The sequence below is a fragment of the Macaca nemestrina genome, chromosome 14 (genome assembly GCF_043159975.1).
Source record: "Macaca nemestrina isolate mMacNem1 chromosome 14, mMacNem.hap1, whole genome shotgun sequence".
NCBI lineage: Eukaryota > Metazoa > Chordata > Mammalia > Primates > Cercopithecidae > Macaca > Macaca nemestrina.
The window spans coordinates 69,673,754-69,962,111 of record NC_092138.1 but is presented as its reverse complement, the minus strand read 5'-3'; the positions used below and the strand labels follow the sequence as shown (position 1 = coordinate 69,962,111).

General features: G+C 42.3%; 3 protein-coding genes, 3 long non-coding RNA genes and 1 pseudogene across 13 annotated transcripts; 3 read left to right on the top strand and 4 right to left on the bottom strand.

The window, feature by feature from the left end:
• Positions 1–20,339: 20,339 nt before the first annotated feature.
• LOC105477217 (uncharacterized) lies at positions 20,340–24,403 on the bottom strand. Its single transcript, XR_984554.3, has 3 exons — positions 23,967–24,403; positions 22,096–22,221; positions 20,340–20,638 (listed from the first exon to the last, which is right to left on the bottom strand). It is a non-coding gene; the product is annotated as an uncharacterized lncRNA (long non-coding RNA).
• A 49,597-nt stretch (positions 24,404–74,000) lies between these two features.
• LOC105477379 (keratin, type II cytoskeletal 8 pseudogene) lies at positions 74,001–151,786 on the bottom strand (annotated as a pseudogene).
• A 4,488-nt stretch (positions 151,787–156,274) lies between these two features.
• Positions 156,275–164,916, bottom strand: LOC105477213 (SEC61 translocon subunit beta). The gene is made up of 5 exons (XM_011733624.2): positions 164,780–164,916; positions 164,413–164,677; positions 164,143–164,240; positions 158,779–158,880; positions 156,275–156,551 (listed from the first exon to the last, which is right to left on the bottom strand). Exons 2-5 carry the CDS (start codon positions 164,413–164,415, stop codon positions 156,464–156,466), a joined length of 291 nt encoding a protein of 96 aa, XP_011731926.1. The 5' UTR covers positions 164,416–164,677; positions 164,780–164,916; the 3' UTR covers positions 156,275–156,463.
• Positions 164,881–169,408, top strand: LOC105477214 (ALG2 alpha-1,3/1,6-mannosyltransferase). Its single transcript, XM_011733625.3, has 2 exons — positions 164,881–165,228; positions 167,936–169,408. The coding sequence occupies exons 1-2, from the start codon at positions 164,881–164,883 to the stop codon at positions 168,836–168,838; spliced, it is 1,251 nt and encodes a 416-aa protein (XP_011731927.1). The 3' UTR covers positions 168,839–169,408.
• LOC139358175 (uncharacterized) lies at positions 165,239–165,751 on the top strand. Its single transcript, XR_011612728.1, has 2 exons — positions 165,239–165,464; positions 165,643–165,751. It is a non-coding gene; the product is annotated as an uncharacterized lncRNA (long non-coding RNA).
• A 1,197-nt stretch (positions 169,409–170,605) lies between the features above and the next one.
• On the top strand, positions 170,606–183,338 carry LOC139358174 (uncharacterized). The gene is made up of 2 exons (XR_011612727.1): positions 170,606–180,170; positions 183,157–183,338. It is a non-coding gene; the product is annotated as an uncharacterized lncRNA (long non-coding RNA).
• Positions 183,339–231,340: 48,002 nt separating this feature from the next.
• LOC105477209 (transforming growth factor beta receptor 1) lies at positions 231,341–281,998 on the bottom strand. 8 transcript variants are annotated; one of them, XM_011733621.3, is made up of 9 exons: positions 281,943–281,998; positions 256,092–256,337; positions 252,455–252,685; positions 247,169–247,399; positions 242,558–242,725; positions 240,066–240,222; positions 238,446–238,570; positions 237,268–237,398; positions 231,341–235,873 (listed from the first exon to the last, which is right to left on the bottom strand). In XM_011733621.3, the coding sequence occupies exons 2-9, from the start codon at positions 256,225–256,227 to the stop codon at positions 235,748–235,750; spliced, it is 1,305 nt and encodes a 434-aa protein (XP_011731923.1). In that variant the 5' UTR covers positions 256,228–256,337; positions 281,943–281,998; the 3' UTR covers positions 231,341–235,747. The 8 variants fall into 8 exon arrangements, with proteins under 8 accessions (XP_011731923.1, XP_070934175.1, XP_011731920.1 ...); XM_071078074.1 differs by having other exon boundaries at positions 252,455–252,697; positions 281,943–281,959; XM_011733618.3 differs by lacking the exon at positions 281,943–281,998 and adding an exon at positions 280,738–280,923 and having other exon boundaries at positions 252,455–252,697.
• Between the last annotated feature and the right edge of the window lie 6,360 nt (positions 281,999–288,358).

The following is a 288,358-nucleotide window of genomic DNA, read 5'->3' as shown; positions in this document are numbered from 1 at the left end:
AGAGTTGGTTTCTGGTGAGGGCTCTCTTCCTGGCTTGTGGATAGCCACCTTCTCACTGTGACCTCGCATGATGGGGAGAGAAAGATCTTGTGAGCTCTCTGGTGCCTCTTCCTAAAAGGACACTAATCATATGGTGTTAGAGGCCCAACTTATGACCTCATTTAACTTTAATTACCTCCTTAAGGCCCTATTTCCAAATATTGTCACACTGAGGGTTAAGGCATCAACTTATGGATTTGGGCAGAGCAGTGGGTGGAAGGAAACACAATTCAATCCATAGCAAAACTCAGATCTCCTAATCCTGAGCCAGTGTCCTTTCTCAGGGCCTACTTACATCTGTGTGTTCTCCTGTGGCCTGGCCTCATGATGTGAATCCCAGGTCTTGTGCAAAGAGGAGAGAATCACCTCTGTGCTTTTGAACTCTCCACTCCCTATTCGTGGCAGTTTCCCACTGGATCTCAGGGTCCTGAGACTCATGCTTATTGGTTGTGGGGCTCTGGTGATCTCTTTTTTGACAGCGATAGAAAGAGAAAGAACTATGGGATCCAGCTCACTGCACATTCAAGATCCATCAAAGGTGGGCCGTGGCTATAGAAATAAGAATGCTGTCTTAAAGTGCAATGTTCAGATGTCCAAGTTTACTGAGCTATTTAAACCATGTCTAGAGTACTGTGTTCTGGGCCTCACTTATATCCAGGTTGCCAAAGGGGTGGAAATAACACTGTCTAGCTGATGGTTAAAGGAACTATGGATATGGGGCAGAGTTGACTATTTCATCTCTAAAGAGCTGTCTTGAGGCAAAGGAAGATGATGGATGCTTGCATAGGCCTGGGTTGGGGAGGCAGGATGGGTGGAAGAACCTCTAGCAAAGCAGCTTCCAATTAGTCAGAGGACCCTTCCTGAGGTGTGGAACTTCCCAAAGATGGATGAATGGTGGTGATCTCTTAGGTGTGTCCAAGCAGAGGCGGGATGAGCTTGGGGATTGGAGGAGGAGGTCAGATTGGCAGAGTGAGCTATTATGTATGAAATGTAGCCTGTGGAGTTTTCATTGCAAAAATACAATCTGCCTTCTTATTTTGGGCTTTCAATTTATTACTAAGAGAGACAGAACAGCCAGGAACTTTTTGGAATATACAAGAGTCCAAGGGTAGCCAGTTGTAAATGACCCAGAAACCAAAGCAGCCTACATTTAGCAAATTTGCCTGCGTTGTACATCATTCCTATTTTGAGGATTCTTACATCCTGAAACAGAGACTGTCATTTCTGGCTCTAACTTCAGAAATAATAACATCCCCTTAGGGCTTGTAATCCATACTAGAGAAATCATTAGCTCAGATACCTAGCACCATCTGAAAGAGTCCCTCTATCTCACTTGAATCAAACCAAACCAGCAAATATTTACCGAACACCTTGCCTGTGCAAGGCCAACCAAGATGGGTAAGATCTGGTTCCTGCCATCTAGGCGCCAACAAGAGAGTGAAGGGGAGAGGACAGGTTGTAAAAAGCTTAATTACAATGTCACCTCTTCTAGCACTTTTCCAAATTATTGCAATTATTTGTTTAAAATGGCCAGCTGCGCCACCAAACTGTGAATTCCCAAGGACAGTATAGCTTATTGGGTGAGACACAGCATTTATACTAATAAAACCTGAGTTCACCTTTCCACCCAGCCATGTGTCAGTTGCAACTTAGGACAAGTTGCTTTACTGCTCTATACTTCAATTTCCTCATCTGAAAATGTAAATAATATTGGTACTGATTATTATGTGAATTAAAGCAAATAATACATGTAAAGCACTTAGCACTGTGGCCTGGTATGTATGTGACACAATAAATATTTGCCACTACTAGTAATAGTAATACAGAGGGATTGCTCTATGTAGGAGTTAATTTCTGAAGTAACTTCACAGGTAAAAACCATACATAATCAATATGATACTTCAAAATCCCATCTTATGTGCTCTCAAAAGGATATACATCTCTTCTCTCCCTCTCTTTCCCAGTCTCTCTCTCTCTCTCTCTCTCTCTCTCTCTCTCTCTCTCTCTCACTGTCACATGAATGGAATTGGTCCACTTAAGTTAGTAACAGCTAACATTTAATGTGTACTTATTACATGAGAGGTACTGGTAGAAAGCTTTACGTGCATTAACCCATTTCATTGAATGCCATATCAATTCCATAGGTAAGTGCTAGGATTTTCTCCATCTTACATATGAGAAAACTGAGGCACAGAAAGGTTAAACAACTTGCCCAAAGAACACAGGGACTTTAATCCAGGTGGTCAGCCAGCCAGGCTCCAGAAGATGCATTTGCAACCCCTGGGTCCCACTGTCTCTTCTAAAGTAAGTAATATGTGACTGTTCTCTAATACTAATTTTGGTATGGCCAGGCATTTGTATAAATCCTGGAATACAGTGGATGTTTGCTGAATGTTTGTGGAGTAAATGAATTCCTCAGGTTACTTATTGTAAGAACTACTGCCTTTGTACAGAGAACCCATCTGTTCATAAACTCACAGGCAGTGGAGGGGAAATGGGGCTGGGTTTCGGCCAGCAAGGAGCATTCCCACCTCAGGAGCCTCTGCTGTTTTCTGTTGATGCTTGGCCGACTCCTGGTCCATGTCTCCATCCTCATCCTTCCGGAGCCAGCTCATTCCCAACTCAAACCATCCTGCAACAAGAAGTCTTCATCCCATGCAGCTGCCGTCTTGTGTCATTTTGCAGATGCTATGTCACTATCTTCTTCTAGGGTGAGGGTGTAAAGGGAGCAGGGAGGCCAGGAGCAGTGGCTCACGCCTGTAATCCCAGCACTTTGGGAGGCCGAGCCAGGTCGATTACCAGAGGTCAGGAGTTCAAGACGATCCTGGCCAACATGGTGAAACCCAGCCTCAACTAAAAATACAAAAATTAGCTGGGAATGATGGCAGGTGCCTGTAATCCCAGCTACTCAGGAGACTGAGGTGAGAGAATCACTTGAACCCAGAAGGCAGAGATTGCAGTGAGCCAAGATCACGCCATTGTACTCCAGCCTGGGCAACAAAGTGAGACTCCATCTCAAAAAAAAAACAAAAAAAAAACAAAAAAAAATGGAGCAGGAAAGGAGCTTATGACTTTTAGCAATCTTTAGAGGGACTCTAGTAAAGCGATGTTTCTCCGAGTAGAGTGATGGGGGGAAGTGCATACATGTATTCTCAGAGTTGCATGAGTTCTCTCCAAGAATTTTTAAGTGATGTGTTTTTATTTCAATGATTATGTGATTAAATTAATAGTCATATATTCTAGGGGTTAAGGCTGCTAACTCTTGCATCAGAGATCCTGGATGCAAATCCTGGTATTGCCAAGCAACAAATTGAGCCCTTGCAACTAGGCTCCTAAATGATGAGAAGTTGAATGCGGCAAACAAGTTTTCCTCTTGACTCTCTTCTCCTTCCTCCCTACCTAGGCAACTCAGAATCTGGTTCTAGTTTGTATTTACAGTTAGGTTCTGGCCTTTGGTGCAAGACTTTCTGGTGGGGGTGACTCTTGAGCTGAGAAGGCATCCACCAGGCTGGTATGTTACATAAGCATTACATTCACTTGTACAGTGCCTTCTGGCAGAAGATGTCTTCTCCCTATGCATTTGGTCCTGACAAAAACCATGTGAGGTAAGTAGCGATACAGTTGACTCTTGAACAATGAGGGGCTTTGTGGAGCTGACGCCCCATGCAGTCGAAAATCCCCACTTTGAACCCCCAAAACTCAATTGCTAATAGCCCACTGTTGACTGGAAGCCTTACCCATAATATAAATACTCAATTAACACATATTTTGTATGTTGTATGTATTATATGCTGATTCTTACAATAAAGTAACATGGAATAAAAAGATTTCACTAAGGAAATCATAAGAGAAAAGCTATTTACTATTCAGTAAATGGAAGTGGATCATTATGAAAGTCTTCATCCTCACCATCTTTACATTGCATAGGCTGAGGAGGAGGAGAAAGAGAAAGGGTTGATCTTGCTGTCTCAGAGGTAACAGAGGTGGAAGAAAATCTGTGTAAGTTTCCTGCACAGTTCATACTGTGATTACTCATTCCCAACTCAGGTTACTCATTGTAAGAACTACTGCCTTTGCACAGAGAACCCATCTGTTCACAAACTGTAATCCCAGCACTTCGGGAGGCCGAGTCAGGCTGATTACCAGAGGTCAGGAGTTCAAGACCAGCCTGGCCAACATGGTGAAACCCAGCCTCAACTAAAAATACAAAAATTAGCCGGGCATGATGGCGGGTGCCTCTAATCCCAGCTACTCTTGTGTTGTTCAAGAGTCAACTGAATATATATTTATATTTATATACAGTCTACATTAATCATAATTTCTATATTTGCAAATCTGCCTACTCATTAAGATTAATTTTTAACCCCAAAATCAATACTTGCAGCACTTTTGCTGTGAGCAGAATGGCAAAAAATTGCAGCTGCCCAGTGTGCACATTCCCAGCTGAGGTCAAACAAGGCGACACTCTGCCTCCTTGTTTCAGCTCTCACACTATAAACAAGTGTCCTTTTGTGGTCTACTTGGTACCACATTTTTCACATTTTTGTGCTTTTTTGTTTAGTATTTCACTGTTTCAAATGGTCGCCCAGCATAGCACTGAAGTAAGCCCAGGGAGGCTATGATGCTCCTTACAGAGAAAATAGCTGTGGTAGAAACGCTTCGTTCAGGCATGAGTTACAGTGCTGTTGGCCATGAGTTCAGTGTCAATGAATCGGCAGTAGTATTAAATAAGCTGTCTTTAAACAGGTGAGTTCAATGTCAATGAATCAGCAATAATATTAAATAAGATGTCTTTAAACAGAAACACACACATGATTATGTTTTATGATTGACAGAACTGTAACCAGAGGCTCACTGGAACCTAACCCTATTATTTCCCCTTGGAGCAGTGGTTCAGTATCTGCCAGTGCAGTGTTCCCAGAGGCTTTTTAGAATACAACGACTGCAAATAATAACAATACAGGGCAGACTGGATATACATAAAATATATGAAATTTTAAAAATCGAGGCTCAGAGAGGAAGGAGAATCTGCCTAAATGGCCCGGATTTTATATCTGATGCAGAAGCCAGAGTTGGCCCTTGAACTCAGGTCTGTCTGAGTCCCTGCTCCCTCTGCTACCACCACTGCCACCCCCCACCCCACCCCCACGGCTCAGGGGTTCATGGCCTGATGACTTGTACAGACAATGGCCATTTGTGGAGTTTGGGTAAGGAGGACTAACTCCAGATGTCTTTCACCTCTCCTTTGCTAATGCTGCTCTTTGTTTCATCTCCCACCCTTTTTGTTCATTTGTTTTTGGATTATCCATAACCACTTTGCCATTGCACTGAAGGTCCTTCAGAACAAGTAAGCTTGCAGGTACCTTTCACTGCAAAGCACAAACCTTCCCAAAGAGGTGTCTAGGGAAAGAACTGGGCAGTCAGCTTGGAAATAAATGCAGTCAGTTTGTTGTTGTTGTTGTTGTTGTTGTTGTTGTTGTTTGAGACCGAGTCTCGCTCTGTCGCCCAGGCTGGAGCACAGTGGCGCCATCTCGGCTCACTGCAAACTCCGCCTTCTGGGTTCAAGTAATTCTCCTGCCTCAGCCTCCCAAGTAGCTAGACTACAGGCGCCTGCCATTATGCCTGGCTAATTTTTGCATTTTTTAGTAGAGACAGAGTTTCACCATGTTGGCCAGGCTGGTCTCAAACTCCTGACCTCAAGTGATCCGCCTGCCTCGGCCTCCCAAAGTGCTGGGATTACCGGCGTGAGCCACCGTGCCCAGCCTGCAGTCAACTTTTACATTCAAGTTCACACATGAGCCAGTGAAAATTCCCCTACTTATTCTTTTTTTTTTTTTTTTTTTGAGACGGAGTCTCGCTCTGTTGCCCGGGCTGGAGTGCAGTGGCCGGATCTCAGCTCACTGCAAGTTCCGCCTCCCGGGTTTACGCCATTCTCCTGCCTCAGCCTCCCGAGTAGCTGAGACTACAGGCACCTGCCACCTCGCCCGGCTAGCTTTTTTTTTGTATTTTTTAGTAGAGACGGGGTTTCACCGTGTTAGCCAGGATGGTCTCGATCTCCTGACCTCGTGATCCACCCGTCTCGGCCTCCCAAAGTGCTGGGATTACAGGCTTGAGCCACCGCGCCCGGCCTCCCCTACTTATTCTTACTGAAATTTAAACTCTAGAACAGGGCAGGTGGGAGGAGAGGAGCTGAAGGAACATCTGCACCTTCCCTGACTCTACCTTGGCAGCCTTCAGTAATCCTGGAGAGTCTTACCCCTTCCCACAGAGGAGCAGGGACTCTAAGCATTTTCAAACAATCAGAGCCATTTTGTGGGAACTTAGATCCAATATATCCCTGTTCAAGGGTCCCACAAGGCTTAGAATGATACACTGTCCTAAGGATTTTGACAGGCGTGGCAGAGGAGAGGCAGGAGGGAGGAGAAGAGGAGAGGATTAACAAGTGTCTGTGAGGTGGCATTTACGTTTAGAACTTCCTTTCCTTTCAAAGGAATCTCCAGGATAGCCAAATAGTCCAGCTTAAATGTGCCAGCCAGAAAAAGTGCCCAAACCACGCAGTGAGATCACAGCTTTGAAGACCCCTCCTTGGCATAGACCCTACGGCTTTCACAAATAATGCTGAGCTCTGGGCAGCACCAGAACCTCAGGCTCTGACACCCTCAAAGCTGCAGGTCTCTAGGGCTGCTTGGGCCAAAGGTGGGTTCTGGGCAGCCCTCTTCCTTCTGGTCCATTTCTAAACCACACTCTTCCATGGGCATATCTGATTTGTAAAGCCCAGGGCACGTGACTGGGTGACTGAAAACAACAGAAATTTATTGTTTTACATTTCTGGAGACAAGAAGTCCAAAATCAAGGTGTTAGCAGTACTGCCCTCCCTCTGGACACTGTAGGGCAGAATCCATTCTTCGCCTCTTCCAGTTCCTTGGAGCTATAGACATTCTTTGATTTGTGGCCACATTGCTCCAATCTCTGCTTCTCTGGTCATAGTGCTTCTTTCTCCTCTCTCTGTGTTAAATCTCATTCTGCCTTACATTTATAAGGACATTGGCATTGGATTTAGAGCCCACCAGGTAATTCGGGATGATCTTCTTCATATCAAGATCCTTCACATCTGCAAAGATCCTTTTTCCAAATAAGGTAATAGTCACAGGTTCTGGGGATTAGGACATGGAACATTTTTCTTTCCTTCTTTCTTTCTTTTTTTTTTTTTTTTTTTTTTTTTGGAGGAGAGGAACCATTCAACTCACTGTACCTGGCTATAGATTCAAACCACCAATGAGGCTTTTTATACAAATACAGATATGGAAGCCTACTCAGACCAATGGAATTGAAATCTTTAGGGCTGTGGCATCTAGACTGCATTTTGTTGTTGTTGTTGTCAACTTTCCAAGTATTGTGCTGCTTAGCCTGGCTTGAGGACCAGTGATTGTACAGTCCACCTCTTTATACAGGTGAGACCAGAGGCTTGGACAGGGGCCAAGACCTCCTCAAGTCACACTGCATAGGCTTGGATCCCCAGCAGGTGTTCCTCAGCCACTTCCAGCTGTGTGCAGCCCCCATCCCCCCCAGGACCCTTCAGGCTTCCAGAGCACCCGGGTGGCCAGCATCTTCCCCAGCTTGCTCTTAGCTAGGATCCTTATGAACTTTCTCAAGATTCAGGACAATGCCTGGCCTCAGATTTGATGGGTCCTCAAACAGGGGCCAGATCAACCTGCTGACTTGCTGCGTGACCTCAAGGAAGTCACTGAACTTCTCTTGTTCTAGTTTGCTCATCTTTAACATGGAGGATTCAGCTCATTGTGCTCTAAGGCAACTTTCATAGCAGAAATGCTATGATTTGGTAATTCTAAGCATCTGAGAATGTTTTCTTTGGCCCTCAGCCATCCCAGGATGTTTGATAAAATCTGATCATTTGGATAAGTCCCAGGAAAGGAGCAGATCAGAGCCTGCGTTGGGTTCTGGGAGCCCACCTGATGGGAGAGTGTGTGTACATGTGGTGGGGAATAGGGAGCATGGTAAAGTGTGGAGACTGAGAACTAGAAAGAATTAAAGATTATTCAACTTGTTCCAAATATAGAAACTGAGCCCCAGAGAAGGAGATGATTCGTTCAAGTTCATACAGCTAGTTAAAGGCAGAACTGGGATTAGAATTAATCCATTCCTGGGTTCTTTCCCCTACAATGAGGATGACAAATACATATCCTTTTCCGCCCTCTGATCAATTAGCAGTGGCTGCCTTGAGCACTGACTTCTGGAAGGTTCCCAGGTCCTTCAAAATTTGCAAGAAGAATGCTGATTGATTAGCAATGTCTGATATGGCCACAGGAAAGGAGAGTACCCAGATTTTGTCAGCCAGGACTTACCAGGACTTGTGACAGAACATAATTGCCAGTGGGGAACTTGAGGCTCCTTCTTCACAGAGAAACAACAGGTGAGAAAAAAGCAGTAAACTACATAACTCCTTCTACAGAAAACTCTTTTAAGTGTCTGGCCAAAAATTCAGAGGTGGTAGTCAATGCATGCTTAGGGGACCAGTTCAGTCAAAGTTTGCTAAGTAGCACTGGGAACAAATAGTATTGCAAACTATGAAAAGGGAAGCAGAACAAGCAAGGTAGAAACACATTGTACAATGTGCACCAGAAGTTTTTGTTGTATTTTTTAATGTTGCTCCAACTGTAATATCACTGCTTAGATGGAGACAGTGAAATTAATTGATTTACTTTCAGGAGCATAGTTGCAAAGTTGTATGTAAAACTATACGAACATATGGACTTGCTAATTTCTCCATGCCTAGATTTAATTCTAGTCAATAATAATAACAACAATAGCTATGTCATTTAATCCTCACACAACCTTATGAGGTAAATGTTATTATCACTGATTTACAGATGAGGAAACTGAGGTGTAGATGGACTGAGGGTCCTGTCCAAGCTCACACAATTAATAGGTGGCAGAACTGGGATATGAATCTAACTTGTGATTTCAACATGTTCCTCTAATTAAAAGCTGGACCCAATCTGAGGCATATATGAGAACTCATGGAAGTTACTAGAAGTGGGGTATAGATCTCGTCAGAACTGGCCTTGAAATTTCAACTCTTCTTAATACAAAAGCAACATCATGGTCTTTCCCTTGTTTTCATTTACTAGGCTCCAAATCACCAAACTTCTTTGCCTCTCTGGGAAAACTAAATGACCCACCACTTCAGAAGAATCTCATGGGGTCTGTGCATGGCTTTTCACATCCTCCCTGAAACACCAACACGCCCGGTCCGGGTTAAAGGATATCAGCACTGCCACACACTCTTCTTTTTCCCAAATTAATCAAGAAGTAGGAATTTCTGACAAATGCCATCTGCTGATTTTTCAGAGAGACAAGTTTTGGTGGTGTGACCAGCAGGTGCCTCAGCTTTTTCTAGCATGCAGTACCAAAATAGTCACCATGGCAACCCTGGGAGGGCAGACTTCCAAAGAGATGCATTGTGAGCACAGAAACTCTAGAGCACTTTCAAGCTAGAAGGAAGGAGGCTCAGCGGTGGGTTTCTAACAGTGGCAAGTAGCGCTTCTTCCCACAGCCCTGGGCTGCACCCCAGGCCCCTGCATACTGGGCACAGCCAGGACTCCCCGACCCTAGGGTGTGTGCTTCCAAGAAGAGGGGGGAAAAGGAATTTGTGGGGAGTGGCAGGCAGGTGGAGCAGACAACTCCCAGATTTCTGGCAGGAGGTAAAGTAGCATGGAGGGTGATAAAAGGTGCAGACCTGGGTTGGGAGGCAGGAGAATTAGGTTGAAATACCTGCCCTGTCGCTTGCTAACCAATGACCTTGGGCAATTGACCTTGCCTGTCTGACTCTCAGCTTCTCATTTTCGAAATGGGAGTGGTAAGCTTGCACTGCCTCTTCACAGGGAAAATTGTGGATATGATAGGAAGCTTGTGAAAACTGTTGGGAAAGTGCTCAGTGGACAGTGCCAAGCAGAAGAGAACAGGGATTTGGGGATCAGGAAGCTTGGGTTCTGGACCAGGCTCTGCTGCTTTCTAATCTTATGAGCTTGGGAAAGTCATAGAGCTTGTCAGACCTACACCCTCACCTTGGAAGAAGGTTCAGAAGCCCTGCCTCACAGAGAGGATGTGCAGGTTATCTGGGCTCTTTCTGTGACTTGGGATTCTGTACTCCCCTTTGGTGCAGACACCAAGACAGGATAAACCATACAAAGGATTTTACTAGTGGAAACATCTGTGAGATAAAAATGGGGAGGGAGCTGGTAGAGGCTAGGAGAGAGAAAGGCTAGGAGAGCCATCACACCTTGATGCAAGTTTGACCCAAGTGCAGGAGAGAGGGAAGCAAGGTTGGGTGGAAGCTCCTAGACTACCTATAGCAAGGCCATCAGAGAGTCCTCAAGCCAAAGTCACCTATCAGAGAAGTTCCCTGTCTCTTGGAGACAGTTCTGCCTTAGTATCCCTACCACACTCAGTTGCTGATTGTCTGGAAGCAGCCAACAGGAAGAGTGGCCTCTACATAAATATGGGTGCAAGCAGCTAGAGGCCATGATCATCGAGCTCCCTCTTCAGGAGACATATTCTTATGGCCACCACACCTACCCAATCCAGATGTTTTTAGCTTGGACATCCACATCAGGTACTTGGCCTCAGGCCCACACCTCTACTTCAGAAGCCTTGTACCCCACATCCATGGTCCTCTTACCCATGATATTATAGGAACTCAGGCTCAATGATATCTTAGAACACTACCCCTAGGAAAAAATTTATTTTCTACATCTTAATTAGATTATGTAGCAAAGGTGCACAGTCATTGTTCCATTCTGCATTTGAATGCACGCAGGTGTAGGAATGCATGCTTATTTGTCAGTGTGCATGCATATGAATAGTATATTTGTATATATAGATGAGCATTTATATCTACGTGCATGCATGTTGTGAATTTACGCAACAATACCATTAGCCCATTAGCACTACATAAGCATTTTGCACACAGTATCTTTGATCTTTACAACTATCTTTGAGGTAGATAAGCAGGTAGTGTTGCAGGTACAATCCTTGTTTCCCCCAACATGCTTTCCCCGACATGCCACTCAGATAATACAAGGTAGAGTCATGGTTTGAACCAGAAATGTCTTCCTTCAAAGTTGCAGCTCTTGTCCTTTCTGCCACCCATCCCCATCCCACCTACTCATATGTTGCATGAAAGCACATATGTGTGCATATATAAAAAAGATTCAGATAGGGGAGGGGAATATAGCTGGAGAGGTATAGATTGATTATGGATTGGTGACTGGTGAAAAGTATTTCTGCCAGAAGCCCCCACTCTCCAAAATGTAATTCTATTAGTGTGTGTCATCTAAAAACATATTGTATTCTAGCTGTAAGAATTTCTATTTAATGGGCTACAAAGACAAATTTTGGAGATTCTAAGCAACTCGAGTATCTTATTCTTCTAGTATAATCAAACAGTGATCCACTTTCTTGGCCTTCCCCCAAAATCCTTGCTCCCATGGCAAGTTTTTCAGCCTACCTGGTGGAAATTGTTTTGTCCTGATTGGGAGGTATTAAAGAAAAAATATCTACTCCAACACCTTAGTTTTCCAAATCACTTGTCTTTGCTTGTTTCCCAGCAGCATGAAATACTACTCTGGAGAAACAGATTTAGAATCAGTTTCAATTGCCATTTATTGATCACAGGCACTATGCATACAATTTTCATAAATGATCATATTTGATTTTGATTCTCATCAAAATGATTTCTATTCAGCAATGAATAACTGAGGGTCTAATGGGTTAGGGGACTTACTCAATGTACCCTGTTAGTAAGGGGACATAACAGGAACTAGAGCTGGGCTCTGCAGAACTCATGGCCTGGCTCTTTCCACAGTATTCACATTCTCTCCAGGCAGAAGATACGATCTGCCCAAATACTTGCTTTCCAGGCCATCCACTAGCTCTGCTGTATCCTGGGAAACTGCAGGACCAGCCAAGCCCAGGACAGGGCTGCTTGGGGCCAGGGCAGGTAGACTTACCTGGAAGAGCACCAGCCTGGCTATCAGCATATCCACTTTCTTCCCATTTCCTTTTGCAGCCTCCTTCCTTGGTTCACAATGACAGTCCAACTTCTGCCAGTCCTGACTGTCATTCAAGCCTTTTTGCTATTTAAGAATTTTGAGGAAGAAAACCGTCATGTACTCAAAATCCTGGTAATCAGAAGTGTCTGGAGATTTCGAGCTGTTAACATAGAGAGGTGGCAAAAGTATTTTCTAGGACATCCTTATGGGCCTGAATGGCAGCGGGAGTCGACATAGCTGGTGCCTGGGCAGGTTTCCAAAGCACAGGCGAGGTGGAGAGTAGGTGAGGGCTGCAACAAAGGCCCCGACATCTGAAGAGCACTGCACAGTTTGTCAGCGGCTTTCAGCTCCACATTCTCACTTAGTCCTCACAGCAACCCCAGGCAGTGACTGCTGTCACTCCTTTTCATGGCTGAGGAGACTGTTGGGAGAGGAAAAATGAATTACCCACTGGCAGGCAGGTAAGAGGCAGAGCTGAAACTCTCACGTAGTTCTTCCAACTCCAGGCCCAGCATCTCAGGATTGTACCCAAGTGGCTCTCGCACCAGTATCAGGGCCAATGGCAGGGTCAGCAGAAAATAGCAGAGGGGCTTGAAAACAGATGGGAACATCTGGAAAAGGTAAGGAAGTTGTCTTAGTCACTATAACAAATACCCTAGGCTTGGTAGATGAAATCACAGAAATTTAGTTCTCACGGTCTGGAAGCTGGGAAGTACATGTTGAGTGTGCCAGCATGGTTGGATTCTGGGGAGGGCCCTCGCTTGACATCTCCTTGCTGTGTCTTTACATGGCAGAGAACAGAGAGAGGAAGAACACTCTTCTGTCTGTCTTCATACGGGCACTAATCCCACCATGAAGGTCCTGTCCTCATCACCTCATTACCTCCCAAAGTCTCCATCTCCAAAAACTATCACACTGGGGATTAGGGTTTCAACATAAATTTGGGAGGAATGCAAAAATTCACTACATAGCAGAAGTATAGAGCACTGGAGGCCCAGTTCATTTAGTGTAATGAATGTCACTATGCTAGGCACTGAGGATATGGCCTGAACAAGGTCATCCAGACCCTTCCCTAAGAAGTTAGACTCCAGTGGGGAGACCAGTGGATAAACAGGCAATTCCAACACAGAGGAACAAGCATTCTGGTGATGGAGGGACATGCAGGCTCTGTTGGTGGGTAGGGGAGGGCACCACACCCAGATGCAGTACTGCACCTCTTGATTCATTTTCCAAATATACAAAAATGACTTGGGGTTTGCAGAAGGAGTGAAAAAAAAAACTGAAAGGTAGTTGCTGTGGGAGGAGAGATCCAAGGAGGCTTCCCACAATAGGTGGGCAGTCTTCTGGAACTGGGGCCCTGAAGGGTGGGTAGAATCCTGATGTGCAGAGACTTGGAAGAGAAGTATTGTAGCCCAAAGAAACAGCATGGTCCCTGCAGAGGCATGAAAGGGAAGATTCCTGGGGGTAATCACCCACCTTCAGAGCCTGTGTAGGCACCACATAGGGTAGGATAGCAGGAGACACAGCTGGAAAAGCAGACAGGGGTCAAGTCCAGCCTTCCAAGGTTTGGACTTTATCTTACAGGCGGTGGGGAGCTGTCGGGAGCATTTTGAGTGGGGCAGTGACACTGCTGGCTCTGCATTTTGGAAAGGTGGTTTTCAGGGCAGTTTGGATGATGCTGGGGAGTGGCTGACAGGTTGAAGATCAGTCCTGAGGAGCAGGTCGGTGAAACATGATAGGGGCATTAGCATTCAATCCAGGGGTGTGAGCAGCGAGGTGGTCACCCAGGCTGGCTTGAGGAGCAGCATAAGCACACAAGCCCCAATCATATCTGAGGAGAAGTGCAGATCCACCTGGAGGAGCTAGGTTTGCCTTACATCCAGGAGGCAAGCTCAAGGCTAGTGATGAGCCAGAGGGCAGGGGCAGAGCAGATGAAGGGACTCTATGAGAGTGCAGGGCCAGGGTGGGACGCCGGGGGTGGGGGTGGGGGGTTGGGGTGTGAGGGCTATTGCTGGAAAGGGCCACAGGGCCCACACTGAATGTGAGTGTGCATGAGTGCATGTATGTGTGTTGGGCTGTATGTGTGGACAGCGAAGGATGCATGGACATGTCCCGGGCTGGGAGGAAAGGGCACTGGGTTAAAGGGTGACAGACCAGGGAATAATGAGGGCCCCCAAAGGCCTGGAGGGGAGACACACCGGCAGGAGCAGGTCTTAACACCCACATGGGCACTCAACCCTTTGCCATCTCTGTAGCTGTAGAAAGCAGAGCAGTGAGCTTCCCAGAACAGTTTTGTTCCCTTGGTCATGCATCATACTGGAAGGCAGTGCCTGCAGCATCTCCCAGCTGTCCAGCTCAGGAGTCCAGCCACCGTACCCCATGCACCTACTTAGCACGTGATACCAGACACAGACATGAAAACCCAGTCTTAAAAAAAAAAAAAAAAAAACTTGAATCAAACTCCTTTCTGGCACTTTCCACTGATTTTCTAGACATTTGTCCTCTGTACTCAGGGCTGAGGAAACCGGCTTGCCTGCAGGCTGGTCGTTCCAGGGGGTTCCTTTGAAAACTTCCTGCAGTGTCCAGGAGCGAGCAGCCTGCTGCACACAGGACGCAATGCCTGCTGAAATCCCACTTGAAAGTGAGCGGCATCGCCGAGACAAGCCTAGATCCTTTTCAGCACAGCGATTCCTTCCTTCCTCCCTTCCTCCCACAGCTCGGCTAGAGTTTTCTGCCCAGAGGAACTCTGTGAGAGCGTTTCAGAGTCATTCGGGCCGCTTGCCCCCAACAGGGCGACGCTGGCTGGCTGACCCCCCTCCTGCTGGGGGGTACTGTACCCACGGCCCGGGGCTTCTCTATTCCTCTCCTCCCCTCCCGCTGCTGACGCACGCTTCCTATAATAAGCCTCTGTTACTTGGAGCAGGGGCGGCTCCGTAGTAAGCCGAAACCGCTACTATATTTACACCCTTTCCACATTTAGACAAAGGCTATTTTTAACAGAAGGTCTATTTGTGGGGGTTGCCCACGTCACACTGTTCACATGCATCTCACCATCCTCAGTCTGTTCTTCTGATTTCACACTTGTACCGGGCCTCTCTCCTTCTCTCTCTCTCCTTCTCTCCATCATTTTTCTTTCGTTTCTTTCTTCCTTTCTCCAATTTCCTTCCTTCCTTTAATCAGATTGAGGTCTTTGGCAGGCTATATTGCCAGAGTCCTTCAGGGGACGGCGAGGCTCTGTCCTCATGGAGCAGAGTGGGCAGTGCGGCCACATGCTGGGCTGTGAACTGTTCTTGGCACCTACTGTGGGGACCAGCAGAGACCCCAGTCCCCAGGGCTCCATATTGGCCCGCTCTGCCTCCAAGTTTTTGTGAGCAGGATGCTGGGACCATGACAGCCTGGCCTTTTCTCCTCATGCCAATCTAGTTTTATTGGTGAGAAGGAAGGGTGTGTGTGTGTGTGTGTGTGCGCGTGTGTGTGTGTGTGTGTGTTGGGGGAGGGGTAGTGAGCAAGGTCAGAGGAAAATAAGCCAATGGGGTCATCATTCATGCAGAACACCTTTTCAACTTAAAAGTTAATTTTATCAGATTTGTCTTAGATGACACAGTTTTTGTTTGGGTGAAAGGAAGTTTCATATTTCCTACACGCATAATCCACTTATGAAAAGGAGGGGGGATGCACGGAGTTAGCACATATTAAGTGCCTGCTGTAGTCAAGCCCTATTGGGCACCAGGGACATCTGGACCCTGAGAACGAAGTGAAGGGGTGGTCCTGCCTGCACCAGGTTTCAGATGACGAGGTTGAGGCCCGCAGAGATCTGGGACTGGCCTAAATTCACTTAGCTGGTAAGTGGCTGTGCTGGGACTTAAATCTATGTGTCTGGCTACAGACTGTGTGCTGGCCCCAAATCTCAGACCTCCCCCGTTGTTACCTTTTCAGCTCTCTAAAAAATCAGCGGTCTTCATTAACACTCTTTCTGTTATTTTCTTTCCCTAGTTCTGCTCCTCTCCTCACCCCCCACCCCAATGAGAAGAGACCTTTCCCACCTCAGAACCCCATCTGCACTTCTTTGGTCTACTTCTTCAGATGATGAGTCATCTGAAACATACACATGTCAGAATCTAAAAAGGACAACAGAAAAGGCCTTGCGGGCACTAAAGGGTCCCAGAGAAACCCCATGTTGTCAAATCTTGCGTTTTTCCCCAGCAGTCAATTTGGATTGTAGCTTCTGAGTGAAATATTGTTACTGCATTTCTGAGAGAGGAGAGCTGAGATTTGAATCCGCCTCAGACTGTGCTGGAAACAGAATACAGAGCCCATCACAGGATGTCCTGCCCTCTGTAGCCTCGTTTCTGAAAGTATCATTAAACATGTGGGAACCAAATGCCCCCTGAGTCCCCATATTCAAGCCTTTAAAATTGCAGATTCTGGTTCAGACATTTCCTAGAGACTCTGATAAGAGATTATTGTCTTCTTGGTGTCCTAGTGTCAGGGGTTCTGAGCCCAGGAGTCTAGCAGCTGTAACATGAGGCCAAGTCACATTCATCTCTAAAATAGAGATAATAACGTCCCTTGCCCACTCACCCACTTCACAATTTACAGAGATGTTGCAGTGAGACAATGCATGTGAGTGTGCTGCTGTGAAAGCTGGCAAACACGACAAGACTGCTAGTCGCTAGTGCTGATGTTTTCATCCTTAGTGAGGATGTGAGAGAGGGCTCAGGAAGGCCAGATGACATGTACAAGGTCACACAGCAAGTAAGTGGTTGAAATAAAGGCACAATAGCCCTGTGTCCCTCAGCAAGGGGCTGAAAAGAAATTACAGAGCCAGTGGAAAGGCTCGGGTGCTGAGCTTTAGCAATGCTAGGCTGAGCTCAGTCCAGAAATGGGGACACTGATTTGGGACAAATCCCATCACTCTCCCCAGCTGACCCTCCCTGCACCTTGGTCCCAGTGGCTTCTCAGGCTTCTCTGCAGCATGGGTGTCCTGCCTTGGCCAGAGCCGAAATCCCAGAGCGGTGAAAGAGGAGCCAGAGTCACGGGGCTTCTGGTTTCAGGACACACTGGAAAGGTGAGAAGGAAGCTTGTCTTCCCATGGATCTGGGCCAGACCTGGGTGGCGGGGCCTCCCCGCCAGGAGCTGGGACATTCCCTAGGTGCCCGGGCATCCCCGGGTCAGGAGGGCCACCAGCAGTTTTTCAAAGCATTAGCTTGGTCAGAAAATAAATCATTCAGCACTTTGCGGAGACCAAATGCTTTGTCAATGCAGGCAAAACCTGACCCAGAATCTGCAGCCTGGGAAGGCCTTGTGCTCACCTGGCTTAGGGGCCAGTTTGGGGAAAAGAGGCCCCTGCTCTTTGTACCTGCTTACTGGAGGAGTTGATGAGAAAACCTACACACCTTGACCTCCATGACTCTGACCTTCACATCTTGGCCACGCCCTTCTCACCACTACTACCCATCAGCCACCAACCACCAGCCACCAGCCGCCACTCCACCTCTCTACCCCAACCCTCATCAGACTTTCACCTGCTTTCAAGGCTCAGGTGTTGCTCCCTATGTGAAATCTTGTCTGGCCCTCTTTCTCCCAGTCAGGAATAATTTACCCCCGCTCCCTTCTCTGTGCCCTTAGTGTTCTCTGTGAATGTGGTAGCGGTCTCAGACCAGTCTGTGCTGGAGTTATCCTGGCACCCAGCCTACAATCAGAGGAGTCGTGCGGTTCATCCATGGAATTTGAGTCAGGCTTAGTTTTCACCTCTTCTGAGGGTGGAGCAGAGCCTCTGGGCTGGAGAGATACAAACAGTGTAGAAGATGCTATGGTGTCCCACCAGCTCCCCTTTTAAGGACCAATGCACACCCCCTGCCCCCAGCTGCTGAATGCCACCTGTTTGCCTGCTAATGACTCACAGATGCCCCCCTTCTCCAGAGAATGGCTCTCAGAAGACAGAAGCTGCATCTCCATGAGGTTACAACTTTCTCCCCATACCTGCTCCCCAATCACCGCCACCACAGGCAATGACTAAGTGACACAGAAATGCAAAAGGGTAGTCCCCTCCCCTCAGGAAGGGACATCTCTGCAGTATGCTTCAGGCTCCAGAGAGTCAGTCCACTTCTATCCCCTCTCCAAGGATCAGCCCAAGGCTGGCTTTCCCTGAAATCACAGTTTAGGATGAGCAGCCTGAATTTCAGTTTTACACTGAAATTCCCATGTCCCATCAGTTTTGGGCAAATGGGGCTGATTGACTAGCTTAGACTGGGTTACCAGATTTAGCAAATAAAAATACAAGATACCCAGATATATTTGCACTTCAAATAAACAAAGGATACGTTTTGAGTATAAGCAGGCTTCATGCAAGACTTGCAACATACTTATAATGAGAAATTACTCATTGTTCATCTGAAATGCAAATTGACCTGGGCAGCCTATATTTTATCTGGTAGCCCGACCCTTGACCACACCTGTGTTTGTCTCTCTCCCTGCTCCTATCCTGCTTCCTTTCCTCTCTCCCTTGTAGGTTTTTCCTGAAAAGCACTCCCCCAGTAAATCATATGTACCTAAATCCCTGCCTCAGGTTCTGCTTCTAGGGAATCTGACGTAAGACTGTCATTAGTCCCTCTCTGCTGCCTAAGGTGACCAGAGAAGTCCTTTCATTTCCCCTGAACCTTGCAGAACCTTTCTTTTTGTTCAAACTTCACCTGGTCCATCCTGGCTAGAGTGGGGGAAATCATTACACTAATTGTCACCAGCTGAGGTCCTCCAAGTCCTCACAACAGCCCTGAGTGGTGGCTACAATTCTTAGATCCATTTTTAGATGAGAAGACTGAGGCAAGAGAGATGCAATAGCTTACCTGGCCTCACAGAAAGTGGCAGTGCCTCAATACAGAACCATATTTCCTGCCTCTTAGACTCTTGCTTCATCAGTGCCTCCCAGGGAATCCAGGAGAGACACAAGAGCAAGGCTTTAGCTTTGCTGATCCACCCCCACCCCCCAACCCCTGCAGCATTCGGACTTCACGTTTTTACCTTGTCTCTTGTCACTGGAAGGATGGGGCAATTCTAGGTACACTCTCTGGGTGACCCAGGGAGCTAGCCACTAACTTCACATTTGTGCAGAACTGGCTTCCCAGAAACCACAGGAAAATGGGGGTATCCAGAAATCCATGTGGTCACAGCCCCCTTTAGGAAGACTCTATTTTCATTCATCTATGACAGAACTAGGTTCGTGGCTTAGGGTCTGAGCCTTGATTTAACCATGAACATGAGAACTAGATTGACCTCTGGGGGATCATCCAGCTATGGCCCAGTGGGATTTGAAGTTTCCATAGACCTGACATTCATGTTAAGTACTTAACCTGGTAGCTGGCACAAGGTAGAGCTCACCTAACAGTGGCTGTAGGTAGTAGTATTTCCCATAAGCAATAGTAATAAGAACATCTGATTCCCCAGATAACACGAGAGTGATAAGAATATGTCCTACAGCGCACTCAACTAAACAGACTTCAGCTCAAAGCCATCCAAACATGGAATGAGTCGCCTCAGAGGGCAGTGAGCTTTCTGTCATTTCACAGGGAAGAAAAGGGAGGGAATCTGTTTATCTACCTGCCAGTGGGAGATAATTTCCATCCATTATGTCTTTTAATCTAATGCTGAGATGTTCCAGAAAAGGCTGGATGGTGTGCCAGAAAAGGCTTGTGATGGTGTGCCAGCTTCTGAGGGACTGAACAAGAATGATGCAGAGGTCCCCCCTGACCTGAGACTCCAGGAGTCTCTAAAATGCTGACATCCCACATTTATGGTAAGACCAGTGGCCACTCTCGTGTCCAGAAATCTGGAATATAGTTCCAGAATAATGTCACAGGCACCAGCCCTATGCTTTTCAGAACTGTCCACACACTCAAACCAATTAGAGACCCAGCTTGTGCCCCTGAGTTGGGGGGTGCAGAGTGGACACTGACCTATGGGCCCTCAAAATCCTCCTGACCCACAAGTTCCCCAGCATAGGAGACTGCACCAGGCCCACTTTCTTCTTGCCTGTCACCACACTGTGCCTCCCCTCTTCTTGAGCAGCTCGGCTCAGCCATGGACTGAGTCAGCCATGCTCAGTTGCCAGCCCTACAGCTGCCCGGCTGAAGGAACTGACTTTCTGCTCCCTCTCCCACAGCTGTCAAAAGGATACCCCAGAGTCCCCATTACACACAAACACACATGCGCGCGCACGCACACACACACACACGCCCTTATGGAATCTTTGCCCACAATCACAAAATCACAGGGCTGAAAGAGACAGCAAGTACCTAGCAGATTCGTTAAGTCCAGGCCTGTCAAGAAATCCCCTACCAGAAGCCTCTGTCCACACACCTTCACAGTGGAGAGCTCGCCCCCAGCTGGTGTCACCCTTTCCAGCATTGAACTCCCCGGCCATTAGAAGGTGCTTCTCATGTCCAGGCGCCAGGCATCCAGGTATCCAGGTGACTTCTTCTGGCTTCCTCTCATTGGTCCTAGTGTTTTCAGGGATGGCACGAGAGTCCAATCTTGTTGGAAGGTGGTGTACAAAGAGGTGCAGGAAGACACATGGGAGGAAGTAGTGAGAGATGAAGTCAGAGGTAGTGAGAAACGTCAGAGAGAGAATTAGCAGGGATGTGCACAATCTAAAAGGGACCTGTATCCTGCATGCTGACAATTTTTCCGTTATGTTTTTTTTTTAATTCTGTTGCTCTTCAGCTGCATGGAAAACATGTCCACCCCAAATAACTTACTCTCTGAGAACTGCAGAAAAAATGAGAGTGTTGTATTACCTATTGCACTGATGAGAAAAGGGTGATGAGGAAGGGAGATCAAAACTGTACCACATGGAAAAGAGTTGAAAGAACTGGGTCTCTAGCCAGAAGAAGGGATTTGGCTGGTAAAGTGGTTGCCTCTGACAATCCTTCCTGGGGAAAAAAAGATTGGACCAATTCTAAACAGAATAAAGAATTGGACTTAGGACCAAAGGGTAAACCACCAGAGTGACCGAAAGCTTTCTACTAGACAGAACTGTCTAGCAGTTGTTAAGATAGTGAGAAGTCCCTGTCACTGAAGGTGTCTAAGGCGTGGGTGCACTTGATGTTTTATGTCTGACAGTTCATGACTTTTCTTTTAATGCATATGCACATCACCACCACCACCCCCAGCGCGCGCACACACACACACACACACACACACACACACAGAAACCTGGCCGTATAAAGCCAGGTGAGGCACACCAGTGTGGGGTGTGCATCTCTCACTTGGCTTAGCTTTGATCCCCCAGAGATTTTCCCATTGCAGACTTGGTTGTCAGCAAGAAATAAAAGCCTTTCCTCTCTCCTTGGGAGGAGCGGAGCAGATTGTCTGGATCTGCTGCGTACTGCCCTGGCTCTGGTCTCAGCACCAAACGCGTTCCTTCTGCTCAGTCTGTTCCCGTTTTGACAATGCAGAGGGGAGAGCTGGAGAAAGTCCCACAGCCTAGAGTCCTGGCATTGGAGGGCGGGGCTTTGCTGTTGGACCGGACAGATCACATTTGCATTCAAGAAAGACTAGGTGGAGCCCCTTGCTCCCAACACAGGCAGAAAGTTTAGCTGGGATTGGCGCCCATCCTCAGGCATCTTTTGAAGAGAAAGTGCTATCTGCTGCTGTCCTTTCAGTGTTTTGTCAAGGGCAGAGCCTGAAAAAGGTTTTCGCAGGAGGAAACTTCTCTAAACCTCTCTAGCATCCTAGAGATTAAAATAAGTTATTTTTTCTCTGCAAAAGAGACAAGGTGCTCTGCTACCTGAGGGTGGAGTACTGGACCCTTCGTGTGATTAAGATCCAGAAAATATGCTTTTTGCCTACAGCGTTGTATGTCCCATTACCAGCCAGTAGTGATCCATGAAGCAATGTTACTCAAGGAGGATTCACTAAGCACCCACTCTGTGCTAGGCCATGCCTCCCAGGCACTGGGCAGCAGAGGTCAGAAAGATCCAGGATTTACCTTCAAGAAGCTTATAGTCCAGTGGGGGTGACTATCCCAAGCAAAAAAATAAAATCCATGCACTCAGGGCTCCAGGAGAACTTTGCTGTGAGTGCACTAGCTGTCTGGGAGCATCTGGGACGGCATCTGCAAGGAAGGGATGCTTGGGATGAGTTTTCAAGGACACACAGGATTTTATGAAGTGGTAAAGGGCAGCAGTGGGAAGGGATCTTGCATGCAAAGTTCTGGGAAAGATGTGGAAAAGCTTTGTTTATTTAAGGAACTATGAGAACTTTGACATGACCAGAGGAGCTACCATGCAGGCAGGGAAGTGCAAAGGATGAATCTAGAGCAGAGGTTTTAACCAGGGACAATTTTGTACCCCAGGGACACTTGTTTGTCACAAAGAGAGGAACAGCAGTGCTACGGGCATCTACAGGGTAGAGGCCAGGAATGCTGCTAAACATCCTACCATACCACCATGTGGACAGTCCCCACAACACCGTGATCTGGTCCACAATGTCAATACTGCTGAGACAGAGAAACCCTGAGCATGGTAGGGTGTTTAGGAGTATCCCTGGCCTCTCTACCCACTACAGAGAAGGAGCAGCCACACCACGAAAAAATTGAGCTCTGTTAGGGGCACTGTGCTTTCTGAGGGTCACACAGAGAAGGCATCCAGGGGAAGGAAGCCAGGGGAGTGCTGAGCTTTCAGATTCTGCAACCTGTAGTCCTCCATACCTGTGTTTCAGCTAGCCCTCCCAGCTTTATTTTCTGTACATATCTGATAAGCCTACATCCAGTATCTGCCTCCAAATTGTTGACAAAAATATTAAATAGAAAAATTTCAGGGCAAATAATGACTTAGATTCATATAAAGCTATTCAGTTTATGGGGCATTTTGCATCCTTCATCTCATTTATATTCATTTTACAAAACAGAAAAATGAAGCTGGGAGATGTTCTGCAATCTAGGAGTTATTTAACTATAACACATTCAGCTCCCATCTCTTCTCCTAGGGTGGTCCCTGAGTGCTCCAAGGACCCCTGCATCTGGCCACAGGGGATGCTGGGAGTATCCTCCATCCTGGCCTAAAAGGGCTCCCTTTCAGCTTCCTGGATTTATATCTTGTGTGAGTGGCTAAGGGCAGGTTCCCTGGTCTCCCTCTGCCCCTAGCTGCGACACTCACATACCGTTCTGACTACAGGGGACTCTCTCCCTCCCTGAGGCTGAGTTGGTAAGAGGACCTCTCATGGATAGCAGGCAGGGACAGCTGCTCAGCTCATGTTCTCTGGCCAAGAAGCATTACTGACCCTGTGATTTGGCCCTTCATCCAAACTGGCAGATGGGTACAGGTGCCTTGCCGTGATGCTGCTTCCCCTCGACCAAGCATGCCTGACCATTAAATCACCCAGTGGAGGACAGCACCAGTCAGCTGAGGGGTGGGCTCTTTCCAAGTGGAACCCCAAAATACTGCTATTCTGAAATGTCACTGTTCTCAGGGACAGCACGAACGAACCACGCCAAGTCACACACTGCAGAAACACTCTCAATAATCAACACTAGGTGTTCTAACAGTTTGTTCGAGCCTGTTCATCTGTGGTTTAGAAGTTTATAACATGACAATCTTTTACCCTAATAGCTTTCTGGGAACTGATTGCCCATATTCCCCATATTCCCAAAGCCATCGTCAGCTCCCAGCTTTATCATTCAGGAAAAAGAGCAAGCGCCTCCCCTTCATCCTCCTTATCTCCCACAATCACTAAGTACAAGCCCAAGGAGAAGAATCAAGGGCAGTGAACCTTCATCAAACAATAAAATCCTGCCTGGTGCCAGGCCTACCTGTGCCATCCAAGCACTGCCTGCCCTGTCCCTCCATTAAAACATCTTACCCTTGCGGCCGGTGGCTCCCGGGGCACTGTCCTTTCCATGTCTCCTCCTCCCATCAGCACAGCCCAGTGGCTCTCTCCTGCTGCTCTGGCTCCATCCCTCTCCAATAACATTGCTCCTTCTCTGGCAGCGTCCAGCCACTTTGTCACAAGCTACGTCTGTGGAGAGCACCGACCCTGGCTGCAGGATGAGACAGATAAGAGGATAAGAGGGGGCAGGAGCAGACAAAGAAGGTGGCAAGACAGAGTAGGCGAGAGAAAGTGGTGGCTAAGTCTAGGGTGCTGATTATGGAGTTAAGGGAAAAGGAGGCATGAAAGCTGAGCTCGTGTTGAAAAGAATGTCAAAGGGAGCTCAAGCACTGGGTGGGGTGAGGGCAGAAGAGAGGTCCTTTCCAACCCTGGGGCCTTTAAGCAGTACGAGGGCTCCCCTGGCTTGGAGCCACGCCATGCCTCTGATCCTAGGGAGTAAGAATGTCTTTTGGGGGATGCAGGGCAATGGCACCCATTTCTCCATGAGCCACGTGCTTGCATCTTCCAGTGGGATACTCTCCAGGGTCATCTGGGTCCTCTTGTCTTGTGCTTGTTCATCACCTGAGCATGATTCTCGCCTGCTCGGCAGGGCGGTAGGGGGTCGTGAGCTCACAGCCCAGAAGCTTGACCCCTGTGGGGCCTCGGCATCAGTCCCTGGGACTCTGTGGCAGTGAGGCAGCCACATGGTGTCAAGTGGCTGCTCTGTGTGAGGGGATTTCTAAAAATACATCTGTCCTGCTGCTCACAGGGCTCACGAGTGCCAGGCAGACGGGACAGGCATGTGCAACCTGCTCCCTCCTCACTGTCCCCACCACCTCCCTTCTAGTTCGGGTTGCCGCCTCTTCTCACCCAGACTATTCCACCAGCCACCTGCCTGCTCTCCCTCTCCCCATGGCCCACCAGGTATTATACTTACTGAAAACACAGAATCCTGTTGGGAGACCACACCTCAGCTAAAGCCTATTCTCTCATTCATTCGCTCACTCATTCATTCAATCCTCAGCATGCACATTTACATTTAACATGCCAATGTGGCATGCTTTTTCGACGCCAGGCTTGTGGCAGATGCTACAGATTGGATGAGTGAAGCCAGACACAAAAGGATGTAGTGTATGAATCCATGTGTGCAATGCTCAGGAATAGGCAGATCTAATCTGCAGCAATGGAAGTCACAAGACTGACGACTTCTTGGAGGTGGCACGTAGCTATTGACTGAGGAAGGGCAAGGTGGACTCTCTGGGGTCTGGCTGCTCTATATTGTGATCTGAGTGATGGTCTCAAGGGTGTAACAAATTGAAAATGTACTGAGCTGCACACTTGAGAACTGTGCCTTTTACTATAGTATGTTAGAACTTGATAATTTTTAAAATGTATATAAAACATAATTCTGGTTTTGCTTTTTGGAGCTATACACATATCCATGACTCAAGAATCGAGGAGAAAACTATCAATACTCTAACAGTGCTTGTCTCTGACTGGTAAGATTATGGTAAACTTAATTTCCTTGTTGATACTTTTCTGGATTTCCCAAATATTCTACACTGAATAGATCTTGCTTAAGTAATGAGAGTAAATATATTAAATGTTATTTTAAAAGTAAAAACCCTCGAGGTGAGACAATCAGCAAGCACGAGGCAGGTGGCTGTCTTCCCAGAGGGGCCAAGCCCACTCACGAGCTTTTGTCCTCTTAGGCAGCAAGGACACCAGCTTAGAGTCATGCTCCAGGTCTGTGAGATTTCAGTGCAGCTAAATAAAGCTCTTGGCCCGCTGTGGGTGGTGAGGTGGGGCTGCCGGTGGAACCCTCGGGGTTTTCCTCTCATTCCTGAGGGGAAGGAGGTTCCAGGGCTTTCAGAGCCTTGCCAGGCCCATTCTCACCCTGGCAGCTGTTTAGACTAGCCTGACTCAGAGTCCCGTGCAGTTCTAACCTCTTAGGCTTGGGACTGTGAGCCCCAGCCTGCCTGGAGTTCTCTCTTACGGAGGGGGGTTAATTTCAGGACCCCTACCACATCCCTTCAGCAGGAAGGACCTGCCAGTGTATGCAGTTTGGGGGCACAGAAAGATAAAGTGAGCTGATGGTGCAAGTGAAAAAAAAATACATACATATATATATATATATAGAACCCTGGAAACTCTAAGGAAGGAAGAAAATGGAACATGGAAGAATCACTCTGGGCCTTGGTTTTCCACCAGGAAATGGGGCTGTTGTGAGATTACCACATGAATAGCATGTAGAAAATGCTGGAATGGGGGCTCATTTTGTGTTCTGGTTTTGGTGACGCTTTGGGACATGAAGACCGGCTGCATAGCTGGCATGCTGGCCTCCTGCTCCAATTCCAGTGCCCTGCTCTCTTACTCTCTTGGCTACCACAGCCCGGACACGGCAGGGACAGGATAGATTTTTCCGTATGTGTGTCCGAAGCCTGATTTCTGCATTGGCAAACTATTGTGGTCATGTGATGAGGATCAGCTTGTGATTCACAAATGTATTTTGTATTTCTAGCTTGGATCCTAAAAACACTTCCCTCTTCCCTCCCACCTCCTTCTCCTCTGCCCACAACACGAAGGCTCCCACAGAGATGTCATGTGAAGGCTTCTCAGGCTGAGCCAAGGGAAGAGCCAGTGGCCAGCTCTGCCCTGTGACACACACAGCCTCCAGGAGTCACATGGTCTCCAGCTGCCACCACCTGCCCTCTGTCCCCGGTCTGCTGCCCTCTCCCTGGCAGGCTTCCTGAGCTAATGCTTCCCTCCAGGCCGCAGCGTAGCAGACAGTGGGACTGACGGACAGAGGGTACAGGGCCAACAGGCTTGGACAGTTCTCTTCCCAGCTGACCTTGGGGTGGGAACCCAACCGGGAGGCTCCTGGACACTACATGGTGTGCCCTGTGGGAGACGAGGTGCCTTACTGACCCGATCCAGAGGTAGACAGAGCTGTTGGCAGCTGCTTCCCCACAGCCAGCCCCAGCTCCATGAGCAGGGAGCCTGAGCCACAGGTGCTGAAATAAGGCAGTGCAGGGAGCCAATGGCAGCATCCAGTGTGCTTCATGGAAAGGCTGGAAGCAGGACTTTGCCAGGCCTTGGAGAGAGGGAAGAGGACAAATACAGGAGGCGTCATCTGTGTACATATTCACAAAAAAAAGACAAACAAATCAGGGGTTCTCAATCAGGAGCTGTTTTGCCACCCAGGGGACATTTGGTAACATTTGAAGACATTGTTGATTGTGGAAACTGGGGAAGCGCTGCTGGAATCTAGTGAATAGAGGCTAAGGATGCTGTTGCTGAACAGCCTCTGATGCACAGGACAGCCCCCACTCCCGACAAAGAATAATCCAGCCTCAAATGATAGCGTTGCTGTTGAGAAACCCTGATCTAGACAGAAAGCGACCTTGCTAGGGAAGGTTTGAGCAGGACCCCATGAATAAACCCACCAGAGTGAGCTGCAGCTGTGAGTTCCAAGCTTGGAACCCTCTATGCCTATTTAGTGCCCTCAAATTTGAGCCCACACCCTTGGGCATAGGCACTAAGACTTCCTTTCATGATCTAGCCCTGGCTTACCCTTCAGCCGCATCTCCCACTGAGCTTTGGTCACACCAGACCATCAACATCCCAGATACTCCAAGGTCCTTGCCCTTGAGGAAGGAGATTCCATACCCTGTCTGGAATGCTCTCCTTCCACTTCTGTCTGAGAGATACTCACTCCCCGCTCCCTGTTCTGAGTCCAGCTGTGGCATATTTGAGAAGCCTTCTTTCGTTGTTATCCTGCATCTTCCTTGTTCCTGGGGTAACACACAGCCCCTCTTCCATAGAACATCACACAGGACAGATGCTGGGATGGCTGACTTGTGTATCTGTCTCTCCCACCAGACTGCGGGTTCCCTCAACAGGGTGAACATGAACAGTAGAAGCCACCAGTTTCTCCTGATAGTGTGTAGATGGGCAGATCTGGCCTCAATAGAAGAAGATACTTGGGGAACTGGAGAAAGTACAGAGGGAGATGTGAAGTTAACTGGGTCATCAAAAGAAGATGGGTGTACCACAACTTGTTTCTCTACCTGCTGCCCATGAACACTTGGATGGTTTCAGGTTTTGGGCTACTACAAACAAAGTTGTCATGAACATGTGCATACAAATCTTTGTGTAGACATATGTTTTTATTTTTCTTGGGTTAAATGCCTAGTAGTTGAATGGCTGGGTCATATGATCAATTTATGTTTAACTTTTTAAGAAACTACCAAACTTTTTTCCAAAGTCATTGTGCCATTTCACACTCCCACCAGCCGTGTACAAGAGTTCTGGTTCCTGTGTATCTTCACCAACACTAGGTTCGGTCCATCTTTTTAATTCTAGCCATTTTAGTGGGTATGTAGTGGTATCTTAATATGGTTGTAATTTGTATTTCCCTAGTGACTGATGATGTTGAGCATCTTTTCCTGTGCTTATTTACCATTCATATATTTTCATTGGTAAAATATATATTCAAAGACAGAGTTTTGAAAATTATGAACATGGTCTTTGGAATCCATCAGACCTAGTTTCACTTTCTAGCTTGACCATTTACTGTGAAATTTAGGATAAGTGGCTTATCCTCACTGAACTTCATCTTCCTCTTGTGTAAAATGAGGATAAAAGAACCCAATAAGGTTAGAGTGAGGATCAAATACTAAATGCCTTTAAAGTACTTAACCCAAGGCCTAGCATATAAAACATAATGAACGTTATTAATAATTATTATAACATTCTCCCTCGGTCCAATTGGAATTATAACAAGCAAGACCCCTGGCATACCTCAGAAACTAATCTCTGCAGGAATTAAATGGTGTTTTATTTCCAGTACAGTAGATACACATAAATTTTTTTATCCTTAGGTATTGGAAATATGGAATTTCGTACCAGTCTATTATGTCACAGCAGAAAGAGTCTTTAGAGATATCTAAACCAAGGCCATGCCTTAGCCCAGGTCCTCCAGAAATAAGAGCCTGATGCAAGAGTTACAATGCTGGGACTTTATTTGAGAGGTGCAAACCTAGGGTTCTCAGGGTGAGGAAAAAATCAGGAAGGGAGACAGGAAGATTTGGAGGTTGTTGTGCAAGTTTCCGCTACACAAAAAAATTGCCAAAGAGACACAGTAGGTCTCTTGACAGAAGTGCTTGTTCAGCACCCAGAAATTCCCTGGAAGGTTTACAAAGAGCAAGCACACTTCCCAGAAGCCCAAGGAGGGAAAAAGCAGAGGATGCTTGTCAGACATCTTCCCTCCCATGATCAAGATTGACTTCATGGAGAGCAATGTCCCCTCCACTTCTGGGGCGTGTTGTCCAGCACCATGGTGGCCATTCAGGGACACACATCCCTTAGGTGTTCTGGCATTTCACCTAAGCCCAGAAGTCAATGGGCAGCTTCGTGCAGGGGGGAATCAGCCAAGGGAGAAGAAGAAAGTGCACCAGAGTTACATCCTGTCTTAGTCTGGGAACCCCTAGAAGCAGATCCTGAGTCAAAAATTTGAGTGCAAGAGGCTTTGCGGAGGAAGTCTCCAGGAAGCACTGGTAGAGGAAACAGGGAAGAGAGGGAAAGCTGAGAGCGTGGGGGTGCCAATGTACTGTTGTGGGCTCAATCCTATTGGAGACCTCTGGGAGACAGTGAGAAACACGTTTTAGGATTTTCCCACATCGACTTCTACCTCCCCTCCCCCAAGACAAAGGAGGGCCAGTCTCTGGGAATAGGACTCCTTTGGCATATCAGGTACTGCATCTGCCACATCTCGGGCCAGGAAATTTTTTCTTAATTGGCCAGGACTTTTTTAGATTTGTTGGCTGCATGGTTTCTGTTGCAACTAGTCAACTTTGCCCTTGCAGCTCAGCCACAGGCAATATATAAACAAATGAGCAGGGCTGTGTCCCAATACAACGTTAGTCACAAGAACAAGCAGCCAGTTGGCAGGCAGAGTTTTCAGATCCCTGTGCTACAAGTATGATGCAACCCATTTTGCGTGCAAAAACTGAGTCCTAGTAGAGAAAGGTAACTGATCATGTAACCAGCCGCAGGCACATCTGCTGACTTTCTGTTCAATATTTTATCTACTGTGCCTTGCTACCTCTCTACTGAGGCCTTTGTGTGTGTGTTTAAAGAATCGGCAACCAGAATTCTCCCAGAAAGTATGTGTGTAGCCCACATTTTTTAAACGGTGGTGGTTTGTTTCCTGTTGGTGGCTAGAGAGGCTCCAGGGCCTGAAGCTTTGCAGGCTCCAAGAATGGCTCCAGACAGCTGTCTCCCTGAGCATCACTGAGTGGGGCTGCTTTGGAAGCCTCCCCCGTGCCAGCCTCTTCCACCAGACTCTGCCTCTGCTGCCTTGGCAGAGTGTCTCCAGCAGTGGCCACAAAGCACAGAATGAAAAAGCAGTTAGAGCACTGGATCCTGTAAAACTCTAAAAATATCCAGGAATGTGTGCACATATGTGGCCCTTCTGTGATCAAAACATCTGGGAAGAAGATCAAATGTTCCTGCTTTAATTTGCCTAAAATTCTGCGAAGACTTGGAAAGGGAAAGGATGTTGAAAGTCATTGACTTTAAGGGGGTGAGGTGGAGGGAGGGAAAGACGTCACAAGGTTTTGTTTTTTTAAGGCAAAGTAAGTTATGCGTATGCAGAATTCTCCCCTGGGGTGAGTCCTGGACCTTGATTTCTTTGGGATTCTGGGGATTGTTTCTTATAACGGGGGCGGAAAGTTCATTGGCTACAGGCTTGAATTCCTGATTTGAATGCCTTTGTTTAAAGGAAGATCAAAATGCCAAGACCCTCAATCAAATATTAGGAGCCATGATAGTGTAACAAATCACTAAATGTCAAATTTGAAGAAGGCCTGGTATAACCCAGGCATTTTTCAGGTGCGGAAATCAAGACCCAAAGGGAGAGCTTTCCTGGATATCCCTTCTGACTCTCAAACCACTGGTGCATTGTGAAGAAGAGTTGGAGCAGAGTTCCAGTCCTGGTTCTGCTACTTCTAAACCATCTGACCTCATCTGTACACGGATGATACTGAATAGTTTTGTCTGTAAGAAGCCAGGTTGGAAACCTCTGGATCTCGTGTAGCTGCTTGCTGTGGCCCTATAGCAGGGTGACCAAAGGCAGGCAGATGCCCACTGTCTTCATTACTTTTCATTGTTCCAACTGTAATCAAGTGCCCTAGTCATTTGGGCTGGCTGATGCCAGCCTGGAATTCCATTTGTTTCCTGGCTTGAATCCTTGGCCAGAAAGTGGTTAACTGTCCTCTAGAGTTCCCTTTCTTCAAGCTACACCCTAACTCTGGGCCAGAGAAGGCAAGCCACTCCCTCAAGCTTAGGCTGCAATGAACGCAACTGCCCATGCACCCACCTGTGCCACTCTTGGCCATGCACCTGCCTGTGCCACTCTTCAGTCCCAGTGGCCTTTGGAGAGTAAATAGTGACTACATGGGAGATGAGATGAAAGCCCAGACTGGGATTCCCAAAAGAGAATATACATGAGGAGGAAGATCTAAGTAGCACCTGCTACTCAGGCACCAGAACTTCTCAACCTGCTTCCATCATGGAGAACAGTAATCCAAGCGGGACCTTGACTTGATCTCCACCCGCGGTGGTGCCTAGTGCACCCTCTAGAGGCCAATCTTTCTATTCCTCTCCAGTTATTCCAATGGGCTCAAAGACCAGGCCCACCAGGGGCACAGCTGTCACTCTCAAGTGACAAAATCATGAATTATCAGGATAGCCCTAGTAGTATCTTGGCAACACTGTTTCTTAGTCCTTTCCACTGTTGCCACTCGGTCCCACATGGGATCATCCAGATGGGAGGTCCACACACCCAAGGTCTTTATGAATGCCTCTTTCATGCTGCAGTACACTGTCTACACTTAGCTAAAAAGTCACGTTCTCTCGTATTAACCATGTGGCTAACAAGCCAGAGACTACATAATGAACATCCAAGAGCAATGGACTATTATTGTAATCGCAACACTCCAATTTGCCACCACTCTATTAAGTTATCATTGCCTATCCTCTCCTATTTTAATCAGTTCACAGAAACATTAAATAAATATACCTCCTTTGCCACCGAGAGAAAAATCTCAAAGTATGCAAAATCTTTCAACAATTATCCCTTGTTTATTTTTATTTCACTTGGTCCCAGCTGTAAGAGCTGTAGGAGCCTAGACGGAAGCTGGGTCTCTTCCTCAGTAGCTGAAGACAGACTGGAACCATCCTCTGTTGACCTCCCAAGTTGGGTCCATCTAATGCTCACTCTCTCATGTGTCCTGCTTTCCCAAAGTTCCAAAGAGTCAACAAGACAAACTGTTGTGCCAAGACTCACTTGCAGCATCTGGAAAACAAACTAATCTCCAAGCTGAATGCCAACCACATATGCCCACTTCCAGGAGATAATGAGCTGGGGTTAAATAAGATTAAGACACCTCCATAGAGCCCATCTCTGGGGATTGACAGCATCCAAATGGCAGGGATCGGCTTCAGTTTATCTCCATTTCTAGGGCTATCTTGTTTTACATGTTGGTTGGTCACATGTTATAAGTATTTTTTTAAAAGCACCCCCTGGTTTCTTTTTCTTAATTTGGGAAGTAGGGAAATGGAATCAGAGAGATACTTGGCCTGCTCCTAGTCTAGGTATCATCAGGCTAGAGGGGAAAAGTGAAGTCACGTCGATATGGAGATATGCTTGTGATTTCTATATTCTGTAAGTATGGGACTGATACCAGGTGCTCCTTAGAGATAGTGTTGACTAACGTGGCCTTACACCCACATTTGCTCAGGAAAGTCCCAGTCTGTTGTCCTGACTTCCTGTCTGGTTTAGCATTCATCCAGGATATACGTTATTTTTACTCCTCAGGGGGTTACTTCCTCTGCCATACACACTGTAGGCACCTGTCTGGTGAACTTGTTTGTATAAAGTATCTGAGCATATTTCCAGATGGAAGTTAGAACAGGTGAGACTATGTGGCTAATTAACATGGAAACCGTGAGGAAAATGCTGAGCTTCCCATTCATTGGCTTCACATCTAGACATAAGAGAAAAGGAAAAGATTAAAGTCCAAATGAAGAAGTGAGGAACACTTCTCTGATTCTCTTGATTTTTCTGTACCAAGGATAACACCCACATCCCTGAGTTAAAGAGAGAAGGTCAAACTATGAGGGTGTGTTGGCTGCAGGCTCCAACCTCTGGAGAGGAAAGCTAAAATACCTTTTTAAACAATCTGCTCATAAGCAGGAACTTTCTGACATGGGTGATGAGCACTGCTCTACTGGGGTGCTAAGATAATAATGGTAAATGGATTTCAAACACTCTCCAATTCCAATTATCTAATACAGACGCTTAGTGCACCATGTTGAGAAAGAATCTAAGTTTGGCAAGAATGAGAGCCCTCAGTGATGTGGGATATTGACTATGGTTCCGGAGCAGAAAGCGTCTGCACACGTCTCAGTAATTTACTATTTCTGTGCTAACAAAAAGAATTTCAGTGGGTGGAACAAAAAACTTTTAAAATTCCTCCTTCTACATGGCATGCCCTACTGGATGCTTTTTCCTTTTGGGACTGATTATGTCTGTAACTGTAGTTGGCTAACAAGGGCCTGAGGCGATATTCTAACTTATAAAGTCCCACTCTTCCACCATAATTTTCTAAGCGAGAGGGTAGGGTAGGAGATTTAAGCCTGCTCTACCAGATCTCAGGATAATGCTTTCTTTCCCTTTTATGCTCTTTTCCTTGGGAGTGTTCTTCCTTAATTCTGCTCATGGAGATGATAGCTTCTACAATGAACTAGGATGACTTTTAGTGATGGACTTGATTAATCTAGGGGCACAAATTTGGACCCTACAGTTTGGATATAGTCTAGCCTATCTCACCAGGGTGAGAAGATGTGGTGCGAAAGCTTTCTCTGTAGTAACAATTTCCCTCTGACTGGCTTTGTTGATCTGTGCCCTGCTCATTGAAATAGCAGGACTGGTGCCAGACAAGGTGGGAAGCTGATGGACTTGTGGATTTGAGATCTCAGCAAAACATCTTGTCATTTCGGCACAACCACCAATAATATATATTTTCCTGCAGCTGTGAGGATTAAAGACATTGTATAGAAAGAGGCTAGGACTCAGGCTACTGTTATACAGTTAGCTATTACTATTATCATCACAATAACAACAATGTCACTCAACGACCAAATTGTCACCGTCTGATTTTTGGCCAAAGTAATACATACTGTGGTGACTACAAGGTAATTCTCTTGAGAAGATAGCTGGACTACAACAGGCAGTGCAAATCTCCTCTGAAGACCCATTAGTAAGAAATTCAATACAAATTCCATCCTATATTCCATTGCTCAAATGAAGTGTTGAACATAATGGGAAGTTTGATGTCAGCTACTCTGCTTCCCAAGGTTTGTACCTTGAGAGGTTTTCATAATGTCTTTCTTATTTATTTATTTATTTATTTATTTATTTATTTATTTATTATTATACTTTAAGTTCTAGGGTACATGTGCATAACGTGCAGGTTTGTTACATATGTATACTTGTGCCATGTTGGTGTGCTGCACCCATCAACTCGTCAGCACCCATCAACTCGTCATTTACATCAGGTATAACTCCCAATGCAATCCCTCCCCCCTCCCCCCAAAAATGCTGGAAGTCCAAGGCGAGCTTCCTCAGATCATGCTTGCTCATTGGTGGGTTGGGTGTGAGATGTGCAGACACTCCAGATGTGGTGTACCAAGCCATTGGGAAACCTTGAGGCCCTTCAGCAAGCTGGCTCCAGGATAACTAGAAGCCAGGTGGAGGGTCTGTATACTGAGTCCTTCCATGAACCTGTTCATCATGCCATTGCTATGGGACAGCATGGATGGGACAACTCTTAGGAGGGAACTGGCTTATATTATTTAAAATAACTATAAGACAGAATTTGTAGATTTTGGTTAAGTTATAAGGTTTATATATTGCCTATTCATAGGGAAGAGAAAAGGCTCCACGTGGGAGTATGTGCACTTTTAAAACAGGCCAATAAAGATGCTGGAGGCCCTGTTCTCCAAGGAAAACTGGTGAATACGAAAGCTGGTAGCACTGGGCAGGCCCTGGCTGTATAAACAAATGTTGGACCAAAGATGCTAAAGGGCTCCTGCTTTTACAAGGAGAAGAGGAACTGAGAAACAGAAGGCCCAAAAGGACCAATGGTGCATCTGGCAGTTGACAAAGGAGGCCAAGAATGGACAGTGTGAGCCCAAATGTGCACTCTGTGGGTTCAAGGATAATCTATGTGAGCCCAAGGGTATACAATATCAATGTCTGCTATCTGAGAGGTCCTAAGTTTGAGAGGTGATATAAAAATGGGATCTGGGGCTGTGCCCAGTGGCTCACATCTGTAATCCCAGCACTTTGAGAGGCCAAAGCAGGTGGATCATTTGAGGCTAGGCAAAACGTGGCAAAACCCTGTCTCTACTAAAAATACAAAAATGAGCCTGGCGTGGTAGCACATGCCTATAATCCCAGCTACTCAGGAGGCTGAGGCACAAGAATCACTTGAACCCAGGAGGCAGAAGTTGCAATAAGCCAAGATCTCACCACTGCACTTCAACCTGGGAAGCAGAATGAAAAAAGGGATTTGAGGCAGGGGAGCCAGGTATACTCTAAATTCCACCTGGGTCCACCCACCTTCTTTCTCATGAGGCACCCAAGGGAAATACAAAGGCTCAAAAGTACCAAAATAAGACATTATTAGCTGAGGCTTTAATACTAAGATCTATTATAGAATTCCAATAAACTAGGTTAAAGCATGTTGAGGGCTTCCTTTTCCTGGTCAGAACAAGTTGTATAAGTAGTTAATGTTCCACTGTATTCAGGAAACCATTCCATCTGGGGCAGAAGTGCCCGGGGCTACTGGTGTCTGTGTGTGTCTTGGCTGTCCCTCTCCCAGGATCCTTCCCACTCTGGCTTCACCCAGCATCCAGTCCTCTCAATGTCTGCTGTCTGACAGGTCCTAAGTTTGAGAGGTGATATAAAATGTCCAAAAAAGGGTCCAAGGATGTCTCAGAAACCACAAGACTATAAGGAAGAAACTGAAGGAAGGAAGGTTTTAGTGCAGCTGAGGGAGGACTTTCTAATGGCCAGATCTCCAGGATGGAAGAGCTGCCTCTGAAGATCATGAGCTCTCTGTCTCTGGCAGGACAACTTTGGTTGGAAATGCTGTAGAAGGTTTACAGCCTCAAAAGAGAATAGACCTATTAGATCCTTTTCCATCTTAAAAAGCTATGATTCTTAGTCATTTCACCACTCCTGGCTTCAATTTCCTGATCTTTACAAGGACCCTTGAAACCCTTTTCTGCTCTGTGGTAATGGTAGACCCTTAGTAATGTTGCCACATATTCTGGTGCATCATAGGTGAAGAGGACTAGAATTAAAAAAACAATGAATAAACACATGTATTATTCTTACTGGTGCTTTACTTTAAGGAAAACCACTGGATTAACTGGTGAGGGGACATTGCAGGAGGGAATGAAATGGTAGCTCTGTATTGTCAATATTGGAGGTAAGATGCATATATCTTCCATTCTGCCTAATGTTTTATCAGTTCATGCTTTTCCCTTCAGAAATTGTGTGCCTGCACTTAGTATATAATCCAGTTTCTCAACCAGCTTTAGGAGATGCCAAATATTTAATGACACCCCACCTAGAAACAATAAATACATTTGAATCAGTCTTAGACTCCTGGGGAAAGGGATGCTGAAAATTTGATGAAAGGGATTAATAAATTATAACCAGGCTATTAAGATGTGAATCACTAAAGGCTCCTGACACTCTTTTCCTCTCTCTAATTAGAATTAGGAAACAAATAAACAGACTCACCTCCTGGTACTCAGAATTCTGCCCCCACCTTTCTGAGGCCACTTTGTTGGTCTAGTTCATAGACTTTCATTTAGATATTAAGATGGCCTTTACTGACCAGCAATAAGGTTCTGAAAATCAATTCAGAGGTAGTGCATTGGCTCTCTAGGCCAGATGCTATGACCGTATTGATGAGATGCCATTCACACAGCTGGGGAAGGGGAATGTCAATTTGTGAGCCATAGGGTATCTTCCCAATCAAAGTGCTCCTGCTGATGGATTTCAGGGCCTGCTTTAAGCTATCACAGACCCAAGCTTCATGGAAGGAAGCATAGAGATTTTCTCATCCCATCTCTTTATTTGTAGACAGAAACTGAGGCCACAGGAGAGGAAGCAAGTTACCCAAAGTCATGCAACCTTTCATAACTAAACTCACACAAGAGCCTGGATCTCCTGACCCCTGGACCACTATTATTTCTACACCTATTATGGGGGCCCAAATTCAACAGCTTTGTATTTTAATGTTCAATCATTACATCAATGTTTTCTAATACAGACATCAGAGCCAACTACTGGCGTTGGGAGACAATTCCATCACCTCTTGAATACAAGATGTAGACTTCTGATGTCATCCTCATTCAGTTTGGGTGCAGAAACTGACTCTCTCATTCATCTTTATATCCCAGAGCCTGGAACAATGCCAGTATTGAGGAGTCTTGGGGCAGAGGGAGCAGGGATTATTTAAATGAATGAATCATGAGAATTTATCTAAGTTCAGAACTTTTTTTTTCAGTGCATAGTGACTCAAAGCAAATCATGGAAAAATGCATTTTCCTCCAAATAATTCCTAAGTTCTGCTTCAACTTGATTTTCAACAAACATTTGTTCAGGTCTACTACATTCTAGGTACTAGATATAAAGAAATAAAACGCAGCCCTATCCTCAGAAGCTCATGATCTAGTAAGAGAAACAGATGTCCTGGTGGTTACAATCCAGGGTGAGGGTATGCATGATAGACGTATATCAGAAGAGGGACACACAGACCAGAGGCAGGGGCACAGGTGACAGCTGAGCTGAATGTTGAAGTCAATTGCGGAAACGATGAGGAAAGGGGTTTTAGGCAAAGGGAATAACGTGTACTAAACACTAACATGAGATAGCTTGAGAAAGCTTGGCCGAGAATGCAGAAAGAATGCAACCAACAAATTTTAACATGTTGTACAAATGAAATTTAAAGTTGTTTGCTTCTCTGTTTGCTTTTCCAGAAGAGATCATTGGTGACTAGTGAAAGAAGCACTGGACTTGGAATAGGGATAACTTGAAAAAAATAATGGTTCCATTTATAGTTGCTAAGCTTATACCATATATCCCAGGCTCTTTATTAACAGTCACTGCATGATGGGAGAACTTTTACCTCGCTCCAGTCTGCAGATGGGGAGCTGATGTTCAGTAAGTACTAGCCTGTACTAGCATAATTGTTTTACTTCTCAGTCTTCTTAGCTGAGACCCAGGGATGTGGCATAATTTGATCACCACCTTAGACACAAGTATAAAGCCACCTTATCCTCTCTAATGGCAGGGATTTTCCTGCTGCCATAAAAAGCAGCAATCCCTCCCTCTTCCCTGAACTACCCCCATGATGATTCCTGCCAGAGCACCCAGGAATATCCCAGAACACTCTAAGACATTCATGGGAGAACACTGTCCCACCTACTTCCCTGCTCAGACACCTTTCAGCAAACTTACTTCATGGGACTGGAAGCGTGCCCCCTCAAGTGTGTGAGTGTGTGTGTGTGTGTGTGGCGGGGGGCAGTCTCTTCCATTTTCCCAAGTATGTTCTCCCATCATCCCATCCACTCCTCTCTTCCTCATATACTTCCATATATTCAGAGCCACACCCGCCCCTATAGGTCAACTATTACCCAGGAACCTTAAAGTCCATGCCGGGCGCAGTGGCTCACGCCTGTAATCCCAGCACTTTAGGAGGTCGAGGTGGGCAGATCATGGGAGGTCAGGAGTTCAAGACCAGCCTAAGGCAGGAGAATCACTTGAACCCAGGAGGTGGAGGTTGCAGGGAGCCAAGATTGTGCCATTGCACTCCAGCCTGGGCAACAAGAGCAAAACTCTATCTCAAAAAAAAAAAAGTCCAGCAGCATCACCTTTTCTAAAGTTGCTCCTTTTCTACATCAAACACAGAATCACTCTCTCCTCTGGGTTTTCCATTCCCTTGAGGATTTCCCTGGCATTTGTCATAGCCCAGTTTACTCTGCATCCCACAAAAGACTGAGACTCATGGAAGGTAAGGATGCTTCCCAATTCTCTCAGTGTCCTCAACACCAGCTGGGTAAATGGTCAGCCTCCCAGCTGTAAATGTTCTGAATTCCAGAGCAGATTCAAGCCCTGACTCTGCCACTTCCTAATGCTGGGCACGGCCTATGTTAAAGGCTGATGAAAAATGCGGACCTTACCTCAAGAGGTCTCCAGGCAGGCCCATGTGAGGCAAGAGGGTGCACCTTTATCTACTTCGTGCTCAAATAAGCTTCTGGTAGTCCCATGAGCCACCTTCATCTCCACCCATGCACAAGTGAGCAGGTGTTAATGGCATGTGATCAGGTGTTCCTGATCAGCCCACCACCCCTCCTATCTAGACACATCTTCACTGCAATCTGCAGAAAGTGCTTGTCATTTCTAGGGAGTGGATAGCACCCTTCCCTATTTTCCTGCACATTTATTTTTTTCTCTCCTATTATATTCCTTTGGCCATTTTGATGAGATTTTGTATGCATGAAAATACAGTAAAATGCTTATGTTCAGATTTCTGTCTTGAATTCCATCAAAGTTTTTAAGTAGGTTGATACCTTTTAAGAAGCACTTCTGACTGAGGAATGCTCAATACTCTATTCTTTTTTCTTTTTTGACACAGAGTGGCACTCTGTCACCCAGGCTGGAGTGCAGTAATGCAATCACAGCTCACTGCAGCCTTGACCTCCTGGGCTCAGGTGGTCCTCCCACCTCAGCTTCTCAAGTTGCTGGGACTACAGCATGCAGCATCTCGCCTGGCTCATGTCTTTTTTATAGAGACGGGGTTTTGCCACATTGCTCAGGTTGGTCCAGACCTCCTGGGCTCAAGCAATCCTCCTGGCTTGGCCTCCCAAAGTGTTGGGATTACAGGCATGAGCCACTGAGCCTATCCTAATATTCTGACTCTTGATGCTAATTGGCTCGTTCTCTAAGCATTGGGGTTTTTTGCTTGTTTGTTTGTTTATTGAGATGGAGTTTTGCTCTTGTTGCCCAGGCTGGAATGCAGTGGCACGATCTCACTCACTGCAACCTCCACCTCCAAGGTTCAAATGATTCTCCTGCCTCAGCCTCCCGAGTAGCTGGGCTTACAGGTGCCTGCCACCACACCCGGCTTTTTTTGTATTTTTTTGTATTTTTAGTAGAGACAGGGTTTCACCATGTTGGCCAGCTGGTCATGAACTCCTGACCTCAGGTGATCCACCCGCCTCAGCCTCCTAAAGTGCTGGGATTACAGGTGTAAGCCACCACGCCCTGCCTAAGTATTGGGTTTGAATCCCAGCTCCTCCAGTTGCTAGCTGTGTGATCTTGAACCAATTATTTAGCCTCTTTGAGTCAGTTTTCTCATCTGTAAAATGGAAATAATGCCGCCTTTTTCACAGAGTGGTTATACCCTTAACAAATAACCACAAATTGCTCACAAGAGGTACTCAATTAATCACTGCCCCTCCCTGTGTTTAGGAGAGGTATAATGTGTTTACTACACACATCTTTCCTTCTAGATTACCTTTCTAATCCTCTGGAGAGGAAAAAGAATGGTCCAAACCCCACATTCCTCAGAAATATATTGAGTAAACTAATAATTCAAAGTGTCTATTGGATTGGAAACTGAATTTTTTAGCTTAGTAAGATCAGTTTCACTGAAAAGTTTGGGCAACGAGTTGTGATGTGAACCTGCCACAGCTCACATCCACCTTCTATCCTCTGAACTGGTTTTTCCATATCAAATCTCCAAATTCAAATATCAGCAGTTTCCAAGCAAAAATATAAGGCAGAGCTCACACCTCCCAAATCTCAGCCACCACCAGGCCCAAGATGATCATTGAGAATGTTAATTGAATGCTGTAATTATAGTGAATGCGTAATAGGCATTTTGCACTGATGTTGTACACTGCCAAGAAAATATTTACTTGGCTAACTCAAGTCCACTACCAAGTCTGTTTTTTTTCACAACCGAAATAATGTTTTCATTTGGCACCACCAGATGACACACCAGTGTGAAGCATCCTGGATGTTTCAGACGTGCTCAAGATTTCTCTTATGCTGTGTCCCCTTGTAAGTCATCTGCCTCCTTTCTCCGCAGGACCTATACCTAAGCCTGTGTGGGTTCTTCCGTGTTCCTGTTTCCCTTTTAGGGAAATCTTTCTTGCTCAAGCCCTGAGGTGGTCTCTACTCCTCTCTCATTTTTCTCCAGATTTCACAGTATGGTTCATAGCTTGTGGTTTGGGGCTGTGCCCTTTTCCTTGTTTTACTAAAGAGGAAGAGTTTTATTTCCCTCTGTTTTATTCATGTTTGTTTTCAGTGTGTTTCTAAGGAGAAACAAGAACTACAAACACCTTTATGCTGCCATCTTTAGCCAGAAGTTCCAAAAGCCTTTTGAAACCCAAATCCTTTCATTTATGTTTTATCCTTCTGTATCGTGTATGCTTCTGTAAATGTCTTCAAGGCCTGCTATGAAATAAGGTGAGGGTATCTGTATATACATTTTTAAATGTCATGTTCTTCCACTTGCCCCTCTCTACACCTTGATTGCTGTTCATCTCTTTGGAGGTCTCCTCATCTTTAATTTTCTTCTTTGTCATTTCTTTCATCCGATCTGGAAACCCTTCTATCCCCTAAAAGTGCTCAAAGAGGTATTCTCTTTTGACCCCTTCTCTTCCTTTAGCCAGAATACACTTGCCAGATGTGTACTTAGTTCTCTCCCTTTGCAGCCAAATTGTATAGGTTCCTACAGAAGTTCCCTCATTGTCCATGTGCTCTGAATCTCCAAACCAAGCTTGTCCAGTCCGCAGCCTACAGGCCACATGCAGCCTAGGATGACTTTGAATGCAGCCCAGCATACATTTGTAAACATTCTTAAAACATTATGAGATTTTTCTGCAATGTATTTGTTTTAAGCTACTCAGCTATCGTTAGTGTCAGTGTATTTTATGTGTGGCCCAAGACAATTCCTCATCCACTGTGGTCCAGGAAAGCCAAAAGATTGGACACCCCAGCCCTAAACAAAACAGCAGTGTGGTATGGCTCTCCCAAAACCCTCTCAACCACTGCTGTGGAAACCGCTGCTTTCTGGCCTTGATTGAAAGGGCTTTTGGGAGAGCTGCTTTTAGGCAGCCCATACTGTGTCCCTTGTCTGCAGACCTGCTGTATATTATCGAGACGAGCCCCCAGATAGCTGAAGAGCCCCCTCATTCCTCCCACCACATCCCCCCTGGGGCCGCTGAGCAGTAGAAGCATGGCAGAAGCAACATCCTGCTCACCAGCGTTCCCACCTGCTTCCTGCACCTGTTTTCTTGGGTTCCTGATCCAAGGGGAAAGGAAAGATGATTCAACCTTGCATGTGTGTTTATCCTGCTGGTGGAATGTCATTAAATATGGAAAATCATGCAAGTAGAGTTCCAAAGAAATGGATCACTGGATTGATGATCCCCTGGACTCATTGTGTTCATGGCTGAGAAATCTGGTTTCTCACAAAAGATACTTTTGGCCAGGCGCGGCGGCTCACGCCTATAATCCTAGCACTTTGGGAGGCCAGGGACAGCAGATCACGAAGTCAGGAGATCGAGATCATCATGACCAATATAGTGAAACCCCGTCTCTACTAAAATTACAAAAATTAGCCAGGTGTAGTGGCGTGTGCCCTGTAATCCCAGCTCCTCGACAGGAGAATCACTTGAACCAGGGAGATGGAGGTTGCAGTGAGCCGAGATCTCGCCCGCCACTGCACTCCAACCTGGTGACAGAGCGAGACTGCATCTTAAAAAAAAAAAAAAAAGTTACTTTCAGGAGCCTGAGGAATATGAGGGAGGATAAAGTCATGACCTGTCACTGATGTAAATAAAACAGGAGGTATAAGGCATGGGATTTACTGGCAATAGCTTCTACTAAGAAGCTCTTATTCGCAAAATCCTTGAGAGGTACCTTTTATACTTTATTTCATTCAGTCTTTCCAATAATCCCACAAGCAATTACCCCCATTTTATGCACAAAGATATTAAGGATTCTTGTAGATAGTAGAAAAGACCAGAAGAGTATTTGATTACACTGTTTGGTGATTACTTGTTAAAAACAAAAATGTTTTAATATTTTACTTTGAATAGGTCTTCCATGAAGCTGCAAATTGAGAGGTGAGGCTGACCCTGCGCTTCATGTCTTTGAGCAATTTGAAGTTAGGAAACAGTCTCTCCTGCAGTGCTTTTGAGTATGGGAATAAAACCTGCTTCTCTCCCAGGCCCGCAGGCCTTCTTCCTAGGGTGAGCCCTTAGCATGGGCAGGTCAGCTACACAAGTGAAGATACCCAAAGGCATCACCATGGCTCCAGGTCTATCACTGTGTGTGTGAATATGACTGAATAGTACTTCCCAACTATACCAAAGATCACAAGACTTTTGAACTAGAAAGGCTGTTAGAGATTCTAACTCCTGCATTTTAAAGAGATTGCAACTGAGGCCGAAGCTGGTAAAGTGCTTTACTCCGTTTATGGTTTTTTAACTGTGTAAGGACAAAAAGTCAGTATCATAACAAAATAAATCTCCTCCTTCACGTTTTCATAACTTTCTCTAATATTGAAAAGGAAAAAGAGAAAATAGTCCATAAATGCAGCTCCAAGACAGATGCCTACAGTCTGCAGGGAGGAGGAAGAAGAGGAATGTACTGAGGTGTGAGGCTGAGAGGGAGGTGAAGAGAGAGCACTGACGAGAGAAAGGGCCAGGGAGAAGCAGAGATGACCTTGGCAGTCCAAAGAGTTCCATATTCCAAGGATGCAAGGAAGACCTCATTTATTTATTTTGCAAATTAAGTTAGAACTGTTTCCTGGTCCATCCACCAAAGGCAGAAGAGAACACTATCTTACTCTCATTACTCCCTCCCCTCCCACAGATTGTACAAAAACCTCAAGGGCTTACACATTTTGAAAATGTTGTTAGGCAGGAAAAGCCCCCTGCAGCTCTCAGCTGGAGTGACCATGACTGTTCCTACTCCTGCATGGACACTGAAATTAGTCCCTCGCCATGCATCCAGTGCCCCAACCATTGATCCAGGAACCTCGCCGCCCATCCAGTGCCCCCGACACTCATTCAGTGCCCCTCCATTTAATCTGCATCCCCCCCATGCAGTGCCCCTACCATCCATCCAGTGGTTCCCACCATCCATCCAGTGACCCTTGCCATTCATCTAGTACTCCTTATCTTCCATCCGTGCCCCCCTGTTTATCCAATGGACCCCACCATCCGTCTAGTGCTCTCACCATCTATCCAGTGCCCCAACCATCCATCCAGTGACTCCCCATCCACCCAGTGTCCCCACCATCCACCCAGTGACTCCACTGCCCATACAATACCTCCCATACCCATTCAGTGTCCCTTTCATTTATCCAGTATCCCCCATTATATAGTGGCCTGCTATCCACCCAGTGACTCCCACCATTCACCCAGTGCCCCTCACCTTCCATCCAGTGTCCCCACCATCCATCCAGTGACCCTCATTGTTCATCTAGTGCGGTCACCATCCATCTAGTAACCCCACCATCCACCCAGTGACCTCACCATCCATCCAGTGGCCTCACCATCCATCCAGTGTCCCCACCATCCATCCAGTGACCCCACCATCCACCCAGTGACCCCACCATCCACCCAGTGACCCCACCATCCATCCAGTGACCTCACCATCCATCCAGTGACTCCACCATCCATCCAGTGACCTCACCATCCATCCAGTGACCCCACCATCCACCCAGTGACCTCACCATCCATCCAGTGACCCCACCATCCACCCAGTGACCTCACCATCTGCCCAGTGACTCCACTATCCATCCAGTGACCCCACTATCCTCCCAGTGACCCCACCATCCACCCAGTGACCTCACCATCCATCCAGTGACTTCACTATCCATCCAGTGACCCCACCATCCATCCAGTGACTTCACTATCCATCCAGTGACCCCACCATCCATCCAGTGACTCCACCATCCATCTAGTGATTCCATCATCATCCAATGACCTCATCATCCATCCAGTGACCCTCATTGTTCATCTAGTGCTCTCACCGTCCATCTAGTAACCCCACCATCCACCCAGTGACTCCACTATCCATCCAGTGACTCCACCATCCACCCAGTGACCCTCATTGTTCATCTAGTGTTGTCACCATCCATCTAGTAACCCCACCATCCACCCAGTGACCTCACCATCCATCCAGTGATTCCACTATCCATCCAGTGACCTCACCATCCATCCAGTGATTCCACTATCCATCCAGTGACCTCACCATCCATCCAGTGACTCCACCATCCATCCAGTGACCTCACCATCCATCCAGTGACCCCACCGTCCATCCAGTGACCCCACCATCCATCCAGTAACACCACCGTCCATCCAATGACCCACCACCCATCCAGTGACTCCACCGCCCATCCAGTGACTCCACTATCCATCCAGTGACCTCACCATCCATCCAGTGACCCCACCATCCATCCAGCGACCCCACCACCCATCCAGTGACCCCATCACCCATCCAGTGACCCCACCATCCATCCAGTGACTTCACCACCCATCCAGTGACCCCACCATTCATCCAGTGCCTCCCACATTTATCCACATTTATCCAGTGCCCACTCCATCTGTCCAGTATCCCCCACTGTGCAGTGCCCTATGATCCATCCAGTGCCCCCCACATCCATCCAGTGCCCCTTCCATCTACTAGTATATCCCACTATGCAGTGTCCCCACCATCCATGCAGAGCCTCTACTATCTATCCAGTGCCAGCATGATCCATACCATGCACACCAGCTGTCTAGTGCTGCTACTATTTCCTGCAGAAGAGTCTTGCTTGCCCAGTGTCTAAAAGCCAAAACTGGCCTTTAAGAAAAGGTCATAACTTTTAGTACCCTGTCTTTTCATGTACTGTCATGCCCTATAGCCCCAAAGATGCAATGCCACAGCTGGTTCAGTCATCTACCCATTTTGAAATCTGCATTCACCTCCTCTTGAATCCACTGGGGGTCAGACTACTTACCTCTTCAACCCCACTAAACTTTGGGATGTCCTGCTTTTCTCCCACAGCTGTGCTTGTGAGTCTATCAGAGAAATCTCAGACCTCAGAAACACAAAGCCCAACCCAGGTGAAACAGTTTTCTTTATTTATTTTTCTTTTTTAACAAGGCATTTTTTAGGCACCTGGTAGATGCCAGGCATTATTGATATGCTATTCAATATTCACCACAATGTTTTGCTGTTCTTAGAAGATCTAAGCCTCAGCAATGTATCCAGGTTCACTCAGCTATAGCTGAGATTCAAGTTCAAATAGAAATCCCCAATGACTGGGGTTTGAAGCAGCACATTCTGCCTTCACTCTTGCTAAATTTTGTGAACCATAGAATCATAGAGTTGACAAGGTAGGCTTCATCAAGACCAGTTGCCCTGAAGATATAGCATTGCTGGTATATAGTCTCCCCAAATATAGTGGAGAATTGGGCACTGTCGTCATTTGAGGAGCTTCTATAGCATCGACTGACATCTCTACCGTCCTTCAGTTTCTGCTGCATGTCCTTGCTTGGGGCCACATTCAACCAACCCAATCCCTTCTTCCTCTAATAGCACTTCAAGGTTTGAATGGAAGGCCTCTGTCTTCCTTCTATGTCTTTTGCAGCCTAATCATCACTAGTTTCTTCTAGTTTTTTTTTTTTTTCATCCATGGTTGGTTTCACTCTCCGCCTTTCAATTCTTGTGTGAAGCTGGGTCATCAGGGAATTTTGAAAGAAGTATCAACTACTATCAGTGAATCACTGGGCATTTGTGTTGAATAAATCCTCATCCCACTCTTTGATAGACTCTACAAAGTGCTGGAGATATTTGATGATTGCGTGATTTAGAAATATTCTTGAAAAACCTGCCCAGTGAGTAACGAGGTGTTTACCTGTAATTACCTCAGAACAAAGGTTAAGCACTTTGGAATATTAAAGACATTTTAGATTATTTTGAAAATTTGCAAGAGTGGAAATATGAGAACATCTGTTCTTTAAAATCCCTGTAAAATATTCATGTACAAATAACTTTAAAATACTAAATACTGAATTTCTTTAGAGTCATTTGGGTATGTGAGTTCAGGAAGTCTCAGCTGGGAAGAGAGAGAAATTTTCCTAAGAGTTCTTCCTGAATCTTTTTATTTTACAATTTTCTTTATAATACTACACCTTTCCTCAGGGATTATTGCCATGATATTTAAATAGGGTTTTTTGTAATAAGGGTTTTTAAAAATAGATTTTTCTTGGCAAGGGAGAGGAGTTCTCTTGGAACTGTTCTAGTCTCTGAGATAAACATTATGTAAAGGAGTGTTTATGCCATGAACCCAGAGATTCACCTGAAGCACTGTCATGCCCTCTACAGAGCATTTTCACATTCATGAGTTTCATTCCAGCCTCGAATATAGGCAGGCACTCAAGAGGCCCCCGGTTCTTGGATGTTTTGCATCCTTTCCAATGCTTGTGTTACTCTCCATTTAAGGAGCCTCACAGTGACTTTTCAGTAAGGTTGAGATAGAATTCTCTCAGATACAAAAGGACCTCCAGCCTTCTTTTATATGCAATTCTGGATGGCAGTGTTTGGAAACATAGCCCAGATTCTACTGAAAGATGAATTGCTGACCTAATCGACTTTATAAAATTTATGATATCCAAATAAGATTGCAAAAATTTAGGCGAAAATTTTCCAATTAAATTTGAATTCTAGATAAACAAGCAATCTTTAGTAAGTATGTCCCAAATAATGTATTCAATCTTTCAATCTGGCATCCCTATGCCCAAACTCAGTGTCAACTGCCCAATGTTCATTTCACTAATGAGCTTTAGAAAATTCTCCATTATGTGTAATAGAGATTTGGAAAAACTGCATCTATTTTTTAAATCTCTATTAAAGGCGTAACAAATCATTTCTTGACAAAAGAAATAAGTGCCAATTGAGGCATATGGCCAGTCTCATCCAATGTATGTGCCTTGCACGAAATTGGAATCTGGGCTTCCACTCATTTCTTAAGAGCTGATAATTAGGGGAAACCACAAATGAGCTCAAAACAAAAAAAGATGAAAGGAAATGATCTCAGCACCCGAAGAATGGTAAGGAGGTCAGAGATCTTGCGTTTTAGTCACTGTTGTTTCCCCCCACATCTAACACTGTGTCTAATGCACAGTAAATGCCTGTACAATAATGTATAGATGAACAAATGAATGAGTAATATGCTCGAAGCCTCTTTTTTAAGCCACAGCTGCAGTATATCTAAGGGCCTTTCAGATCTCATTGTTGCCTTAGGCTCTAAAATAAGAGACTAATTAGGCTTTAAAATGTGTGTCAGTATGAGTGACTGAGTTTTGATACAAAACAAATTTCTCTTTCCTAAATGGGACTCTGCTTCTTACCTGAGATAAAATAGGTAAAATAGACTGAAGTTTAAACGTGAAGCTGTGTAAGTATTCCCAGTATAGACATTCATGATGAAATAGTTTCAAAAACATTAACCACCACCAACACCCCCACCTGACATACAATTCCCTGTGAAGGAGGGATACTCCATGTGGAAATGTTAAAGTGTACAGCAGGGCGCCAGGGACAAGCAAATCTTAATGGAAGGAATGGAACAAAGTGGAGCGAATCTGGTATGTGACAGTACAGGATGCGACTAGGTCAGACTGGTCCATCTGATGAACATAAGGAATTGAATTGTATTGTATTTGTTTGGAAATGCATTACCTATTCATCCTTATTCAAAAATAGACAAGAAGTGACATAACCCAAAATACATGTGCAAGTATAATTTAAAATATTAAGAAGGGACAACCCATTAGATATTTGAAGTCAACTGATCTGTTGCCTTGAGGTCTTTTTTAAGGCTAAAATATACAGCTTCTTCAACTATTCTCTGTACATCGTGGTGTCAATACACCTCTATTCTTTGTCAGTACCTGAACACACTTGTGCTTATAAATGACCCACTTATCATGTGAAACAAAAACCTGGCCACAGACCAATGGAAAACTGGAAGATCACCCTCCTTGTTCTAGGCCCCATACCGCTCAATGCTACCTACTTTGTGTGGCAAAAAGGTGACACCTACTGTGTCACCTTTTTATTAGGATGGTGCAAAAGTAATCATGGTTATCCTCAGGAACTTTACAGGAAAAAGTAATGGCGAAAACCGCAATTACTTTTGCACCAATCAAAAGTTCTTGCACCAAGCAAGAACTCCAGCTGTATAAAAGGTTTACTTTATGTTATTGATGCTTATTATTGAATGAGTGTAAAAGCTAATGTGTCAAGATAACATTTTAAAGTATTTTAATGTGTTTTTTTCTCTCACTTTTTTTGAACATCAAATATATCCTTTTCAGCCAGAGGTTCATTGTCTTGAGGAGATGAAGGATTTTTAGAGCTGGAGTGCAAAGAGAAAGATGTCAGTTCAACCTTTAACTTCCAAATTAGGATCTTAAAACTGTGAAAATCAAGAATTTCATTCTCAAAAACAAAGTTTTCTTGGGAGAAGAAAAGATTTATGGTATGGTACTTTTTCATAAACTTCTGAGCAGGTAGAATGCAGGATATGAGTAAGAGTAGGAAATAAACACACTTCCTAGATAGAAGGAGAGTGTTGGGAGATGGGGAGAATAGAACAAGAGAATTGAGACTTGGCTGTGGTCCTTTCCTCACACATTCATATATCCCAGAGCCAAGTCTACCCCTTCCTCCCCTCTCCTTAGCCAGGTGTCTGGGACTTGGTGGCCCCAAATGACATCATGGTTTTAGAGGGTGGGTACCTGGTTGTGCTTCTTCCAGATGCTCACTGGCCCTTGCAGAGGGGACTTGTCCTGTTGCTCTTTGGGTGTTGATCTCTACCCAAACTGCGTGCACTATTGATGCTCATTGTGTGTGCCTTGGTCTCCAGTTACAAGCTCACCCCTCTCAGAGAGCTCTTCAACCTGACTCGAGGCCTGTTACACTCTACTGGCCTTTCCAGCATCCCTGAGTTCCCCCCAGCAGAGCTCAAGAGACTATCTCGATCTCCTCGGAAGCACATGCAGGTGAGGATTGCTGGAAAGGGTGATGTGATACTATCCTTGCTCTCAGTACCTGAACACACTGCACCTGTGCGTCTCCTCTACCGTGGCTGGCCCATGGAGCTCAAGACACCTACAAGGCCATGTTCCCCTAAGATTCCTGATGATCACTGGGGCAAATCTCCACACCTTTAGTTCTGGGGTTACAAACCTGTCTGGGGTTCTCCATCAATCACCCTGGCTTTTAATTAAACAATATTAATTACCTAACTTAAGTATGATATACATTTAAGTATGGCTTAAGTGTACAGTTGGATGGATTTTCACATCCACTTAGGCCAGGAAATAGACTATCACTAGAAAGCCCCTCATGCCCCTCCCATTTATCAATACACCCTTCCCAAAGCACCACTACTCTGCCTTCTATTGCTGTAGATTACTTTTGCTTACTTTTAAACTTTATACAACATGTATTGTGTCTGGTTTCTTTCACTTAATATTGCATCTATGTTTTTACCTGTAGCTATAGTTCATCCGTTTTCATTGTCGAAGAGTATTCTATTGACTAAATGAACCACAATTTCTTTATTTTCCCTACAACTGATGATGGATATTTGAGTTGTTTACAGTTTGTTTGGTTCTTTTTGACTCCTTAATATAAAATGAGAGTTTACTGTTTTTGACTATTACAAGTAATGCTGCTGTGAACATTCCGGGTGTTGTTTTATGAAACCCATATATACACATTTCTGTTAGGGTATCCTAAAAGTGACATTGCTACTGGGTCATCAGCTATGTGCACGTTCAGCTTTGGTAGTTACTGACAAACTACCAAGACGGTTGTATTACTTTGACCTTTGGAAGTTACCATTTTTCCCTTTGATTGAATATCAGTAATTTTAAATACCAGTAATTTTAAATGGTTTAACCCCCAAATTTACATTCTACCAGCAATGTTTGAGAGTTTTAGTAGTGCCACATCCTCACCAACATGTGATACTCCTAATGTTTTAGATTTAGCCATTCTAGTGAATATGTCACATCGTCTCTTTGTAATTTTAATATCTGTTCTCCTGATGATTGATGAATAACCCTGAGCCCTTTTTCACATTTATTGGCCATTTGGATATCTTCTCTTCTGAAGTTTTGTTCAAGGTTTTTAATATTTTTTAAACATTGCATTGTCTATCTTGTTCTAACCGTACATATTTCTTTAATATTGTGGACACAAATTCATTGTCAAATACATGTTTTGCAAATATCTTTTCCCATTCAGTGGTTTGCTTTTCACTCTCTTAATAGTGTATGTGATAACAGAAATTTGGTTTTGGTTTTTTGGTTTTTTGTTTGGTTTTGTTTTGCTTTGAGACAGAGTTTTGCTCTTGTTGTCCAGGTTGGAGTGCAGTGGCATGATCTTGGCTCACCACAACCTCTGCCTCCCAGGTTCAAGCAATTCTCCCACCTCAGCCTCCCGAGTAGCTGGGATTACAGGCCCCTGCCACCACACTCGGCTAATTTTGGATTTTTTAGTAGAGATGGGGTTTCTCCTTGTTGGTCACTCTGGACTCAAACTCCCAACCTCAGATGACCCGCCTGCCTCGGCCTCCCAAAGTGCTGGGATTACAGGTGTGAGCCACCATGCCCAGCCTCGACAGAAGTTCTTAGTTTTAATATAGTCCAACATCCTACTATTCTCCTTTCTGTTCAGTGCTACTTCCACCCTAATGTTGAAGAGCTCTCAGTCTACCCCAAAGTCATCACTCTATTCTCGTGTGTTATCCTCTAGAAGCTTTATAATTTTAACTGTCACATTTATAGCTATAATCCACTTGGAGTTGATTTTCCATAAGGTGTGAAGTAGATGACAAGATTCATATTTTTTCCATATGGATACCCAGTTGACCCAGAATCATTTATTAAAAAGACCAATCTTTTCTCACTACATTGCAATGTCCCCTTTGTCATAAATAAGGTGACTGTACATGTATAAGTCTATCTCTGGCCTTTCTATTCTATCCCACTGGGTTGTCTGTCTCTCTCTGTACCAATATGATGCTCTTATAATTACTGCAGCTTTATCTGGTAGTGTAAGTCTTCCAATTTTGTTCTTCAAGATTCCCTTAGGAATCTGGGCACCTCTGTGTCTCCAAATAATTTTTGGAAGCAGCTTATTAATTTCCCTACACACAGACACAAATCTACTAAAATTTTGATTAGGCTTATAATAATCTATAAATTAATTTGAAAGAAGTGATAATATGGAGTCTTCTAATCCATGAAAGTGGAATAGGCCTCCATTTGTTTAGTTTATCTTATGAAGCAGTAAATGCTTCAAGAGGAAAATCTATGCAGAACGCTAGGCTCATCTCAGTGGATTTCCCTTCTTTCCATGATCTTGACCCTTCAATCAGTAGTTTATCAATGCCTTCAAATAGGTATTTTTTCCCTAGTTTAGGGGTATTTCTTTTTGGAAGGGAATTGTTCTGACACAAGTGGAGGTGAGTATAAGATGAAAAGTAGGAGTAGAGTAAGTTAGGACTCTGGTACTCAACAGAGGTGAGCTCAGATCCAAGTTTTGCTATTTACTGTATCTGTGACCTTAGCAGGCCTCAATTTCCTTTAAAAACACCAGATTAAAGGCACAGAGGTGGCCGGGCATGGTGGCTCACGCCTGTAATCATGGCACTTTGGGAGGCCGAGGCAGGCGGATCACAAGGTCAGGAGTTTGAGACCCGCCTGGTCAACATAGTGAAACTCTGTCACTACTAAAAAAATACAAAAAATTAGCCGGGCATGGTGACGGGCACCTATAATCCCAGCTACTCAGGAGGCTGAGGCAGGAGACTCACTTGAACCTGGGAGGCAGAGGTTGCAGTGAGCCGAGATCGCGCCATTGCACTCCAGCCCAGGCAACAGTGTAAGACTAAGACTCCATTTCAAAAAAAAAAAAGCACAGAGGTGGCTAGGCACAGTGGCTCATGCCTGTAATCCTAGCACTTTGGGAGGCCAAGGCAGGTGAACTTTTTGAGGCCAGGAGTTTGAGACCAGCCTGGGTAACGTAGCAAAACCCAGTCTCTACTAAAAATATAAAAATTAGCCAGGTTTGGTGGTGTTCTGTAGTCCCAGCTACTTGGGAGGCTGAGGCATGAGAATCACTTGAACCCGGGAGGCAGAGGCTGCAGTGAACCAAGATTGCAGCACTGCACTCCAGCCTGGACGACAGAGTAAGACTCTATTTTTTCAAAAAATTTAAAGAAAAGCACAGAGGTGGAAGATAATGGGGTGTATTCAGGAATAGCTGTTTGAGCAAAGAATAATGGGAGAGAAAATGAGAAATGCAAGAAGTCCACATAATAGTGACAATTGGTTGTATGTTCACTGGGCACCAGGCAGACTGCTATGAGACACTGGTGTCCTCGCTCCACAGGTGAAGAATCTAAGATTTAAAGAGTAACATCCCAGGTTTCAGGTAATACCAAAAAGTGATGCAGGCGGGATTTCAATCCAGGCAGCCTGATTTAGGATATTTGCTTCTAGCCAGAGACTTCAGCAGTGGACTATGAAGTTTAAACTTTGTTTTACATTCACTAGAGACCTATCAGATTTCTTTAAGGTTGGAATAATATATGAATTAGGAAGGTAACACTGACCATGCTTGAAAGGTGAATCAATCTCCCAACATAGGTTTTGTATTTAGGTTTCTATGTCCTTGTCCAGTATTGCTTAAACAAAATAGTATCTTTAAAACTTCTACAATAGTAAGTTAAGTTATGTATCTAAAGAGACCCAAACGTTATCCATTTTCTTGGTTTTATTTTTCTGTCTTGAATTCTGGGTTCGTAATTTTTACCAAAAAAACCCTGCTGCTTCTTGAGAAATGGATATGTGTGACATATCTTCTATGTATATTTATGTTCCTTTCTGACCTATTTCCACATGTTTGAGATTGCTAATTAGCTATCTTGATTTCATGTTTATTATTATTATTACTTTTTAATTGTTGAAAAAAGGTCTCTCAATAGCATGATCTTGTCAATACTTCTGTGCCTGTCTTCTGGCATGGGGGATTTTAGGTGCTACAGATTTTTTTCTTTTTTTTTTTTTTTTTTTTTTTGAGATGGAGTCTTGCTCAGTTGCCAAGGTTGGAGTGCAATGGTGTGATCTCGGCTCACTGCATCTGCCTCCCAGGTTCAAGCAATTTTACTGTCTCAGCCTCCCAAATAGCTGGGATTACAGGCACCTCCCATTGTGCCCGGCTAATTATTGTATTTTCAGTAGAGACGGGATTTCGCCATGTTGGCCAGGTTGGTCTTGAACTCCTGACCTCAGGTGATCTGACCACCTCGGCCTCCCAAAGTGCTGGGATTATAGGCATGAGCCACCGTGGCTGCCCCAGATATTTTTAATGAATTATTTTCATTTCTCTGGTTGTGAAAATAGCAGCATTTTTAGCTTATTTTATGTGAACATCATCTTTTGGTGATTAATTCTTAATCTATTATTAGCTTTTTCTTTTTCTTTGTTGTTGTCCCATTTGTTCTTTTCATTAAAACCTCATTGTTGTCTGCCTTTTGGCAGAGACATTTTAGCTTTGCATATTCTAAATAGGTGATATTATCTAATATTATTTCTTACATACTTATATACTGCATACATTTATTACCTCTAAACAATTGGACCAATATTGTTGTCTTCTTTTTTTTTTTTTCTTTTCATTCCTATTGTCTTAGGCTTGATGTTGAAACCCTCTGTTAACTTATAATGCTAGTTTCACTGTTTGCTACTTAATTTGCTTGCTTCTCAGAATATTTGCCTGGCTTGTGAATTTAATGGATTAGTTGCCTCTTGGGTCTATTATTAAAGTGATTTTTTTAATCGGTTGATGATGAGAATTTTCAACATGATTTTATACTCTCTACAATAATAATGATAACAATAATAGCAACAATAATAAATTTGAGTGTTTATTATGGTTCTGGCTCTGTGCTAAATGCCCTGCAGACATCACCTCAATTAATCTTCCTAAAATAAGTATTATTAGTCCATTTACTATATGACAATACTAAACCAGCCACTAACTGGCAGAGTGCGATTCAAACCCAGGTCTTTCCAACTCCAAAGCCTGTGTCTGCTGTATTTCACATTAGCCTCATGTGATGCAGTGGCTTTTCAATAACACTGAAAATTTGGCTGAGCCCATCCTCTCTGGTCTTTGATTTCATTTTTAGTGACTTCCTCTGTATTCAGTTTTGCCATATAAAACCCAACATTTGCTGGGCATGGTGGTTCATGCCTGTAATCCCAGCACTTTGGGAGGCTGAGGCAGGAGGATCACTTGAGCCCAGGAGTTCAAGAGCACCGTGGGCAACATAGTGAGACTGCTTCTCTAAAAAAAGAAAAAAGAAAAATAAAAAAAGAATAAAACCCAACATTTCCTTCAAGCCAATAAAATAAAAAGCCTAGTAGAAATCTTATTGCAAGAATTAAAATGAAAATTCAGATTTTCCCGTTATACTTGAGCTATATTTTAAAATCCACACAATATATTGACTTCCTTGGTTTTAAAATTATTTCTGAAATTTCTTAGCATACATACTTGGCTTTCCTTTGAATGTTTCTCTGTGCTGTTTGGTATGTAGGTGCCTGTAGATTTAGTTAACCATGAAGAGAGTTGCTATTTGTTATTGTTTTGATGGAAGCTCTTATTCTGCCTTCTGGAAGCAAAGGAGAATGGGACAAGAACCTGATGTAACACGTGTCCCAACCCCTGGTCTTGCGCCACACACGCCCCCAAATAAAAAAGCGGTATTCTCAGAGGACCATCTGGAAAACGTGGCCCTGCTCACCTGGGGCCTCAGTCTCCTGGGAGAGGCCACCCACATCTGCATCCACATGTTGACTGCTCCTTTGCACCTGTGCAGTCTGCTGCTAGCCAGAGCCTGGATTTCTGAAGAGAAAGCCTCTTCCTTGTCTTCTTGGTCAACAGAGAGGTTCCTCATGGCTGAGCATTGGGCTGTTAGCATGGCTAAATTTCATCCTCTTGGTTTAGGTCAGTTGTCCCTGTCCAATGGTTTAGCCATGACTCTTTCTTTTGTCTCATCTTTGAAACTCTAAAGCATACTTTTTTACCTCTTCACCTACACCTTATTTATAATGATTAACAGGTCCAAAGATGGAGTTTGGAGTCATAGAAAAATTTTCCCTACAGGTTTACCCTGAGTAATGAACAGGTTACGGATTCATTTGTGCTTTAGAAAAAGCATCCAGCTCTTAAAAAAAATTATCCAGATGACTTGCTGATGCCAAGATATAGAGATTTGGCAGCTCCTCTCTGCCAGTCCACAAAAACAAAAAGAAACAGTATGTATTTGCTAAGGCTTAGTAGAACCAGCTGATCCAGGAATCACAAGTGTGGATTCGTATAGATCATCATGCCTGGTAACCTGTGGTAGAAGTTTTTCGGGATTGCTTGCTTGTCTTTTAGAGAGGTGACATGGTATAGTGGAGCCACCAGAGAGAGTTTTAATTGTATTTAACTATGTCTCCACATCAACATATGTGGGTTTAATTCCTAGATCCTCACCAACTGTCATAAAGTTTTTTATAAACCTAAGCTTCCGCTATTACAAAGTGTGGAAAATATGACTTACCTCCTAGGGTTCTTATGCACCAGATAGCTTAACCCATGGAAAGTTTGCAGTGCCAGTTTCCTGGAGCTGACCCTTCATCACTTTTCATTTTTTAATTTCTTACTTCCTTTTTTATACTGTCAAAACTTCATGTTCTTTCACTTTTCAGATGTACATGATCTTTTATAGTGTGTAGTCTTTCAGGGAGATTTGACTCTCCAATGACTCAGAATCACTGAGCCCACCTCCCCGCACTTTTCTAGTACACTAAGGTGAAATGTAATTAGGCTGGGAGACTTGAATCCACTCCTATCTCTTCTTTGGTCTCAGGTTTCCAATCCCTTCTAATTACATTTGCCCGATCCTTCCCAGTTGACATCTCCTTCTCAAAGGAGACACTGGACACAGAATGGAAAGTAGTAGTTTTGTTTTGGTCTCTTTTACTTAGAGTTGTGGACCATCTGACCTTTATCCCAATCCCAGCAGCTAGGTGGACATCATGGTAGGATTTCCCATGCAGCCTGCTAATCTCCTTCCCCAAGAAAGGCAGCACATGCCCTAGTCAACCTTAGTCTTGGCTGTTAGGCCACTGGGTTTATGGGAATGGAGGCCTCTAAAGGAACAGGTACACTCAAACTCTCCACCCCTTTACAGCCCTCTCCTTGCTTTCCTCCAACAGAAGTGGATTCTGAGCTGCAAGCTCAGATTCCAGGGCCCTGACTGGGTCATGTGTACCTGTGGGAAAGGCCCCTGAGTAATTCACGATCACGCCTATTCGAGTGTGGCTCACCCCTACTATTTGTTCTTTTTCATGAACTTGGTGACGAGAGCACCAGAGTCTTCTTCATGGGAGGATATATGATCCTGCAGTTCACTCTCTCTTTCTGATGAGTGTTCTTTGACCTTTGCCATGGTCTGAATGTTTCTGTGATCTGAATTCATGTGTTGAAATCCTAACTCCCAAGGCGATGGTATTAGGAAGTGGGGTCTTTGAAAGGTGATTAGGTAGTGGGAGTAGAGTCCTCATGAATGAGATTAGTGTCTTATAAAAGAGGTCCTGGGAAGACCCTCACTCCTTCTAGCACATAAAGACACAGTAAGAAGGCACAATCTATGAACCAGGAAACAGGTCATCACTAGACATGAAATCTACTGGCACCTTGTGCCTCTTAGCCTCCAGAACTGTGAGATATAAATTTCTATTGTTGATAAACCACCCAGTTTATAGTATTTGGTTATAGCAGCCTGAAGAGGCTAAGACAGCCTCTGATCTCCTGAGACTGGCACGGACTGGTCATACGACTTGAGTTTAGGCTTCATCACTGAGAGAAGCCCCCCTTAAACTTTGGGCCTCACTCACACTCTCAGCCAAGTTTACCAGAGCTTTTCTTTATAGTTTGGGCACAAGCTCAGTAAGAATATGCTGCTTTGGTATGCCGTAGTCCCTCAGATACCTCTTTGGGGACCTCTTAAGATGGAGTAGTGAGCAATATTCAGGCATTTCTGGGTCTTCTGGACATGAGACATGCCAGCACCCGTTCTGGCATTTAGCTGAAGGCAGCCTTTGTGGTTTTTTTCTGTTCATTTTAGCAAATCTCAGATTCAGTAGAGTTGTATCCTCTATGGCATGACCTTCTAAATCTCTGCTGTTGTCTTATTTTTGGCTGTTTCAGTTTCTGCTTCCATCTGTGTTCAAAAGCCTTGTAAAATATGTGTCTGTCAGAAAGACCTCAGGGCCACTATACTAATATTAGAGGCTACTAGTATTAGAAGAGTTCAAGCAGAAAGGATCACCATCCACTATTAACCTTTAACTTTCTTGGTATCTCTTCCCTCTGTATGTATCTCTCAGTATGTCTATGTATCCCTGCATCTGTCACTCTCTCCCATCCAGCAATTCTGCCTGGACCATTTTTACCACCATTTCTGCTAGTCCTCCTAGCTCTTCCAGTTGAAAGGTAAACATTTTCTCTTTCCCTGTAATTCATATAAGACATCAGTCTTCTCATGACTCCCTCAACTCAACAAGCTCCCTCCTGCCTCAGGACCTTTGCACATGCTTCTCCTCATCTGGAACCTCTCTGCCCTCTGCCTCCATCAGCAACATCATTTCCCCAGGGCAGCCTGACTCTTCCTCCAGCTTCTCTCTCCTCCCATCCTTCAGGTCTCAGCTTGCATATCATTTTCTTAAAAGGGCTTTTCTGACCAGACCTCCCCTCCCCTACTCCAAGCTATATCCTCCATGACCTTCTCAATCATATCACTTATTTTCCTCTGTACCGATATGTCTGTTGCGATACGTATTTAATTGAATGGATAAATTAACGATTAAATGCTGAACACTTTAGGATCATTTTCCCTAGAAAAAAGAAAAATAATAATAAATTTTAAAATGCAGCACCTGAAGAGTTTCAAGGATTTGAAACATACATATTTACTAACAATTGAGCCCAATTAGCTTGAATGTGTTGTCACAAAAGGGAAACCAGCACTAGGGTGTCAACCATCTCAGTTTGGAAGTGTCATAGTTTTAGCACTGAAAGTCCTGCATCCCTGGAAACCCACAATCCCTGGCAAACCAGGATGGCTGGTCATCTTATATAACACAGCCCTGGTTATATATTGTATATAACACAGTCCACCTGGGATGAGAGGATAAGAAATGTTTCTGAACATTTCACCTCTGAAGGTGTTCTTGCAGCACCAAGACTGATTAATTTTTGTGGATCTTGTAGCTGTGTAAAATTCTCATCTTCCCTTTCCAGGCAAAGGTGTGTTTTGGCTGGAAACAAAACCTGGGGCTGGGCTCTTATTTTGGTTGATGTAGACTCAGGAACCATGAACTGCATTTTTTTCTTGGGGTGGCCGCCACTAAATATGGTACTATTTTTATTATATTGAGACATACAGGATAGAGTTTTTCTTTTTCCATATGTTTGGGTCTTTTATTTACATAGGGACTTCAAGAATTTTTGGCCACTAATTATCTTGGTGCAACTTTATTTAGGTTTCTCTTTGCAGGTGTTCCTGGGCTGTTTCTATGATAGTTATTCAGGAAACTTATTGTAAGAATTTTCCTTTGTTTTCTTCCTCTTTTCCTCCTATTTTCCTTTTCGCTTCCTTCAGATTTACCTATAGCTTGGAGAACATCTGTCCTCTGCCATCCTCAAGGCTGTCTCTTGTTTCAAAGCCCAACTTATGGAATTTCTTGGCTTTGCTTGTCCTTACCCTCTCATCTGCAAGACTATTTTCTCTTGCTTCCTGTTGGCTGGTAATGATTTCCAGTTTGCCAATTATTGTTTCTAATGTCCTTTTTATAATTCCTTGAAGCTTATGATTATAAGAAGGGGTTGAGTCAAAATCTCCCTGTTTCTGAATTTCTGAGAAATGCTTTGTGAACCATGTCTTTTCTCTATTTGTCTTGTCTGCTTTGATTTTATTCCATTTTATAATGGTAATTACTAATAATACCACTCAAGAGTGTTTTTTTTCATTTTGTCACCATTTTTTTCCATTCTCAAATTAATGTATTAGCTGGTCTACTATCTTCTTTCTTTAGAGGTTTGCCTGCCTTGTAACCCAGCAGTCCTCATGACCCCTCCCCTGCCTTGAGTCTTTATTGAATTCTATTCTTATGGGGGAAAATCCCCACAAATTTAAATGCAAAGGCTCACAGTTCATTCTAACCATATCTTTTCATTTTTGCCATTTAGAGTTGGGTATTGAGGCAGAGTCCACAGCAACACTATTCCCTGTGTGGCATCTTCTCTGAATTTTAGACAGAGGCATTTAGGAGCATCCTTATCCTGACCTGAACTCAGAGCAATAAAGTGATATGATGGGTTACAATGTCTGGTCAGGACTTGGGAGAAAAAAATCACTGGGTAGTTATCTGAAATAGGAGCTGTGTGAGATAAGGTACTAAGTACTTGGCTACCACAAGGACTGTTTCCAGCTCATGAATAATCAAGTCAATATGAAAATCTTAATAATCAAAATAACCTGCAGACAGAAACTCAGAGGTTTGGTGATATCTCATGATTTTTCTTTGAAACATGCCAAACACTATTTTTATTGATTTCAAGAAACAGATACACATCCAGGAAGCCTTCAGTAGTAGGAAATTTATTGAAAGGGCGCAATAGCAGCTCTGAACCAATACTTGCCTAGCTCTTCCTCTCTCTCACTCTCTCTCCCACCTCCACCCCACCCTCTCTCGGGGTTTCTGCTATGTCTTGATCTCTCCCGTTCAACTGCCTTAAGCAAAGTCTCATAGGGCCAGATGATTGGCACCAGGTAGGAGTCTCTCTATTAGTCAGCCTTTAGCTCCAGCTGGTCAAATCAAGACAGCAGAATTTGTCCTACTCAAAGCATAAGGCTTTATATGTCATTTAAAAAAAATGCTAAGAGGCTACTTTTCTTGGAAAAGAGCTGCATAACTGGCACCTTCAAGGCTGTGTAAGGAAAAAAAGTCAGAAAATGAACAGCTGATAAAGCAAACAAACTAGAAGTTCAAGCTTAGAAAAGGGGCGAAAGTGACTTTCTGAATTTTTCCTGCAACATTTATTGCTGTCATATGCCTCCATGCATTTTGCTTTGATGTATGAGGTTGAATTAAAAAATAAATATTTGATCATTTTCCCTTACAAAAATGGCTATTTCACCGTTTAGATCTACTATCTCTGACTTGAAATACTATTGGTTTCCTCTGCCTGCTTTTTGTATCCAATTCCTACCTATCCTTTCATGCCCAATTCAAATGCTAATCCACAATGAAACCTCCCTTGAGTTGCCCAGAAGGAACGATGCTTCCCTCCCAAGTCTCTGCAAATTGTCTGTTAATTTATTGTGAGCCTAACCACTGTCTCCATGGTGTTGTAGGCATTCTCTTCCAGAGCTGATCTCAATATCTAACCATGAACTTCATCTTTGTACCCATCTCCCCACTTCCCCAGCATCTCCTAGCACTACATCTGGCACAGAGGAAGAGCTGGGAGTAGGCAGAATGATGATTAATATATTACTTCACGTGGCAAAAGGGAATTAAAATATCAGATGCAATTAAGATGGTTAATCAACTGACCTCAAAATAAGGAGATTAACCCAGTGGGCCCAATCTAATCATATGAGTCCTTAAAAGTGGAAGAAGAGGCAGAAGAGAGGGGCAAAGTGATGCAATGTGAGAAGGACTCAACCCACCATTGCTGGCTTTGAAGATGAAGGAAGGGGCCATGAGCCAAGAAATGCAGGTGACCACTAAAAATTGGAAAAGGGGGGAAAAATGGATTCCCTAAAGCCTCCAAAAAGAATACAGCCCTGTCAACACCTTGACCTTAGCCCAGAGAGACCTGTGTCTGACTTCTAACCTACAGAACCATCAGATAATACATTTGTGTTGTTTTAAACCACCCTGTTTATGGAAATTATTACAACAACAATGGAAAGAAACACAAAGATCAATAAATATTTGTTTAATTAATCTATTATAGTGATTTTTAACCATTTTATTTCTAAAACAGGTATTATATCAACACAAGTCTCACAGAGAGTCGTATTTAGAAACATTTTGTTTATGGAGATAAGAATAAATATAAATTTTCTTTCTTTTCATTCATATATACATTCAAACAATTTTTTTAAAGCTTAAGGAAGGAGAAAAGGTCATTTGCAACTTCATGAGATCTAACTACTTTCATTTTTTCTTCTTTTCCATCCCTGATCATAGGTGCAAATAATTTTACTATTAAAGTCATAGCAGAAATATAGTTGAATATTCTTTTATATTTAATATTGCATCATACATATTTTCCATAATTTTATTGTTTTCATAATTGTCATTATAATCATTGCTTTATATTATTCCATTCGGTGGGGGCACCAGAATTTACTTCTGTTCCTATTCCATGGATCAGTTGAGTTGTTTCAAGCATTTTTCCTTACACTTTAAGAAAATATTAGGCCGGGCACTGTGGCTCACACCTGTAATCCCAGCACTTTGGGGATGCATTGCTTGAGGTCAGGAGTTCAAGACCAGCCTGGCTAACATGGTGAAATCCTGTCTCTACTAAAACTACAAAAATTAGCCAGGTGTGGAGGCACACACTGGTAATCCCAGCTACTCAGGAAGCTAAGGCATGAGAATCCCTTGAACCCAGGAGGCAGAGGTTGCAAACAGCTGAGATCGCACCACTGTACCCCAGCCTGGGTGACAGAGTGAGACTCCATCTCAAATTAATTTTTTCTTCATTTAACCTTTTATTTCTGCTGTATTATCTGCAAAGCAGATTTCCATAATTGGAATAACTGAAAGAAAGAATCAGAGGGGCAGCTCTGGCTCTTGAAGCTCACTAAGGTAATTCCAAGAAGACTGGAGAGGAGTTTTCTAGTTTCACAACTATTTTTGTCAGCATTTGGGGTCTAGAATAGTTGTTTATATTGTATTGCATTGATTATACTATGAAATGTATAAATGTATTTATACATTTGTTATTTTATTAATTTTTTTAAAAAATATGCTTATAGCTTTTGTTCATTTACCTATTAGAGACTTGATTATTTTCTTATAAATAACTTTTTAAATACTCTTTAAAAAATGTAAATCTCAACTTCCTGTCAAATTTATATACATGTTTTGTCATCTAGTTTGCTTTTTAATTTCAGCTACATAGGTTTGCATTTGTAGTTTATTTGCTTGTGTCATTTTTTTAGGAAAAATAAATCAAACCAAAATATCAAAAACAAAATGAAAATTTATATGTTATCTGAACTCTATGTAGTGGATTAGGCAATTCACAATAAATCTAAAAGTTTGAAATTGAATATTATATGAATAACCTGTATGGTAGCTTTAAATTTTAGTCTGATAACACATTATATAATTTATAATTAAATATAAATTTATTATTTGTTACAGAACCTCTGTAGCTCATTTAATTTTTGTATCTCTTGACAAAGCTATAATTTGAAAACGAGCAAAATCTATTTTAAAATTAAGTTAATTCAGTAACCTCTACTTTTTTCTTAACATGTTTTTCTAATTCCAAAAGTAGTATGTGTTTATTGTACAAAAATTAAAAATGACAGAAAAGAATTTAAACGTAAATAAATTTCAACCCTGTGCTCATCATACAGAAATACCTCCTGTTAACACTGAGGTGTATTCTTGCAATCTTTTTGCCAACTGTGTGTGTATAAAAATATTAATTAAATTTTGATTCAGCTATTTTGCATCATATTTTTTAACCTAATATTTTTGATGAGAGTTTTTCCATTTTATTAAATATGTTTGAACCAATTGGATAACGAACTCTTAAAGGAAGGCTTCTCATTCCTTAGCAGAAGAGCAAGTCCTTTTTTTTTGCCCTGGATTCTGAGACCAAGTTCATTGAGACTCCCAGCAATAACCAACCACAGAAAGAGATGCCTGTTGTGGAGAACCAAAGCTTTCCCTATGGCAGCTCTATGTCAAACACCCCACCAACTCTGTCCACCTCCCAGAAGTCCATGCACATTGTGTTCTGAGGTGCTACTTATTTTTAAGGTAATGTTTTGCTCCTGCTTCTGCAGCTGTTTTTAATCACAAGCCTTGGGCACTACATCCTAAAGAAACTCTGGCAGAGACAAAGGTGAAAAGAAGGAAGGAGAAGGACATATCCAAACATCTTGGACATGATATTGACAGAAAGGGAACTTATCCCCATCGAATTTCACATGTATTACTGTGCCGTGACAGAAGTAGTAGAGGTTGCAAGACCAGACAAGCCTTGGTTGGAGTCTGCATTCTCCCTCTTAATTGCCAGTTGAGTGACCTTGGAGAAGCCACTTAACTGAATTCCAATCTTCTCCATATAACAGTAAATACGCCAAGTTGTAAGGGTTCAATGACTATGTAAAACTGCCTTTTAAACTATAATAACCATTCCTGTACCTTTAGTAGAGAGGAAGAGGGAGTTTCTGAGGCATCCTTCTTATGTTCCTGCTATTTATTAGTTATAGTTTTACTAGTTTACCAACAACAAAATGAACAAGGCAACGCTACAGCTATAAGGTAATGCTAGCAGCTATAACAAATTCCCAAACTCCAGTGGTTCAATACAATAAAAGATTTTTCATTCAGGTGAACTTCCAACACAGATATTGACGGTTGGTGGGCCACCTTCTGGGGACCCAAACTCTTTCCATCTTGTGGCTCTGTTCTTGTCTACTAGGGCTTCAGGGTCCTCTTCATTCTGTCAGCAGATGAGGAAAATGAAAGAAGACAGAAGACACACCCTTACTTCTTAACCACCACAGCTAGAAAGTGACATTCATCAATTCCACTCATATTCCCCTGGAAAGAATCCGTTTCATGGCACACCTTACTTTAAAAGAAGCTGGGAAACACAGCTCTAAGTTTGGTGAGCAGCTAGCCAGCCTGCCACATACACAAATGTAATTAATAGAAGAAAACACAGCTATGTCTTCTCTTAATGTCGTCTATAGGTTCTTGGAAACTGTGACTTTAAGCAAAATGACATACTGTGTGCTGTAGGAATTTAACTCTTGTTTATATCAATTAGCCTATGGTAAAATTGGTTCTATCACACTGTACATCATCTTGCTTAAAGTTGAAGTTTCCAAGAACCTATCAATGACATTAAGTGAGGATTTACTGCATATGCCAAGAATAGATGCTAAGATTGAGCATTACCCATGGATTGGTCTAAAAGTGAATCCAGTGTTTGTCTTTGTGACCTTTCCAGCATATTCTGGTAGGCTTATTCACAGGGGTCTTCAGAAGAAGACTACATTTGTTGATGCACTTCTTCGTTGATTATTCATTCATTTGTAAAAGAATTTGTCAACCACATTCTCTGAGTAAATAACCTCTACCCAAGAAAAGTGACAGATTGGGGGCTGAGAGCTCTCCCTTTTCTGTGGGGAGGATGTCGAGACCCCTTGCTTCCTCTCTCAGACATGCTGCAAGTTGCCGAGAAGAAAGCCGCTGTACCCACATGCCTCTGCTCCATTCTAACACAGAACACAGATTCTGAAGTCTAGCTGCTGGCTCAGCTCTAGCCTCTGCCTCTGATTAGCTGTGTGGCCTTGGGCAAGTTATCTATCCTCTCTGGGCCTCTGCTTTCTCATCTGTAAGAAGAGAATGAATGAGGGCGAGTTTGTAAAGCTCCTGGCACAGTGAATGGCATACAGCAAGGATCCTATGCATTAACTCTACGACCACTGTCACTGCCTCCTGCAATCCACCCATACTGCACACGGATCTCTAACAACCCCCACTTGAATGTGCAGGTTGGAGAGTTGGGCGAAGAATTTGTTATTCAAATAAATAACTTTTCCTGAATCCACTAACTGTGAAATCTGCCAGTGAAGATGTGTGAAGTGTGATTATTTTGATGATGGAAAATTGGAAAGAGAATGCTCTAAATCATGGCTTGCCAATTCACTTCATAGACAAATATAATATTAATAGATATTTATTAAATGATCATTAAGCCCACTCTTGTGAAAAGTGCTAAACTGAGTTTTTTACGTGTTCGCTTTCATTTAATTCCCACAGTAACCCTGTGAAATGGGCATGATTCCCTATTTTACAGAAGTGAGTAGCAATAACAACCAATATGAGGATCAAAGGGGCTTAAAATTTGCTCAGAGTCACACAGCTGGTCAATAGTCAAGTCAGGATTTGAGGCCAGGGCTGTCCAGCTCCGAGTTTTTCCCTGCTCACTGGGTGCGCTGCCTCACAGGTTCCTTTAGTGAGGCTCTGTCTTGGGTACAGCAGAAAAGAGTCACAGTGTTCACATAACACTCTATCATTTTCAAATGCCATGGTTATGTTAAATCCTTACAGCACCATGTGGAATAAGGGAGCCAGGATTGCTGACCACATTTGAGAATGGGGAGAAACTGAGACACAGGGAGGCCCTTCAGGTGTTTCGTGAGGGAGTGGTCAATAACAGTAACAGCAACATTTACTGAACGCTAACTACATGCCTGGCATAGCAATAAGTGCTTTATATACATTTCACATATAATGCCATTAAAATCTCCATGAGACAGGTGCCTTTATTATCTCCATTTTACATATGCAGAGGCTGCCACTTATATATTGGAATTATATGCCAATCAGCTAGCATACAATGAAGGAGACAAAAAAATAAAAACATTTTTCAAACCTAAAGCAACTGAGAAATTTTGTCTTCCACGCACCTTATCTGGGGTGGGGGGGAAGCATTTATTAATACATATTTCCTGAGCATCTACTTTGTGATCTACATGCAGCAGTGCCCAGGCGGACAACTCCCCTGAGCATGGAGTGACAGCTTACTAGGAAAAAAACAGATAATAACAAGGAAACAAATTGGTCAGTAACATACTTTCTGATAGAAACAGTACCACAGAGGACATAAAGCAGGCCAAAGGAGCACAGAATGACAGCAGGTGGCTAGTTTAGATAAAGTGGCGATAAATTCAGGTGCCTGCGTATTAATAAGCATCCAGTCACATAAACACCTAGGGAAGAAATTCCAGGCAAAGGATATAGTAAACGTATTGGCTTTGAAGTGTGACAAAGCTTGACATGTTTGGGGAAGAGTAAGATGCCTAAGGTGACCATAGATTATAGTTAACAATGAAATGACATTAGAGATGAGAACAAGGAAAATAAGAATCATGAGGGAGTGGTGTCCAATTGTCACTTGCAAACACAGAGGCAAACATCCTAAATTATAAATATTAGCAAATAAAATCCAAGAGTATATTAAAGAATACATTTTTTTCCAAGGAGAGCTTACCCCAGGGACAAAAGACATTTCAACATTAGAGAAATTCATCCTGCAATTCAGCACAGAGATTAAGGAACATTAATTACCTCAGTAAAAACAAAAAGCATTCAATAAAGTTCAACACTCAGAATTAATTTCTTAGAATATCAGTAAGTCAGAAATAGAATGCAAGTTCCTCAACATAAAAAATGGTTATCAGAAACCTTCAGCAGTTAAATACTTAATTGGGAATTCTTAGAAGCATTCCCACGAAAGATAAGTGCAGGACAGAATTGATTGCTGTCATAGGTACCAGTCATTAGTGTTCTGGGGGATCAAAAGATAAGAAAATTAGAGATATAAAGATTGGAAAGAAAAAAAAAAACTTTTACTCTGTGCAGATGATTGCCCACTTAAGAAAAATTCAAGCCGGGCACGGTGGCTCATGACTGTAATCCCAGCACTTTGGGAGGGTGAGGCAGGTGGATCACGAGGTCAGGATCGAGACCATCCCAGCTAACACGGTGAAACCCCGTCTCTACTAAAAATACAAAAAATTAGCTAGGCGTGGTGGCGGGCGCCTGTAGTCTCAGATACTCGGGAGGCTGAGGCAGGAGAATGGCGTGAACCCAGGAGGTAGAGCTTGCAGTGAACCGAGATCATGCCACTGAACTCCAGCCTGAGCAACAGAGTGAGATTCCGCCTCAAAAAAAAAAAAAAAAAATTCAGGAGAAGCAACTGAAAGCTATTACAATAAAAAAATTCAAAAAACTGTGGGTAAATACATCAATACAATTCATTCAATAGGCTTCCTATATGCCGGTACTAATTAATCTAATAATAATTTTTAAAGGATTCCATTTACAACAAAAAAAATCTAGAAAATAAATATAATTTTTAAAATGTACAAGACCTATTTAAAGATAACTAAAAAATGTACTTAATGATGTGAACCTAAATACATGAAGTAATAAACCATATTCCTGATTGGGAATTTCAAGACTTAATATTGAAAATATACTGATTTTTCCCACATATATACAGCAAAGCAATTTTGATCTAAATTCAATAGCATTTTTAATTCGGGTCTTATCCTACCAGATCCTACAAGGTGTCAAAACACATTGTATGCTATAGTAATTAAAATGGTCTATTATTGGTACAGACATTGATAAACTGATCAATGGAACAGAATTAAAAACCTAGAAACCAACTCATGTATATATGAAAATTAAGTATACAACAAAGATGGTAGTTGAAATTAATGGAGAAACAACAGACAAATTCACAAGTGGAAGTGAACCGAATAGCTATTCATTTGGGAAGAAACTGTATTAGATTCCTAATTCACACCATCCATCCCCAGGAAACAACTTTTAGATGAATTAAAGAGCAAAAACATAAAAATATTAGAAGAAAACATCAGTGAAGAAAACTGGTAAATATTTTTTTAACTTAGGGTGGCAAGGTCTTCCTAAGCAAGGGACAAAATCCAGGAACTGTAAAATAAATGTTTCCCAGCCAGGCACAGTGGTTCATGCCTGTAATCCCAGCACTTTGGGAGGCCAAGGTGGGAGGATCACTTGAAGTCAGGAGTTCGAGACGAACTTGGCCAACATGGGGAAACCCTGACTCCATTAAAAATACAGAAATCAGCTGGGCATGGTGGTGCGTGTCTGTAGTCCCAGCTAATTGGGAGGCTGAGGCAGGAGAATTGCTTGCACCTGGGAGGTGGAGGTTGCAGTGAGTTGAGATCGTGCCACTGCACTCTAGCCTGGGCGACAAAGAAGAAACAAAGAAGAAACAAAGAGAGAGAGAGAGAAAGACAGAAAGAGAGAAAGAGAGAGAGAGAGGAGGGAGGGAGGGAGGGAGGGAGGGAGGGAGGAAGGGAGGGAAGGAAGGAGAGGAGGGCGGGCGGGCGAGAAGGAGGGAGGGAGGGAAAAAGAGAGAAAGAGAAAGAAAGATAGAAAAAGAGAGAGAGAGGAAGGAATGAAGGAAAGAAGGTTGGTTTCCCAAATTTAACCTCATAAAAATTGTAAAATTCTTTGAGTTAAAATACACCATAAGGCAGGTTTAAAAGTCTGGGAAACAATACTTGCAACATACTTAACAGGTAAATGATTAATATATGGAGCATATAAAGAGTTTCTAGGCCGGGCACAGTGGCTCACGCCTGTAATCCCAGCACTTTGGGAGCCAAGGCGGGTGGACCACGAAGTCAGGAGTTCAAGACCAGTCTGGCCAAGATGGTGAAACCCCGTCCCTACTAAAAAACTACAAAAATTAGCCAGGTGCGGTGGCAGGTGCCTGTAATCCCAGCTACTCTGGAGGCTGAGGTGGGAGAGTCGCTGGAACCCAGGCAGTGGAGGTTGCAGTAAGCTGAGATCGTGTCACTGCACTCCAGCCTGGGGGACAGAGAGAGACTCCATCTCAAAAAAAAAAAAAAAAAAAAAAAAGTTTCTAACAGAGGAAAAAGACAAATCCTCAGAAAAAAATGGAAAAGGAAATAAACAGGCAACACACAGAAAATATATACACAACAAGCATGTAAAGCTGCATATCACAATTAGTGAGAGAAAAGATAGTTATTTGGTAAAAAGTAAAAAGACAGATGTCAAGTGTTGGTGAAAATGTGAAGAAAGAGACGTTCTCAAGGCCCATTTTGTGTGTAAACTCCTGAAGCTAACCAACGAAGGCCACTTGAAAATGCCCATCAAATTTTAAAATGCACATATCAATTGACATGACCCTTCTACTTCTAGGACTTTTTCCAAAAGAAATACTTGTTTGTGTGCCCCACACAACATCTTGTACATGTATACAAGAATTTCATCACAGTATTGTGTGTAGTAGTAAAAAAATTAAAATCTTCTAGCTTACTGTCAGTAAGGAAGGCAACAGTTAATTATGGTATATTGATTCTATCCCAGGCATCTCTGATTCACCATTCTTGCAAAAGACTTCAAGATTCTCTCCTATCTTTTAGGACATTGGCATTCACACTTCCTCTTTATAGACAAGTCAATGATATAAAACAAACAAGGTCTAAGGTGTCTGGGCAGCTTTCTGAAGGCATGTCTTCCTTACATACTTTGCCTAGCTTACCACCCCTCCACTGACCACCCCCCACCACTCAACCCTCCTGTAGCCTAGATGGAAAAAGAATTTAACTTGTAATACAACCTCAATACATGGCAGTCTATTCATCATTCCTTAAATAATTACAAGCCTATAGGAATCAATACTTAAGACCCTAAAATAAAATTCAGAATTGCAATATCACTATTTCCAGTATTATTAAAATAACTAGCATACACAATCTTTTGAAGTTATCAAATACTTCCAATCTAGTATTTAAAAAATTTTTACAACATCCCTGTGAGTTGTACAAGACAAATTGTTATCCCATTTCATAAGTAAGGAAACTAAGGTCCAGAAAAGGAATGTGATTGACCCAAATCCCATAGCTAATAATAGGCAGAGCCAAGATTGAGTGTGGGCTTTCTGACTGTGAAACATCTGTTCTTTATACATAAATCCAGCTCATGCCAAAATAATTAGTAATATTCCATTTATCCAGATTCTAACCTGGTAAATTTGATGCTCAGGAACATTTACCCTAACCCAGAAATGCCCCTAATGCCCCTGTAGCAGCCCCCAGACCAGCTCTCTCAAAGTCTCCCCCTGGAGCCAATTCCTTTTTTCAGGAGGCCCTGACTCAGAGGCTTTTGCCTCTAGTCCAGGAAATTGTTCCTAATCAGACTCCTGGGTTTCCCTGCCCCTGAAAGATCAGAAATAGAGAATTTGAGTGGGTGGGAGTGGGGGCAGGAGGAGCCTTTAAGAAGCAAGCTGTGCTATTCTCACTGTTTTTACTCAAACATGAATCTTTGTTCTCCGATGCAAATTTTGAGAAGTTGGTGCCAATCTGCTCTGAACAAAAGAATTCTGGCCTGAACAAACAAAATTTGGGATGGGAAGTCTGGCTTTCCTAGTTGCGCTTTTGACCATCTGCCTCTACCCACCACCCGCCACACTGGATCTCTCCCAAAGGTAGCGGTGAGCTTTGAGGAAAACTTCCCAGCTTGCTTACCAGTAATGGATGTCAAAGAAGCCCAAGGGTATCAAATGTCAAGGTTGCTAAAATAACATCCTTACAACGCTTAGGAGGTTGAACCAGCTGACCCTAAGAGCCTTCCCTCTACACCTCAAAGACCTTAGTTAGGGTCCTGTGAAAGAGGGAGGCCTTGATTTCAATGGATATTTATCAAAGGCCTAATCCTCTACTTCCTCTAAATAAAATTTTCTATTGGCTTTGTGTATATAATATTGTATTAATGGTATTATTTTAAATATATATTTTAATTAGGCAAATAATTGTTTAACAAAAGTGTACCTTTTCCTTGTTCTCATCTCTCAGCCATATACCAAAAAAACTGTAAATGGATTAATTTTTTTTCCGCAACACTACATTGAATGTTATAAGCATTTTTTCCAATTGACAGAGATTTTTAAAATAATTTTAGTAGCTGCATATTTCATTCCACATCTATACCTCAGTTTATTTAACAGGCTATTATTGGATATTGATTTTCATAATTTTAGCAAAGCTATAAATAATGCCTCTATGAGGATCTTTGTGAATAGGCCTTTATTTTCTATTGAATGATTTACTTTAAAATTCTAGGAAGAAAAGTATTGGATTGAAGGATATATGAGTATCATTGTAGTTCTTCCTAGTTTGGGCAAACATTTAAAATGAAAGTCAGTCCACCAACCTCAGTATTGGACATTGACTTCAATTTTGCTGCTGTTAATCACAACTGTATTTGTGAGGTTTTTTACAGTTTAATATTTTCTTCCTCTATCCTTTGTTTAGTTGTAGCTACCTTAAAACAGCTTCACTTATCTTTCTCACAATCATAAGGACAGGGGCATTTTAAAACATGTGTGTATGTGTGTGTGTGTGTGTGTGTGTGTGTGTGTGTGTGTGTGTGTATCTCACATTTATGTTCAGTTGAAAAAAATACGACCTAGCAGCTCATATGATAAATATGAAATAAAGAAGTCAGTCAGCCTGTATCTGCCACTTTCAATAATGGATTTTTCTCTGGAGTCAAAGGAATGAGCCTTTGTATCTAAATGCCTTCTTCACTGATTCCATATGCCCATATGCCTGAACCGAGTAAGCATGGCTATTAAAACAAAAATCCAACCCCATCTCAGCCCCATTGAATCAAAATATCCAGGAGGGACATGAGCATCTGTTTGTGTAAGTTGGAGTTGGGCTGGATTCTAAGTAAGCATCCTAGGTGATATTTGTCAGCAGGGACGTTTGGAAACACCTGGTTTAAACCTTGGGACATTGGGAGAAGATCACAGAGAGTCAGATTTCTAGTTACCTGAGAGAATTCCAAACAGTCAGACCTACCTAATGGTAGGGGAGGCAACTTATTCCAGGGAGGCAACTTATTCCAGGGAGGCAACTTATTCCTGTCAATGACGTTTTGTTTGGAGACCAGATTACCACAATCATCTCTCAGGAGGACTCCTTTGAGTTTGGGAGGCTTCTCTGACCACGGCACCAAAACTCTACAGAGCATCTCCTACAAGCAGGCAGAACTAGAGGCCTTTAAGTGTCTTTTCCACCCTAGCACTGCTTGATTCTGTGATTTCAAATAATAAAACAAATAGTTCACTCATGTAGCTTCAGTATTTTCCTATTTATCTCTCCAAGAAGACATAATTTGATCTTTTGATTCGTAATAGAACTGGAAAGCAAAACTATCTTTGACTCATAATACTGAGGATATTCTAGGTCTTTTAGCCACATTCCCCTTTGATGTTGAAATCCCTGTTATGACACCACAGTAAGTGACCCTCCAGCCTCCAGTGAAGACTTGGTGACTTAGCACTCCCTAACTCCATAACAATCCTTTTGTAGGACCATGAAAATCATCATCTTTACCAACAACGTACACAAAATCCCATCAATTGCATAAGGAGAGGGAAAACTGAGTCACTGGCATAACTGAGGCCTCTTGATTTCTAAGTCCCTTTCTGCGGGTTCAAATGGTTATATCTGTTTGGGGTGTAAAGGAGGTCAAATCTGGGAACCTGTTCTCTAAAGAAGTAACCACCACAGTGCTGTGTGTTGAGCCCAAACATGTATAGATTTCAACCTCCTTGAAACTCCTCTTACTTAATAATCATTGCACGAAATGTCCAGTGAACTGTGAAGATGTGTGAAACATGGGGGGAGGGAGGTTAATAGCAGGGAGGGGGTCACAGCCTGTACCCACCCTCTTCAAAGCACCGTCTGCACCAGCAGCAGCAGCAGCAGCATCCCCTGGGATGTCTGAAATGCAGAACCCCAGGCCCCCAGCCATACAGAACCAGAGCCTGCATTTTGACAAGGCCCCCAGGTGACTTGCAGGCACAGCACACTAACATTATATGACTCATAGAGATAAAGAACGTTATTTAATATTTTTTTCTGATTATAACAGCGGTAAAAACTCATACTAGAAAATTTGGAAAGCATCCCCTCATCCCTATTTGGATCCTTGAGGGAAGAGGAAGGCAGCTTGCATGGGGGCATAAGCAATCAGGCTCTTACACTTCGTGATTACAAAGCCTCTCCCAGGTCTTTCTGTAATTAAGAGAGCAGTTATGTTAAGTCCAATATGACTGGCCTGGGGTAAGGGTCTCCTGTACCCTGTGCTCCCCTGGACAGCGGCTTCCCTCCCGGGTTCTGGGGCAGCCAGGAGAGGCAGGCTGGGAGGGGCTGCCGCAGTTGTTCACTTGGGCAGGATGTCAGAGGACTGGGATGGGCTTCCCATCACTGTTCTCAATCTTCTTCACAACCACGGCCCCGGTGGAGCTGGTGCGGCTGAAGCAGCTGGAACCCGCTCCAGAGCCAAAGCTGGAGCCCAGGCCGTAGCTGAGACTGGAGCTTGTGAGGCCGCCATAGGCCGTGCTCAGCCCACCAGCATAGCCACTGGCGGTCTTCATATGGACACTCACGTTCTGTATCCCAGACTCCAGCCGTCTCTCCTCGCCCTCCAGCAGCTTCCTGTAGGTGGCGATCTCTATGTCCAGGGCCAGCTTGACATTCATTAGCTCCTGGTACTCATGCACCTGCAGCGCCACATCCTGCTTAGCCCGCTGCAGGGCGGCCTCCAGCTCGGACAACTTGGCGTTGGCATCCTTAAGGGCGCTGCTTGGCATCTGCGATGGCGGCCTCCAGGAAAGCCCTCTGGCCTTTTTAAGGCCCTCAATCTCAGCCTGGAGCTGGCTGATGTTCCGGTTCATCTCGGAGATCTCAGTCTTCCTGCGCCGCAGGTCATCCCCGTGCTTCCCAGCCAGGGTCTGAAGCTCCTCATACTTGATCTGGTACATGCTCTCAGTCTCAGCCCAGCTGCTGTTGGCAGTCTCCTCGTACTGCGCCTTGACCTCAGTGATGATGCTGTCCACGTCCAGAGAGCCGCTGTTGTCCATGGACAGCACCACAGACACGTTGGAGATCTGGGACTGCAGCTCCCGGATCTCCTCTTCATACAGCTGCCTGAGGAAGTTGATCTCGTCAGTCAGCCCTTCCAGGAGAGACTCACCTGTACCTTGTTCATGTAAGCTTCATCAACCTCCTTCTTGATGAGGACAAATTCATTCTCCATCTCTGTATGCTTACTGATCCCATCCTCCTCCTTGTTCTTGAAGTCCTCCACCAGCCCCTGCATGTTGCCAAGCTCCGCCTCCAGCTTCAACTCCTCCTGGCCCAGAGTCTCTAGCTGCTGCCTAAGGTTGTTGATGTAGCTCTCGAACTTGTTGTCCATGTTGCTCTGAGTCATCTTCTGCTGCTGCAGGAGGCTCCACTTGGCCTCCAGCATCTTGTTCTGCTGCTCCAGGAACCTTACCCTCTAGATGAAGGAGGCAAACTTGTTGTTGAGGGTCTTGATCTGCTCCTTCTCCTCAGTGCACACGGCCTGAATGTTGGGGTCCACCTCCAGGTTAAGAAGGCTCAGCAGGCTCTGGTTGACTATGACAGCAGTGATGCCTTTCATGCCACTGGCCCCACCATAGCCTCCACCCAGGCCACCCCGAAGGTTGCTGCTGCCCACTCAGGAGAAACTCAAGGAGCTGAGGTAGACACCAGGCCCACTCATGTAAGAGTGGCTGCTGAAGGCCGGGGGGCCAGAGGTGGACACCTTGTAGGATTTCTGGGTCACTCTGATGGACATGGTGGAGGCAGGAGTCGAGGCAGGTGGGCTGAGCCAGGTGGAGATTCCAGAAGGAGTGGAGATGGGGCTTTTTTTATGAGATGGGGTCTCACTATGTTACCCAGGCTGGTCTTGAACTCCGGGTCTCAAGCAATCCTCCCACCTTGGCCTTCCAAAATGCTGGGTTTACAGGTGTGAGCCACCGTGCCTGGCCTAGATTTTGCATCTGGTTCCTTTGCTCAACATTGTCTGTAAGATTCATCCGTGATGTTTTTCTTATAGCAATAATTCATTTTCATTGCTGTATATTATTCCATTGTGTGAATACACACAACTTTTCTTTTGTATTTTGTTCAGTGTTTCTAGCTCTTAGCAGGAGCATTAGGCTGCTACAGCCTGCTCAACCATAGCCAGAAGCAGAAGTCCACTTATATATTTTTGTTAAATTCTAAGAAGTAGAATTCCTGGGCATAAAGAAACAAATATTTTTTAGGCCATTGATGCACACTGTTCATTGTTTTCCATAAAAGCTGTGATGATTTACACTCAAGAAAAATCATGAAGTTCTTCTGAGGGATGAGCATCAAGAGTCATCCTAATAATAACAAAAAGTTTTAAATCTTACTAATAGTATTTAATATTGTCAATCTTGTATTAAAGCTGTTTCATATATAAATTATAAATATTAAAATGCTGGTATCATATTTCATAAAGGTTTTTGTGCCAATTTATTACTTAATTCTCACAAAACTCTGAGGGGTAAATTTTATTGCTGTCTCATTTTAAAGATGAAGGAACTATGGCTCAGAAAAACTGAAGTGTCCCGTCTATGTTACCTGGCTAACAGCCAACATAGTCTTCCTTACCCATGCCAGGCTACACCTTGCCTAAATTGCTGAAGAAGCATCCCAGATTCTTCAGGGTAAAATAGGTACCAGGGAGAAGGACATGTCACCCTTTTGTATGGAAATGAGCATCCTTCAAAGCCCAGTTCAAATGACAACCCCTTTCCCAAGGGACTCTTTCCTCCCTACCCACCCTATTGGAAGTAACACAACCACAGCTTTCTTCTGGAAGCCACACCCCTATACTAGAAAGGGGCCCTTGCCGATCCTGGAATGTCACCACTGAGATCATTTGGTCCAGGGATTACAAACAGGGAGCACACACCAGTGAGGCTCCCCGCTTCCTTGCCAATGGCAGACATAACAAATCAATCACCATCTAGCCGCGGTCTCCCACACTGAGTCCATCTGAGATCATCTCACCCTCAACTGCCACGCTGGCTTTGTCTCTGTTCCTTGTGCATGCCAAGTTCCATCCCACCTTGTGATGCACACATTGGCTGCAGCCAGATTTCCTCATGACTGAGTTGTTCTTGTCCTCTCAAGTCTCAGCTCAAATATCACCTCCTGCTGATCCCCACAAATCTAAGGTAGCATCACCTTCCCTGAGTTGTCTTCTGTTATGATCATTTTTAAATTTAATTTATTTAGCTGTCTGTTTTTATGGTGGTTGTATCCTGAGAACTGAGCCTCTTCTAAGTTGTTCACCTATTCCCCAGTGCCTGGAAGAGTCCCTGGTACTCAGCAGTTGCTCAATTAGTAGTTGCTGAATGAGTGAGTCAATCAAGATGCAATTTTCTGCTGAGTTCAGGTATGACCTGAAAAGCCTTCCCATCACAGTGTTACAGCCATTCGCTACCAGGAATCAGAAGTAAAATGTGGGATAAAATCTTTTTGCCATGCCTAACTTCCTTAATTCCACATTTTACAGATGGGAAAACAGAGGCCCAGAATAAGAGACATGCCTTTCCCAAAATTACAGAATGAGGGAGGGACGGAGCTAGGACTGACACCAGCTCCTCCCACACCCCCATCCTTCCTGCTCCTCCCCAGCACAGGGAAGCGCCTGAAGAGCTGTCGTAATGGCTCAGTCACAAAGCAGAGGATCCTGGCCTCCGAGCTCAGGAGCTTGCCTATGAATTACGCACCTAATTACCAGCTGCCTTTTTTTTTTTCTATTCTGTGGGTAAAAGTCTGATCACATAGAAGATTCTCTCTGTGTTTCCGTGGATACCAAGCAATCTAATTTCAAACTCCCTTGCAAATGGCAAGTGAGTGAACTTAATTTTAATAAAAACAAGGAAAATCATACGTGTGAGCTTAATAAAATCTAATTTGGGCAATTTAGAGCTAGAAAATAAAGCCTTTATGTAAAAACTAGCAATTAGCTTTATGAAACAATACAGTGAACCTTGGCATAGGGGAGACTTGGGAGCTGGAGGACTCTGAGGATAAGGAAATGTGGCAATAATATAAGAAAGCTAAAGGGGCAGGGAGCCTGGTTCCTGGGGTCAGAGGGTTCAAGTACACAAGTGACCACTTCTTAGATCTGTGACCTTGGGAGAGTCACTTTTCCTCTCTAGACCCTATTGTCTAAACCCTAGTGTCCTTGTTTATAAATGAGGTTAATAAAACCTCCTTGACCTAGTAGAATGGTTGTACAGACAATAAGAAAACAAATAGACAAGAGCTTTGTAAAAGTGTCCAGCAATTATTAGCTCATCATTTGTCCCATTTAACATCTTCCCAGCAAAGAGAGAAGAGAAGGCTAGTGGAGACTATCACCTGGATCGGGGATGTAGGATGGAGTGGTGTTACTGGAGAGGGGTCCTGATCCAGACCCCAACAGAGGGTTCTTGGACCTCGCACAAGAAAAAATTTGGGGCAAGTTTAAAAAGTAAAGTGAAAGCAAGTTTAAAAAAAGTAAAGGAATAAAAGAATGGCTACTCCATAGGCAGAGCAGGGGTGTGGGCTGTTCGACTGATTATACTTATCGTTATTTCTTGATTATATGCTAAATAAAGGGTGGATTATTCATGAGTTTTCCAGGAAAGGTGTGGGCGATTCCCGGATCTGAGGGTTCTTCCCCTTTTAGACCGTACAGGGTAACTTCCTGACATTGCCATGGCATTTGTAAACTGTCATGGCACTGGTGGGAGTGTCTTTTAGCATGCTAATACATTGTAATTAGTGTATAATGAGGAGTGAGGATGACCAGAGGTCACTTTCATCGCCATCTTGGTTTTGGTGGGTTTTGGCCAGCTTCTTTACTTCAACCTATTTTATCAACAAAGTCTTGTGACCTGTATCTTCTGCTGACCTTCTATCTCATCTTGTGACTAAGAATGCCTAACCTCCTGGGAATGCAGCCCAGTAGGTCTCAGCCTTATTTTACCCAGCCCCTGTTCAAGATGGAGTTGCTCTGGTTCAAATGTCTCTGACAGTGGGGGTAGAGGATAGGTATGCAACCTTCCACGTTCACCTTGCATTTAGATGTCACAGACCTGTGGCACACTGCCAGAGGTGACTCCCAGCAGTGGTTTACAGGACCCAGAAGCAAATCTCCAAGTCAGAGTGAGCCTGGGGGAAGACCTAAGGCTCTTGACATGTAATCACTACAGCCCAGCACGTCTGCCCCGCTGACAGGTCCCCTTTACATAGAGATCTCCACAGGCAGATTGTATTATTCCCATTCTACAGAGGAGGAAAATGAACCATTGGGAGGTGCAGCAGCTAAACTCAGGTCACACAACGAGTTGACCCAGCCAAGACTCAAGCCAGGTTTCCTGACTCCATCCTCCAGCCCGCTTACCAGCACCTCCCATGGTTACAAAAGCAAGTGACTGTGAGACTGAGAACCTGCTATATCTGTTGTGTCCCTTCTTCCCCAAGGGCATGTGCAGCTTCTATCAGAACTGCTAGGAGCCACATCCGCAAAGATCGTGGTCTTCATCACACATCACTCCAGAAGCAGTGGCTTTTCCACTCCAGGCAGAAAGCAATTTTTTCCTAGTGCCTTCCCAGAAGCAAAGTGGGTAATTAATTGCACTGAATAACACATTAAATGTACTAATAATTGGGTAGTCACAGCAAAATGATTACTTTGAAGAAATATTACCAATTCCCTGTTGTACTTAACATTTCTCCTTATTTATCATTACCATTTTAATCAATAATAGTCACAATACTAATAAATCCATCTTAATTTTAATTGTTTTCAATTTGATGTACCAGTACTTGAGTATTCTGAGCATACTTCATTATTTATAATAATTTAAGATCACTTAAAGGCAAATTACATAGTTTGTACTTTCAAGTAGGTAGGTAATTATCACAAAGTTTCTCTAGATTCAACATTTCCATGCACTGAGCAGTGTGAGGTGTCAGGTGTCTGCCCTTTTCTGTTAGGCTCAAGGGTCAGGGATGGAGAGGATAAAGGAAGATTCTCAAAGCCTCCACTTGAATTAGCATATTCTGGCCTTTTAAAAGAGGCTTGGGTCCCTGAAAGTATGATTAATAGCTCAATGGCTTTGCCTTTACTTATGTTGTCTAGCCATAAATGCAGTATTCATCCATTCATTCACCAATGCCCAGGGCCAAATACTGCACTAACACCAGAGACAGGGAGACAGAGCGAGAAACTTAGAAAGTGTGAGAAAGGCTGACTGTAGTCAACAACCAGAAAAGGTAAATAACATGTAACTGAAGGAATCGAGGAGTACTTCTGGGAGGCAGAGGCATTTTCCTTGGTCTGGAAGGGTGGGTAACATTTGTTAGGGAAGTGAGGGAGGGAATGGACTCCAGCTTTAGCAGAAAGTCAGTTAGGAGGCTCTGGCAGAATGTGGGCTTTTCAAGGCAACAGTGGAGATAATGAGAGAGAAAGTTCAGAAGGAAGAACCATAGCCTGTGTAAAATTGACCCTCGGATGTGGCTTAGAGTGGATGATTGGGAGTTAGTGATGCCAGAATGGAGAAAGAGGGAAGCCAGGAGGAGGAAGCCAGGTGGAAGAGAAAAGATGGGTTTCTTAGCAAATCACTAAGTTCTGAGGGCCATAGAGTAGCCAGGGGAGAAATCTAGCAGGTAAAGTGGAGAAGCTGGCTAAAGCCCAGAGGAATAGACAGCACTGGAGAAAGGGTCTGGAAACCCTCTGGTAGAGAGTCCCATGGGAGAGAAGGGTGACAGTCACAGCTCCAACCTCTGTGGCCTTCACTTCACAGGTATGTACTAAACTGGCCACAGCCTCATAGTCTTCAAGCCCCAGCTTGGAGGGCCCAGCCGAGAAAGTTTCTTCTCCCCTTCTCTGTCCAGGGCCAGCATAAAGGGCACATCTTTTTGAATCAAATTGTACTGAATTGAAATTGCACAACTGTGTTGTCAATGGCCCTGTTTTGTGAGGACATACTGCTGCCTGAAGGGGAGGGTGCAGGGGTTAACAAGACCCAGAGAAGTCATGCTGATAATGTGGAGATTAACAGCAATGGATGGGTCTACGTCTCCACTCTGCATGGCTGGGGTATCAAGGTCCTGGCACCAGCAATTATTTGCTAGGGTGTTGCAACTGGTGCTAATGATTTCTAGAAACCTAGAAGTTATAGGAGAGGAATTTAATGGGAAAGAGGCTCCACCTCCTGGTAATACTCAAAATCAACATTTCTTCAGCGCTTTACAGTTTATAAGCTTCTGTCAGCTTTTAAAATCTCATTTAACTGTCTATCTTGATCTGGGTAGTGGTTAGCAGCTGCACATGTATGTAAAAAAAATCATTGAGCTTATAGTTAAGATTCATGCCCTTGAGTCTATGTTAGTTATACTGCCATTTAAATTGTGTAAATAAATACATGGATAAATAAATAACTTCTCATTTAATTCTTCTAACCATCCTATGAAGTTAGCAACTTTGTTATCCACAAGTGAAGAAACCTGAAGCTGAATGATTAACCCTGGATCCTGGGCTGATGAGTGAAATGACTAAGAAGCCAGAATGGGCTGGCATGGATTCCTCTGGTGCAATTTGAATAACAGGGATTATAACATCAACAGGGCTTGGAAGGACTGAAGAGGGAGCAATCATGGAGCCAAAGGGCCCTTTGAGGTCTTTGGGGATGAGATCTGCCGTCTCCACCCGGCCCTTCCTTTCCCTGGGACACAGGTTTGACTTGGGAAGATATCTTTCTAAGTGCACATTTTCAATTGAATCACAACCCAGGGACAGGGAAAGTTCCAGGAGTCTGCATCTCAGGAGTCCTCCAAGTTGTTCCCCATCAGTCCCTCAAAGTCCCCTTGGAAATTTGCTCAAAATGAATAACACAAAGTAAAACCATCCTGGCATTGTCAACAGGTTAGACATCATACCTTCTTGTTCTTTCAAAAAGGAGCTGCTAACAAGCACCAGAATCTACCTGGCCCTTGGACCTCTGGAAGGGAATAGGAAGGAAGCCTGTCCTCCTTTCCGCCTGAGGGAAACAGACTCCTAAACCAAACTAACAAAACGAAGACAATAGCACGTGACAAGCAGAAGAATGTGCAAAGTGGGAATCCCAAGCAGAATGTAACCAGCTCAGCTCCGAGTGTCCAAGGAAGGCTTCACACACACATAAAAGGGGTGTGACTCGATGTATGCTTCTAAGCATAAACAAAGGTTTGGTGAGCAGAAAAGAGGAATATGTATTCCAGGCACCAGGAACAGCATAAGCAAACACCCAGGGGCAAAAGCATTTCAGATGAGGTTGGGGAGAAATCATGGGTAGTCAGAAGGGCCCAGGAATCTGGTTCCTTTCTTTACATATGAGAATTCCATTAAGGATACCCTTGTACCTCACCCGATTAGACAAGAGTTGGAGTAGAAGTGCCTCTGGTCTCAGTGGACTTTTACAAAGCTTGCGATTCAGATGTAGCAGGCTTCTGTTCTTGTCCTTATGTCCATGAACTCTAAAGGACTCAGAAATCTTAAGTTCAACACCACAAAATGTTAACAATTTAGCTTTCTCTTGGTTAATCCAGTCTGCATCCTCCCCATATTCCTCTGCTTAGCAAAGCCCATCCTTAGGAACCTGACCTCCTCCAGGTTTCCAGCCCATTCTCAACTTAAAAGGAGGCAGAGTTTGGATATAGTATTTTCCCTGTGCCAAATAGCATAGTAAATTCATGCTTGACATATTTGTGTGCAACACGCATTTGAAGAATCTTCCAGAATCATGTTCTGGAAATAAGAGACTGCCAATAGCCAGGCCCTGATTTGCCACGCCCTGAAGTGGAGCTTTCTAGTAGAGTCATTCATGCAGTTTCTGGTCCTACCTTTGATATTCAGGAATTTTTTTCTCTGGTACCTGAGAAAATTAAACCACTCCATTTCTCTCCAAGTTTCCAGCATCAAGATGGGATTGAATCTCTGTCAGATATCAGCTTTCAATGTGATGAATGGGCTCTTTGCTTCTGCCTTCACGTCTGGAAGGTCCAGATCCCCAACTGGGATCACTGATCCACCTGGGGAAACGGCATTTGACAGACCCACAGCTTCCTGGGGCCACTGGGGATCAGGTTGCAGACAGGGCTCGGGACAGGAAAAAAAAAATTAACATCTTTTTGCTCAATCTAGATGTCATTTGAAACAATACTCTTCAAGCTCTCTACCCTGGGGATTTATTAAGTTATCCGCAAGCAACTCTGAAATAAACCACACTCATGGCTTTATGTTCTTTCCCTGTCCCACCCCAACCCAGGCTTCTCCCCCATTTAACCTGCTACATTCCAGGTAGGAAAGAGGGAGGACAGGACCTGTGGTCTGACGATCAGAGTTCAAATCTCCTCTCAACCAAGTTTATTATTATGTGGTTTCAGGCAAAACTCTCTGAAGAGCCTGTTTTCTCACCTGCAAAATGAATGTGAAAGCACTTCCCAGGGTTGATTGATTGATTTATTCATGTATTATTCCTCTAATTCACTGTATGCTTCTGTGCCAGACCCAGTTCTAGAGGCTGGGAGTACAGAGATGACTCTCACCTGTCCCTGCTCTCTGGAGGTCAGATGAGAGAATGAATGCAGCCATTGCTTTGTAAATCACACGACACCACGCATCTTAATTATCCGTCCTACTACAGTGGTCTGACACTCAAAATGCTTGTAATAGGAAATTACAACAATGATTAAGAGTGAAAGCTTTGGCGCGAGACTTGGGTCACTTACTAGCCGTGTGACTAGCATAAAATCCTTAAGCTCTCTAGACTTGGTTTTTTCATCTACAAAATGGGAACAATAACAGTTCTTTCTTCAGAGGGCGGTTTGAAGGAGCACATGGAATAACGCACCTGAAATCATTTAGAGAACTGGCTGGCACTTATAAGTGCTCGACAACTGTTAGCTATCATTGTCATACTCATTCTCATTAGGATGATAATGATGTTCATTATTTTAAGCGCAGACAATCGAGCACAGCAGTCCAAAACCACTTTCCTCGCCCCCGGAAGGAGATGAGAGTGAACGAGCTGGTGCATTGACGCGCGGGGTGCCACGTGGTGACATGGGTTTCTCCTGTTTATCCCTCGAGGCTTCCTTTCAGCGTCTTCTTCACCAGCAGCTGCTCTGTCAACAGTCCATATGCTGCCTCGGCTACGAAGCAGCTTTCAAGAGGGGGCTGCCAACCCCGTAGGAGAACTTTGAAGACAAGTTCAGGGGCACGCGTGCTGGGGCGGCAGTCACCCAGCCCCCGTGAGCCTTGGGCCCTCCCCTCCCGCCCGGCCTCCCTGCACCCCTCTGGTGGCGGAAGTGGAAGGGAGGGGGGCGCAGGCAGCCGGGCCTGGTTCCGGAGAGGGTGTGCGCGTGGCAAGGAGGCCAGCTGGAGGAACAGGAGGGGACAGATGCCATGGGGGCCCGGATTTGTTCCTGCAGGAAGAGTGCAAGGAGCTAATTGTTTAATTACCCAGGAGCGGCTTCTCCGTGGCCCTGCCACGCCGTGTGGAAAGAACTCCAGTTTGTGCCTGTCAAACAGTCGGTGGGCGGCTCTGGGAAGGAAAGGGAAGGCGGTCCTGAGCCTGGATTTCTTCCAGCCTTGTGCTGCAGAGTCACTTCTAGCTCTGGACCCTGAAGCCTTACAAATACTGCTTTGAAAAATTCAAGCATAGGCGCTACATCCCTTCAGCTTAGCTGGCTGTTGGAGAAAATTATACCCGGTGCTTTTCTCTCCCCCCACATCACCCTCAACATAAACACGCACACACACCCCTTATACCCTGCCATTGGTCATTTCCTAGTTTCCAATCCATTCTGTAAAATATGGAAGTCCTTGGGTCCTGGCTTGGTTCTTTCCTACGTGGGTTCCCAGCATTTTCCTACTGTCAGGACTTTGCTATGCTGGGCACGCCATCTATGTGCCCTTTTTACGCAGCCCTTTGTAACCAGGGCCGTCTGCATCATCCTTCAGGAGGCAGTTTTGCACCCTGTAGTCCCAGCTATTTGGGAGGCTGAGGAGGGAGGATCACTTGAGCCCAGGAGTTTAAGGCTGTAGTGAGCTGTGATTGTGCCTCTGCGCTCCAGCCTGGGCGACAGAGTGAGGCCCCATCTCTAAATTAAAAGGAAAACATCCACCTTTCCTTAGGCTGTCATTATATATAATATGACATGTACATACATATTATGTTTCCTGTCTGTCTTTAATTTCAGACTATTTTGTATGAAAAGAAAAGTAATTGGTCTCTGTACAGCACCTTCCTTTGTACAAGAGATTTCCACTCACACTCTTCCATCTCTACCTCCTAAGTGACAACCTTGTGAAGTGGGCAGTGTCCACTTCACAATGCAATCCGGTGGTAGATAAGAGTATTTACAAATCACTCTAACATGCTGTGTACCTTGGGGTAGCCCTTGAAACATGGGAGACTAGACCTTATTTAGCCCTTGCAGACACATTTCTCAAGTCCTAGCAGTTGGCCACTGCTGGAATCACCCTTTCCAGGCTCCTACCACCCCTTCAGAGAATTCTGGCCTCATAATCTCACACCCAAGACATGTGAGTGTAACAGTAGGAACTGCATGGGTTGTATGTAAAAAAGATACAGTTACCGTGTGTTTAACCACATCTGTAGGTGCTTATTTTTTCTCACATAACAATTCTAGATTGCCACCTCATAGTTGCAAGATAACCGCTCACTTCTAGCTGCATACTCATATTCTCTAAGGAAAGGGGGGAAAAAGGAAGCAACAAGATGGAAGAGGCAGTCACCCTATCAGGAAAGCAAAGTCCCCAAAATAACCAGCAGGTTTCCAGTTACATCTCTCTGACCAGAATGTGTCATATGGCTACCCTCAACTGCAAGGGAATCTGGGAAATGTAGTTGTTTAGTTGGGCATCTTGTCAACCCAAACAATATCAGCATTCTATAAATAAAAAGAAAAGGGAGAAGGACACAAACGTGTGGTGATCTTAAGGTGTGCCTTCCTCACAAGAGAATAGGCTCTAGGAGGTCAAGGAACATATCTGTTTATGCTCATGATTTTTGTCCCAGAGCCAAGCCCAGTGCCTGGCACACAGTGGGTGCTCTATAATATGTTTGAAATGGGGGAGTGAGCCTGGGCAACATGGGGAAACCCCATCTCTACTAAAAATACAAAAATCAGCCAGGCGTGATGGTGCATGCCTGTAGTCTTAGCTACTCAGGAGACTGTGGCAGGAGGATCACTTAAGCCCTGGAGGTCGAAGCTGCAGTAAGCTGTGATTGAGCATTCCAGCCTTGGTGACAAAGCAAGGCCCTGTCTCAAAAAGAAAATAAAAATAATAAATGGGGGAATTAATGAATCAATGAAATGACTGCTAAAGTCGTCATTATTAAGGTATTTTAATCTCTAAATGGGCTTAAATCTCAGGCCCCTAAAACCCTTTCACACATCTGGTGTTTGCCAAAGTTAAAACACTTCCGACACTCCAGCTTCTTCCCGTGTCCTCTGTGTTCTCTGTGTGTCACTTGGATAACCCCTAACACCCATTATCAGGTCACAATAAATCAAATCTGCAGCATTTCATTCTGGGTTACCTGGAATATAGCTCTCATATTCATAAATTAATAGCCAATTATGGAGCATGAGATAAATAATCCCCAGCATCAATACATATCATCCATAATTACAAAGACAGGATCAGGTGTATCTATGCATAACACTTGGCTGGAATTCCCATTTTTAATGCAGGTATTTATTGCCACATACATATCATTTTGAGGAAAGGGTAGTTTTATACCTTTTGATAGAAAAGACACCTACATAGATAAAGCCCTTTCATAAAATGCTGTAAATTTGATAAGTGAATAAAAGCATAAAATTTAGCCAGAAGTTTTCTCTTGGATGAATGGGTTTTAAAATACTTACAGTGTGTTTTTAAATAACAGAAAAAAATAGGACACCCCAATCAGATCTGGAAACCCTCAAAAAGAGATCGCATTTTAGGTGAACTGTTTATAGAAAAAGCTGGCTTTCATTAACTTAAACCTCCAGGAATTGGCTCTGTGGGCTCTGGGAGGCAAAGATAGACCTAGGCCATTCCAGAAGAGGTCAGGGGGTTTGATGACCTCTTCTTTCTCTAATAGACAGCAGTGTCTCAGCGTGAGAGCTGGGGGTACAGGGTCAGAGCTGGGGGTTTTCTGTGTTCTTAATGGTGCCCAGCAATGGTGTTGACTAATCCATTAACTTAACCCACTAACCGTACTTCATTACAATACATTCAGAATTTCACTGAAAGACACATGGGTTCTTCAGGAAATTCTTACTCCTTGAACCTCAGTTTCTTCATCTTTTCTACAAAAAGAATAAAAGTAGCCATTCTGTGTGCCTTTCCAGTATGGTTGTGAGGATCACATAAAGAGAACATGAAGCAAACTATCATACCCATCATCTCACATCATTACCCATTTGTGTGTGTGTGTGTGTGTGTGTCAAGAGCAGCTAAAATCTACCCATTTAGCAAGAATCCCATACATGAAAACATGGTGTAGATGGTAACACGCTATGCCAGTGAGAGAGGTTTTTAGGATGGGTAATGATTTTTACAGGAAGTATCTTAGTGGGATTGTTTGGGTTGGGGATCGTACATCCCCAGCACTAAACACGGCATATCTGTTGGACAGCAATGGGATGCAGGGTTGTACTCACTCACACTCGAATAAGGAAGGACCATTGTCCCATAAATAGGGGCTGTGTGATGCCCAGGAGTCTGGATGTGTGAGCTCTCCTTCTGCACCTGCCACTCTCTTATCCTGTATGTTTGAGCTAGTTATTTTCATGCTGTGAATCTGTCTTCTCATCTGAAAAAATGGAGGTGTCAAACTAACAAATCTCTGGGAAGCTGTTCTGGCTGTAACATAGTAATTCTGATGCTACGGAATCCAGGATCCCAGTGTGTGGTGGGATCAGGGACCTGTTCAGATGGACATCCACCCTAAGGCCATCTGAGACCCTTTCTGGCTGCCCTTGCCCTGCTCATCAATGTCTCTCAGAAGATCTTCTCTAGCCTCTTGAGGGTCCTCCCCGACCAACTCAGGAACCTTGACAGCCTCTGAGACCAGCCAAGTTAAGGGTCTTAGGACAGGGCTGAAACACCACCTCTGTCTCAAGTTTGGTGTTGTCTACCAAGAGCCTGACTGGGGGACATCAAGGCAACCTTCCCTGAATTCATCAAACAGTTCCAAAAGCCTGCAAACAGGTGCTGGCTTTTTAAGAGAAATAATTTCTGTGGCTCTCCACTCTAGCCACATTAGTCATTCAAGTGTTAAGGGACAATATAAATTCCTGTCATCCTAGTTTATGTGACCACTAAGATTTATTCCAAACGACAGGTCATTAATGTTTCTTCTCTTATTTTTTTTCTCAGATTCACTGAAAATTCATATTTCTGCTTCGTTATAGACTGCTAACAGCTATGTTTTTGGTCAGAAAGTCAGCAATAAATCTGAATTTAATAAACTGACAAAAGATCACTATCCCAGAGACGGTCTGAGCCCACATTCCTCCTTTCCTTCCATACAAATGCTTTTATACTGATGTATCTTCCACATAAAAGCTACATTCACCATCTTAATAGTCACCTTCCCGCCACCCCCTTCAATGTTTTGCCGTTTTAAGGCTGACTATATAATTATGGATTGTCAGAGCCTGAAGGCCCCACAACAATCGCAGTGGGTGGGGAAAAACCTGAACTCCAGGCTCAGCCATTCCCCTGCCATGCGACCTTGGACACATACTGAGCCTCAGTTTCTTTATCCATAGAATGGAAATCATAGTCCTCATCCCATCTGCCTCTCAGGGGACCATGAGGATTAGATTCAAATGACAGCAGGGTGGAAACCATGAAGCTCTATGCAATTGGGGGTCAGGGATTGTGACTGCTTTTTAGTTGCAAATGTTCAGCATGTTAGAGCCAGCACGCATGTTAGAGATTCTTCACTTTACAAAAGAACACTGAGGTAGCAGCAAGTGGACCTCTCCCCTCAGGGAACCAGATTCTCCTTTCAGGTGTTTTTTCTATTACACAATAGTCTCCCCCAAATCTCACCTACTTGCTGTTGAAAAAGGGTTTAGAGGAGGAGTTCTCTGAAGTTTCCTGGAACGCCTCACCCCACTACAGATTGCTTGGATAAGGAGGCTCTAAGAACTTTCTGGCTGGGACCAGAGTCATGACCATATCTTTGTTCACCTCCAATCAGTTGTGAGTACCTTGAGGGAAATTCTTGTATAGAGTAGGCATTAGGGAATGACTATTTGAATGAATTCTGAATTAATCCAAGGGGGCTAATGTTCTGGCTAAACTCCCAATAGCATTATGGGTTATTGGGAGGCACCTATCCTAAGATCTGATCATCCCTTCCAGAAGGCAGCAAAACTATCTCTTAGAAAATGGAAAGCCTAACCCCTTCCTTTCGGGGACTTTCAGATGCACGCTAAGAATTCCAACTACTGCACTCCCCAAAACTGTGGACCAGAATGAGGACTTTTAGGGGACTGGCATGCAGACAAATACATCAAGCCTTCTATAAACTTCCACCTTCAAACTCTCTATAAACTTCTGTCTGGCTTTGTAAATAACAACCATATAAGAATGTTCCCAATAAACACTGGAAACAGAAATGAATAGACATTTCCGAGGACCTGTTTCTGACTAGTTGAGCAAAGCTTATAAAAGTTATGCTGTGTGCTCCGTCACCCTTTTTACTATTTCATAACGTCATCCATAAACCCAGAATAATTCTTATTTACCAACTCTCTCTCTGCATGATTTTGCAGTCTCCAGCCAAAACTTGATGCAAATGGTGAAAAAATTAATCCTGTTGACTAAAATTAGAAAGCTCTAAAATTAGGGTGGTTTAAAAAAAAAGAGAATGGGCTGCCCTGAGTAATAGTGAGTCTCCCATAACTGGAAGTATGTAAGCAGAGACTAGAAGACTATCTGCAAAATGGTCTAAAAAAGGAATTCCTAAAATTGAGTGGGCAATTGGCTTAGACTACCTACAAGTCTTTGCAAATCTGAAGTTCTGGAAATTGAAGATGTTGGTTCCCCCCAAAGCTTTTCTGCAGGCCTAGTGTCTGCCAGGCTGTGTGCTGGGAATGGATGAAGTAGACCCAGCTCCTAGTGATGCTAAGTGAAACCCCAGTGTGATGGTTAACACTGAGTGTCAACATGATTGGCTTGAAGGATGCAAAATATTAAGCCTGGGTATGTCTGTGAGGGTGTTGCCAAAGGAGATTAACATCTGAGTCAGTGGGCTGGGAAAGGCAGACCCACCCTTAATCTGGGTGGGCATCATCTAATCAGCTGCCAGCACAGCTAGAATATAAAGCAGGTAGAAAAACGTGAAAAAGCTAGACTGGCCTAGCCTCCCAGCCTACATCTTTCTCCCATGCTGGATACTTCCTGCCCTTAAACATGGGACTCCAAGTTCTACAGTTTTGGGACTTGGATTGGATCTCTCCTTGCTCCTCAACTTGCACACGGCCTGTTTTGGGACCTTGTGATCACGGGATCGCCCATATATATAGGGGAGTTTATTAAGTATTAATAAGATTATATATATCCTATTAGTTCTGTCCCTCTAGAGAACCCTAATACAGCCAGCTTAGTGAGAAGGCAGATAAGCCTCCAGCTAACTCCAGTGCAAGGCAGAATGGTGAACAGGTTGGAAAGAGGTGACCAACAGCCAGCTATGAGTTTGAGGGATAGTTGTGATGAAGAACCACCCAGAACTGGAGGAAGTCCCCACGGCCTGCTTCCTTGAGTTAGAGGGCTCTGGTTATGGGGAAACTGTCTATATATAATAATACATTTTATTGAGCATTTATTAGGTGCCAGACACTTAGTCTACTTGTCAGTTAATAGACGTAACAGTCCAAGGTAGGTACTACTGCTTTCCCCTATTTTACGTATGAAGAAATCAAGGATAGAGAGGGCAAGTAATGTGCCCAAGGTCACATACCCTAGTACAAGGTCAGGCCCTGATGTAAAGGTAGGCAGTCTACTTCCAGCCATTGCTCCTAATGAGGCTGCTTTCTCAATGCCTCTGGAAGAAAAATGAAAGGTTTGGACCAGGCTGTCTGTAATGTCTGGCCTGCCAAAACACCAGGAATGTCCAGTACTACACCTCCAGGATGGGGCTGAGAGGAAATCAGGATTTCCTGGACCAGGTGAATGCAGCATCCATATTAACTTCATTCTCCCAAGTATGGATTCCCGAGCCTTGAACTCCATAGTATCTCTGAGAAGCCTTCTCACACACAGCTTCACCTTCCTAAAGCTCCCCATGAATTCAGAACAGAAGAGGAAAGCCTCGTTCTAGGATGCCCGCATCCACATAGATTATTCCATAAACTCCTTTGACTTTCAGCTGGAGTTAGATCTGGTTTCTGAAATCCAGACCATGAAGGGGTGGGGCGAAGTTCTGGGAGGGCCAAGCTGGGAATGTCTGGTACACACAGAGAAGGTGCTGCCCTTGACCTGGACAGGCACTGGGACAAAGTAAGAAGACAGGTGAGCTACAAGGCCATCAAGTAGCCCACAGTTCAGAGTAAATGACAAGACTGCAGCCTCACAGGATGTGGGGGCGTTACAATGTCAATTTAGTGAAACTGGAGTTGGGTTTCTTAGAATTCCCTTCTCTGGGTCATGCCAGGTCAACTTTGGCCACAAGTACATTTTGCAAGAGATTCAGAACAAAGAAAGGCAGCAGCAGCTACATTCTTGTTATGCTCAGAGGCCAGGACAGGGCACAAGCCCTCACAGACATTGTCACATATCTTCTGGGTGGTATGGGCCAGCATTGGGACCTGCGGCTTCCCCCAAGCCCACCAGCTCCTGCAAATGCTCTCATTTTAGCTCCCCTGATCCCTGGGCCAGTTCAGCATTTTGCTTTTGCTCCATGAGAAAATGCACAATTTCTGTAAATCATCCCCCTCATCAAAGTTGGAGTCTTGGGCGAAGTGAGACATCAGTGTGGATTCCACCCCATTCCCTGAGTTCCAGCCCATCCAGTTTATCCTCAGTTCCCCACTTCCTGTCCATCATTTCTTCCCCACTTCTGTATCTGACGCTGATTTCAGGCCTCAGCACCAGACACAGAAATAACAGCCTTGCATAGACCAGTCCCCGCAATTATATAAGGTGAAATGTCTATAGCCAACCCCTTACTATGTCTATCTCACCAAGTGGTTCTGCTTCTCGGACTGAACCCCAAGTGATATGAAGAGGAAAACAAGGCCAATCCTGGCAGAATAGAAGGAGGGATAGGCTCGATGCCAATTCACAGCAGAAGTCAGTTTGTCTGGTGCAGGACCTGATGAAGCTCTTGAGCTTCTGAATGTGGGCTAATTAGCTGTCTTGTGAAAGTATTGATCTCAGAACCTAAAGACCCAACCAGTCAAGGAGCAAATGGTTTCAGTTAATGGAAGGCTGGAATTAGCTGGGGTCACATCAGAACTGTTGTATGACTTAGATACACCACTATAGCCGCTACAGACACCACACACACACACACACACACACACATACACACACACACACACACACAGAGACAGAGAGAAAGACATAGCATCTATAGTCTTCCCTAGTCAAGCAGTACTTTTGGTGGCTTTCTTTTACTCCTTTCTCCCTCCATCTGTTTTCCTTTGAGTTGATGCTTGAAGTTTCAATGACTTTCTTAAATCCTAAAAAATAATATCTGTCCCAAGTAGTGGACAGCTTGTGCCCCGGAGGAGGCCACTCATGTGTGGTTCTGGGAGGGCCAGCCAGACTCTTCTGGCCTCAGAGGACCTACAGAGGAACAGGAGTAAGGTAACTACTCTTAGTCCCTGATGTGACAAGAAGCTGCTCCTTGGACCTGTGGGCAGAAGCTTGCTCCCTCTGCTCAGAAGCAGAGTGACCATGGCCGTTTTGTTCACCACTGTCCCTTAAGGCTAGAATTGCCTAGGCCCCATAGGCACTGGAAAGATCCCAGTGATTTTACCCAACAGTTGACCTGACAAAATCATGAGCAGGTTAAGGAAAAGAACATCTCTTTCAGCCAACACTCAATAACCAGAACAAAGGAGACACAGCAGAGTTCAACAAGCAGGGGACCCACTGGAGCACGATGTCAGAAGACTCAGGTGAGAATATTAAACAGCAGTCTAAGAGAAGCTCTCGAGGAGATCCAACTGAAGAATAAAAATCACTTTCTAGGCTGGGTGCAGTGGCCTGTAATCCCAAAGCTTTGGGAGGCTGAGGAGGCCGGATCACTTGAGGCCAGGAGTTCAAGACTAGCCTGGCCAACATGGTGAAACCCCGTCTCTACTAAAAATACAAAATTTAACTGGCATGGTGGCTCATGCCTGTAGTTGCAGTTACTGGGGAGGCTGAGGTGGGAGGGTCACTTGAGCCTGGGAGGCGGAGGTTACAGTGAGCCATGCCACTGCACTCCAGCCTGGCCAACAGAGCAAGACTCTGTCTCAAAAATCAGTAAGTAAATAAATAAATAAAATAAAAAGCATTTTTTAGGTACAAATGATACAACATTCTCATCGAAACTTTTAATACATAAGCTGAAATAGAAGATAGTCATTTCTGAAAACGGACTTAGTAGCCTGTACAACAAAGCGACAAATGTAAAAAGACGAAAATTGTGAAGGGAGAAGATGCAAAACACTTGAAGACCTAAGTTGCAAGTAATAAGCATTTCAGAAGAAGAGAAGGAAACAGATGAAATGATCACAAAAACTAAACAAATAATAAAGGATTTTTTATCTGAAGAAAGATTAATTTCAATATTAAGAGAGCTTTTTTAGTCCCAGAATGGACTAACTAAAGAGAGAACTAGAAACCTTGACATAGCCTAATTTTTCGAAAAGTCCCAAATTCCAATTTCACCACTGTTTAATCACTGTTTTTTCCCTGACAATCAACAGGAAGAAGAAATTAGTTAAAAAGAAAACAGAAACAGAAACAGATGAGCGCCCAACTTTCCAATTGCAATACAGCAAGCTAGAAGAACACCTACGTGGAAAAATAAAAATATTTGCAGATATACAAGGATTCTTAGTGTGTGTCACCCATCTACCCTTGCTGAGGAACATACTTGAGAAAGTACACTAACCAAAAAAACCATTCAAGAAGGAAGATTAAGTAGATTAAGCAAAACACTGGGAAGCGGCACTGACAAGAATGCTTAGTCACAGCGGGCATTTATTCTGATCTGATAGATGGGTTCCTGTACATACTGGCTGTTAAATGTTCCTAATATTACATATATATAACATAATATATATGTTATACATTTATTTATGCATATACATACATTTATGCATATATGAATAATATAAATGGGGATTTTTATTTAAAGTTTTAAATAAGAGGTTTTAGAATAGGGAAAAAGTAAAAGCTAACCCTAGTAATAGCTGTGATGGTTAATTTTTAGGTATCAATGTGATTGGATTAAAGGATGCCTGGATGGCTGTTGGTAGGGCCTTGTTTCTGGGGGTGTCTGTGGGGGTGTTTTGGGCATGTGAGTCACTGAAAGGAAGACCCGCCCTGTGGGCCCAGTTGTAACAAGAAGATGGAAGAAGGAGGACTTTCTCTTTCTCTCTCTCTCTCTGTCCCCCACTCCCCCCACCCCCACAACCTCCCTTCTGGAGCTGGAGCAAACATCTTTCTCCTCTTGCCCTCGGGCATTAGACTCCAGGTTCTTTGGCTTTGGGACTCTGGGACCTGAACCAGTAGCCTCCTTGGTTCCTCACACTGGGTGCTTCCCTGGTTCTAAGGCTTCTGGAATTGGACTGAGTCAGGCTACGTGCCTCTCTGGTTCTCCAACTTGTAGACAGCCTATTGGGAGACTTCTCTACTTCTGTGATCATGTGAGCCAATTCCGCTAATAAATTCCATTTCATAGATTCTCTTGGTTCTGTATCTCTGGACAACCCTGACTAATACAATAGCCTAAACTAAATGTTTTAAACTATTTGAGCAAGACCTGGAAAAGAAAATTAAGAGAAAGTTTAAGAGTAAAGAAATAAAGCATTTCTAATGGTTTCCTTTCATTTTGCTCTTAGTAGAGAGGGATAGGTAAACAAACAATTTGTTGGGAGCAAGTTGATAATTGCTATCATAATCAGACATAAGAGATAATATATGCTCAATGATGATTCTTGGGGAAAAAAGTAACCACTTGCAGAATTGAAAAGCAGAGAAATACTTCAAAATTAGCAAGAGGAAAAAAGAAAGGATTAAATGACAATTTACTCAAGCTAGCAAATTAATTAATTAAGGGAAAAAAGGAAGTAATAACAAAGTAAAATACAGAGAAACATAAAATTACATGGAAGGATATTTACTATCCTAAATGCAGATGGTCTGAATTCCTTTATTGAAGTATAATATATTGAATTAAAAAATAAGAAATACACTTTAAAAGATTAGAAAAGAGTTAAAATAAAGGGATTCCAAGCAAATTCAAACAAAATGAAAGAAAAGTTGCAATAATATATCACATAAAATGCATTTAAGATCAGAACATTACAAAGGATAAAGAAAATGAAAAGTCATGAAACTTTCTTCCCCCTAAAAAGTCACAGCTAAATATAAGGCAAAAACTCATAGAAATACAAGGAGAATTTGATTTTAAAATTACAACTCCCATGGGAGATTTTAATGTGCTCTTTTCAGAAGGTGACAGACCTAAGAGTAAACAAAATATAACAAGAAAGGCAAGGACCCATACGACATAACCACAATTAACAATATACATCAGGCCGGGCATGGTGGCTCACGCCTTTAATCCCAGCACTTTGAGAGGCAAAGGAGGGTGATCATGAGGTCAGGAGTTCGAGACCAGCCTGACCAACATGGTGAAGCCCCGACTCTACTAAAAATACAAAAATTTGCTGGGTGCAGTTTGTGCACCTGTAATCCTAGCTACTCAGGAGGCTGAGGTGGGAGAATTGCTTGAACCTGGGAGGCAGAGGTTGCAGTGAGCCGAGATCACGCCACTGCACTCCAGTCTGGGTGACAGAGCAAGACTCTGTCTCAAAATATATATGTACACACATATATATATGTGTGTGTGTGTATATATATACACATACATCAACAACCCACATTAATACATAGAAAATTTACAGTTCTACAGATATAAAAAAACACATTTGCCTTTTGAGCACTGAAGTATTTATAAAAATCAATCAGAAGTTGGAGTCTGTCTAATGGTCCCTCAAGATTAGGTTTCACATTCTCAGTCCGAGTACTACATAAAAGATACTTCTGAGTGTATTATATCTGGAGGCACATGTTGTTTTTCTGTCCTTCGTTGGTGGCATTAATTTTGATCACTGATCAAAGTGCTGTCTACACATACTTCTCACTACATTTAATATCCGTTGATGATTCTTGCCTGAACCAGTTTTATTATGATTTTTGCAAAACGATGATTTAACTCCAGTACTCTCTCCACATTATTAGTTGATATCAGAAAAGTCTTCATTTTTTCAGAGCTTGTTTGGAGGTTCTATCGGGGAGTGCAGCTACTCATACACCCTTGATTGAAGACCAGCCCTCCTCTATTGGGGATGGTCATCCTCTTCGACCAAGGATGCAGCTTCCAGAGGAAGGCACATGGAACAGTGAGGAAGGAAGGGGACACCTGCGTAGCCAGCCAGATCAGTCGAACAATCCTGGCCATTAATGGGGCAACAGATGTCACAGCCAGGTCACCCTCACATCTGGAAAATGACTTCTTTTAAAAAAAAGAAAAAAGAAGACTTAAAATGAGTAAGTATTTATCTTAAGAAACTAAAAAAAGGGAAAACAAAATAGTAAAAAAGTTTGAGGAATGAATTGATAAAGATAAAAATGAAAAATAATGAATAGAATAAAAGAGTATAAAGCATAAATAAATTCAAAATCTGGGTTTTTTAACTACTATATGAGGCATTTTTCTTTGTAAAAGGTATATTTTGTATTTTTCAGTTCAGGAATTTCCATTTGGCTCTTTCTTAAAATAATTTCAACTTCTGTTTTAGATTCAAAGGGTGCATGTGCATGTTTGCTACCTGGGTATAATGCATAATGCTGAGGTTTGGGGTATGATTGATCCTGTCACCCAGGTACTGAGCACGGTACCCAATAGTTGGTTTTTCAACCCTTGACCCCTTCCTCCTGTAGTTCTATCGTTGCCATCTTTATGTCCATGAGTAAAAATCTGTATTTTTAAAAGACACCAACAGATCAACTACTCACTAGCTTGATTTAGAAAAATAAAAACAGGGCGGTTCCAAGATGGCTGAATAGGAACAGCTCCAGTCTACAGCTCCCAGCATGAGCGACACAGAAGACAGGTGATTTCTGCATTTCCAACTGAGGTACCGGGTTCATCTCACTGCGGCATGTCTGACAGTGGGTGCAGGACAGTGGGTGCAGCCCACCAAGCGAGAGCCGAAGCAGGGCAAGGCATTGCCTCATCCAGGAAGTGCAAGGGGTCATGGAATTCCCTTTCCTAGCCAAGGGAAGCTGTGACAGATGGCACCAGGAAAATCGGGTCACTCCCACCCTAATACTGCGCTTTTCCAACGGTCTTAGCAAACGGCACACCAGGAGATTATATTCCCACACCTGGCTCAGAAGGTCCCTTGCCCATGGAGCCTCGCTCATTGCTGGCACAGCAGTCTGACATCAAACTGCAAGGTGGCAGCGAGGCTGGGGGAGGGGTGCCCGCCATTGTGGAGACTTGAGTACGTAAATGAAGCAGCCGGGAAGCTCAAACTGGGTGAAGCCCACAGCAGCTCAAGGAGGCCTGCCTGCCTCTGTAGATGCCACCTCTGGGGGCAGGTCATAGCAGCAGAAACTGCAGATTTAAATGTCCCTGTCTGACAGCTTTGAAGAGAGTAGTGATTCTTCCAGCATGGAGTTTGAGATCTGAGAACAGACAGACTGCCTCCTCAAGTGGGTCCCTGACCCCCAAGTAGCCTAACTGGGAGGCACCCCCTAGTAGGGGAAGACCGACACCTCACACGGCTGGGTCCTTTGAGACGAAGCTTCCAGAGAGGCAGCAACCATTTGCTGTTCAGCAATATTCGCTGTTCTGCAGCCTCTGCTGCTGATACCCAGGCAAACAGGGTCTGGAATGGACCTCCAGCAAACTCCAACAAAGCTGCAGCTGAGGGTCCTGACTGTTAGAAGAAAAACTAACAAACAGAAAGGACATCCACACCAAAACCCCATCTGTATGTTGCCATCATCAAAGACCAAAGGTAGATAAAGCCACAAAGATGGGGAAAAAACAGAGCAGAAAAGCTGAAAATTCTAAAAATCAGAGCACCTCTCCCCCTCCAAAGGAATGCAGCTCCTCACCAGCGATGGAACAAAGCTGGATGGAGAATGACTTTGACGAGTTGAGAGAAGAAGGCTTCAGATGATCAAACTTCTCTGAGCTAAAGGAGGAAGTTCGAATCCATCTCAAAGAAGCTAAAAACCTTGAAAAAGATTAGACCAATGGCTAATTAGAATAACCAGTGTAGAGAAGTCCTTAAATGACCTGATGGAGCTGAAAACCATAGCAAGAGAAATACGTGACAAATGTACAAGCTTCAGTAGCCGATTCCATCAACTGGAAGAAAGGGTATCAGTGATTGAGGATCAAATGAATGAAATGAAGTGAGAAGAGAAGTTTAGAGAAAAAAGAGTAAAAAGAAACAAACAAAGCCTCCAAGAAATATAGGACTATGTGAAAAGACCAAATCTACGTCTGATTGGTATACCTGAAAGTGATGGGGAGAATGGAACCAAGTTGGAAAACACTCTTCAGGATATTATCCAGGAGAACTTCCCCAACCTAGCAAGGCAGGCCAACATTCAAATTCAGGAAATACAGAGAATGCCACAAACATACTCCTCGAGAAGGGCAACTCCAAGACACATAATTGTCAGATTCACCAAAGTTGAAATGAAGGAAAAAATGTTAAGGGCAGCCAGAGAGAAAGGTCGGGTTACACACAAAGGGAAGCCCATCAGATTAACATGGATCTCTCAGCAGAAACTCTACAAGCCAGAAGAGAGTGGGGGCCAATATTCAACATTCTTAAAGAAAAGAATTTTCAACCCAGAATTTCATATCCAGCCAAACTAGGCTTCATAAGTGAAGGAGAAATAAAATCCTTTACAGACAAGCAAATGCTGAGAGATTTTGTCACCACCAGGCCTGCCCTAGAAGAGCTCCTGAAGGAAGCACTAAACATGGAAAGGAACAACCAGTACCAGCCACTGCAAAAACATGCCAAATTGTAAAGACCATCAATGCTAGGAAGAAACTGCATCAACTAACAAGCAAAATAACCAGCTAACATCACAATGACAGGATCAAATTCACACATAACAATATTAACCTTAAATGTAAATGGGCTAAATGCTCCAATTAAAAGACACAGACTGACAAATTGGATAAAGAGTCAAGACTCATCTGTGTGCTGTATTCAGGAGACCCATCTCATGTGCAGAAACACACATAGGCTCAAAATAAAGGGATGGAGGAAGATCTACCAAGCAAATGGAAAACAAAAAAAGGCAGGGGTTGCAATTCTAGTCTCTGATAAAACAGACTTTAAACCATCAAAGATCAAAAGAGACAAAGAAGGCCATTACATAATGGTAAAGGGACCAATTCAACAGGAAGAGCAAACTATCCTAAATATATATGCACCCAATACAGGAGCACCCAGATTCATAAAGCAAGTCCTTAGAGACCTACAAAGAGACTTAGACTCCCACACAATTATAATGGGAGACTTTAACACCCCACTGTCAACATTAGACAGATCAACGAGACAGAGTGTTAACAAGGATATCCAGGAATTGAACTCAGTTCTGCACCAAGCGGACCTAATAGACATCTACAGAACTGTCCACCCCAAATCAACAAAATATACATTCTTCTCAGCACCACATCACACTTATTCCGAAATTCACCACATAGTTGGAAGTAAAGCACTCCTCAGCAAATGTAAAAGAACACAAATTATAACAAACTGTCTCTCAGACCACACTGCAATCAAACTACAACTCAGGATTAAGAAACTCACTCAAAATCGCTCAACTACATGGAAACTGAACAACCTGCTCCTGAATGACTACTGGGTACATAACGAAATGAAAGCAGAAATAAAGATATTATTTGAAACCAATGAGAACAAAGACACAACATACTAGAATCTCTGGGACACATTTAAAGCAGTGTGTAGAGGGAAATTTATAGCACTAAATGCCCACAAGAGAAAGCAGGAAAGACCTAAAATTGACACCCTAACATCACAATTAAAAGAACTAGAGAAGCAAGAGCAAACATATTCAAAAACTAGCAGAAGGCAAGAAATAACTAAGATCAGAGCAGAACTGAAGGAGATAGAGACACAAAAACCCTTCAAAAAATCAATGAATCCAGGAGCTGGTTTTTTGAAGAGATCAACAAAATTGATAGACTGCTAGCAAGATTAATAAAAAAGAAAAGAGAGAAGAATCAAATAGTCATGCTACCTGACTTCAAACTGTACTACAAGGCTACAGTAATGCAATAAAAAATGATAAAGGAGATATCACCACCAATCCCACAGAAATACAAACTACCATCAGAGAATACTATAAACACCTCTACACAAATAAACTAGAAAATCTAGAAGAAATGGATAAATTCATGGACACATACACTCTCCCAAGACTAAACCAAGAAGAAGTTGAATGCCTGAATAGACCAATGACAGGCTCTGAAATTGAGGCAATAATTAATAGCCTACCAACCAAAAAAAGTCCAGGACCAGACAGATTCACAGCCGAATTCTACCAGAGGTACAAAGAGGAGCTGGTATCATTCCTTCTGAAACTACTCCAATCAATAGAAAAAGAGGGAATCCTCCCTAACTCATTTTATGAGGCCAGCATCATCCTGGTACCAAAGCCTGGCAGAGACACAACAAAAAAAGAGAATTTTAGACCAATATCCCTGATGAACATTGATGCAAAAATCCTCAATAAAATACTGGCAAACCAAATCCAGCAGCACATCAAAAAACTTATCCACAAGGATCAAGTGGGCTTCATCCCTGGGATGCAAGGCTGGCTCAACATATGCAAATCAATCAATGTAATCCAGCATATAAACAGAACCAAAGACAAAAACCACATGATTATCTCAATAGATGCAGAAAAGGCCTTTGACAAAATTCAACAGCTCTTCATGCTAAAAACTCTCAATAAATTCGGTATTGATGGGACATATCTCAAAATAATAAGACCTATTTATGACAAACTCACAGCCGATATCATACTGAATGGGCAAAAACTGGAAGCATTCCCTTTGAAAACTGACACAATACAGGATGCCCTCTCTCACCACTCCTATTCAACATAGTGTTGGAAGTTCTGGCCAGGGCAATCAGGCAGGAGAAAGAAATAAAGGGTATTCAGTTAGGAAAAGAGGAAGTCAAAATGTCCCTGTTTGCAGATGACACGATTGTATATTCAGAAAAACCCCATCATCTCAGCCCAAAATCTCCTGAAGCTGATAAGCAACTTCAGCAAAGTCTCAGGATACAAAATCCATGTGCAAAAATCACAAGCATTCCTATACACCAATAACAGACAAACAGAGAGCCAAATCATGAGTGAACTCCCATTCACAATTGCTTCAAAGAGAATAAAATACCTAGGAATCCAACTTACAAGGGATGTGAAGGACCTCTTCAAGGAGAACTACCAACCACTGCTCAACAAAATAAAAGAGGACACAAACAGAAGAACATTCCATGCTCATGGATAGGAAGAATCAATATTGTGAAAATGGCCATACTGCCCGAGGTAATTTATAGATTCAGTGCTATCCCCATCAAGCTACCAATGAACCAAAAAAAGAGCCCACATTGTCAAGACAATGCTAAGCCGAAAGAACAAAGCTGAGGGCATCATGCTACCTGACTTCAAACTATACTACAAGGCTACAGTAACCAAAACAGCATGGTACTGGTACTAAAATAGAGATATAGACCAATGGAACACAACAGAGCCCTCAGAAATAATACCACACATCTACAACCATCTGATCTTTGACAAACCTGACAAAAACAAGAAATGGGGAAAGGATTCCCTATTTAATAAATGGTGCTGGGAAAACTGGCTAGCCATATGTAGAAAGCTGAAACTGGTTCCCTTCCTTACATCTTATACAAAAATTAATTCAAGATGGATTAAAGACTTAAATGTTAGGCCTAAAACCATAAAAACCCTAGAAGAAAACCTGGGCAATACCATTCAGGACATAGGTATGGGCAAGGACTTCATGACTAAAACACCAATAGCAATGTCAACAAAAGCCAAAATTGACAAATGGGACCTAATTAAACTAAGGAGCTTCTGCACAGCAAAAGAAACTACCATCAGAGTGAACAGGCAACCTACAAAATGGGAGAAAAGTTTGCAATCTACTCATCTGACAAAGGGCTAATATCCAGAATCTACAAAGAACTCAAACAAATTTACAAGAAAAAAACAAACAACCCCATCACAAAGTGGGCGAAGGATATGAAGAGACACTTCTCAAAAAAAGACATTTATGCAGGCAACAGACACATGAAAAAATGCTCATCATCACTGGCCATCAGAGAAATGCAAATCAAAACCACAATGAGATACCATCTCACATCAGTTAGAATGGCAATCATTAAAAAGTCAGGAAACAACAGGTGCTGGAAAAGATGTGGAGAAATAGGAATACTTTTACACTGTTGGTGGGACTGTAAACTAGTTCAACCGTTGTGAAAGACAATGTGGTGATTCCTCAAGGATCTAGAACTAGAAATACTATTTGACCCAGCCATCCCATTACTGAGTATATAGGATTATAAATCATGCTGCTATAAAGACACGTGCACACGTATGTTTATTGTGGCCCTATTCACAATAGCAAAGACTTGGAACCAACCCAAATATCCATCAATGATAGACTGGATTAAGAAAATGTGGCACGTATACACACCAATACTATGCAGCCATAAAAAAGGATGAGTTCATGTCCTTTGTAGGGACACGGATGAAGGTGGAAACCATCATTCTGAGCGAACTACAGCAAAGACAAAAAACCAAACACCTCATGTTGTCACTCATAGGTGGGAATTGAACAATGAGAACATTTGGACACAGGAAGGGGAGCATCAGGGTCTGTCGTGGGGTGGGGGTAGCGGGGAGGGACAGCATTAGAAGATATACCTAATGTAAATGACAAGTTAATGGGTGCAGCACACCAACATGGCACATGCATACATATGTAACAAACCTGCACGTTGTGCACATGTACCCTACAACTTAAAGTATAATAATAAATAAATAAATAAATAAATAAATAAATAAAGCAGCAAAAAATACATGCAGGAAGAATGAGAAAGGAGATAAAGACAGAGATATCAAATTGTAAGACAATAGTATATGCAATTGTACGAAAATGAATTTGAAAATCTAAGGGGATGGATAAATTTTTGCCAAATGAAAATGATAAAAGTAGACCCAAGAATAAGTTTTTTTTAAAAAGCCAACTTCTAAGGACCAAGACTTTAGATAACATTAGAATGGTTATTAAAATTTCTATTTTTAAAAGGCATCAGAACCAGAGGGCATAGCTGAGCTCTCTCCAACCTTTAAATAATAGATAACTCTAACATTATTTAAACTATTCCACTCTATAAAAAAGAAAAGCTCCCTAATTCATTTTATAGTGGTAACACAACTTAAATTTTTAAAAATATAATATTTAAAATAGAATTATCAAACACTTTTATAAATATATATAAATATTTATACAAAATTTTAGCAAATCTAATTCACAATCAAATATCTACAAATTTAAAAAGAAAAATATATGATTAAGCTAGATGCTAGGAAGATATTTAGCAAAAAGTAATACTATTTTACACTCTCCCAATTGAAAATAAAGATCTAAGTAGAAAACAAATAGTAGGAGGCTATTTACCCAAAATCTACACAGTACATCCATCCAAATCAGGAACAATACACGGGTGCCTTCTGTCACCTTTTTGTTCTCCTTCTTTGAAGAAAAAAAAAATTAAATCATCAGAGTGAATATTGAAAAAAAAATTAAATCTATTTATAAATCATACAATTATAACCATTTAAACCCGAGACTCTTATCAATAACTTCTATAATTAATTAGAGAATTTGGTAAAGTGGCTTGATTGAAGATAAATATATGAAAATTAACATATTTTCCATCTGCTACTAGTAACCAGTTAGAAATGAAATTGTGGGAAACATCAAATCCTTAGTAACAATAACTACAAATGTAAAATATTTTGTCAGAACAGAACTAGATCTATGTGAAGAAAACCATAGAATCCTATTTAAGAACACATCACAAGATTGAGCAAATAAAAGGATACAATATTAGTGGATAGAAAACTTAGGATTGAGGCTAAGGTGGAAAGATTACTTGGACCCAGAATTTCAAGGCTGCAGTGAGCTGTGACTGTGCCACTACACTCACTACAGCCTGGGCAACAGCAAGATCGAAGGAAGGAAGGAAGGAAGGAAGGAAGGAAGGAAGGAAGGAAGGAAGGAAGGAAGGAAGGAAGGAAGGAAGGAAGGAAGGAAGGAGGGAGGGAGGGAGGGAGGGAGGGAGGGAGGGAGGGAGGGAGGGAGGGAGGGAAGGAAGGAAGGAAGGAAGGAAGGAAGGAAGGAAGGAAGGAAGGAAGGAAGGAAGGAAGGAAGGAAGGAAGGAAGGGAGAAAGAAAGAGAAAGAAAGAGAGAAAGAAAGAGAGAGAGAGAGAAAGAGAAAGAGAAAGAAAGAGAGAAAGAAAGAGAGAAAGAGAGAGAGAAAGAGAGAAAGAGAGAGAGAGAAAGAGAGAGAGAAAGAGAGAGAGAGAAAAGGAGAAAGGGAGAAAGGGAGAAAGGAAGAAAGAAAGAGGGAGGGAGGGAAGGAAGGAAGGAAGGAAGGAAGGAAGGAAGGAAGGAAGGAAGGAAGGAAGGAAGGAAGGAAGGAAGGAAGGAAGGAAGGAAGGAAGGGAGGGAGAGAAGAAAAGAAAAGAGGCTTGGAAAATGAAATTTCTCCGTAAGTAAATATATAAATACGATGTCATTTCCATTTTAGAACTGGATACAAGCTATTTACAAATTTATAGAGGGCCAAGCACGGTGGCTCATGACTGTAATCCCAGCACTTTGGGAGGCCAGAATAAGAGGATCACTTGTTGCCAGGAGTTTAAAACCAGCCTAGGGAACATAGCAAGACCCTGTCACTAAAAAATAATTTTTTTTTAAATTAGCCAGGCATGGTAGTGTACACCTGTAGTCTCAGCTACTTGGGAGGTTGAGGCAGGAGGATAGTCTGAGTTTAGGAGTTTGAGGTTACAATAACCATGATTGCACCACTGCCCTCCAGCCTGGGTGACAGAGCTAGACCCCATTTCTTTAAAAAAAAAAATAGAGAAAACCAAATATTAGAAAATTATGAAAAGCAAACTATATGAGAGGTAACATGGCTTATCAGATATTTCTCACAGAAAAATAAAACGTATCAGAGAAACAGAGTATAGGAATCCAGCAACTGAAACAAGCATCTATGGGAAGTTGGTATATAACTAAGATATTTCAATTCTGTTGTGGATAAGAATCAGTTATTTAATAAAATGATGGCAGAATTGATTAACCACCTAAAATAAAATATAATTCAACTGTATCTCAAACCATATAAAAATAAGTTCCATTTATATTAAAGACTTAGTGGTAAAAAATTTAAACAACGAATAGAAAAGCTAGTAAAATAACCATGGAACTTTTAGGGGAGGGGATATCCTGTGAGTCAAGACAGGGTATTTGGATTATATGAAGGGAAATACGGACATATTTTACCACATAAAAAGTAAAAATTTGTGTGAACCTAAAGGAAACGAGAGACTAGGGAAATAACAAAATACATGATAGATAACGAGTAAATGTTTATAGTAGTCAATGAGCTGCTCCTTGGTAATAAAATCATAAAAAGGAGAAAAGTGGCATATGGGTAAGGATATGATATACAATTCATGGAAGAAGGAATTCAAATGACCAATAAACACAAGAAACAATGCTCAACCTAAAAAATAGTAAAGAAAATGCAAAATAAAGCAATAATAAGACACCAGTTTTTCACTGATAAAATTGGAAAATTTTTAAATAAGAATGGCAGCTGCTGGTGAAGACGTGGGGAAATAGTCACGTTTATACAGTGCCGGTGGGAATGTGAATTACCACAACCCTCTTGGAAAGCCATCTGCCTATATCTGTTCAAATTTAAAATATAGATGTACTTCAACCCAGCAATGCTAATTCTAGAAATATTTTTGATAGACACATAATATAGTACAAGGAAGTTTTGTGCAGCAATATTTGTAGTGGGGGAAACTAAAAGTGGGTAAACATTAAAAAGAATGATTTTTGTGTCCATTGACCTGAAGGATTGACCAAGATGTATTGTGAAGTGACATAGAAAAAATGAATTTGTAGAAAAATATCTTTAATAACAATCCAGCTTTAGGCCAGGTGCAGTGGCTCATGCCTGGAATCCCAGCACTTTGGGAGGCCAAGGTTGGTGGATCACTTGAGGTCAGGAGCTCGAGACCAGCCTGCCCAACATGGTGAAACCCTGTGTCTACTAAAAATACAAAAAATTAGCCAGGTGTGGTGGTATGCACCTGTAATCTCAGCTACTTGGAAGGCTGAGGAAGGAAAATCGCTTGAACCCAGGAAGTGAAGGTTGCAGTGAGCTGAGATCATGTCACTGCACTCTAGCCTGGGCAACAGTGCAAGACTCCCTCTCAGAAAAAAATACATACATACATACATAGGAATCCAGCTTTGGAAAAAGGAAACCAAAAAATTCCTTTTGATATATATACGAGTAGATCTTTGTATAGGGTTACAGGTGCATAGAGAAATGTATGCAAAGATAGGTACATATCAGGTTATTTCTGTTGATCCTTTGGGGAAGAAGGGTAGTCAGAAGATGGAATGGAAGAAGAAAGGAGATGGGGGAAGAAAGAAAAAAGTCTATAGCAAAATAAAAACTGTCAATGCAATGATGTTGAATATACTTGTATGATGGTATTTGTGTATTTTTATGTTTACGGTTTTTCTCTTTTAACGGATTAAACTTACCAGAGATTTGTCTATTTTAAAGAAATCAGCTCTTAGATTTTCTGTTTCCTAATTTACAAATTGCTACATTTAACTTTAGTTATTTACTCTCTACCAATGAATTTAATTTAATACTTTCAGCATTATTTTAAGAAGGTATAATATTGCATTTTACGTGTGACTAAATTATTTATTTTTATATCTACAATTATTTAGAATTATAAATTTATTATTGTTCCAAATATAAGGAGCACTAAAAGGAATATCTCTGAGTAATTATTTCAGAGGAGGAAGTATGTGTAAGGCAGAATTAGTCTATTTGAGCTGCTATAACAAAATATCTTAAGACTGGGTAGTTTATAGATAACATACATGTATTTCTCACAGTTCTAGAGGCTGGAAGTTCAAGATCAAGACACCAGCAGATCTGCTGTCTGGTGAGGACCTATTCCTCATAGATGATGCCTTCTTGTTGTGTCTTCACATGGTGGAAGTGGTACACAAGATTCCCTCAAGCCCTTTCATAAAGACATTAATCCCTTTAATGAAGGTGGACCCCTCATGATCTAATCCCCTCCCAAAGGCCCCACCTCTAAAGCCATCATTTGTGGTGTTAAATTTCAACACATGCCTTTTGGAGGGACACCAACATTCAGACCCTAGCAATGGTATACTTTCCAAGACCTTTTATTTCCGTTTTTTTATTATTTTATTTTTTGATTGCTTCACATGTGGATATCTCAACTAAGTTTAATTCTTGGGTCACACTATTTTTATTTTAAGCTCTATATGTATTAGCTCATAGGATCTAGAAAAGCATTTCTTAAAGTATGTTTGAAGAACACAATGGTCTTACACTATATTTCTGAGAAAAACAATCTGACAGTCAAAATGTCTGGGGAGTGCTTCGTGTGTTGTGCATAAATTTCTAATATTCAAATATTTAGCATGAACACAAAAAGTCTGAAAACCACTGACCTGGGACTTTATATATGGTAAATCCTCACCTTTTTGGGGTGCATCATACCTCCACTACCAATCTCTTCCCACCTATAAATTCATCATTTCCAGACTGTAATTAGATTAAGGGGAAGGAGATTCCAGAGAATGCCTAAGGTCTATGCTAAATGCCTTGTTTTGGAAGTTCCATTTCTCAGACCAGGGAGGTTCTTCCCTGGGGAGTAATGGATATCCTGGGGAGGAAATAATGGTATAAATGCCTGGAGTATAACACAAGGAAACTAATTTGGCTTATACCCTTCAAATTTCAGTTTCAATGTATTAAAAGTTTCAAATATATCTCATAAATAAATATGCCAAACTCCACTAGAAGTCTGATCACTTATTAAATTGACAGTTGGTCTTTTCTCTGGTATTTCAAAAATCGGGCAACAGGACCCTCCAAGCAAATTTCCCTTTGACAATCAATGAACCTCACATAGAACAGAAGACCTTTGTTATCTATATTTAATTTTTCATAGAGCAAAGCATATAATCGTGCTTTTATCCAGTTTTTTTTAAAATAAAAATTACTCTCTTGATAGCAAGGTTGAAATCCTCTCATAAATTGTTTGTCAGTAAAGTCAACATATATCCTAAAAATTAGATGAAATTTTAAAACTTTTCCCTCTAAAAAGTCTTAATTTCAGACCCAGCATTGCTGGATCACCACCAGGACACACTATAAATATATTTTTCCCATTCAGTTCATTGACTTTAAATAATTTTGGCACAGCATCAAAGACATCATCAACTTCAATGATGGTATCCAAGGCTCTGAAAAGCAGCACTTTTCTATTCCAATATATCTCTAACCATATATCATGCATAAATAAATGGCTGTGCTCAATCTCTGTCCTCTGTGGATTTGTTACAACTAAAAGTAAAATGAGCAATGATTGGCTCTTTTGCAAAACTTGAAGCCTGATATCTTCAACTAACACATCAATTTGACACTTGACTATAGAACTAAACAGAAAAAAAAAATGTTTCCTGGTATTTCATCTCAATTTTATCTCCAAGTAATTTTTGGCAGTATTGCAAATGCAGTATTTGATGAGAGTGTCTCCATTGGTGTGACATTTTAAAAAATTATTCTTTATGCTTAAAGGGGCTATTTCATATAACATTTTTACTTTTACGAAAACAATCCCATACTATGTATCACAGGAAGACACAATTTGCACAAAAATTCACTGTCTTTTTAATGAGATCTGTAAAATTGCACTTTAATATTATTCAGAGATTATCAATGCATACTTGCCCTTTATTTTTAAACCATTGATTCTAAGGAAGTTGGACTTCCTACTTTGCAATGTGTATGTACCCATATGTATTAGTTATCTATTGCTGCATAACAACTTCAGTTATGATTATATTGCCCTTATGAGTGCTTTGATCTTGTGTTTGGTGGTCTAAAGGATTTCCATTTATCTTTAAAGTCTCATAGTTAATAGAACATGTTATGAAGTTGACCTTATAGGTAAATTTTCCCATGTACCTAATGGACCCTCTCAATATGTAGATTCTGGTTTTCTTTTATTTCCAGAAAGTTTTATTGAATTACAGTTTTAAGTATTCATTCTGTGCCATCATTTTGTTGGCTTCAGGGACTCCAATTATATGTACACTGCTTCTTCTTTGCCTGTCTGTCTACCATTTCAAACACTTTCTCTCTGACCCTTTTTGCTCCTCACTTTATCTTGTTTTTATTCTCTTGGTTCTGCTCCTACCTTTCTTCAGTTTTCCCATCCAAATTTTAATTTGGTTGTCTGTTGTCTCTTGGGTACTTTGTAGTCTTGATTTCTGATATGATTTCGTCTTTTACTTAACATACTTGTCTAAATTTAATAAATGCTCTTTGATTTCTAATTCAAGGATACCTTTTCATGTCCATGTATCAATGTGTAGTTTCTTTTAAAAAAGAAAAAAAGTTCACTATTATATTTATTGTATAATGAAGAAAAACAACACATTCAGGGAAAAATTGAGATTAGCTTATTTTTCTTAAAAGGTTCATCTCAAGGATGGCAACAAAGTCCAGCTTGTGCCACCAAATGGTTTTACATGATCAAACTGTGTACAGCAGTGTCTTCTTGCACAGCAAAGTGAAGAAAGTTTCTACAGAGAAATAGAAGTTTTACATTTGTAAAATCTTTTTCACATTCTAATCATCTAGCTTCTTAAGATCCAATGCCAGGAGTTTTCAGGTTCCTTATTTTCAATGTGTAGTTTCTTTACAGAATGGCTTTTTATTTATGTGTGTTTTGTTTTGCTTTGTTTTGTTTTAGGTTGAGGAAGGAATTCTCTGTCTTCCGATTTCTTGGTTATCTCTTATATTGCAAGACTATAAAATTTCCCCTTTTCCTTCTTTTCCCCTTCACCACCAAATCTCCAAAAAGCACCCTTCCCTACCGTTTAAGATTCTCTTCCCTCAGAAGCAATGCCTTTTGAAGACTGCCACCTCAAATAGCATGAATTTTTTAAATTCCTTCCTTAGAGCCATGCTCTGATCTACTAGGACTCTTTGGTGGTTTCCAACTCAGGGTAGATTTATTCTTTCTGGCAGTGGTTTTAGATCAATCATAAGACTGCCACCTCTTCTCTTTTCTCTTCTGCATTGCATTTCCCCTACTGTTCTTGTTCTTCACGGGGCTACTGGGCAAAGCACAAAAGACAACTTGTTGGAATTTGGTATTTCTTTATCTACTTGTGGATCAATTTAAAATTGGGGCATTCTCTTTCTCCTGGTTCTGCTAAAGTCATGTTTTTTGATTGGTTTTATTTATCCTTCTGTTGTCCTGAATTGTTTTGAGAGATTCAGATATTTGTGGCCATCATCTCAGGTAGCCCTAGGGCGAATTGAGAATGTTTTTTACTATATTTTTGTGTGACCCTCATCAATCGTAGAGATTTGACTACCTTAGGTTTCTGTAGTTTTTACTGAGAATCTATTAGCTAGTTTGTGTTTGCCAGATATAAAATTATGTTATCCTTTTTAGTATGCTTTTTCATGCTACATACCCTGCAACCTCTAGATTCTAATATTGCCCCCCCTTGTCACCCCAAGAGGCAATCTCCACTTTCCTCATTCCTTGTTTCCTGGCCACTATTCTAGCTACAGTGCAAATCAATGTAATGTATATAATGCAGAATCTGGAGGTGGTAGGGTACAGAAGCCCTGACATGGCCAGGGGAAAATTCAAGAGTGGCAGGCCCTAGAGTCAAAGGATTTCCTAAACCTCCATGATTTTAGGAAAGAAAATATGAAACTCTATAGATGTGAAAAAATGAATCAGATTAAATTAATGCCCACTCTGCCCAACATCTGAGGTATTAGCCTCAGAACATAACTATTTGCATATTGATATGAAGGAAATATTATCAGGAATCATTTAAAAATGGAAAGTCATGAGAAAATGATGACATATGTGTAAGTCCAAAAATGCCATTTATTACTTTAGATCTCATAATCTATAACTTTACAGTAGTGTGTATGCCCATTAATAACTAGTAGAGTGTCATTTTAGACTTAGCAACAAATAAGTTGAACAATTTTTTAAAATCCAGTCTCTCTGTTGATGGAGGAACCTCTAGATCCAGTTCAGTCTCGAAAAATTATCTCCATTTCTAAACCACCTTGTTTTCTATCTCTATACTTTTTCTGAAGATCTTTTATTATGAAATAAATTTATAAATGCTGCAGAGAAGATTAAAGGGGTGTTGCAACCCTGGGACCACAGAGTTAGAGGCTTGGCCTGTAAACTATCAGGAAAAGTGTTATTATATAACTATTTCATACCCATTTCATTTGGTTTATACTTGTTTTCTTTATCTATCATGGAACTGAATATTATGAATAACAATTTTGGCCCCCTTTCAACCAACTCTAGGCATCAGCTGGTAGAATGGACAGTTATTCAGGTCAAAAAATCCCAATTGACAAACACTGAGGTTCTTGTTGTTTTTGGCTTGGTTTGGGTTTGGTTTCACCTCTGACATAGGTTTAAAGCATAGTTATGGACCTAGACTTTAGGTCCTCAGTTATGTGGCTGGACAAGCAAAGAACCCACTAGGACCTTGTTCTAGATTGTTACTCAGCCCCTGGTCTCCTTGTTTGTGTTCCTAACAAATAACTCTTTGTCTTCAACACCTTAGCCAGAGCAACACTGAAACATCCTTCCCACTTGGGCAATGTAATTTGCCATCTGATGGAATCTGGTGTGAATTATTACTCACCAGCCGTAAATGAGACAGGTGTACTAATGAAGGGCAGAGGGAATGATGGGAAGATAAAAGCATTAGAAGGAGGCAGGAGGCGAGGCTCTAGTCCCCACTCTGCCATGGGTTCACTGTTTAACCCAGGGAAATCTCTGTCCTACTCCCTGGGCCTCAGCTTTCCCATCTGAACTAGATGATCTTTGGGGATCCTCATAGCTCAGGGGAACTCAAGCCTCTTCTAAAAGGCACTTTCATTATAAATTGGCCTCGAAGAGCTTTGTAGGCCTCATGGAGCAGTGCCTGCATAGGCAGGAGAAAGGGTTGATCTCAGAGAAAGGAAGGATGAACTCTTGCCCCACAGCTCAGGCAGGCAACAGAGAATGAGTGAGCACTCAAAGCCATCTTGGCATCTAGTCCTTGCTGTGTCACACATACCAAGAGGTCAGCCAGTCTCTGCTTGGACACCACCAGTGGTGACCTCATTCCCTTTCAAATCAGCCCCTTTTGTTTTACATGTTTAGATGCAGTGGAGATGAAGAGAAGTGGGTGCATTCAAGAGCTATTCACAGGTTAAAGTGACAAGAGGGAGGTGTCAAGGATGAAGGCTAGTTTTCCTTTTTTTTATCTTCTGCCTGCAATGTTTTCACCCCTAATTCTTTTTTCTTTATTTTTTTAATATACTTTAAGTTCTAGGGTACATGTGCACAATGTGCAGGTTTGTTACATAGGTATACATGTGCCATGTTGGTTTGCTGCACCCATCAACTCATCATTTACACTAGGTATTTCTCCTAATGCTATCCCTCCCCCAGCCCCCCAGCCCTGACAGGCCCCAATGTATGATGTTCCCCTCCCTGTGTCCAAGTGTTCTCATTGTTCAATTCCCACCTATGAGTGAGAATATGTGGTGTTTGGTTTCCTGTCCTTGTGATAGTTTGCTGAGAATGACGGTTTCCAGCTGATGAAGCCTAGTTTTCTGACTCTTCAAAGTATATGGATAGTGATACATTCAATGAGGAACAGGCTGGTGGTGGGTGGGGGAATGTCATGAGTTCAGTCTTCTTGGACAGATAACTTTGAGGAGCCGCTGAAACATCCAAGTAAAGGCAAATGGCCAGTTAGATATTCAGATCCAGAGCTCAGAAGAGACAGCAGGCTGGGAACACAAAATTTAAAGCATTGTTCCAAAAATTGATAGCTGTAATCATTGAGGAAGACTGTGAAATAAAAAGGAAAAAAGGGGCCTCAGATGAAAACTTGAAGAATACCAACATTGAAAGCGTAAGTAGATGAGGAACTGCTTGGCAACCAGAGAGGCAGGGGAAGAACCAGGAGAATGGCACATCAGAAACAGCCCAAGGAGGGTCTCAGGAAAGACGGAGTGCTCAATAGTGTCAGGGGCTGTTGAGGAGTCAAGGAAGATAAGCAGAGGAATGTCTATGGAATGCAATGATGAGGTGGAGATGATTGGTGACTTATTAAGAATTCTTTTGGTAGAGCAGTGGGGCCAGAAGTTGGAGTGGAAGGAGTTGAGGACTGAGTAGGAGTGAGAAAATGGGGCAGCAGGTGTAGACAGCTCTGTAAAGGCATTTAGCTGTGAAAGGAGAGAGATGGGCAGTACTGGTGTGAATGGAATCCACTGATGCCTTTTTAAATGGGAAGGGATTTGCCATGGTTATATGTCAATGTAATTATACAGTTGAGACAGAAAAGTTTCACATACAGGAGTTTTAAAGGGTTACCGATAGTTCCTTAGAAGGCATAAGGGAATGGGTCCAAAGAACAGAGGAAGAGATAAATTCCTAAGTGTTTCAAAATTCTCTGGGCCTAAGTTTCAGCCAGAGCACTTCATACAAGTACCTGGCTGGTTTTTTGTGTTTTGTTTGTAACACTGGGTCAATTTTATAGAATTACAATTTTACAGGCCAGGCATGAGTGGCTCACGCCTGTAAGCCCAGCACTTCGGGAGGCCAAGGGGGTGGATCACCTGAGGTCAGGAGTTCGAGACCAGCCTGGCCAACATGATGAAACCCTGTCTCTATTAAAAAACAAAATACAAAAAATTAGCCAGGCGTGGTGGCACATGCTTGTAGTCCCAGCTACTCAGGAGGCTGAGGCAGAAGAATTGCTTGAACTCCAGGGGCAGAGGTTGCAGTGAGCCGAGATCACACCACTGCACTCCAGCCTGTACAACAGCCTGGGTGACAGACTCTGTCTCAAAAAAAAAGAATTTCAGTTTTTACCATTTCCTTTTCCATGTGTATTATCTCCTCCTCCCATATCAAAATTATTCAATTCTATGAAAATATAACCAACATCTATAAAAGTTATGATACCTGAAGAAATGTTATATTTTTTCAGAGAAATGAAATTCAGATATTTTAAAGAAAGAAAACCCAGAAACCTGTGTTTTGGTACACTTCACCAGAATATTCTCCAGCCTCATCTTCTGAGTGGCTGAAGGAAATCCAAATGGAAGATAAGACATCAAGAATTTGTGTTAATCATCAATCAATCAGCTTTCTTTGTTCTCAAAGTACAGCCAATGGGCAGGAAACCAGGGTGCTCTGGTTCTCAGTCCTTCCCCACGTGGCCACCCAGCCATCTGATTCCTAACAAAACCCCTGACTGTTGGTTGTTACCCTCTTCCACATTGCCCACCCAACCCCCGTATTCGCTCATGTACATTCAGAGCCATTTTCATCACAACACGGAAGAGTGAAAGCTATCTCCATGGGGACCTTCACTCACAAGAATGACCTCCCTTCATGGTCGAGCACCATGAAGCCATTGAAGCTCTCTCTCTTTCCTACTTGGGGATTATGACCCATTTTTCTACAGCCTGTTTATTTGGAGATACCCACTCTATTCACATTAGCTGAGACCTTTCATGAAACACACAGAAAAAGATCACAAGAACAAGTAGATAATGAAGACACAGCCCTTCACCAGTAAACCTTAGGCTCCTAGACTCTAAGGGGATTCTAAGAGACCATGGGTTAGTGGGGTCACCCAGTTGAGTCTCTCATCCATGGGGAGAACTCCACATCAACTTCAGTAAACAACGGTACTGCAGCCTCTATTTGAATCCCTGAAGTGACAAGGAGCTCCTAACTTATGAGGCTGACACAGAAGAGGGCAGGACACTATATTTGAATTTCTAAAGTGTTATCTTTAGGAAGAGGGGCCTGACCTTAAGGGCAGAAATAGGAAGCTAAGATAGAAGTTCAAAGAAGCAGATTTCAAGTTCATATGAGGGAGAAGACCTGAGAGACAGGGCCACCAAACAGATCTCACGGTCTCATCTTCAGTTGTTCTTCCCCCTTCCTTCTGATCCAGAGGACCCTCCTGCCTAGCCTACTTATGATCCACTGTAATTGTTGAAAAAGAATTCCTACTACTGAGCCAAGATAAGTCTGGGGACTTCTACTGGTTTGTCCCATTTAATGCTCACAGAGACTGTGGCCATCCCATCATTTTCTAAGAAGAAGCCTTCAGAATTTGATAATTGGGTAGTGTCCTACCTGAAATCATCTTAACAAGTCTAAGAAGTCCCAAATCCACCCAGCAGACAAAAGAGAGAAAGAATGTTTACTTATACAAGAGCTGTCCTGATTGTGATTTTTTTAAAAGCAGAGGATGCTGTCACGGGACAGCGCCACCAGCAGGGCTTCTGCCCACCCTAGCCAACCCTAGCAGAGGCACACAGTTTGACTGCAGGAGCTGTATTTTTGTTCACGCAAATGGGTTTGGACGTTACCCAAAGTCCTGCAAGTTGCTTTTTAAAGTAATGATTATGAACATCATTAATTTTTATTGTTATGAACATCTTTCCCTTCTGTACATGCAAATCTACCTCATTCACTTTACAAGCTGCCTGGTATTTCACTAAGTGGGTGCACATAATTCATTTAAGTAATCTGCTCTTATTGGACATCTGAGATAGTTTCAAGTCTTTCCAAAACCACAGTGAAAATTCTTAGGCACACATTTGTGCACACTTCTGTCAGGGTTCTCTAGCAAATGCGAATACCTTTTCCATCAGTTTTTCACGACAAGCACCTAGTGAATACATCTCTGTGCATGTGTATGAGTATTTCTGAGACTATATTTTTGAAGCAGAATTGTAGAGCCAAAGGGGATGAATATTTTAAAAATGTACTGCCAAATTGCTTTCCAAAAGACCTTACCAATTTATATATTCTCACCAACGAGAAAAAGACGGCTCCTGCTTCCTTCATACCCACCAATACTCTGGTTATTTTTGACATTTTAATTTTTGCCAATTTGTTAGGTGGAAAGTAGATTTAAAAAAAGAATTGTATTTCCCTGGCCATTGATGAAGTTAAGCATATTTTATACATTTATTGGCCATTTTTATTTATTTTGCAGTTACTTGCCTGTTCACAACCTCTATTGATTTTTCTTTTGGGTTGTTTGTCTCTTCATATTGATTTGGAGGAAATTTTTATATCAGTGGTGCTTTATTAATGCTTAATCTGTTTTCTGTGCCATAAAAATTTTCTCCTGCTCCATCACTTATCTTTTAACTTTGCTTATCTTTTCTCATTTTTTAATGACTTACTCAAATTTTCTTATTGATTTGTAAAGGCTTTTTCTATCTTAAGGATATCTATCTTTGTCATAAGTCTTGCAAATATTTTTGTTTTCCCTTTTTTTGGACTTTATTTGTGGAGATTTTATGTTTATTTAGACACATGTACCGTTGTATATCATAAGTCCTTAGAAAGGTTTTCCTTACCCTGAGATGAGATACTCTCCAATATTTTCTTCATGTTTTCCTAGATATGATTTTTAAATGCATCTGGAATTTATTTTGTTGCATAGTATGCCATAGGAATCTCACTTTTTTTCCTCCCCAAAATAGTTGGTCAAATTTCCCAATATCTTTCATCAGATTAGTCATCCTTTCCTCTCTGATTTGTAATCCCAACTTACTCATACACTTAATTTTTATTTGGACTTAAAAGAGGTAAAAATGATGTTTATCAACAATCTTGACTTCATTTGCAGGGGAGAGATGAATTGTTATTTGTTTTGGATGGGAAAGGAGAGTGTGGTGTGGGATAAAATCAGGCGAAGGCAGTTAAGATAGTCATGGAATTTGTTGTGAAAAAGGAAAGTCTGAGGAAGAAAGGCCAACAGAGAAAACTACTGAGTCATAAAAGCAATGTGTTATTTTTAAAAATGACTTAGGATTCGCCACAGGGAAGGAATATTTGGGGGAGTCTTAAAAAGAAGATGATGCAAACAGAACTGAATTGGTTATATTGGGCTCCCAGCTGAAGGGGAACGGCCCACAGTCAGTCTACCTTGCCAGATAAGCCTTGAATGGTTGCCACAAAGCCTGGCATAGACTGCATGTTATGTTGGGGAGTTTTAATTAATTAAAAAATTCAAAGAACATTATTGCTATATTAAATAACTTTAAAATATATATGTGTTCATTACTAAAAATTAAAGAGAGGAGCCAGGTATGGTGGCTCACACCTGTAATGCCAGCACTTTGGGAGGCCGAGGCAGGAGGATCACTTCAGCCCAGGAGTTTGAGACCAGCCTGGAAAACATAGAGATACCCTGTCTCTACAGAAGATAAAAATTAAAAATTAGCCAGGCAAGGTGGCACCTGCCTACCGTCCCAACTATTCAGGAGGCTGAGGAAAAAAGATCATTTGAGCCCGGGAGGTTAAGGCTGCAGTGAGCCATGACTGCACTACTGCACTCCAACCTGGGTGACAAAGCAAGACCTTGTGTCAAAAAAAAAAAAAAAAGGAGAAAGAGAGGAAAAATAGAGAAAAATAGAATCATGCTAGCTAACATTTATTGAGCACCCACTATGGTCTAGCACTATATTAGCTGCTTTACACATACTTTGCTTTACAAAAAGAAAATTAAAACCCCTGTAATCCCACCGTCTGAGATTAACCACCATTAACACTCTGCTGTATTTCCTTCCCGTCTTATTTTCCTGATACATATTTTATGACAGTAGCTAATAAGTGTTGAGATCTTATTCACATGCCCAGAACTACTAACATTATTTAAACCTTTTAAAATACTTTTTAAACCTTGTAACAATCCCATGAGATAGGCAGTATTATTACCTTAATTTTACAGATAAGGAAACTGAGACTACAGATAAGGAAATTGACACAAGTTAAACAATGTGTACATTCTGCATACCTGGTTTTGTCACTGAAGCTTGTATCAGGAATGTTTTCCCACATCAATTATTCCACAGAAGAGATCATTTAATGGCTGCATAATATTCCATCGCATGGGCATGTCATCATTTATTAAATTGTTTCAGTGTTTCTCTTCAATTCTTAGTGATTTTTAATAGAATAAATACTGCTGTGATGAACACCCTTGTACTTAAAACTTTATGCATGTCTGAGCACTCAGATAAAAACAAATTGCTAGACACAGTGGCTCACACCTGCAATCCCAGCACTTTGGGAGGCCGAAGCAGGCAGATCACCTGATGTCAAGAGTTTGAGACCAGCCTGGCCAACATGGTGAAACCCTATCTGTACTACAAATACAAAAATTAGCTGGGCATGATGGCAGGTGCCTGTAATCCAGCTACTCGGGAGGCTGAGGTGAGAAAATCACTTGAACCTGGAAGGCGGAGGTTGCAGTGAGCCAAGATCGGGCCATTGCCCTCCAGCCTGGGCTACAGAGCAAGACCCTGTCTCAAAAAAAAAAAGAAAAAATAAAGAAAGAAGAAAGAAAAATTAACAGCTGATTTACTGAGTCACTTTTTTCAGGCTCTTTCCACATATTGTCGAATTGCCTTCCAAAAAAAATTCTACCATTTTATAATAGACCAGCAATAAATGAAAGCATCCATTTCATGCCCCAGGCAACACTAGGTATTATTAATTTTAAATCCTAGCCCATTTAAATGGGTAAACAATATATATCATAATTTTGTTTCATTTTTATTATACAGGAGAAACAGAACAGACTTTGGTTCTTCCAAAAATTTTAATGAAGCCTCTATCATACTCCTGGCACTCTTGTGGGGACTAAGGGGACAACAATGAACAAGACAGACCCAACGTGAACCTCTTAGGGCTTACAACTTAACATAAGGGGTACATTAAACACAAAATTAATGAATTCCAATTGTATGTTCTATAATAAGCATTTGTAGTACTAAGTGTTTATTGGCCCTTTTTAAGGTAAAGTGCCAAGAACTTATTGAATCTTCACGACAACGCTTTTAGGTAGGGACTATTATTATTTCCCTTTTACAAATGAAGAAACAGAGTCACCAAGAGGTTAAGAAATTTGCCCAAAATCATAGAAACAATAAGTAGCAAAGACAAGATTCAAATCCAGACAGAGCAGCTCCAGTGCCCTTAACCACTGTACCATAATGCTGTCCTTCTGCTAGAGGGAAGACGTGCTGGCTGCTGTGAGATGCTGAAAAGAGTGAAAGAAGATGGAGAAAAATGAAATAAAGCAGATGTTAAGCCAACAGTAAAAGGGAATAGATATGGCAGGAGTTCATTTGGTCAGCAATATTGCTGTGAAGTGCTGAACTGTATCTTTCCTCTTTTTTTCAGAGGAGTAGGTGAGGGTGACACGTGACAAAAATCAGATCAAACACTGGACAATAAATAAACCTGGAACAGTCCAAACAGGAAAGGAGTAATCTAAATTTTCCTGCTAGGAGGCAGCATAGGAAAGAAGGGAGAGGCCTCCACTTCCCTAGGCCTCAAAGAATGGGAAAGATACATTGTTCAATAGCAGCAGTCAAAATTGAGACCATAAGGAGAAAACGAAAACTTCTACTTTTCCAGGGCTCCTGGCCAAATACCTCCCAGTATGGTCTGAAGCCCCCACTGGAGGCACCTGTGGTTTTACAGACCACTGGGCTCCATTCTGGTGGGCTGCAGCGCCATCTAGCAGGCATGAGGCTGAACGGCGTCATAACCACTCCAGCAGTCCTAGAGTCCTTGAAAAGACAAGGACCCACGTGGCTAGCACGGTGCTAAGTGTTGAGGTCACTGTGGTGAACAAACAAGTCTCTGCCCTTGAGAAGTTCACAGATCATCTCGGGAGACAATCACAGGCTCTAGAGCAGAGACCTGTGCAAGTGTTCAGGAAATACGGAGGGGCGAGGCTGACCTTCTCTGGAGTTCAGGGAAGGTTACACAGAGAATGTGCTGTTCAAATCAGCTCTTCAAAGATGAGTTATTATTAAAGATGAGTCCAGCAGTAGAAGATGGAAGAAACTTCCAGGCAATATGACCGGAAGTTCAAAGGCCCAGAGGTGTGAAGAGTGTAGTGCATTCAGGGAAGACTGGAATGTCCAAATCACAGCCGAGAGCAACTTAACAGGTAATTTAGCCTAGTCATTTTATGAATTACGTTACTGAGATTTGAGCAAGAAGGGGGCTTTGTGCAGATTTACATCTTGGGCTAGGAGTGTCCACACTGGAACCCATGACTCCTGACTCTCGGTCCCATGTGCCTTCCACTGGACCATGGAAATGCAAGGCCAGCCACCTCCATCCAGCTCCGTGGGAAGGGCCACGTTCACATGGCAGGGACCATTAGTGAGGCTGTGTGCACAGAAGTTAGACCTTGAACTCAAGAAGAAGACACGCCTGCACTCAAAACCCACCTCCACCAGTAGCTATGTAAGTTTCATCAAGGTACTTATTCTTTCTGATGTCCATTTCCTTATCAGTCAAATGGGAAAGATGACAGCCTTCACCTCATACAGTTGTTGTGAGAGTGGAAAGAGCAAATTCACATTAAGGGCTTGGCACAATGCCCAGCGCATGCTAAATGCTTGATAATTATATATTGGAGACCATAATTTTAATATTGTCATTTTTTATTGTACTATTATGGGTTTTTTTTTACTCAGAAGTATGATTATTGATTATTTATAATTTTTACTATTTCGTATTAAGTGTTGAGAACTGGGGCCTTTCTGGCTGCATAAGAACAAACACAGAAGGCCCAGTGTTATTTTCGAAACTTGAAGGGCTGTGCTAGAACAAGAGAGTAGAGGTGGACTGAAGCATCCCAAGGGCCAAGGTGGGCACAATGGCTGAGAGCTGCAGGATGGAAGATTTCAGTCCAATGTAAAGAAAATCTTGCCCACTCATCAAGGGGCCTTGGGAGGAAGGTATTTGTTATTGGAAATGTTCAGTCGAAGACCAGATGACCATTTGTCAAAGCCACCTCCTACCTTGCATAGGGCAGGAAGTCGTCTAGTCCATGGCACTATCTGATGCTTTAAACATCTAATTGAGCTCTTAAGCATCTCATTGAGCTCATATTCTAGGGGAATATGATTTGGTAGGTCATCTGGGAAGACGGCTGTCTGTTTATAAATTTCAAAGTCATAAGCAATGCTCGAAGAAGTCAGGATCCACAACACACAACCTTGTTTTTCAGAGTAATTTGTTAGATTTTAGCTGGAAGTGTGAGAAAGAGGCTGAGATGTTTGTGTCAGACTAGAGATCAGGGAAATGGGCTAGAGGAACAGAAGGCAGCTCAGCTTATCCTCAAAGGCTGCCCAGATAATGTGCTTTCATTCTGAGAAGACGTGCATGGCTGTCACAACCCTGAGAGCCATTGTAGCGTAGAGGTACCTACTGTCTTAAAATAATTCAATAACAAAGCACATCAAATGCTCACTATTCTGCTGAGACCAGCTCAGTCGGGGAGACCCTAACCTAGCGGCGCTAGAGAAATTAAAGACACACACACAGAACTAGAGAGGTGTGAAGTGGGAAATCAGGGGTCTCACAGCCTTCAGAACTGAGATTCCCGAACAGAGATTTACCCACATATTTGTTAACAGCAAGCCAGTCATTAGCATTGTTTCTACAGATATTAAATTAACTAAAAGTATTCCTTATGGGAAAATAAGAGATGGGCTGAATTAAAGGAATAGGTTGGGCTAGTTAACTGCAGCAGGAGCATGTTCTTAAGGCACAGATCACTCATGCTATTGTTTGTGGCTTAAGAACACCTTTAAGTGGTTTTCCACCCTGGGCGGGCCAGGTGTTCCTTGCCCTCATTCCCATAAACCCACAACCTTCCAGCATGGGCATTATGGGCATCATGAACATGTCATAGTGCTGCAGAGATTTTGTTTGTGGCCAGTTTTGGGGCCAGTTTATGGCCAGATTTTGGGGGGCTTGTTCCCAACACTATTCGAACATTTATACAGGGTCCACTATGTGCAAAGCACTTGGAATATAAAAGTAAATCTAGGGCCAGGTGCAGTGGCTCACACCTGTAATCCCAGCACTTTGGGAGGCTGAGGCAGGCAAATCACCTGAGGTCAGGAGTTCAAGACCAGCCTGGCCAACATGGTGAAACCCCATCTCTATTAAAAATATAAAAAATTAGTCGACTGTGGTGGCGTGCGCCTGTAATCTCAGCTACTCTGGAGGGTGAGGCAGGAGAATCACTTGAACCCGGGAGGCAGAGGTTGCAGTGAGCCAAGATCACGCCACTGCACTCTGGCCTGGGTGACAAGAGTGAAACTCTCAAAAAAAAAATAAAAGTAAATCTAAAAAGCAAATAAAGCTAAGAAGGCTATAGTCTAGAAGCAGCAATAAGACCTGAGCAGAAAATGACTGCAATCCAAGGTAGAAAATGCCTAGTCTTGTGAAAGAGGCATATGGGGTTGTATGGCTTTCACAAGAGGAAGCACTGGAGGAAGGTTTTGCAGAGGAAATGACATCTAAGCTGGGCCTTTAGTAACACAAAAGACTTGCACCCCAAATGATGGAAGGGAAGAACATCTCAGTGGAAAAGGTAGCATGGGCAAAATTGCAGAGTTCCGAAAGCATGGGCTGAACAACTGGAAGTACAAGTAGGTGGTGCCCCCTGTGACTAGAGCACAGGGAGTGCGGAGGGGGTGGGGCAGGATGTAAGATCAGAGCAGTAATTAATCATCCAGCAGTTGCACTTCTAGGTATATTCCCAAGAGAACTGAAAACATACCTCCACATAAAAGACTGACACACCAATGCTTATAGCAGTTTTGCTCATAATAGCCAAAATGTAGAAATAACCTACTGTCCATCAACTGACAAACGGATAAATAAAATGTGTTATATCTATACAATATTACTCAGCATTCAGCAGTAGGAGGGAGTGAAGTATCAATACATGCTACAACATGGATGAACCTTGGAAGTGTTCCAAATGAAAGAAGACAATTACCTAAAATGCATACTGTATGATTCCATTTATATGAAAGGTCCAGAAAAGGGAAATCTATAGAGACAGAAAGTATCCTAGGGCCAGCGGGGAGACAAGGGGATTAGGTGTTGATGGAAAAGGGTTTCTTTTGGGGATGATGAAAATTGTATAATTGATCATGGCGATGGTTGTACAATTCTATGAATATACTAAAAACCATTTAATTGTACATTTTAAGTGAGTGAGTTGTATGGTATGTGAATTATATCACAATAAAGATATAACCCCCAAAATTTTTGGTCCTTCCCCAGAGGCAGCAATGAGAAGCACTGGAATAGACCACAGAGAACACTCAGTCTCACTCCCACGGTGCAGAAGGAAACATAAAGTCTCAGAGAGGGGAAAGATTTGTCCGGGGTCTCACCACAGGTCAACAGCAGAGCTGCAACTAGAACACAAGACTCTGCCTATGCCCTCGGTGTCCTTCCCACTGCACGGGACTATCCCCAATATTCTTCCACTCCTAGGACCACACTCTTCAAGCAGAATTCATGATCATGGCTCTCAGAGTCTACCTAGAGAAAGAGAAGTGGAAGCAGAATATTTGTGGTTCAGTCTCAGGATTGGAAGAAAGGTCATAACTGAGGCTTATATCCCCTTTTTAATATTTCCATCACATGGTCATGTAGCAACCCTTGAACAATCTTGATGATGGGAAACTTGGTACCTCCAAAATATCTCTGCACAACTTTGCTTTGCACAGAACTGTATCTCCCTCCAGCTTCCTCCTGATGACAGGAGAGCGAAGGGGCACACTGTAGTCAGACCGTTGTGAGAGGCCTTACAGTGAACCGCAGCTGCATTTGCATTGTTTTTTCTCACTTGATTAAGTGCTTCTAAGGCAGAGACTGTTTTTGTGTTTTGTTTTGTTTTGTTTTGTTTTGTTTGGAGATGGAGTCTCGCTCTGTCACCCAGGCTGGAGTGCAGTGGTGCAATCCCAGCTCCCTGCAACCTCCGCCTCCTGGGTTCAAGCAATTCTTCTGCCTCAGCCTCCCGAGTAGCTGGGACTACAGGCACACGGCACCATGCCCAGCTAATTTTTGTATTTTTAGTAGAGATGGGGTTTCACCATATTGGCCAGGCTGATCTTGAACTTCTAACCTCATGATCCACCCACCTCAGCCTCCCAAAGTGCTGGGATTATAGGCGTGAGCCACCGCGCCCGACCTTTTCTTTTTTTTGAGATGGAGTCTCGCTCTGTCACCCAGACTGGAGTACAGTGGCATGATGATTTTGGCTCACCGCAACCTCCACCTCCTGGGTTCAAGTGATTCTCCTGCCTCAGCCTCTCAAGTAGCTGGGATTACAGGCATGCACCAACACGCCCAGCTAATTTTTGTATTTTTAGTGGAGACGAGATTTCACCATGTTGGCCAGGCTGGTCTCGAACTCCCGACTTCAGGTGATCCACCTGCCTTGGCCTCTCAAAGTGCTGGAATTATAGGTGTAAGCCACTGTGCCCAGCCTGTGTTTGATTTTATATCTCTACCTCCTGAAATATGGCCAGACTCAGAGAAGGAAGTTCTAAACATTTGCTGAAGGAATTAGAATTAGTGAACAAAAGAAAGAAACCATAGGACTTGATGCTTCTAACCAAGCCCCTCCCCTGGAGAATGTCTCTTTCCTTGGTATCAGTTGCATGACCCAATCTTGATGTACTGCCCATTTCTGTGGCTGCTCCACTGCCTTGACTTCTGTCTTCTGCCCATAAGCACTGGCATTTCTCAAAGGTTAAACATCAGTTTTTCTGGCTCTTCTCACTGTTAGAAAGTTCCTCTCTCTCCGAGCTCACTCCAGAGGCTCCCCTGCCAGACTCATTGCTCACGTCTCCGAGCTCCCTCCAGAGGCTCCCCTGCCAGACTCATTGCTCACGTGAACTTGGGTGGCAATTCTGAGTGCTACTGGACATCCCAGTTGAACATCCTCCCATCACTACAGACGTCCAAAACCAACTCATCATGCCTTTGTCAAGAGCAGCAGCCTTTCTAAGCCTTCATGCCTCTTATTAGAACTAAATATGACAGGAAATTATTTATTTATTTATTTTTTGAGATGGAGTCTCGTACTGTCACCCAGGCTGGAATGCAGTGGTGCGATCTCGGCTCACTGCAACCTCTGCATCCTGGGTTCAAGCGATTCTCCTCCCTCAGCCTCCAGAGAAGCTGGGACTACAGGCGCCTGCCACCAAGCCTGGCTAATTTTTGTTTCTTTTTTTTTTTTTTCAGTAGAGATGGGGTTTCACCATATTGGCCAGGCTGGTTTTGAACTCCTGACCTTGTGATTTGCCTGCCGTGGCCTCCCAAAGTGCTGGGATTATAGACATCAGCCACCGCATCCAGCCAGGAAAATATTTTTATAAGTATGAAGTACACTTTCATTCTCATATTTTTTTAAACACACAGTCCTTGTCCTACTAAAACAAAATCAGGAGGCTAAGACATTCAGGACTTGCCTCTGTGCAAAGCTGGCACAGCTGAAATGTAAGTAGGAAGCAAATAATCAACTTGTGAGTTATTGAAATCCACAGCAAAAACAGTCTTGAAAGCCAGAATTCTGGTTTGGAAGATCCCATCTTTTTAAGACAGAATAGGGCTCTGAGTTCTTCAAGCATGGTTTGGGCATGGAAAACAAAGCCTGAGGAATGGGGCTTCAATTCTAGCCACGTGTGGCTTCTCCTTTTTCCTTTAAATGTATCCGCATCACATAGGCTCAGCCCCTTCCACACCTTCACTCCGTCTCTCCTGCTGGGCTCCAGGCTGAGCCCTCACCACCCAGGCCTGGACTACTGTAACAACTCCTTACCCAGCACCCTGACTCTGTTTCATGCCTCCCCCATCCATCTTACAGTCTACCACAGCAATCTTTCTAAAATCCTATCTCACATGCCTCCAATGTCTCCTCTTTGCCTGCTAGAAACAATTCATATCAATTCAATAAATACTTACTGAACACCTACTAGATGCTAGATGTTGTGCTAGACTGGTGTCAGCCAACAACAACCCCAAGGCCCAATCAGGCCCACCACCTGTTTTTATAAATAAAGTTTTATTGCCAGCCTGGTGGCTCATGCCTGTAATCCCAGCATTTCAGGAGGCTGAGGTGGGAGGATCACTTGAGCCCAGGAGTTCAAGACCAGCCTGGGCAACATAGGGAGACCTCATCTCTAAAAATTAAACAAATTAAAAAATGAGGCAGGAGGAGCACTTGAGCCCAGGAGGCTGAGGCTGCAACGAGCAGTGATAGCAGCACTGCACTCCTGCCTGGGTGACAGTGCGAGACCCTGCCTCAAAAATAAATAAATACATAAATAAAGTTTAACTGGAATCCAGTTACACTTGTTCATTTATATATTTATTTACATATCATTGTCTATGGAGTTTTTCATGCCAAGAGGGCATAAATAGTTGTGACAAAGGGAGTGCAGTCCAAAAGCCTCAAATATTTACTACCAGGCCCTTTGTAGAAAAAGTTTACCAACCCATGTGCTAGAACCCAGGGCTCCCATAGTGTGGTTCCCTGCTATCGCAGAGCTTCTAGAGCAAGGCTTTCCACCATCTAACCTTGCCCTTCTGTCCTTTCTCCTGTCACTCTCCATGAGTCCTCTGAAAGTCCAGTGTTTCCTAGATTTTTAGAATTTATGAATCAGTAAAAACATTTTTTTCAATTACAGAGGATGTACATAGGGTTGTCAGATGGGTACATTTCAAAAACCAACTACCATCTAACATCACCATTGTTTTCTAGGGAGAAAGAATCAACATTAAAAAGTGCAAAAATATTCTTTATCTAAAAATAAAGAACATTTCCTCAAGTGACATTAGGTTTATGAGATTGATTCTCCTGGCTGTGTTTTTCCATTTTTGCTGTGGAATGATAACATTCTTCAGTCACCACAGGTCTGCAGTCAGACACACAGGAATCTTTGATCTAGTCTAGGCTGACTGGTTTACTTCGTACTCCTCAAATTTTCTATGGATCTTCCCATGAGATTCAACATCCAGAAAGCTCTTCCTCCTTCTTTCCTGCTCACTGTGCAGAGCCCAGCTCGTCAGCAGCAGGAATGCAGGGTTCCTCCAGCAGCACCCTAAATGCAGGCTGTTCAAAGGCACATCCCAGCTTTCAGCAGCACGGCTGAGTGATGCGACTGTGGGTGTCTCTGTCAGCTGCAGAGCAGGGTGACAGGATGGCCCAGAAGGCTGCCTGGCGTGTGGCCCTTCCTCTGGCACAGGCAGGTGAATCCACTGACACGGTCACGCTGACAGCTCCGTGACACAGATTCCACCCAAATACCGGATTCAGTGAGCACCGGCTCCTGCCAAGTCTCTCACATGACCCGGAGGCCAGGAGGGCCTGGGCGGCCGCGGCCAGCTCCCAATCAGCAGACAGTGTCAACAGGCACTGAGCGAGGTCGTCTTACTGGCAGGCAGCCCCAGGATACTGGGTACTCACTGCTCACATGAAGCTTCTGGAATCCCCTCTTACAGTCCCGAGACCTGTGGGAAATAAATCATGGCTCTACCGAGAAAGTAACCCCAGCAAGACCTGGCCCCAATTTCTGGCTTTCATTTGGGGACACGCATTTTCCAAAAGCTCCTGCTTACCCAACACCTCCTCCTCCCCTGCTGCGTGTTGGGGGAGGGGAATGTCCTTATGGCCACTTGTAAAATTCACCACTGTAGGTGAGAGATGACATCAGACACCATTTTTCTTTTTTGTTTTTCACAAGTGTAGCAGGAGCTGCATTTTTCTAACAGTTTTCCATATCAGAAGTTGAGAATTTCATTGCCCTTCCAAACTCGTCCATAGCAAAGTTGTTTCACTTCTCAATTGTTCCCATTTAACCCATTTGTGAGACATAGGCTGGGGGCCGGGGGCGGGGGTTGGGGCGTGGGGGCAGAGTTAAATTTCCAAGGGAAAACTAGAGGCCCTGAGTCAAAACTGGAAGGAAGCTTCAAGATCACCTGGCTCAAACAGCTCCTACTTCTGAGGGAAACTGAGTCAAGGAGGGGCAAGAGCTCAAGGCTCCACTGGTAGAATTGAAACAAGAAATAAGATCTCCTTGGTTAATCCAAACCTCTTTCAACTATAGCCTGAAAAGTCCAGCATATCATTTCCTAAAATCCAGAATGAAGGTAATTTTCCTTGTAGAAAACGAGGGTGTAGCTACTAGCTCGGCTTAGGATGCGGTGAGGAAGGGGCACTGTGGTGAAGAGGGAAGACATGGAATCCAGCAGATAGTTAGATGAAATACACGTACGCCTCACAGTAACACTTCCATTAAAGGCTGAAGGAATAGAGCCCCCACATTTTAAGTAATGACACCATAAAATTTGTTCCCTAAACACCATCACATTCAGCCCAGATGGGGAAGCCAAGGCTCAGAGAAGGGGCAGGAGCTGAGTGAAGGTCACACACAGTCTGTTGAAGGGTGGGATTAGGGGCTAGGCCTCAGAAGTCTGAGCCAGCTCTCTCCCTGGCACTGGGCCAGACCATCAGCAATCCCTGTCCTGAGGCTGACGGCCAGTCTTCAACTTGGGACCTCGTCTCAGCTTTCCCCACTGAGAGTCAGCTGTTCTTTCAGGCCATTTGGTGCCAGGCTGATATTGCATTCCTCTTCTTGGCCCCAGAACCAGGGACATGCTCACTGCTTGGACTGGTAAGGGGACCCTTCCCGCCGGCTGAGCCATCCTTCGCAGAATGATTTCTGTGTAGTAACTCAGAGGACAGCTGGTTTGGGGGCTGGCAGGTGAGGCTTTGAGTCAGGCCTGGCTAGTTGCTGAGGATCACCTGCCTTCCAGGAGGGCTTGGGTTTTACTGCCGTCTTGCTGTGTGCCATAGAAGGACATGCTAAACTCTCCCCATGACTTGATGGCAGGGCTCGGGCTGCCTGGAGAAGGCAGGGAGAGAACCTGAGAGCTATTCAGGCAGTGTCCCTTTCCTGGGGGTGTCATCAGGGCATTTAGAATGGAGGCAGCAGTGCCAGTTCCTGTCCTCAGGCAAATGGGAACAGGCAGTCTTGGCCTCAGAACTCCCAGTCCCAGACCCACTTCCAGCAGGCGCTGGCTAGTGAGACCTGTCTAGAAAAGCAGCAGACCAACTTGGCACCAAGCGAAGTTGTGGGAGATGCTCTTCCCCACAGAAAGAGTCAAAGCATACGAAAGTAACACCCTGCCATGGCCCAGATTCCCCAGCTTCAGGGACTGAAGGACCCCGAAGATCTTCTCACCTGCACTCCTCATGGCACAGGAGAGAAAATGGAATGGAGGCACAGAGAGAGGAAAGTGCTTGCCCAAGGTCACATAGCAACTTAGAGCAGGGCTGAAATTCAGTCCCGCTGTCTGATCCAGTTCTTATCCCACAAAATGCTTTCAAAGTGTAGAGTGACACACCTCACTTAGAAGCCCAAAGTCCCATGAGGAGAACACCTCTAGGAGTCACCAGGTGCACCTAGCAGGATGAATAATAAGAGCAACTGCCTTTTTTTTTTTTTTTTTTTTTTCTTTTTGGAGACAGAGTCTTGTTCTGTCACCAAGGCTGGACGGCAGTGACGCAATCTCAGCTCACAGCAACCTCCACCTCCCTGGTTCAAGCTATTCTCATGCCTCAGCCTCCCAAGTAGCTGAGATTATAGGCATGCACCATCACACCCAGCTAATTTTGTGTGTATGTGTGTATTTTTACAATACAAACTGGGTTTTCACCATGTTGGCCAGGTTGGTCTCAAACTCTTGACCCTAAGTGATCTGCCCGGCTTGGCCTCCCGAAGTGCTGGGATTACAGGCATGAGCCACCGCACCTGGCCAAGGGCAGCTGCCCTTTACAGAGCCACATTACACAAAGCACTTATGCATCACCTTTTTAAATACTTTCAAAAATCCTATAAGGTAGTGCAATTACTATCATCAGCTTACATGAAAATAAACCAGAAGACCCTACTGGAGCCTCGCTAGCCATTCCTTGTTCTTGTTTTCCCCTTGCTCTGTCAAGACCAACCAAGGGGCTGGCAAAGCTGGCCATTTCAAGAAGACCCTTGGAGCAGGAGGTAAAAGGGCTATAAACAGAATTCCACGTAACCAAAGTCTAGAGAACCAGAATATGGACTCTGCAAAACACCATGTCCAAAAACATAAGGGGAACGTTTGCAAATGTCCAACACTCTCCCTGCAAGTGGCTCACTTTGTGACCAGCACAGGGCCAGGTGGGCTGATCTGAACTGCAGCCTCCCAGAGAAGCAGGCCCACAGTAACCCTGCCCCTCAATTTCTGTTCCATCTCACCCTGACTCCTCCTCCTCCTCCTCGTCCTGCCCCTCCACTATCCTGACAGCCAGTTGCGCATCTGTTCAAAGAAGCCACAATCAGAGTCCTCTGCAGTCTTTCTGCCTGCCAGCCCAGCAACGCCCTGTGAGGCGTGTGCCTCCCTGTCACTCAGCCCCAGCTGATGGACAAATGGGAGCACATCTGGAAGAGGTGGCCCCATAGGGAAGGTCCTGGACTTCAAGTCCCTGGAAAAGCAGCTGAGAAGCTTGAAGGCACTGGGATCATTCAGCCTGAGAAGAAACTCAGGAGAATGCTGTCAATATTACCACATCCCTGGAGAGTTGTCAGGAGCGGAGAGGGCAGATTCACCCTGTGGGGCTCTAGAGGACAGAGGTAGGAGGGGGCAGGGTGGACATGACAGGCAGATTTTAATTCAAAATAAGGAAAGCTCCTTCTTGGGCAGAAGTATCCCAAGACAGAGGTAGCAGGGAGCGGGGTGGACATGACGGGTAGATTTTAATTCAAAATAAGGAAAGCTCCTTCTTGGGCACAAGTATCCCAAGACAGCCCTGGATACGTCAGACCAAATGATGAGTACATTACACTCAGGGCCAGGAAGCTCAGACTGGAGCCCCAACTCCTACCTGTGCCATATTGAGCAAGTTACTCAGTGTTCGTCATCCTACAATGGACAGAGTGATGTGTTTCTCACATATTCACTTGGAACTCGTTATAGCACCTCCAAAGGCAAACCTGAAATTCTCTAAAAGAAAAGAGTGCAAAGACCTCAGCTCCCACTTGTCCCAGTTTCAACCTTACCCATGTACAGAGATCATGATCCCAGCCAGGGTAGTCACAAACAGCTTACAAGGGCAGTGGGTACCGAGAAAAGAGTCCTGGTCAGGAGCCAGACTAGCCTTGGTTCAAGTCCCAGCTCTGCCTCTTACCATCTTCATTTTTAGCAAGATACCCTGCCTCTCTGAGCCTCAGTTTTCTTATCTGTAAAATGAAGATGTAAGCCCCTGCCCAATATCCTCACAGGGTTGTGACAAGGATCAAATGAGGGAGAAGAATAAGCACCTTGGAGGCAATAAGCACTTTTACCTTATCTTTTTTTTTTTTTTTTTTTTGATACGGAGTCTCGCTCCATCGCCCAGACTGGAGGGCAATGGCGCAATCTCAGCTCACTGCAAGCTCCGCCTGCCAAGTTCACGCCATTCTCCTGCCTCAGCCTCCCGAGCAGCTGGGACTACAGGCGCCCGCCACCATATCTGGCTAATTTTTTTGTATTTTTAGTAGAGACAGTGTTTCACCGTGTTAGCCAGGATGGTCTTGATCTCCTGACCTCGTGATCCGTCCGTCTCGGCCTCCCAAAGTGCTGGGATTACAGACGTGAGCCACCATGCCCAGCCACTTTTACCTTATCCTTATGGCAAGGATATGCTGAGGATTTCCAACTATAATTATTTTTACTCCAGGAAGAAGATGAGTAACACAATTGCATTCCATAACAAAGGTCTATTCGACAAATGTTCACTGGACACTTACTGTGAGCCAAAAACTGTGCCAGATTCTAGAGGTGCAAGCACACATAAGACAAAATTCTCTGTCCTCTGAGACTAACTGGAAAGACAATCAGTAAATTATTCACTAAAGCAGAATGTGGTACACAGAGGTGTGTACAAGTTACAGTGAAAGCACAGAGGAGAGTGACTAGGGCTGGAGGAGGCAAGGATGGGGGCATCAAAGGAGGCAGCATTTGAAGAGACTCTGTAAGAATGAAGAGGAATATTTACAAACCTAATAATAGACTGTTGAAATACATGAGCCAAAATGGACACAATGAAAGGGAGAAATAATACAATAACAGTTGGAGACTTCAATATCCCACTCTTGGTAATGGATAGAACAACCAGACAGAAAACAGATAAGGAACTAAAGGGCTTGAACAACCCAAGAAAACAACTAGATCTAACAAACATATGCATAACACTCCACTCAACAACAGAATACACATTCCTCTTATGCGCACATGGGACATTCTCCAGGATAGACCATATGTTAGGCCACAAATTAAGTCACAATAGCCAACAGAGATGGAATCAACCAGAGTGTCCATCAATGGATAGATGGATAAACAAAATGTGGTAATTACATACAATGGAATGTTATTCAGCTTTAGAAAAAGAAGAAAGTTCTGATATGCAACAGCATGGATGAACCTCTAAGACTTGCTAAGTGAAAAAGTCACAAAAAGATAAATACTGTAAGATTCCACTCATACAAGTAACTTAAGGTAGTCAAATTTGTAGAGACAGAAAGTAGAATGGTACTTGCCATGGGGTGCGGAGGGATGGAGGACCGGGGGGTATTGCTTAATGGGTACGGAGCTATAGTTTTGAAAGATAAGTTCTGTGGATGGATAGTGGATAGTGGTGAAGGTTGCACAACGATGTGAATGTACTTAACGCCACTGAATTGAACACTCAAAAATGATTCAAATGTTAAATTTGATGTTATGCTAATTTTACCACAATTTTTTAAAATAAATACTTTTTTAAAGAAAAGAATGAGGAGAGAGTGTTCCAAGCAGTCCAGATTGGGGAGAAAAATCTAGACAAGAGAAACAGCTTGTGCAAAAGCACAGAGATACAAAAGCGACTGGTGTTCTCTGGAAACAACAAAGGCATCCCCATTGTGTAAGACACACAGGGTGGCCACAGTGGGCTGGAAAAGTTCCCTGAATACCCTGTTAGGAAGTTTGGATGCCACTCTATGGGCTCTGGGGGAATGGCATGGCCACAGCTGTGGCTTAGAACAATCAAATTAGGAGGAGAATGGGGAGGGTGGGTGGCACAAGGAGACACACAGAGCACGATACCACCTCTAGACAGATGAGAAGAAGGAAACCGCCTTCCAGACAGCCCAGCCAACCAGCCCTGTGGTCACCCCTTGTGGCCACCATCCCAGTGCTGCGGTGAGTGACTCAAGCTACTCGCTTCAAGGGGCGATCCACTGAAGGCAAGAGGGATTCCCCTGGAAACTTTGATTCTGCTGAGAGAGAGAAAGACTGAAACCAAAAGCAGGAGCATTAGTGTCGCCTTGGGCGTGAAGTGCCCTTCTGCCGTGTCATTCTCCCCACACGGGGCCATCTGTTTGGGTAAGCCCCAAAGTCAATGGGGCCTCGTCTCCCCTGCAGGCCCACTCTGTGGTTTTCACCAACTGCAGGGAGGCAAGGTGGCTGCTCAAATGTGCCTCCAGGCAGGAGGAGGGGGTGAGGGCCTCTGGGAAGTCTCTGAATCAAGTGAATGTGGGAAATCCCAACTCTGTGACTTAGAAGCAGGTGACCTTGGGCATTCCTGGGTCCCTACGTGGGCCTCAGTTTGCTTTTCTTAATGTGAGGAGCATACGAATAGAGTTATACGCTTAACTCCTAACAAGGAGTTAGACCTATACTCCTGTTGCTTTGCCCCTCCTGTAAAAGAAGGAGTTAGACCTATAACTCCGTTGGTACACCCCTCCTTCGTATAATGGAGGAGTTAGACCTGTAACTCTCTTAGTATGCCCCTGACATTAAGAAAGGCAAGAGGATATAGACATTACTAGACTCATTTAAGTAATTAGACAAGCAAGAATACACACACAGACACATACAGAGACACAGACACACAAGCACACACACACAAACACACACGGACACACAAGCACACACACAGAGACACACACAGAGTCCAGAGGACAAGTGATATGGTTTGGATCTGTGTGGCCACCCAAATCTCATGTCAAATTATAATCCCCAGTGTTGGAAGTGGAGCCTGGTGGGAGGTAATTGGATCATGGAGAAGGATCCTACATGAATGGTTTATTTCCCACCATGCCCTTGGTGCTGTTCTCATGATAGAGTTCTCACAAGATCCGGTTGTTTGAAAGCATGTAGCACCTCCCTCCTCTCTCTCTCGGTCCTGCTCCTGCCATGTAAGATGTTTACTCCCACTTTGCCTTCCTCCATGAGTAAAAGCTCCCTGGGGCCTCCCCAGAAGCAGATGGTGCCATGCTTCCTGTACAGCCTGCAGAATCATGAGCCCATTAAACCTTTTTTCTTATAAATTACCCAGTCTCAGGTATTTCTTTATGGCAGGACAAGAACAGACTAATACAACAGGCAAAGCATTCTCTTTTTTAAAATTGTTATTTTAGGTTCGGGGTATATGTGTGAGTTTGGTATATAGGTAAATTGCGCGTCACGGGAGTTTGTGCACAAATTATTTCATCATCTAGGTAATAAGCATAGTTTTCTGATCCTCATACTCCTCCCACTCTCCCTCGCCTTGACTCTTAATAGCGGTCTACATTTCATCTCACTTTGGCAACCTTAAGTGAGTATCTCCTCTGTGGGATCCCTTTTCTCTCTCCCTCTCTCTGGCTCCCTTGATTCTTAGCCCTTCTGCCTGCTTTCCAGGGCCCAAGTTTTCTTCCTCTTAGGAGTAGAGGAAGCACTCCAAGGGGCTTTGCAAACTGTGGATGGAAGGAGGAAAATGAAGACAAATCCTTCCCCACATAACCTCAGGGTAAAAAAAAAAAAAAAAAAAAACCTACCAAATAAATACACATCTTTGAGTAAAATTAGCTGCCTCTTAGCTAAAACTGGTGTGCTATTCTACTCAAAGCACCACTTGGTTTTTCCAAAGGAAGCGAGCCAAGTACAAAAATATGTATCCTCAAAGAAGAATTTGTTGAAAATTAGATTGTCAAAAGTCAATTTGCCAGAAATGTCAATTTGCCAAATGATTCACTGCATCACTGAGAATGTTTTTAACTTGACGTTGTAGTTTCACCACCATGAAAGCAAAACCACTCGTGTCCTAGGTAGGCAGGCTAGCCACAAGATAATGCAGCCCTGCCATCATCACCCATTGCATTAAAGAACTGCCCTGGGGGTTGTCTTCATTACACCCAATATCTATAATCCAGGTTTGAGATTGACGAACTTTTTTTTTTTGGTGGGGGGATGGAGTCTTGCTCTGTTACCCAGGCTGGAGTACGGTGGCATAATCTCGGCTCACTGCAACCTCTGCCTCGCAGGTTCAAGTGATTCTCCTGACTCAGCCTCCTAAGTAGTTGAGATTACAGGTGCCTGCCACCATGCCCATGCTAATTTTTGTATTTTTAGTAGCGACTGAGTTACACCCCGTTGGTCAGGCTGATCTTGAATTCCTGACCTCGTGATCTGCCCACCTCGGCCTCCCAAAGTGCTGGCATGAGCCACCGTGTCCGGCCAACAAACTTTTTTTTATAAAGGATCAGATAGTAAATGTCTTAAGTTTTTCAGATCATACTGCCTCTGCCACAACGGCTCAACTCTCAACTGTGGCACTATAGCAGGAAAGCAGTCCTACACCGTATGAGCATGAATGAACATGGCTCGGTTCCAATAAAACTTTACTTACAAAAACAGAGTGGCTGCCATTTGGTTCACAGGCCATAGTGTATCGACCCCTGATTTAGACTAACACGTTTGCCAATACTAATTTGAAAAGAAACAGAAGACCTGATTAGTGTTATACCTGAAGAAGAACTTGAATTAATAGTTTTAAATTTTTCCCACAGAGAAATTATAGGCCCCAGATGGTTTTTACAGGTGGATCCTCTGAACTTTCATAAAACAGATAATGCTAGTTATATATAAATTCTTCCATGCAAGAAATAAAAATGGAATTCTTAACTTGTTTTGTAAAGCTAATATAGTGTAGATAACACACCAGACAAGGATGATATGAGGGGAAAATATACAAAGCCCCTACCTCAAAAACATACACAAACACAAGAATTTAAAAATAGATACATAGGAAAAAAAAAACAGCCAGAAAATGGACATAATTAAGCAGTGTATGAAAAGAAATACACCATTATTAAGGAAAAGAGACAGGATAATCCTCTATCTTTTCCATAAAAAATGGGATGCTTTAACACTAGGAATCTATTGATGTAACTAAGAAATTAAAGGGAGAAAATTACATAGTCAATCAATAGATGCAGAAAAAGAAACTTAATGAAGTCAGTCATGAATGGATATTGGTAAATAGTTTTTGCAATATATTTGGCAAACTGGTAATAGCAGGTAACCTTCTTAACCTGATAAGAAGGTATCTACCAAAAAACCTACCACAAGTATCATATTTAAAAATGCAAACTTTATGATCTCTTTATAAGAAAATAACCCTGAATTCAACTCCTATTCAACATTATACTAGAAATAGAAATAAGAAGTTTAGGGATAGAAAGTGAAAAACAAAACTCATTATTTCTAAACAATGTTATCTTCAAAGAAAATCCAAGAGAATATATACAGCATTTAGAACTAGTAAGAGTAATATCATATCATGTCATTGTAGTAATATTATACAACAAAATAGTATATAGCAGGAAAAATGAATGAACTATATCTGCATTATTAATATGGTTAATAGTAATGTAGTTAAATCTCAGGGTTAGGTAGAAAAAAAGCAAATTGAAAAAGGATACAAGCAGTATAATACTGCTTATGAAATTTCTTTAAGACACAATACGATACCATATGTTTGTGTTTACTCTTGTAAAAACACAGAAATAATTGGGACAGAGAAGTTGCTTTCTAACTTGAGAATTACTTCTGGAAAGAGAGAGAGGGGAGGCTGGGCATGGTGGCTCAAGCTTGTAATCCCAGCACTTTGGGAGGCCGAGACGGGCGGATCACGAGGTCAGGAGATCGAGACCATCCTGGCTAACACGGTGAAACCTCGTCTCTACTAAAAATTACAAAAAACTAGCCAGGCGAGGTGGTAGGCGCCTGTAGTCTCAGCTACTCGGGAGGCTGAGGCAAGAGAATGGCGTAAACCCGGGAGGCGGAGCTTGCAGTGAGCTGAGATCAGGCCACTGCCCTCCAGCCTGGGCGACAGAGTGAGACTCCGTCTCAAAAAAAAAAAAAAAAGAGAGAGAGAGGGGAATGGAGACACATTTTGGTTTCACCTTTATCTGTAGTTTTACTTTCTTTCCAAAAGGATGTAAGGCAACTGTTAACATTTCTTCAATCTAGTGGTGGGTGTATTTGTCCATATGACACTATTCTTCTTAATTTTCTGTAACCTTGAAATCTTTCCTAATTAAAATCATTTTTAATAGAAAAGAAAATGATGAAAACTGTCAGCTCTTTGAATAGGTTCTGGCTGCTCCTGTGAGTACAGGAAAACACACTGAAGTCATCCTGCCCACACTAGGGCGACACAAGCCTCTAGACCCTGAATTCTTGAGATCACTGTGTCTTCCTGCTCTGCCACCCCACTCAGAGCTACCCTACTCTGCAGGTTCCTTGGAAGAATAAGCTTCTCTTGGGGCAGTGGACACTGTTAGAAATGAAGGCAGCCCATTCCATAGACCCTTTTCCATGGACAGGGGTCACTGTTGGAAATGAAGGCATTCCATTCCATAGACCCCTTTCCATGAGCAAGGATCACTGTTAGAAATGAAGGCATTCCATTCCATAGACCCCTTTCCATGGGCAGGGGTCACTGTTAGAAATGAAGGCATTCCATTCCATAGACCCCTTTCCAAGAGCAAGGATCACTGTTGGAAATGAAGGCATTCCATTCCATAGACCCCTTTCCATGGGTGGGGATCACTGTTGGAAATGAAGGCATTCCATTCCATAGACACCTTTCCATGGGCAGGGGTTACTGTTAGAAATGAAGGTAGTCTATTCCATAGATCCTTTCCATGGGCAGGGATCACTGTTAGAAATGAAGGCAGTCTATTCCATAGATCCTTTCCATGGGCGGGGGTTACTGTTAGAAATGAAGGCATTCCATTCCATAGACCCCTTTCCATGGGCGGGGGTTACTGTTAGAAATGAAGGCATTCCATTCCATAGATCCCTTTCCATGGGTGAGGATCACTGTTGGAAATGAAGGCATTCCATTCCATAGACCCCTTTCCATGAGCAAGGATCACTGTTGGAAATGAAGGCATTCCATTCCATAGACCCCTTTCCATGGGCAGGGGTCACTGTTAGAAATGAAGGCAGTCTATTCCATAGATCCTTTCCATGGGCAGGGATCACTGTTAGAAATGAAGGCATTCCATTCCATAGACCCCTTTCCATGGGTGGGGATCACTGTTAGAAATGAAGGCATTCCATTCCATAGACCCCTTTTCATGGGCAGGGGTCACTCTTAGAAATAAAGGCATTCCATTCCATAGACCCCTTCTGTGGGCAGGGGTCACTCTTAGAAATGAAGTCAGTTCATTCCACGTATGACCCCAACCTACGAACACGATCTTCCATTTCCCTTCTGGTATCATCTGAGGCTCAGTTTAAAATTATCTTCCATAAAACTGTCATCATAAGAAATTTAAGACAAACAGATTTGTTTATCCTTGGGCTGAACTGCAGGCACATGTAATCAACGTGGGCATTGTCCTCTTAATCCCTTCATTTAAAGGCCAAGAAGAGTCATATCTTTAGGAGAAAATTAAGTTCCCCTCTGACTTCCACTATGGCTCAAGTCTTCCTTTTCTAAAATACTATAAATTTGAGGCTAAGGCAGTGAAAGCACACAATGAGCTCAGCACTTGTTTTTGCACCCCAAAGTAAGAATATGCTCAAAAAATCATGGGAACATGCCAAAAAGTCACAGGAGCCAGCATAAAGGGGTTTCCAGTGATCATCAAAACCCATGGAATAAATCAGGCTACATGAGACTCTAGTCACATAAATTAATAAACAAAAACATAAATAAGTGGAGGAGAGAGAAAGTCCTCCTTTGTAATAGAATGATGACTACTGAATGTCAAAAGAATGAAAAAAACAAATACCACAGAACTGGAATATGAAGGAAAAGAGCTGTCAAAGCATGGAAGGCAGAGAGTAATGGGACCCAGCGTGCATGCTGATTGAAAAACAAATATATATCCCTGCTCACAGAAAAAGAGCCTACTTTCCCAACTCCGCCTCTTCTTCCCACCTCCTGAAAAGCCCATTTTCTTATTGACTCTTCTGAGATTCAAAAGGCTCTTCTCTCTTAATGATGTCTTCACTTGCCCCCAAATACCTAAAGAGTAGTACCAGTGTACCCCAATGTAAACAAAAAATCGATGGCTGGACCTCCCCTTTAGGGAGAGGAAGCAACATGGAAACGTGGGCTTCATATTTACCTAGACCGAAAAATGGAAACAGGCTTCGTGACTTTCCTGATGTGTGACCTTGAAAAGCCCATATTCTTTATGCTCCAATTATCTCGTACAACTGGGATTAAAATTATTTCTCTAGTTCACTGAATGGCGGTCCAATTATTCACCATGTGAGAAGGTGCCTATAAACCACAATGCCAGCAGACACTGAAGGTGTTATAGAATTCACAGAGATTCTTAAGAAAGGGCTGGGGAGAGACAGCGTGGTCCACCCACCCGACAGGCCAAGGTCAAAATCATTTTTCTTGACATTTGAATAATACACTGAACCCTTTTGAAAAATAAAAGTCAGACAACAAGTACTGACTTAAATTACTTTTATTATAATGTTTCTTCTATATGAAGAAACAGAGCTAAGTTTTGACTTCTTATGCTGTGAGAGCATCTTTTAAAGAAGAATGTGAATAATGGCGTCTAAGAACCTCTGGATTGAGGGCCTGAGACAAACAGTGGAAGTGGAAGAGCAGCCTCTTGAAAGGGAATGTTCAACCTCTTCCTCTTTTTCCTCTTTCCCACAGAGAATTTAACTAGCTGTGTTCAGATCAACATGATGTAAAAAAAAGTTTCCATCCTGGCTTACATGTTGAATCCTCATCTCTACTAAAAATATAAAAAAATTAGTCGGGCGTGGTGGCGGGCGCCTGTAGTTCCAGCTACTGGGGAGGCTGAGGCAGGGGAATGGCGTGAACCCAGGAGGTAGAGCTTGCAATGAGCGGAGATCGCGCCGCTGCACTCCAGCCTGGGTGACAGAGCTAGACTCCGTCTCAAAGAAAAAAAAAAAATTCTGATTTTTGAAAAAAAATCAACTGTGTGCTTGCTTCTTCAAAATGAATACTATACCAGGGCAGAAGATATTCCGATAAATATTTATGATTGGCATCTGTGAATATTTATAGTATTAACTTTTTGTGGACACACAGTAGGGTGGGGCGGGGATGCTGGCATCCAGGGGAAGGGTAGATGTTTTGGTTGTTTCTATCCTGTAAGGACTGTCTGATGGTTACAAGTGTTAACGAAAAGCCAAACTGTATTGATCACATCTAAAAGCTCTCTCTCCAGAGTGGGCTATGCCAGACTGCAGTATATTTATACAAGGGAATACTCTATAGCTATTAAAATGAACAAAACATAGCTACATGATACAAAAAGGGTGAATCTCACAAACAGAGCAAAAAATGCAAGTCACGAAGAAGACATACAGTGTGATTTCATTCATATAAAATCCACAGTTAAGTCCATTCTGTCATACTGGGATGCATACATAAGTCGTAAAACCAAAAAGAAAAGCAAGAAAATGATTCTCACAAACGGGAGGCTGGTGATGACCTGGGGAGGGGACACTGGGAGATTAGGGGTGCTTGCAAAGCTCCCTTTTCTGGCCTGAGTGGTGGTTACCCAGGGGTTTCCTTAGTTATAATGTAATTTGTGTAATTACAATGCATTAAGATGTATTTTTTAAAAACTTTTTGTGTAGATCACATTACTCAAAACGACGAGGTAAACTGAAGCAAATATGACAACATTAACTAATCTCAATACCTGAATTAATATCTGAAGTAATTCAATTAATGAATTAATTGAATATTGAATATCTCAAACTCTGCGGGGTCTATATCATTAATTATTATACTGCTATATGAAAAAAATCAGGCCAAAAAAAATTACATACATTATATATGGAATTTGATATTCCATTTGTATAAAATTCCAGAAAATGCAAACTAACCTAGAGTGGCAGAAAGCAGATCACTGGGTGCCCAGGGGCAGGGGCTTTCAAAGGAGCCCAGGGAAACTGTTGGGGATGATAGATATGTTGATTATAATGATGGTTTTACAGTGTATACTTTCATTAAAATGTATCAAGTTATACTCTTTAAATATGTGCAGTTTATTGTATGTCAGCTATACATCAATAAAGCACTTTAAAAAAAACTCCCCTGTGCCTTTTCATATGTTTCTGAGTCTTCAGTATGCACATACTGCTTTGGAAATGAGGAAGATACTTTGAAATGGTCAGAGAAACCTAAGTACCTTGAAGCTGTCTACCAGAGTTGTATGTATGCTTGTGGTCAGTCATGGGTTTCAATTACGTCAATATATTTCTGCTCTGCTTTTGATTGAAAAAAGACCTCCACACTCTTCCCTTCTCTCTTTCTCCTGTCTCCCTTCTTTCTTTTCCCCTCTTCTCTGTCCCTCTTTCTCTCCCTCCCTTCCTTCTTCTCTGTCTCCCTTCCCCTTCTCTCTCCCTTCTCCTTCTCTCTCCTTCTTCCCTGCTCCTCATTCTATTCCGTTTCTCTCTCTCCCTCTCTCTCCTCCCACCCGTTCTTATCAGTCTATTTCCTTTCTCTGTCTTTCTCTCTTTCTCTTTTTCTGTCTCTCTTCTTTCCCCTCCTATCTCCCTCTCCCTCTCTCCTTTTCTCTTTCGTTCTCACTCTTGCTCTTTATCAGAAAACACTTTTCTTCAACTGAGCAGGCAGCTTTGGGAGACATGACAACACTCATAATAATGACAAACGATCATTTCTGTCATTTAATAGCATTTTATAGTTCACAACATGATTTCTCATATCTGTCTTCTGATTCTCACAACAATCCTTGGGCATAGTAACAAGAAAATAAAAAGCAACTGTAACCGCTTCTGCCTTCTAAGGAGGGTGGTAAATTTCACAACAGTGGGAAAGTAAATTTCTTTACTGCCCCTTCCACTTGCAGAGACTGTTAGTGAAGACAGCAAACGAAGGACAGAGACATTTCTTCTGCTCCAGTTCCCCACCCTTCAGCAATGGCAGGGCCTCTTAGTTTTAATTAAAAAATGCATCATTGGCTATGGAAAGATACATCCAGAGCTGAATTGGGGGTTGTGGCAAACACTGCTGTTGGCCTATCCAAAATTTATTCTTCAGGGCCCTGATTTCTGGTGAGCAGAAATGTGTCCCCACTGAAACATTAGATTTCTTATCCTCCCTTATAGATAAGAGCAGTCATGTGACTACCTTCAGCCTAATGGAATGAAGAAACTATTGTGTAGTATTGGAAATGCTCCCTAAAAAAGTGACTGACTCTGTTGGCAGGTCTCTTGTTGACCTTCCTTCTTCCTCTACCCAAAATATGGACGTAATAACTGGTGCTGCAGCAGCCACTCTGCAGGCACGAGGTAGCCTTGATTGAGGACAGTGAGCTTGTGCTAAGTACACCAAAACAGAAACACAAGAGGAGATAAGGACATTAATGAGATGGTAGCATTACCACATCAGCCCTAGAATGCTTCTGTGGTTTGGATGTGTCCCCTCACCTCAAATTCAGGTGTGGCCAATGTAATATATTTAGTGTGGCTTTTTAGAGGTGGTCAGGTTATGAGGGCTTCTTCTTTGTTAGTGGAATTAAGGTCCTTTTTAAAAAGCCTTCACACAGCAGGATTTGGCTAGCTTGCTCTTCACCTCTTCTGCCATGTAAGCATGCAGCGTCCTGCCCTTATAGTGGATGCAGTCTTACCAGACAATGAAACCGAAATCCTAGTGCCTTGATATTGGACTTCAACACCTCCAGAACTATGAGGAATACATTTCCATTGTTTATACATTACCAGTCTGTAGTATTCTATCACAGCAGCCCAAAATGGACAAGTCAAATGCCTACTTCAAGACTTCTTTTACCTGAGAGAAAAATCTTAGACCTCATTTAAGGCATATTTTATGGGTCTCTGTTGGGGAAAAATACAGTTTCTAAATGATAGAGAATTGATGAGTTTAGTGATTCTGTGTTTTAAAGTGAAGGATGGGGAATTTCTGGGATGAACCCTGCAGGGTTCTCTTTTAGAGAATCCTGTTCCCTAAAAAGAAGCAAAAAGCAACATGGTGATGCCAACTTCTCTTTCCTCAAGTCTTCTATAATGGCAGCTACATGTGTGTAGATGCCTTGTGTGCTTATGAGGGGAAATCAAGGAAAAGGGGTTGTACTTCCTCAGCAATGTGGTATGAGACTAGAACAGCACATGTGAGAAAGCAAATTGATCCATTCATGAAATTAATTCAAAATAAACAGGACCTCAGAGGCAGAGAGGACAAGGAAACATTAACATCTATACCCTCCCTGTTTCCTACCCGGAAAGTCTAGAGAAGCTTGTCTCACTACACTAGGGTGGCTTTTGAACCAATACCATTTGCATCCCACAAGACAGGTGCTGAAGTCAGCAACAGGATAAGAGAAAGTCGGCTCATTTTATAATGAGGGCCAGAGAGGTGAAGGGACAGCTGGATTGAAAGTCAGCTCTTCCAATGTCAAAGTTTGTCTGTTTTTTATAATGCCTTAGTTACACCTGGACTCAAGAGGAAGAGAACAACCACCTAAGAGAGGAAAGAGAACAGCCACCTAAGCAACCAGATGGGCCATGTGGGTCCTAGTGGCCAGTGACAACAGGTACCACTGCCAATTCCCTTGTCACAAGCATGTTTACGTGTACATGTTGCCTCCCTCTCATGCAGGTGTGTATATGAAAGCCAGGTACGTATAGGTATTTTCAGGGCTTCTTATTATGGTAGCAAGAGCATGAAGTGTAAAAATCTAGGCTTGAATCCCAGTTCTGCCTTTACTACTTGCATGACCCTGGGCAAATTCCTTCCCCTCTCTGGGCCTCAATTTTGTCACTACTGTCAGGAAGGAATTGACCAAATTAAGTTGTAAGGTCCAATCCTGCTCTAACCTTCCAGAAGCTTATATAAAATATATCATTAAAGTAAGATAAAATCTATTAAGCACTGAGGCCTGGTGTAGTGGCTCACGCCTATAATCCCAGTTATTCAGGAGCCTAAGACACGAGAATTGCTTGAACCACAGAGGCGGAGGTTGCAGTGAACCGAGATCGTGCCACTGTGCTCCAGCCTGGGCAACAGAGCGAGACTCTGTCTCCAAAAAAAAAAAAAAAAAAATCTATTGAACACTGAGAATAAACTCAGCTTTTTATAAATAGATGTGGCATAACAATGAGAAGCCATTATTTCACAAATTGCAGTTCTTAGGGGAACGGTACAGATCTATAACTAGACGAGCCATGAATGCACAGTTGCTTATTCCTATACTATCCTTAAGTTGCTCCATTACTATTTTGATAAATATTACAGCACATTTCTAGATCTTCACACCTAGGTACCTCAGTACCTGCTTTAAACCTTGAAAATAATTTCCTTTAAATAAAAATTAAATAGACATAATGAGAATTTAAAATATGTTCTGGTATTGGCCCAATAGCACAAGAGCCTGTGACATGAAGCTATTATAGTAACATCAGCAGGGCCATGGGAGGATTTTGTTAGATATATCAGATACTTTATTAAAACACCCCAGAGCCTTCTCATCATAAATGCAGCCAAGCAGCCCCAGAGTAATGGGGAAGAATCCCCTCGTGAGCTCTAATCTCTTTGTTCTGGTATTTAATAAGTATGAATAAGCAGGGATGGATGGTATCGTTTACAAGTCCTCGTGAACCCAGGAAAAGGGTGATTTCAAAGGTTCCTTTGGGGTCGTTAAGGTCTTGTCTATAAAATGTGCCTGGATTATCTGGGTTCCTCTTCATCCGCAGTACCTCATCTTCAGTTGCACTAGACTCCCAAGAACTGGGTAAAGGGAGACTCTGGAGTCTGGAACCCTCACCTCCGAGTACGTCACTGAGTTAGCTACAATGCCTTCTCCAAATGATTGTTCGATCTTGTTCCCTAGCAGCCTACATTATTGTACCTGAATAGGGAATAGGGAAAGGCTTCCTGTTCCCTGCAACTGGAAAGCAGTTTAAATACATCACGCATGTGCACAGAGCTCTTCCTTGACATTTACAGAGTGCCCAAAGAAGGCAGGGATTCCCCAAGAGCTGTGAGCTCCGCCATCACAAAAGGTCTCCTAGCAAAATCAAACGCTGAAGAGAGGATTTCATAATCAAATTGGGAGTGGGAAGGGAAGGTTGGCCTAAGGGACTTCAGTTTCCTTTTCAGTCCTAAAAGTTGAAGATTCTATGACTGATGTAGGACCAAATGCTACTCAATGTTGATAATATTTGTTATTTAAGGCCTATGTGCCAGGAAACTGTGCTGAATACTTTATTTCAATTATTTCATTTAACCCTCACATGAAACAAAAGTCAGCCCTGCTACCCTTTTATATGGTTCTATATCTGATTATCCACAGACTAGGGAACTGAGGTTCAGAGGCAGCTGAGCCATGAGATCACATGGCTCATTAAGTGCCAGGCGAGTCTGAGGCCCCCCACTCCGCCAGAGCCTGTCTGAGGCTCCCCCAGAGGCTGTGCTTTCTACTTCTCAGGGGTGCTTCACCCACACAGGGGCAGGGTTACACAACTGGATCGTAAAGGGAGCTTGCCAGAGCTCCAGCCTGAAATCGTTCCTCCACCTCTGGCCACTGTTTGTCAAGGCTCTGTACAAGAAAACAGAAGATCCAGGGGTGATAGAGGTGGGAAAATCAAGAGTTTGTGGGCTGCGGCGAGAAGACTCAAAGGTCAAAGCCTTTTAGCTACTGTACTGTGAACGTGAGAAAGATGCTCAGGTGTAGGTTTATCCCCAAGAGGGACATTCCAGGGAAGGGAAATTCTGACCAAAAGTATTCCTTTTTCCTTTGAGTCACAGGCTTAGTTCCTCTGGGGGACCTTGGCCAGGCAGGATGCTTGAGGCTAGAGCCAGCCCTTGTTCCCCCTCTTCACTGTGCAAATCCCTCCTGGCAGAAAGCCACCCTCTCTCAAGCCTGGGCTTCTGTTTTTAGAGCACCTCCTACAACCCATTCATGGCCTGAGCCCATGTGAGGAGCCTGAGGTCTTCTGACTATTCGCAGATGCTGAGATTAGAGTCAGTGGAAGGTGGAAGACAAATTTAAGAGACCTGGCTTCCTCTCTCTCTCTCAAAAGGCAGCCCCCAGCAGTGTTTGTTCTCAGAGCAGCCCTGGGAAGAAGGATGGTCACTTTCCTTTCTCCCAAAGATAATTGAAGAGAAGTAAGAAAGTAACTGTGCTTGAAAGCAAAATGACAACAATTAATCTCTAAGCACAGGGCCTAGCCATTAAATTCTTTGGAGAAACAACTTTAGGAGTTTAACGACAATCAGGAGCATAAAATTGAATTAAGAGAAATAGTAATTAAATCAGGAAAGAAGTTTTTGCAAAGGGGATGGTAAAGGAAATTAAAACCAGTAATGCTGAAAAATGTGGTGGGCAGAGCTGGGGGAGGGGAGGGCTTGGTGGAGAAGAGCAAAGAGCCAAGCACATAGCAAACTGGGTTGGGAGATGCAGAATGTATGGCACTCAAAAAAGGAATTTGGAAATTGTTCTTGAAAGACTAGGTGTCTGGCACTTCCAATTTGTGTCTAAATACGCCCAAATCCTAATGGGGACAAGCTTTCTTTTATGAAAATAGAAGCATCCACTTGGATAAAGTATTTTTTTTAAAAGCTATAGACTTAAGCAGGGTGACCAACAGTCCTGATTTGTCCAGGACTATCTCAGTTTTAGTACTCAAAGTCCCATGTCCCAGGAAACCCCTCAGTATGGAGAAAACCCCTCAATCCAGGGCAAACCAGAATGGTCACCCTAACTGGGAGGCAGACAGCCCTGGCTCCCCTCTCTGCCATTCAGTCAGTAGCTACAGAACTTTGTGTGAGTCACTCCACCTCTGTGGGCAACAGTTTTCTCATCTGTAAAAGAGGTTGTCATGAGTTCCTCAAAAGAGTACAAAAGTTGCTATATGTCAAGATATCTAGAACAACGTGAACATTGGAAAAGCTTTCAGTAAGAGTTTGATAAGTTTGAAGTTAAGAATATTGATAAGAAAACAAAATATTAGCAAACACAATCCAGTAGCACATTAAAAATAATATATCATGACTGTTTTGGAGGTGCCCAAGACCACCACATATTCAATAATTTTCTAGAATGACTCAGGTTTCAATATATAATCATCCTCACAGTGAAGCATCATTACAGGGAAATGACGTGTATTAGTCTGTTTTCATGCTGCTGATAAAGACATACCTGAGACTGGGAAGAAAAAGAGGTTTAATGAACTTACAGTTCTGCAGGGCTGGGGAGGCCTCACAATTATGGCAGAAGGCAAGGAGGAGCAAGTCACATCTTACATGGATGGCAGCAGGCAAAGAGAGCTTGTTCAGGGAAACTCCTGTTTTTAAAACCATCAGATTTCATGAGACTCATTCACTATCATGAGAACAGCACAGGAAATACTTGCCCCCATAATTCAATCACCTCCCACAGGGTTCCTCCCATGACACACAGGAATTGTGAGAGTTACAATTCAAGATAAAATTTGGATGGGGACACAGCCAAACCATATCAGGACACAACAGACTCACCAGAGGAAAAAGACATGGGTGGAATAGAGAAATCCATGCACAGTCTTCCTATATTCTCTCCCTTCTGTAAGGGACACTGCAAGAAAATTCCTTTCTCCAGCAACAATCAATGCAATAATGTTTCTGCCCAGGAAGCCTGTTAGAGACATAGCACCCAAGGTTTTTGTTGGTGGCTGGCCACATGGGCCTCTTCTGCCTAGCAACTACCAAAATTCCAGACTCTCAGAGGAATTCTCTTCCTCAGAAGGAAAGCTGGTGTACAGGATAAACCACATTGTCAATCAGCCTTATCAGTTAGGGAATGATTCAAATGCCAAGTTTTCAGACATCAGCCAGGGGCCAACTTTGCAAACAGACAATTCTAGAAATAGCAGGGTGTGGCTGGTTATGATAACTCTTTTCAGCACAATGACCAAGTGGAGTTCATTCTAGTAATGAAGGAATACACATAAGTGATCACTAGAATCTGGCTCCCTAAGCTGCTATGCTGGCTCCCTAAGCCAGCAAATCCCAGCTGGTTGTGCTTTCACTGGTCCAAGCTCTATAGATGGTGATGTGAATGCCATCAGCTCTGCTAAGCAAAGTGGTCACTACCAGATTCCCTGCTAAAAATTTACCATCAGCCAAGGTCTTCTTGGCTTCTCAAATCAGAACACTGGATTTTTCTCAGTTCACCTAGAGATGAACAACTAGAGATGAATAGATCCAGACCAATCTAAATAGAAACAATGCTTGCCTCATGCATAAAGAGGCCAACTTTTTGTTTACAATGGAGGATATATGCTTCTAGTGAGCCAAAATGCTTGTGTTTCAAATGTGGGGTACCAACTTTCTCAAGAGTAAGATATCTGGAAAGCATAATCAGTCATCAGAAAATTGCTTTAAGCCAGGCATGGTGGTTCACACCTGTAATCCCAGCACTTTGGAAGGCCAAAGAAGGGGGGTCACTTAAGGCCAGGAATTTGAGCTCCTACCCCTACAAAAAAACAAACAAGTTAGCCAGGCATGCTGTTCACGCCTGTAGTCCCACTTACTCAGCAGGCTGAGGCAGGAGGATTGCTTGAACTCAGGAAGGATGTTTTCTGATATAGCTTGGATATCTATATAGTGTCCCCACCCAAATCTCATATTGAAATGCAATCCCCAGTGTTGGAGGTGGAACCTGGTGAGAGGTGATTGGATCATGGGGGTGGTTGCTCGCACTGCTATAAAGAAATACTTGAGACTGGCTACTTTGTAAAAAAAAAAAAGTCTAATTCACTCACAGTTCCAGAGGCTGTACAGGAAGCATGGCAGGAGAGGTCTCAGGAAACTTAAAATCATGGTAAAGGCAAAGGGGAAGCAGGTACTTCTTACATGGCCCAAGCAGAAGGGAGAGAGAGTGGGGGAGGTGCTACACACTTTTAAACAACCAGATCTCACGATAATCTACTATCACAAGAACACCAAAGGGGAAATCTGCCCCCAAGATTTAATCACCTCCCACCAGGCCCCACTTCCAACCCTGTGGGTTACAATTTGACATGAGATTTGAGCAGGGACGCAGACCCAAACCATATCACAGTCTCAGGTATTTCTTTACAGTAGTGGGAGAACAGCCTAATACATCCACTATAAAAAGAGGCACTGCTATGCAAAAAAGAACAGAATGAAAGGCTCTGTGGTCTCTCAGGGCCTTCCAGCTCTACAGCTATGACTGTGCATCCCAGCAGGTTACTAGTACACACACGAAAAGGTATACTTCCCCAGACAGTGCAGAGAACGCAAAACAAATAGTACCATGGTTACAACTTCAAAGAAGAGAAGGGGTGACAAATTTAACACACCTGTTTGGGTGATGGGCCTAGAATAAAGTACAAGCCCAGTGACCCTAGCCCCACATTGTGATTTCTGCTTTGGGCTCCTGCTTAGGGAGTGCAGACACCCAGTTGAGTGTTCTCAAAATCTGCTATGTAGCAGCTGCAGATTCCTTCCAGGTGCCCCTGATGCATGCTAAAGTTTGGGAACCACTCATCTAAGCAGCAAGTTGCTCTATATTCTACAATCCAGACCAATTTAGATAGATCCCTAAAATAATAGTTTGTTTTCTTACTGGCAACTGCATTATTGAGTAGAATAGGAAAGACAATAGCGGCATGCAACTACATGATTCATTATCTACGATGTGTGTGACCAGAGTCAACGGGAAAAAAAATGAGTATGCATGTTTGCAGGACTAATTTAATCTTTATATATGTAATTCAAATTCTTCCCCTCATGTCTTCATTTGCTTTCTGAGGCATAAACTTCCAAACATTTCCTTAAAATGGAGCAATCCAGCCTTTGTATGACTACACCTTTGATTCCGATTTAGTGAATTTGCATGTTTTATCTTATTTTAATGCCTTCAGCATGGGAAAGAGACCCAGTTGCCAGAGTGACCAGGAATAGCATTTCAACAGTTTAGCCCTTACTCAAACCTTAACCCTACTTGCTCAGTTTAACTGTGTTCCCGGCTCACCTAACATTTGTGGTCACAAAAATGCAAAACACTGCAGTTCTGCTAGCTGCTTCTCCCTATTTTGTCTCTATAAAGTCTCATGAACTTGACTTTCTCCTAAAGTTGCTAACAGTTCATTTTATTTTTACTAGCTAGCCTTGCTGTCTTCACTCCTTACGCTTTGATTAACACTGCCCACTATTCAAAGCCTACCACTTCCTACTTTTTCTGGAAGTTTACCTACTTCCAGAGTCTACCCTCTAGAGAGGTCAACAGGCTTATACACAGGTTCAAAATTGGGTTCATAGTGCAGTACTGGGAAGAAGCCCTGGTCTGGAAACAGGAAAGACTGGTTCTGGCCTCTGTTCTGCTACAAACCTGCTGTACAATCTCAGGCAAGTCCCTTCTCCTCTCTGGGCCTATCTACTCTGTCGTGCAATGGAGAGAACCCAGTGAACTCGCAGCCCTTCCAGTTAGGGCATCTCAGGATTCTTTGCTTTTCCTCTGTTGGACAAGCGATCATACAGTATGGATTTCCTGGGGACAGTGCCAGTTTTGCAATCCCTGGCACCACAGCCCATGCACCATGAGCATACTAGTTCTTAAACTGTGGTCCTATTTGATTTCACCAATGGCAACGGGGTTTGAGAGGGCTTCCTATTGGTTTTTCCATAATCACATAGCCATTTCTAATTTGTAGCCCCAGATAGGAATAGGTGTTGGAACCGAACTGTCGATTCCCTCCTGGGCAGGGGTCGCCGCGAAGGATCACCGACACGAGATTCACAGCAGAGAGTTATTTATTACTAGCGCGCTAGGGTCCCAAGCTCTAAGTTGGCCCTGGGACCCCGACTGCTTGTTACAGGCTGTTTATATAGGCAAATACAAGTTCAAACACAGCTTAGGGCGCGAAATTCAAACAAAGCTTTAGGCGCGTGGTAATTGGGTCTGTCTATGGCCTGAGCAAGGTGTCTTATGCTAATTGGTTAGAGCAGGACCTTATGAGGTTTTTTCTTGGAGTTGCTGATTCCGGGAACTTCGAGGCAGGGTGGGACCCCCGGAATTGGCAGGGTGGGACCCCATGAGGTTGTTTCCCGGAATTGGCAGGGTGGGACCCTATCAGGGTGGGACCCTATCGAGGCAGGGTGGGACCCTATCCAGAGCCACCTGGTGTTAATTTTTTTTATATGAGGCCTAGTTTCTAAGTTTTATGCGGCCTAGTTTCATAGGATCCTAGTAAACAAATGCCCAGTCCATTTAAGCTAACGACCTTGCCAGGTCATTTCCAAAACCCCAATAAAAGGGCAGGGCACACAGTGCTCACTAAATGTCTGCTGAATGCCTAAACACTATGCTTTCTCTATAACTGCAAGAGCTCCATAGAATGAACAAAGCTCAGAAAGACGGAAATACAAAAACCAATTCCTTCTGCAGAATCTAAAACCTCAAACTAAAGCTACTTAAGGCTTGAAGAACATCAAATAGTGGAGCACATTCTTGGGACTGTTATTTTTAAAGGCACTACCTTTCAAGCTCTATTGTGACACCCTTCCCTTACCCCAAATACTTAAGAATTCCATCTATGTGACTCTAGTAGGTCAATCAAAGATCCGCAGTGAAATCCCAGCTCCTCCACTTATCAGCTGAGTGGCTTAAGCTTCAGTTTCCTCCTGTGTAAAATGGGGCAAAGAGCAAACTCCTCATTAGATTGCTTATTACATAAAAAACCGTCTAAAATTGTTGCAAATAAGCACTTGTTAACTGTTAGTCAAGGAGTTAAGGATGATCTACCCTAAAACACGCCGATTTGATATATTATTTAAGGAACTGTAAGCATTTAAATAACTGTAGTTGCAGAAAGGGTTATCTGACCTGTACTTTCCTACATGTAGCAAACCATAAAAGATTCTTTGAGGATGCCTTTCCCATACCAAGGTGAGAAAATATCAGGCCCTGAGCATTGCTGCCGCAATTAACCTGTACAAATAAGCTTATTGAAGAAACCCTTATCTTCCACTATCTCTACAACCCTCCACCCCATATATCTCCTGGTGACTTCCCTAGAATTTACTGCCCCCATCCCAGATTCCTTTGTCCTGTCATTGCTTCACAAATTTATTGTTCTTTGTCTAAAACCTGTAAGAGCTTTCTCCTTTGGCTATTTCCTAGGGTCTTTACTCTCCTGTGAGGGTCCCCATGTACAATGTAAAAATTAATACAATGTACATGCTTTCCTCCTGTTAATTTGTCTTGTACCAATTTGATTCCAGACCCAGCTGAAGATCCCACTGAAGAACTAAGATGGTAGAGATGATCTTTAGCTTCCCCTATGTTAGCTAGTTAACACAGCATTCTTACAGCTTTCTCTTGTCAAATCTCTTATCTGGTGGGAATTATCACACCTATACTCATTTACGTATAAGAAAAATGAGATCCAGAGAAGTGAGTTGCCCAAGATCACACAACTGCTTATGTTTTGGGGCCAGCAGTTGAACCCACATCAAAAATACTTATAATTGCAGAAGATGGCATAAAGTAGGTAACGCTAAGTTTAGAAGGTGCACCCAAAGAATAAAACAAACTTGATCGGGCCCTCCTCCTCCAGCACTCAAAGAAAGGAACAATGGCTCTGGAGCTACCAAGGGGCAGCTTTATGGGAATCGGGAGCATGGCTCTCTGCACATAGGAGCTCCACATGCTTGACAGTATTTTCTGTTGATGAATCCAGCTTTGTAGGCATTTTCATCTATTTTAACTTGATGCCAACATTTGCATGATTTCAGAACATCCTTTTCAATTCTTCCTATGGGGACACTGGCACCTGGAAAAAAAGACTGATGAGGACAGGTGTGAAAACAGAAGCTATAACATATTTAGCTTCTCCCAGGCACAGATGCTATCTTTATCCAGTGTCTCACTGGAACATGTCTAGGGTAATAGGGCCCAGAGACCCTACTCTTTCTAATCCCTACTAGTTTCAGGGACTCATTGGGCCTTTTCTCTAACATATTTTTCCCGCAATGGCTTAACAGGCTCAACTCAAACTGCAGTTATAATGTAACTCGTTTTTCCAGTTTTCTTTAATTACTCAGAGCTTCTACTCAGCAAGTGCTGGCTTATGCATCCATCAGAAATGGTTAGAATTATAGTCCATGCTCAAGGGAGACTGAGGATTTGTTGGGCCAAGGTAAAGATTTAATTAGTTAGGCTTTCAGACTTACTATAAATAGCTCATGATCCCCATCCCCTAGGGCTTAGGAAACAACAATCTAGGAATACCTGTTAAAGAGAATATCTTAAAGAGAAAGGAACACAAAATGTAGCACAGTCACATAATATTATCGTTCGGTCTTTAAAAAGGAAATTCTAACATATACTACAGCATGGATCAATCTTGAGGACATTATGCTAAGTGAAACAAGCCAGTCACAAAAAGACAAATACTACATGATCCCACTTACATGAGGTCCATATGGGCAGGGGCAGGGAGAAGGAGTTATTGTTTAATTTGTGGAGTTTCAGTTTGGTGATGGTTGCACAACATGAATGTACTTAGTATCACTGAATTATATACTTAAAACCGGTTCAGATGGTAAATTCTGTGATGTGTATTTTACAATTAAACAAACAAAAAAAAGAACAGCTTGGACACTACGATTCTCAGCTACGTATGAGCGTTGTATCATCCATCAGAGCCCAAAGCAGCTACATAATAGATGTTGTACATCTTTATGCCCAACCCCCCGTTTTCCTTCTGCTGAATGCAGCATCTCCCTGTTCTGCCACTGAAACTAGCATCTTATAAATCACTAGCTCAGAAAATTCAGTGACTTTCAGCTAGTAGTCCACTGGAGACCATGGCTAGGCAGATGGGTGCAGCAAAGAGAATGCACCCCTCACAACCAAACAGCTCCCCCATGTGGCTGCAGCATCTCCCCCAGAGAAAAAGGCCCCTCTGGACAGAGGGACAGATTTCTTTTTCAAATTAAAGGCATAATTTTTAGCTATAATTGGTACCATCAAATTCGATATCAGGGAAAAAATCCATTATGGATACCATCATCTTTAATTTCTTCCGAATGAAATTGAGACATTTTTCCCTGCATTTCAAAAATGAAGACACCTGTTTCATGTAATAAGCAATTCACAGGATCCAAGAAAACCAGTTTCTCATTAATTTTTTCCCAATAAAATGCCATTTGTTAGAATTTACAAGAGCTCACTTACCAATATATTTCCCTAGGAAATCTTTTTTAAAGATACATATTCTCATCATTTAAATTTGACACTTTGAATCTAAAAGTACTTTACAGCTAGGATTTTAAAGAACACTTAAGAAACTTCCTAACTGTTCAGACTTTTTCTCAAAAATAGGCTTAGTGTATGAAAAAGATGTTTCTAAAATTATCTGTTTTAACTATTAATAATACACCTCTTTATCATTTTGTGACTCTGTTGGACAACTAGGACACTTCCCAGGGAATGCCCTCTCTTGTCAGAAATTCTGGCTTGGAGTTGTGGCTGCAGTACGCTACCTTTGAGCAATTCTTAGTATTTCCTAGGGCCTACCAGAAACTGAATCTTTATACCCAGTATGGCAACATAAGCTAAGTGAAACTTAAGTTTTATTTCTGGTTAGAATTATATCAACTCAGTGCAGAAATGCTAGTATCTCACTCTCATTAGATAAGTCTTACCACATTTTGAGAAATCCAATTTATCAAATGAATTCTCTCAAAAAGGGTTTAACAATAAGAGGTAGATGAATGGAAATCCCTGGTCTACACTCATAAAATTAAGAACTGAGAAAAAAGAGGCAAAATATAATCTATGGCCTTAAAGACAAAAGAAGAGACTGCGACAACATTTCATCCAATATCTCTGGTTTCCTGTTTGATTGTTCTCTTGAGTACTAGCTGCCTTTGGACACAGAACTGTCTGATGGAGTCAGAGACACACTCCTTGATAACCACAGAATACCCAAAAGGACAATCACCAGGGCAGAAATACCTAGAAGAAAACAAGCCAAGGGCAATTACAGAATCTTGGACTTGAATAACCACATGGTCATGTGAGGAACTGTCAATCCAACAAAAAACTCAATATTCACAAGACATATTTTCTACATATTTACTTACAAATCTAAAGGCAGAAAGACTAAGGGCCCTAGCAGTGAGGCATCAATGATCAGACTCGGTATAAGTGAATTAAAAAGTTTATTAGCCATAGAAAAAAACTGATTCCTCAAAATCAATTATTGATAAATCCCCTGTAAAACAGCAAGCTTACAGAAAATTTCTCTCATGAACAGATAGTCACTATACTTTTGGTCCAAGAAATGTTGGGTTTTTTCCTCCTTCTTCAGATGACAGATGGATGTAACTGAATCTACGAACGAGTGTACTTGCCCCAAATGTGCAACATAAATACAGAAGCGATGAACAGAAGACTCATAACCAATACTGGAACAGGGCCACTAGAAATAAGAAGAGAAAGCATGCTTACTTTTAGTAATAATATATTATTAGGTCTGCAATACTAAAGATTACCTAGGGGAAAAGTAGAGGTAAGGTGGGCAGCACTCAAGGTTCATCCAGAAACATTATTTATATCATTTAAAAAATTCCTAAAATTATTATTGTGGATATTTTGAGCATGTGATGATGGCATTGCAATTGTGTTTAGAAAGGACGAGCCCTTATTTTTTAGTAAAACATATCAAAATATATACAAATGAAATGATCTGATGTCTTGGAGACATTAATCTAATTTCAAGTATTTGTTGTATTCTCAAATAAAAAGAAAAGTCTTTCAGTGCAAATGAACCAATTACCAAACTTTTCTTTTTCAAATTAAGATTTATTTAAAGACAACCTTCTGAATAAGACCTAGTATTTGCTAGCACACCAAGATGACTATAGTAAAAAATAATTTGTGTATTGTAAAATAACTAACAGTATAATTGGATTATTTATAACACAAAGGATAAATGCTTAAGGTAATGGATACCCCATGCACCCTGATGTGATTATTACACATTGTATGTCTGTATCAAAATACCTCACATAACCCATAAATATATACACCTGTATGCCCATAAAAATTAAAAGACAACCTTCTTGAGAAGGGTTTAAAATGAGTCCCCTGAAGAGCAAGGGGCTTCAAATGTTCTCTCTGAGGCTGGGTACAGTGTCTCAAGCCTATAATCACAGCACCTTGAGAGGCTGAGGCCAGGAGTTAGAAACCAGCCTGGGCAACACAGCGAGATTCTGCTTGTACAAAAAATTAGCCAGGCATGATTGTGCACACCTGTAGTCCCAACTACTCAGGACTAATTAACTAATCCAAATTTATCCAATTTTGTCTCCTGGAGTAAAGATCACTTGAGCCCAGGAATTCAAGACTACAATGAGCTATGATCACGCCATTGCACTCCAGCCTGGGTGACAGAGCAAAACCCTATCCCTAAAGGAGAAAAAAAAATCCTCTCTGAAATACTCAAACTACCTCCACCAAAGACCAAAAGGTTGGCAGTCAGGACATCCCCACCTCACATATCCCCAACCCCAAGAATTACTTCCTAGATATATTCTTATGTTATCATATAAGTCTCCAATATAAGAGGAAACGAGAAATCCAGGGAAGGTTTTGTAAACTAAATTTGTGATCCAAGTCAAGATGCTGGTTAAATTAAATAAAACTACTCCAAATTAATTCAATTTTGTCTTTTTTTTTTTTTTTTTTACCCAGATGGACAATATGCAAAGAGCATAGGACTTAATCAGAATATCCGGTTCCTCCTCTTGCTGTGTGTCTTTGAGCATGTCACTTTGCCTCTCTGAACCTGAGGTCCTTATCTACAAAATGGTAACATCTCTCACCTCCCTGGATTGCTGGGCAGATCAAATTAGACAACAGACATTGAAAAGTACCAAGTGCTATGTAAATGAGAGTTGCTGTTATTATTTCTAAACCTCATCCACCAAGTTTATTCAGGAAACAGTTGCAAGCAGTGGTGTTCTAGAACCTAACAGAAATCCGTGGGATCAGATCTATCACATAGTACCAGAAACCCTGAGCAAGGCATGGGGATAGGGGTCCCTGGATACCCATTTCCCATCACCTAACGAGCACTCCAAAGCCTAACAACTTGGAAAGTGGTATTATATGTTCACCCTCCTGAGTCTACTCACCAACCACCAAAGGCAAGGAGGCCAAGGAACTCCTGGTAACACAGCCTAATGGGAAAACCTCCATCAGGTTGTAATAGTATCAGCTTATGCCTTCAGGAGAACTTTGAAAAATCACCCAATTCCTATTCAAATGATTACTCCTATTTCTCAGTATGGGGCAAGAACACTAAATGAAGAGCAATTTCATCTAATTAAGCAGTTTTCCCTCCAGTTCTCTCTGTTCTCATCATTTATTTTGACATAGCTCCATGAAGAACTTCCCTTCCCTTCCCTCATGAAGAGATGTCATTCCTGGCCCTACGCTGCCTAATCGGTTGATAAACAGGCAAACCAAACCCAGCCCGCCTGGCACAAATGAGGCTGTTATGTACACTAAATCCTGGCACAAATGAGGCTGTTGTGTACAGTAAATCTCATCAAAGCAAGCACCACTGGTGACAGAGACAGAGCGCTGCCACTGCTGCCCTGCTGCCACTGGACAGAAACACAAGGACTGTTCCTAAGACTTACACTTTGAGCCCAGGTGAATCTTCTGTGTAGAATCGCCACATCCCCCCGGTGCCTGCCGAGGTCGTGCGGCCTGCACTCCTTGTCCCACAGCTGGCATTTTTCCTGAAAGAGAGGAAAATGTTACAAATGGCCTTTTCTGGAAATTCTTAGAATAGCATTATAACATATGCTACCATTATTATACTGTTAAGGAACAAAAAAAAACAAAAACAAAAAACTTTCTTTGCTAGACTCCACCCAAATTCCTGCTTTTACTCCTTTGATCATGAAAACCACAATGAACTAAGTGCCTACCTGATGCCAATGCATACAATAACCCTGAAAAGCAGTCACGATTTTTCCATTTTATAAATGAGGCAAATTGGTCTCAGAAAAAGTTAAGCAAAGTACCTAAGACCCTGCAGCCAACAGGTGGCTGAGCTGGGACATGAACCTAGCTCTGACCCTGGAGCCCATCTGCATGCCCAAAACATCCAGCTGCCTCATATGGACAAAGCATTTCACTTTCTCCTCACATGCATTTTTCACGAAGCCACATAACAAATCCCTGTTTTAAAATGCCCTGAATCCATACAAGCTGATCTTAAAATGGCTACTTCAAAAGAGGTATTTTAAAATTAGTATATTTACTGCAAAGAGACAAAAACTTTAAGCTTTAATTACATCCAGGTCCCAAGAGAGAGTATGGGGCACTTTATAAAAAATTACTTTGTTATGTGTTGTCACTAGTTTTTTGTTTTGTTTTGTTTTGTTTTTTTGAGATGGAGTTTCACTCTGTCGCCCAGGCTGGAGTGCAGTAGTGCAATCTTGGCTCACTGCAACCTCTGCCTCCTGGGTTCAAGCGATTCTTCTGCCTCAGCCTCCTGAGTAGCTGGGATTACAGGCACGCACCACCACGCCCAGCTAATTTTTGTATTTTTAGTATAGACAGCTTTTTCACCATATTGGCCAGGCTGGTCTTGAACTCCTGACCTCATGATCCGCCCACTACGGCCTCCCAAAGTGCTGGGATTACAGGTGCGAGCCATCGCACCTAGCCGTGTTTTCACTACTTTAATATAGTGACCACAGATCTTGCAGAGAGAGGTAGAATGTAAAAAAATGCAGAGAACACCCAACCAAAACGTGTCTCTCACAAGGGGATCAAGGCTTGTAAGATACACTATGTGACACACGCAGCCCTGGCAAACAGAAGCAGTCTAGCAGCACTTAGGACTCCGCTGACCAGGAATAGGCCCAAGGAATTCTTTCTCTCCTCTTTGGGAGAAGCCCTCAGTCACCGGAGAATCCGACGCAGCAACTACCCTTCCATGCAGTACTTCCCCAACCCCGGCTGTTCATCGCTTCCCATGTTGGAGTGATACAATATGAGGGTAAGCGGCAAGTGGCGAGAAGTCACAAGCAATCTTCTTCAGCTCATGTATCAACAACTCAGAAGTCCTACAAGGGAGGAGAGAGGGGAAGCCTGTCTCATTGCTGCCTGCACCATTCAGCATCAAATCCCGGTATACCCTCCCTCAAAATCTCCTTCCACTATCTACGGGCCGATGATTCTCGATTTTTGAAAAAGGGAAGGGCATATAGGGAAGAGAACAGAAGTGAAAACCCTACCCCTACCATCTCTTCTTGCTTTCCTCCCCATTCTGGTCCTCATGCCCACTTTACCCAACCACGGTCTTTACTCCACACTCTGAATGCAGGAAGCACCGTCTACAGCTCAGGGAGCCTGCCCTGCTACATGACGGAGTGGGAGAGTGCAGTCCTGGTTCTAACAGGAAGAGCTGTGATCATGCCCGAACTCTGAAAGCAATCAGTGTCAAACCATGAGTTAGGTCTATTGTACTACAAAGATTGTATTTCAGATACATTAATTATGGACTACGTGGTATCCTGGGAACTTCAAAACTTCACTGTGTGACCATTTCTACGGGAAAACTGATTGTAAATGGCAAAACATAACTGTACAGGGATTTACAGAAAAATTCATGCCCTTAGAAAAGGTTTCACACACAGATACATGTCATTTCATCTGTGGGGTATGCAGCTGAAATTTTCCTCCTTGTTCGCTGAAAAGGATTTTAACCTAGAAGATAAACTCATTGTGAACATATTATAGTAAGTCATGGACTGAGCCAGGACTTGGACCCATGTACTTCCTACTATTCCCACAATCTCCCACCTCCAGTTCCTGACTTCAAAGTTTCCTGGAATTACAGGAGCCCCAGAGGTATCAGTCTGGCTTCTCTTAAGCTTTCTTATTTCTGCTGGCACATGGAACACAGAAGAGTATTTGAAAACCAGGGCCCCTAGAAATACTAAAGTGTACTCAAAATACCTCCCATTCCCTAGGGGAAGCTAGGTAAAGGTTAATAAAGCATACTTGAATCTCTCAAATTTGTATCTGGGGGCTATTTTACCCTTTCTTTCTGGTCACTGTATAACTGCCTCTCCCTTCTATACCTCAACACAATGGTTTTCATAACTAACCAGTTACACACTTTGTTCTAACATGGTGCTTCTGTCTGCTCCTCAAAGCCAAGCTTATTGACCTCAGAATCTTCATACTTACCCACTCTTTTTGCCTAGGAAGCCTACTCATCCCCAAACCATTGTGTGATTTGCTCTCTTGCTTCTTTCAGGTATCTACTCAGGTATTACCTACTGTGAACATCCTGTCTAAAACAACTACCTACCTTCACCCTATCCCCACCGCTCTCTATCCCCCACCCAGCTTTATCTTCATAGCCTTTATTGCCTGAAATTACATTGTCTTATTTTCCTTGTTTTTGATCTCCCACAGTGGAATACAAGGTTCATGAGTCCAAACCTTGCCTATCTTGTTCACAGACCCATCTTCGGAGATGAAACAGCATTTGGCATGTAGTAGACCTCAATACCTTGACGTCTATACATTGGTGGCTATTCCGCCATCTTAATATCCCTGATTCCCATTAATCCTGCTAGAACAATATGTGGCGCTTCACAGCTTTACAGTTTATAAAGCATTATTGCTCCTCACAGCAAGTTCGTTTTCATTGTATTTAGGAGAGCAAGAACACCAACTCCGGCCTGAGCTTAAACTTAATAACATTTCTCCTCCAAGGTAGTATCTATTACCTCATCAAGCATGGAGAATGCAACTCTGCAGACAACATAATCCAAAGCACTATTATGAATCATTAACTTCCAATGTTTTCTCAAAGACTTATAAAGCAAGGATATTCTTACACAACCAATACTTACTACATTATACTTATGAAATGATACTTAATCACTACCAAAATTCTGGAAGGAAACACTGTCAGGTCTCTCAATCCATACAACCACGGTCTTTCTAGTTACACTCGCTCTATCACACTGAATCCTAAAAGATGACACACCAACACCCACAACTTGAAAAACTGCATCTGTCTTCAAATGTTTAAGTTCTCCATTTCACTTGTGCATCAGTTATTTCATTTTTACTATTAAATAAATAATTCCATTATCATATGTACATTTGATAAATATGTGCTTTTTCTTTTATTTCCTTACAAATTCTCGGATGGCCAAACTTCCCTGCCACAGTATTACCAATTCTCATTAAGCAGAACCATTCCCAAGGAACCGCACCCACAGGGCATGTTTTCCATTCCTGCACAATCTCTGAAACGCAGGGTGGGAAGGGGACAGCACTCAAAGCCCATATAAGTTAAACCACAGCCTGATACACTCCTCTTGAACATCCCAGTGACAGGGAACTCACAATCATTCAGGATAATTTTACATTTCTGATAGTTCTATTAGAATTTCTTTGTTCTGATGTGAAATACTTCATGTAAGTTCAAATCATCAGTTTTAGATTTACCTATTGCAGTCAACAAATGTCACATCCCTCTTCACATCCTTAAGAAGTTTCCATGCATGCGGTCAAGATCTTTTCCTTCCTAGATAAAACCCCACTAGCTCCTTCAAAAATCCCAAAACAACATGGTTGCTTGATTCCTTCCTGCAGTCATTATTTATTGTGTCATGCCTTATGGTGGGTGCTGGGGACAGAAAAGACTTGAACAGGTTCTCTGTTAAAAGTCTAATGAAGGAGATAGACATGGAAACATCACTGGTCTTACAATGATATGAACAAAATGTTATGTGAGCAAAAGGGAAAACTAGTAGCTACTGCTGCTTACAGTCAGAGAAGGCCTCAAGAGGAAATAACCCCTGAGCTTAGTCTTGGAAAATAAAGAGAAATTTGCCTTGAGGTGAGGGAGAAAGTTTGTGAATTCAGAAAACAGTAATGAGTTCATGAGTGCTGGATCAGCAAAGAAAGATTAGGCTGAAGGCCGGGCGCGGTGGCTCACGCCTGTAATTTCAGCACTTTGGGAGACCGAGGTGGGAGGATTATGAGGTCAGGAGATCGAGACCATCCTGGCTAACACGGTGAAACCCCATCTCTACTAAAAATACAAAAAATTAGCCGGGCGTGGTGGCATGTGCCTTTAGCCCCAGCTACTCAGGAGGCTGAGGCAGGAGAATCGCTTGAACTCTGGAGGTGGAGGTTGCAGTGAGCCGAAATCATGCCTCTGATCTCCAGCCTGGGCAACAGTGCGAGACTCCGTCTCAAAAAAAAAAAAAAAAAGGTTAGGGTGAAATGACCACTAAGAGCTTTGGTATCCCCCGGCTTTTTTTTTTTTTTTTTTTTTTTTTTTTTTTTTAGTTCAGCAACAAGAAAGTAACAGAAACTACGCAGAAGAGTAACAGCAGGGTGAACGATGGATTGGAAGGAAACAGGCTGAGGAGAAAGGTTAAGTAGCAAATGCAGGGCAGTAGGAAGGGAGAAGGAAAGAGCTTATGAGAAGGCTTTCAAGTACAGTTTAAAGTCTGGCATATGACTGGATAGAGAGAGAGCATAAGAAAAATCCAAGATGACGCTGACGTTTCTGGCTCCGAGTAAATGAGTGTACAACAGTGCCATATGGAAGTAAGGAGATATAATTGAGAGTGAGAGAGCTGAGCTGAAAAGAGACTAAGTTTTGTGTAGGACGAGTTATCTGTAGGACAGATTGCTTATGGGGCCTCCAGATGGAAATATGACTGCAAACCTCAGGTCCAGAGACACCAGTTTAATGACATCGGTTTTCTCAAAGTTATCTCTGACTCTATTCCAGTTTGTTAACTTTCCTTTTTTAAGAGTGGTGCCCTAAACTGAGCAACGAGAAGAAAATGTCGCCTTCCTCCCAAAAGGCCTTTACTCCCATGGCCACGTCACTAGAAGCTCATTTTGCCCCTGTCAATCTTCATATATTAGGGTCTCCACCCCAGAACCAGCGAGTTCCTGGGTCCTATCTCCGACTCTGCAATCGAACGAACTGCAGGGTTCCTTACCTCTGCCGGACAGTGGATCCCGCCGCCCGGGCGGCCACGGCTTTGCTGGGAGAGCGCCCTGAGGATCCCACGTTAGTACCACTGGGGGTCGGACCAGGCTGTAGTGGGAGACAAGTAGACAGACGGGTGAGCGCGGCCCCCAAAACCCCGGCCTAGACACCCGCACCCGAGGCTGGGGGAAGCAAGGGAGCTGCAGAGGAAAGGCACGGCGCAAAGCAGGAGGAGTCAGGGCTCCTGGAAGAGGCGGAGATCATGGAAGGGCCGCCATACCATGCTGGAGATACCGGTGGCAAGCAGCTGACGCGGACGGAAGGAAAGTTGCGGAGACGCCGAAGGACCGGCAGCTGGCGAGACTGGCTCAGGCCCCGCCCCCGGACTTGCAGGCAAGGTCCTCGCTGACTCCAGGGACGTCGGGGTCGTCTCAAGATATGCCTGTAGATAGTCTGCTACAGATAACTTAGTTACCTGCTGTGTGGGAAGTAGATACCTCCAGCCTCCTTCCTTTGGATCAAACGTCCTTCATAGAGTCCAATCCCTACCGAAGGAAAAATATAACCAGGGTCAGACAAGCTATTTTCTCAGGCAGTTACTAGGCTCTCACAGATTTGCGCTGATGTGGCCTAACTGACGCACGTACGGCAGGGCGGGGTCGGCCCGCAGTGGCCAGCTGGGAGCTAAGGGGTGGAGCTTGCGCAGAAGACGCCTCAGGGTGCGGGGAGCAGTTGCGGCTCTAGGGCAATGGCGGAGGAGCAGGCCCGGCAACGGGACCTGGTTCCCAAGCCGTCGGTGCTGTTCCTGCACCCAGACCTCGGCGTAGGAGGCGCTGAGCGTCTGGTGTTGGACGCGGCGTTGGCGCTGCAGGCGCGCGGGTGTAACGTGAAGATCTGGACAGCGCACTACGACCCGGGCCACTGCTTCGCCGAGAGCCGCGAACTACCGGTGCACTGTGCCGGAGACTGGCTGCCGCGCGGCCTGGGCTGGGGCGGCCACGGCGCCGCCGTCTGCGCCTACGTGCGCATGGTCTTCCTGGCGCTCTACGTGCTGTTCCTCGCCGACGAGGAGTTCGACGTGGTAGTGTGCGACCAGGTGAGGCGGCCGCGGGGCCGGCTGCGCGAGTGCGGACCTCGCCGTGGAGGGCGGCCGCGGGCATGACCCCTGAGAGAGGACCTTGCCTGTCTGCAGTTTGGAAAGATCGGAACTGACCTGGAGAAGTCAGGGCTGGGAGCGAGCCTGTGGTCCCCTAACTTTAGTGTTAGAGATTTTTAAAGTTGCAGATTGCTAGGGTTTCACCCTCCAGGAAGTTTTCATCCAGGAGCCATGAGGTGGGGCCCAGAAATCTGCATTTTAACTCGGTCATAGGGTGATTTGGATGCAGCTAGTCCTTGGGGCTCGCTGTGAGAAACGCTGTTATTCGAAGTCAGCTTCAGTCACCTTTTACTAATGAGTAACTCGCGTGTTGTCTTACCTCTTATCTGTTATTTTTGTTGACTCTCCTTTCAGGCCATTTGCATCCCGCTGTCCTTGTGTTCGGAGCCAGGCCACACCGTCCTCAGCAGTGTCATGTGTTAAAAACACCAAGCTGAATATATCATACTCCTATTAAAACTTGTACATGGCTCCCCATTGGTTTTTGGAAAAAAGTTCAAGCTTTTTACCTTGGTCAATAATGTCCACCTGGATCTGCCCTGTAGCTATTCTCGACTCTTTCCTTTATGCATTTTTCCCATCCTAAAAAAGATGACTTTAAAAAGTAACATTTACTCGACTAAACATTTACTCGACTAAAAAAATAGAAGGATGTAACCTAAAAGCCCCATCCTATTCTACTCCCTGAAGATAGCCACCGTTAAGTTTCTCTTGTATTTTTTCAGAAGTTGTGGTGACACCAGCCTGTCTCTTTTCGTAGGCATATCTTCTTATTGGTACATAATTGGTATTATGACATACCTACTCTTAGGCATCTTCCTTCTTTTTCAACAAAAATTTATTTATTTATTTATTTAGAGACAGAGTTGCTCTGTCTTCCAGGCTGGAGTGCAATGGCGCGATCTCGGCTCACTGCAACCTCCTCCTCCGGAGTAGCTGGGATTACAGCCGCGCGCCCTATGCCCGGCTAATTTTTTTCTATTTTTAGTAGAGATGGGGTTTCACCATGTTGGCCAGGCTGGTCTCGAACTCCTTACCTCGTGATCCGCCCACTTCGGCCTCTCAAAGTGCTGGGATTACAAGCATGAGCCACCGTGCCCAGCCGGGACATTCTTATGTATCAATATTAGAGATTCACTTCATTCTTCATAGTGGCCAGAAAATCCACTTTTGTTTAAGTGTGTCATAATTAAACATTCTTCTTAAAGGACACTAATGCTGTGACTAGTTTTTTTGTGAATACATCAGTGTTATTATGAACATCCTTTTCTTTTTTTTTATTTTTTTGTACTTCTGCAAATACATCCTTTGAGGAAATTCCTAAAGTTAGTGTGTCTAAAAGTTGTTAATTTTAAATATTAACAGCTACTGCCAAGTTTATCTACCAAAGAGGCCGTGTCACTTTACTGCCCAACAATATATGATCCATGCTTTTGTCTGCCTTGGATATTAAAATTAACCATTTTAATCTTTGCCAAACTGATAGGTGCAAATGGCATCACGTTTGTATTTGTGTTTCTTTAATTGTGACTCCTGAGTTACTTTTCATCATCCTTGTTTGCATGGAAGCTTTCTTTTTAAGTAATATGGACATTTACCAAACATCCTGCATGTGTCAGTAGGCATGAGGCAGCTGAGACTATAGTGGGTAGAGGAAAAATATTGACTTGGAAATAGGCATCCTGGATTCAAGTTCTGTTATCTACTGCTTTAATTAAGTGGCTTTGAATAAATTGCACATTATGCCTAAAGTTACCTTCTTCAGGTGTTAAGTTAGCTGAGACTAAAATGACTTGTAAAGATTACCCAACAAGAAAGTCTGTAGTAATGCCAGCATGTAGTTCATGCTCAATGATGACTAGCTTTAATATTTATTGAGCACATACTGTGTGCTAAACTCCATGTGTTTTGCATATATCAGTGCATTTAGTCATCACAAAAATTATATGGGTTTTTTGAACTATAATTGTCACCATGTTACAGATGAGGAAACTAAGGCCCAGAGTGGGATAAATTACTTGATCGTGGCCACACAATTAGTAGAGCTGAGATTCAAACCCTGGCAGTCTTGAATCTAGAGCTTGTGCTCTCAACTACTGTAGTTCATTCATTCATTTCCTTAGGAGGAGAAAGATCTAGAGCGGCACTGTTCAGTATGGTAGCCACTAGCCACATGTGGCTGTTGAGCACTTGAAATGTGGCTAGTCTAAACTGAGATGCGCTAAAGTTAAAATACAAACTGATTTTGAAGATTTAACGTGAAATATATGTATATATAAAGTATCTCATTAATACTGTTTAGTATTGATTACATTTTGAAATGATAATGTTTTGGGTAAATAATATGTTAAAATTAGTTTCACCCTTGAAAACATTTTTAATATTACTAGATTTCTATTAGACAGCACTATTCAAGAGGAAACCACTGGACTTGAAGCTTTAAATATTTAGCACACATCTAGCAAACGTCTCTAGCCTTCTGTACACCAGGCATATGGTACTGGCTGAGAGTCTTGGGGAACAAAACAGAAGTAGACATTTCCTATGAGGAGCCCACAGACTAGCATGCAGGGTGGGTGTCTGTGTTTTTGGTTTGGTGGAAGTTGAGTTGACCGCTTTATCTGCTGTTGATTTTTGCTTTGGCTAGGTGTCTGCCTGTATTCCAGTGTTCAGGCTGGCTAGACGGCGGAAGAAGATCCTGTTTTACTGTCACTTCCCAGATCTGCTTCTCACCAAGAGAGATTCTTTTCTTAAACGGTTATACAGGGCCCCGATTGACTGGATAGAGGAATACACCACAGGCATGGCAGACTGCATCTTAGTCAACAGCCAGTTCACTGCTGCTGTTTTTAAGAAAACATTCAAGACCCTGTCTCACATAGACCCTGATGTCCTCTATCCATCTCTAAATGTCACCAGCTTTGATTCAGTTGTTCCTGAAAAGCTTGATGACCTAGTCCCCAAGGGGAAAAAATTCCTGCTGCTCTCTATCAACAGATACGAAAGGAAGAAAAATCTGACTTTGGCATTGGAAGCCCTAGTACAGCTGCGTGGAAGATTGACATCCCAAGATTGGGAGAGGGTTCATCTGATCATGGCAGGTGGTTATGACGAGAGAGTCCTGGAGAATGTGGAACATTACCAGGAATTGAAGCAAATGGTCCAACAGTCTGACCTTGGCCAGTATGTGACCTTCTTGAGGTCTTTCTCAGACAAACAGAAAATCTCCCTCCTCCACAGCTGCACGTGTGTGCTTTACACACCAAGCAATGAGCACTTTGGCATTGTCCCTCTGGAAGCCATGTACATGCAGTGCCCAGTCATTGCTGTTAATTCTGGGGGACCCTTGGAGTCCATTGACCACAGTGTCACAGGGTTTCTGTGTGAGCCTGACCCAGTGCACTTCTCAGAAGCAATAGAAAAGTTCATCCGTGAACCTTCCTTAAAAGCCACCATGGGCCTGGCTGGAAGAGCCAAGGTGAAGGAAAAATTTTCCCCTGAAGCATTTACAGAACAGCTCTACCAATATGTTACCAAACTGCTGGTATAATCAGATTCTTTTTAAGATCTTTATGCTGTGTTCATTAATGTTACTTTTATGGATTGTGGACCCAGTTTTGAAACCAAAAAAGAAACCTAGAATCTAATGCAGAAGAGATCTTTTAAAAAATAAATTTGAGTCTTGAATCTGAGCCACTTTCCTATATACCACACCTCCTTGTCCACTTTTCAGAAAAACAATGTCTCTTATGCTATAATCATTCCACATTTTGCCAGTGTTAAGTTACAAATGTATAATTCCATGTTCAGCAGAGTATTTTAATTATATTTTCTTGGGATTATTGCTATTCTGTCTATAAATTTTGAATGATACTGTGCCTTAATTGGTTTTGATAGTTTAAGTGTGTATCATCAAAGTTGATTAATTTGGCTTCATAGTATAATGAGAACAGGGCTACTGTAGTTCCCATCCACTGAAGTGTTCACTGTCATCTGTTAGGGAATTTTTGTTCGTCATGTCTTTGCCCAGATCCGTAGCGAGAGTGCTCTGTATTTTTTTAAGATAATTTGTATTTTTGCACACTAAGATGTAATAAAAGATGTTTATCATGAAAAAGAATATTAGATTTTGGTCTCTATAATCTATTTTGGTATTGTTATGAACATGGATATGACAACCAAACTGGAAATCAGCACACTAGGGTAAAGTGAATACTGAAGAATATTGTCACACATGTGTTGTGCACCTTGTTTAGGGCTTATTTCTTAATATCATCCAGGTCATTAGTTTTGCTAATATTTGTGTTGTCTTGACCAAGCTCCTACTAAGTACAGGACACAAATGTTTTTTTATCTTCCAAGGCCTGGCTCAAATGCCACTGCTGCAAAGCTTTCTTTGACTTTCTGGCCACCCCCCAAACCAGAAGTGATCTTCCCCCTCCATATACTCTAGCCTTTTCATGACACTAACTTATAGTTCACTGTTTACCTGTTGGTGTAACAGCAAATTATAAATAGTAGTTTTCAACATACTTCTAAGGCTAAATTCATTTCCAAGAGTAGCAAAGCTTACTAGCCAAAGGCTCCACATTTATCAACTCTTAAAAGCTAGACTTGAGAGAGCCTCATAGCCTATATGATTTTGAGTAAATGAATTTCTGTACCTCAGCTTCTTCATCTGCAAAGTGAGATAATTGTACTATTCTACTTTCCTCATAGTGCGGTTGTATACAGAGTGTGATAATAATTACAAAGTACTTAATACTTGGCATGTAGTATATATATTAGCTATTAGTATTTTGCAATTTGGGGATATTGAAAATTAGAAGTTGCATGTTGGTTCATGCTGCACTACCATATTGTTCTTTTGGGGCTCTTCAATGGGTGAAATTCCATTTTACAGTTTATCATGTACATCTGTGTCACAGGAGTATTTTGGCAAAATGATTCTGTACCAAAAAGGAGTACTATAAAATGAGGGTGCCAAATATATTGAGTCTTTTATGGGATTAAAAGTTCTGTCACATTCCATTTTCTTTGGCATCAAGAAAGCTTACCATGTAGTACAAAAGGTATGATTTGGTTCATGTGTTTCTGAGAAATGGAGCCTTTCCAGGAAGCCTGGTGGCTCTTATCATGGAGTTTAGCACGGTTAGACTTGGCCACATTGTGACCTATAACATGGTGCTTACCTTACTAAGCAGCACTAAACATTTGCATATTTGACCATTTTTATGCAGGTCCTTCCAAATGGACTACGTGGATCCATGGACCCTGATTTTAGCTTCACTTCATTGTCCTAAGCCAGAGTGAGTAACCATAAGATTTCACAGGTCTGGGAGGGATAGAGTCCTGCCTGCCATGAGCTTCCAGCTCCTGGTTCCTGGACCCTAGAATGGAACTTTGCCCTTAAGAGGTGTTCACAGCTTCCAAAAAGTAAGCTGAAGTTAGAGAAAATAGAAGCATGGAACATTAAAGGTGAATTGTTCGGGCCTTATCCATAGTAATTCTGGTAATTACTTTGTGCAGGGCATGATAGGAGATACATACATAGCAGAGCTTACTCCGCAACAATTCACTGAGGTGTAGGTGTTCTTCCCTTTTAGATGAATGTAGTTAAGCAACTTGCCTGTGTTCCACGGCCTTGAAGCATGGACAGAATCTCAAGGCCCTCTGATTCCAAAGTCCAACCCCTTTATCATTCTTCAGTCTGCCCTCACCCTAACCAAATTCTTTGTGTAATGTTTTTTCAGTACAACTCCCTCTGCAGCACTGCAGTTGTAGTTGTACAGGTCTTTGGGTTTAGAAAGACTCTGCTATTTACTGTCCATTTTCCTCTTCCCATCAGTCTTCTGAGGTGAGTATGGTTATCCCCTGTCTTATACACAAGCTCAGAGAGGTGAAAGACTTGCCTGAAGGCACACAATTAAAAAGTAACCGAACCAGCATTCGACCCTTAATTACCTGAGCCATCCAGGACTTTGCATATAATGGAATTTCTCAGTCTCCTCCCCTTTGATATGCATAAATATTTGTCCTTTATACACACAGGCACACATAAAAACACGATGGGCCAATGGAAGAGGGAGTGTTATGTCCATAAAGAGACCTACTCAGCTGAGGGGGAGCAGTATTGCAGTTCTTTGATCCAATGACAAATGTCTACTGAACCCCTATTTGGACAGCCTTTGAAGCTTTTGCAGAGCTCATTAGAGATTGTCTTATTTGCTCTTCACAGCATCCTTCCAGGTAATTATTATAGGCATTTTTAGAGATTGAAAGTCTGAGGCTTACAGCTAGGAAACAGTGGAGCTACAATTCAAACCCACAAATGTCCAACTTGAGGTTAACAGTTATTTCAATTGTACTACAGTTGCCTCTTCAGCAAATGCTTCATGACCAGCCTGACCAACATGGTGAAACCCAGTCTCTACTAAAAATACAAAAAAAAAAATAGTGGGGTGTGGTGGTGCCTGCCTGTAATCCCAGCTACTTGGGAGGCTGAGGCAGGAGAATCGCTTGAACCTGGGAGGCAGAGGTTGCAGTGAGCTGAGATCACGCCATTGCACTCCAGCCTGAGCAACAAGAGCAAAACTCTGTCTCAAAAAAAATGATGAGTAAAAATGAAGCACCAGAGCACTTCACTGCCCCACTCTACTCACTCCATCTCTAATAACAATCAGCCCTTCTCTGTCCACCTTTGCCAGGGTCACTAACTGTCCTGTGATCTCCTTCCTTTGCCTTTCCACCTCCCAGAATCAAAGCCAGTCAAAGCTGATGGGGACCCCAGAGGCCACCTAACCTAATTTGGTATTGCACAGATGGGAAAAGCCCAGAAAGAGGAAGGGACCTGTCTGAACTCACACAGAGGAACAGTTGCAGCCCTCCTCTACTTCCACTTTTATCAAAAAACCCTTATCTTCTATCACTTCATTTGAACCCCTTACTCCATTCCTAACCTTAACCCTCTCGAACTCTGTCCCCAATAGCCTGAGAAGGTGCCATCATCCAGACAACAGTGCTCTCATGCCTGCCAGCTCAGGGGAGGGGCATCTTCCCAATGACCCACTTTCTAAACTGTCCTTGATAAAGCAGCAACTCTTGAGAGGTAGGGGAAGGGAGAATTTTACCATCCTGACCCCTGAGCCAAGGGGCTGCTGGAGCCAGCAGCTCTGTTTATGCCAAGAGGAGTGGGGTTTTGGCATTGGTGTCACAGTGAGAGTGACCGCGCCAGAAATTTTTTGTTTATGGTTTCTGATATTTCCTAAGTTAGATTTTTTCCTCAGAAAAGAGAAATTTGAGCAATAAACTATAAAATAATCCTGTTGGTCACTTATGTCTACTAAGTTTACAACATAGTAGACATTTGTATTTCCAACTAATGCCCTGTTTGAGATACATAATTTGTTCTTTATAATAATCCCTTATTATTATATATTGAGATTACTCCAGCTTTTTTCTACTATAAGCAGTCCAGAGGAAAAACCAACTGACTTTAAATTCTATTAGCAAATATTTAAAGTTTTAAGAGGCAAATTTGAAAAGCAGAAATGAAGAAAAATCTCAAGGAAAAAAAGACATGAAAAGATTGCAAAACTGCTTAGAGTACACCAAAAAAAAAAATAACAATTATCAAAAAAATACATTGCTGATGTTTATTTTCAAACCAAATTACATTAACCAGCTTGCTTTCAGCCGAATTTTATGCTTCCTTTGCGTTAGAGAACCTGGAAACCTAACTTAACACTTCAATTCAATAGAGTAATACACTACCATATGTTAGATATATGGGCAAATATTTAAAATGTTTAACCCAACCCTAGCTTAGGCAGAAAGGGAAGATTTTTAGGAAGCTACTGAGATAGATTGTGTAATTCAAGGAAAGTTACACGATTGAATCAAGAGAAGTACAGGGATGTAGCTAGGCTAGATGTTCAAATGAAGCCAGGAATTCAAATACCACAAGAACACCATTTCTTTACATGATACTTCATTGTCTTTCATGATAGACTAACTTCTCTTTTGTAGCAGGAAACATGCTACCAGTGAAGCCAAGCCCTCCATCTTAATACTTCTACCACCAAAGAGGAACTGGCTGTCTTTTGCAGAGTTTGAAAAAATAACAGAGAAGGATTATGATGGACCTTTCCTGGTTCAGGTGCCTTCCCTTAAATTAGTGAAGCAAGGTTCAGAGGCAAGGTGTTATGGGTTGCCAGACTCAGATCAGCAATCTAATCTTGAACCCATCAATTGTGGCCAAGATCTAGGATCATACAGCAGCAGGAATCATATAGCTGGGAGAAGGGAACAGGGGGTATATTGAGGAAGAAATTGGAAGCTGTTCCCAGAAAAAGCAAGTTGGGCAGATAAAGTAAGAGATCCCTTAAAACCTTATACCTAGTTTGTGGTATGAATCTCTAGAGTATGCATCAGAGAAAGGCAAAAGCCAACTAGAACAGTTCCTAAATGCAGTTTTAATCTTCTTCGCAATTATTTTGAAGGGGTGAGACCATCTGGATAAGTCCTACTCATCCAAGAGAAAATATATTATTATGTAATAGAAAATTGGTGAACTGCGGCAGCTTAGGGATGTAAGCCTGGGAAAAAAAGACCTAGGGGAAGGCTTCAAAATGGCTGACTAGAGGCATTTGAATAGAGCATCCAAGAGAACACTAGAATTCAACAGAGAAGTGACAGGAAACAATTGAGGCATGGAAGGAGAGAGAAATTAGGCAACTGGTTCAACCAGGATTGCCTAGGAGCCCAGAGAGGCTAGTGTGGGGAAAGGCAGAGATCCCCAGTGGTCCGCATTCCCACCACAGACTCTTGCAACCCTAGCCCTGGGACAGCCCCTGGATCTTCATAGGCCCAGAGACTAGCATAGGGAGCTGCCTAGAGACCATGCAACAGCATTGCTCAAGCGGGGAAACTCATGCTGGGTCCCATACACTCCCTGAATCCTAAGCAGCTACAGCATGGCACCATTTTGCAAGCCCAGCCCACACCAGACTGCATCCTACCCTGGGGCACGATGGCCCCTGCATCTCCACATGCCTGGAGCCCTACTGATATACCCCCAGGTACACCCAGAGGTCTACAGGAGCACAATACCAATTGGACCCAGCAGAACACCAGGGTTCCCAGCATTCTAACACACATAGTGTGTCCCCACACTCTGAGGAATCAGTGGTGTAATGCACCAGTGAAGCTACCCCAGGGACAAAGGGAATCAAAAATGCATGTTCCCTAGGGCATGATAACTGCCTGCGTGGGAGGGCTACCACAAGCAGCAACTCAGCTCCCCCAAGCAGAGGAGCTGCTGTGCACATGCCCTGAGGACAGACTCTGCCACTGTCCACTGCAGCCACTGCTGCTGCCACTGGGAAACCAAAGCATATGCCACTAGCAGTGACTCCACCTGCCAACAGCAGGTCCACTGCTACATAGTTGCATGTGCCCTAAGGACAGGGTCCTCCAACCATTGCTGCTGCTGCAGCCACCAGAACATTCCACCAGGGATCTGGGGAGCACCCTGCCCTGCCCAGCCCAACACAGCCAGCACCTGAGCACACCACCAGGAGGCCTGAAGACAGGCCTGCCTGGCCTGGTACAACCTGCCACCACCCCCCTGCCCCCAGCCGCCATGCTCAAGCACTGCCTGGGGATATGGGTATTGCCCTGCCTCATTCACCACCACTGGCATCTCTGCAATCCTCCCAGGGGCCTATGGATGGGTCTATCCAACTTGCCCCTGCTGCCCCAGTGGCCCCCCCCCACCCCCACATACACCACCTCCCAAGCCTGTTGCAGCCACCACTAACACTAACATACACTGTTTCAGAGTCCAAGTGTTGTGCCAGCACTGCTACTGCCATTGCCCATGCCACATACCTTATCCAGGGAATGACAGACTCAGCCACACACCCAGCCTACTGCTGTCACTGCCAGCACTATAGCAAGGGCCTCCTGTAGGTCCAAGAATTGGCGTGTTTGGACCCCCTAATGCTGGTGCTCAGACACACCTGCTGGAGGCCCAAGACACACTTAGCTCACCACTGCCACAAATGGGGCCTGAGGACTGATGACTGGCATCCCCACCCCCAGTAAAACCTCACCACAGCCTCCACTAACAACTGCAGTCTAAGTCACTGAGAAAAATCACAGATACCACCAATGCTTTTTACGGTAGAAAAAAATCATATGCATGCACCCAGAATCAAAGCTAAAGTGCCCTACCCAACACCATAGATACATCTTTAGGAAACAGTCTCCCTCTATCAAAGCCAATCCAAAAAAATGGAAGAAGTGACTTAAAACAGATGCACAGATATCAACATAAGGACACAAGAAACAAGAAAAAGCAAGGAAGTATGACACCTCCAAAAAAAAAGCAATAATTTTCCAGTAACAGATTCCAATGAAAAACAAATTTATAAAATCCTGAAAAAAGAATTCAAAATAATGATATTAATGAAGTTCAGTGAGATACAAGAGAACACACTAACAATTATTTAATTGTATTGAGATTAACAATACAATGAAATTTTAAATTTAACATATGAATAAGAAATTCACCAGAGAGACAGATATCTTAAAAAAGGAATCAAACAAATCCGGGAACTAAAGAATTTAAGGAATGAAATTTAAAAGAATACACTTGAGAGCTTCAACAGTAGACGATCAAGCAGAAGAAAGAATTTCAGAACTTGAAGACAGGTCTTTTGAAACAAGCCAGGAAAAAAAAAAAAGAAAGAAAGAAAGGGGAAGGGGAAGGAAAGAAAAGCAACAGAAAAGGAGAAGTATAAAAAAAAAAAAAGAACAAAAAAGTGACCAAATATCTGAATTGTGGGTGTTCAAGAAGACAAAGAAAAGACCAAAGTTATAGAAAACCTATTTAATGAAATAATAGTTGAAAACTTCCCCAAGTGTACCAAGTGTACATCCAGATACAGGATATAGAAAGCTCAGAGATTCTCAAACAGATATAACTCCACAAGTTTTCTCCACAGCACATTCTAGTCAAGATGTCAAAAGTCAATGACAAAGAGAGAATTCTAAAAGCAGCCAGAGAAAAGTCACATATAAAGGAAACCCCATCAGACAGCCAATTTCTCAACAGAAACCCTACAGTCTAGGAAAAAATGGGACGATACATTCAAAGTGCTGAAAGAAAGAAAAAAAGAAGAAACTGGCAGGCAAGACCACTATACCCAGTAAAGCTATCCTTCATAAATGAAGGAGAAACAAAGTCTTTCCCAGACATGCAAAAACTGAGGGAATTCAACACCACTAGACCAGCCCCACAAGAAGTGCCTAAGGGAGTTCTACACCTGGAAGCAAAAGGATGATATCTACTATCATGAAAACACACAAAACTATCAAACTCACTGGTAAAGCAAACAAATGAGGAAGAGAAGGGACTCAAATGTTACCACTGTGTAAAATCACCAAACTGCAACGATAAGAAAGAAAGAAAGGAACAAAAATTATATAGAACAACAAGAAAACGTTAACAAAATGACAGGAGTAAGTCCTCACATATCAGTAACACTCTTGAATGTAAACAGATTAAATTTTTCACTTAAGAGTGGAAAAAACTGACAGAACAGATTTTTTTTTAATGACCCAACTATATGCTGCCCATAAGAAATTCACTTCACCTGTAAAAGACATACAGACTAAAAGTAAAGGGATGGAAAAAGATATTCCATTCTAATGGAAAGCACAACAAGCAGAAGTAGCTACATTTATATCATATAAAATGGATTTCAAGTTAAAAACAGGGTAGTATATCCAGGTAGTTGTGATGATGCTGGCCAAATAGTGCTCGGCAGGTGAGAATGTAAACCCAGGTTCAAGTGAAGTAATAAGAGCTTGAATGTTTTCTTTTTCTTTTTCTTTTTCTTTTTCTTTTTTTTTTGAAACGGAGTCTTGCTGTATCACCCAGGCTGGAGTGCGGTGGCATGATCTTGGCTCACTGCAAGCTCCGCCTCCCGGGTTCATGCCATTCTCCTGCCTCAGCCTCCCAAGTAGCTGGGACTACAGGTGCCTGCCACCACACCCAGCTAATTTTTTTTTTTTTTTTTTTTTTTTTTTTTTTGTATTTTTAGTAGAGACGGGGTTTCACCATGTTAGCCAGGATGGTTGTGATCTCCTGACCTCGTGATCTGCCTACCTCGGCCTCCCAAAGTGCTGAGATTAAAGGCATGAGCCACCATTCCTGGCCAAGAGCTTGAATATTTTCATGCGCTAATGTTGCACACTTGTAAAAAAAAATTGGAAATGGAAACTATATATTAGTGCACATTGACATGCATTTTGAGGCAAAGACATATTGTTTGGTTCCACGATTTGTCCTTAAAGTGAAAGAACATTTAAAGTTTAGAATTACCTAGCTGTAGCAATGCTGTTCTATTAACAGATAACTAGAATTTACATACACATTTAATTTATGTTAACTATGTAAAACCTAGTAGTGAGCATAATAATCAGTCAGTAAATGTTTGGATTCCTCTTACCCCTCAATAAGTTTATTTTTACCGTATTCCTCTTGCCTTTCTGACCCTGTTGAATTAGTTTGTGGACTAGAGTGTTAATGAAATGTTATTGCCAAAGAGATTGTGAGAAAATTGGTATATCATGTAGATATCATACAAAATCTTCTTGTAAAATAAAAAATGCAGTTTTATTATTGTTTGTGCCTCAACTGTTGAAGTGAATATTAAAGGGCTTAGGGAAAAAAAAGTCAGAACAGGAGAAAGAGACAAAGAGTGTATTAATGATAAAAGGATCAATTAAGCAAGAGAATACAAGAATTATAAATGTACATGCACTCAACACTGGAGCACACAGGTACATTCAGCAAATTCGTTAGATCTAAAGGGAGAGATAGATGCCAATGAAATAATAGTGAGGGACTTAAACACCCCACTCTCAACATTAGACAGATCATTTAAATGGAAAATTAACAAAGATACAATGCATTTAAACTGTGCTTTTGACAAAATTGACCTAACACTCATTTATAGAACATTTTCTCCAGCAGCTGCACAACACACATTATTCTCATCAGCACACAGAACATTTTCCAGGGTATATAATATATTAGACAAAACAAGTCTCAACAAATTTCTACAAATTGAAATTATATCAAGTTCTTCTCAGACCACAGTGGAATAAAACTAGAAATCAATTACAAGAGGTACTTTGAGAATGGTACAAATACATGGAAATTAAACAACATGCTTCCGAACACCCACTGGGTCAATGAAAAACTTAAGAAGGAAATTTTTTTAAATTCTTGAAACAAATGAAAAGGAAAGCACAACTTACCAAACCCTATGGGATACAGCAAAAGTAGTACTAAGAGGGAAGTTTATAGCAATAAATACCTACATCAAAAAAGTAGAAAGATTTCAGATAAACGATCTAATAATGCACCTCAAAAAACTAGAAAAGCAAGAACAAACCAAACCCAAAAATTAGTAGAAGAAATAACAAATATCAGAAAAAAATTAAATGAAATAGAGACCAAAAATACAATACAAAGGATTAACAAAAAGTTGGGGGTTTTTTAAAAGATACAATTGATATTGATAAGCCACTAGCTAGACTAACCAAGAAGAAAAAAGAGAGAAGAGCCAAATAAAATCAGAAATGAAAAAGGAGACATTACAACTGATAACACAGAAATATAAAAGTACATTAGAGACTATTATAAACAGCTTTACACTGGCAAACTGGAAAACCTAGAGGAAATGGATAAATTCCTAGACACGTAAACCTATCAAGATTGAATCAGGAAGAAAGAAAAACCCTCAACAGACCAACTAACAAGATTGAATCAGTAATGAAAAGTTTTCCAACAAAGAAAAGTCCAGGACCAAGTGGCTTCACTGTTGGATTCTACCAAACTTATAAAGAAGAACTAACATCAATTCCCCTGAAGTTACTCCAAAAAAACTGAAGAGGAGGTAATTCTCCCTAACTCATTCTATGAAGCCAGTGTTATGCTGATACCAAAACTAGACAAGGACACAACAAAAGAAGAAAACTACAGGCCAATATCCCTGATGAACATAGACACATAGTAGTTTTTACATTTACAAAATACTAGCAAACCATATTCAGAAGCACTTCAAAAAGATAATCCACCATGATCAAGTGAATTTATCCCAGGGATACAAGAATGGTTCAATATACACAAATCAGTAAACATTATATATCATATAAACCAGCGGTCCCCAACCGTTTTGGTACCAGGGACTGGTTTCATTGAAGACGTTTTTTGCATGGATCGTGGGGTGGGGGGAGTGGGGGTAGTTTCGGGATGAAACTGTTCCACCTCAGATCAACAGGCATTAGATTCTCATAAGGAGCACACAACCTAGATCCCACACATGCACAGTTCACAATGGGGTTCTGACTCCTGTGAGAATCGAATGCTGCCTCTGATCTGACAGGAGGTGGAGCTCAGGTGATAATGCTCACTCACTGACTCATCTCTTGCTGTTCCAGGAGGGTACCAGTCCATGACCCAGGGTCTGGGGACCCCTGACATAAACAGAATGAAGGACAAAAGCCATAAGGTCATCTCAATAACTGCAGAAAAAGCATTTAGTAAAATTCATCACCCTTCATGAAAAAAAAAAAAAAGCAAACTAGGTACAGAAGGAACATACCTCAACATAAAAAAGCCCATATATGACAGACTCACAGCTGACATCATACCAAATGAGGAAAAGCTAAAAGCCTTGCCTCTAAGAACTGGATCAGACAACGATGCTCATTTTCACCACTTCTGTTCAACATGGTACTGGAAGTCCTAATGAGAGCAATCTAGGCAAGAGAAAGAAATACAAGACATCCAGATTGGAAAAGAGGTAGTCAAATTATCCCTCTTTGTATGTTTTAATTAAAAAAAAAAAAAATTTGTAGAGATGGGATCTCCCAATGTTGCCCAGGCTGGTCTTGAACTCCTGGACCCAAGCACTCCTCCTTCCTCAGTCTCCCAAAGTGCTGAAATTACAGATGTGAGCCACTGTGCTTGGCCTGTTTTTCTTTGCAGATGATGTGATTTTATATGTAGAAAAACCTAGACTCCATCAAAAAAAACCCTCAGATCTGATAAACAAAATCAGTAAATTTGCAGGATGTAAAATCAACATACAAAAATCAGTAGTTTTTCTATACACCAATAGTGAACTAGCAGAAAAAGAAATGAAGAATCCAATCCCATTTATAATAGCTACCAAAAATATATAAAATACCTAAGAATAAATGTATCCAGCAAAACACTGATGAAATAAATTGAAGAAGACACAAACAAATGGAAAGATGTTCCATGCTCATAGATTGGAAGAATTAATATTGCTAAAATGACCACACTACCCAAAGCAATCTATACATGTAATACAGTTCCTTACAGTGCAATCCCCAATGCAATACATTACAGGGCTATAGTAACCAAAACAGCTGAGTATTGGTATTAAAAACAGACACATAGATTAGTGGAACAGAATAGAGAACCAAGAAATAAATCCACGTACTTACAGCCAATTGATTTTTGACGAAGGCACAAAGAACATACATTGGGGAAAGGATGCCCTCTGCAATAAATGGTGCTGTGAAATCTTGATATTCCTATTCAGAAGGATGAAACTGGACTCCTTTGTCTCACCATATACAAAACCCACTGAAAATTGATTAAAGACTTTAAACTGTGAAACTACTGCAAGAAAACACAGGGGAAACACTTGAGGACACTGATCTAGGCAAAGATTTTATAGCTAAGATATCAAAAGAGTAGGCAACAACAACAACAACAAAACAGACAAATGGAACTATATTAAACTAAAAAGCTGCACAGCAACGAAAACAACAGAATGAAGAGACAACATGTTAAATAGGAGAATATATTTGGAAACTACTCATCTGACAAGGGACTAATATCCAGAATATAAAAGAAACTCAAACAACTCAACAGTTAAAAAAAAATCCAACATTTCCCAAAAGAAGACGTACAAATAACCAATAGGTGTGTAAAAATATGCTCAACATCACTAATCATAGCTCATTAGTGATGCTGGGCACTTCAACATCTTACCTCAGTTGGAATGACTGTTAATAAAAAGACAAAAAGAAAAAAAAATTAGGCCAGGCATGGTGGCTCACGCCTGTAATCCCAGCACTTTGGGAGGCCAAAGCGGGTGGATCACAAAGTCAGGAGTTCGAGACCAGCCTGGCCAACATGGCGAAACCCCATCTCTACCAAAACTACAAAAATTATCCAGGCATGGTGGCAGGTGCCCGTAATCCCAGCTACTCATTAGGCTGAGGCAGGAGAATCGCTTGAACAGGGGAGGTAGAGGTTGCAGTGAGAAGAGATCCTACCATTGCACTCCAGCCAGGGCAACAAGAGCAAGACTCCATCTCAAAAAAAAAAAAAAGAAAAAAAAGTAGATGCCGATGAGGATGCAGAGTAAGGGAACTCATACACTATTGGTGGGAATATAAATTAGTACAAGTATTATGGAAAACAGTATGGAGATTTTTAAAAATAATAAAAATAAAAATAGAGATACCATACAATCCAGCAATCCCACTACTGGCTATTTATCCAAAGGAAAGGAAATCTGGGCCAGGCTTGGTGGCTCGTGCCTGTAATCCCAGCACTTTGGGAGGCTGAGGCAGGTGGGTCACCTGAGGTCAGGAGTTTGAGACCAACCTGACCAATATGGTGAAACCCCATCTCAACTAAAAATTAAAAAATTAGCTGGGCTTTATGGCGTGCGCCTGTAGTCCCGGCTACTCTGGAGGCTGAGACAGGAGAATCGCTTGAACCCAGGAGGTGGAGATTGCAGTGAACCAAGGTGGCTCCCCTGCGCTTCAGCCTGGGCAACAGATCAAGACTCTATCCAAAAAAAAACGAAAGGAACTCAGTATATCAAAGGAATACATTCACCCCCTTATTTATTGCAGAACTATCCATAATAGTAAAGATACGAAATCTTTTAAATGTGTCCATTAACAGATGAATGGATGAAGAAAACGTGGTGTATATATTCAAAATGGCATACTATTCAGCGGTAAAATAGGATGAAGTCCTGTCATTTGCAGCAACATGGATGGAACTGGAAGTCATTATGTTAGGTGAAATAAGCCAGGCATAGACAGACAGATATCTTCTCACTTATATGTGGGCACTAAAAAAATTGATCTCTGCTGGGCGTGGTGGCTCATGCCTGTAATCACAACACTTTAGGTGGTTGAGGCGGGTGGATCACCTGAGGTCACAAGTTTGAGACCAGCCTGGCCAACATGGTGAAACCCCGTCTCTACTAAAAATACAAAACAATTAGCCGGGCATGGTGGCGGGTGCCTGTAATCCCAGCTACTCAGGAGACTGAGGCAAGAGAATCGCTTGAACCCGGGAGGCGGAGGTTGCAGTGAGCCGAGATCCCGCCATTGCACTTCAGCTGCAGCAACAGAGCGAGACTCAGTCTCAGAAAGAAAGAAAGAGAGAGAGAGAGAGAGAGAGAGAGAGAGAGAGAGAGAGAGAGAGAGAGAAAGAAAGAAAGAAAGAAAGAAAGAAAGAAAGAAAGAAAGAAAGAAAGAAAGAAAGAAAAGAAAGAAAGAAAAAGAGAGAGAGAGAGAGACAAACAGAGACAGAGAGAGAGAAAAAAAATTGATCTCATGGATATAGAGAGTAGAAAAATAGTTACCAGAGGCTGGGAGGGGGTCGGAGGGATAAAGAGAGGTTAGTTAATGGATACAAATATACAGTTAGACTGAAAAATAAGTTCTAATATTCAATAGCAGAATAGGGTGATTATAGTTAACAACAATGTATTGTATATTTCAAAATAGCTAGAAGAGGACCTGAAATGTTCCCAACACCAAGAAATGATAAATACTCAAGATGGTGAATACCCCAAATACCCTGACTTGATCATTACATATTGTATGCATGCAACAAAATAACAAAATGTCATGTTACACTGTCGATATGTACAAATATTGTGTGTCAATAAATTTTTTTTTTAAACTTACCCTCGAGAGGTCCTTGCAGGCAAATCATGCCTTCTCACATACCTTTCACTTGTTGCTTCCACTTCCACAATAAATCTTACTCATATATATTTAGGACCTACCCTGTGCATAGCACTGAAGATAAAGAAATGAAATTAGCAATTTAATACTCTTTGACTTGCATAATTCTGCATTGTTCGATACTAATATCCTCAGACCTGACTTTGTTGACGTTTAAATAATCATATCTTACCCATATTTTAATTTTGAATATTTTTTGGTTTGTCTAATAAGCAGAGAAATCTTAGATTTAGTGTTTTTTCTTGTATCTCATAGTATTGGCTTTTAATATTTTATTAAAGATTACTGAGGTTGGCCCGGCGCAGTGGCTCACGCCTGTAATCCCAGCACTTTAGGAGGCCAAGGCGGGTGGATCACCTGAGGTAGGGAGCTCAAGACCAGCCTGACCAACATGGAGAAACCCCATCTCTACTAAAAATACAAAATTAGCCAGGCATGGTGGCATATGCCTGTAATCCCAGCTACTTGGGAGGCTGAGGCAGGAGAATCGCTTGAACCCGGGAGGCAGAGATTGCGGTGAGCCGAGATCGCGCCATTGCACTCCAGCCTGGGCAAAAAGAGCAAAACTCCATCTCAAAAAAAAAAATTACTGAGGTTGCTCTTATTACACCTGTGTGTGTATATATATATACACACACACACACATACAGACCTGTATATATGTACACACATATATACACAACTGTATATGTGTACACTGTATGTGTGTGTGTATATATACACACGTAATACATATATACATAATATATATGTGTATATATTCATTTTACCATCTTTTTTCTTAAAACACTTGCTTTTCCTTCTGATTTTCTTCATTCTTCTGCTATTTATTGATGTATTTCATTATCCCATTATTTCAATATAAATAATTTCTTTCAAATATTTTCTTTTTTTATTTCAATTTTGATAATATATTTGCTGCAGTTGTTTGGACTTACTTCAATGCAATCAACTGGTCTCACTCGTTTCTACCTTAGATTCATTGTTCCCTTTCTATGGAACACATCTTTGAATAACATTTTTTCAGAGAGAATATATGAATTCGTATAATTCCCATTGTCTTGCATAGAAATAGCTTGATTGTATATAGAATTCTTCAGTCACATGTTTTTCTTTCAAAGTTTTGTAAATGTTTACCTTCTAGAGCTGCTTTTCCTACAGTATGTTCCAGGGAAAATAAGCTGTAAAAAATGCTTCAGGAAAAAGGGTTTCATGGTTATATAACTATAGGAAAAGTTCCATTCCTATAGGAAAGGTACATTTTCTATTGGAAATGTACCAGGCAAAGTAGCATAATATAGGCCACGAGCTCTCCTGAGATAATGAAAATGGATTTTTTATTTCCAGTATATCCAAGCTACTTGACCACAGTAATACTGAGAGAAAGCAAATGACCAACAATACAGTAATAGGTAACATCTTGTCAGCATTTACTATGCATTAGGCACTGTTCTAGCACTTAGTCTGTGTACGTTATCCAATTTAATGCTCACAATAGTTCTAGATGGGTGGTAGAATTTTTCATTCTGTTTTAACAAAGAGGAAACAGAGGCACAAAGAACTTAAGAAAATCGGCTAGAAAATGCTGAAGCTAAATTGAAACCTAAGTAGTTAGCTCCTAAACCATTATTCATATCCTTAAGAGTTGGCAGGGAAGGGCGATAAAGGCAACTTCTATATCTTTCGTAAGCCTGAAAAACACAGCAAAACATCTAATTGTACCAGAAAAGAAAGGGAACTTTCCACCAACCAGAAGTACACTCTGCTAGACTGTCCTAGAATTTGCTGCTGAATGATGGCACGAGCACTTTGGGGGATAATCTGACGATCGTCCGTGCAAGTGCTCAAACTCTTTTGTTGGCCAACATCCAGGACCCATCACTGAATACTCATCACCTCATCAATTCATCCTCCTCAACTGACGGGCAAAACAACATCCAAATATTCACTGCACATCTGTGCCGGGCAGATTATACATTAGCAATTCAAATCTGGCCAGTGCACTGGCCGTTCCTGCAAATGCGTCTGTTTGGGTGAGATGCCTTGTTGTCTGGGATGGATAATAAGGCAACTCAGTCTAATCTTGAAGAACAATCAACCCATCTTGCGAAGGTGACTGGCTGTGTGTGTTCTTGCCCTGGCAGCATTGGAACAATGGCCCCATAATGCACTCGACTCAGCTGGCAATGAAGTCCCATCCTGATTAGTAGCCGTGGCTGGTGTCAATCACCACAGGATGCATCATTGTCCCCTGGTCCCCAACACAGTTTATTTACAGGAAAACAAAGGCTTTGGGGGGCCATGGCTGCTTCCCAGAGATTGCAAAATAGATTGAGCTGTCAAGCACACAAAGTAGATGAAGATTAATGAGTTGTGCGGACAATAAATATGAAGAGATGACCATGAATATGCTAATGGGCATTATCCATATACACCGTAATTGCTACCAAAATTAAAAGGTGGCACGAAGAAGATGGGTCACAGGGTGACAGGGAGATAATCTTGGATGCTTGAGACACTCACCCGAGATAAGGCTCTCTCTACAGGTTTCCTTTTTCCCCATTAAACCATCCTGAGGTATCATTATTCACAAGCTATCTGAATAAGCTCCTTTTAAACGGGGATATAAGGGGCAGGGTGAGGGTGGGAAGCTGGAACAGTTACTTTAAGGAAAGGTGTAATTAGAATAAGAAAGGTGCTTATCAAAGGCAAGAAGTGATCAGCTGTCAGGCTTCCACTTTATCCCCAGGGGCAGAATTGATGAGAGATGTCACTTCAAACTTCAGATTCCCCATGATAGAGCCACAAGGATTATTGAGAATGGTATTTAGAATACCTTTCAGGGAGGAGTGGGTGATTTTTCAAAGTATTCTAATATTCTGATTAAAAATAATAATAATAATAATAATAATAGAGAAAGTAAAAGAACTTAATGTTTCAAGGCAAATGAAATCTTGTGATCATGAATGATTTGATCTTGGAAAAGCTATGCTCTGTAGTACTGTGGCATGGCCGTGGCATGGCTGAGTCTCGCCCTGCCTTGCAGTCAGTCCTCCCAATCCTCCATGTGGCGGGATGGTGGTCTCTGTCTCCATTCAACGCCTTTCTTCCTTTCCACGCATATGTCTGTGGATGGGGGTTAAATTATCGTAATAACACACCTAAGTAATGCTATGAGAGGCTGCAAATAACAGAAAGAGAAAGGTTTTCTTGTTTCATGGGTTCTCTGTTCTGGACAATCTGCTCCCCCAGAGGTCTATGTGATGCTTCCCCAGGTTGTGGGAACACACCTTTGCTCCTTCAGGATAGAGACCAAACATGTTCCTTGGCCTACCGCAGGTGAAGGACTAGCAGCATGAAACCACAGTTTCAGGATGAAGAGCAAAGAGTGAAAAAGAGGAAGAGAATTCAGGAAAAGGAAGGGGTTCCAGTCTGAGGCCGAACTGAAAATCTGCCTAACAGGGAAAAAAGGAAAGTTTGTACAAATGTTTTTAACAAGCTTACTGAAATGGGTGAGAGAAAAAGGTACTGAACTAAGTATAACTTTAGAAATGAGTGAGGCCTGGCCAAGAGAAAGGCCAAGGGAACGGCACCTAAGCACTGTAGTCTAGTGACAAAGTCGTTTCCCACAGGGGTACGAGCTAACAATTCTGAAATCAGCACTTAAGTATACTAGAATTAAACAATGAAGTAAATAGGTAGCAGATGGTAGAAGCCAGGTTTCTCACTGTTGGAGCCAGAGGTTACAGGTAAGCAAGGGGAAAAGGCTACACTGATCAATGTAGTAATAGAGCAGAGTTGAAGACATCAGCAAGCACTCATGTTGAACTTAATATAGATCCAGATGGCTATACAAGGAAATATTTATGGATATATGGATATGCACAGGTTAGTGTACACACATATATTTCCTTGCTCTGTCAGCTGAGAGGGCCTAGAAGCAATGACACTCCAGGGGCAATGACACCCTAGTAGCAACACCCTAGGTGCATGCCTAGCACCTAGATCTTGGTTTCTTTTGTTTGTTTGTTTGTTTGTTTGTTTGTTTGTTGAGATGGAGTTTTGCTCTTGTCACCCAGGCTGGAGTGCAATGGCAGGATCTCGGCTCACTGCATCCTCCGCCTCCCAGGTTCAAGTGATTCTCCTGCCTCAGCTTCCTGAGTAGCTGGGATCACAGGTGCCCACAACCATGCCCAGCTAATTTTTTGTATTTTTAGTAGAGACAGGATTTCACCATGTTGGCCAGGCTGGTCTCAAACTCCTGACTCAGGTGACCCGCCTGCCTTGGCCTCCCGAAGTGCTGGCATTACATGCATGAGCCACTGCACCCAGCCGATCTTGGTTTCTAATCCCATTCTCCAGTAAAGGGAACCAAGATGCCTTAGAGTAATGGCTGATGCTAGGATGGTGCAGGAAATATACAAGATAAGCCTGGAGCATCTTGTAATGCCAGATGGTAAGGAAGTGCTTTTGTTTTGTTGTTTTTTATAAGACATATTGATGGAGAATATACCAGTGGGGCACAAGAGCACCAAAATAAAGTAGTACTAGAGTGTAACCCAAAGTGCAAAATAAATATCCATGGCATCACACTGATGTAAATAAATGAGTGAATAAATAAGCAGGAGAGAATAGATCTCTCACTTATTTATTCACTCATTTATTTATATTGGTATGGAATAAATCTCCCCTGCAGAATTTCAAGTACTTTATGTAGGCACCCCACTCTCAAGGATGTAGAGCATAATTCCCTACTCTAATTTTGGGATGTGTATATTTCCTTCCTCCCAAAGAGTACAGTATGAAAAAGGGGAAAAAGAATTACTTTACAGCCAAGAAACCTGACAACCGCTACCTCAACCAGGTGATTGAGGTCAGTGTCATATGTCATGTTGATAGGATGCGCCCTTGATCTGATGTAGCAAGAACGGCACTTTACCTCCGTGGTCTTCTTCCTCAAAACCCATAACACCAATGTAATCATGAGGAAAATGTTAGACACATGCCAGTAGAGGGGCATGCTACAAAATAACTGACCAGTCCTCCTCAAAACTGTCAAAATCACCAAAAACAAAGCCTGAGAAATTGTCACAGCCAAAAGGAGGCTAAGGAGAACTGACAACTACATGTAATTTGGTATTCTGTATAGGATCCTGGAACAGAAAAATGACATTAGATAAAATGGGTAAAAACTAAGGAAATCTGAATAATGTTTGGACTTTAGTTAGTGTTAATGTATCAGTAATGACTTATGAATTGTGACCACTGTACCTTACTAACATAAGATGCTAAGAATATGGGAAACTGGCTATGGAATATATGAGAACTCTTTGAACTACTCTGCACTTCTTCTGTGTGTCTAAAACTATTCTGAAATCAAAAGTCCAGTTCAAAAAAAAAAAAATTTTTTTGGCAGCATCCTTTGTGCCCAGTAGAAAGCTTTCAAAAAGACTAGTCGTTTCAGTAATGGATTGTGCCTGCATGTCCTTCCAGAAGTTGTGCATGTAACAGCCAGGGTGCTTAGTTTGCAAGCAACAAACTAATTTTTCCTGATTTACACAAGAAAGGAATTTATTGTAGGATATTGGATAGCACACAGAGTATATGAGAGGGCCTAAAACCAGCCTTGGAGGCCATACAGCTGGGACGATGTTGGAAAGCAGGCTCAGAACCGGCCCTGTGGAGACTCGGCTGTTGCTGTTAGGGACCTGCAGCTCAGTTTACAATGCCAGTCCTCTGCTGTTCCATTCAGATGCAGCCACCAGATCTGCCGCCTCGGGGAAACTGTTGTGGCTGCTCTGGCTGCCAACGCCCTTGCTAGAATGGATCCTGCAGGGTCCCTCCTTCTGCACTTCACTCGCTTGTAATTCAGCTCAGGAGTGATGCGTCTGATTGGCTGAGCCCAGGCCATGACTCTGCTTGGTGCAAGGGAGATTGGGATGTGAGTGTCTGGCATTTTCAGCTTCTACAGTGGGAGGAAAAGCCATGACTGGGCTGGGTTTTTCTCCAAGTTGTGAGAAGTTGGCATTTCCTTTCACTTACAGCCTTCAACCAACCATAGGTAAAGCCAAATGGGGAACTGAGTGACCTAGTTAAGGGAGAGAATGACACCACTGAAGAAAAACAAATAGCTAGGACATGAAGATCTAGATGGCTAGCTTCACTCTGCTGAGCCCAGCTTAGATGTGACCAAAACAGTTCTTATTTTATTTATTTATTTATTTATTTATTTATTTATTTATAGAAGAAAACACTGAACAGGCTTGCAGGGGGATTATTCCGGAGTTGGCACTGCTTTTGTTTTCTTTAAGCTCATGCCATCACTTCTGGGCAATGCTGTGAAGAGAACCATCATCATTCAGAAGCCACCTACATAGAGCTGGGGTCCGTGCCTGCTTGGGTGTCAGAGTTGCTCCCTCCACTGGCTGCTGTGCACGGCAGAAGGTCCAAGGGAAGAGGGGCAGGGTTCCAGCTTTGTAATTAGACAACTCAGACTCTGAGTCCCTGCTCTGCCACTCTCTAGCAGGCGACATGGGGCAAGGTATGTTTTGGAAGCTTAGTCATTCACACCCTTCTTCATCTGTGCTCACACGCCAGCTCTCCTGGCACACTTACCACTCTGAACTTGAACCATCTGTTAATGCATCAACGAGCCCACTGGACTGTGCCCTGCTCATCCATCTCTGGACCCCTGGTGTTCAGCCCAGGGTTGGCACACAATAAGCACTCAGAGATGTTTGAATAAATAAATGCACATATGAGGGTGGCAAGAGAGCTGTGTGCCTTATAGAATGCCCTGAGTGGGTAAGATTTGCTTATTGAAAATCTTGTGAACTTGAAGTCAAAGAAATGTGGATTCAAGTTCTTCTTAGCAGCTTGATCCTTGGGGCGAATAAGAACTCTTCTGAGTCTCTGTTTTTCTTTTGTAAAAGGAAAGCCAATTATGAAGCAGACAGTGTTAAGTAGCCATCCAAAGGAAATTCCCAAATCCCTTCTCTCTTCTCACCACTACAGAGGCTAAAAAAGCTCAACACTCAGTTTCCCAGTCTCCCTTGTGGCTAGCAGTGACCATGTAACACATGTTAGGCCAATGAGTCGAGAAGAAAAAGATTAAAGAGAGAGAAGCACAGAGTGGACCTGGAAAATCCAGTTTATTTTGCCAAGGTTGAGGATGTGCACCTGTGACGCAGCCTCAGGAAGTCCTGACAACATGTGCCCAAGGCGTTCGGGTCACAGCTTGGTTTTATACATTTTAGGGAGACATGAGACATCAATCGATATATGTAAGATAAACATTGTTTCAGTCTGGAAAGGCAGGACAACTCAAGCAAAGGCAGGAAGACTCGAAGGGGAAAGGGGGCTTCCAGGTCACAGATAGGTGAGAGACAAACGGTTGAATTCTTTTGAGTTTCTCATTCACTTTTCCAAAGGAGGCAATCAGATGTGCTCTTATCTCAGTGAGCAGAGGAATAACTTTGATAGGAATGGGAAGCAGGTTTGCCCTAAGCGGTTCCCAGCTTGAATTTTCCCTTTAGCTTAGTGATTTTGGGGGCCTGAGATATTTTCCTTTCACAACAGGTAAAGAAAGTTTCTCACAACCATAGACTCTACTCTGCCTTCTGCCTTTGAGTGCAGATGTGGGGCTCAGTTGCCATACTGCAGACATGCAGGAATAAGCCCAACAGAGAAGAGGAGAGCACAAGGCTGGAGGCCTTGATGCCGCCACTGGGCAGCTGAACTAAGGCCAGCATCCTCTTCCTCCATCCTGTTAAATAAAGAATAGATGCCTTATGATTCAGGCCACTGTTAGTTGGGTTTTGTTACTTGCAGCCTAAAGCATCATAACCAATCAACTTGTCTCATAGGGTTGCTGTGAGGACTAATTAGACTCATCCATGCACCTGGCATGCAGTGAGCACTTAATAAATGGGAATTTACTGTTATTAGTATGGACCACAGCCCTACCCACAGGGAGCTCTGTATGGTTAAGAAGGCAGAGGGAAGAGGAAGGTGTGAGGAGGAAGAGCAGAGGGAAGAGGGAGTCAGAAGAGACTTATGAAGAGGTGGGGAAGAGCAGAATGGAAGGGGAATGAAAGAAGGTAGAGGGAATTAAGGGAGGTGGGAGGAGAAAAGAAAAGGAAGGAGGAAGGTAGATAGGAAGGGGGACCCCAATAACAAGTGAAGCAGAATGGTAAACAAACAAAAAAAATCATGGTAAAACAAGAACTCAAAGAGTCCAAAGTTTACTTAAAGGAAATAAAGAATAATAACATTTCTTGTATACCCAGGGCTCTAAAAGGAGATATGGTCCCACTATATTCTGCAGAGTTTCTGTGAGTATTTAACAAAATAATTCATGCGAAAGGCCCCTGCACATGGTAGACATTTAATATTTTCCAAATCAAATGATATCAATTCAAAATTGGCAGCTGCAGAAGGGGCTAAAGAACTTAATTTCTTGTACCCCATTTCATCCTACCTGAGTGAACATCAGTTGGTCCATGAGAAGAGAGCCTAAGCTCCTCCCAGGTGCAGTTAGAAAGGGGAGATGAAAAGGTTCAGCTTTTTCAAGACATGGTATTTGATGTCATTTAATAGGAAGGTAGAGGTCAAGCTTGGCAGAGCCTGGTGATTTTCTTTTAAACAGGACTCTGCAATGCAAGCAAATGCTATATGGTGAACAGACATGCCATTGGCAACACTGATCAAAGGTCAGTTTTATTCCAGGTAAATAAAACAACAACAGTAATATCAGAGTAGGTTAAAATAGCTATAAAACTCATTTTGGGGACATTTGAATATAGATGATATTATATGATATTATAGAATTATGTTTAACTTTCTTAGCAATAATAGCAGATGGTAATAAAGGAATATGTTCTTACTCTTAGGCAATCATCTTGCTCTACTCGGACTGTGATAACAAAATACCACAGATTGAGTGGCTTAAACAACATACATTTATTTCTCACAGTTCTAGGAACTGGAGATCCTACGTCAGGGTGCCAGCATAGTTGAACTTGGGTGAGGGCCCTCTTCCTGAAAGTTGTAGTCTCAGCTTGCAGACAGCTGCCTTCTCACTGTGTCCTCACACAACAGAGAGCGAGAGAGCACAGAAGCTTTCTGGTATCTCTTCTTACAAGGGCACTAATCCTATTGTGAGGGCTCCACCCTTGTGACCTCATCTAAACCTAATTACCCCCAAATGTCCCATCTCCAAATATCACATTTGGGGTTAGGGCTTCAATGTGTGAATTTGAGGGGGACACAATTCAGTCCATAGCAGAGATTTATGTTGAAATATATAGGGATGAAGAATCATGATGTCTTAAAATTACTTTCAAATTATTTTGAAAATGAAAAGAGAAATAGAGATATAAGGTAAATATGGAAAAATGTGAAAGTAGATAATAGGCTTATGGCAACTCGTTAGCTTGATTTACTCACTTTTGTGTTTCTCTTCATCCACTCACTGCTTCCCTCCCAAATCCATTCTTTCATCTGCTGGCTAATGGTGGATGCTCAATATGTCTGTTGAATTAATATTAAAAATAAAGTTCTCCTTACCTGCTAATATCTGCATAACTAGAGACACGGTTTTAAACCATTTGCAAAAAATACCCACAATGAATTACTTACTTAAGTAAACATGATTTGTTTAAAATCACAGTTTAACCTTGATTTTTTCCTCCCAGAGTTAAGTATCAAACAAAAGGGTGCTTGCTCTCTGTCCCCAGATGCCCCAGGCTGTCCCTCCAGACTCCAGAAGGCCCAGCTCCCTTTTTCTTTCCCTGTTTGCCTTCTGCCCTCACTCAGAGTCCTTACCACCTCAAAACCTTGGGAGCAAAACCACATGGACAAAAGCAATTTAATGGAAGACAGTACAAATGTTGTACACTTTGAAAAGTTATTTAAAAGAACTGGCAAGATAAAACATTTAATTGTAAGTAACTTGTAAAAATAAAAGTAGTAAAAACATTACCCAAGAGGCAGAGCAATGGACTATAGTTCATTGTTTGAGAATGAATTAGACCTTTATAAAACTCTGAACATTTCCAGATTCTTTAATTGTTATAATGCACCTTTTATTACTTTTTTATTATTCCTGTTGCTTTAGGTCCTTTCAGATTTTTTTCAATGATAATGATAATAGACATTACTATTGAGTGAGTGCCTACTGTGTACCAGGCACAGTTCAGCCCTCACAAGACTATGAAGTGGGTATCCCCATTTTACAGATGAAGAAATTGAGACTCAAAGAGGATAAGTCACTTGCTCATGATCACACCACTAGAAAGGATAGTACTGGACTCAGATCTCCACATCTGCTCACCTCAAAAGCTCAAACTCTACACTAGTTCCCGTAAGTGTGTTCCCTCTACAAAAACGAGCTTCAGTCACACAGTCCCCTATTGTTGGTTCATTATATTGCTTCCAACTTGTGTTTGTTTTTCATTGCTGCTGTAACAAATTAACAATTAACACAATTAACTTTAGTGGCTTAAAACAACATGTATTTATTCTCGTACAGTTCTGGGAGTCAGATGCCTACAATGAGTATTCTGAGGCTCGAATCAAGGTGTCAGCAGGGATAGTTCCTTCTGAGAGAGGATTTGGAAGGGATCTGTTCCTTGCCTCTTGTGACCCCTAGAGGCCGCCTGTATTCCTTGGCCTATGGCTATGTGACTCAGTTCTCTGCTTCCATTGTCTCCCCTCCCTGCAATTCCTGTCTCCCTCTTATAAAGACTCCTGTGATTATATTGCGCCCATCCAGATATTAATAATTCAGGATAATCTCCCCATGTCAAAATCCTTAATTTAGTTGCATCTGCAAAGTCACTTTTACCATGGAATGAAACATTCATAGGTTCCAGGGAACAGGATGTGGGCATTCTTGGGGGACCATTATTCAGTTCACCATACAGCTGTTTGACCCAAAGTGCAGAGCAGGAGTCACTGACTCTCCCCTGAGTCATTCCCACCCCATATTTCAGGCTTCCATCAGGAATGGGCTCCTGCCTGCTCTGACACTTAACAATGATCTTGGATACTAACCAATCCCATTGCCTGCTAGTTTCCTCCAAAGACAGTGGAGGCTTGTTTTTAAGCCACTAAAGTTAATTGTGTTAATCATGGCTAATTTGTTACAGCAACAATGATGATCAATTCAGTATCAAGCTGACCTATTTCAGATTCTCCTGAATCACCACCCCCCACCCTCCCGCCAACACACACACACACACACACACACACACACACACACACATTGTATTTCGTCCTTCTCTAGAAGAGATGTATTGAAAATAATCCCCCCTACCTTCTCAATGTTGTGAAACTCAAAAGTCAGCAGCAGCTTGGAGGTCTCCAGGTCCTGAGGGCCTCTCTGTTGCCATAATATTTAAGTGGAATGACTTTAACCCTAAATCCATACGTGATGGGAAAGAGAGAATCTTCTTAATATCACTGAAGATCTTCAGGGGTAAGGGATTTCCATTTTTCTTAGTCACATAAATGTTCGCTTTTCTACTTTTCAACTCCAGTAACATGCAACAACTGCCCTTTTCCCATAACTCTTCAGCCCACATCGAGCACCCAATTCCTTCAACCTCCAAAGCACCATCAGTGCAAGCAGAGTGTGTATAGTGGTATCTAAGTTCATTCCTGTTGCTATAACAAAATATTTTAGACCGGGTAATTTATGAACAACAGAAATTCATTGCTCACAATTCTGGAAGCTGGGAAGTCCAAGATCAAGGTGCCAGCAGATCTAGTGTCTGATGAGGTCCTGTTCCTCACAGATGGTACCTTCTCTGTGTCTTTACATGATAGAAGGGCAGAAGAGAGTAAACTCACTCCTTAAAACCCTTTTATAAGGGCACCAATCCCACCCATTAGGGCAGAGTCCTTATGATCTAATCACTTCCCAAAAGCTCCATCTCTTAATACCATCACCTTAGAAATTAAGTTGCAATATATGAATTTTAGAGGGACAGCAACATTGAGGTTATAGCAAGTATAGTCAACAATTACCCACTACAACTTAGATGTTATAATAATAACTGTCTTCTCTGCAACATGTCTTATCTTGTACCCAAGCCTCTACCCTTTCTCTGATGAAGGAATTCAACCTAGGGCAGGGCCACCTTAAGCTTCTTAATTAAAGATAACTCAGTCTCTTCCCATTTAGAATAGTCTCTTGGGTATAGTTTCAGTTGTTTTAAAGTTAACATCCATAAAGTCACAAAGTTTTCTCCATTCATAGGTTCTCCACTCTCCACCTCCTATTTTCTGATATAGTATCAGCATAGTGATGGGAAGAGTGACCTCGGGTGCTTATGCTCCCCTCTGGGTCCTCACTGGCCTCTACTACTGCATCCTCATCCTGTGAGGTCCTGGTCATCCTGTGATGGGGTCTTCTGGGGCTGAGGGTGGTTGGTCTGGTCTGAGGGTATTAAGCAGATAACTAAAGTCCTTCTGTAGCCTGAGGTCCCAAGACCCTGTGCTTTGTAGCTCCCTTGTGCTGTTCCCGAATTAATATAAGTCAAGTAGTTCTCCTAGAGGTTCCTCATCCTCTACCACGTCATGTGAGAATTCCTGGATCTCTATCCAGGAATTGGATATCCATCCAGGAGCACTGTCTCTGCCCCTCTATCCAGATCTCTCCTCTCTCTAGTGCTACCACTTCCGTGTTAGACACAGCCTCACACCAAAGGTTGGCTTCTCTGAGAGGCTTAGAGTAGCAGCCCTGATATCTTTTAACTCCTCCACACTCAGCTGATACTTTCTTCTGCTTGCACTTCTCTCTGAGGTTCAGCCCCAAGGTGATAATGTATTGGTCAGCTATTGCCACATGAATGCTGCGTAACAAGCCACCTCAAAACTCAGTGGTTTCCAACAACAAGCATTTTTTTTCACTTCCAGTTGTGTGGTTTGCCCAGGGCAGCTCTGCCTTAGGATGCAAGTCAGCTGGAGTTGGCTCCAGGTTTGGATTGGGATCAGATTTGCTCCACATGTCCTTACATTCCCCTTGGAAAATCAAAGAAGCACAAAAGAACACAGGCAGTGCATTGCCTCTTAAGGCCCTGGACTATGAAAAGTCACCTAGCCAGATTCAACACCAATGAGACAGGGAACCATATTCTACTCATTCTGTGTACCAAAAGGCCACAAGACTACAAGATATTCAGGGTTTACTAGAAAGTCAGAAGGGTGTTAAGCTACCTCTTCCCAGAGGACTCTGAGAAGGCTTCAGAGAGGAGATGACTTCTGAGCTGTTTTAAAAGAAGAGCAGTTTTTTTAACCAAATGGCTCTAAGAGGAAAGGCAGAGGGCAGAGGCTACAGGTTATGGAAAGGGAGCAAGAAGTGAGAGAGCCTGTGCTGACGCTCAGAAGCCCATTGTGCGGGGAAGCAAGCCTGGAGGGTGGCAGAGGCACATTGCAGAGGAGGCTAGGAGCCAGGCTAAGGATCTGGAGGCTTGGACTTTGTTCTAGAAGCCATGGATAGTCTGTGATGGGTTCTGGACCAAGGAGGAGGCCTGAGCAGGGTTGGATATATGAGAGCCACATGACTAACAGGCAGGGAGGAGGCAAACAGCGGTCTTCCCACTCCCAAATTAGGGGTCTTCCCACTCCCAAAGCAGTGCTCCTTCCGTGAGGACCCCTGCCTACTTCCAGTCATGCCAGCCTCCAAATGCCAGTGCTTCCTCTTCTGGCCTCCTCCTGTTGAAAATTATCACAGCTTGCTTGCCTCAATGGGGAAGGAAGAAGGGCAAGCAGGCCCCTTTCAATGACCCCGGAAAAGGAACTTCATTTCACATGACCTACTTACAGAACTTGGACAGCTGTAGACCATCAATATAAATTCCTAGTCTCTATCCTATTTATTTTAGTTGATGACTCAGAATGTTTGAATAGCATATTCATTTATGGCCGGAAAATATTGGCTTCTAAACACTGAAACCCTGCCCCCAAATCACTTCTTTAAATTCAGATTGTTTTCCCATTCCACCATTTGCAATCAGAGTTTTCCTCACAGACAGATTTTTATAAGTTAGCCCTAGACCTGGGATTTATTTATGCCTATAAACAAAACCCCAATATTAATTGCAAACTATTTCTGATTCTCAGTTAACGTCCTTAAACATCTTGTGTCCCTGGGGACTCTTTGCCCTGTCATATGAAGATGATGTTTTAAGATTTGTATTTCCCCAAAGAAGCACGTAGATCATAAAACCTAATGTATTCCGTGGTTCAGAATGATAATTTCACCAAGAGGTGAGGGAATATTTCACTGCGGATCGTTACAACACCCACGTAAGTTGTTAATATACTACTCCCCGTTAAATATTCATCCAGCTTCTGTTTATGGAATGGCTCCTATGTCCCCAGTAGGGACTGTGGGTGCGTCTTGTAAGTCGGAGGGTAGGTAGTGCAGGACAAAGCTATGGACAGCTCCCTGACTTGGGGTAAGAAGGTCGTGGATAGAAGGCAAATCTATCTTGTGGAGCTAGAAAGCAAGAAGCTATGGAGGGGAAACAGCTATTCATGGGCAGCATGCTGGAGACCAAGATGGACGACAACTGGCTACAAGAGGAGCCAAGAGCAGGGTCCCAGGCTGACAATGCACGTGGCCGCAAGGGTGCCTGTCCCTGGAGACGTAGCCAGAATGGAACAGAGGCATGGGCAGAGCCCAGATGCAGAGAGGTTGAAGAAAGGGGTAAGGAAAAGAGGCTTGCAGGACTGGATGCTACCAGAATGCAGTGGGATTCCACTTCACCAACATTTTCTGAGAATCTCTGCCTCAGTCCTATGCTTCAATTTTTCCCACTGTAGGAACAGAGGCAGAGAGTTGCATGGCAAAGTGTCTTACAAGGAAGACCACAATGAGGGCACCTAGAAGCAAAGGTGTAGGAACCTTGAATTCTGTCCCTTGGGAGTAATCTCAGAAAGCTTATAAAAATGATATGGTGCCATCGTGCTGTGATTAGGGGCAGTCTTTGAAAACAGGACTCAAATTCCTGCACCTTCCTTTCCTAGTTAGGTGTCCTTGGTCCTCAGTCACTTTAGTGCCCCAGTGCTCCCACCTGTACAATGTGGGTAATATTATGATCCCCTCTGAAAGTGGTCAGGAGGGTGAAATGGAATAATATGTGCACCTAGCACTTAGCAATGAGTCTGGCACAGAAGCGGTGAGAACCTCAGGGCATTGATGTCACGCTTTATGAAAGGCAAAGAGGAACCACCAATATATTTAGGTAGGAGAGTGATGGGATTCAGTCTTCCTTTCAGAAAGGAGACTGGGTTGTGGAGGAGGGGGCTTGTGCTAACGTCACAGCCAGGGAATCGGGTGGCTGGATTGCCCTGATGTTAGCACAGTGGCAAAGGAAGTCTCATCTGAAACTGGGAAGATCTGTGCCTGTTGGAAGCCAAGAGGAGGGAGATGGAAAAAATGAGATCCTGGGGGCAATGGGAGAGAGGCAACCACAGTTCTGAGTGGTGGAAGAAGTTGGAGAGAATGGGAATGAGCTGCAAATGCTATGATTTCACAATTTTACTCTCAAACTAAGTCATTGCTTCTACAACTCTACACTCAATGATGGAGAAACCGAGAAAGAATCATTGAGAGATACATATATGTAGATGCATGTGTAGGTATAAAATGTTTTAGAAAAGAAAGAATATTCAGAATCCCTAGTATTTGTTTGCATTAATTCCTTTACTGGAGCTATAGATCTGAAATATGGTTTGGTTATCTGTCCATCCACCCATCCACTCACTATGTTTAGCAGCCCCTGACCACAGAAGGTACTCAACCAATATTTGCTGGGTAAATGAAGGAAAGAGTGAGTGCCAAAAGGATTTGAAGAATGTGAGATTTAATTTAAAACTCTTCATGCCAGTGCAGTATTACAGTCTTGTTTTCATTCATTTCAATGGATGATTCAGGGAGTAATTTAGAAAATAAATCCCCACCACTTTAACTCCTATTCAAATCGATAGACCTTACAGGTAAGACACTGGCTCAGGGCACTTTCTCCAGTACTGGTGGGAGTAAATATTGGTACAACTTGTGTAGGCAGTTTGTACACTCTCTCAAAAAGTGTATGTATTATACACATGCCCAGGAATTTCACTTTCAGGATGTTAGCCTTTAGACAGGCTTATGCATGCATAAAATGACATGTTACAAAGATATTCACAGAGCATTGTCAATAACATTTAAAATGAGAAACAAATGTCCCATAATAGCGGACCAGCTAAGTGATAATATACCCATATGATGGGACACTACCCTGCTATTTTTAAGCAAAAGCAGCTTTAAATAAATGGTTAAGAATGGTGTCTAAGATATAATGCTAACTGAAAGTAAAGGCATGTAAGCCTGTATATGTTTTTGTATTCTTAGACTGCTCCTGTAAGAATACCTAAGAAACTGGCAAGGCGTTGCCTCCAAATTGGAAAACCGAAGTGGGAAATACACTGACTTCCTGTATCCTCTTCTGTACCTACTTAACCTATTTCAAAAACTAACAAACTTTAATTTCAAAAGCCAAATACTAGAGAAGGGTTTATAATGACAAAGCAAAATTCCTTTGCTCCATCCCTAGTCCCCCTCCCCAGTAGTAACCACTTTTGACAATTTTACATCTCAAATAATATGTTAATTTTGCTACTTCTTGGATTAACAATTTCTGTATGACCTATTTATTTTATGTTCTAATAGTTGAAGACTTAGTTCGCCTATAACCCCAACCACTTCCTCTCCTGTCCTTTTAGTAAAATTATATTATGTGCTAGTTCAGGATACAGCAGGTAATCCTGCAATGACAGACAACCCTGAATTCCAATGGCTTCTATCAAGAAAGGTTTGTTTCTCACTCATGGGACTTGTCTATTACAGGTCTGTGGGGGACAGGAAGAGGCAGAAAATGTACACTGTAATTATTCAAAACCCAAGGCTGATGGAAGAGCCACCATCTCACATAATGCCAGTTGCCTTCTGGAAGAAAGATTGATCCCACTGGCAATGAAATGCTAGCCCTGGAAGTGATTCCCATTGCTTTGGTTCACAACTCAGTTACCAGAACTAATCTCATGGCCCCATCTAACCACAGAAGGTCAGGAATTGTCCAGAACAAGGCAGAACCAGAAATATCTTGGCAAGCGGCACTAATGACTAACACAGTTACCTTTAACCTCTTTTTCTTGTTAAATCAATGTTAGGCATCATTTCCGGACTCCTCATTTTGTAAGATGCAATTGTTACTGTTACTAGCAGCTTCTTTGCCTTCTATCTTTCCTCCAGCTTTGGTTCCTGACTTCTTTCAGTTATACTTTTCCCCACCCCAAACCTTTTTTTATTTTTTGTTAGGTTTGCTAACACTCCCATCCATTTCAGTAAACATAATTAGCTCTCTTATGCTCTGCAATTCTATGACCATATAAATTTTATTTACTGCAGAGCCAAGCAGTGTGCTGCAATTGTTTCTTAGTGCATCTAATGTTACAATCTCTGGTGCCACCCTAGGGAATTTTCAGATGGATTCTCCTACACTCCATAAACTTCAGTTTGCTTTATATTTGCACAGAAATTTAAAAATCAATGGGAGCATTGGAAGATACAACTGAAGAAATACAGTACACATAAAGTATCAATGGGCCATGGGAGCCACAAAAGGCCCATGTGCCACCATAGAACTAACGCAGCCTCCATCGGCCTCCATTGGCTGGAGGCTAGGACATCTGAGGCTGGACAAGGGACACCTCCTGCAGGAACTGAAGGCAAAGCTTAACATATGGGCCCAGGAGCCCGCACAGGGAATGCAGCCTCGTGCCTGCTCCTCACTGCCAGCCTGTGCTGGCCTCCTCTAACTGGATTGAGTGTTCTGTCATTTTCCCTCAGATGCACCGTGTGGACAAGGGCCACATGTGCATTCACAGCAGTCGCCAACCGCTATTCAGTTGGGACACTTTGGGGGCACTACGGAGGTCAGAAACAGCCAAAGGGCAACATGTTTTATTTTGTCTTTTAATGGAATCAGAATCAAAAGTATTAGCATCAATATAAGCTCTGTGCCAGGCACAGTGGTGGCACCCACCTGTTGTCCCAGCTACTCAGAAGGCAGGAGGATCACTTGGGCCCAGGAATTCCGGGCGTTAGTGCACTATGCCGATCAGGTGTCTGTGCTAAGTTTGGCATTAATATGGTGGCCTCTCCGGAGTGGGGGACCACCGGGTTGCTTAAGGGAGGGTAAGCTGGCCCAGGTCGGAAATGGAGCAAGTCAGAGCACCCGTGCTGGACAGTAGTGGGATCAGCCACTGCACTCAGAGCTGGGGAACATAGTGAGACCTCATCTCTTAAAAAAAAAAAAAAAAAAAGACAAAGGAAAAAGCTCCGCATGTGTTTATTGGGACAGAAGTGAAGGGAAGCAATGGTTAGAGATTATCTAGTCCGACCCACCCATTCTACAGATGAGACAGTCAAGGCCCAAGGAATGGGAGGGGCATCTCCAGGTTCTGGAGCATCACAGGCTACTTCCCCGCTCTGCACCAGCTCCCCACATCGGTGACCTCTCCCTCCCTGCCAGCGCCTCCCATGTCAAAACAGCTCAGAGGACGGAAGCCTGGAGATGCTGGACGTGCAGAGACCCACCACCTGCCCGCTGTACAAAGCGAGACACTCCTTATCTTACACAGTGAGTCGCCGTCAGAACCAGGGCCAGAGGGTCGCCCTGTTAATTGAGGCCAACCAGTTGCCCTGCCTCCTCTCGCCCTTGAGTTCTCAGATATAGGAAGGCGGCTCTGCCCTGCTGGCCCCAGAGCGGCCACTGTCCACGGCCAGGAGCCAGCTACATCCTGAGTGCCCTCCTCACTTGCCGTCCTCCCCTGCAGATGGGAAGGACGCTGGCATCAAACCCAGCAGAAGACGTGTTGGCCGTCCTTGTACCGAAGGAGCCATTCTTAAACCACGCTGCTAAAGCTACTTTAAAGGTTTCAGAGCTCTGGGGCAGGGAGAAGTGCCATCGCCCTTCCTTAACAAAGTCATCTTTCACTACCTCCAGATTCTCCAAGCAGGTGTTTCCGCGGGCTCTTCGGGAAGATCCTATGTGTGTGCCACCATCGCCCTCTTGTGGCCTATAGGCGAAGTGCTTTATGGTCTCGCTCAGACAACAAAGGCCGTCAGTCTCCCTCCCTTCTCCTGTCTCTGGCACAGGAAGGGGTGGCCGCGTCAGTTTTTCATTCTGGGGGCCTTGGCCTTGGCTGTTGGAGCTTGATAGACTAATCAGATGTACATCAGCTCAGGAAACAGCTGCTGAGTGCCTGACGGAGGGGCTGAGTCCTAAGGAATGAAGTGAAAAATTGATTTATGTCAGAGGCTTTGGCAGGCATTTGTCTGAGAAATCACCGGCCACCAGCGCTGCTCCAGTGCTCATGAGGCCTCGCATGAGTGTTCACACCCCCTCAATACCTACCCCATCCACCCCGCACCTCCGCCGTCGCTGAAACCTGACTTCAAGGCCCAACGCTCACGCCTCCTCCTCCAGGAAGCCCAGCTTGCCCTCTGCAGCTCCTGAGACTCCAAGAAGAGCTTGCGGCCCACACCTCTGCTTCCACCTCTGCTCTGGTTCAGCCTCTGCCACGATCCGAGCAGCTGGGACTGTGGCCAATGTCTGCTCGACCTTTGAATCTCTGAGGGCAGAGGCTGCATCTTGTGCGACTGGAGTCAGGCCAGGCCCAGCCCTGAGTGGCTGAGTCTGTTGAATGACAAAGGTCACTTCAGCCCAGCCATCGCCTCCCAAACCCACACCAAGCCCAACAAGAGATTCAGGCCCCTCTGGAGAAGGTGGGCTTTGTGGGTGTCCTGGCTGGCAGGGCTTTGCGACAAGTTTGAGGATGGGCCATAGCAAGGGATGAACTGAACACTGACACCACCCCCGCCAAGTGCTTGTTACTTCACTCACTTTTCCAACCTCCACTTCCCCCAAGGAGTCCCAGGCAATGCCTGTTCAGCTGGTCTCTCCTGGGGCAAGCCTCTGAGGACGAAAAAGTCCGCTGGACCAGGGGTTGACTCTGGGGCAGTTATCTTCGTCCATCTATCTCGTCATCTACCCAATAGCAGCAAAGAATATTGATTGGCACGGTTTGGGAACATGAACGCAGATGACTGCTGAAAAACCATGAGCACCACGGTGAGTCTTTCTGATCATTTCTGGGTTCTGAGCGCTGGGTAGGCTGTTCCCACCACATAATCCATCCAACCACTGCTGCAACAGGATGGAAGAGTGGTCCAGAGCCTGGGCCCTGGAGCCAGACTGCTTGAGCCTGAATTCTTGCTCTGACACTTACCAGCTCTGGCACTATCTGCATAGTATCTTTAAAAAGGGACATAACCACAGCACCAACCTCATAGAAGTATTGTGAGCGGGAAGTGAGTTAACACATCTAAAGAAATTAGAGCAGTGATTGGAGCGTGGGAAATGCTTGGGAAAGTGAGCCCTTGCTGCAATATTGCATGGAAAGCTGCTTGTCTTGAGGTCGTCTCCTCCTGGAATGGTGTGTCACAAAGACAGAGCTGAGTTGCATTTTACATAAAAAATGATCTTTCTAATGCACGCACTGGGCATTGGCTTCTTCACTCTGAGGTCAACATGCCGCTGGTGTGAGAGGAAAAACCTAGTGTTTTAAAGACATTGGTTGATCTAATATCTGTTGAATTCATTAATTACCTAATTACTAGGTTGTATTTTTCCTACACAGATTTGCACTACATGCATGGATGAGGAAGCATGAGGATGCAGTACCCAACAACTGAAATGTTGGGCCTGATCTCCAGCCCAGGACTACGCCAAGCAGAGGCTAGTGGCAGATATGGGAACCATATACCCCCCGAGAACCCTGAAGACCTTCATGCCAAACCAGGACCATTTAATGTTTTCATTAATGGCTTGAAAGATGGAATCGAGACCCGGCTAATCAGATTTCTGGATGATAGGAAGCTGGAAGGGATCTTAGCTACTTTGGAGGACAAGATTAAAATGCAATCCAAGCTTGACGAATTGCAGAGATGGACCTAAATCAATAAAAAGAGCAACAATAAAGATAAATGCAAGCTGCTTGGAACAGAGCTGAGAAAATTATCCAGGTACCAAATGGTGATGAGAGAAATGAGTTTTGAGTGAGCCAGGAGGAGGTACCTGGATATAAATTGATCAAGTCACGGTGTCTGTAAAGTGGAGGCACAACTCTGTCACCTGGTGGATCCCAAACTTCAATGAGCATAAGACTGTAGCTCAGAGAGCTTTGAAAATGCGGATTTCCAAGCCACAGGCCTGAGACTGTGATTCAGTAGTTCTGGAATGGAGCTAAGAAGATTCTGGTGTAGGTGGCCCACGGGCAGTGCTTCGAGAAAACTGGCAGGGTAAGGACGTAGCCTCTGACTACACCATTATTTCCTAAATGTTTACTGTGTGGAATGTTTATCCCACGGGATTCTCTGTAAGAAGTGAATGCATGGTCAAATACGGGAATGTTCTCTGTCCAAAATAAAAAAAAAAATCACAAGGCAAGTGAGGACACCAGTGACCCCAACATTTTCTGCAATTAAATAAACTGCATAACTTGGTTCAATCCAAAGTTTCCCAAACTTTTTGATTAGGGACTCATTTTTTCATGTAACATTCAAAAATATCTTGGGCAACACATTTCAGAAAATTCTGAATTTTCTGAATTCAGCTGGAATTTGATAGCATTTAAAATGCTGCTCTGTCTCCTAACTACCCTGGATGTGAACTTTCCTTTAACATTTAGAAGAGAGGAAAGCAAGTTAACTACAGCGTGAGTCTTGGGCTTCTATTGCTTATTGATAGTGTCCCGTGTACCCCAGATGGGTGAGGAGGGCAGTGCTTTTCCTCCTCTGTTTATTGTCTTCCTGGAGCTCGTGTCCAGCATCACTAGTTGCTGTCTCATTGTCTGCTCTCTCCTTTCCTTTAGTAACAGAATCCCCGTATTGTTGAATGTGGTAATGTGCCCTGCTACAAAACCACATTCTGCAACCTCCCCTGCAGATGTGGTCAGTCAGTTGTACACAGAATTCACTGGGGGGATTTCTGGGGAATTCCTTTAGAGATGCTGACGCATTTGAAAGGCACCCTTTTTGCTCTTCCCCAATTTCTTCTTCTTCTTCCTGCCCGTAACACAGATAGGGTAGGGGTGCTGGCAGCCATGTTGGGCCATGAGGTGACCTTACAGATGGAAGCCACTCGCTAAGGATGGCAGAACAGAAAGATAGAAGGAGCTCAATATGTTAATGGCATTGTAAAGCCACCAGATCAGTCCTGCCCTGCCTAAGAGAAAAAATGTACCCCTATTTTGTTTAAGCCGCTGTTTTTCAGGCCTCTGTTGCTAGCAGTTGAATGCAATTTTGAACTCACACAGGGTAGAGTCAGCAAAGCCTTTTTGTCATTTTTCCCAAATCTCAGCTCCTCCGGACTTCCATCCTGACCACATCCCTCGATGTTCGTGTGTGCTTGTGTGTGTGTCTGTACACATGTGCTTTCTTGCCCCAACCTCAGCATGAGACACTTGCACTGCCTGAGCCAGCACAGTTCCGTGCAGCCCATGTCTTTGGCTGCCTCTCTTTTGTCTCCTTTACTGGAGTTAAGCACAGAATGGAATTAACTCAGAATGACATATTCAAGAGTCTCACATCCTTATAGAATGAATCCCTTTTGGAATCTCTGTGCTTTATTTCTAAATGCTTTGTAATCTACATTCAACATAGAATTCCTGTCTGAAACCAGTGAGTGACTCCTGAGATGAGGCAGGTTGAATGGAAATACCATCTCAAGAATTTCCTTCATATCACCCACGACACTTGCCGAAAAGGAAGGGAAAACCATGCCATTGCAAAGAAAAATGAGAAACAAGCACAATCGAGGCCGGGAGGAAAAACACAGTCCCCTCCAGGGAATGAGAGATTGGAGGACAGAGGGGACCCTGCTGCAGTCTGTGTCCTCACTGCCCCTTGGCCACCCGCCTTGCTCTCCTGGCTTCTGGTCCAGGAGGCCCTACCCTCTGTCAGAGGCCACCGCCGGCCTGGTGCAGACCCACACTCTGCCATGTAGGTGCCTGCCAATGGAGAGCCATTAGAGTTTCCTTCTGTGAAGGCCCCAGTAACCTCTGTCCTCAGAAACAGCACCAGTCTAGAACAGTCTCTAGACTTTTCTTCTCTGCTTGGACTGGAAAGTCCATTTCCAAGGAGCTTTATCCTGAGTTCAGACCTACTACAGTGGTTGCATTTTCGAAGAGATTCAAATGGGACACTTTCCTGGAGGAAGGAACTAGAATTCACTGAAAACCTATCAATTGCTTCTGTACATACTCCTCAATGATTGGCCAAGTCTTAGCAAACTAAGAAGAAATTAGTGGTAATCCTCACTTCTGGGAGATACCAACACTGGGCCTAGACAGATCTGTTACTCAAGAATGTGCTGATAAATAACAAAACAAACATATGTAACCTCAACTTGGGGCCTTGTGAAAATCGTATAACAGAGAGGATAGGAACCAGGTATAGTAAGGTCCAAAGGAAACCTTTCCTTAAAAACACAATCACTTCCTGAAATAGAAGGAAAATTTGGGAATAGATAGGGGCATATTCTTAATGAGACACCAAAATATGTAAGCTCTATTAAATAAGAACTGAGTGAGGTAAGGAGAGAAAGTAAAGCAAAATAGTTTCAAGAAAAAATGCACTGAAAGCAGTAAGCAACAAATTTCTTACTTCAGATAATAAACTGATAAAATGTTTATTATAATAAACTTACAAGATATATTATAATAAACTTACAAGATGTTTCCAGAGGTGAGATTAAGAAACAGAGAAGATGAAAGCAGTAACAGGGATGGCTATCAATCGTGCATCTCCAATCTATGCATAAAAGGTGCTACAGATAAAAACCGGGCTAGGTTAGCAGCAATACCAGAAGTATCATGGGAGAAAACTTCCCAGATCTGAAAAAATACCCCAAATTCGGACTTTGTTACCATTGAATTCTGCTAAAAAGAAAAACCGAGCCTAAGATGATGGAAGACTAAGGAAGACTGGGAGGTACCGTGGGAAGGAGCCAGCGAGGCTGAACTCAGGGCCACGAACCTGGAATCAAGGTATTCTCTGTCATTTGCCATCTGGATGGCTCAGACAAGCCGCTGCCCTTCTTCTGGGACTCAGTTTTCCTCTCTGTGAAATGGGAGGGTGTCCATCTTAGTTTAGGTTTCCCAAAGAGCAGAACTGAGGCAATGACTTGGGTGCAGAGAGTTCATCAAGAAGGCAATGTCAGGCGGCAAAACAAGAAAGTGGGGAAAATGAGACGGAAAATTGGCCTCCAGAAGCCAAGGAGGGCAGCTGTGGGCTCAGGCCCACTGGGGACCCTCTGAAATACTGAAACCAGCCTCAGAATCATCCTGCAAGCTGGGAACTGCCTTTCGCAGCTTCAGGAGAACTCCAGGGCCAGAGAATGTGGGACAGGGTGGGAAAAGGGTGGCAACAGGATCTGCTGCCAACCCCTGCAGGCCCAGCGCTCTGATATGAATGACAGAGATTCAGAGGGAAAGATTTGCTGTGACTGAGCGCTGCAGGGCTCCAGGGTGGATGCCAGGCAGGGTAGCAAGAAGACAAATGCAATTGTTCTCACACCTGTGTGCCCAGAGGGGCTGTGTGCTCCTTAGGGGAGATGGACCACATCTGAGTTATCACGGCAGCCCTGAAGCCCAGCACAGAGCCTGGCACATGTTAGATGCTCAGTCATTGTCGCCCCCAACTGTCCCAGGAGCAGAGCTTAGACCCGTGACACAGGTTTCAGCTCAACAGAAGGAAGAATCTTCTAAGAAGTGGTGAAGGGCAGGACGGGCACCTCGGAGTTTTGGTGCCCTTTCCCCAGGCTAGGCTCATTAGCATCTCATTCTCCTCTGGCCTGACTCCCACTCCATGCCTGAATTCCCTCAAATCACATACTCTTTCATTTCCTGTTTATAAATCTGTAGCAACGTGGTGCTCACCACCTCCTAAAGCAGCTTTTGCCACCTTCGTGTTCTCAGAAGCGCCTTGTTGCAAAGGCCTGCATCCAGGTACAAGCCCCGGCTCTGTAAGCTATTTCACCATCCGGGGCCTCGGTTTCTTCTCCTGAAAAATGAGGGTGTTCCGACAGCAGAGTTGAGAGTTACACTTAGTAAAGAATCTAGTAGCATAGCACTCATTGCATCTACTTAGTCGATAACATTAGAAAAAATTAAGTATTGGCCGGGCGCAGTGGCTCACGCCTGTAATCCCAGAACTTTGGGAGGCTGAGGCTGGCAGATCACTTGAGGTCAAGAGTTCAAGACCAGCCTGGCCAACGTGGCAAAACCCTGTCTCTACTAAAAATACAAAAAATTAGCTGGGCGTGGTGGCAGGCGCCTGTAGTCCCAGCTACTTGGAAGGCTGAGACAGGAGAATTGTTTGAATCCAGGAGGCAGAGGTTGCAGTGAGCCGAGATCACACCACTGCACTCCAGCCTGGGTGACAGAGCAAGACTCCATCTCAAAAAAGTAAAAAACAAAAAAAAAATTTTAAAGTTGGAAAAAAATTTTTTTAAGAAAAAATTAAATATATAGGTAGATGTGCTTTTATTAGATAGTATACGTTATTTTTACCCCCTACAGTTCCCTTTTCGCCTGGCAGTAGGCTTTAAGCTCATTTTATGCTTCAGATTGCAGTAGTCACCTCATCCTAGGCTTCTGATGTCAATATTCCTCCCTTCCCCCAGCTTCACCTCCTTCCTCTATTTGGTTTCTAACCTCTATGACATCTCCTTATCTTCTTTGTGGGTGTGTTTATTAAACACAATATCCACACACTTTGTAGAAGTATTTGTGGTCACATCCAGCTGCCTATAAACTGAATCTAACCCACTGAAATGTTTTGTTTGGCTGGCAGAATGCTTAATAAAAATATGAACCAAAATGTTCAAATAGACATACTTTACCCCCCCCCCAAAAAAAAATATGGATTTCTGACTTTTCTTGAAAAACTGGAAAACGTGGCAATTGTGGGCCACAGCGTTGGCAACCATTGACTGGAGCTGAGGCAGCTGTTCCTTAGAGATGACGTGGGCTCTTCTCCCCACTTCTCACCACTCCCTATCCTCTCCCTGACCCAACCCCTGCCTCACTAACTTGGCCTGCCTGTGCTCTGTAGCTTTTCTCATTGTGACCCCCTGTTTACATAACACAAATCCGCACAAAGCATCTATTTTCTTCCAGTCATGCAGGGGCAGTTATTTTCTATATCCCCAGTGCCTCCCTGTTGATTGAATGGGTAAATGAACAAATGAATGAATGCTAGATAAGTCTGAACAAATTAAATATTTAATTTGTTTTGAGACAGGGTCTTGCTTTCCCATCCAGGCTGGAGTGCAGCGGTGCAATCCTAGCTCGCTGCAGCCTCAGACTCCGGTATTCCAGCAATCCTCCCGCCTCAGCTCCTGAGTAGCCAAGGCTACAGGCACCTGCCACCAAGGCTGGCAAATGTTTCTACTGTTTTGTAGAGTTGGGATCTTACTATGTTTCCCAGGCTGGTCTCAACTCCTGGCCTGGAGGAACTCTCCCACTTCGGCCTCCGAAAGTGCTGGGATTTTAGGCGTGAGCCACTGTGGCCCACCTGAACAAGGTTAAGTATTTATAAACATGTACAAACTGCATTGCTCTCCTAGGAATGAAGCTCAAATTTAAGGTGAATCTCACAAGGTTCCCCTCGAGGATAAGCAGAACTCTTACTCCCTGATACTCAAAATGAAATACCCCACTCTCCCGAATGACTCCCGGACGTTAGGTCGCCCTTGTAAACAGAACCGCTCGCTCCAAACCCAGAGGTCAACGTCTCGAATATATCATGCCATTTCTTCGTGCCGTTTCTTCACTCTCCTCCCCGGGTTGCTTATCAGATGCTCTGTGCATCATCTCCCGCATCCATAGCCAAATAAACCAGTCAGTGCTCAATTCTCCAATTGACTGGATGGCTCAGGGAACAAACCCTCAAATCTGATTACAGGAAAATTCATTACTTTAAGTCCTCCCTCAGGGTTCAGAGCTCATAAAAGAAACCTCCAGAGGCCCAGGCTGAGGGGAAGAGAAGCTCCTATGCCGCACATCTACAGATTGCCAATAATTAACCTGAACTAATTATCGTCAAGCCCCAGGTCAGTCTTCCCAGATCAAGGCTCCCTCCTGACAACCGAGTTTGCAGAGCCAGAACTTTTCACTCAGACACAAAAGGAACCTTCAGCAGATTTTAATAAAAAAGAGCATGACCCACACAGGATCCTCTGCTAGACAGAGACCCAGCCGGGCGGAGGCTCACCGGCAGGGGATGGTTCAGGGCGCCCAGGGCGACACCTGTGCGAGGACTCTTTTCCCGGCCCTGTTTACAGCCCTCTTAGGATTTTTGAACAAATAAGACCACACATCTCAACACATAAAGCCAAACAGCAAGTTAGGAAAGATGTGTATATTTTATTCATAATATTAAAAGCTGACATGAAAAAATAAGACAAAAATGAATATTCCAAAGGAAAAAATAGTAAATTATAAGGAAAAATACTTTGCCGTGGAAACAGTAGCTATCTATATAATCAATATGGTTTTATTTCATGTTCAGTCTCACTCCAGTAATTTTTAAAAATCAGTGAGATAGTATTTTGTTTTCTGGCCGGGCACAGTGCCTCATGCCTGTAATCCCAGCACTTTGGGAGGTCGAGGTGGGCGGATCACCTGAGCTCAGGGGTTCATGACCAGCCTGGCCAACAAGGTGAAACCCCATCTCTACTACAAATACAAACATTAGCGGGGCGTGGTGGCACATGCCTGTAGTCCCAGCTACTCAGGAGGCTGAGGCAGGAGAATCACTTGAACCCGGGAGGCAGAGGTTGCAGTGAGCCAAAATCATGCCACTGCACTCCAGCCTGGGCAATAGAGCAAGACTCTGTCTCAAAAAAAACAAAACAAAAAACAAACAAACAAAAAGCCCATTTTGTTTTCTGAGATTGGTAAAATGTTTTGAGCTGGGCTTTTTTGAGTGCTAATGTTCGTATTCATAAGGGTAGTGAAATTGAGCACTGTTATACACCATTGTTTGGAGTATAAGGTGATAAATGAGTGCAATTTTGAGAAGGTAATTTGGCAATAGATAACAAAAACCTTACAATATGAATATTCTTTAAACTTTTATCTTAAGAACGTTATCCTTATTGCAGTGGTTCTCAAGTAGGGGCAACTGTGCCACCCAAGGGACATTTGGCAGTCTAGAGACACAGATCGTCACCATGTTGGGGAGCGGGGATTGCCGGCATGTAGTGATGCAGGCCAGCGAGGCTGTTACCGTCTCATGGTACAGGACAGCCCCCCAGAATAAGAATTATTGTCACGCTTGAGAAACCCTGCTTTAGGAGAAAAAACTCAGGCAAGTTCACAGGGGTGTATAGCCAAAGATATTCAGTGCAGAATTGTTTAGAAAGCTGAAAAATGAGAAGCAGTGTGCATCACTAGGTTACCAATTAAATAAATCATATGCCATGCATACACTAGACCATATAGATCCACTGAAAATTAAATACACTCCAGCCTGGGGGACAGAGTGAGACTCTGTCTCAAAAAAATTTAAATAAATCTGTTTATTGATGGGAATACATTCATTCTACAGTGCTAATTGAGAATAACTAGTTTCAGAATCGTATGCCTAGTATGATCATCTTTTTGTATGTGCATATGTATGTATAGAGAAAAATCTGAAAGTGTTTATCTACCATGTTACACCTTTAACAGTAGTTATCTCTAGGTGGAAATGTTATGGGTCATTTTAATTTTTTTTTTTTTTTTTTGAGATGGAGTCTCACTCTTATTGCCCAGGCTGGAGTGAAATGGCATGATCTCGGCTCACTGCAACCTCTGCCTCCCAGGTTCAAGTGATTCTCCTGCCTCAGCCTCCTGAGTAGCTGGGATTACAGGCACGCACCGTCACGCCCTGCTAATTTTTTGTATTTTTAGTAGAGATGGGGTTTCACCATGTTGGCCAGGCTGGTCTCAAACTCCTGACCTCATGTGATCCACCTGCCTCAGCCTCCTAAAGTGCTGGGATTACAGGTCTGAACCACCACACTGAGCCCATTTTAATTTTTTGTGTTAGCTTTTCAGTGTTCTCTATTTTTCTTCCATTAGCATGGCTAATGAAGGCCTTCTAACGCAGAGTTGAAGATCAAGGACATTAGAATCAGATACCAAGCGTTCTGGCTGGGTCCTGTCCCAGCTCTGAGAAAAGCTGCATCCTTGCATGGCAGCCGTCAGCTGGAGCTGCCCTTCACCCAGAGGCACCCCAATTCCCATAAAGTCACCCTATGGCAAGATGTCAGCAAGTCCTTTTTCTCTTCTGGAAATCATCCAAAAGCAACAATTTTTACTGAAATGTAGAGACAACCTAAATTCCAGGATGAAAACTATTTGGAAGTGCTGCCCAGAGCAGTGGAAATAAAACAGGAGATAGAACAAGGGGAGCACGTGAGGCCGTGAGGGGCTGCAGGCCTCCGAGAGAGCCAGCAAACATAATTTTCTACACTGAGGGCTATTCCCCCAATGTGCAGAATGAATCACTTGTTCAGAACAGTGAGTTCATAGTAGGGGTTATTGTCTAGCATATGGAGATTTTCCTGGACATGGTTTTCTTCTAAAAAGCAGAGGAAAAGGGGCTATAAATGAGAGCTCACCCAAACTAGCTATATTTGCAGGCAGTAGTTTGGGGAAGCAGCAGATGAGAAGAGTGAATTTGTGTGGCTAAAACAAACAGCACTCCCGAGAAAACAATAAACAAAACCCAGCTTATTTCCACTGGCTTGGGAGCAGTAAAGGCTAAACAAACTCACATGCAATACCTTGCATCATTTCAAAATAAAACAAAACAAAAAACCATTGTGCTGGGGACATAGTGGTGAGGCAACTGGTTATACTTCCTACCCTCGTAGACCTCACAGTCTGGCTGGAGGAGCCAGGTGACAGCCAAATAATTCCACGAACCACGAACTGCAAATGCAGTATGGTGGGTAAGAGCTTGGGCTTTAAAGTGATGTAAACCCAGGCTCTAAACCCCCACTCCTCCACCTAACCTCTCAGAGACACTTTGCTCATCTGCAAAATGGGAAAGTATAATATAATAGCACCTGCCTCCGCGGGTTGTTGTGGGGTTTAGAAGACGTCACATGTGGAAGACACTTAGTGCAGTGCCCAGCACATAGTAGGTGCTCAGTAGATGTTGGCTTTGCTATTGTTAATATCACTGGCATGATCAGTAGCAGCAGCAGCAGTAGTTGTAATAGTATGATAAAGAAAAAGCACAAGTTGTTGTAAGAACTTACAATGTTCTTATAAGGGCCTGGAGGAGGGCATGTTTAGATGGTGGTCATGGAAGCTTCTCTGGGGAAGAGCTAGAGGAAACAAAAAGAACATAAGTCCCCACAATTTGCCATAAGTCACCCTGCATGGAGTCTGCGCAGCCCCCTTCACAGAGACACAATTAACTCTACCCACATTAAAGGAAAATTCCTGCCACCCACCCAACACCCTTCTTTCACAAACACTCCCATTCCAAAGATGTTTGGTTACAATTGTATATAATGTCAAATGTTTTGCATATTACAAAATGAATACAAATGTTTTCACAACATGGAAAAGAACCGGTCTGATTTCCATTGATGTCTCTCCAAGTGGCGACTTTGATTTTCTGCAAGTCACTTTTGAGGACTGTGCTCTCTCTTTTGTAAAGTGCTGAGCTTGGGTTAAATGATTTTAAAAGTCCCTTCAAATACAAAAATCGTGGGGATGATCCGGATTCCTCCAGTGCGTGGCAGGGGTATTCCAGCTGAGCTTCACTAGCTCTCAGGGGCCAGGAGACCCCTGCCGCCACTGGAGCCCTACCATAGAGCGGAGGGCCCCTCCCCCCACTCCGTTCAGCCTCTCCTGTCAGCAGGTGCAGCAGACTGGCAGGAGCTAATGAAATGTTTACTGAAAAGATTAGCTTGTCAGTGGAGCCTGGACAGATGGCTATTGATCTTCTGCTCATCTGTCACCCCTGTTCCATCTGAGACAAGGTGCAGGAGCAGGCTCTCTCTGATCCGGAGCTCAGGCAGGGGCTCAAGCCCCAGGTACGCATCCCCAGTGGCACACAGGAAAAGATGTTCGCAGTGTGAGAAGGTCTCTTAGATCTGTGGCCTGGTCTGAGCAGTCCCTGGGTCACTGGAAACCCCCACCTCTTCTCTGTTCAATGGTTCAGCTGTGGGATGCTAGCAATAACGTAGGAAATGTCAGACCTGAGTTCAGATCCTACCTTAATTATTTTGTGAGCTTATACCCTCTAAGACTCCATTTTTCTTACCTATAAAACAAGGACAACACCACCTACCTCACAGAAGTATGATGAGACTAAGGAAATTAGGATATCACAGTTCTAAGAACCAACACCATTGAGAGAATGTTTGTTCTATTTGTTAAAATGAAAAAGTTGAGGCCAAGATTAGAACACTTGCAGAGTACAGGAATTTTCCCAGTGTGTCATGGCCCTGAGTGGTCTTGAGGAATCTGGCTTTATGATGTTCTAAGGAGCTTGACCTTACCTCGAGGGCAACGCCATGCCACTGAAGGGCATGGCCTGATGAAATACGAGTTTGGCAAGGTAGCTCTGCCTTTAGGGAGGTAAGACTGGAATGTGTCACAGTTAAAGTAGCGGCAATGGGAATCCAGAGACTTGCTGGAGATATAAGAAGGTACAAGGCTTGAAGAGTGATTGATTGATTGATTGAACATGAGAGGTGGCAGCAGGGATGACTCCCCTGGGCATGGCAGCACTTTCAATGACAGAGAAGCCCTGAAGTAGAAGCAGTATAGGGGAAGCTAATGAGCTCCTTTTGAGCATGGCGAGCGTGAGACGCCTGCAGCACTCCCGAGTAGGAGGACTCCCAGGCCGTTGATGGAGTCTGAGGCTCAGGAGTCAGATCTGGCCCTGTGTAGAGATTTGGGAGTTGTCATTGTCATCATCTTTCTCCTCTTCCCCTTCTTCCTCATCTAGTTGGTAACAGAGCCACAGAGTGGATGAGGTCACCCATGGAGAATATGTGACCAGAAGAGAAGGGGCCAGCACAGAAAATCCTGTGGGAACCGGCGGAAAGAAACGCCTGGAAAACACAGAGTGCTATCATGGAAGTCAAGAGTTTCGGGGGGAGGGAGGGAGGGAGTGGGCAACAGCAGAAAATCCTAAAAAAAGGTCATATAAAAAAACACAAACAAAAACCTACACAGTGTCTCCTGGACTTAGTAACAAGGAGGTTGTTTTAAACTTGAGAAAGGCAGTTTCTGTGGGCAGTGGAGGGCCAAAGGTCAACTATGGAGAATTGAGAGTGGGTGGGAGGTGAGAAAACACAACCTGTGGAATGTCCCTTTGGAGAAGCTCCACACCAGCTGGAGGACCATGGGGGAAAGCAGGGCCGATTTAGGAGGGGCGTTCCCTGAGAGCCCTATGCTGTGGGAAGGATGCAGGAGAGAGTGAGCGAGTGGAGACCTGCGGAGAGAGAATGAGCCCGAAGGAGCCTGGAGAGGCACGAGACCAGAGTCCAGATACAGATTAGGGGTTGAGGCCAACTCTACAACCAACTACCACCAACAGGCAGGCCCTGTAGACAGGGCAGGCTGAGCCCCAGAGGGGGGAAGGGAAGCTAAGCAGGCCCCTCCTGGTGGGCTTGAGTTTCTCAGGGAGGGAGGTGAGGTTGTCTGGTGAGGACATTAAGGCAAGTCAGGAGGCTGTGAAACAGTTGCCCTGGGGAATGAAGGGTACTGGCCAGGGGTCCCCAGAGCTGCCAAATGAGGAGGAGACCACGGGTATGCACAAGAAAGGAAGCCTGGGCTCAAGGGACACCCAGGGTCAAATGGGCAGGACCCTCCATTTCTCGGCTGGGGGTACAGTTGCCACTCAACCCAACTGCACAAGTGGGGAGGGACAATGGAAGAAGGCCTTCGGGGCTGCCTGGAGACACGGCAGCTGCTCTCCATTTGTGAGAGGGAGCCCCCTCCTCTCCGTCGGTCCCTCCCTCTCTTCTCTTAGAAGCATATCCCTTTCTAGTCGCCCCCCCCACCCCCCCACCATACCCCCCACCCCCCCCACCCCCCACCACCCTCCCCTACCCACCCACCCCCAACCCCCCGGCTTCATGCAAGTCTGCATCCTGAGTGCCTGGCATCAGGCACAGAGACCAGAGAGGACAGCATGTCACACACACACACACACACACACACACACACACACACACACACACACACACAGAGGACAGGGTGGACAGGAGTGCCAGCCAGGAGGCCTCCAGCTAGTGTCAGGCCCTGGGACCCTGAGGCCTTTCTCTGCCTGTTTCCCCATCTACACAATAAGAAGGCTGTCCCCAGGAATCCCTAAGTCCCCTGGCCAGTGCAGACATTCTAGAGAGTGAAGATTTCTTTATGAGTGTGTTTTTCATCTGAGCTGCTGGCAAGGGAGGGTAGGGAGGTGTGGTGCAGGGCTGAGCTCAGAAACACAGACACGGAGTTAACCACCAAACTGTCTAAACAAGATCTGAATGGAAACGCTGCCCTGTTAATTAATGGCTGCTTTTGAGGTTATTAAGTTAGACTGGGTAGGTGTGTGGCCTTTCTTTCTACTGCCCTTCCAATTAACAGGCACTTTGCTTGGTAAATGTTAATTTAGAGTAATTGGGCGTGCAGAGGAGGGGAGTGCAGGCAGGGGAAACAATGGTCCCTCTACTGTAGGTTAATTGCTAGTAAACGTTGTTCCCGGCAGCCCTGGTCCCAGATGAGGATGATTAATGGCCATGGAGTACTGGCTGAAACCCTCAGGGGTCAGCAGAACTGCGGCAGGTTTAACCCCTCAGTGACCATGATGAGGGCCAAATCCCAGTGACTCCTACTGGGTTTATGAGCAAGAGACCTTGAGGTGTGCTCCTCACCTGTGAAAGAGGCTATGGGGTCACTTCTTGCAGGTAAGTTAGGAAAGTCAAGCACCAAGTTGGCAAAAAAAAAAAAAAAAAAATGCTTCATTCCACTGATAGATGGAATAACTCGTTGCAGCTGTGATTACCCTGGGGTAGTATCATCTATGGAAATAACATTGATTTCCAAACAACAACAACAACAAAACTCCAACGCCCCCCACTTAGCCTCTGCTGTCAGACAATCTGTTTCAGCCAAGTCAACCTGTGACAGTCAGTATGATGTGTGAACTCGTGAACAGCCCCATATTCAAGCAAATGCTAGTCTAGGAATTGCTATGAAAGTATATTGTAGATGGCATTAAAGTCAGTTGACTTTGGATAAGGAAGATTGTGTTGGATAACCAGGGTCAGCCTGATTCAATCAGTCGAGCAGGGCCTAGGCCTTCCTGAAGAAGAAATTCGACCTGTAGACTGAGGCCACAGATCCTGTCCCAGAGCCCCAGCCTGCCTTTCCTGATGGCCTGCTGGGTATGGTGGCTCATGCTTGTAATCCCAGCACTTTGGGAGGCCGAGGTGGGCGGATCACCTGAGGTCGGGAGTTCAAGACCAGCCTGGCCAACATGGTGAAACCCATCTTGACGAAAAGTACAAAATTAGGCATGGTGGCGCATGCCCATAATCCCAGCTACTTGGGAGGCTGAGGCATGAGAATTGCTTGAACCTAGGAGGCGGAGGTTGCAGAGAGCCCAGATGGTGCACTCTGTCTCAAAATAAAAAAAAAAGAAAAGAAAAAAGAAAAGAAAAAAGTAGATAGGATCACATCAACTGAGAAAGGACAAAGGTAAACCACAGCCCCAAACACCAGGACCAAGAACTTTCCTTCTCCAGGGAGCCCTAGAGAAACCCCAAACTCAGAAACAAGAGACAGAAAGCAAGAGTAGGCCATAGGATAACCATCAGAGTAACTGAGCAAAGAGCTGCATTCACAGTGGCTGGGACATTCGGGGTCCCTCCTTTCTCCCTTCCCCTGCTCAACATATGCTCAACCTGTAAAGGAACAACTAGTGGTAATTTTGCCTTTGGGTCCCTAGGACCCAATCATTATTCTTAAAAAATGTGAGTGATCTATCGAGGAAGGGATCCTAATACAGGTGTCTAAAGTCAAGAGAGAAGCAGAACAAGAACAGGGTTGGAAGTCTATGTAGGCCTCCCCAACAAATATATATGGCAAGTTGGGGGTGAGAAGGTGTATTACTCCTTTCTCACGCTGCTAATAAAGACATACCCGAGACTGGGTAATTTATAAAGAAAATAGATTTAAATGACTCACAGTTTAGCATGGCTCGGGAGGCCTCAGAAAACTTACAATCATGGCGGAAGCGGAAGAAAGTATGTCCTTCCTCACATGGTGGCAAGAGAGAGAATGAGTGGCAAGTGAAGGGAGAAGCCCCTATAATCATCAGGTCTCATGAGAACTCACTCACTATCACAAGAACAGCAGGGAGGGAAACCGCCCCCGTGATTCAATTACCTCCCACCAGGTACCTCCCAGGACACGAGGGGATTATGGGATTACAATTCAAGGTGAGAATTGGGTGGAGACATAAAGCCAAACCATATCAGAAGGCATGGAGGAGTGGTAGAAAGTCCTCTGTCCAAGAGGAAATTATAGCTAAATACTCCAGTCCCTTATTTAAATACCTCCTTACCTTGGCAGGCGTGGGCATTCCAGGCTGCCTGCTGCAATCTAGAGATGAGCCTGCTGACAACATGGCCCAGCCACTCAAGGGGACCTGAACTGGCCCTCCCCTTGCAGGGAGGCGCCTCTTGTGGAAGCAGGCCACACCAGCTGTCCATACAGAGTAATCTAATCCTTCATTTAGGAAAGTGGATGGAAAGCCATGGAGCCCCAAATATTTGAGGAAAACCAATAGCACAACCAAGTTGAACAAACATGAGTAAGCACAATGAGTTATCCTGGAAAAAATAAGATGCAGTAGGTAATGTTAAAGATAAAACCCTAATTAGTATCTTTGGAGAGATTTGAGAGAATGTGAAATCTCCAAAACAAGAGCCAGCTGCCATAAAAAAGGAGTCATTGGAGAACAAGAAATAATTTCTAGAAATGTAAAATGAGGGTCAAAATTTTAAAAATTCAGCAAACAGGAATAATAGAATGGCCAAGACTAAAAGCCAGATCAGTTGTGTGGAAATCAATGAAATCTCCAGAAATATAGAAAAAAGTCAGTGTAGTAAAAACGAAAAGTCTAGAAACAGAGGAAAGATCCAGGAGACTAACATCCATCAATTCAGTAGGAGTTTCAGAAGGAAAGAAAAAAAATCAGAGAGGTAGTAGGGGATAAAGTCAAAGACATAATAGAAAGTTTCCCTGAGCTGGGAAAAAATACAAGTCCTCAGATTGAAAGAAGTCACTAAGTACCAGGCAGGATAAATGAAAACAAAATCCATACCTAGATACTTGTAGAAATTTCAGAACCCCAAGAAGAGTGAGAAAGTCTTAAAAGCTTGAATATTAGAAATGAGAATTTAATTAATTTCAGACTTCCCACCAGAAATACATTAAAAATCATGCCTTTAAAACTCCAATGGAGGCTGGGTATGGTGGCTCAAGATTGTAATCCCTGCACTTCAGGAGGCCAGGGCGGGCAGGTCACTTAATGCCAGGAGTTCGAGACCAGCCTGAGCAACATGGTGAAACCCCATCTCTACTAAAAGTACAAAAATTAGCCAGGCGTGGTAGCACATGCTTGTAATCCCAGCTACCCAGGAGGCTGAGGCAGAAGAATCACTTGAACCTGGGAGGTGAAGGTTGCAGTTAGCTGAGATTGCACTATTGCACTGCAGCCTAGGAGACAGAGTGAGACTGTCTCAGAAAATAGAAAAGAAAAAAAACTCCAATGGATTATGAATTTGAGCCAAAATTATACTCAGCAATGCAAGGAAAGTTTATCATGTGTGCACTCAAATGTAAAAATTACTCACGGAAGTACTTGTGCAAAACAAAGGGAATGAAAGAATGAGATTTCAAAAAAATGAGACTAAAACAAACAAAAAAAAGGATAACTGAATAAAAGTGAGGAAAGTAAAAACTACATTAAAATTTGAATTTGAATTCAAAATAAGATTTGAATGTTGACAGTTGTGTGGCTGGTATTAAATACATGGAATATTCCTTCTTTCTCTATAGATTTTATCACACTTTGTTCTGCAGTGATTAATATTTACATAACCACAATATGGTAAGTGCTATTTTTATTCGGTTTAAGTATTCAGGCCTAGAAGACTTGACTGTAGTTCCGGAACAGAATGTAAATGTTATGGGAGGCCGAGGTGGGTGGATCATTTGAGGTCAGGACTTCAAGACCAGCCTGGCCATCATGGTGAAACCCCGTCTCTACTAAAAATACAAACATTAGCCTGGCATGGTAGCCAACATCTGTAATCCCAGCTACTCGGGAGGCTGAGGCAGCAGAATTGCTTGAGCCTGGGAGGCGGAGGTTGCAGTGAGCAGAGATTGTGCCACTGCACTCCAGCCTGAGCAACACAGTGAGACCCTGTCTCAAAAAAGGAAAAGAAAAAAAAGAATGTAAATGTTATAAGCCATGAAAGTGGGAAGAATGTTGATCATATATGTTGACGTGGAAGAACAAACACTATGTAAAGAAGCAAATGTAACATGCAGAATAACATGGTTAATATGACCCCATATATATGTGTCATATATATGAACATACAGATAAATAACAGTTGTATATATAAACATACAGATATATAATATTTACATATATAAACATACAGATATATAACATTTGATTATAAACATACAGATATATAACTTTTATATAGAGTCATATTATCCACACTATTCTGCATTTATATATATAAATGCTATATATCTATATGTTTTATAACTATATGCATTTTTATATGCATAGCAAAACACCTGGAAAACTTTCATTCACTTTTTACTTTCTACACTTCTGTAGCTTTTGAAATTTTACAACCATGAATAATTATTATAATTAAAAATGTTAAATAATAGAATACTAGCTTGAAGATTTACCAAATTTTTAGCTAGCCTAGGAGATACTGCTTTTGGTAAGGCCTCAAGAAAAATAGTCTGATTGAATAAAGAACTACATTTAGTAGAACTCAATCTAAAGCTAGGTAGAAACCTCAACTCTTTTCTAATATGAAAACAAAACAAACCAAAATACTCCCGCAGACCAGAGACCGAAGAAAGATCAACACTGCCACCTATTGAGGATTTATTGGAGAACAGGCAAAGTTGAGTTTTTATTTTTAAACAAATTTTGAGATCTTTTGAGATCTGCACAGACCTGAAATCTGGGTTATCTTTCACCAGGCACATGGATTCTTAGCCATAGAAGTGAGGAATCAGGATCATACTGAGGGATGCTTGGGAAGGTATGAGTAACAGTTTAAGATACAGACTCTGCTCAGCCTAGTAAAGAGCCTGCCCAAAGGGACTTGGTCTCAGTTTCTCACTTGCTGTGCTAGAGGACAAAGGCTGAGAGTGTGGGACCCCAGCAGACACGTGGGCAGGAGATATGGGCTAACATATGTCACTCTGCTAGAAAGAATGCTTTGTTACTTTCCAAAAATAAGATACTGTTCTGTGAAAACAGTGGATGCACCCTGCTCACTGAATATGTATCAATAGAGGAGCGCTGTGACCCTCCATCCTGGAAGTTACAGAATAACATCTGCATTTCTGAGGGAGTTAGATTACAGTCAGATTATCTGCATGCACTCATGTGTTCGACAAATACTTATTGATAACCACTCTATGTTAAGTACTATGCAAGGCCCCTTCCACCCAGAGTCACAGATCCCATTCGACTGGCTTTTGGAATGACTCAAACATAGCCAAGGCATGAGATAGTCCAGGGGGAATCAAGCTCTATATTTGGTGACCCGTCCTGAACCCAGCCTGCAGTTGGCAAGCACCGAATGTCCGTATCAAACTTAACCATGCTTAGGACACGTTCTTTTAAAAGGTAGGCAGTGGCTGGGCATGGTGGCTCCTGTAATCCCAGCACTTTAGGAGGCTGAGGCGGGCAGATCAGGAGGTCAGGAGTTCGAGACCAGCCTGGCCAACATGGTGAAACCCCATCTCTACTAAAAATATGAAAATTAGCTGGGCGTGGTGGTTGGCGCCTGTAATCCCAGCTACTCAGGAGGCTGAGGCAGGAGAATCACTTTAATCTGGAAGGCAGAAGTTGCAGTGAGCCAAGATCTTGCCACTGCACTCTAGCCTGGGCGAAAGACTGAAACTCCATCTCAAACAGAAACAAACAAATAAACAAACAAAAACCGTAGGTAGTGCGATCTGATGAACCAAACTCTTGTTCATTTTTAAAGGTTGACAATGAGACACCATCTCACACCAGTCAGAAAGGCTCTTATCAAAAGTCAAAAACTAATAGACGGTGGGGAGGCTGCAGAGAAAAGGGAATGCTTGCACACTGCTGCTGGGAATATAAAGTAGTTCAACCACTGTGGAAAGCAGTTTGGAGGTTTCTCAAAGCGCTTAAAACAGAACTACCATTCAACCCAGCAGTTCCATTACTCAGATACCCAAGGGAAAATACCTTGTTCTATCAAAAAGACACTCACATGTTTATTGCAGCACTATTCACAATAGCAAAGGCATGGAATCAGACTAGGTGCCCATCCACAGAGGACTGGATAAAGAAAATGTGTTACATATACACCATGAAATACAATGCAACCATAAAAAAAAAAAAAAAAATCATGTTCTTTGCAGCAACATGGATGCAGCTGGAGGCCATTAACCTAAGCAAATTAACACAGAAACAGAAAACCAAATATGGCCTGTTCTCATTTTATAAGGGGGAGCTAAACACGGGGTACACATGGACACAAAAATGGGAACAACTGACACTGGGGACTGTGGCACGGGGCAGGTAGGAGGGAACAGGGGCTGAAAAACTACCCATTGAGTCTATGCTCACTACCAGAGTGACAGAATCAGTCATATCCCAAACCTCAGCATCACACAATATAACCATGTAAAAAATCTGCACATGTACACCCTGAATCTAAAAAGTTGAAATGTTTTTAAAAATCACATAAAAAGGAACTAACTTGAGAGAATAGATAAATGAATAAAGGTTGAAAATATGAACATTCTAATTTCATTCAATCATTGGTTAAAAAAATAAATGTAAGAACTATATTAGAATCACAAAATAATAGAGCCAGAAAGACTTCCAAAATGACCTGGATCACTCTGCTCGTAAGCTGGGCTGAGGTCTAAATTGCTGTGAATAAGAACTCTGGTATTCATTTAGGAGAACAGTACAAGAAAAGAAATATAAAGAGATGAATAATACGTACAGGATTTATTATACAGCCAATGTGCAATAAAGAGAATGCAAAATTGAGAATAATTATCAAGAATGTAAAAATATTTTTTCACTTTATATAATTCAAATCAGAAGATCCCAAACTTCCATCTTACTAAAAGGTACTGGGTTCTGACTAAGGAGAGCTCATTGTTTTAAAAAGAATGCCATCAAATATGAGAAAAATGTAAATGAATAAAAGGACAATGGAAGTAGTTGATGGAATAAATAAACAGAATAGCAAGGGGAGGCCAGAGATTGGTGGGGCGGTAAGAAATCCCTTTATAAAAAAAAGTCTGTAGGCCTTGCATTTGGGGAGCCCCAGGACGAAGGACTCTCCTTATCTATGAGTAAATATCCATCTCCATTGTGACATTCTGTTAGATTGGTTCATATTCATTTGGGATTACTTTAATTAGATGTTCGTTCATTCAACAAGTTCCTCTTAGTGCCTGCTCTGAGCCAAGTCCTGGACTAGGCAAGAGCTTCACAGAAATGAATCAGAGTTCCTGTTCTCCAGGCATTCATAGCTAGTTGCAGCAGCAAGCCTTGTAACAGAGACGTAAAATTAATACAAGGGCTTAGAGGGAAGCATGTGTACAAAATGATGCGGCATTGGAAACAGTGTGGTGGGAGTCATTTAGGGAAGACCCCTAAAAGTTTGGACAAAGCACCCCAAACATGCCAGACTCCCGGAGCATCCAAGGACCCAGCAAAGTTAGCACTCAAATAAGTACTGAAACTATTTTGTTAATATTTACGTTAGGTGCTTGGAAAGGGAAAGGCATAGAAACCATCTGCTTCTCTCAAGGGGAAGAGAGGGAGAGCAAGAGTCCTAAACTCCCTAAGGGGATTAAAACAGGAATGAGGCGCAATGAGATGAGGCAAGGGATTTGGAAACGCAGCGGAGGATCAATGATGCGCCAGCAGGCAGGATGCGCAACAATCGTGAAGGAAACGCCTTCCGACCTGAGCTTTGGGGTTGATTCAAGTTAGCAAGGCAGAGGAGAGAGAAAAGTGCAGTTCCAGCGGAGGGCGGAGCCTAGCAGAAAGGCAGGAAACAGGGTGCGTCGGGACATGCAGCATGGTGGACACACGGAGTATGGTGGTTGGCAAGAATGGCAAGGTGAGACCTGGTGCAGTGGATCACGCCTGTAATCCCAGCACTTTGGGAGGCTGAGGTGGACGGATCACCTGAGCTCAGGAGTTCAAGACTAGCCTGGGCTACATGCTGAAACCCCGTATCTACTAAAAAATACAAAAATTAGCCTGGGGTGCTGGCGGATGCCTATAGTCCCATCTACTCGAGATGCTGATGGGGGAGAATCACTTGAACCCAGGGGAAGTCAAGGTTGCCCGGAGCTGTGATTGCACCACTGCACTCCAGCCTGGGCGACAGAGAGAGTCCCTGTGTAAAGAAAAAACAAAAAGCAAACAACAACAAAAAAAAACTGGCAAAGGCGAGTTTTACTTTTTTTTTTTTTTTTCTTTAACAGATTTATTGAGGTATAGTTTACACACCATAATATTTCCCATTGCCTGTGCACAATGAATGATGTTTAGTAAATTTACAGAGTTCTGCATCCATCACCAAAATCAAGCTTTGAAACGTTCTGTCACAGGTAGAAGGTCGTAACTGCAAGTTGTCCAGATTCCTGGCGTTTTGAACAAAGAGTTGAACGAAACGCCCAGCAAAGCAAAGAAAGAATGAAGCAACAAAAGAAGGAAAGCAGGGATTTATTGAAAACAAAAGTACACTCCACAGTGTGGGAGCAGCCTGAGCAGCGGCTCAAGGGCCCGAATACAGAATCTTCTTTGCTCCAAATACCCGCTAGAAGTTTCCCATTGGCCACTTCAAGCATACTTCGTGTAAATGAAGTGGTAGTCCGCAATCAGTCTGATTGGCTGCAGAAAGCAGCCAACAAGAGGCTGAAGTTACAAAGGTCACACTCCTGTGCAAACATCTGATTGGTAAAGGCAACCAATCAGAGGCTAGGATGAAGTTACAAAGTTATACTTCTGTGCAAATGAAGACTGACTCAGCCCACAATCAGTCTGATTGGTTGTGGACGGCAACCATTCAGAGGCTGGAGTTAAGTCACAAAGTTGCAAAGGAAGACTCCACTGGTACTCAGTCTGATTTGTTGCAGACAGATTTCCCGTCTGCAGCCTCCGTCCTTTTGTTACTTAGGCGTGGAAAGTTAGGGTTTTCCTTTCAATTTAGTTCTAGGAAGTCAGGGTGAAAGAGCCTTAGGTTCCCTGCCTCCAGACCCTATTCTCCTGCCTCAATTTCCATCATCCCAAAAAAGTTCCCTCGTGCCTTTTTGCAACCTTTTCATCCCACTTCTTTCACTTAGCTTGAGGGCTTTGAGGTCATCCACATTGCAACAAGAATCAAGCAGTCTTGTAAACCATGGTATAAATACCCCACTTTTTAAATATCAGTTCACCAGTTGATGGACATTTAGCTTGTTTCCATTTTTGACTAGTAGGAATTATGCTGCTGTGAATATTCACCTACAAGTCTTTGTGTTGACTTATGTTTTAATTTTTCTTGGATTAGAGTTGCAAGATTTAGCAAGTTAAAATACAGGATGCCGAATTAAATTCAAATGTCAGATGAACAATACTGTTTTTAGTATAAACATGTTCCATGCAATATTTTGGACAAACTTATACTAAAAAATTGTTCGTTTTTATCTGACACACAAATTTAACTGGGCCTCCTGTAATTTATCTGGCACCTCTACTGATACCTAGAAATGATATTACTGGGTTACATAATAGGTTTCTATTTAACCTCTTAAGATACTGCAATCTGTTTTCCAAAGGGAGTGTTTACATTCCAGCAATGTGTGAGATTCATCTTTTTCTCATCTTTATTTACACTTGGCTATCTGTCTTTTTAAAAACTATAATCATTTGAGTGTGTGAGGAGTGGTTTCTCATTGTGGTTTTAATTTCATCAAGTCTTTATAAAGAATTATGTTTATTAGCCATTCACATATCTTCTTGGGAAAATGTCAAATCTTTTGACCAATTTTTATTTTTACTTTTTTTGTCACAGCCCTACACATAATTCATGGCATTCAGAACCTCACTTTATCAACTGTTGCCAAATTACCATTTAAACATTAATACCCAAATACAGAATTTAGAACATTATTTTACATTTTAACTCTACCATCCCCAATCTCTGAGCAATGAATTTGTTCAACAGTTTTTAATTGGGCCATTTGTATTCTTACTGAATTGTAAGAGTTCTTTATACATTCTGAATACAAATCTCTTATCAGATGTATGATTTGCAAATACTTTATCCCAGTCTTTGGCTCATCTTTTCATTCTCTTGTTTTTTAAAGCCCCAAATATTTTAATTGTTGTGAAGTCCAATTTATCAACTGGTTTTTAATACATTTTGCTTTTGAAGTCCTATTAAAATCATTGCCTAACCTAACATCACAAAGATTTTCTCCTGTTTTCTTCTAGAAGTTGTATAGCTTTAGCTCTTACCTTCAGGTGCATAATGAGCTGAGGGTCTAATTAACTTTCTCCCTTTTTTCCTTCCTTTTAAAATACAGATATCCCATTGTCTCAGCACCATTTATTGAAATGACTGTCTTTTCTCCTGTTGAATTATCTTTGTGCATATCTTGAAAGTCCGTTGGTCGTCTGTGAGGGCTTATTTCTGGACTCTTAATTCTGTCCCATTGCTGTATATGACTGACTAACTGTCCTTGTGTCAATAAACACTGTCTTGATTATTGTGGCTTTACAGTAAGTTTTGAAATTGGGTAAGGTAATTCCTCTAATTTTGTCCATTTCAAAATCATTTAGGCTCTTTTAGACATTTTGCATTTCCATGTAAGTTTTAGGATCAGCTTATGAATGTAAAGAAAAATATTTCTGGAATATTGCTAGGGATTGAGTTGAATCTATAGAACAATTTGGGGAGAATTGCCATCATAACACTGTTGAATTCTCTAATCCATGAGCATGGAAGTTCTCATTTACTTAGATCCTTTGATTTCTCTCGGCAGTATTTTTTTCAATTAAATAAATGTTTACTATATTCTATTTGACGCTATTCTTAGTTTACTTTCGAAGGTACTGTTTATTGCTAATATAATGTCAATTTTTAAATATTGATCGTGTATCCTACAACCTTGCTATATTTATTAGGTCTCTTAGCTTTTTTTTTTTTGAGACGGAGTCTCGCTCTGTCACCCAGGCTGGAGTGCAGTGGCGCGATCTGGGCTCACTGCGAGCTCCGCCTCCCGGGTTCACGCCATTCTCCTGCCTCAGCCTCCCCAGTAGCTGGCACTACAGGCGCCCGCCACCTCGCCCGGCTAATTTTTTTGTATTTGCGGTAGAGACGGGGTTTCACAGTGTTAGCCAGGATTGGTCTCCATCTCCTGACCTCGTGATCCGCCTGCCTTGGCCTCCCAAAGTGCTGGGATTACAGGCGTGAGCCACCGCATCCGGCCAGTCTTGTAGCTTTAAAAAAAAATTTTTTTCCAGTGGATTCTTTAGAATCTGACAGGTAATATTACTTAATAAAGACAGTTTTACTTTTTTCCCCAACCTAATGTCTTTCTAGTCTTTTTGTAGGGAGAGGGAATAGGGATTGGATAGAACCTCCATGACAACATTGAATAGAAATGATGAGAGGATGTTCTCGACTTGCTCCTGATTTAAGGAGAAAAGTATTCTGTCTTTCACCATCAAGTATGTTGGCTGTGAGATTTTTATCGATGCCTTTCACTAGGTTGAGGAAGTTGCCTTCTATTTCTAGTTTTCTGAGTTTTCATCACGAATGGGTGCTGAATTTTGTCAAATGTTCTTTCCTGTGGCTAGTTATCATAATAATAAGGATTTTATTGTTTCTTCTATTAGTATGGTATAATACTTCGATTTTTTGATGTTAAACGAAGCTTACAGTCCTAGGATATGACCCATTTGGTCCTGGTGTACAAATTATTTTATCTGTTGTTGGATTCAGTTTCCTAATATTGTGTTTTAAGGGTTTTTGCATCTATCCCCACTGGCTTTAAATACTTTTAAAGTATAGGTATTTAAAAGTGTACATTTCCCTTTAAGCAGTGCGTTAGCTGTACACTATAAATTCTGACATGCTGTACTTTCATTTTCATTTAAAATTTTAGAACTTCCTTTGTGACTTCTTCAATACATGGGTTTTTAGAAATGTGTGATTTAATTTCCAAATATTTTGGGATTTGCAATTTTCTTTCTGTTGACTTCTAATTTAATTTAAACATGGTTGGAGAACATACTTTCTACTATTTCAACCCTTTTAAATTCAGTGAGACTTCTTTTATGAAATAGTATGTGGTTTCCCTTGGAGAATGTTCCATGTGCACTAACAAAGAGGATGCATTCTGTTGGTGGTGGGTGGTGGTGTTAGGACAATTTGGCTGACAGCATTCTTTTATATGCCTGTGATTTTCAACTGAGTCGTTCTATCAATTATAGTAGGTGTCAAAATCTCCAAACATTAAATTGTCCATTTCTCCTCTCAATTCTATCGTTTTTCTCATTATTTTGGGGTCCTGTTAGGTGCATATACATAACTGTTACATCTGATACATTGGCTTTTTAAAGTATCCTCATTTCCAGTAACATTTCTTGTCTCAAAGCCCTCTGTATTAATATAGACATTCCAGCTCTCTTACAATTGCTGTTTGCATGTTATATATTTTTCCATACTTTCACTTTCCAGCTATTGGTCTTTGAATCTACAGTGTGCCTCTGTGAACACCATGTAGTTCATTTTTCTTTTTAAATCCATCCTGACCATCTCTACCTTTTAACTATTTAGTCCATTCACATTTAATGAAATTATTGGCATGATTACTTATGGCTGCCATTTTGGTATTTGTTTTCCAAACGTCTATCATTTTGCTTCTCTGTCCCTTTCTGCCTTTTGTGTTAAATATTTCTTGGTGTACCATTTTGTTTTTTTAATATATTTTAAAATTGATGCTTTAGTGGTTACTCCAGGGTCTACAGTATGCATTTCAATTTATTACAATCGTCTTCAAATTAGGAATAATTAATTCTACTAAAATACAGCTTTGTCCCAATAGAGCTCCATTTCCTACCTACTCCCTTGTGTTATTAATATACACTGCACCTATACTGTAAACCCAACAGTATGGTGTTATAATTACTATATAGTCTTATGCTATTGAAAGAAAACTTGTATTGTGGTAGGCAAATATTTCCCCAAGATTTCCATTCTCTATTTAATCCAACACTGATCTTGGTACTGCTGTGAATAGACTTCGAAGGTAAAACTGACGTTACTAATTAGGGTAATTATCCTGGATTATCCAGATGGGCCCTGAGTAATCACACGGCCCCTTAAAAGCTGAAGAGGGAAGCAGAAGCATCAGAGAGATGCAGTGGAAGAGACAGTGGAGATATGAGGCAGAAGGAGAGATCAGAGAGAAGTGCAAGGATTCAACCCATTGTTGCTGGTTTTGATGATGGAGGAGGGAACCATGAGCCAAGCAATGTGAGTGGCTTCTAGAAACTGACAACCACCCCTGGCCAACCTGTCTTACAACCATATGGAGCTGAATTCTGCCAACAACCTCAATGAGCTTGGAAGCCTATTCATCTCCAGCTTCCAGAAAAGAATGTTGCCCAGCCAATGCCTTCATTTTGACCTTTTAAAATATGGAGCAGAGAACCATCTTGAGCTATGTTATGCCCAGACTTCTGAATTACGGAACTCTGAGATCATAAATGGGTGTTGCTTTAAGCCAGGACTACAAAGTTGTAGTAATTTATGGCAGCAATACAATCAGTCTTTTCTATCTGTACACATATCCACCATTTCTGGTGCTCTTCATTTCATCCTGTGGATTCAGGTTACCATCTGGTGTCATTTATTTTCTGTGTGAAGGATTTAGTATTTCTTGTAAGGTAGATGTCCATAGGCAACAAATTATCTTAATATTTGTCTGGGAACGTCTTTAGTTTCCCTTTTTTTCCAACTTTCAACAAAAGCTCCATATCCTCGTGATGTCTTTATTATAAAGAAAAAAAAATCCCTAAATCCAGCCTTCAAATTGAAGTAATTATCTTTAATGTGAGAGCAATCCTATTCACAAAGCCCCTCCCCAGAGTCAATCAAGGATTTGGGGACCACATCTCATCATTTTCCCAGTTCTCTTGTCAAGCCAAGTTTTCACCCCCAGGAGACTAACAAATGTGCTGACCCAAAGGCAACAGAGTTCACCTGTAGACAGGTCCATCATGCCCCCCTGGAAGACCCACACCCCTAAGCATGTGGAGAAGAGCCTCCAGGCACAGAGACACACCTGCAGACAGGAGGACACTCCCCAAACATGCTATAATATTGTAACTTGCACTAGGCAGGGTTAGAAAACTTCTAAAGACTCTTGTAACTCAAAGGTTCTAGTTGCCATCTACAGCAGCTACATATGGCATGACTCATTCCAACATACACACTTTATTTTAAAATATGCCACTGGCACTTGGGAAAAATGTAATTTATTTGCACTGCTTCTGTTCTTCTACTGTAGTGTTAGGACTTAACATAAGCATCACTCTTCTATTTCCTATTTACATTTGGAATATTACTACAAATACAATATACAATTTAAAAAACTTATGGGGAAATGCAGCTTATGTTTTTTTCTCCTCTTTACAGGCTTCTCAGTATCATTCGACTTAAATGGAAATTTGTATGTAGATTTTCTGTACATATCTTAAAGGGCAGAGATTACACTGATAAAGCCAAAAGAATTCTGCACAAATACAATACAGAAAACAGAAAGTACAGATGATGTTATTTGGGGTACAAATATAAACAATACAGTACCATTTGAGTAACTGAGCAACATAATACTCATACTTTATAGAAATAAAACTGCAAACCTGGAGAATGCTCTGACAAATATTAAACATTATATACACAATGAGGTAAATGTACCTTGGTCTCTTGAGAGGTAATTTAAGTTTAAAGCAATTGACATTTTGAAGCATCTCCTTGACATATAAAGAAACATCAAACACCCCATTCCGCTGGCACGTGAAAAAGGGATATCAAAACATGGTTCATGATATTCAATTCACAAACCTTTTTAAAAAATAAAAACAAATTCACTGAAGTTCCTTTTAAGTTGTAAGAAACAGGTTGAATGTTATTAACCATATTTTTAAAAGTTTACATTTACAAACAAGATTGCATAACGGGATTGAAAAGTTTAATGTACTGACAATCATCATAATATCATAATGTCCTAGAAGTCCAGCATTCTTAAGAGAGAGGGCCCATGGGTATTCCAGTAATCCAAAACAGAGACAAGAAGCTGCAGTACATGTCCAGAGATAATCCTTAGTATCTCAAAGTATCTGAGTTGGCATTTTCTGCCGAAGTATTAACAGAACCATTACTTGGAATCACTACCATTTGGAGCCAGAACACTGCCATGGTCAAGAAACAAACAGTTGACTTACGATTCTTCCAGTGCAAGAATAAAAATAAGCTTTGGATGACGTGTCTAATGGGATAGTGATTTTGTTGTGCACTTTAATGATCTCTTTGCCATCTTGTTTTATGAAACAGCCTATATCTGATAGTTTTCAGACACAGAAAAAAAAAGGTAACTCAAGCATGGACTACAAAATCGCCAAGTGACCACTTACATTTTGTAATAAGTGAAATCTGGGATTCTTGATGGCCATGGCACTGTACAGCAACTCAAGGCACTTCTTGAGCACTATCATTATTACAGCAGAATTACAGGCTCAGCTCTTCAGACCTTACCCTGTCTTATAGGGGATACAATTGGCCACTGTTTCTGGCACAACTCCCACTGCAGCAGCCACCTTACTGCCATCCCACTCCTCATCCATGGCTAAAGTCAAAGCAGGGGCATCCGAAGCCTCATCTGCTCAATCTCCAAACTTAGAGATCCCTCCCTGCCACCTCTAATGACTAAAGGAAATGGAAATATGTCCCACAACTTCCATCAGCCATTTTACTCTAGGTCTCCAAAGCTGCTCTTCAGTCAAAAGGCTGTGGGGGAGGCAATGGTCTCTGTGTCAGGGACCAGCAAGCCGGAGAGCAGGTTGCAAGAAACAGCTGGAGACAGAAAGGATGGACCAGGGATGTCTATGCCCCACTAATTCATATTTCCCCCATCCCCATTCCCATTCCTCCTGGCTATTGACAAAATGAATGTGGACACACAATTTACCAGAAGATGTTTTAGCCAAGTTGAATCTTGGAAGGTGAGCATCCTAGGATGGGCAGTATAAGCGACTGTGTTTTTAAATGACAAAATTATTACTCTAATCAAATTTATCTGCAGTTATCGACAGTAATCATGATCCATCCCACCTTTTAAGTTACCTTCATTTTCAATATTAGCCAATTGTGATTTATCAAACCATCCCTAGCCAAAAAAGGAATTAACTGCAATAATATGTAAAGTCAATTTAGAACTAAACTCCAACTTTAAAAAAATTCCCTGATTCATCAAAAGTACATTTTATCCACTTAGGTTAAGAAAAGTATAATTGTAACTCAATCTTTGATTCAGTAAAAAATATCTTCAGCAAAAGTGGATAACCTTACATGAAAGTGAGAAATCATGTATTACAACTTTAAATCAGACAACTTTTGGTATATTCTTAAAATTATATAAAAATAGTTTTAGTGATAAAATGCATTGGTCCCCTGGATTTCATAAAGCAGATCTGGTAGGCTTAGAAATGGCCCCCCTCCCCCCAAAAAAAAACCCACAAAAAAAGTACCTGATCACAGAATTAGAGATTATTATTAAACAAGTAATATAACACAATTATAAAAACAAACCTCTCAAACTCATTCATTTGCTTCAATGAAATATGGTAACTACAGAAAAAACTCAACTTTGTAGTCAAAATAGTAATCTCTAAGCATTTTTCCCATGTTTTTAAACACATGAAATTGATACTAAATTCCTATGTAATATGTCACTCATTCTAAAATTACTTTGGTTTTAAGACCAAATAGTCTTTCAAATTTATTCTACGTATAAGAGATAAGACATTATCAGAATGCAACTCATTCAGTGTAAATGGCCACTTTCTCTTCCTGACCAAAATACTGTATCGGTTATTCTGACCCTGTATTGGGGAACTGATAGCACTATAAAGTCGAAGTCTTGCCTCACAGGTATGATAGTTTTTCCTCCCCTCAGAATAAGATCACAGTGATAAAAGGACTTCGAAAACTGTAAAAGCTCTGCAGAGACTTCACAGCATTAGAATTAAAAACCAGTTATTATAAGCTAGTTTCAACTTAATGTGAGAAGACCATGACAAGTTTGCTTTCAATATTTGACCAAAAACATCTGTAAATGGAGAAGAACCTACACTCAGAATGTTCTTTAGCTACCACCTCTCCCAAATATCAAGGGTGCACTGAATGCATTACATAAATTACATGTAAAGTAAGCAGTTGCAATGTACGCACACATAAGGAAACACTGAATTAAAAGCTGCCTTCCTCAAAGTGTAGTGAGACCTCAAAACCACACTAGCTCTAACCTCAGTTACAAAGACAGAGGATCCACCGAACGTTTACTCCTACATACATAACAAATGTGACTCTCTTGCACATCTGTTACCTATTCAAATTATTAACTACCTTCGCCTTCCTAGAAAAAGGCCTATTATTTAACATTAACCATATTCTAATTTTAAATGTAATTCATTTCTTAAAAAAATAACACTGTCTTTGAACAGATAAAGAAAAAAATGGCTTACAGAATACCACATAACTTTTCACAAGCAGCTAGACAAACTTTCCCTTTTAGAAAAATTAGTCTGTATGCTACAAATATTAAAGTACTGTAAGTATCTAGAGTGCCACTTGATTTTTTAAAAGTATACTTAGACAACACAATTAAAATGCAAAAGCTTGATGTGAGCATATTCAAACATGACCATGCTAACAATTTACTAATTAATGCCACTTCATTTCTTTAGTGGCTTAAGCACATTTTGGTAGGAGAAAGGCATTTTCAAAACAGAATACCAAATGACATACCACAAAAACCCTTCCAAAAAACAAAATAGAGAAAGTTTGGGTTACCAGATAAATAAGCTTTTTGAATTCAAACACTATAGGTTTTTAACATAGAGACTTTCAGCAATTCTACTCATTTCCATTAGAAAGACACAGAAGTGGCACTTACTGGTATAGTACAATCCCATTTTGAAGGCATGTAATGTTCTGAATAAGTGAAAGAACAATAATAGTATACAAAATACCACTGCATAAATTATGTTCCTCACTACTATATGAGGTCATTTTTAGACTCAAGATAAGAGTTTTATAAGTGTTAGTTTTAAGATCCTGAAAAACTATAGAACAGTACATTCAAAGTCTGAATCAAGGAAACTCTAGTGGTTCAGAATCCTCTGAGAATGTACTAACCAGGAGCAAATCACTTTCTTTAATAATAAGAAATGTTTCATTATAACTCAGCAATCCAACTCCTTTGCCCTTAAAGATGATCTCCAGCACAGCAGAGTTACCTAAAGTTAAGACCAGCAATCATCTTTTTAAAAAACAAGTTTTGTTAATAAAAAATAAAGGTAGACTACACAACATTTTGTAACTGTCCTGGGAAAGAAGCGTTCATAGTGCACAGAAAGGACCCACACGGCTGTTTCCTGGGTCCGAAGAAATCCTGGGAAGTTTTTAATTGACTTTATTACACTGCTGCAAAAGGAAGCAACATCCTTCTGTTCCCTCTCAGTGAGGTAGAACAATTGACCTCCCAAATTAAAACCCAGGAGCAGATCTGAAGAAAAAAGTAGAGTTCAGGCAAAGTCGTAGAATTACATTTTGATGCCTTCCTGTTGACTGAGTTGTGATAATGTCTTCTTAATCCGCAATGCTGTAAGCCTAGCTGCTCCGTTGGCATACCAACATTCTCTCATAATTTTAGCCATTACTCTCAAGGCCTACAAGAAAATATAATTAAAAAAAAAAAATTAATGCATGCACCATTTTCCATTGGTCTGGATAAGAATTTTTACCTGTAAATTTTCTTTTTAAATGACATATACACTTTGTTGTTGTTGTTAAGCATTGTTTGTAATAGCAAATGAGTAGAAATTTCACAAATTTCCATCAATAGGGTACTGGTGTCAGTGCTGGAAAGCAGGTAGACAAAGAGTAACTCACTTAGCAAACCTGAAGAGGTCGAATCCTAAACCAGAGCTGGGCAAAGCAAAGAAGAAATCTGACCTCACACTGAAATTTTAAGTTTGTACTTTGAAGTATCCAGATCAAATTTTTCTTTTTTTTTTTTTTGACACAGGGTCTCACTCTGTGGCCCAAAGTGGAATGCAATGGCATGCCCTCAGCTCACTACAGCCTCGACCTCCCAGGCTCCAACAATCCTCCCACCTCAGCCTCCGGAGTAGATCAAATTTCTAAAAGACAAAATCTAGCAGCACTCTCATTTGTTAAAGTATGTCACATGCAAATTCCTTGAGCATGCTGAAATACATTTTATTTGGGCCTGTAGATGTGATTTTGTTGGAGGGAGCAAGCTCTCTTGGTTATCAGAGGTTCTGATGAGTCCTATAATAGTTTAAGATGTAAAACCAACTACTGAACTGAACAGCTTTTTATAGCCTTTTTAAGCTACAAACCTTCAAACCCGGAGGAATATGCCCTGCTTCACCAATATTATAATAGTAACAGCTAGCAACTAAGGAGAGGTTAAATAAAATTCATCTTACGAATCTTTAAATTTACAATTACAAAAACATTTCTAAAACTTTTTGTTAGAGCTGAGGTTGAGAAGCTCAGACACTGCTGGAAAAAAAGCATTTTCCCTAAATTCCTGGTTAATGGTCATCTGGGCAATCAGCTGAATAAAATGGAAAATCACTTGAAACAACTTTGTAATCACCTTATCTGAGTTCCTCACCTTACAAAGGGATATTAAGGTTCAGAGAACTAAAGTGATTTGTTCCAAGTCAGACCCTTGAAATGGTAGTCAGGCTGGTCTAGAATACAGGTCTCCTCATTCCTGTCCAGCAACTGTCTATTATTCTGGGTTGCCCTGGCTGAAGGGAGGCATTCACTTAAAAAGTATGTGCTTTAGTTCGCCTGACAGACCTAAACTATGTTCTGATACACTAAAGGCCACTGCAAATGTTCCACGGCCCTTTCAATGTGCTTACAATTGAATATGAAAACCAAATTATTCTGTTTTTACACATTGGTTTGACTGCTATGAAAAAGAAACTTCTTAAAGAAAAGTTTTCCTTAAAGAAAAGCAGCAAACTTTTGCTTACTAAGCAGAAGTTTAGAAAATTGCCTAATATCAAAAAGAAATACTCACTTCACAGCTCTGCCATCTGTTTGGGATATTTGGCCTTAACTTCTGTTCACAAACAACTTTTCTCATTTCTTCCACTGATGGGTCAGAAGGTACAAGATCATAATAAGGCAGCTGGTAATCTTCATGAATTCCTGTATCAGTTTAAAAAAAAATAATTTTGATAAATGTATTCAGTGAATGCCAAGGCATTAAAAAGATCACCTGAGAGGCCTATTACAGTGTCTTATTACTAAAGTAGGTAGGTGGAACAGAGATTACAGCTTTCTCTATCTCATCCAAATCTGTATCAACAAGTCACTTCCCTGAGTTGATATTCTGCCCACGCCTTGAAACTAAGTATTGCCAAGAGATCAATAAAGCCTATTTGAAATGACAGTAAACTGTGAGCTGTGACCACCAGACTGACATTTTCCCCTACAACCCTATTGTGCAGCAAATGAGATTCTATTCTGTAAGTGCACAGGCTCTCACTTGTACAGGGATATATAGATCCTATCAGTGAGACACAAATCCTATGAGGCAAGTTTAAGGTGCAAGTCCCTTTCTCTACTTGCATCTGTCAATAATATATCCTATTTACTACAATACAGAGAAATACTCTGTCCCTCACTGCTTCAAACACCTAAGGCACTAAGGTCTCAGCCAAGCCTAGGTCCCCAAGCCTAAGAGACTGTTTCCTAAGTAAACATTATAAGTACTCCATCTAAAACGCTAGAAGTTAAGACAAACTAACTCTAGAAAACAACACAATGGTAACATAATTGTATTCTGTGTACGTAATCTATAACTATCAAATTGGAGAAAATAACCACAATGCCAAAGAAAAAAAATAAATTTGACACCTAGGTACATGCTAGAAACAGCTTCCTAGGTGAGCCTCTCAAGCAGCTGTCCATTCTAAAGAACTATATTCCAGTATAACAAGGGTTTGGGTTCTGATGAGTCTCAAGATTCAAATGGAAACAGGAAGAGAATACACTAGGCTAGAGCTGTGCATGTGCACACCATGGCACTGTCCCCTCCCAAAGGTTTCATCGCCTTTGTTTTCTCTGGCACTCGGTGATGTCCTGTTTCAGATAATGGATTGTGCATAATTTCATTCAATAAAAAAAGAAGACAATTCTCGAACAACTTCTTCTGCTCATGACAAACTGTTGGGGGAGAGGGGAGCAATTTACCACCAATGGAACATCGTCGAGCAATTTCCCAGAATACTAAGCCCATTGCATAGATGTCAGCACGTTTGAAGGATTCAAAATGTTTCATATTTATGGAATCATCGAGAACTTCAGGGGCCATGTACCTAAAAAAAATTTGCAAAAATAACTTTGAAAATCATCCCCTTACTGCCACATTTTGATGAACATCCTTTCAGACATTTCTCTGTACACAGACATATGCACAAAATATTACATAACAAATATTAGACTCAAGAAAAATATTAAATATCCACACTGGTTTGCACATTAATGATGTCAACTAAATCCCACAAAACGCTAAAATAGCAGTTTCACGCTATCTGCCTCATGATCTTGGTTTCCAGTGAAAGACATATGCAACTATTGTGACTGTTAAAGGTGTCCCAATGTACACCACCTATACATGTACTAGGTAGAAACCATGCATTTTAATCTAGAAGTCTTCTCACTGAGGATGAAAGGAAGGGCAGGAATATACTCTAGGGGAAAAAATAATAGACACAGAAGAATGCCAGTCCTCATACTGAAGCTTCAAAAACCTATGAAAATTATGGGTCAAGACCCACAGAGACCTGCAGCAACCACTGTCAAGGACTCCTTAGCTGGCTGAGAGTGCAGAGTCCCCAGGGAATCCAGAAATCTCAAAATTATACATAAAATTTGAATAGACTAATGCTGCCGGCTCTCCAGCTCTCTCCAAGGCCAAGGAAGTAGTTTGAAGAAATGCTGTGACAGCAAGTGATAAGGGCTTTGGGTCAGAAATGCCCAGGTTCAAATCTCAGCTCTTCGGCTTATCATCCACATGAAGCTGACCATATTATTTAACCTCCTCAAGGTGGTTTCCTCGTCTGTGAATTAAGGGTAACAACACCTACCTAATTAAGTTCTTTTGAAGACCCATGGACTCAACAAATATCTACTGAGGATCTACCATGTATTAGGCACTGTGATGGATGCTGGGAATACAAGGCTGCTCTCAAGCAGCTTGCACCTAATAGAATATACAGGCAAATAAATAAACAGTTACTACATAATGCGTAAGTGCCTCAACGGTCCCAGTTTAGTGTGCTATGACAGCCCCTGGCAGGGACTCCTAAGAGTCTTGAGAACTAGAAAAAACTTCCTACAGGAAAGGTGGGTACGAGGCTGAGAAACAGTAAGGTAAAATACGCTCCAGGAGACAGCATGTGCAAAAGTTCTAAGAAAGCAAGAAAGGCATATTTTCAGGAACTGAAATATGAAAATAGCAGGGCTAGCTATAGCACAGTATTTGAGAAGGGATTAAATGAGGTAATACAAGTAAAAGACCTATCAGACGATTGGCACATAGTAGGTGCTCTATAAATGTTAGTTACTACTGTAATTATAATTAACATGCCTACTGATATTTTCTGGAAGGGCAACCTTTCATCAGCAGGCATCTTTTTAAGTCAGGTAACTTTGGCTTCAGAGCAGGCAAGACCATGAGATCTTCTTGCCTGTTGGCAATCTAATAAAGTACAAGTTTAAGCTGAGTTTCAGCAATGGTATGTATATATGAAAGAGAAGGGAAAAAAGGTGATTTCAGAAGATATTAAAAATAGTTGTTCAAAAGTATACCTTTTTGTTCCCACTCTGTGGTTTGGAGCAATATCAATGGTATCTGTGGCTGAATCGTGTCTTACTGCCAGTCCTAAGTCTGCAATACAGCAAGTTCCATTCTTCTTTACCAAGATATTCTTTGATTTCAAATCTCTGTGAGCAATGGCTGGCTTTCCTAAAGAATCAAAAATTAAACATGACTGCTTAAAAGGTAATACCAATCACAACTCACACCTTTAGGTTCAAAAATCTCTTCTCCTGACCCAAATTATCAAAGCATTTCAGCCCACATGACCTACAATACCTATGGCATTATTAAACTCAAGTGAATCACTACATCAAAAATCGCTGAAATTGTATTCCTTTAAAGAAAATGTGGACAATAACATGCTTTAAAAGATGAACAACTCAAAGACTGGGGCAAAAAAAGTTATCGGTTTATCTGTTGGTGCCTCAATAATTCTTTTTAAGAAACTTGGCCGGGCGCGGTGGCTCAAGCCTGTAATCCCAGCACTTTGGGAGGCCGAGGCGGGCGGATCACAAGGTCAGGAGATCGAGACCACAGTGAAACCCCGTCTCTACTAAAAATACAAAAAATTAGCCGGGCGCGGTGGCGGGCACCTGTAGTCCCAGCTACTCAGGAGGCTGAGACAGGAGAATGGCGGGAACCCGGGAGGCGGAGCTTGCAGTGAGCCGAGATCGCGCCACTGCACTCCAGCCTGGGCAACAGCGTGAGACTCCGTCTCAAAAAAAAAAAAAAAAAAAAAAGAAACTTAGCCATAGACTGATATTCCAGCAGCCCAGGAACCAAGCATGTAGATCATCACTTCCCTATCAACTGGAATGTACTCAGTATTAAGTGTATTACCTTTGAGACTAACCACTAGAAAATGCGCTATTAAAAAACAATAATTATAATGTGGAAAACTTGGAACCTTCACATACACTGCTGGCAGGAATGTAAAATGGTTCAGGCACTTTAAGAAAACAGTACGATAGTTCTTCAAACCATTAAATAGAGTTATCATATGATACAGTAGTTCAACTCCTAGGTATATACCCAAGATAACTGAAAACATGAAACTACATAAAAGTACACAAATGTTCGTTGCAGCATTAGCTACAATGGCCAAAAGAAGAAACAAACCAAATGTCCATCAACGAATGGATACATGACAAGTGGTATATCCATACACTGGAGTATTACTCAGCCATCAAAATGACTGAAGTGCTCATATATGCTACAACATAAATGAACCTTGAAAACATGCTAAGTGAAAGAAGCCAGTCACAAAAGACCACATATTGTATGATTCATTTATATAAAATGTGCAGAATAAGCAAATCTATAGACAAAAAGGAGCAGATGTTGCCTAGGGCTAAGGAGTTTGGGGGGAAAGGGGAGTGACTGCTAGTGGCTACGGGGTTTCTCTTTGGAGTGAAGATATTCTAAAATTGACTGTAGTGTTTGTTGGTTATACAACTCTGAGCATTCTAAAAACCACTGAATTTTATACTTTAAGTGGGTGAACTGTATGATGTGAATTATAACTCAATAAAACTGCTACAATCAATAATAATAATAATTACAAAGATGGAGCTGGCTAATATGTGAACTAGCACTTATGCTGTATGTAAAGTGGGGAGTGGGGAAGCCAATGGGTTGCAAGTGGACAACTGCTAGAGTAGAGAGTTATGCTGGCATCTGAAATCCTACATGGCACAAAAACTATAGCATACAAATGTCATAACTAAAACTTAGTATTTAATTTTTCAACTGTAAAACTATCTCATGCAGTCTCCTTATCTCAAGGTCAAATATAATCATTAGAAGGCCAGATAATAGTTACATAGCACGCTGATGTTTACAAAGCACTTTCACATTTCATTTTATACTACATATAAAAATATATTCACTTGGACTTGAATTCTGAAACTGAGACCCTCAAAAATCATAAGATTGAATGCTACTTTTAAGAACTCAAAAAAAAAATCACAGTTTTGTTAAAATGACAAGAGAATCTCTAAACAAATTTCCAGATTCCTAGCTCTACCTGAAATTTCGAACTGAAAGATAAAATGTTCTCATCTAAAAAATTTGTTTTAAATATCTCCAGTTAGGCCACCTACTGTTTCCTTTTTTTTTTTTTTTTTTTTTCTTTTTCTGAGACAGAGTCTCACCCAGGTTGGAGCGCAGTGGCATGATGTCTGCTCACTGCAGCTTCGACCTCCCAGGCTCAGGTAATCTTCCTACCTCAGTCCCCTGAGGAGCTGGGACTACAGGTGCATGCCACCATGCCCAACTAATTTTTTGTATGTTGGTAGAGATGGGGTTTTGTCATGTTGCCCAGACTGGCTATGAACTGAGATCAGGCGATCTGCCCACCTCAGCCTCCCAAAGTGCTGGGATTATAGGCATGAGCCACCAGGCCCGGCCTCCACTTTCTATTTTCATAGACATTATTCATGGAAATTTAAAGCTTAAATAATAGAACTGCTTATAGGATTACCTTGGGTACCAACAATCTCCATGTGAAGATGGGCAAGACCGCTCGCTGTGGACAGAGCAAGTTTTATCATTCCTTCCACAGTAACTGTGTATCTGTTTAAGTAATCAAAAAGGGATCCATGCTCATGATAATCTGACACCAACCAGAGCTGAGTCCAAGTGCCATTGTCTGTAAAACAGAATTAACATTTCGGTTGGGCTATAGACCATTTATGATTTATATGTTCAAAGGTTATCACTTTTTACTCTCAATCCTGAGTCACACACTGCAATATAATGCCACCTTAAGTCTGTATGTATTTCCTTCACATTTTCTTCTACATTGTTTGTTTTATACTTTTATGTACACATTCTTTAGTTCCTCAGAGTAAGCCCCTCTTCTTGAGATAAGGCAAGGATAATTAATCCCTTTTTTTCTATGCCTTTCTAGTGCCTAGAAAAATCTCTGGGTCGGGATGGGTGCTCAGTGGCTGTTCCTGGAAGGAGAGAAGTTAAAAAAAAGGAGGGGAACACAGAGGGAAGGAAGGAGGTGAGAAGTCTCCGGAGCCCAGTGTGGCCACAGTGGGAATGGAAGAGTATGGGACAAAACTGGAAGTGAGTTTCAATGAGAAATGACAAGCTTTAGTGACAGATTGTGTACACAGTTCACAAAGACGCAAGACAAGATGATTACGATTCCAAGGTTGCTAGCTTAGAAAAACAGAGATAGTGATACCTCTAACACATGGGGAAGCTGAAATAGGAACTGAAATGTCAGGAGAAAAGCTGGAAAAGCTGGGACTAAACTCAAACAACTAGGAAAGTGGGTTCCAAAATTTCCTCTGTAAGCCAATACACGAGTTTAAAACACGTTTTCTCATAGGAATAATGGTAAAGATACTAGCTAGGCTCCTAGGCTAGACTGGTCCACGACAGTCTAATTTAACCTAGAAGCAGCTGGAAAAACCACATATTTAATTAAGCCATGAACAAAAAAAAAGCATTACAACATTAGGAGACAGTACAATCTAGTAAAAGATGCACGCTTAAGAGTCATTCTGACCTGGCTGGAATCCACAGCCTGCCTGTTACTGATACTTTCTTAGCCAAGGAGCCTCTGTTTCTCCTTTTATACAAGAATAACGTCTTACTTTGTAAGACTGTTAAGGTTTTAAAAAACAGAATACTAGATTCTTTAGGTAAGAAGTACATAAACTGCGCTCTTTCTCTCCCTGCTGGTTGTAAAACAAAAGAAAAAAATCCATATTGACAGTTTGAAACCGCTTCTATTTTGAAGGTATTTAGTTGAAGAAAACCAACTCTGATTAGAAGAGATTAAGAAAGCAATGGAAACTTTTCAGAAGATTCTGGAGGAGATTTCTGGGTACATTTAAAAGGACTTAGTATTAATTTGTTCTTCATGAACTTTATAAACTGATTGTGTCCAAACTCACACCCTGGCTTTTCCTTGATATAGGCACATCACTAGCTTATTTGCGTGCCTCTTAACCGTTACTGAATTTTGAAAAGCTCACCAATACAAGAAACAAAGTGGAAGGCAGGCAGATGGAAGAAAGGGAAATTGCAGGTTACAGACAAGGCAGAAGGAAGGTTATATATAAGGGGCCATACATATAAAGGGCTGCCGGGGTGGAATTAACTAAATCAGAAGATAAAGGAACTGGGGTGGAGGGACTAGGCTCAGAGAAAGTACATTAACCGCTGACAAAGAAGAAAGAAGGGGAGTAGGGAAGAGCCAGTAAGGTTGGCTAGTTCCCATGGTGACCACCAGATGACAGCATCAGCTTGGTTAGAAGTTCAGGGCACAAACTCACCAACATTTTGTGCTGCTGTATTTGTAACTTGGAATGTGACAAAATCCAGACCCCGGTTCCCGGTTGAGGTTTAAGCTTTCAAATGGAGATTTGAGACTTGCCAACATGGTAGAGTTTGAAACCATGAATGTGGCTATGTTCTTAAGGAAGAAATTACCACTTACAGAATCAGTACCTTCATATGAACCAGTGAGAAGAGTTAAGAGTTGAGAAAACAAAGACAACTATGAAGAAATAATAGGAACAAAGAAAGTCTAGGGTCACCAAACATAGTAAATAAAGAAAAGGTTGTTTTAAGAGTTGGAGGAGGAAATAAATGGTGTTAGAGGCAGAAACGAAAATGAGAACTAAGGATTTGGTCAGACTGATTGCTATTTTTGTTTTTTGTTTTGTTTTCTGAGACGGAGTCTCTCTCTGTCGCCCAGGCTGGAGTGCAGTGGTGCGATCTCGGCTCACTGCAACCTCCACCTCCCGGGTTCAAGCGATTCTGTGCCTTAGCCTCCTCAGTAGCTGGTATTACAGGCACCTACCACCAAGCCTGGCTAATTTTTTTGTATTTTTAGTAGAGATGGAGTTTCATCATCTTGGCCAGGCTGGTCTTGAACTCTTGACCACATGATCCACCTGCCTTGGCTTCCCAAAGTGCTGGGATTACAAGCGTGAGCCACTGTGCCCGGCCTGTTTTTTTTTTTTTTTTAACTTAAAGGGTATTGCACCGTCAGGTGCCACTGATAATTGCTACCTACATCCATCATATACATCACTGCCCCTGTCTTAATCAAACATTATACACCTCCACATATGATGCAACAGGATGTATATAATATCCTTAGTATGTATTTTGAGAAAACCAATAAAACTGCAATTAGGTTTAGCTTCTAAATCTAACTACCAGTTTTTACAAAAGATAGAAAAACAAGTTAAGAGACACTATGGAAATTCAATTAGCAAAATAGAGAATATGATAGGCCTTTCAGGACAAACAATCCAATTTCTTCAACAAATAAACTGCAAGAGGAGAAAAAAGATGAAGGGAGAAACCTAAAGATTTTAAGACACATAAGAGAAATATCAACTAAATGCAATATGTGGACTTAGAATCATAATTTGAATAAACATTTTTTTTAATAGGAGACAATTATAGAATTTGAACCTAACTGGGTATTTGATAACATTTTAAAAATTGACAATGGTAGTGTAGTTGTTTCATAAAAACATTTCCTCATCATTTGAAGATACAAATTACATTTTATAAGCGTTTACGGATGAAAACATGTTGTCTGGGACTAGCTTCGAATTAACACAATTAGGGCAGAGTAGGTGGGATGAGACATCAATTATGATTGGCAGTGACCTGACAACTGTTGAAGCTGGACAATGAGGGATCACTGTAACTACTTTGCTTTTCTACATATTGGAAATGTTCTACAAATAAAAGTTAAAAAAAAAAAAAAAAAAAAGCAGTATATGCTTGTAAATAAATTTGAAAACCCAGAGAAGCTAAAAGAAATATCATAAAAATCACCCATAATTACCTACTGAGGTTAAACACTGTTAACATTTGAATAAATAAATATTGCTGAAGTAAATGGAAGGTGAGAGAAGGAAAAAGATGACTACAGGTCTGGCCAAGCTAAGAGACAATGACAGCATTTTTTTTTTTTTAAACAGGAAAGCTTGGAAATATATTTGATTTAAGGGTAGGGATGATAAGAATGGAGCTGAAACACAAGTCTCTGACAGAGGCAGTAAAAATAGGAATCATGGGGGCTGGGTGTGGTGGCTCACACCTGTCATCCCAGCACTTTGGGAAGGTGAGGTGGGTGGATCACGAGGTCAAGAGATGGAGACCATCCTGGCCAACATGGTGAAACCTCATCTCTACTAAAAATACAAACATTAGCTGGGCATGATGGTGCGCACCTGTAGTCCCAGCTACTCCGGAGGCTGCGGCAGGATAACCACTTGAACCCAGGAGGCGGAGGCTGCAGTGAGCTGAGATTGCGCCACTGCACTCCAGCCTGGCTACAGAGCGAGACTCCATCTCAAAAAACAAAACAAAACAAAACAAAAAGTAGGAATCTTGGGCATAACGGTATAAACGGAAGCTAAGAAAGTGGCAGCAGCACAGTCTAAGGTCACTGCTTGCAGTCCTCACTCATTCTGACTCCCCACTGACAGGCTTCCTTCCTTCTTCAGCATCTGACCTGATGCTGCTCCTCAGGCAAAAGCATTACAGGCAAAAAAGCATCCGCACGGTTACCAATGGCAGGGTGGTTGAAGAAACAATTTCTCTCTTTAATTGAGTTTGCCAAAAGATTCATCTATTTAGCCCTTGGCAACCCAGAACACCGACAAGTTATTTTTACTCTCCCCATAAATAAGTTCGATAGTCTATATTGAAACACTCTACTGGTCAGGAAGAGATTAAAAGGAAATGGCTATCTAAGCCCTATTCTCAAAATTTTGAGCAGGTTTATATATCTTTTCCATATCATGACTACTCTTAATAACTAACTGCCCTAAACTAAACCAACAAAGTATATGGCTTTTTAAAATAGCTCTTTTACATTTTATAAAACAATAAGAGATTTTAGGAATGTTATCAAGAGTCAAGAAAATCTTTAAGAAGTTCCTAGTTCTAAAAGTTACTAATATATTGTATTTGACTTAACGGGTCTAATCTACATGACAGACATCTATTTCTCATCTACTTTGATGATGGTTAGTCACCATATCTGAAAAGACTTCAAGAGATCTTGTTATATATAACATAAGGAAAAGCAAATGTTACAGACCTTTATTGTCTGCTGCTATAAATCCCAGGATGTTTTCATGACGTAACATCACAGTTTGATAAATCTCTGCCTCACGGAACCATGAACGTTCTTCTCTAGAAGAGAATATCTTAACAGCAACTTCTTCTCCCCGCCACTTTCCTCGCCATACTTCTCCAAATCGACCTTTGCCAATGCTTTCTTGTAACACAATAGTTCTCGCAATTGTTCTCTGAACAAGCAATGGTAAACCTAAAGGTAAAAATAAATAGTACTCAACACAATCAACAATATTACATGTTTCAAACATCATGATAGGCACTAACAAGTGACCCAGAAAGCTGACACTTTAAGCTATCCCTTTAGGAACTTATCTCACTGGGGAGATATGTATTTTATTTGCAATAAAATAACTAATTAAAAAAGGAAAGTAAGATAATAAATATAATAAAAGAATCCAGAAACTCCTGCTAGAGGGTCAAGGTAGGCTTTGTAAAAGTCAGTTGAATTTTGACTATCCCTTAAGTATGGTGGTTAGGCAGGAAGAATGTACAGGCAAAGGTAGAGGGAAATGAATGACACATGTTTAGGGAAGCAGCCTGGGCAATCAGAGAGAGGATGTATGTGGCAAAGCAGTGAAAGAGAAAGTAAGCTGTCACCAGATGATGAAGAGTACTGAATACCAAGCTCAAGATAACCAATGAGAGCTTTAGGTAAAAGAACCTCTAAATGATTTCTGAGAAAAAGGGCCATGGCTGGAAGCAAGATAATTTTAAAATCTTATTTTAGAAGGATGAAACTAGTAACTGTTTCACTGACGGGAGGAAAAAAGGATGTGAACACAGAAACACAGAAGTAAATTCTGGCTTTTTAATAAACCAGTAAGAATCACCACAGAAGCTATTTCAATGAAAGCAATTTACTTGCTAACAACTGGCTACATAGGCAACACTAGTATCTTGAAGAACAAGGCTAAGTAACTTACCTTGGTAATGGAGCACTGTTTTTCCACTAATTGAACTTGGCTTTCTCCAAAATACGTATTTTTAAGTATTGTCATACTTATTTGATTTAAAAGGGTTTACTAACTTAACTGCAACATTTAAGTGTCACTATATGCGAGACAGTAACTTAATATCCTATCCCCCATCTGGTAAGTGTCATTTTAAATTACACTGACACTAACAAAGAAAATGCCAGTGTACATCATGTTCCTCACTAGTATCTTATTTATACAATCTATGTATACATAAATTGGTGTCATTTATAATCTATACTCAAAGCTACTTGCTAGATCAAATTAACCCAATGACAGTAAATGAAATTATCTGCTCTCTTTGGTTCCCTGATGTGAAATGCTTATAAATCCAAACGTTAAATCTTTAAAGCGATCAGCTCTTCTTCTTAAGTGTCTCAAATGGGTCCATTCTTCCTCTTGCTCTACCCTCCCCACCTCCTATAAAGTAGTTAGCAGTCTAACTATAAATAACTGTTTGTGTTTACAAGGAGGCTGCCAGTGAGAAACAGATCTGTCCGAAATCCTTATTTAAATCATAGAGCTCTTTCACACTATGAATAATCAATTCTAATTATGTCGTTTAGTGTAGATACTAATTTATTACATTTTATGAAGCCTTGTAGAGGGCCACACCACAGACGTAAAAGTACATTTAAGAGTTAATTTCAGGAGACTAATCTGGAAATTGCAAAGGCAAGTAATAAAAAAGAAAAAGGAAACACAAACACGAATTCTGAAAACACCTGACAGGTTCAGGACTTGTGTAAATGGTATGGTCAAGAAAGGCCAACAGGACGAGGAAAGTTTTTGTCTTCCCCTTTATAACTGGATTCTAGATGTCAATTAAAATTAAAAAGCAAATCTTGATCCACTGTATTATCTATATTGGGTTACTTCACATGAATAGTTGAGCATTTTAAAAAAGTTAACAATTGGCCAGCACAGTGACTCACAACTCTAATCCCAGCACTTTGGGAGGCTAAGGTGGTTGGATCGCTAGAGGTCAGGAGTTTGAGACCAGCCTGGCCAACATGGTGAAACCTGGTCTCCACTAAATATACAAAAATTAGCTGGGTATGGTGGTACACGCCTGTAATCCCAGCTACTCGGGAGGCTGAGGCAGGAGAACTGCTTGAACCCGGGAGGTGAAGACTGCAGAGAGCTGAGATCACCCCCCGCTGCACTTCAGCCTGGGCAAGAGAGTGAGACTCCGTCTCAAAAACAAACAAACAAAAAAAGTAGCAATTTTCTTCTAAAGACAAAACGGAATAGGCCTAATTTAGATCTCTATATTCTCTGCTCTACTCTTCTGTACCTTTAGTACTGTTTGAGAGAAAACTTCAAAAGGGAAACAGGGACTCCACAGCTTCACATGCAGTGAACAGGAAATAAGACCTGAACAACATGCATATATTACAAGAGCTCGTAAGCTGCACAAGCTATAACGAACACTGGCCTAGAAGACTCACTATCAAAAGCTGGCACATATGCACATGTGCACATTCACACACTTGGGGTACAGCTGCCAGAACCCAACTCTTCATTGTATTCCCTGAAGTACCCAAGTTAAAAGCACTGTCTTTAGAGGTAGAGATAGGGCCTTTCCTTAATTATGGTCACGGTACTGAGTAATGAACACATGAATTCAGAATGTGAAACGCTTACACCTTTTCCTCAATTAACAAAAGAACTAAAACCAAGTATTATAAACACACAGTTTACTTACTCACAGGCACTACTCTCATGCCTAAGGTGGCATTAAGGATTTATAATGAATAGAAGGGAAACAGATGGCATTTTCTGCTATTATTCACCAGAAGATGGCTTCTGCCTAGATAGGTTTGTAGAGAATTCAGTACACAATGAACTATGACAGGTAAAGGAGGCCTTAAACTAAGTTTTGTACAATGTAGTCAACTGATAATGTATGTTAGATTTTTCTTCCAAGTATGTTTTCAATAAGAGCAACACTTGTCATTTGGACATAACTTCACAATTTACCAAGCGCTTTCATGCCAACATTTTGTCTTGCTTGAACTCACAACAACCCAATGATGTGCACAAAGCAGACTCCATCACTTTCATTTTAAAGATGAAATAACTCAAGCATGAGACATTGGTTAACTGCCCAAAGCTACAGAGCTAGCAAGCAATGCAGACAAGTTTTTGCAGGGTAAGTCATAAAAAGAGGGAGAGAAGCTTTCAGAGAACAGAGAGCTATGGTCCCTCATGGATCTAGAAATATATATATATATATATATATAAAATGGAAACAGAATTATTCCGTTCTTTTTCATGTTTATCTCTTAAAAGGTTAATGAAGATATTCTTATTCAGTAATCAACTATCACCCACCCACCAATTCCTTTAATCAATTAGGTGGGCTTATCCACTGTGGCAAGTGGCATGAGCTGCTGTCTTTCCGGAGTGTAAGTTTAGAAACAAGACAACAGGTCTGAGGGATTAATTCCAAATGATCTGAAGCCATCCTGATTTTCTGTGACTCTGGTCCTTGATTATCACAGTCTTGAGCAGGATTACTTCTAGAATGAACAAAATCTTTTTGAAGATCTGAACTGAGAATAAATGGGAAGTCCCAGGAAAGCTCAAAATAACCTCCGTCCACCACTCCTGCCCAAAGACTATCACACCTTCAGTACTAAGATGGCTCCATCTAAGTCCAAACTCTCATTGTCTTCCTTACACAACTGTTTCAGGAATCCCTAAGCTTGCCTTCTGATCTGAGCTCCAGTGCAAGCCTGTATGTGTCCTAGTAGTCAAAGAGAGAGTTCTCTTATTGAATATATACGGCCAAATTCTACAGAAGAATAATTCAGGTAATAAAATCAGTTTTTTCATTCTTAAATGAATAGATATGCATACATAACAATATATATTCATTTCCTTAAAATAAATAGACATTTGTCATTATATGAGCTTTCTGCAACATTAGATGTGATTTTATGCTCAATTTCTGCTTTAATATTCCTTTAATATCACTCAGTTATAAAATTAGTGAATTTTTTTTTTGAGATGGAGTCTCACTCTATTGCCCAGGCTGGAGTGCAGTGGCACGATCTCAGCTAATTGCAACCTCCACCTCCCAGGTTCAGGCGAGTCTCCTGCCTCAGCCTCCCGAGTAGCTGGGACTACAGGCGCATGCCACTATGCCCGGCTAATTTTTTTGTATTCTTAGTAGAGATGGGGTTTCACCAAAATTAGTGAAATTTTCACTATATACGCTTTCCAAATTTTCACTTTATTCATGAATTTAGCCCTTATTTAAAGATGACTCATACTTTTCAAAGGATAGTATATCTCATTTAAAAGTCTTAACAAACCACTTGAAGTGTTTTTATCAGCAGTATGGGTTCCATATTTTTGATGAGGAAACAGAAGCCCAAAGAGGAAACATGTTTTAACCAAGGTTATACAGCCAATCAGCAACAAAACTTGCCTTGGAACCTAGATCTATTTATCCTTAGCCAAGTGTCAAATTCTAAAAACACAGGGGATAGGAGTGTTCCTCTCTTAATACTTTTCCAAACCATATACAAAAAAAAGTAGAAGATAACGCCCCTTCAGTTTAAACATGAAGCACTGCTATGCCAAAATCCACCTTGGGATGACTCTGACAATTAGCTCATCTACTTCTGATGCCACAAATATCAACAAATAGAACTGGGAAAAGCAAATCTCATTAGGGGCCAAAACTACATTAAATAAGAAGGTGATTAGACATTTTTCTGAAGTGAGAAAATGACGTAAGAGTTCATTAGTTTAATTTTAAAAAACCAGGCCTATACAAAAGACAATTTCATATAATGTTTAAAAAGCAAATAACCTTCACAATTCTGAATAAATTTTTATCATGCCTGTTTTCAAATATAAACATCAGGCTGCTAAACAATCCTGAATAGAACGGGTTAGTTGCAGATCATTTGAACATCTTTGAACTTCGGCTTCATCCATATGAGAATAATTGTTCTTATCCTTTCTACCTCACAGTGATGAAAAGCAAATTAGATCATACAAGTGAGAACGCTTTGAAATTTATACCACCATGGAGCTGACTGACTTGCTTTATCAGTTAAAGTAAGTTCCAATCTATTTTAAACCAGCCACAGTCATATATACATCAAGCTTAAAGATTTTTATTAGTTTCAAACCTGGAATATTATTTATATTATCTCACATTCTAACAAGTTGGCTTATTAGCAAACTAATAAAATAAGTATCACTTAATTTTAAAAAGACGTCTTAGGAAAAAGGAGAAACAATTACATTACCTGAGCCAGAACCTGATGTTGTCATATCATAAATTAAGTCTTTCAACGTAGTACCCTCTGAAATAAAAGGACGATCTAATGAAGGGTCCTCTTCATTTGGCACTCGATGGTGAATGACAGTGCGGTTGTGGCAGATATACACCATCAACATGAGTGAGATGCAGACAAAGCACACTGGTCCAGCAATGACAGCTGCCAGTTCCACGGGACCAAGGCCAGGTGATGACTTTACTGAAAAAGGGCCTTGAGTGAAATAAACATCAACAACAACAAAAACACTGTAGGTGGCAACCCCCATTTTCCTAATCCTACACAATTCCTGCAGCTGGCCACTGCCACCACATAGCCAAAGAGCCTCATTACAGCAGTTTATAGGGCTCAAACCCAGAACAAGTGAATCATTCAGTCTTCTCCTACTAGGCCTCCTTTCATGCACACCAGCTCTGTCAGCACCCACTTACTCCTTCTGTACTCTTCAGCCATCATTACAAGGCCAGCTGCTACCAATATCATAGTACCTTCCCCACTTATCACATCAGGTCAGTAATACCAATAACCTGTAACAATACCCATTAACGTCTCCTTAAAAATCATATATATTTTTAAAAGTGTGTTTGACTTGTCTTCTTGTTCCAAGGCCAGTACATGCTCATAGCAGGAAAAACAAACAAAAATATCAAAACAAACAAACAAACAAACACATACATCTTCATCACTCCCAAACAACTCACATTTTAGTATTTATATCTCCACCAATTTTTTTTTTTTTTTGAGACAGAGTTTCACTCTTGTTGCCCAGGTTGGAGTATAGTGGTGTGATGTTGGCTCACTGCAACCTCCGCCTCCCGGGTTCAAGCAGTTCTCCTGCCTGAGCCTCTCAGGTAGCTGGGATTACAGGCATGTGCCACCATACCTGGTTAATTTTTGTATCTTAGTAGAGATAGGTTTCACCATGTTGCTCAAGGCTAGTCTCAAACTCCTGACCTCAAGTGATTCACTCACTTTGGCTTCCCAAAGTGCTGGGATTACAGGCATGAGCCGTGCCCAGCCAATAGCTCCACCAGTTTTTTAAAGGCAGAACATATCTTTTTTTTTTTTTTTTAAACAGAGTTTGCATACTTTTTATTCTATCTTAACCTCCTGAACTTTTAAGTCCAGATCATTTTCTTGTAACTTCCATTAATAATTAAAATTTTCTGGTTGTTTCAGAAAATTACAATTATTCTGACATTCATCCTGAGTCTTGTTGGTTTACTACTTACCACCATTTCTTTCATACCACATCTTTCCCATTCTTGAGATCTTCAGTAGATTAATCTCTTATCATACAGAGTCCTATTTCTAGTAATTTCCTTCAGGAACAGTCCATGCGTCCTTGTACACTGAACTTGTGGCAAGAAGGCTGTTGCCTTTGTATATGAAAAATCTTGGCCTATTTAAAGAATTTTAGGTGACTACAAAAATGTTCCATTTGCCCTCTGATATTTAAGCAGAAAATCTGAACTTTTTTTTTTTGCCTTTTATAGGTAACCAATGTTTATGTGTGTTAAATGCTTATATAATTCTTTTATTTTTGAAACTGATACTTTTTATTACATGTGTTTGGATTAATATTTTTTCATTAATTTTGCCTGGTATTCTGTCTTCTTTCTAGTCTCATGCCTTTTTCTGGAATTCTGATAATAAGCATATTGGATCATCTAAATCTGTTCCCTATATCTCTTAATATGCTCACCAACTGTCTTTTCTCTGAATTGTAACACAATTTCTTAAGCTTGTCCCAAACTTGACTATAAAATTATGGCATCCAGTCTGTTGTTCGCTCTCAATAGTGCATTTTTAAAAACATTCATCAGTTGGGCTTTTCTTCTGAAAGCAACCTTTAACAACCGTGAAATGTTCTCATTTCATAGTGAATAACTGAAAATAGACCCTGGACTGTTTGAAAGTTCCTCCCTATCATGTGGTAAACCTATTTCATAGGATGACATCTAATCTATCTAGTTCAGACTACTTCTTTTGAGCTCCTAACTCTTCACTGGTAATTTTTTGCTGTTTGCTTATCTTGGAGCTGGAAATGAGAAGTTTATATATGGTAATTAGAAACATGAGAAATGAGGTGACTTCTTCACAAGGTTTTATAAATCTCTATTCAGATATTTCAAGCTCAAATGATGGAAATGGGAAATTCTGGAATTATCCTTTTCTTTGTCACATTATAACTGCAGATGCTTTCATCAAAGTCAAAGACATAGTAGTCTAACCAACCCTTACCACGGGAGAGCTGCATTATCATGCTGAACAGGTGGAGGGCTGGCCTTTTCCTTCTGCGCTACAGCAGTGCTTCCTCCTTTAATTAGCACAAGGCCTGGACCAACTCTGAGTGGAAAGTGAGCAACTGTGTCTGCTCCTCTGAGCACTGAAGCCAGGTGCTTCCTAAAAGGGAACTGAGAGTTCGCCCCGTACCCTCACTCACCCCCAATCCCTCGTCTAAGTTATTGGTCGGACTTTTCAATGACTAACCTTTCTTATTAGTTATTGATCCTATTCTTTACCAGTCTGGTGTCATCTGTACTGTAAATTGCAGAACTGCAGAAGTTCCTCACAAGTGTTGGCATGTGGGTGGCATTCTACCATTAATTCCACTAGTATTAACATAGGTTGCCCTCATTTTTATATTCCTTTGGGATCTGGGGAAAGAGGTAAGAGTTAAATACATGTGCTCAGACTTCCATATTAAACCGGAATCTTAAAATTAAAAAGTTTATTAAGCCTTCAAACTACTGGTTCTGCCAGGAAATTTTATTTATTTACTTATTTAATTATCTTTTTTTTTTTTTTTGAGACAGAGCCTCACTCTGTCACCCAGGCTGGAGTGCAGTGGCACAATCTCGGCTCACTGCAACCTCTGCCTCCCAGGTTCAAAGATTCTTGTGCCTCAGCCACCCAAGTAGCTGGGATTACAAGCATGTGCCACCATGCCCAGCTAATTTTTGTGATTTTAGTAGAGATAGGGTTTCGCCAGGTTGCCCAGGCTGGTCTCAAACTTCTGGCCTCAAGTGATCTGCCCACCTTAGGCTTTCCAAAGTGCTGGGATTACAGGCATGAGTCACCAGCCCCGGGAAATTTTAAATGTAAACTACAGGTGAAGGACCAAAATTCTAGAAATCATGTATAATTAATTTATGCATAAAGATAATAAAACAAGCTGAGATTACAAAATGAAAACATCTAGACTACTTAGTGCTGCTCTGAATTACCACTCATTAAAAGACTGTTGACTGCTGTAAAAGATAGGAGCATTATATAAGGAAGAAGAAATTCACTCTGAGAACAAAGTAGAGACAATCTGAAGATGTTGTTGGGGCTTTGTCAGAATTTGCTTTTATCTATCCTTTTAGGTATAACAGACCTCAGAGGAAGTCCACCCTGGAACAACCTTCTTAAACAACACACACCCAGGAGGCAGGATCTTGGCTACTCTTATAAGTCTGTAACAGTGGACAAGCCACTTCTTGCCTCTAAACGGAATGAGTTGGATTAGACAACTTCTATGATCCCTTCCACTTCTAAAGTCACAGAGTGTGAAGGGTTTTTCTTGTAGTATCTAGGAAAAAAATTTTATAGAACAACTTACCAGTAGTTGGAAGTTCTATTTTATTGCAATGGTCCTGATTGCAGCAATATGTTGTAGTCACAGACCCAGTTTTTGAAGAGGGTGCACATACAAATGGCCTATCTCGAGGAATTAAGTCAATTTCAGCTATACACATGCTGTTGTGTATAACTTTGTCTGTGGTCTCTGTGACAGAGACAAAGCAGAGCCCATCTGTCACACAAGTAAAATTGTCTTTTGTACAGAGGTGGCAGAAACACTGTAATGCTGGAAAAAGAGAAAGATTCTATTAGAAAAAAATCTCAAGGTTAACAGTTTGGAATTATCCAATATTCACTCTAACAATACATTCTTGATCCTATTATCACACAACTTCTATGCACTGTTCAAAAAAACAACTATTCGTTGCTCTTAGAAGTTTCAAATTATATTAAGAACCACACACATGTGGAAGCCCAAGGAAATGTAGTAACACTTGGATCCAGGTTTTTTCCTGAAGTTTTTTGCTTCCAAGTATAGAAAAATTTTGTTATGTTCAATTTCATCAAAGCAAGGCAAGCATTTGCCTTCCCATTAGAAACAAAGTACATTTAAATTTGTAATGGTTATACTTTTTTTTGTTTTGTTTTGTTCTTAACCAGCCCCAAACTAAACATTCACATACTCCTCCTTTGAGAAGCAATGCGTGAAAACACTACCACCCATTAACTGTAGGCTAATGCCATTTCAGGGGCTTTCTGGGTAATGGAGTAACAGAAACAGATTTGTACTGAGCCAGACACTCCCTATTCCCCTTGGTGCAAACCCTAAAAAAGACATGTGTATTCTGGCCAGGACTGGGGCATTCTCTTAGTGAAGCAAAGCAGACTACACCCATAACAATACATACATGCTCCAACCACACAGGCAACCTAACTACAGAAATGATTGGCGGCAAAACACTAGCTTCATGCCCACTTGTATCTACTTGATCTTTACGGCTCAACCCCAGGAGTGACCTCTTGAGGGAAGTTTTCTAATTATCACAACACCTTCTCATACACACAGATACACCTTCGACCATGCTCTCTGATGAAGTTAAGTGCTCTCCAAAACACACACTGCTTACCAGAATTGCTAGTTTTGTTTTTCTTTCTCCTATGAAACTGTAAACTCCTTGAGGCCAGATACCTGTATTAGTCATTCCTGTCAATCTGCCATCTAACACCATGCCTCATGCACAGCAGCATTCAAAAAATACTTGTTGAATCACAATGATAGAATTGGTGCATAATTTCACCATGGTCACATGAAACTGCAAAGCAGACATGTTCTTAAATCTAAACATTCCAATTACTTGTTAGCAAGGTAAAAAAAAGAAGTCTAAGTACATGGAATGGCCATCTATGACGAGAGCAGAGAGGTCCACTGTATCTAGAAAAGGAGTGGCTAGGCAGACAGGGGCAGGATAGACAGAGCTAACTCCTTGAACAGCTAACTTGCTGTACAAGAAAGGGTTAACTCAGCAGGACTGAGTTACTCAAACCCTGCATATTCCCAAGACTTGTCTTCAAAACTAGCCTTGGCTGGCTCTTGGTAGATGAGTTCTGAACCTTTGGAATATTCTCCCTGATAAGATTTCTGTATGCCTGAGGCCTTGGGTCGCATGGTACCAATGCCATCAGACAGCTTATTCTAACAATGTGATTTACAGTGAACGCCTATTACTTCTAGGGGCAGGGTAGGAAAAGTCTGAGGGGCTAAAGCCTGTCATGCAGGTGCTGCAAGCCTAAGTGACTGACCAACAGTAACAACCCTGGACACCAAGGCTCAAGTGAACTTCCCTGGTTGACAACTTCGTGCATGTTGTCACACATTGTTGTTGAATTAAGGCCATCTATGTTATGCCACTGGAATGGGACACCTGGAAACTCGTGCCTGAATTCTCCTAGACTTCACCCCAGGTGCCTTTTCCTTTTGCTGATGTTAATCTGTATGATTTTGCTGTAATTAACTATAACCACGACTCTAACAGCTTTTCTGAGTCTGTGAGACCTTCTAGCAAATCAAGTCTGAGCGTGGCCCTGCAGACTTCCAACTCACTTGCTAAACTCAAATTCAGGAATGTCAGGTTCTCCTCAAGTGGCTGTTTCTTGGTTGCCGGCTTAATTCACATACTTGTCTATTATCTTTACAGACCAGTAAAGTTTTACCTTAATCATTAAAAATGCTTGCTTTATTCATAGACAGGTCAGCTATTTGCTTCCTAAATATGAAAGAAACTCAAGAAAATTACAAGAAAGAGACACAATCGTGCTATATACTTTTTTTTCCTTTGAGACGGAGTCTCGCTCTTTAACCCAGGCTGGAGTGCAATGGCACGACCTCGGCTCGCTGCAAGCTCCTCCTCCCGGGTTCATGTGATTCTCCTGCCTCAGTCTCCCTAGTAGCTGGGACGACAGGTGCCCCTCACCACACCCGGCTAATTTTTTAGTAGAGACGGGGTTTCACCGTGTTAGCCAGGATGGTCTCCATCTCTTGACCTCATGATCCTCCCGCCTCAGCCTCCCAAAGTGCTGGGATTACATGCACGAGCCACCACACCCAGCCTTGTAATACATTTAAAGACTGCTAAAAGAGATAGTAATTATTCATGACAATGTGTGATGGTGATGGCTGTCTGGGTATAATTTCCTAAGGAGGAATTCTGAACCAGGAATTCATGGACTGGCTTCAGAGGTACATGAATCCCATAAAACTATAAGCCAAATGTTATATGTATTTACATTTTCAAGGAAAAGCTTTCAAAATCACTCACAAAGGAGTCTGTGACCCACAAAGCACTAAAACTACCACCATAGGAGATTGTCATAATTCTCTCCTAAATCCTCTTTACTCATGATTAGTCATTCAACCCGTTTTCTAAGCATTACTTTCATCAGTTACTCTACCAAAAGCTTAGTACACAAAGATTAATAACTAATGCTCACAGCCCTTGAAGAGCTCCAATGACAAGTGAAGGAGAACACTGTAATACAATGTGGTAACCACTATATATAAAAAATATTGCCCTGAATACTCTCCCAGTTCTCAGATCACTGTGGCTCGCCTATGTTGATGAGATAAGGGCTAAACACCTAGTCTAACAAGACTTTTAGTTTGGGGTTCCAACTTACTTCTCACACGACAAATGCTATCTAGGGCCACACACCTCTCACCATTATAATAATCATGTCTTTCATGACCTTGGTCTTTACATATAACATCTCTCTGTCTAGTTTAAACCTATCTTCTTATCTGACTCATCCTTTAAGACCCTATTTCAACAGGATCTTTTCCATGATGTGCTCTAAACCTCGCCCTTACCTTCACAATAATTGGTAGCTCCTTTCGATATGTTCCATAGTGCTCTTTGCATACCACCTTTAGAACAGCGCAAATCAATCTATTTACAGCTTGCTGTTAAAGTGTCTTTCATTGCCTTAGGAAGGGCCAAGCTTGTTTTGTTTTTCACATCTCTGAATCCTGGTTCCTTAGGTAGTGATCAGAAAAATACTTGCTAAAATAATGTTTCCCAAACATACTGGGAGAGAAAAGGATGTGTAAGTTGGGTACAAGTTTTGAAAAAATATTTTCGTTTCAAAAGATAATCTAAAAACAAGAATAAACATTCAAGATCATGAGTAGCCACTGTCTCAACACTGGCACTAGGCTTTTACTGCTGCTGCTTCAGTTGTGTGAAGATCCCCTTCAGGCCAAATGTTCTTGCGGCACACTACACACAGCATAAGTTTCATAGTCATTGTAAAAGAAAGAGTAAAAAATAAAGGGAATTTGAATCGAGCACATGGCAATACAGGCATGGCATGCATATTCAAAAACCAATAGCCTAACAGCCAATACTATATATGCACTTTATTATACGCAAGTGTTATATGGGTCCTGTATGTGTAGTACAATTTGCAAACATTTGTTAGCAGTAAATACAATTGTAGATATGTCATGTTTTTCCATTCTCATTTCCAGCAATAACTGGTTTAGAAAATCATGTAATGAAAATTTCAATAATGTCAAAATATTAACCTTATCTTCCAATGAACAAAATGGATGACATCTCAGTAAAACTTATAAGCCTGTATTTGAGGAATGCTTGCTGGCAGGTGTTTTGGTTAGGTATGATGTCTCCTCCCGAACTTACCAACAAGGCCTTGAAGTCATTAATACCCTCCTGCATAACATTACTGATGAGAAGAGGCACTACTCACAGCTTTTATTATCACTGAAGTTAAAATACAGAAACAGATTTAAAATGGAATTAGACCTAAAGCTATTTTTTTCTACTGAGAAACCTAAACATCATCTGTCACATGGAATAAATGTATTCATTTGAATTTGGTTTTTTTTTTTGTAGTTGTCTTTGTATTTAATTTGCAGATTTGGTTTATAGTGGTGTATGAGCCAAGAACATAAGGGTTTTATATCTAGTTTCATGTCTACAGAATTTAAGTAACATTATGAAAAATACACTCTGTACTTCTCCTTTCAAAGAGGTCATTACATTATGGTAAATTTGAAAAAGTCAGTGCTAAAGGGTTTCTCTTAACTAGTCTTTCAATAAGAAGAGGTCACTAGACAAATAAAAACACCACAATAACATAAAGCTTAACTAGGCAAATATTTCTCTCTCCAGGGAATTAAAAAATTCCATTTCACCACTTGAAATCAGTCTTGATTGACAAGACTGCTGTTACGTGATACGGCAAAATCATTTAGGGAAAAACTAAAACAGGAACTTAATTTTTTCCATGAACATATGAGTTTTAATTGCCATTTGTTAAAAAAAAAATTCAAATTTATTTTATTGATAGATTTGGCCCCTGGCTCCCCACCCGCCCCCCTTTTATTCAACTAGGTTTTTAATTTTTAAATGCATATACAGGGCAAAATTTCAATCTAAAAAATGTATACGATGACATCTCCTTCCACCAGTCCAAAGCCCAAGTTCTCCTCACTCCGCAACACATCACCTTGACTCTTTCATTTGATTCTGCAATTATTCACTAAGCATCTCTATATGCCAGGAACAGTGTGGGCTATGAGGTGTAGAGATGAATAAGACAAGGTATTAGAACTTGAGTAGTTCACTAGGGTGGAAGAGAAAGGCATTAAACAGATCATTAAAATCCTGAGTCCTGAGGAGAATGATCAAAGTGTTTCTACTCAGGTGTCGTAGAAGAGATTATCAAGAAAAGCTGCACCAGCATTCAAGTCAGAACTTGGAGAATATGTACAATTTGTTAGATAGATGAGGGTGAGAAAGCTTTCCTCACTGGGTTTTCTTTCTCAGCGGCAGGATTTCATCCTTAGTGGCTGGCATACCAAGTAAGATGATCAAATTTAAATTGTTCAAGATGCTAACCACTATGTTTTATTTCATCAGGAAAATGAACATAATACCTTTCTGACCTATTTCATCACCTGATTGAGCTAATCAAATGAGATACTGTACATTATTAACACATTTGGAAACTAACATAAACGATTACATAAACACAAAATTATCCCATATGATAAATGGCATTGTTCCCATGTGGTTTTTATTCACAGCCACCAAAGGTAAACTTCTTCCCAAAAGGAGTGACAAAATTCCACTGTAGAATCCCAGACTAACAGAACCACAAGAAACTTTGAATATCATCTAGGTAATTCAGTTCTGTCATTTTATTAATGAAGAAACCAAAACTTAAGAATACCAAAACGATTTTAAAAATTTTTTAAAGAAAACCAAAAAACCAAAATGATTTACACAAATATTCTACCCAGATTACAGGTAGATGTGAATCCTCACTATATTCTCACCAGCCCACAGGTAAAATCTATGCAACTATTCGCTGTACCACTATCCCCATGCTAAGTAACCCTAAACTTTAAAGACTCCCAGGTGGACCTGATATGGTTTAGACTCCTCCTACAGTTTTGAGTCTTCTGCTTGATAGCAAAAATAAGAACCAAATCCCCTGTTTAGGACCTTTCTACTACACTGTCCAACTTTGCCCCCAATCTCTAACAGAGGGCACAGCTTTCTTAATTTTGAGATGCACATTTCTCTAAGTTTTACATTTCTAAAATCCGAATACAATTTACAACCAAAGTAAAAAGAAAACTCCGGCCTCCAGAATGAAAGGTTAAGACATGATGAGTTGTAACCTATGCATGTGCAAACTTGGCTATACACAGAAAATATTACAAATTGTGTATCCCTCATGCAAAATGCTCAGGACCAGAAGTGTTTTGGATTTAGGATTTTTTTCAGATTTTGGAATATTTGCATATACATAATGAGACATCTTGGGAATGGGACCCAAGTCTAAATATAAAATTCATTCATGTTTCATATATGCTTTACATATATAGCCCGAAGGTAATTTAAAATAATATTTGAAATAATTTTGAGCATGAAACAAAGTTCACGTTAAGTACTTATGTGTAGAATTTTCCACTTGTGGCATCATGTTGGTGTGCTCAAAAGGTTTTGAATTTCAGATTGGGGTGTTTGACCTGTATTCATTTCACCATCACTGTAATTACTTGTCTTGATAGCTCCCTTGCAACTATACTTTAACTTAGGGTGAACAAGGATTTCACTATGATTCAGCACTAAAAGGAAAAGCTACTGTGTACACAGAAAATTATAGCAGAACCATGCCAGGAAATACAATTACGAGCAGTGAAATTTCCAAATATTGCAGAATAGATCAGAATTTTCAAAGTTTGCAGATGTTAGCATGGTGACATGTAGACGTCAAAGGAAGTGACATGAGGAAAAAGAGACGACAAAACCCTTGGGGTTATTATTCACGGTATTATAGTATCAGGATAACAACTCTGGGGTAACATATCCCAAGTTGAGATCTTGGCTCTTGGGCCCAATATAAAGGATTTCCTTGGTTGCCTCATTTCAGTACGTCTCGAGGTCACACATGGAAGCACTATTACTTCTATCTACTGCCAGGGCTACCCAGGGTTAATTCACAAGCCCTATATCTTGCTAGAAAAGCTAAAAGGTAAACAGCTGTGTATAGTATTAATATATGGAACAGACACTTCTATCACCCTTGTTAAAGAAATAAAAATTAGCACCAGAAACCTTGTCTTCCCAGGCTTAGTGTGTCATCATCTATACAACCTACTCACAGTCTTTTTATGCATATGTTTGAATACTCTTTCCTTTTTCAACCCTTGTTACTGGCCCTCTCCAGCCTTCCATCACCATCTTCCTCCAATTCAGAGTTCAACTGAAATCTCTCTTTGAAATTCACTAGCAAGGCCCTTATGGTCAAATTCAATATTCTTTTCAAAACGTTTCAGGATATGAGACAGAGTGCCACCCTTTCTTTATTAGTTTTTATATGACATTACAGTTCCCAAACTTTGCATTTGGCCCTTTGGTACATCTCAGATCTACATCTCCAAGCCTCTTGGCCTTTTACCTGTGCTCCAAACTTGTATTTTAACTACACCCAGGAAACACTCTGCTTGGCTTACTTATCTATGCAAAGTCAAGCAGAGAGTTTAAAATCCAGTTTTTTCATCACTCTGACTTTGCTGGTGATGACCCTTATGTTCCTCACTCTACCCACTACAGCACAACTATACTTTTCTTCGCAGTGAGAGTATTTCCAAATATTACAAACATGTACCAACAGGAAAGTAAAAAACCTAACATGCACAATGTGCTTTATTCAGTTTGCTTCACTACAGCTGAAAGCAGAGCTCATCACTGCTGGCAAAGATGAAGGCAAAAGTTAGAAGTTATTTTAAAAAACCCTTTCAGGGACTAATGTCAGCCCCTTTTATCATCCAACCTATTCTACCCCAGTTCTTCTGAGTAATCTGCCTTATCCCTTTTCTCCATTCTCAACACCACGCCCCCTTCTCAAGATGTGCCCTCTCTTCTCCCTCATCCACCTCTGGAGTAAAGCATACTATACAGATTTTCCTCTTCTTTTTATTAAATATGTTGCTTTATCTCTGTATACATGGCTAAAACCCTGACCTCCAACACCCTCCAGCCTACTATCCTAGGTTTTGTACCTCAAAATACTCAGTTCTCAATTCAACCCTCCTGGGGCTACCCTGCAGCAGTAATATCAAAGTAAGCTTGTCAAAATAGAGAACACCATACAATGTACACAAAATTTTCCTCTACTCCAGATAATATTTCACCCGTGAATTTAGGGCATCAGAATAAACATCTGATTTTTTTCCAGATAAATTCCATTTACTTCTGCCACTTTTAAAGAATTTAAGATGTATTGTTTATCATTTAACCCATATCACATCTTAAAATAGGGCACTCCCAAATTCACAAGCTCTTGTTTTTCCACATTATCTTCATTTTCCAGTCTCCTAGTCTCAATGGAATTAGCCAGTATAATGTTAACTGGTATCAGAGAAAACACACTAAGAACAGGCTGCCCAAATGGCAAGATGGGATTTAACAGGGCAACTAATACAAAGGCTTTCACTAATATTCGAAATAAATCACACAAGTACAGCATAAAGATCTGGTTAGCAGATTTGAGGAGTTTAACAACACATTTGAAAAGAGTCAGAGCCTTTATCTTTTAGTCCATTAATTGTACTATTTAGAGTTGTCTGAGGAAACAATAGGTGAAAGCAAAAATCCAAACTTGCAGATGTTCATTACAGTATTTTATGATTGAAAACCACCTATGTGAATGACAATACAATGACAGAATGAATCCTGATCCAATCATAAGTGAAAAACTATACAGCCATTAAAACTGGTATTTCAGAAGCATGTTTAAGGACAAGGAAATCGTCCTACTACTAAAGGGAAGGAAGTAAAGCTGTATAGTGTGATGACAATTATAGTCCTTTCAAGTGACCTTGTTTTTGTTCCACTTCAATGAGATGAGGGGATATTCTAATATACAGAGCAGATGCGTGCACTTTGCCTTACCCCAGGCCCTGAAAAGAAATGGAGAAACTTCTATGTCTAATGGTGAGTGGTAAAACAATAACCGAATTTCTTATTTGCTCTCAATCTAAGTATGCTATTACACAGTTTCTTACTAGATTTTAATTTGACTAGTGGGTAGGTATTATAAGGATATGATAGTTAAGCTGATGGAACTCAGAGACAGAAAAACAAGTTAAAATCCTATCTTTGCCAGTCAGGCACTGAGTAATCCTGAGGAAGTCACTTAACTTATTTGAACTTAAATTTCTTCAACTTACTTCCTAAATTCATAACATGCTAACAGTACCAATCTCAGAAGGTTTGAGGGTTAATGAAACAGCATACACAGAATACTTAGCACAGTGCCCAGCACATAAAAAAATGCTCAAAAATTACTTTATGCACTTTTTCAGCAAGTATTTCTTTAGTGCTCCTACTATGTGCCAGTCTCTGGTCTAGATGCTAGACAGAGAATCAGAGCTAACGCTGAGACAGCTCTAGGAGGCAATACTGACACAGAACACAACATAAACCATATGTACATAAAACAGTGAATGTTCATGGTACCTCTATCGTCTCTTTCTCCTTCATAAACATTCATATAGTTTTTCAACAACATGACTGAACAGACCTGGCTCAAGAACTTCACTGTAGTAGCATTAGGCACACACAGAAAGTATATTTTCAGTTCCAACCCAAATTAACAGTGTAGGGACACATCCAATGTATGTATGTAATATCCCTAACTAATAAACAAGTTAATGTCTACTTAGCCATAAAATGTTCATGCTGGAAGGAAAGTGAACAGAAGTATCAGATCCCACCTCCTTTAGAGATGAAGAAACAGAAATGTCCTAATAGTTACATCAACATAATCTAGATTTACTCCAAAAGTACACAAAGAAAAAAAGGATTACTTGATAATCTACGGTGATTTCCACCCCTACTCCCCACAACCCCTCACGTAGAACAAAATGAAAAATTCAACCTTTCCCTTTGGAAAGCACAAGTGGCTGTAGGAGACACTGGCTTGGCTGCACAGATAATAAGGCGTAATAATGAACGTAAATGAAAGTGGCAGATCATCCTGGGCTAGGGGAATGACATACAAAACAGAACTGTGGCAGAGAAGGAACTGTGGTAAGAGAACTGTGGTAACCACTCCCAGCTGCCATTGACTCGGGGCAGAGGAGAGCAATACCTGGGCCAGCAAACAGCGAAAGATCTGCTGAAGCCACAGTTGAAGAAATGAACTGATGGTCCTGTGCAGTTAGTAATTTTAGAAGCAGAAAGCAAGGCCTGAACACCTTTTTCTCAGAACACGACAGTGAATGTAACCTGTGTAGCAAGAAAGAAAAAAACCTTTACGAGGACAGAGATAATCAGGATAAGATTCCTCCCCTCAAGTTTACAATGCAGAGAACACGCCACTGATAAACAGTGATGCAAAGCGCACAGATCAGAGGACAGAAAACGGAGATTTCTCTGAAAGACGACACCTAAACTAAGACTTAAGGAAAGCTAGTGAAGAAAGGAAAGTCATTTTAGGTAGAGGATATACAAAAACATCATACAAAAGATGCCAAAATCGGCCAGGTGCGGTGGCTCATGCCGGCAATCCGAGCACTTTGGGAGACGGAGGTGGGTGGATCACGAGATCAGGAGATTGAGACCATCCTGGCTAACATGGTGAAACCCCGTCTTTAGTAAAAATACAAAAAATTAGCCGGGCGAGGTGGCGGGCGCCTGTAGTCCCAGCTACTAGGGAGGCTGAGGCGGGAGAATGGCGTGAACCCGGGAGGCGGAGCTTGCAGTGAGCTAAGATCCTGCCACTGCACTCCAGCCTGGGCGACAGTGAGACTCGGTCTCAAAAAAAAAAAAAAAAAAAAAAAAAGCAGCCAAAATAAAAACTTGAGCCAGGCATGATGGCATGCACCTGTAGTCCCAGCTACTTGGGAGACTGCGGCAGGAGGATCACTTGAGCCCCAGCAGTGTGAGGCTGCAGTGAGCCATGATCAGGCTACAGCACTCCAGCTTGGACAACAGAGTGAGATCCTGTCTCAAAAAAAAAAAAAAAAAAAAAGAAAACAATAAGGGAGTTTGGCAGTTTAGGTGATGTAAACAAAAACCAAAAAAATTGATAAAATTCAACAGCTGTTCATGATTTTTAAAAATCTTAGCAAACTGATAAAATTCAACAGCTCTTCATGATTTTTAAAAATCTCAGTAAACTGCAGTATTTAAAAAAAAAATCTGAAACAATCAGATTAAAGAAAAGGCATAAAAGCAGGCATTACATTTAATGTTGCATGATTGTTCGTTTTCCCCTGAAATCACAAATAAGAAAGGGATATCTATCACTACTTCTCAACATTATATTACAGGTCTGAGTGTAATAAGAAACAAAAGAAAGACAGACTAGACAGAAACAGAACTACCATTACTTGCTGAGAACAACTATGTACATGGAAAATCCAAAAGTGACCTACAGATCAACTATTAGAATCAATTAGTAAATCTAGCAAGGTCACTAATACAAGGTTACTCACTATATCAAAAAAAAAATTAAGTTTAATTTAAAAATCATTCTTAAACCAGCAACAAATAGAAAACATTTTTTAAAAATCTAAAAACTAGGAATAAACCTAACAAAAGACAGGTAAGACCTCTGCAGAGAAAGCTTAAAAAACATTACTCATTAATAGAAATTACAAAGGAGATAAAATAAAATTTTATAATGTATTTATAAATGGAGAAAAATGACAAGCTCCTAACTGGAAGATTCAATACTGTAAAGAGGTCAATATTCCATAAAGTGATCTGTAGATTCAATAAAATCAAATCAGAATCCCCACAGGGTTTTTATTCAGTGGGAACTGACAAGTTGATTCTGAAATTTATATGGAAAAACAACATCCCAAGAATGACCAAAGTAATCTCTGGAAGACTTACACTACTAGATATCAAGACTCATAACATCATAATAATTAAGACAGTATTGTAATGGCACAAGGACAAATAGGCAAACAGAACAGAGATTCCAGAGAAACAGACCCTCACATGTACAACCTCTTGATTTATGATGAAGGTGATACTATTGTACACTGGGGGAAAGAAGGTATTACCAATAAATGGTTCTGAGTCAACTAGGTATCCATATTTTAAAAATAATAAAAATCTCATACCATAATAAATAACCAACTCCAGATGGACTACACATCTCAATGTGAAAGGTAAAACAAACCCTTTAAATGAAAACACAAAAACATTTGTAAAACATTTGGGTCAGAAAGAGGAAGCAAACAGGATTCAAAAAGCACTTAACCTTAATGAAAAAAATTGAAGGCTGGGCACAGTGGCTCACGTCAATAGTCCCAGCACTTTGGGAGGCCGAGGCAGGCGGATCACCGGAGGTCAGGAATTCAAGACCAGCCTGGCCAACACAGTGAAACCCCGTCTCTACTAAAAATACAAAAAAATTTAGCCAGGCGTGGTGGCGGATGCCTGTAATCCCAGCTACACATGAGGCTGAGACAGGAGAATCGCTTGAACCCAGGAGACAGAGTTTGCAGTGAGCTGAGATCGTGCCACCGCACTCCAGCTTGGGTGACATAGTAAGGCTCCGTCTCATCTGAAATGTTCATCTTCCTTGTCAAACAAAACGCCAAAGCAAGCAGTTAAATTGCAGTTGCAGTCTCCTAGAAGAACACAGCTGAATTAAACCAAGCAAGGACAGAAAAGCCTGCCAAAATGAAAGAGCTTTTGTATTATTTATATAATATTTGTATTTTTATAATATCTCTAATCATTAAATTTTGGACTCCCTTGGGGCATAAAGATATAAGCATCTAGTGTTGACTGAACTTCGTTCAGGGGAACATTTGCCCTTTGAGACTAAACTATATGTATATGAAAACTTAGGCTTGAGATGTACTGCAATCAAGCTAATAAAGTTTTCAGACCTCAAAATCTACATGCCGAGGCTTGGCATTAGGATATGGGTTTCCAACTGCTGGTAGCATTGATACAGTAGCATCTTCGCTAATGAAGAAAGCGGTGGGTTGGTTATTAAAAGATAAGGATCTGCCAGGCTCAGAGGCATAAGGGTCTTGATGTCATTTATTCCTTGGAGAACTGAAGATACAACACAGAAGACTATCTTGCAGAATTGTGAAATCTATATACAAGACAAAAATTACTAGGCTCTAGATAATAATTTAGAATGGTTCACAGGTGATTATCCTCATTTCTTCCATGAGACTTTCCTTGTTCCCAGTTACAGAGACTAAGCTAAATCAGATGGAAGCACCCAATTGCTTAGGGCAACGACACTATTTCCTCAGGGACACACCATCTGTTTGCAATGCACAGCTAATTCTGAGCCTGGTGGTCCTTGCAGTTTCCCTTAAGACTTCTGCCTGATGCCTAAAATCCCTTAAAACTCCTCCCTCCTTTCCCTTCTCCCATGGTAAGGCAAGAGCAGGCCGGATCTGACAAAACTTAAATGATAGATGAGATCTAGATAAAATACTTATGTGGCCCTATTATTATTATTATTATTATTATTAAGAATAAAGAGGAAGAAACAATTATGATCATGGGGAGAAAGAGAATGTGAGAGCAGAAAGGCTCAAGTTTATATATGCATCGAAATAAGAAGGAAGAAAACAAAAGGACAATGTACCATGGAAAGAAGGAAAGGAAAACAATGGAAAGGGAGAAAAAAAGAGCATCTCTTCCTAGGAAAGTAATCTACGATGCTGTGTTAATCTGCCAGTGCTCTGGTGGGACTGGCAATCAGAAACTGTCTTTCCTCACTGACAAATATGACCAGACTCTGGTTCCTGGTTTGTAATTTTTTTCCCAAATGTAAAATGAGACAAAATAACTAAAACTACTTTAACTTGTTTATTTTGATAAAATAATTACATATAATTATTGTTGAAGGAAATCTACAATACACAATCTTGGGTATTTTTATTTAAATCTATTGCACATTGAATAACAAAATTAAAATGTCAGTTTTTCAACTGGAGAAAGTACTCAAATCAACAACCATGTGCTGAACAAAGAGACCCAATTAGAGCACATTATAGTTTGATTTGGAAATGAATACATCAAGGAAAAAAATAAAAAACCCATACGTATAGCGTGTGCATGCATACAAATCAAAGGGCAGTTACTGCTTTTCTATCTCTGTATTTCTCTTCAAGTTTAACTCTATCCTCCATGTTCAGTGCTCCCAAATATCTGTATTAGTCCTAGTTTCTCGCAGAAAAAGCCATGTGTTTTTGCCTTTTCCCAGGGGACCTATTTGTAATTCAATGCATATTTAAGAATCGTATAATGTAGAAATGTAACAGGATGCCTGAACAAGGTGTCCTAGAACTATAAATATACACTATTATGTAATCAGTGAGGTTTACACCTAGGAAATCTAGATGGAATGGTTTTCCTGAAGCAAATGAACAAAAATAAGGAGGTTCAGTCTCGGTGGTGAGAACAAGCAAACACTGGAACAGACCTGAAGTAGCTCTGCAACTGCAGAAAAAAGGAAAAGTGAATCCTTACAAATTATGGAGAGTGATAAACCCGAACTGTTCACTTTATTTCTCAATGGCCCATGTACAAAGACTTCTATAAAAGCTTCTGCTCAACAACAGAGACAAGCTTGTTTTTCCCAATGAAATCAGAATGCTTCCAACCAAAGAATGCCCTCATGCTAATGTACATGCCTATCTTTTCTATGAATACTGGGATTACTGTGAGACCAGTACAGCAGGGCCACACTCTCAGATAAGTGTGGTCTCTCCTAAAGTAATAATTCCCAACGTCCATTACTCAGGAATGAAGCAGTTCTTCAAACAAGAAACCCAAGCAAAGACACTCTGGATCTTGCTGACTTGCACGTGTTTGAAGGTAAACGTCTGGCTCTGCCTTTGGTGGCAGTACTCAGATGAAGTGTACCAAATGGAGACACACCAAAAGATAAGGGCATGAGAAAAATGTCTTTGTAAGCCAGACTGAATAGTTTCATGTTGCTCTCTATTCATTATCCTCTAGCTTTTAGCAAAGCTTGATTTAAATGTCCTAGCCTCACATCAGCTGTTCCACTGGCATTAGGGAAAGACTAATGTGTTCATACTTGGATCAGGGACTTAAACTGGAAAAGAAAGATGGAGGCAGCAGCACTAAATTGAATCCTCAATACATGTCAAAGGGGAAGCCTCGGAACAAGAATCAGATTATTGCCAGATCCAGTAATAACCTCTTACCACTTGGAGATTCTCCCTGTATTATAATCTTGGCGTGTGGGGTTCCACTTTATTAAGGAAGGTGGCAGCCTCCTCATGAATTCTCGATAGGCAATGAGATCTATGCAAATTATCAGTCTTCCTTACTTGCTTTGGTTACCAGAAAACTCAGAGCTAAGTAAGTACTGTGTTCAACTTCTAAAGCTTTCCTCAGCTAAACTTACGGATAATTGTTGTATTTCTCTTTGCCTTTTTAACTTACTGATTCTTATCTTTTGTGGTCAGATTTGGTCTTACTGAATTTGGTATTATTTCAAGCTTCCAAAATCCTTTTTTGGAAAATGACCGGAATACAAGCCAATCAATGGATAAACTAACTTTTCTCATATAATACAGGAGTTACAAGATACTGCTCATCTTGAAGCCATGAATCCTAGGGATATTTAGACTATATTTGGCTAAAATTGGTAAGCAAGGAAGCTTGGACTTTGCCCAAAAGTACAGAATTCTAGAGGAGAAACAGAACTTAGAGATAAATAAGTCCAACCTCCCACCTAATGTAAGAAATTCCTTCTACAATTTCTCAGACAGGTTATCTAGCCTCTGCCTGAATAGTTCCAGTGTGACAGGGAACATACTACCTTACAATGTTCCATTTTGACAGCTATGGTAGACAGTCATTCCTTACATTGAGTTGAATTCTGCCTTTCAGTCTACCAATTAATTCTAGTTCTTCATTACACTGACATGTACTTCTTCTTTCCGAAGACATTCTTTCACTTATTTAAATATATAATAATTCCCCTTCATTGAATACCTACTGGTGTCAGGCTATGTACTAAGTGTAAATACTACTGTACACTATCTTCACAACGATCAGGTAAATTAGGAAGTATCCTCTTTGAAAAGCGAGTCACAGATACACCGATTAGACTCTAATTACAGCCAGGTATGTTGGGGCTTATATACTACTCCTATAAACAAAGATTTCATTAAATTTCTGACAACCAAGTCACATGAATTGAATCTGCCTTCAAAACTGAAAGAAAAATTTAAGTTAGATCAATCCAAACAGAAAAGGAGAGATGGTCTAGGGATACAACGGCACCAGTGTTTGGTTCATTGGGAAAAACAACAGGAAAAGCATTTAAAAGGATAGCCATCAGGGAGCTCCAGGAGATAGTAAAGCTGACACCTGTAACATCAGCAACCATGACCAGAGGCCTAGGCCGCAAGCAGGAAACTTCCTCTCTTTTATCTCAGCCAAGAACCACACTCGCAAGAGATCAAACGCATTACTGCAGAGAAAGCTGCACCGTCTGAAGATTAATTTCAATACAACCAGAAGATCACGAGTAATTCTGATTATATACGTCTTTACTAAGAGAGGTGGGAGAAAAACAGAAAGCGTGAACCTGCAAAACAGGAGAGAACTATATCCCAGCAAACGGACCAGGACTCCAGATACAGGCTAGGACTAAATAAAAACTCCATTTAAGGTAGCGTTTTAGGACACTAGAATCCTCCCACCCTCAAAAGAGAAAAAGAGAGAGAAAGAATATGAGGTGAATGCTAGATGCTAGTAGCCACTTCTTTGCTTAAGGTTCTCTCCCATTTCCAACTAGGTTCCATTTTTTACCTTTGCTGACTACTGAGCAATTTTATTTGGCTACCTTCACCTCAAACTCAACATGCTTAAACCAGAATTCATCTCCCCTTAATCCTCGTGCCAAATGACTCATTAAGTTAAAGGCATTATCCAGCCTTAAAAAGCTTGGAGTCATTCTTTTTTTCTTTCATGGAGTCATTTCTGTACTCTACCTCTTTACAGCTAAAACCTACTGCCACTCAACAAATATTTACTGAGTGCCTAGGATGCACCAGGCACTTTCTACACACTTGAGATACGTTAGTGAACAAAACGAAGACATTCACTTTCACAAAGTTTAGAATGATAGGAAAGAGACAATAAATAGTAAATAAGTATATATGATAAGTAAATACAGTATGTTAGAAGGTATTGTTACAGAGAAGGAAAGCACTGTAGGATGATGACACCATTTTAAAAGGTGGCAGGATAAGCCTCATTGAGAAAAAGGTGCCATCTGAGCAACGACTTGCAGGAGGTGAGGGAGGAAGCCATGCAGGTATGTGAGGGAAGAGCACACAAGCAAGGGAACAGTCACACACAGGCCCTACTACCAATTCCTCTGATTTCTTTGTTTCAAATGTCATACAGTCACCATTTCACCCCGTTCCCAATGCCATCAAACCAACTCCAAAATCTCCCTGGGTAGCCACCCTGACCCATTCCCTCTGTGGCACAGTTAGACATTCTTTTTCCACATTAAAACACTCACCTGATTTTCAAGGCCCATAATTCTCTGCGCCCAACCTTTACACCATGAACTTCCATTTCTCCCCTTAGAATTCTTGAAACTTAGAATGTTGTTTCTCCACATACGCCATCCTTTCCAGCTAAGAGGTGCCTCCTTTCCACCACACACCCACTCAAAGCCCTATCCTCCTGCAAGGCAGAGAGATCAAGTCCTACCTCCTCTGTAAAGCAGTCCCTGTGGTTGCTAGTACTGAGTCTGTAGTCATATTTCCTCAGCATCAATTTTTTAACAAGCAAGACTGCCTCTCACTTTTCCTATATTTCTCATCATGTTGATCACTACTAAATATTTGCTAAGAATAGATGAGCTATTTCCTCTGTAAACTGAAGCTCTTTGTCAATTTAAACACTTTTATTAGCTTTCATAAACTGCTGAAATAGAATGATTAAAGAATGGTTTGTTGTTGGTTTTTTGGGGGTTTTTTTTGTTTGTTTTTTTGAGATGGAGTTTCACTCTGTCGCCCAGGCTGGAGTGCAGTGGCGCGATCTCAGCTCACTGCAAACTCTGCCTCCCGGGTTCACATGATTCTCCTGCCTCAGCCTCCCAAGTAGCTGGGATTACAGGTGCATGCCACTACGTCCAGCCAATTTTTTGTATTTTTAGTAGAGACGGTTTTTTTATTTTTTGAGACGGAGTCTTGCTTGGTCGCCCAGGCTGGAGTGCAGTGGCGCAATCTTGGCTCACTGCAAGCTCCGCCTCCCAGGTTCATGCCATTCTCCTGCCTCAGCCTCCCGAGTAGCTGGGACTACAGGCGCCCACCACCATGCCCAGCTAATTTTTTGTATATTTTAGTAGAGACAGGGTTTCACCATATTAACCAGGATGGTCTCGATCTCCTGACCTCGTGATCCGCCCGCCTCGGCCTCCCAAAGTGCTGGGATTACAGGCCTGAGAGACGGGATTTCATCATGTTGGCCAGGCTGGTCTTGAATTCCTGACCTTGTGATTCACCCACTTCGGCCTCCCAAAGTGCTAGGATTACAGGTGTGAGCCACCGTGCCCAACCCAAGAATGGTTTTTTAGACTAAAAAAAAAAAAAAAAAAAGGGTGCGAGATTTGCTAAAATGTTAATAATGGCTGGTGATGGCTTTTTTGTTTTCTTTAACACAAATTTTAAATCCTGTGCTTATGTTACTTTTAGAGGAAAAGAATTTGCTATGAATATATGTATAAATCAATACTAATAATAAGTAATCAACTATCACTGGACTTGTCAGGGAGACTCAAATTACCTAAAAATATAATGTTAAAAAAAGACTGTTAGTATCTGAATAGCCCGCAGTTGCAAAGAAATAGTAAAACTGTAATCAAGACAATCTGAAGCAAATTCTCATGGTTTGCAAAAAAGAAAAAGGAAACTTTCCTGCTGAAGTGGCTCTAACAATGTATTTACTCTATACGAAAGCAGCATGGACACACGTGACCCCATCATAAGTAGAGGAGCATTTGCATAGGAAAAGAGCACATACCCTGGAGTGCTCACATGCAGGCTCCACCTTCCATTAACAGCATAACTTCAGTTTCCTGGTCCATAAAATGGAAACAAAAAGGGTCTTCTTTCATAGACATGAACTAGGTTCCAACCTGAGTAAAATTATGTCAATTCTGCCTACCCAGGCAGATGGGGTTTATGGTAATACAAAATCATTTGAGTCTCAGTGGTTGAACTACTGTTAGTCTACATCTGTGCCATTCAAAGCAGTGTCTTCCTTTTATATATGTATTTATGATTAGAGGATGAAAAACAAAATACTAACACCTTTGGATAATGTTTAAGAGAGCTGAAAAGAATCTTGGGGTACAGCCAATGTTATCAAAACCTACAGTTATCTTCTGAGCACTGATCACCTGTATCTGGGAAAAAATGGACTTAAGAGTTTGGAAATTAACCAGCAAATAAATAAGTTTTGGTACTCTATACAACTACCATTCAAGTTTGGTTATGAGAATTAAATGATGGCATATTAGCCATGGTCAAAGAAAAAAAAAGACAGAAGAGAGAATTAAACGAGACGGGTAGAATACGTAGCACATTCTTGTAACCCTTCAAGAAATTTCAAAGCAACCTGTGTGTATACTCTGCAAATCAATTTTTTTTTTTAAAGTTAGATTAGAAATCATTCCTTGAGGGAGCAGCTTTACAAAAGACTTGATCTGATCTATAAAATTGGACCATAAAACCAACTGGACTTCGTCCACTAGTATTTAAGAAAGTGATGTCTGAGATGAATAATTACAAGCCTACCAACCAATTTTCTTCATGATGAAGAAGGGTAGCCACAAGAAACTTACCTGGAAAGCAAACAAAACACATAAAATTGGATCTAATTCAGAGCAGCAAACAATTTTAATGTTTATGGAGACTGCCTGAATTTGACATTGAGAAAATTCAGTTAAGAATGGTACTAAATATTATCCTAAGTATTGCAGTTAGGCTGGGCCAAAACAAACCATAAATTTTGAGAAGACTCCAAAAATTTCCTCAAGCTAGTTCTATGGGACAAAGCATAAAAAAATCCCTGAGAAATATGCCAGCATCTGCCCTCAATTTCAGAAGCAGGAAGCAAAGATGTGACCCAATCACATGATATCAAACCACAGTCCATCTGTTCAGAGAACTCTGTGTTACATAAGCCATGATCAAGGAAGAACTGCAAAAGGCAAGAGGTTTGTCGACATTTGCAAGGGGCTCTGTGGTTTGAAGAGACACGTTCTCACATTAGAAGGGCCATCCATAGGACAACAGCATTTTCAAAATTCCACTTATTACACATGAACATATTTGGTGCAATAAAATGACACTACAAGAATGGTGATGAGTCCCTGTAACTGTTCAACTAAGGCCTAGAACCTTTCAACAGGGGTCTTCCTCACATGAGCGGCCCTCCTCACAGGAACAAGATTTATCTTCCTCTTGATTATTTTTAATGTCAATTCCTCTCTTAATTTCAACAACAAAGCGGATCATCTAATATTCTAAACCAAGGCCTTTTAATTACACCCCAATTCAATTAACCGTACTTACTCAAGACCATCTTCCAAACTACTATAGGCCTACTTTTCTCAATCAATAAGTATTATACCAGGTCCTTTTATCAGCAATTAAAAAAAAAAAAAAAAAAAACTGACCTTTCCCTTGAGGACTTTAAGGCCTTAATCATTCCCTCTCTCCTCTACCTTTAGAATTTACTTTTCATAAATTCTGTGAAGTTCAGGGCCTACTTCACTTAAGTAAGTCACTCATCCTTCCATGGATGCCAACACCTACCCCAACCCTGTCCCATCCCCACCTCCAAGTCCTTCACATTTTAAAGCACCATACAGGGCACGAGATGTGGAATCAGAAAATCAAAGTTCCTTCTCTGTTCTGCCCCTGTGTCACCCTAACAAATTCACCTGAGTCGTTTTTTAATCTGTAAATTGAAGTGATAATACTTAGGACTTCCAACATTTGACTGCCTAGCCCTAGTGGCCATCCCATAATGTTATTCTCCCTCACTCATTCCACTTTGATTACTTTTGTTTTGTTTCCAGCTATGTACTATAGCTTTTAGGATTGGGGAAAAAATGATAGAAGTTAATACATCCAAATTCCACAGTACAGAATAAGGAACCTAACTCGGAACAGTAACTTGCCAGTCAGTAAAAGCCTTGTTTCCTCCTTTGGAGTAGACCCCGGGACAGTTGGAGACACAACTTTAAGAGAACTTTCACACTCATCAAATCCCCCTCTGAATTCTACCCACCCTTCAAAGTCAGTTTAAGTTCTAAAGTGTCCAGGAAGCTTCCCCCATTCATTCCAGCCTACACTAATCATTTCCCTTTTTGAATACTAATGCCTCCCTACAAGAATTATATTAAAAATATTTAACAACTGGCACTACAAGGGTACCAACCAATAAGAAAGGATGTTTAACCAAAACACACATGGCCCAGTGGGAACTACTTGAACATCAGTCCTGCTCATTAGTAACAACACAGAATAGCAACCTCAAACTCAAATACCACTTTCTCATGTGATCCTCACAATCTCATGAATTAGGCAAAAGCAGGTATTGGCCCTATTTTCTGCATAACTGCTGGTGAAGGTGGGACTAATAACCAATTGCTTTCAACACACCATACAACTTTTCCTGATTATTTATACAGAATTATAAGTTAATATTGCATAAACCGGACTTACATAAAACAGTATAAATACTAAAGGAATGCTCAAATAGAAATCAACGAGCATTTATGTGGAATAGAATATAAAACACAGTGCTAAGTTCTGAGGCCATAAAATAAAGAAATGGCATGAATCTTGTCCTCTGGGTACCTATAACACAGTCAAGTATTGTTAAGTAGCAGCACAGGCAGTAGAAATGGACAACACAAACTGTTAAGTGTTGCAGAGTTCTGGAAGACAAAGAATTGAAGAACTAAACCAGCACAGGAAGTCAGGGCTGAGAACTTCTCACACTCCCATAACAGGGGCAAAACTAAACGTGTAGTGAAAAGGCTGAACAGTCAGGAGTCAGTGAGAAAGAGAAATTGTTTGAAGGTCTGCAGTCATGGGAAATAAGATCCCTGGTAGGATACTCAGAGATGGCCCCAATCATAAGCTGCTCAAGTGTGGTTCTAAGTGCTGAATACAAATGGGAAATCTTATAAACCTTCATGGGGATGGCTGAGGAAGATTAGTTTGGCAGTAGCCCATAGAAAAGCCTAGATGAGAGAAACATGGGAAAGCAACTAGATTTGGAGGATAACAGGCAGGATTAAGCTGAAGGCTGCATACCAAGAAAGCAGGAGACATTCAAGAGGCATTCATAGAAAGAAGAGTTGGATTGGGGGCATGTTTTCAAACAAAAAAAGTTATGAAATGGCAGAAAGGAAGCAAACAGCATTCTCAGATGGGATATAAATATAGACATAGTGGTACTAAACTGTGTACTAGGGACAAGGAATCCATTTCCCTAGAGAAATCTATGTTGGAGAGAGAAGTTGGGCAGACAACAATAAAACATACTCAGAACATAAAAAAGTGCAAGTCTTTAAAAGAGAAGCCAAATTACAGAGGGGGAAAAAAAAGCATTTGACCTTTTTCAGAATGTCTTTTAAGGGGGGACTGAGGCATCATCATAACCAACAAGGAAGGCAGACAAGCTGAGGCAGTCTGGGCTTAGAGTAATAAGCACCTGGACAGCTTTGTATTGTGTGCACGCCAAGGAGACTGTAAACTTCTCCAGGACATGGACTGAGCAATGTTCTGTATATTCAACTAAGTCCACTACTGTTACTTGAATACATGAACACTTCTTATGCTACTTTTGCTGGAAAAGAATGCACTGTGCTATTCAAGTTAATAGTGGTGTGGAAATGTTACCTGTGTTTCATGCCTAACTATACTGATTCTCCCAAATGTCCACACAGTTATCTTGCCTTCCTCCCTAGGCCAATATCAAAAATCCATTGTTTCCTCTAATGCAGGAGGCCCACGTGAAGGGACTCAGGAATGTGCTAAGAGTCGGAATGAAGCCTATCTGATATTCAAATCATGAGGACAGAATCTAAAGTGAATAATAAAGACCAATTGCTCAGCAGACGACTGAAGAAGAAAAATGGGCTACGCCAGATAGTATGATGTATATATATTAATATATAAGATATACAGGTTTTGAAAACTGAGATCTGAGTGAAAATCCTAGCTTTAGCACTTAGTTATTGGGTACTTAATGTGTCTGCACCCCACTTTTCACATCTGTAAAGTGGGGCAAATGCCACTACTCCTGAAAGTTTAGTTGTGGTGATTAAATAACGTACTTATACAATTGTGTACTTTATGCATTTACATCGCAGTAATGCATAATACACAGACGGTAGCTATTACGACTAATTATAATCGTCAGTCTTGATTTTTTTAAAAAAAATTCAACATCTTGTGTCCAGTTTCAGAAACAGAAATGTACTTTCACTGCATTTTAGTCGCTAACACTGAGGCTCTCTGTATTTTAGCTTCTAGTGCCTCAGTTCAGCTGCTAACAAAGTTTTTCACTCATCCCTTCGAGGATGCCAACCACCTACCCCAACCTGATTTAATATTTTGAAAAATTCAGCGAACATTCTTCCTTGAAAACCAGCTACACAGATGTCTGATTCAAACTATTAACTGTCACTCAAGAAAAGGAATATCGCGAGTGATGGTCTTTCGAGGAAATAAAAAGCGTTTAATCAATTCACAGTCATTCCCAAAATTTCCAAACCCCGCAGAACGAGCAAACGTTCAAGTTTCCACTACGAAAACAATCCGTAGCCTTCTGGTTACTGGACTCACTTCAACACTCCCCAGACGCACGAAAGAAGAAACATTCCGCGCATCTCCGCGCTTCCTTCTTCTCACACAAAGCCCCCCTGGCTGGAAGAGCAGCCCCTTCCAGCAGGGTCGGGTCGGGTCGGGTCGAGCCGGGCGGGAGTTACGGCGGCCTGTGGACCCGGGGGGTCTCACCACACTTCGCCCCCGACTCCCACTGGCCGAAGCCCTAGCGGCTCGGAGCTCACACCCCGCCCAGCAGCCGCCTTCCACCCCAACCTCAAACCCCGCCCCGGGCCCGGCAGCCTTGGGCACGGACCCTCTTGGGGCGGGGGTCCCCGGAACAAGGTCACGCCGTGCCGAGGGGCGGCGGCGGGCAGCCACCGCTCTGCCAGTCCCCGCCGGCCTCACACTCTCCGCCCCTGGCCCTCGCCCACTCACACCCCAGAGGGCAGCCCCGGACCTCGGACGACTCCGCCCGACTCCACCTCCCCGGGGAGTCCCGAGCGGGGCGGCCTCGGGCAGCAGGACACGTCCGCCCGCGCCCGGACACACGCCCCTGCCCCGCCTCCGCTCCCCGCTTGCGATTCGCACGGCGGCCGCCGAGCCCCGCGAGGCCACTAGAGCCCGGCCCGGCCCCGGCGCAGCCACCTGCGCCCCCGGCCCCGCGCCATGTTTGAGAAAGAGCAGGAGCGAGCCAGAGGCCGGGCCCGGCCCGCGCGCCCCGCAGTCGCCCGCCCGCCGTGCCGCCGCTCACCCGTCGCCCCCGGGAGCAGCGCCGCCGCCGCCGCCGCCGTCGCCGCCAGCACGAGGAGGAGCAGCCGGGGACGCGGAGCAGCGGCCGCCGCCTCCATGGTCCCGCCGCCACCGCTTGTGGCCCGGCCCGGCCCGGCCGCCGCCTCACCCCAGCAAGCCTCGCCTCGCCCCACCTCCCCCGCCGCCGCGGCGGCCTCGCTCCGGCCCTTTGTAACTGCTCGGGGGACGCGCGTCCATTGGCTGCCGGGCTCCCGCCGGCCCCGCCTCCCCGCCGCCGCGAGCGGCCGAGCGGGACCCAGCCGGGAGCCCCGCCTGCGGGACCGCCGGGCAGCCAATCCACAGCCGCGGGTGCCGGTTTCTGGCCACGCCCCATGCTCCCCGGGGGCCGGGCCGCCAGACCGCGGCCCGGGCCGGATCCGCTGTCGGCTCCCGGCTCCCAGCTCCCAGAGGCCGCGTGGGGGCGGGATCTGCCAGCCAGAGCACCGCTGAGCCGCTAGTCCCGGAGGGCCGGGTAGAGCGATGGGTGTGTCTGTGTGAGTCTCTTTCGGAAAAAGGCTGTGGCCGCTCGAGGCTCTTTTCTTCTAACCTCCTCTAAGCGCGGAAGATCTGGTACTGCCTCAGCCCCACCCTGACCCCATTCACAGCCCCGCACCGGCAATCCCAGCACATGCCACCCCGATCCGCTGCAGCGCCAGGCCCCAGCATCCACTTCAACTTCCCCTCTCCAAGTCCACGCATCAACTTCAGCTTTCCCCCGAAGATCCATCTTCAGTGCCCTTCACATGCGACTCACTCTCCTATTTCCTCCTGCGCCCAGCGGTCACCCCAAACCTAGCTCCCCCACCCAATTCCAAACCTAGAAAGTCCTCAGATCCCAGCCTCAGACCCAGATCCTGAGCCGAAACACACCTCCAAATAGCCTCCCGCCTCCCTCCAGCACAGACCCAGGATGGGGATCCAAACCGCTCTCCTCTCATCCCCATTCCCGATCCAGGTTGGAAAGGGAGGGTCCCCACCCCAAACCCTCAAAGGAGAGGTTCCCCCTTCTTAGCACCCAGCCCCCGTGGGGCGGAGGGGGAGCAGTCATCATTACTTTGAGCTGTGTCTGACACTCCTGTATAATAATCCTGAGGTGTCACTAAAAACCCAAATAAACTCTACGTTTTCATTCTGAATTCCTAATTTACTGCGAGACGCTCCACCCACCTTCCCTCTGCGACGCCAAAATGAGCTCCAGATTTGTAATTCTTCCTGTCAGACTAGTCCTTTCTTCAGACACAAACACAGCCAAGTAGGCTGTTGCGTAGAACAGAGAATATTTTTCCGCAGAACCTTTTAAGGAGGAAGTTTTATTTTCTGTGTTATTTGAGCTTGGAATTAAATAAACCTTGATAGCAGGAATCAGAACCAGCCTCTAATGCCAATTTGTGCACTACTTTAGAGTCACTGGGTGAGCATTTTCCGCACCTGTGAAGGCTTCCTTCCGGGAGATGAAAAGGGAAAGGGCGTGGATTTTGGAGCTAGGATCTGAGACCCGCGCGCTTTCTCCCTCCTGTCTAGGACACTTACTTAAGCAAGTCAGCTAACCTTTCTCAACCTCCAACAGACTCAGAGGCCTGCAACTTGCTCTAGACCGCAGCTCCAGCAGCCTCAGCAACAAACATCCCTCTTGCTCAGGCTGAAGGATTCCAGAGAGACGGCTTCTGGCAGGCTCCAGTCCCAATTTGCCCTCTCAGTTCCAGTTTCTTCAATGGAGATTTGGTGGGCTTTGTGCCACCTGAGGTCCCTAGACTGCCTTTTTGCTGCCCTATTTGCAATGTCTTGCGTAAGATAAAAGCTAATGAGATTTTTATTGTATGAATGAATAAATGATCTCAGAAAGTGACTGTTTTTCTCTGGCCATTAGCTTCCTCATCTCTAAAATGTAAATAATAATAGTACTTACCCCGTTTATAAATAAAAGGGATTGAATCACTTGTCTTGGGCCCCTTAAATGACGTAATGTGTCTGGTACAGTGTCTGGAACATAGTAAATATTTAGCTAATGCCATTTTTTTGCCCATCCCCTTCCAGCTCTGTATGATTCTAATCAGCATGTATGTTCATGTTCGTCTGTACCTTTGACGTACGGAGCCTAGATTAATCAGTGTTAATCACACCTCCAGTTACTTAACATTTTCCATGGAATTGAGTGGATTCAATAGGAAGGAAAAACAGACTATTTTTAAGTTGTATCTTCCTGATACTAGGAGGAAATTTCCATGAGCCACAGATCCATAAATAAACCACACTAGAATGGAACACTAAATTATTAGTTTAAAATCATAGTTCCCAAATTGTAAAGTCTCTCCAATTACCTGGAGAGCTTGTAATAATGCAGGTTCCTGGGTCTCACTGGGCCCTAGCAAGTCTGCTTCAGTTCATCTGGAGAAGGTTCAGGAATCTGCATTTGTAATAGACATCCCAGGTGATTCTGCTGCAGGTGGCACCAGGCCTGCTTCAAAAGACACTGCTTTACTTAAAATTCAGTAAATAAAAATGCATGACCTTATTTGCCTTTTGAGAAAGGTTGGATGGGCAGTAGAAAGAAGCCTCTGGCTTTGGAGGCCTACAGATCCTACTTGAAATTTTGGCTCTGCCATTCACTAGATGTGGGTCTGGGTCAGACTGCTCTGAAATTTAGCATCCCCCAGGGTAAAGGGAGATATTGTTGTGAGGTCTAAATGAGCTATTGCACATTAAGGAATCTGTCATAAATGTTAATTCCCTTCAGTTTTTACAGACTTACTTCTTGTTTAAAAGGCTTACATGTTATTTACTCCAATGTCTTGATTTAAAGGGGAAGAAACTGAGGATCAGTTCCCCAGCAAGTCAGCTGCAGATCCAGGACTAGGAGTCTCACTCCAGTGCCTTCTACCCTGTGTAATGTTGTCTCTTAATCTTTATGCCAAGGACATTGTTTGCTTTTCCTGTTGGATTATTCCCTTAAGTAAGAGGATTTCTCCAAAATAGAGAGCAGAGACTGCTAGTCATTTAAACTACTCCCATTCTTACATTTGCTTTATAACTGAGTCCTGATTTTCTTTGGGAAAGCAGTTCACCTAAAAAAAATTATGTATCAATTTCCCAGGCTCCTTGTACCTAGGTATGGCCATGTGACAGAGTTCTGGCCAGTGACATGTAAACAGAAATCTACTTTCCACGAGGTGGAGCCTGTACAAAAGATCCTTCCCAGTTAAAAAAAGAAGAGACTCATATTCTGTCTTTCTCCCTGGAACATGGTTGCAATGCCTGGAGGTACAGCAGCCATTTTGTAAACATAAGGGTGATAGCCAAAACTGAGGATTGTAGAGAGAAAAAATGGAGAGAGTCTAGGTTTTTGATAAATTTCCTGAACAGCTGCACCAGCTCTATAATGCTTATTTCTTATTATATGAGAAAAATAAATCTATTTTTTATTTACCTTAGAACACTTCTATTCTACTCATTTGCCCATCCTATTTATTGTTGCATATTTTATTTCTATCTTATTTTCTAACCTACAAGACATTATTGACTTATACCATTATTAGCTATTGCTAATTCTTGGTGCGCCTAACTGAAAAACAAACTACCTCAAAATTTAGTGGCTTAGAATGATAACCATGTATCATTTTTCATGAGACTATAGGTAGGCCAGACAGTTTTTCAGGTTTAGGCCAATTTATGCTGATTTCCGCTGAGCTCACCTATGAGTCGGCTGTCAGGTGGAAGAGGGTAATGAGCTGGATCAGCTCCTCCATGTGGTTTTTCATCCTCCAGCAGGCTAGCCTAGGCTTGTTAACATGACAGTTCAGAGGTCCAAGATAATGAATGAAAGTGTGCAAGGGCCTTGAGTCTAGGTTTAGAACTGGCACCGGCCAGGCATGGTGGCCCATGCCTATAATGCTAGCACTTTGGGAGGCCAAGGTAGGGCGATGGCTTGAGCCCAGGAGTTTGAGTCCAGCCTGGGTAACATGGCAAAACCTCTTATCTACAAAAAATACAAAAATTAGCCAGGCATGGTGGTTCATACCTGTAGTCCCAGCTACTCAAGAAGCTGAGAGGTTGGAGGATCACTTGAGCCCAGAAGGTCAACACTGCAGTGAGCCATGATTACACCACTGCACTCTAGCCTGGGCGACAGAGTGAAACCCTATCTCAAAAATAAGACAAAACAAAAAAACACCCACTGGCACAACATCTCTTCTACCATATCCCATTGGTTTGGGCATGAACTGGGGCTGAGCTCAAATTCAAAGGGTGGGGAAAAAGACTCCATTCTTTTTTTATAAAAAGGAACTGCAAAATCACATTGCAAAGAGGCAAGGATATCAAGAGAAAATAAGTGTGTACATGTTTACAAACACTTCTTTTTTCCACCCCTATGACCCATACACCTTCTGCTAGGCCCACTTCCAACATTGGAGGTCACATTTCTTTCTTTCTTTCTTTCTTTCTTTCTTTCTTTCTTTCTTTCTTTCTTTCTTTCTTTCTTTCTTTCTTTCTTTCCTTCCTTCCTTCCTTCCTTCCTTCCTTCCTTCCTTCCTTCCTTCCTTCCTTCCTTCTTTCTTTCTTTCTTTCTTTCTTTCTTTCTTTCTTTCTTTCTTTCTTTTAATTATACTTTAAGTTCTGGACTACATGGGCAGAACATGCAGGTTTGTTACATAGATATACACGTGCCATGTGGTTTGCTGCATCCATCAACCCGTCATCTACACTAGGTATTTCTCCTAATGCTATCCCTCCCCTAGCTCCCCACCCCCCGACAGGCCCCAGTGTGTGATGCTCCCCTCCCTGTGTCCATGTGTTCTCATTGTTCAACTCCCATTATGAGTGAGAACACTTGATGTTTGGTTTTCTGTTCTTGTGTTAGTTGCTGAGAATGATGGTTTTCAGTGTCATCCATGTCCCTGCAAAGGACGTGAGCTCATCCTTTTTTATGACTGCATAGTATTCCATGGTGTATATGTGCCACATTTTCTTTATCCAATCTACCATTGATGGGCATTTGGGGTGGTTCCAAGTTTTGCTGTTGTGAACAGTGCCACAATAAACGTACATGTGCATGTGTCTTTATAGTAGAATGATTTATAATCCTTTGGGTACATACCCAGTAATGGGATTGCTGGGTCAAATGGTATTTCTGATTCTAGATCCTTGAGGAATCACCACACTGTCTTCCACAATGGTTGAACTAATTTACACTCCCAACAACAGTGTAAAAGCATTCCTATTTCTCCACATCCTCTCCAGCATCTGTTGTTTCCTGACTTTTTAATGATCGCTATTCTAACTGGCATGAGATGGCATCTCATTGAGGTATTGATTTGCATTTCTCTAATGACCGGTGATAATGAGCTTTTTTTCATATGTACAAACACTTTTTAACCACTTTCTCTGATCTTCGTTTCTTTTTACCTCTCAGACTTTCTACTTCAAATCACTGTCATTATTCTTGAAGTTTATCTTTTAAAATTTCTTTTAGCGAGAGTCTACCAGTGGCAAATAATCTGTTGTTTGACTGAAAATGTTTTATTTAACCTTCATTTTTGAATAATGTTTTCACTGAACATAGCATTCTAGGTTGATAATTGTTTTCTCTCAACAATTGAATGTATCATTTCACTGTCTCTGCCTTCCATTGTTATTTATGTGAAATTAGATGGTAGTCTAATGGTTTTTCCTTTGTAAGTAATCTGTCTTTTCTCTCTCTTTTTTTTAATAGACTTCATTTTTTAGAGCAGTTTTAGGTTCACAGCAAAATTGATGTGAAATTACATAGAGTTTTCATATATTCCCTGACTTCACCCACACTAACAGCCTTTCCCTCTGTCAACATCTCCTACCAGAGTGGTACATTTGTTACAATCAATGTACACTGTACAATGTAAAAAATTACACTGTCACATCACCCAAAGTTCACCTTTGGATTCACTCTTATTGTCTGTGGGTTTTGATGAATATACAGTGACAATATCATGCAGAATATTGTCACTGCCCCACCTTCAATCACAAAGATTTCCTCCTATATGTTCTTCTAATTATTTTATAGCTTTAGCTTCTCCATCTAAGTCTTTAAGCCATCTTAAATTAACTCTTACGTATGATGTGAGGTATGAATCAAAGTTCAGTTTGTTCTATACTGACATCCAGTTGATCCAGCATAATTTGTTAAGATTTGTTAAGAAAATTTCCCCAACGAACTACACTGGTGACTTTATAAAAAATCATTTGTTGTAATCCCAGCACTTTGGGAGGCCGAGACGGGCGGATCACGAGGTCAGGAGATCGAGACCATCCTGGCTAACACGGTGAAACCCCATCTCTACTAAAAAATACAAAAAACTAGCCGGGCGAAGTGGCGGGCGCCTGTGGTCCCAGCTACTCGGGAGGCTGAGGCAGGAGAATGGCGTAAACCCGGGAGGCGGAGCTTGCAGTGAGCTGAGATCCGGCCACTGCACTCCAGCCTGGGCGACAGAGCCAGACTCAGTCTCAAAAAAAAAAAAAAAAAAAAAAATCATTTGTATATTTGTGGATCTATTTATGGGCTCTCTTTTCTCCCCATTAGTCTATCTGTTTATTTTAATGCCAACATCACTGACTTGATTACTGTACTTTATGGTAAGTCTCAAAATCAGGTAGAACAAGTTCTCCAGATTTGTTCTTCTTCAATATTGTTTTGCCTATGCTAAGATATTTATAGTTCCAAGTAAGTTTTAGTGATAGTTTGTCAATATCTACAAAAAAGCCTGCTATGCTTTTTATTGGAACTGCAATATATAAATCAATGTGTGGAGAATTGACATCTTTACAAGATGAGTCTTCTTATCCATGAGCATGGTATATTTCTTCATCTATTTTGATCTTTAATTTTTCTCAACAATGTTTTATAGTTTTTATTGGTAGGGGTCTCTCACAACATTTGTTAAATTTATTTCTAAGTAAGTTTTATCAAGGATTTGCATTTATTTTTGCCACCTGGACCACTACCAGTCTTTTATTACTCTAAATTATTGACTTGAGTTGTGTTATTGTTTGAGACAGAGTCTCACTATGTCCCCCAGGTTGGAGTGCAGTGGCACTATCTCAGCACACTGCAACCTCTGCCTCCCAGATTCAAGCAATTCTCATGTCTCGGCCTCCTGAGTAGCTAGGATTACAGTCCTGAGCCAGCACGCCCAGATAATTTTTCTTTGTTTGTTTCTTTTTTTAGTAGAGATGGGATTTCACCATGTTAGCCAGGCTGGTCTTGAACTCCTGACCTGAGGTGATCCACCCGCCTCAGCCTCCCAGACTTGAGTTTTTTAATTGTTTATTGTTTGGACCATATAGGTAATATGAATTTGGGTTTTAAGCAACATGAGGGACAGAGAGCTTGTGGTTCCAAATTCTCAGTGATGACATTATTTCTCCTCTTCTGCTAGGCACCTGGGTTTTTACACCCTCCCAGCAGTTGATGGGACTAGTAGTTGTTTCTGGTTCACCCTTTCATTGGAAATGTAAACCCTGGGAGTCTCATCTTTGTGGGGGAAGTGTCCAGGGGCCTTGGATGGCCCTTGATCTTTGTCTCCCATTTCCTGTGCCCTGTGAGACCAGACAAC

Excerpts from the sequence above, each read along its gene's own strand:
- LOC105477213 (XM_011733624.2), bottom strand. Across the intron at positions 158,881-164,142 it reads GGATCCACTGTCCGGCAGAG|GAAAAATGCCAGCTGTGGGA; the intron begins GTAAGGAACCCT and ends CCTCTCTTTCAG. Across the intron at positions 156,552-158,778 it reads GATTCACCTGGGCTCAAAGT|TGGCCCTGTTCCAGTATTGG; the intron begins GTAAGTCTTAGG and ends TCTTATTTCTAG.
- LOC105477214 (XM_011733625.3), top strand. The coding sequence starts at position 164,881 with ATGGCGGAGGAGCAGGCCCGGCAACGGGACCTGGTTCCCAAGCCGTCG. Across the intron at positions 165,229-167,935 it reads ACGTGGTAGTGTGCGACCAG|GTGTCTGCCTGTATTCCAGT; the intron begins GTGAGGCGGCCG and ends TGCTTTGGCTAG.
- LOC105477209 (XM_011733618.3), bottom strand. The coding sequence starts at position 280,834 with ATGGAGGCGGCGGCCGCTGCTCCGCGTCCCCGGCTGCTCCTCCTCGTG. Across the intron at positions 238,571-240,065 it reads CACAGAGTGGGAACAAAAAG|GTACATGGCCCCTGAAGTTC; the intron begins GTATACTTTTGA and ends AATTTTTTTTAG. Across the intron at positions 237,399-238,445 it reads TCGACGATGTTCCATTGGTG|GAATTCATGAAGATTACCAG; the intron begins GTAAATTGCTCC and ends AAACTGATACAG.